General features: G+C 39.3%; 3 protein-coding genes, 1 long non-coding RNA gene and 1 pseudogene across 26 annotated transcripts in view; 2 read left to right on the forward strand and 3 right to left on the reverse strand.

The window, feature by feature from the left end:
* The first annotated feature begins 1,634 nt into the window (after nt 1-1,634).
* Nucleotides 1,635-119,415, forward strand: LOC130708511 (dihydropyrimidinase-like). 21 transcript variants are annotated; one of them, XR_009008734.1, is made up of 6 exons: nt 1,635-1,975; nt 53,304-53,367; nt 57,054-57,127; nt 96,096-96,151; nt 105,599-109,657; nt 110,751-112,159. XR_009008734.1 is itself a non-coding variant. In XM_057549203.1 (5 exons), the coding sequence occupies exons 1-5, from the start codon at nt 1,718-1,720 to the stop codon at nt 105,669-105,671; spliced, it is 525 nt and encodes a 174-aa protein (XP_057405186.1). In that variant the 5' UTR covers nt 1,635-1,717; the 3' UTR covers nt 105,672-112,159. The 21 variants fall into 21 exon arrangements, 19 of the variants coding, with proteins under 19 accessions (XP_057405186.1, XP_057405191.1, XP_057405194.1 ...); XR_009008735.1 differs by lacking the exons at nt 96,096-96,151; nt 105,599-109,657; nt 110,751-112,159 and adding exons at nt 61,222-61,305; nt 69,568-69,646; nt 71,095-71,434; XM_057549203.1 differs by having other exon boundaries at nt 105,599-112,159.
* LOC130708512 (uncharacterized) lies at nt 66,470-67,803 on the reverse strand. Its single transcript, XR_009008736.1, has 3 exons — nt 67,565-67,803; nt 66,930-66,981; nt 66,470-66,653 (listed from the first exon to the last, which is right to left on the reverse strand). It is a non-coding gene; the product is annotated as an uncharacterized LOC130708512 (long non-coding RNA).
* On the reverse strand, nt 112,527-167,731 carry LOC130708510 (serine palmitoyltransferase 1-like; annotated as a pseudogene).
* Nucleotides 167,732-223,643: 55,912 nt separating this feature from the next.
* LOC103004085 (serine/threonine-protein kinase MRCK alpha-like) lies at nt 223,644-279,916 on the forward strand. Of its 3 annotated transcripts, XM_057548653.1 has the most exons (13): nt 223,644-223,729; nt 227,875-227,951; nt 249,946-250,029; nt 251,731-251,836; nt 253,463-253,599; nt 254,219-254,358; nt 263,259-263,340; nt 264,775-264,991; nt 266,122-266,184; nt 268,965-269,561; nt 276,433-276,530; nt 277,665-277,749; nt 279,331-279,916. In XM_057548653.1, the coding sequence occupies exons 2-13, from the start codon at nt 227,937-227,939 to the stop codon at nt 279,459-279,461; spliced, it is 1,755 nt and encodes a 584-aa protein (XP_057404636.1). In that variant the 5' UTR covers nt 223,644-223,729; nt 227,875-227,936; the 3' UTR covers nt 279,462-279,916. The 3 variants fall into 3 exon arrangements, with proteins under 3 accessions (XP_057404636.1, XP_057404637.1, XP_057404638.1); XM_057548654.1 differs by lacking the exons at nt 223,644-223,729; nt 227,875-227,951 and adding an exon at nt 241,174-241,566; XM_057548655.1 differs by lacking the exons at nt 223,644-223,729; nt 227,875-227,951 and adding an exon at nt 251,175-251,220 and having other exon boundaries at nt 249,945-250,029.
* LOC103012988 (ninjurin-1-like) overlaps nt 261,847-288,358 on the reverse strand; it is a 162,402-nt gene continuing 135,890 nt past the window's right edge. Inside the window, exon 3 of the mRNA XM_057548687.1 lies at nt 261,847-261,917. Coding sequence (XP_057404670.1) covers nt 261,862-261,917 — 56 coding nt within the window. The 3' untranslated portion in view covers nt 261,847-261,861. The remainder of the gene's footprint in view (nt 261,918-288,358) is intronic.

The raw sequence follows: 288,358 nt of genomic DNA on the forward strand, positions 1-288,358 counted from the left end.
TTTCCTAATTTTTAATCATTTTGAGGTTTGTGTGATCTGAGACTTGAGGAAATTTGATAATAATAACACCTTGCATTCCACTATTAAAAATGCCATCTCCGAAGTCACATGTGACCGACCACCTACCTACTCCCCAAACTCGAAGTACCTTCCCATCCTCTGTCAGTTGATGGTTGAAAAGGACAAAAGAACCAAAGTAAACCAGCTGAAGCAAACACTGGAGAGTCTGAAAGAGGGGACATCAGGCATGGCTGGTTCCAGGAGCACCAACGGTGTCATGAGAACCCAGTTCCTCTCCATCTCTCCTTCCTGTTCTCTGTGTTGGCTCTGTTCACAGGACTATTCCCTTGTTGTCTTTTACTCCCTCCAGGATTCAAGTCCAGCAGCAAAGAGAAAGCCCCTCATCTGCTCAACCTAACACAAGTTAGGATCAGCTCTCACTGAGCACAGTTAGTCTTCTTGGGACCCGTGTCATCCCCGAACGCATCACCGTGGCCGTGAGGACTTCCTACTGTGATTGGAAGTGCTTAGAGAAGCAGATCAGTCCCAGAGCCGGAGGTCCCATCAGTTCCACCCAGGCGAGTGTTCTGAGAATGCACGGGGAGGATTTCCTGCTAAAGAAACTCCAGTGACTGTTGGCAGAACGAGGAAGAGAATAGACGATGCAGCAGCATGCGTCCACCACGCTCCCCACGCTTCCTGCGGCATTCGATCTCGGTGCTCTTGAAATCCCGCATTGCCGTCTTCCCCCACGCAGGGCTCCCCGAGCTCCCTTCTCTCTCACGGCTCCTCCTCTGCCTTCTCTTCATCCTTCTCACCTGGGAGGAAGGGGGTGGTCCACAGCTGTCCAACCCTATCCCCTCAGCTTGACCACGTGGAGGTCACACTCAACTTGCCATCACCTTCTTGGCGCCTTTATCCAGCTGTTCCCTCACCCAGAGCATCGTCCCTCTTCCCACCCCTCCTCTCTCCATGTCCACGTCCTCTGCGTCCTGCTTCAGATACCTCTTTGTGAATCTTCCATAGCTAATTTCCTTCAAGGCAGAAATAAACTCCCCCTTTCCTCTCAACTCGTATCTTTAGCCTCTCTCGAAGGTAGAATTTTCTGGTTTCTTTATTGTTATCCATTGAAATATGTATGTGTGTCACTGTTGGCTCTTAGCTCCTTGACGACGAGAATGTCATTTATCTTTGTTCCTCACATAGTTAAGAATATTTAAAAGGAAATCCAGATCAAGTGGTTCTTCGGGGCGTGGGTATTTTCATTGCTGCTGGTGGTGTCTGTCTGTCTCCCTCCCTTCCTCTCTCTCTCTGCCTGTCTCTCTGCGTTTTGGTACAGACACACTCTTCATAAAGGGAAGAAATGAGGTGGATTTCTTTCCCCAAAGTGCCTTTTCTTAGAAAGGAAAACAAACGTCCCTCGTCTTTAAAAGTGCCTCCAAGATTTTTCCCTTCCAATGACTGGAAGGGAAAAAATCTCGGTGTACATCCAGGGTCTGGACGTACACCTGGATTCAGGTCGGTGGAACTTTCAGGTCAGAACCCCGCTGACCTCTGCGCCCGCCCCAGCCTTTCGCGCAGGCCCAGCCCCCCGGGGGTGGAGCCGCTCCTCCCCCACCCCCTCGCAGCGGGTCCTTGATAAACCCGGAGCCGGGCCAGCGCGCCCGCCCCGTGCCGCCGGAAGGAGGGCGGCTCCGCAGCGTGTGCGCCCCTCGCCATGGCGGCGCCGTCGCGGTTCCTGATACGCGGTGGGCGCGTGGTCAACGACGACTCCTCGCAGGTGGCCGACGTGCTGGTGGAGGACGGCGTGGTGCGGGAGCTGGGGCGCGACCTGCTGCCGCCCGGGGACGCGCCGGCCGGGCTGCGGGTCCTAGACGCCGCCGGCAAGCTGGTCTTGCCCGGCGGCATCGACACGCACACGCAGTTCCCCTTCATGGGCTCGCGGTCCGTGGACGACTTCTACCAGCGCACCAAGGTACTCGCCTCGCCGCGCCCTGCACCGCGGTACGCCCGCCGAGCCCTCAGCCGCCTCTGAGGCTGCCCCCCGGGGTCTGGCCGGGCCGGCTCGCGCCGGCGTTGCACGGGGGCCTGAGGGGGCGGGAGCGAGGCGCGGGGGCCTGAGGGGGCGGGAGCGAGCCTCGGGGGCCTGAGGGGGCCGGAGCGAGCCTCGGGGGCCTGAGGGGGCGGGAGCGAGGCGCGGGGGCCTGAGGGGGCGGGAGCGAGCCTCGGGGGCCTGAGGAGGCGGGAGCGAGCCTCGGGGGCCTGAGAGGGCGGGAGCGAGGCGCGCGGGCCTGAGGGGGCGGGAGCGCGGCGCGGGGGCCTGAGGGGGCGGGAGCGAGGGGCGGGGGCCTGAGGGGGCGGGAGCGAGCCTCGGGGGTCTGAGGGGGCGGGAGCGAGGCGCGGGGGCCTGAGGGGGCGGGAGCGAGGGGCGGGGGCCTGAGGGGGCGGGAGCGAGCCTCGGGGGTCTGAGGGGGCGGGAGCGAGACGCGGAGCCCCGAGCGGGGTCAAGGCGCCCACGCTGAGCTTCCTTCTTCTAGGTGGCCCTCCTCGGTGGCATCAGCCCGGCTTTGGCCAAGCCGGGCGCCCCCTACTCACTTTGGGTATTTGTCTAAGTGCATTGCTGATGGCAGGGCATTCCATTGACACCCCCGTTTGCCAAGTGGGGACCTGCTGCTATGGCTGACCATCAGTCACCAGATCCACTAGCGTTTATTCCCCCTCATTATTTCCCTTTCTCTGATCAGGGTTCCAGATGAAGCAGCCAAGAAGAGGGGTTAGAATGTTGCCCGGGCAGGACATTCCTTCTCATTCTCAAGTTTATCTGTGCATGCCCCAAGACCCTGGGAGGTGGTTCTTAGTTTTCTATCTGTTCTTGGCCATTCTGGGATTCCAGTGTGGAGAGATTTACGGTTCCATACTTAGAAGGCAGGTTTTTGTAGCATATATATATATAGTCTGTTCTCACTATTTGACAGAACTTACTCACCAGTTGATTCTGTAGGCGTTTCTGTACTTAAAGGTTGTCAAAACATTAATAAGACCCAGGACTTCAGATGTAAAAGGTTTTATGGATAATCCTCCTCCTCTTGAAATATTTATAATAATCCAGGACATACCTTCTGGTCAATCATATCATCTAGATAAATACTATTTTTAGTTTTTATTACTTATTCAGTACCTATGGAGTATTACATAATGCAGTGTAGTCCAATTTATATATGAAATACAAATTTAAATAACAGAATTTGGTGTATAGTGCACCTTTATTTCTTTTAAACATAGACATATTTTAAGAGGTGAACTTTATCAACTTTACATGGACATATCTTTTTGGAAGTGGAGTATTAAGTTTGAATAGAATAAAGGTTTACAAATGGATATTGGCTAATATATGCATTTATATATATATATATATGTTATAAAAATAATTTTGTTTTGTTCTCTAAAACATCACATACATGTTTTCACCTTGGGAATCATTCCTATGTAAGTCAGTGCCTTAAAATATATATGCTAATAAACAATATTCAATGTGCTACAAAATAATTTAGTTAAATTTTTAAATGAACTTACCTTCTAGTTACCTCATTTCAATATTTATAGATTATAGGAATGAAGTACAGGAAACTGAATTTTACCTTATAGGGAACTTGCATTCAGGAGCACCATCAATTTTAGCCTGCAATGATTGTGCAAATATGTCTAAGAAAAGAAGCATGCACTTAGATGCAGAAATTCTTCCATCTTACAGCTTACAGTGTTTAAGAAGTTGATCTATATGCATATATAATAAGAAAGCTTTTAAAAATATGCCTTTGAAATTCAGTTGTTTATACAAATATTTTTAGGACAATAAGTTTGAAGAATATGACAAGAATTTAGAGCACCAAAGTGTTTTTTTTTTTTAATTGCCAGGTGGTTAAACATCTTTGTCATAAAGCTACAGTAAAGGCACGCATGTGAAATGTACATGTGTTAGGTGTAAGAAGGGATCTCCTCTCTTGGTTACACTATTGCCAATAGCTATTTCAGTCTCTTGAATTCAAACATAATTGGTGGATGCTCCAAGCTTAGAGTCCAAAATCATCCACGTGTTTTTTTTTTTTTTTTTTTTTTTTATATAATGAATGTATTTAATGGAACTTCATTTACAGTTCTTTTTTTTTTTTTTTTAACGCATTGTTTACTTTATTTATTTATTTATTTTTGGCTGTGTTGGGTCTTCGTTTCTGTGCGAGGGCTTACTCTAGTTGCTGCGAGCGGGGGCCCCTCTTCATCGCGGTGCGCGGGCCTCTCATTATCGTGGCCTCTCTTGTTGCGGAGCACAGGCTCCAGACGCGCAGGCTCAGTAATTGTGGCTCACAGGCCTAGTTGCTCCGCGGCATGTGGGATCTTCCCAGACCAGGGCTCGAACCCGTGTCCCCTGCATTAGCAGGCAGAGTGTCAACCACTGTGCCACCAGGGAAACCCCCGAGTTCTTCAGCTTTTTTATAAGATAGCCTCAATTTAAAATAATTACACTAATTAGTTTCACTCAGTAAGAGAATGAGATTCTGTGCAATCAGTTTGTCAGACATATATCACAAAATAAAACAACCGAATAAAATAATTGAGCATCCCTTCTCCAAACCGTCTTCCTCTCTGTTGCGCTCATGTTCCCTCTTTCTAACACCTAATTTCTATTCGTGGCAAGCCCTCCACCTCGGGTGACGCTTACTGTGTGAGTCCCCATAAACCAGACGTCCATCTGTTCTTTCTTTCTTTCGATTACTTCCGATGATAAAGCCACTCCTCTGTTATTGAGGTGGTGGCAACAATGGATATTTGTAGTGCGCTCCATCTTTTGTATGCCCTTCATTGAAGGCTGCTGAGTTGGTAGCTTCACGAAGGAGGATGCACTCTTCGGCATTTGTATGTGTGTGTTTGGGGAAGAGGGTTTTGTAATCGTTTTCATTCAAAAATAAATGCTGACAGCTTCACTCCAAATTAATAGTGTATACTTTTCCATGTCATCAATATTGACATTTGGAAATCTTATTCATTAGTCTGTGATCTGGAAGGAAACTATTTTAATGGCTCTTGGCCCTTGCATCTGTGATTCTCTTGTCATTGAAATCTGTAAAACATTGATATTAACTCTGAAATTGTATACTTTTAAACATTATTGACTTCCTGGGAAGAAGTCATATGTTAGAACCTTACAGCATACACTTCAGCTATAGAAAAACTATTAAGTGCTGTTTATTTAATTTAATAACACAGATCTAGGCCATTTAATTTTTTAGCCAGATTTATTAAGATATAATTCACATATGATTATAACTCATCCATTTAGAGTGTAAAATTCAGTCGTTTTTAGTATATTCACAGATATGTGCAGTGATCACGACGGTTAATTTTAAAACAGTTTTGTCACCTCAAGAAGAAATCCCATACCTATCACCCTACTATCCCCACAAGCCTCCTAGCCCTAAGCAATCACTTACTGCATTTTTGTTAAATCTCTAAAACCTTCATGAATCAGCACTTTGCTACAAATCTACAACTCTCTCTGCCACTATTTCTTTAAGTAGAAACTTTTTTTTGAGCAGTGTTAGGTTTACAGAAATATTAAGCAGATATAGAGATTCCATTTATTCTATTCTGCCAACGCCCCATTCCCTTTTCCCCAATTATTAACATCTTGCATTAGTGGTACATTTTTACAATTGATGAACCAATACTGATATATTGTTGTTAATTAAGTTTTACATTAGAGTTCACTATTTGTGTTGTACGTTCTATAGGTTTGGATAAATGTATAATGACATGTATTGACCATTACAATCTCATACATAATAGTTTCACTGCCCTAAAAATTCTTGTAATCTACCTGTTCATCATTCCTCTCTTGTCCCTAATTCCTGGCAACCCCTAATCTTTTTAGTGTCTCCATAATTTTGCCTTTTCCAGAGTGTTGTAGAGTTGGAAGATTTTCTTCCATGTTATCTTCCAGAAGTTTTATAGCTTTGTGTTTTATATTTAGGTCTGTGCTCTATTTTCACTTAATGTTCGTGAAAGGTGTAAGGTTTGTTTCTAAATTCACTTTTTTTTTTTTTTTTTGCATGTGGATGTCTAGTTATTCCAACATTGTTTGTTGAAAAGACTATCTTTGTTCATCATATTGCCTCTGTTCCTTTGTCAAAATCAGTTGACTGTATATGTCTTTGTCTATTTCTGGGCTTTCTATTCAGTTCCATTGATCTATTTGTCTATTCTTTTGCCCATACCACACTGTCTTGATTACTGTTAACTTTATAGTAAGTCTTGATTTTGGGTAATGTTAATCCTCCAACTTCGTTCTCTCCCTTCAATACTGTGTCAGCCATTCTGGGTTTTTACAAACTTTAGAATCAGTTGGTCAATATCCACAAGATCACTTGGGATTTTAATTGGGATTAATTAAATCTGTAGATCAAGTTGGGAAGAACTGACATCTTAACAATTTTGATCATCCTATACATGAACATGTAGTATCTCTCCATTTATTTAAATTATTTGATTGCTTTCATCACAGGTTTGTAGTATTTCCTCATATAGATATTACACATATTTTCTTCGACTTATACCTAAGTATTTCATTTTTGGGTGTTAATGTAAATGATATTGTGTTTTTAATTTCAAAACCCAGTTGTACATTGCTGGTGTACAGGGAAGCAATTAATTTGTATATGTGAAAAATGTATCCTGCAACCTTGCTATAATTGCTTATTAGTTCTCAAAGTTTTTTGTTGATTCTGTGAGATTTCCTACATAGATGATCATGTCATCTACAAAAACAGTTTTGTTTCTTCCTTTCCAATTTATATACTTTTAATTTCCTTTTTTTGTCTAATTATATTAGCTGTGAATTCTAGGACAATGTTGAAAAATGTGTTAAGAGGCGATATCCTTGCCTTGTTCTTTTTTATTTATTTATTTATTTATTTTTGGCTGTGTTGGGTCTTCGTTTCTGTGCGAGGGCTTTCTCCAGTTGCGGCAAGCGGGGGCCACTCTTCATCGCGGTGCGTGGGCCCCTCGCTATCGTTGCCTCTCTTGTTGTGGAGCACAGGCTCCAGGCGCGCAGGCTCAGTAGTTGTGGCTCACGGGCCTGGCTGCTCCGCGGCATGTGGGATCTTCCCAGACCAGGGCTCGAGCCCGTGTCCCCTGCATTAGCAGGCAGATTCTCAACCACTGCGCCACCAGGGAAGCCCCCTTGCCTTGTTCTTAATCTTAGTGAGAAAGCATCTAGTTTCTCACTAATAAATATTATATTAGCTGTAGGTGTTTTGTAAATTCTCATTCTTAAGTTGCAATAGTTCCCTTCTATTTCTAGTTTACTGAACGTTTTTGTCATGAATGAATGCTGGATTTGTCAAATGCTTTTTCTGTATCTATTAATAGGACCATATAGTTTTTCTTCTTTAACCTGTTTATATGATGAATTACACTAGTTGGTTTTCTTATGTTGAACCAGCCTTGTATACCTGGAATAAATCCCACTTGCCCATGGTGTATAATTCTGTTCGTACATAGTTGGATTTGATTGACTAATATTTTGTTCAGGATTTTTGCAACTATATTCATTTGTCTGAATTTTTCCCTTTTTTTTGTAATGCTTTGTATGCTTTTGGTGTTAGGAGAATGCTGGTTTCATAGAATGAGTTAGAAAGTATTCATTCTAGTTCCATTTTTAGAGAATAAGCATACATTTTCCCTAAAATATTTGTTAAAATTCACCAGTGAACCAATCTGGCCCTAGTGCTTTCTTTTTGGCAGGTTATTAATTATAGTTTCAAATCCTTTAATAGATACAGGCCTATTGAGATTGTCTGTTTCTCCGTGTGTAATTTTGGTGCTGGAACAACTGGACAGCTACATGCAAAAAAAAAAAAAAAGAATCTAGACAAAGACCTTACACTTTTCATACACATTAAATGGATCATAGAACTCAATATAAAATGCAACAGGACTTCATTAAAATAAAATAATAATAAAATAAAATGTAATGCCCCCGGTAAGCCTTTTTAGATTCTTAAATCATGTGTTTCTCCCTAATTATGCCTTAATTTCACCAGGTTTATACCTCTGCAATATTTATAAAAGAAATCTTGCATGTTATATGTACATGCCTATCAACTCCATTGGACTGTGACCTCGTTGAGGGCTGGTAGGATGTGTCATTCATCTTTGGTGCCAGTTCAACATTTGTTCTGGTACAAAATAGTAAGTAGAATATATCCTTTGAATTGAACAATGCAGAGTTTTTGTTAATTTAAAATTCAGTTTCACAGGCCTACAATTACTAAATGGTATAAGGACACAAAACTCTTTATAACTAAAACATTCACGAGTCCATTTATGAAATCAGTGTCCGCTCAGCTCTCCTTTGCTCATCATAGTGGAATTGATCCCCACCCACCAGGTCAGGTGTTTGATTAGTTCTTTTTGATAGGGGAATGGTGCCAATAACCACTAATCAAAACAATTGCAATGAAGTTGATTGCAAGGGAAATAGTCCCATCAAAGGAGTATGATTAGACTTGGTAAAAGAGGGGCAAAGGGAAGGGAGAAGGAAAAGCAGAAGTGTACAAGCAATCTCCCCAAGTAAGGGGGAAGACCAAAAAGAAGGAAGAGTGGGGCAGTGGTGGAGGTTCTCCCCAGGGTTCTCTCCAGGCAGACAGCGGGAACAAGCAGGGCAGGGAGGTGGTGGTGCGTAAGGACACCTCAGTGTTGTAGGTGTACGGACACCTACAGTATGGAGCTGCAGGCTTAAACTTTCCAGAATAAATCTCAGCTTTGGATAGGAGCCTGTTATCAGACCCACCCTCAAATCACTAGGCACCAACTATCCTATGGAAAAGGGCAGAGTCCAAAATTTTGATTAAAAATAATATATGAGCTTAAAACAAATATAAGCCTACATATTTTTAACAGAGAAACTTAACATATCTACTAGATATTGGGAAATCTGAGCTCTTATGAACCCAAATAAAAGCAGGGGAAAGATAGCAGAGATACTGTTTGAAAGTGACCGGTTTTTTGGTGTGTATGTCCATGCAGGTAGCCCTTACTTTGTGTGCCCATGGTTTGTTGACTGGTGCACATTGTGCTACTCACAATTGCTCCGTGTCAAAGTATCATTTTCATAAATTAAACTCATGACTCTCATGCAAATGTAAAATGAGTATATGGCACAGATTTAATGAACCCATTAAGAAGAGAACTGGCATGATGGTAGTGCTGATTCAAAAGAACTAAATGGGGTGGAAGCTTTTATAGTAGCTGGAAGAATTCTTAAATAGGATTACTGATTTTAGATAAAAAATAGCTAATGTTCTGTAGGGAAAATCAGCTAACATTCTGAATTTTGGAAATTGTATTTTCCATCAGAAAGGAATCATTTGCATCCCTACTGAACAGACGTTATTTGTATTGCTATCTGACAGAAATCAAGGTACCAATTAACATCAACCCCTTCAGAATTACACCATACCTTTACCAATAGTAAATAACAAGTTAAACAAAGATGCAAAGGTACATGCCTAGAGATTCAGATAATCCGCAGGCAGGCCTGATAATCAAACCCTAGCATAACTAAGAAAGAACAGGCAAAAGTCCCTTTAGTTTTTTTCAGGCTTTTGGATCCTTTTCCTTAGCACCATTTTACAAAGGTTTTTCTCTTCCGTATCTTACTGATGTCAAGGAGACTAGAATTACTGGGAAGGGTATTCTCAGATATATTATCAAGTTATCCCATTGTAAAAAATACCAAAAACCAAAAAACTAACCTTGAAGCTATCCACATGATTAAAGAAAAACTATACAATTTTGAGTGAGAGCAGAAACTGCTCTTAGAAAGCATAGTATTAGTGAGTTCTTACAGGCTCCCAGGTAGCTATATCATCAGAGAGAAGGAAGCACCAGAAGAGGTATTTTACCCATGTTTGGTCAATACGAGGGAGTGCAGAATTGCTTTTGACACAGTCTAGAGGCTGACATTGATACCATGCCAGAGACCCGTAAGCATGTTGTGCTTTCTCAAAGGTCTTCTCTGTGAGCTGAGCTGCCTTCGAACTTAGAACATGAATTGTATGGTTTTAGCCTGAACAAGATTCTGGAAATAGTTTATAAAATAATATCTGCATATAGGCCTCACCTTGGAGAGAGCTCATTACATTCCTGGGCACTGCAGTGCTACCAGATATCATGAGAAATAGAGGCAGGACAAGAATGCCAAGGGAGGGTTGCTCAGCATAGATGACTGATGTGACCATTGTGATGATTTGACCAACTCCAAAGTTCATTCCCATGTCACCACTAAAACATTTTTTCCCCTTCATTGCTAATGTCTGAGAGGAAATTTCTTTCCTCTACCCTCTTAGGTTTATTCGTAGGGGCCTGCAAAGTAAACTGACAAACGACAGAATAATGGAAGAAAAAACATCAATTATTTTAATGAATATTTTCTGTGTGAAAGAGTCCAACAGGAAGGAAGTGAAACTCAAAGAAGTAGTTAGACTTGGGAGCTTATATTCCATTTTTAAGAAAGGAAAGGGGGTTTGGAGGAAAGTGAGTAGGAAATGAATGGGGAAACTGATGGGAGATAAGCGGTATTTTCATAAGGTTTGTTTACGTAGACTCACCTCAGTGCCCATTCTCCACCTTTGGTGACAAGAGTCACTCTCTTCTTCCTGGTTCGGGAGAGGGGGCCCCGGTCTCAGGGAAAATTCATGCCCTGCTTTTAGGGAGAAAAGGGGAGGGAAGATTTCTTCCTGCATCTGCTGATTTTCAATTGCTTTCAGCTCAAAACCATATTTATGCCAAAGTGGCATTTTTTGAGGTGGCATTTTTTTTTTTTTAATTTATTGATTTTTGGCTGTGTTGGGTCTTCGTTTCTGTGCGAGGGCTTTCTCCAGTTGCGGCAAGTGGGGGCCACTCTTCATCGCGGTGCGCAGGCCTCTTATTATCGTGGCCTCTCTTGTTGCGGAGCACAGGCTCCAGACGCGCAGGCTCAGTAGTTGTGGCTCACGGGCCCAGTTGCTCCGCGGCATGTGGGATCTTCCCAGACCAGGGCTCGAACCCATGTTCCCTGCATTGGCAGGCAGATTCTCAACCACTGCACCACCAGGGAAGCCTTCCCCAAAGATTTTTATTGTTCCTTTATAAACTTGCCCTCCCACCCCTCTTTGCTCTTCCCATCAACTGACCATTAGACATGATGCCATTAGACATCAGGTTAATTTGCATAGAGAATTTTATATAAATAGAGTCGTACAGTATATATTGTCTTTTACCTGGTTTCTTCCACTGCATAATTATCATGTAATTAATCCACATTCTTGCACTTATCTATAATGTATTTATTTTTATTATCCACTATTCTACTATATGGATTTACCACAGTTTGTTTATCCTTTCCCTTACTGATAAATATTTGTGTTGTTTCCAGGTTAGGCATTATAAATAAAACATTTGCTGTCATTAATCTTTTTAATTTTAGCCATCTAATAGGTGTGTAGAAGAATACCATTGTGACTTTTGTTTGCATTTCCCTAATGACTATCCTATAGAATAGCTTTTTATGTGCTAAATTGTGTTACATATATCTTTGGTAAAGTGTCTATTCAAAATTTTTGGCCACTTTTTCAAAAGGTGGGTTTTTAAATTTGTATTATTATTTTAAAAAATTAAAGTATAATGACACACAACATTATATTAGTCTCAGGTGTACACCTAATGATTCAAAATTTGTATATATTGCAAAATGATCATTGCAATAATTCTAGTTAACACCCGTCACCATACATAGTTACAAAATTGTTTTTTCTTGTATTGACAACTTTTAAGATTTACACTCTTAGCAACTTTCAAATATGCTATACAGTATTAACTATAGTCTCAGTGCTGTAGTTTACATTCTAATGACTTATTTATTTTATAACTGCAAGTTTGTACCTTTTGATCCCCTTTACCTATTTCATGCATACCACCATCCCCCACCTCTGGCAACCACGAATTTGTTCTCTAAATCTATAACATTGTTTTGTTTATTTGTTTGTTTCTGTTTTCCTTAGATTCCACATATAGGTAAGATCATATGGTATTTGTCTTTCTCTATCCGACATATTTTTCTAAGCATAATGCCCTCAAGGTCCATCCATGTTATCTCAAATGTCAAGATTTCTTTCTTTTTTTATGACTGAATAATATTTCATTGTGTATATATACTTTTTTTATATACATTCATTCATCAGTGGACACTTTGTTTCCATATCTTGGCTATAGTAAATAATGCTGCAATGAACATGGGGGTGCATATATCTTTTCGAGTTATTGTTTTTATTTTCTTTGTCTAAAAACCCAGAAGTGGAATTGCTGGATCCCATGAGAGTTCCAGTTTTAATTTTTTGAGTAACCTCATACTGCTTTTCACAATGGCTATACCAATTTACTTTCCCACCAAGAGTGCAGAGGGGTTCCCTTTATTCCACGTTCTTGCCAATGCTTATCTCTTATGTTTTTGGTGATAGCCATACTAACAGGTGTAAAGTGATATCTCCTTGTGATTTTGATTCCCATTTCCTAGTAATTAGTGATATTGAGCATCTTTTATGTGCTACCTGTTGGCCATTTGAATACCTTCTTTGGAAAAATGTCTTTTCAGATTCTTTGTTCATTTTTTACTTGGATTATTTGACTTTTCTGCTATTCAGTTGCATGAGTTCCTTACAAATTTTGGATATTAACTCCTAATCAAATATGTGGTTCACAAATAGTTTTTCCCATTCCATAGGTTGCCTTTTCATTTTGTTTATTATTTCCTTTGGTGCTCAGAAGCTTTTTAATTTGATATAGACTCACTTGTTTGTTTTTTATTTTGTTGCTTGTGCTTTAGGTGTCATATCCAAAAAAATCATTGCCAAGATCCTTGTGAAGGAGGATTTTTTTTATGTTTTCATCTGGGAGTTTTATGTAAACCTGGTTTCAGGGCTTCCATTCAAGTCTTTCATCTATTTTGTGTTAATATCTGTGTATGGCGGAAGACACTGGTCTTGTTTTATTCTTTTACGTGTAGTTGTCCAGTTTCCCCAGCACCATTTATTAAAAAGACTGTCCTTTCCCCATTGTATATTCTTGGCTCCTTTGTTACAAATTAATTTACCATATACATGTGGGTTTATTCCTGGTCTCTCTATTTTGTTCCATTAATCAATGTATCTTTTTTTTATACCAATGTATATCATAGTTTTGATTACTATAGCTTTATAATATAATTTGAAATCAAGGAGCATGATGCCTCCAGCTTTGTTCGTCTATCTCAAGACTGGTTTGGCTATTTGGGGTCTTTTGTGATTCCATACAAATTTTAGAATGTTTTGTTCATTTTGTTAATGCAGTGTGTCACATTGATTGATTTGTGGATATTGAACAATCCTTGCATCCCTAGAATAAATCCCAGTTGCTCAGGTATGTGATTCTATTAATTACTGTAGAATCTTGTTTGCTAATGTCTTGTTGAGGATTTTTGCATCTATATTTACTGTTCATCAGGGATTAAATCTTTGGGAAAGAAATAGGTGATCCAAAATGATTAGGTTATAAAACATGTTCTTATTAGATTCTTGTATTTATTTTTATTAGTCATTCTATGAGCCATTTATTGATTTTATTTTTTTGGCGTCCTTTTCTGGTTTTGGTATCAGGGTAATGCTGGCCTCCTCAACTGAGTTTCAAAGTGTTTCCACTTCATTTTTTGGAAAATTTTGAAAAGGATTGGTATTAATTCTTCTTTGAATGTTTGGTAGAATTTACCAGTGAAGTCATCTGGTTCTGGACTCTTTTGTTGGGATATTTTTGATCACTAATTCAATCTCTTCTTGGTTTGTTCAAATCTTATTATTGGGTTTTAAGAGTTCTTTATATGTTCTTTATAGATACAAGTTCTTTATCAAATATGTTACTTACAAGTATTTTCTCCAGTCCATGGCTCCTATTTCGATTTTCTTAACTGTGAATGCTTTTTTCAAAGAGCAGACATTTTTATCATGATGAAGTCCAGTTGATTGATTTTTTTCTTTTATGTATTGTGATTTTAGTGTCATATCAAAGAAATATTTGCCTAACCCAAGGTCACAAAGATTTTCTCCTATGTTTTCTTGTAAAAGTTGTATAATTTTAGGTTTTACAATTAGGTCTACAATCCATTTTGAGCTAACTTTTGTATAAAGTGTGAGATATGAATGAAAATTGATTTTTTGTTTACACAAGGATCAAATTGCTCCAGGACTATTTGTTGCACAGACGATCTTTTCTCTACTGAGTTGCCTTTGTAGCACAAACGCAAAACTATTATGTCATGAGTTTTGCTCAAACCCAGTCAGATTCCCATCTTGAAAATCCACCTTAAACCATTGAAGTTCAGACCCCTAATCTTGTCAATATGTTCCCACAACTCCTGCTTCTGATAACTGCTAAGATTCTGCCAAGGTGGTGTTCTCACTCGCTGATGGAGGTTTAAAAAACTTAGCGGTGCTTCATGGAGAGAGAACCAACTGACAAATTCCAACCCAATCTGATAATTTCTTTATTTTAAATTGAAATCATTATTTAAGAATGTGTTTAGATAGGAGATATTATACTTTATTAGGGTTCATTTTGTCAGGTGTGATTTCACAAGGAATTTTTTGATCATAACTTAAGACTTACTGTTGTGAAAAATATTTGACAGTAGTTTTGAAAAGCACAATTAGTCAAATTTGCACTTAAAATTATAATTCTTTTATTTTTAAATTAGAACTGTTTATCCTTTAATATTTAATAAGGGCTTCATAGGAGTGCTTCTCACTTTTATTTGTTTATTCATACAAAAATTACTTTTGGGAAACATTAGTTTGTAACACTGCAACAAGAAACTACAGGAACTATAGGACTAAAAACAGTCACATTTGGTCACAGCAACTCGTGGCAAATATAATATAAACTACGGCTTAGAGACCACGATGGTATAGATTAAATCTTTGGGATAGAAATGAGTGATCCAAAATGCATTAGGTTATAAAACATATTCTTATTAGATTCTTGTATTTATTTCTGTTAGTAATTATAAATATAAGCCATTTATTGAAGTCTCATGATATTTCTAGCCGTGACCATTTTCTAGGAAGTGTTTTTATAAAATACACGTGATTTTATTCTCATATTAAAACTGTGGATACTGAGGGCTTCCCTGGTGGCGCAGTGGTTAAGAATCCGCTTGCCAATGCAGGGGACACGGGTTCGAGCCCTGGTCTGGGAAGATCTCACATGCTGCGGAGCAGCTAAGCCTGCAAGCTACAACTACTGAAGGCCCCGCCTAGATCCCGTGCTCTGCAACAAGAGAAGCCACCGCAATGAGAAGCCTGCGCACCGCAAGAAAGGGTAGCTCCCGCTTGCCGCAGCTAGAGAAAGCCCACGAGCCCAAGGCAACCAAAAATAAAACAAATAAACATAAATAAATTTTTTTTTAAATGTGGATACTGAGATTTAGAGAGCTCTGGTGAGGAGCAGAGCTCCAACGCCTTCCTTGTCTCCTATCCTGTTGGGGCTCTGTACCCTCTCCTTCCCTAGGTCCACAGAGCCTCAAGTCTATTGAAACTGATTTGGTCCTCTCTCCTCAATGTCAACCTGCCTGTTTTCTTTGTTACTTCTTTGCTCTAATACACTACCCACATCGTGGCTTGGAGGATTTGTATGCAGGGTTATTTACCATACACAATTAGGAAACCCCTCCCCGTGTGTTCTTCGGTCTCTGGCCATGGCATTGGCAGTAGTCTGGGCTCACTCTCACTTATCACTGAGCCTCTGATTGGAGTCCTGGCGGCCAAGGCACTGTCACTCATGACAGCACAGCCTTTCTCCTTTGATACTTTCATAATCTGAAAATGAAATGCACATCTTTCACTGGTAGATTAGAAATGGAATTTTCTTCTCTACTTTTCGGTGGCAGACTAGGTTTTAAAGCCTCAAGTGACTGTGTGAACTTGTATCTTGTCTCTGCCAGCTGTCTGCATCAGCAGCATGGGGTGACTTTGGTTGCCAGACCGTTCTCATGCTGTCCACCCATCAAATGGCTTCCACCCAGGGTCCCAGGAGTGTGTTGGTTTCCTGAGGAACAAAATCCTATCTTCCAGTAGAACGCTTACTTCCAGCTACTCACTGGCACATACAGAGTCCTACAGAGTTTGTAAACCTAGCTTTTCTTCTTACCACTTGGAGATTAATCCTATAATGCCCTCATTCTTCCAGAACAATAGTTCTCCACCTGAGAATTAAACAATTGCTTCTTTAAGCCACATTGAGCCACATCTGGCAGGAAATGTTGTACTGAAAATTGGAAGATCTAACTGGTGGCTGGATTTGACATCGCTGAGTCTTTTGTAATATTCTCCGCTTCATTTTGCTGAGAAATGAAAGTTTGCATTAGGTGGTCTGGAGTTGTGAAACACAAATGTGGACATATGGAAAAAATTCTCAAAGCTCTTTTTATTTTTCTTGAAGTGGCAATATTGCCTTATGTTTAAATCCATTGAGTAGAATAATATTACTTATTTAAAAGCCTACATATTTTCAGCTTTATAATATCAGGCATGCCTATGGAAAGAAGCCTTTCCTCAGAGAGGGGAAATAGTGAGTATTTAGAATGACAATTGTAATTTTAGCAGTTTAACTGGGACTTTTTGTTTTTTATTATTTGGTTAAAGGGCCAGATAGTAAATATTTAGGCTCTGTGGGCCTGGAACTACTGAACGCTGCCACTGCAGAGTGAAAGCAGCCCTGGACTGTACTTAATTGAATGGGTGTGGCAGTGTTTCAATGAAACATTGTTTAGACAGGAACAAAGCAGATTTGGACCTCATGCCAATTTGTTGACCCTTACCCTAGAAAAAACTCTGAGTTTCACATTCTTTTCTTATATCCCCATGACCCTCCTTTTTAAAATCATCTGCCATCTATCTATACGGTGCAGTGCAATGTTAGGTTGCCAGATTTATGTTTGTTGATTGTATGTCTCCCAAACTATATATTTATATGAAATTCAAATTTATCTGGGCATGGTGTATTTTACCTGGCAACCCTATCCCAGTGACCTTTTTCCCACATAGTCCACCTTAATTTGGAGCTTGATGTCCTTCCCTAGATCAAAATCTTCTTTGGAAAATGTCTGAAGTTCTTAAAGATCAGCTGAGGGGGAATTTAGGGCCACACTGCCTTTCCTACGATTGCCTTTGTTGCATGTTAGGAACAATAATGAAGGAAAAGGAACAAAGTTTTTGTCTCAGGCTAAATACAAGCACATCTGTACTTGTGCAAGAGAGGTTTGGTGGAGCCGTAATTTCCTTTCCATTCCCTGAACATCTGCCCTGGTCACAGGTTACCTGTTGTTTCTAGGTAAGTGAATCCTGATGGAGTCAACATGGAGGACGATATTCAGAGAGGAGGGGTCTTAAAGGGATATGATACAGAAGAGAACCTACCTAGTACAGAGTAAATGCTTCAGTGCATACATGTTCATTATCATTCCCTAGTCCTTTAACATCCCAATTATTTCAATTCATTCAATATAAAATATTCAAAGAAAAATTCTGCCCATATACTCTGTACTTGCTTAATAAATAAGCATCATTAAAGTTAAAATTTAGAAGAATGAGACTATACAAGTCACAAGATCAAGGTATGATTTCAGTCATTCTAAATGATGTTGGTATTTGAGTTCAAATTACATTGCACGCTGGCTCTGAAAGGGGCAGAATTATTTTCCAGAAAATGTTGGCAAAGATCTGCTAGGCTGTGAGAAGTTGGTTCTCATGTACTCTGGGCTGTGAGAGAACACTGTGTCTTTTCCCATAAACAGGAGGGAAGGTGAACGGGCTCTGGGGACTTCTGATGGGGAAGATAATGAAAGGTGCCTTCATACCTCAGCTGTTCAGCACCATTAACCTTCCCAGTAATTGAAACACACAAAAGGGGGTGGTAAGTGAGAGGCCTCCCTCTCGTCAATTACCTGGCAGGTACAATTACTTAAGCCTTCAAACAAAGGAACGACTTTAGGTTCCTTTAAACCATTCTTTACAAACAAATCAACCAAAGCTTTTTGTTTTTTAACTCTAATGGTATAATCATTTCTTTCTTTTGATTTGTGCCTGTGGATTAAAGCATACCCAGCTCAATAAGGTGGGCATTTGTTATTTAATTAATGTAACTAATAAAGTCCACCATGTAGAAAAGGTTACAGCAACAAAAAAAAGAGGTCTTAAAGGTTTACCATGGGAGACCAATTTACGATTCAAAGTGGTTTTAGACTGACAGGCAAAAAAAAGATTTCATTTTCCACATGGAAATGAAAAATACAAATGCAAAATTTTAATCTAGTTCCAGCTGAGGAATAACATCATATTGCAATGACAATACAAGGAAAATGAACCTAATCCTATCAATGTGTGTATGGACATGAAGGAAACTAGTTTTCATCAGTTATGTCAATGACATAACAATAGAGCAATGGAAGTGTGTGTGTGTGGGTGGGTTCAGGTTCATTTGCAAGTGCAGATGCTTGCAGCGGGTGGGGGTGGGGGTGGGGGTGGGGGTGTGGCTGCAGGTTGGGGCTCCCGCCCCGCCGGCTGCGCGGGTTCGCCGAGCCCGGAGGAGGGAGCGCTAGCTACCCCGAGCGGGAGGGAGCTTGCAGACTCCGGCTCAGAGCAGCTGTCTGGACACCTTGGGTTTTGGGGTGGGGAGCGCCGGCGACTGTGAACACGGACTCCGCCGCGGGAGCCTGTCTCAGGATGCTCTTTCTTTTGTCTGCCCAGCCCTGGAGTACATTAGCAGCAGGGAATACTTGTGAGTACAGCAAATCTTTTAAAACTTATACTGTCAACTGAGAATTCGTGTTTTTGAAAAAAACTAATTGAATTTTACAAATGGAATCACTGGTCTGCTTCTGAAAATGAGGCATTTAAAAACCATCGCAAAGTCCCCACGCTTGGATAGGATGGTTTACAATGGTTTTTCCACTTGTCAAGTCTGTAATACACAAAGCCTGTTTTGACTTGTCTGTGAGCTGAATTTTGTCTGTGTGCTGTTGTTTTGAATATTCATTGAGAAAGCTCCAGTTCTAGTAAAACCTAAAATTAGCATGAGAATATTGAGGCGGAGAGAGACCAGAGATAGAGGATAGCAGGAGATGAGGAGAGAAGAGCATGCCAATATGTCATTTCTTTCTTTTTACTATGACTACATTTTGGAGGATTTATGTCAGAAAGGAAATCGTTGGCCGACCTGGCCGGGTCCTGCATTAGCGTAGATGTTTGCAGCTGGCGCCCTGCGGAATCGGGTACCAAGAACTCGGGCGCTGCAGCGGCGGGCAGGCTCCGCAGCAGAGCCCAGGCGGCAAACCTGGTTAGTCCCCAGAATTACGAGAAGGATAGACCCCTCAGAATTAGAAGGCTTTTGCTTAAAGGAAAAACATAACCTGCCATTCAGGTTCATTTGCAAGTGCACATGCTTGTATATTGTGATGTGCTGTGTTTCTCATTTTGTTGGTTCAGTGAAGATGTATTAACCTCTCAGTTCTGGACTGGCAATGCGAGTCTGATCTAAAGATGCTAGCCAAATTGATTCAGCCGACCTCAAGGCATTTTAATCTGGAAATCGGAAAAAGTTTTCAAAGTGTTATTCAGATTGAAATCTGCATCATAGGGCTTTTCTTTCCTTGAGGGATTGGAAGAAAGCCCCCTTAGTCCTACATCCACACCCCATCCCCCTCAAGAATTTTTTTAAAATCAGGTTGTAGGGAGTAAGGCAAGCTATTATGCATTTCAAGAAAGTGCTAGTAGGCATGTTAGAAACCGACCTTGCTGCTGGGTATCCAGTTTTATCTGGGGGTGCGGTGGGCTGGGGAACTCCGCCCTTACCGGGAAGTTTGTGCTAAAGTGAAAAGCATTTTGTACAAATAGTTACCCTTCCAGCATTCATCCATATATGCCCCGAGGCTGTGATAAGTTTGTGTTGTCATCATTTAGTATCACCTCATTTAATGCCATATTATATGAGCCACGCCTGAAAACGAGCCTTAGTCTCCTTTAAGAAAATACTGCCCCGTGTTTCAGACAGAAGTTTAATTTAGCTTTGGGCACAATTTCCATGAATTAATGACAATGGGGGCATTTACATGAAATCCTTAGGTCGTGCAGTAAAGCATTTATCACTTTGCTAAGAAATTAAAAATGTAGTACTAAATGATTTGCTAGTATACAAGAATTGTAGAATAATTTAACATAGTACACTGAGGTGCAATTAAAAAGTCACCAGAGGTCACTCTTACTTAAAGGAAACATGGCTTCAAAAATCCTTCCCTTAGAAGAGAAGCAGAGTGCTGTGCTGCCTTTCTTGTCTCCTTAGTTGTGATTACAGGATATTGCAAGATCAGTTATTTTGATATTTCTTTATTTTCTGTTTGTATTTTATTCCCTGAAATCCACAGAGGTATCATGTTCTTCATACTGAGCATCTTTTTTAAGAGTCACATGCTCTGAGGTGCTCCATGTCTGAATATCCAGGCAGATAGCCCTTTCTGAATTGAATATATCTCTAAGCTCAGTTCGTCTGGGTCTCTGGCTGACTCTTCAAATGTCAATGCTAGTTTTCACTTTTCAGCCTCTGTTTTATTTAGATGTGTTTAGTACTCTGATTAAAAGTTCAGTAAGTTAAAAGTACCTATGTAAATTTGCATGGCTAAGAACACTTTAGATACTATAGAGTCCTTGATCACCGCAAAGATGGCTACTATAGTTGTTCAAGTGTCAAGTATATATTTAAAGGTCTTTGCAGGCTTAAAGATTCATAGAGGGTACACAAACTGTGTTTGATAATTGCTTGCTAATCTCATTTGACAGTATCCTTTGGAGCAGTAGAAGTAATGGTGAATGAATCTTATTATAGTCTAGATTAGGTAATTTGACCAATTGGATTTTTCCTTAACTCTCGAATATTTGGGAGGTGTTTGTTTGTATGTGTAGATGTATATACAAGGAAGGTATTTCAAACCCATATTTGAAATTTGTTACTACATAAATCGAGGTAGAGGGTTCTTTTCGTCCTGTCCCATCATTTGAGAAATTCTAAAGAGGAGTTTGCCAGCAGGATGGGATTTAGGCTACCAACAAGAAATCACGAACACCAGCATTTGCTCAAGTCTTTTGATCGCTAACCTTTTATTCCTAAGAAGTGTTTTAAGAACTCAAGTAATCTTTTCAGACAAGACTTTAAAACTAACAAAAATGAAATATTCTTAAGCCCTGATAAAATAATGAGAACTGTATGTAAATTTTTAAAAAGGTAAAGATCTTCTCCCCAAAAGGATACAGTGACATTTTTCCTCTATTTACAACTGGTTCTCAGTAGTAAATTAGTCAGACCGGGGTGGGGGTGGGGGGTCAACCTGGGTGAGGTTCTGGCATAAGACATACTCTCATACAGGACTTGGTTGAAACATTTGACATCTCAGAAATTATCCATGTTTTGACATGAATCTTTATAATTAATGGGAAATTTTAAGTCAGGAGGAGTCTACACAGGGCGAGAGTAATGTTTCTAAATAGCCAAAAACATGGGCCTTTTTTTTTTTTTTTCTCTTCTTCTCTGTCTTTTTGCAGATAAAACAAGTTGAATGGACAGCATCCTCTGGGACCTGATATTTAAAAATTGTGCATCTCTACTTGGTCTGCCTTCTAGAACTCTTTGTATTTAGTCAAGATGAAAGTGTTACTCTAATGGAGTTATCCTCTTAAATGGAATGCAAGAGGAAAGTTAGACTATAGATTCCAAGTTAGAGCCCTGTTTTCCAGAAGTTGTTGTGCAGACAGTGGTTGGTTTGCTCACTTCCTACCATGAGCCGCAAGTGGAAGAGGGCAGTAGCTCTCTGTTTTAGGATTATCCCTGTGCATCTACTATTTGTTTATGAACTTTCAGATCTTTGGGGGGGGGGGCGGGGAGGAAGAAGAGATATAATCTGAATAAGAAAATGTCAGTATTTTGATTGCATATTTAGTATTGTAAATCTGTCTCCTGGATCGCATGTCACTTTGAGGAGTAATGTTCACTCTTTCCCGACTAAGGAACAACACAATTGGAAGTTAATTTACAGCTGAATTATTTTCCCCATATAAGTAAAGTACCAGCTATAGCTAGTAGCTGCTGTCCTCCCTAACCCTACCCCCCAGTGAAAAGAAAAAGGACTGAAGTCTCTGAAAAGGACTGAAGCCAGTGTTAGACATTTCAGCCGCTGTTGATGGTGATTATTTGACGTAAATGATGATATTTGTAGACCCAGGGGTTCAATTTAGTGAGTGTTACACACTCATCCGCACCTTGTTAAATCTCAGTACTTGTAATTTTCTCTAGAAGTCTTCTTTTGTTTCCTTCCCCTGTCAAAAGTGCCCTTCTTGTTGTGAGAATAAAAGATGTATTTCTGGCCCACTACAGGTGGGGCACACAACTTGAATCACTGTTCTAGGAGTGGTAATCAGGATTTGTTTTTATCCAACAATGTCTCCTCCCTGTTATGTCCTGCATATGTATGAGAGGTCTCTGCCCTTGGTTGGGGGAGCAGATCAAGCCCATTTTGTTGGACAGCATGGGAGACAAACATGTGCTCTTCATGTAGTAATACCTAGTGCTTGATCTAGGCAAATATATTAGCACCTCAATTTGAAGATTTGTATCAGATTTGAATCCTTTCTTCACTGGAGCAATGGCTCCTTATGTGCTAAAGTGTTACTGTATCATCTTTCATGAAAGTTTATTAATATGGTCCTCTAATAGATATTATCACACAATATTATTCTTTTAAAAGAAAAATAACATAACACAGTATAATAGTGAGACACTTGTTGTATAAATTATCCTAACCCAATAACATGATTAACCTTAAGAATTTGGTATAAAAATACATGAATTGCAGACTGGAGGAACTGAACATAATGCTACAACTGCTAAGAAGTATAAAATCGTGAGAACTGATTTAAGTGAATGTCTAATAGTGTGTTTATCAAATGTCTCTTCTCAAGGGTATTGTTTGTCAGAACTCCTGTCATTTCAGTGGGCACAGATTCTTTGTAATTATTTGCTAAGTGTCATCAACATATTCTATTGCTATGTGAGCACAGTCAGTCTCAAGTAATGCCATGTGTGCTAAGACAATACAGTCCATAAAGAAGTTTTCACCTTGGGTAATATGGACTAAAATCCTGCTACTGTTTTAATTGGTGCAGGCTTCTTTTTGTCTCAATAGTGTGCTTAGTGGTTTTCTAGAGTGAGTCGAATCCCCCAAGTTAATCAGGATTATCCCTGTGAATCTACTGTTTCTTTATGAATTTTCAGATCTTTGGGGAGGAAGAAGAGAGATAATCTGAATAAGAAAATGTCAGTATTTTGGTTGATATTTAGATTGAATTACTTACGTCTACCTGTTTCTGAAAGGCATGAGACCATATGTACTATGTTCCTTGGTGTAGGGAGGGAGCCTATCAGGAGATGTGCCCCGGGAGCAGGTGAGTGGGGAATCCATTCGTGAGTCGGTGAAACATGTTGGGGAAAATGAGCATAGACTATGGAGGGAGGTATTTAGTCAGCACTGGAGCTTGGACTTGTTGGAAAGAGTCTTCCACAAACTGGTAAACGGACCGTTTTTTTAAAAAAAATCATATTTGAATAAACTTCCCAGAAATACTGAGGTCAGAATATTTTTGAAAACTTCGGGAAAACAACAACATTTTTTTCTCCAAAAAAACTTACAAAGTCCATGTGACTATCAACACAGAGTGACAGGCAAGGCTAGAGCTGTGAGGGTCCTGAAGCTTATGCAACTGGGGGAGACTCTTTAAGCAAACAAACAAACAAAACGACCCTAAAGACACATTATCAGTGACCCTCCCATGCCTGAAAGCCTGTTCTGGGGAGAAGACTGGAGCTCAAGAATGTCTGCTCCTTTGAGTTGATTTGGAAAAAAACCCCCAAATCATTCAAGAGTACTAAATAAAGGACATATTCACTGACAAAAATCTCAATTAACTGAGCAAATTTGAATTTGAATTTTTCCCTTTAAATCAAAATCAGAATTTGAATATTATAAAAGTATACTTATAAAAGTATAAAAGAGTTCAAACAATTTGGAATGACTAGATCCAGGGTTTACCTGCAATTCTAATTCTAATCCTGAAAAACAAATAGGAAATTAACCTCTGGATCTTCTCCCCACTTAACTTTTCAGAGCCTTTAAAGGCTTGGCTTCAACATACAAAGTTCTTCAGAGAAACTTCCAAAGTGTCCCCACTCAATCTGCCTACCTGGGGCCCGTTGCGGTGCTGATTGCTAGAGGCTCTGTTGCATCATATTGAATAACTTTAAAAAACTGAATTATTTATGTCTACCTATTTCTTTTTTTTTTTTTTTTTTTTAAAGATTTATTTTTTTATTGATTAATTGATTGATTGATTGATTGCTATGTTGGGTCTTCGTTTCTGTGCTAGGGCCTTCTCTAGTTGTGGCAAGCGGGGGCCACTCCTCATCACGGTGCGCGGGCCTCTCACCATCGCGGCCCCTCCTGTTGCGGAGCACAGCTCCAGACGCGCAGGCTCAGTAATTGTGGCTCCCGGGCCCAGCCGCTCTGCGGCATGTGGGATCTTCCCAGACCAGGGCTCGAACCCGCGTCCCCTGCATTAGCAGGCAGACTCCCAACCACTGCGCCACCAGGGAAGCCCATATGTCTACCTATTTCTGAGAGGCAGGAAACCATATGTAATACGTTCCTTCAAAATATCATACTTGTTTTGTCCAGTTTGAGTTCTATGGCATAAGGTTAAAATCTGTGTGCTAGTTAAAGTTATACACAACTTGTAAATACTGTAAAAACTAACACAACATTGTAAATCAACTAGACTCCAATGTAAAATAAAATGTTAAAAAAAGAGAGGGTATGATAGAGTGACCTTTTGACATTATGCAGGAACATTGTTTAATAGGCCCACATGATTGTTTAATTACCTAGAAGAATGCACCCACGTCTGACTTGGTCATTTACCATTTGACTGGCGTTTAGACGCTGAAATTGATGATTTCTTTTTTTTTTTTTTTTTTCAGGTACATATGGTAACTACAAAGGTTGTATTGCCCTGTAGGACACTGATCAGTTTTTTTGTAACCTAGCAATCTCATTCTAATGTTCTTCTGTAAATGCCTGTAAATTCCTAGTTTCTCAAAATGCTCTTTTACTGGATTAGTCATTAATGAGTTTATGATTCTTTGGCATGCATTTGTTCTGTATTTGTACGTGTTGTGTTTTTAACTTTTTGAAAATAATGCTTTGACATAGAGATTGCACATGTCTGGTAGGTGTACACATAACCTTGTGTGATAATACATGTGCTTAGTTTGAGTGTTGCTTTACAATAAATTTCCTTTCTGGTTCATTAGAAACTTTACTTTTCAGTAATAATATAGGGAGTCTGGCTCGCCATAAAAAATAAAAATATTCTCCTTAGTTTCCAGGTAATGGGTATTTTCAGTGTACTGATTTGAAATAGAATTGAAACATAAAGTACTTGAAATTTTGAGTAGCTTAAAGTTGGAAACTGTATAGTTTTTATTTAAATATATGCCCGTTTAATGGACCAGTTTAAAAAAAACCCTCCCTCCAAGGCTGTTAATCACAAATGAAAAAATGATATATTTTATCTAGGCTATGGCTTTTATTAAGTTTTTACTCGGTAGTACATCAGGAAAAGATACTCATGGAGGATGTGCTAGTTATAGCTAACTCATGGAGAGAAACTTGAAAAAAGTTTGTTTTTTAAACTGGCAAATATGATCCTTTCGGATGAGTCATTTTAGGGCTATGGTAAATGGTGTATCAGATATTTAAATTGATGTGTTCCTAAGTTGTATCACCTGTGGTTCCACCTCTGGCCTTAGTGGCTGTCACCTGTGGAGAAGGAATTTGTATGCCACATGTTCCCTGGACCACTGTGGGAGGAAGGGGCTGGTGAACCTTGTTTGGAATCAGTGGCAGTTTCGATAACCTCAGAAGCCACTTAACGCTGTGGCGTAGACCTAGGGTCCCCACATGCTCGTTTCAGTAGCATCTCATTACTTGGGGTCTTCGAGACCCAACAGAGGGTTTCTCTGGAGCTTAGGAGCAAGCAGTGACATTGCTGCTTGGATGATGCAGGAGCGACCTGCTGCCTTGAGACATAAGACCAGGTGCCACCTGCAGTTGTCAAGGTTGTAATTAGTTTTTATTTTAACATTTATAAATCCTCAGGCAGCCAAAGAGCTTGCTAAAGTGAAGCTAAATACACTCTTCCTCGGAGTGGTGAATTGGTGGGAGAAGTGGCAGAATGAACCATGTGTGTGTAAGGGAGGCTGGTTGGGTAGAGAGACCTGCCGAAGGAATTAAAAACCACTGTCAATAGTTGTAAGAGAGGCACAGATTGGATTAGGTGACGATCCAGTTACGTGGGATTGAGCTATTTCTTACTTGTTACCATGCAGAACGGATATTCTCCACTTTGGATTTCTGAGCATGTGAGCAATCAGGAAATACAAAGCCATCTGCCCTGACCCAGTTGAACCCCAGTTGAACCCCAGTTGAAACGATTGCCTTCACGGGTCGGAGGTGTTTTGTGTTCTAGGATATTGCTGTGCAGCCACCGTTAGAACCAGCAGCACTTCACCTGCCTCTGAGGCCTTCCCAGGTCCTGGTTCCTGTTAATACAGTTCTAAGGAATGGCTGGTAGGATTTTGATTTAAAGGCGAGTAGAGATAATAAAGGGAATCTGATTAGCATGCGAAAATAATTCAGTAATTTGATTCAGGTCAAAGAAAGTAATTTTAATATAAACTTCTATTATGGAAGAAAATATTTTAAGAACTGTTAAGTATTTTAATGTCTCAGATTTGGCTGATGTAAGAACAATAATATGTTTCTGTAGACATCTGTTCAAATGTTTGGAGATGATCAAAATTAAGGATTTGTCATATAGCTTTACGTTTGCTGTGTCTTTGATGATTAGAAACTTGAGAATAAGGACATTGCTATACACTAAAAGTATAATAATACAACATAAAAAAAAAAGAAAAATATGGCTGTGTAATGTCATCAAGCTGGCTAGCTGCTGTGTGTCTGGGATTCTTAGGCTTCTCTGCAACGTTGTGTTAACTCATGGAAGTTTTCTTTTTTTAATTAATTAATTTTTGGCTGTGTTGGGTCTTCATTGCGGCACTGAGGCTACGGGCTTTCTCTAGTTGCGACCAGCGTGGGTTACTCTTTGTTGTGGTGCGCGGACTTCTCATTGAGGTGCCTTCTCTTGTTTCGGAGCATGGGCTCTAGGCGCAAGGGCTTCAGTAGCTGCGGTGCGTGGGCTTAGTTGCTCCGCGGCATGTGGGATCTTCCTGGACTAGGGATCGAACCCGTGTTCCCTGTATTGGCAGGCGGACTCTTCACCACAACTCCACCAGGGAAGTCTCGATTCACGGAAGTTCTGATAAGAAAACCTGTGAGCCTTGACATTTCAGAGCACATCCTTTTCTATGGTGTGAACCATGCTGTCATTGCGAGGGGTTAAAAAAATTGGGGGACTGAAAGAGGATATGTTGACTAGAGTTTAGTTAAGGTATGTATAAGAGAGTTTAAGGGAGCAAACGCCAAATTACTCTTTGCTTTCTTAAAGTGACAAGGAACATTTCTGAAAAATATTTTTTCTGGCATAGAACACAGTAGAATTGACAGATCTCAGAGTCAATTACCTATTAGAGGTAAGTCAAATGACCTATTTTGAACTATGGTACAAGGTTAACAAACATAATATTGATTTTCCAGTTTAGAAGAATAAATTTTGGATCATAATTATTTACTATTCTTTTGTCATGATGAACTACTGATCTATTTTAAGAAACCTGACAACCTGATCTTTGGGAGACTTGCATCGCTGTGGACTGATTTCACTTGTTCTTCTTCTAAGTGATAGGATTCATTTGTTGGAAGATAGGCTGCATGTTTGCCTAGGGAAAGTTCCTTTTCCTCATGAATATTGCTGCAAGGTGAAGCAGGAGTGGGGAGATACATCCTGCAGGCTATTGCGCATTTGAGCATGAAAAGGACATATGCTGTATCTTAATCACCATCCCAATTCCCTAGGGATGAGACTGGCTTCCCCACCCTCCCAAGGCCTCCTTCCCAACCCCCAGCATCAGCATGCCCAGAGCCTTCATGAGCATCTTCTTCCATTTTCTTAGATGGAGGTGATGCCGAATGACTTCCTGGGTTGACTTGCGTGGATTTGGCCAGCCAAAGAGGTGTCCTTCCTCCTTCACTACTTCCTGTGGGATCCATCCCCCTGAGGTCTTCCACTGTTATTCCATTTCCCAGGTGTAAGAGGGACTGAAGTGGGAGGATGGCAGTGAGAATGAAAAAGTGACACTGCACACAAAGAACACTTTCAGGACTCAATGGTTGTTTGATTCTATGTGGAGTAATAAGAAATGGGAGTGTGAAGGACTGGGGTATTGGCAAGTGACTTCAACACAACGGGGAATTGTTGGTTCACATCATTGCATTTCAGGCAAGGTTAGATCCAGATGAGGCTGTGCCATCAGGATCAGCCTCTCTTCATGTTTCCGCTCTGTCTTCCCAGTGTCAGCCTGATGCTCAGGCAGGAATCTGCTTGGTAGCTCCATGTCCAAGGTCGACCTTCCTAATCACAGTGGTAGAGAGAATGCTTTCCTCTATTTGGACTTTGGTCCTTACTACCCTGAAGCACTAAGCATGTATTTATTTGTTTATTCCCTCAACTCAAGCTCCAAGAAAGCAGAGACTTCCTCTTTCTTTTTTGTTGTTATTCCTACTTCCTAATCCCCAGAGCCCAGGGATGGTCCTGGAAGACAGTGGGTTCTCAATACATATTTGTTGGATAAGTAAAAAGGTGAATGATTCTCTTTCCCCAAACCACCAGCAAGATCCCCAGATCTGACTTCCACTGTTTTGTCTGTGTTGTGACTGCTCTTATCCAGCTACTGTGACAGGAAAGGTTGGCCCTCATGACCAGTGGTGGAGCCAGGAAGTGATTGCAACTTGATCCTTGACCAGGTGCTTTGACTGCATCACTTTGACAAGAAAGCAAAATGCACAATCCACATTTAGGTAATTAGTTTAACATCTATTATGAAAAGCACTAGCTTTCAGGCTCTTACTGGCTTCATAGAACAGATGCTTGGTTACACGTCTCCCTCCTTCATCAGATTTTAAACTTCCTGAAAACAGAATCACGCTTCTTTGTTCCTGCAGTGCTTTGCTGATGGTACTCAGTAAGTACCAAAGAAATGGAGAAATGAATATATGTTAAATATGCTACCTTGAAAGTATATAGACTATCTGCAGAATCCCCCTGTGTATTTTATCATCATTTTTTAGGTGGCCTAATAAAAATGCATTTTTATGTGACTATCCCTGAGCTCTCTACTAGCCAACTGATTTGTTCATGGAAGGATCCATTGGCTGATTTTGAGTGTTTTGTTTTCTTCCAGTAGGAAAATGCCTGACATAACTTCTGACCCAAGGCTTTGATAAAAAGCATGGTGCCTGTTCTAAAAGTTGCTGGGAAGCCCTGAGGGAGAGCTTGAAAAGGCCAGGTGTCAGGGGAACTACCAAAGACCAACAAGCAGCAAAGAGGAGGCCTTCTGGCAGGTATTATTAGGCAAGATGACTGTTATCTAGGGAGATCTTGATCAAGTCTGATCTCAGCAAGGCTCCATATTCAGGAGGAGCCTGAAACAGAGGTGCCTGGGGGCAGTGTGTAATTGGCCTTCTCCACAAGCCTGCTTCACAGTGTCTACCTGATACTGGAAGCAGCATCTAATCCAGGTGGGAAAGGCTCACTGCACATCAGGGCAGAGGGCCTGCAGGTGCACAGGTGGCCATTGCACTTCAGTGTAGGTGTCCAGGTGTCTCCTTGGCACCCATGAGGCTAAATTCATTTGGGTCACAGCTGCCTCTGGGAGTGAGAACCATGGACTCTGTGTCCAGTAACCTGCAACATCAAGTGGAAGCTCCCATTGTGCTTGCAGACTTGACCCCCTGGTCTAGGGTGAGGAATTTCTGAGTCTGTTTATGGCTGGCCATTATTGTCAACAAAACCTGTTACTATCTTTGAGAAGTTGTATGACTAGCTAGCTCAAAGGCATGACAAAATGCACATGCTATCACTTCAAGACTACCTCTATTTTCAAACAAAGATCGTTCGTATTTTCAGAATTACATAGAAGGGCCCAGTGGAGGTGTAGAAATGAAGATGATTCCAGCAGCACTCCTGCAAACAGCATAAAACTATAAAATTCAACAAGATGTACTAACATAATGAGTCACACTTTCAGATAGGCAGTGGAGTGGAGTGGTTATGAAAGGAATGTTTGGATTAGGCTTCTGCTTCCACTGATGAATGCCAGCTGTGTGACCCTGGGTAATTTGCTTATCCTTTCTGTGTCTCAGCTTCCTTGTCTCCAAAAATAGAAGTAATAATTATAAACCATCTCATAGACTTGTTATGAAGATTAAATTAATTAATATATATAAAGAATGCCTGGAACATAGTAAGTCCTCAGTGAATTTTAGCCATTACTATTGCTCCTGTTGATCTCAAGTGTAAAATCAGAAATGTGACTTTGGTCCATGACTTTGGGTAGAATAATCAGATAAGGAATTTTAGGGAAAGGCATTTATACTGGGTATTTCCATTATTCAAAGTATTATCACTAATACTGCAAGATTAAGACAATATTACAAAAGAAGAATATTTAAAAATAAGTTTATGTCATAGAATTAGAAACTCTAACAGTACATTGATATGTTTCAGCTTTCCGTAATATTATATCTCTCTAAGCAATAAAGCTTTTCAGATTAAGCTATTTGGATTAAATTGTCACTAGCAACTTTGACTTCTTTCGGTTTTATATATTTTTCCACTAGCTGAAAAGGACTCCCCAGATCAAGGCAATATGCTCCTGAAACATACACTGCTTGTTATCTGGCTGTTTTTTATGAAGTCTTCTAAGACATATAGTATCTGACCATCAGTATGGGTTGTTTGACATTTATGATAGTGAAATGAGTGTTAGTGTCCAAGTCAAACATGTTTTGTATGCTTTGGAATGTCATCTCACTTAGAATGGGTATGAAAACTTTGGTGTGGATCCTTGGAAAGAGAGCATTACTGTTTGATTGTGAAAGGTTAGGTTTAGCCCCATCTCTTGAATTTTCTCATGTCCCCTTTTCTTCAGTCATCTTATTCAAACCCTCTAAATCTCTGGCATTTACTATTGTTGTCTTCATGATTTTCCTGTCTCTACCTCACCTCCTTCTGATCCATTTGCTATCCTGCTGCCAGAATAATCTTTCTAAAGACCACTTACCTGATGATCTTGCTTTTCTGGGTAAAGATTTTCGAATCTTCCCTCACATCACACACACACACACACACACACACACACACACACACACACGCATACATTTATTCCTTGAAAGGTCCCTTCCCTTCACTTACTGTTCCTAGTCCCTCCTTTAACTGACCCTAAACTACAACCACCACCTAGCTACACTGGCATTCTTCCATCAGGACTTTCAGTTACCCCTCCCTCTACTTCTGGCACTTTCTCTCCATGTCTTGTCTTCCTGTTGAATATAGTCATCTAGGCTCTTACAGATCCATTTCCAGGAAACATATGCTCACAATAAAAATAAAAACATAAAATGCAAGAGGAAGAATCATCAGAAATAATAAACTACAGAATTAGACCAAAATAAATGTATATATTGAAATAGATTTAGGATATAAAATTTGTTTCATATGTATAAAGAAATAAAAGAGTAGAAGAATGGAAAGAATACCCTCTCCTTCCCTAGGCCCACAGAGCCTCAAGTCTATTGAAACTGATTTGGTCCTCTCTCCTCAATGTCAACCTGCCTGTTTTCTTTGTTACTTTGCTCTAATAGACTACCCAGGTCGTGGCTTGGAGGATTTGTATGCAGGGTTATTTACCATACACAATTAGGAAACCCTCCCCGTGTGTTCTTCGGTCTCTGGCCATGGCATTGGCAGTAGTCTGGGCTCACTCTCACTTATCACTGAGCCTCTGATTGGAGTCCTGGCGGCCAAGGCACTGTCACTCATGACAGCACAGCCTTTCTCCTTTGATACTTTCATAATCTGAAAATGAAATGCACATCTTTCACTGGTAGATTAGAAATAGAATTTTCTTCTCTACTTTTCGTTTGCAGACTAGGTTTTAAAGCCTCAAGTGACTGTGTGAACTTGTATCTTGTCTCTGCCAGCTGTCTGCATCAGCAGCATGGGGTGACTTTGGTTGCCAGACCTTTCTCATGCTATCCACCCATCAAATGGCTTCAACCCAGGGTCCCAGGAGTGTGTTGGTTTCCTGAGGAACGAAATCCTATCTTCCAGTAGAACGCTTACTTCCAGCTACTCACTGGCACATACAGAGTCCTACAGAGTTTGTAAACCTAGCTTTTCTTCTTACCACTTGGAGATTAATCCTATAATGCCCTCATTCTTCCAGAACAATAGTTCTCCACCTGAGAATTAAACAATTGCTTCTTTAAGCCACATTGAGCCACATCTGGCAGGAAATGTTGTACTGAAAATTGGAAGATCTAACTGGTGGCTGGATTTGACATCGCTGAGTCTTTTGTAATATTCTCTGCTTCATTTTGCTGAGAAATGAAAGTTTGCATTAGGTGGTCTGGAGTTGTGAAACACAAATGTGGACATATGGAAAAAATTCTCAAAGCTCTTTTTATTTTTCTTGAAGTGACAATATTGCCTTATGTTTAAATCCATTGAGTAGAATAATATGACTTATTTAAAAGCCTACATATTTTCAGCTTTATAATATCAGGCATGCCTATGGAGAGAAGCCTTTCCTCAGAGAGGGGAAATAGTGAGTATTTAGAATGACAATTGTAATTTTAGCAGTTTAACTGGGACTTTTTATTTTTTATTATTTGGTTAAAGGGCCAGATAGTAAATATTTAGGCTCTGTGGGCCTGCAACTACTGAACGCTGCCACTGCAGAGTGAAAGCAGCCTTGGACTGTACTTAATGAATGGGTGTGGCAGTGTTTCAATGAAACATTGTTTAGACAGGAACAAAGCAGATTTGGACCTCATGCCAATTTGTTGACCCTTACCCTAGAAAAAACTCTGAGTTTCACATTCTTTTCTTATATCCCCATGACCCTCCTTTTTAAAATCATCTGCCATCTATACGGTGCAGTGCAATGTTAGGTTGCCAGATTTATGTTTGTTGATTGTATGTCTCCCAAACTATATATTTATATGAAATTCAAATTTATCTGGGCATGGTGTATTTTACCTGGCAACCCTACCCCAGTGACCTTTTTCCCACATAGTCCACCTTAATTTGGAGCTTGATGTCCTTCCCTAGATCAAAATCTTCTTTGGAAAATGTCTGAAGTTCTTAAAGATCAGCTGAGGGGGAATTTAGGGCCACACTGCCTTTCCTACGATTGCCTTTGTTGCATGTTAGGAACAATAATGAAGGAAAAGGAACAAAGTTTTTGTCTCAGGCTAAATACAAACACATCTGTACTTGTGCAAGAGAGGTTTGGTGGAGCCGTAATTTCCTTTCCATTCCCTGAACATCTGCCCTGGTCACAGGTTACCTGTTGTTTCTAGGTAAGCGAATCCTGATGGAGTCAACATGGAGGACGATATTCAGAGAGGAGGGGTCTTAAAGGGATATGATACAGAAGAGAACCTACCTAGCACAGAGTAAATGCTTCAGTGCATACATGTTCATTATCATTCCCTAGTCCTTTAACATCCCAATTATTTCAATTCATTCAATATAAAATATTCAAAGAAAAATTCTGCCCATATACTCTGTACTTGCTTAATAAATAAGCATCATTAAAGTTAAAATTTAGAAGAATGAGACTATACAAGTCACAAGATCAAGGTATGATTTCAGTCATTCTAAATGATGTTGGTATTTGAGTTCAAATTACATTGCACGCTGGCTCTGAAAGGGGCAGAATTATTTTCCAGAAAATGTTGGCAAAGATCTGCTAGGCTGTGAGAAGTTGGTTCTCATGTACTCTGGGCTGTGAGAGAACACTGTGTCTTTTCCCATAAACAGGAGGGAAGGTGAACGGGCTCTGGGGACTTCTGATGGGGAAGATAATGCAAGGTGCCTTCATACCTCAGCTGTTCAGCACCATTAACCTTCCCAGTAATTGAAACACACAAAAGGGGGTGGTAAGTGAGAGGCCTCCCTCTCGTCAATTACCTGGCAGGTACAATTACTTAAGCCTTCAAACAAAGGAACGACTTTAGGTTCCTTTTCAACCATTCTTTACAAACAAATCAACCAAAGCTTTTTGTTTTTTAACTCTAATGGTATAATCATTTCTTTCTTTTGATTTGTGCCTGTGGATTAAAGCATACCCAGCTCAATAAGGTGGGCATTTGTTATTTAATTAATGTAACTAATAAAGTCCACCATGTAGAAAAGGTTACAGCAACAAAAAAAAAGAGGTCTTAAAGGTTTACCATAGGAGACCAATTTACGATTCAAAGTGGTTTTAGACTGACAGGCAAAAGTAAGATTTCATTTTCCACATGGAAATGAAAAATACAAATGCAAAATTTTAATCTAGTTCCAGCTGAGGAATAACATCATATTGTAATGACAATACAAGGAAAATGAGCCTAATCCTATCAATGTGTGTATGGACATGAAGGAAACTAGTTTTCATCAGTTATGTCAATGACATAACAATAGAGCAATGGAAGTGTGTGTGTGTGGGTGGGTTCAGGTTCATTTGCAAGTGCAGATGCTTGCAGCGGGTGGGGGTGGGGGTGGGGGTGTGGCTGCAGGTTGGGGCTCCCGCCCCGCCGGCTGCGCGGGTTCGCCGAGCCCGGAGGAGGGACGCTAGCTACCCCGAGCGGGAGGGAGCTTGCAGACTCCGGCTCAGAGCAGCTGTCTGGACACCTTGGGTTTTGGGGTGGGGAGCGCCGGCGACTGTGAACACGGACTGCGCCGCGGGAGCCTGTCTCAGGATGCTCTTTCTTTTGTCTGCCCAGCCCTGGAGTACATTAGCAGCAGGGAATACTTGTGAGTACAGCAAATCTTTTAAAACTTATACTGTCAACTGAGAATTCGTGTTTTTGAAAAAAACTAATTGAATTTTACAAATGGAATCACTGGTCTGCTGCTGAAAATGAGGCATTTAAAAACCATCGCAAAGTCCCAACGCTTGGATAGGATGGTTTACAATGGTTTTTCCACTTGTCAAGTCTGTAATACACAAAGCCTGTTTTGACTTGTCTGTGAGCTGAATTTTGTCTGTGTGCTGTTGTTTTGAATATTCATTGAGAAAGCTCAAGTTCTAGTAAAACCTAAAATTAGCATGAGAATATTGAGGCGGAGAGAGACCAGAGAGAGAGGATAGCAGGAGATGAGGAGAGAAGAGCATGCCAATATGTCATTTCTTTCTTTTTACTATGAATACATTTTGGAGGATTTATGTCAGAAAGGAAATCGTTGGCCGACCTGGCCGGGTCCTGCATTAGCGTAGATGTTTGCAGCTGGCGCCCTGCGGAATCGGGTACCAAGAACTCGGGCGCTGCAGCGGCGGGCAGGCTCCGCAGCAGAGCCCAGGCGGCAAACCTGGTTAGTCCCCAGAATTACGAGAAGGATAGACCCCTCAGAATTAGAAGGCTTTTGCTTAAAGGGAAAACATAACCTGCCATTCAGGTTCATTTGCAAGTGCACATGCTTGTATATTGTGATGTGCTGTGTTTCTCATTTTGTTGGTTCAGTGAAGATGTATTAACCTCTCAGTTCTGGACTGGCAATGCGAGTCTGATCTAAAGATGCTAGCCAAATTGATTCAGCCGACCTCAAGGCATTTTAATCTGGAAATCGGAAAAAGTTTTCAAAGTGTTATTCAGATTGAAATCTGCATCATAGGGCTTTTCTTTCCTTGAGGGATTGGAAGAAAGCCCCCTTAGTCCTACATCCACACCCCATCCCCCTCAAGAATGTTTTTTAAATCAGGTTGTAGGGAGTAAGGCAAGCTATTATGCATTTCAAGAAAGTGCTAGTAGGCATGTTAGAAACCGACCTTGCTGCTGGGTATCCAGTTTTATCTGGGGGTGCGGTGGGCTGGGGAACTCCGCCCTTACCAGGAAGTTTGTGCTAAAGTGAAAAGCATTTTGTACAAATAGTTACCCTTCCAGCATTCATCCATATATGCCCCGAGGCTGTGATAAGTTTGTGTTGTCATCATTTAGTATCAGCTCATCTAATGCCATATTATATGAGCCACTCCTGAAAATGAGCCTTAGTCTCCTTTAAGAAAATACTGCCCCGTGTTTCAGACAGAATTTTAATTTAGCTTTGGGCACAATTTCCATGAATTAATGACAATGGGGGCATTTACATGAAATCCTTAGGTCGTGCAGTAAAGCATTTATCACTTTGCTAAGAAATTAAAAATGTAGTACTAAATGATTTGCTAGTATACAAGAATTGTAGAATAATTTAACATAGTACACTGAGGTGCAATTAAAAAGTCACCAGAGGTCACTCTTACTTAAAGGAAACATGGCTTCAAAAATCCTTCCCTTAGAAGAGAAGCAGAGTGCTGTGCTGCCTTTCTTGTCTCCTTAGTTGTGATTACAGGATATTGCAAGATCAGTTATTTTGATATTTCTTTATTTTCTGTTTGTATTTTATTCCCTGAAATCCACAGAGGTATCATGTTCTTCATACTGAGCATCTTTTTTAAGAGTCACATGCTCTGAGGTGCTCCATGTCTGAATATCCAGGCAGATAGCCCTTTCTGAATTGAATATATCTCTAAGCTCAGTTCGTCTGGGTCTCTGGCTGACTCTTCAAATGTCAATGCTAGTTTTCACTTTTCAGCCTCTGTTTTATTTAGATGTGTTTAGTACTCTGATTAAAAGTTCAGTAAGTTAAAAGTACCTATGTAAATTTGCATGGCTAAGAACACTTTAGATACTATAGAGTCCTTGATCACCGCAAAGATGGCTACTATAGTTGTTCAAGTGTCAAGTATATATTTAAAGGTCTTTGCAGGCTTAAAGATTCATAGAGGGTACACAAACTGTGTTTGATAATTGCTTGCTAATCTCATTTGACAGTATCCTTTGGAGCAGTAGAAGTAATGGTGAATGAATCTTATTATAGTCTAGATTAGGTAATTTGACCAATTGGATTTTTCCTTAACTCTCGAATATTTGGGAGGTGTTTGTTTGTATGTGTAGATGTATATACAAGGAAGGTATTTCAAACCCATATTTGAAATTTGTTACTACATAAATCGAGGTAGAGGGTTCTTTTCGTCCTGTCCCATCATTTGAGAAATTCTAAAGAGGAGTTTGCCAGCAGGATGGGATTTAGGCTACCAACAAGAAATCACGAACACCAGCATTTGCTCAAGTCTTTTGATCGCTAACCTTTTATTCCTAAGAAGTGTTTTAAGAACTCAAGTAATCTTTTCAGACAAGACTTTAAAACTAACAAAAATGAAATATTCTTAAGCCCTGATAAAATAATGAGAACTGTATGTAAATTTTTAAAAAGGTAAAGATCTTCTCCCCAAAAGGATACAGTGACATTTTTCCTCTATTTACAACTGGTTCTCAGTAGTAAATTAGTCAGACCGGGGTGGGGGTGGGGGGTCAACCTGGGTGAGGTTCTGGCATAAGACATACTCTCATACAGGACTTGGTTGAAACATTTGACATCTCAGAAATTATCCATGTTTTGACATGAATCTTTATAATTAATGGGAAATTTTAAGTCAGGAGGAGTCTACACAGGGCGAGAGTAATGTTTCTAAATAGCCAAAAACATGGGCCTTTTTTTTTTTTTTTCTCTTCTTCTCTGTCTTTTTGCAGATAAAACAAGTTGAATGGACAGCATCCTCTGGGACCTGATATTTAAAAATTGTGCATCTCTACTTGGTCTGCCTTCTAGAACTCTTTGTATTTAGTCAAGATGAAAGTGTTACTCTAATGGAGTTATCCTCTTAAATGGAATGCAAGAGGAAAGTTAGACTATAGATTCCAAGTTAGAGCCCTGTTTTCCAGAAGTTGTTGTGCAGACAGTGGTTGGTTTGCTCACTTCCTACCATGAGCCGCAAGTGGAAGAGGGCAGTAGCTCTCTGTTTTAGGATTATCCCTGTGCATCTACTATTTGTTTATGAACTTTCAGATCTTTGGGGGGGGGGGGCGGGGAGGAAGAAGAGATATAATCTGAATAAGAAAATGTCAGTATTTTGATTGCATATTTAGTATTGTAAATCTGTCTCCTGGATCGCATGTCACTTTGAGGAGTAATGTTCACTCTTTCCCGACTAAGGAACAACACAATTGGAAGTTAATTTACAGCTGAATTATTTTCCCCATATAAGTAAAGTACCAGCTATAGCTAGTAGCTGCTGTCCTCCCTAACCCTACCCCCCAGTGAAAAGAAAAAGGACTGAAGTCTCTGAAAAGGACTGAAGCCAGTGTTAGACATTTCAGCCGCTGTTGATGGTGATTATTTGACGTAAATGATGATATTTGTAGACCCAGGGGTTCAATTTAGTGAGTGTTACACACTCATCCGCACCTTGTTAAATCTCAGTACTTGTAATTTTCTCTAGAAGTCTTCTTTTGTTTCCTTCCCCTGTCAAAAGTGCCCTTCTTGTTGTGAGAATAAAAGATGTATTTCTGGCCCACTACAGGTGGGGCACACAACTTGAATCACTGTTCTAGGAGTGGTAATCAGGATTTGTTTTTATCCAACAATGTCTCCTCCCTGTTATGTCCTGCATATGTATGAGAGGTCTCTGCCCTTGGTTGGGGGAGCAGATCAAGCCCATTTTGTTGGACAGCATGGGAGACAAACATGTGCTCTTCATGTAGTAATACCTAGTGCTTGATCTAGGCAAATATATTAGCACCTCAATTTGAAGATTTGTATCAGATTTGAATCCTTTCTTCACTGGAGCAATGGCTCCTTATGTGCTAAAGTGTTACTGTATCATCTTTCATGAAAGTTTATTAATATGGTCCTCTAATAGATATTATCACACAATATTATTCTTTTAAAAGAAAAATAACATAACACAGTATAATAGTGAGACACTTGTTGTATAAATTATCCTAACCCAATAACATGATTAACCTTAAGAATTTGGTATAAAAATACATGAATTGCAGACTGGAGGAACTGAACATAATGCTACAACTGCTAAGAAGTATAAAATCGTGAGAACTGATTTAAGTGAATGTCTAATAGTGTGTTTATCAAATGTCTCTTCTCAAGGGTATTGTTTGTCAGAACTCCTGTCATTTCAGTGGGCACAGATTCTTTGTAATTATTTGCTAAGTGTCATCAACATATTCTATTGCTATGTGAGCACAGTCAGTCTCAAGTAATGCCATGTGTGCTAAGACAATACAGTCCATAAAGAAGTTTTCACCTTGGGTAATATGGACTAAAATCCTGCTACTGTTTTAATTGGTGCAGGCTTCTTTTTGTCTCAATAGTGTGCTTAGTGGTTTTCTAGAGTGAGTCGAATCCCCCAAGTTAATCAGGATTATCCCTGTGAATCTACTGTTTCTTTATGAATTTTCAGATCTTTGGGGAGGAAGAAGAGAGATAATCTGAATAAGAAAATGTCAGTATTTTGGTTGATATTTAGATTGAATTACTTATGTCTACCTGTTTCTGAAAGGCATGAGACCATATGTACTATGTTCCTTGGTGTAGGGAGGGAGCCTATCAGGAGATGTGCCCCGGGAGCAGGTGAGTGGGGAATCCATTCGTGAGTCGGTGAAACATGTTGGGGAAAATGAGCATAGACTATGGAGGGAGGTATTTAGTCAGCACTGGAGCTTGGACTTGTTGGAAAGAGTCTTCAACAAACTGGTAAACGGACCGTTTTTTTAAAAAAAAATCATATTTGAATAAACTTCCCAGAAATACTGAGGTCAGAATATTTTTGAAAACTTCGGGAAAACAACAACATTTTTTTCTCCAAAAAAACTTACAAAGTCCATGTGACTATCAACACAGAGTGGCAGGCAAGGCTAGAGCTGTGAGGGTCCTGAAGCTTATGCAACTGGGGGAGACTCTTTAAGCAAACAAACAAACAAAACGACCCTAAAGACACATTATCAGTGACCCTCCCATGCCTGAAAGCCTGTTCTGGGGAGAAGACTGGAGCTCAAGAATGTCTGCTCCTTTGAGTTGATTTGGAAAAAAACCCCCAAATCATTCAAGAGTACTAAATAAAGGACATATTCACTGACAAAAATCTCAATTAACTGAGCAAATTTGAATTTGAATTTTTCCCTTTAAATCAAAATCAGAATTTGAATATTATAAAAGTATACTTATAAAAGTATAAAAGAGTTCAAACAATTTGGAATGACTAGATCCAGGGTTTACCTGCAATTCTAATTCTAATCCTGAAAAACAAATAGGAAATTAACCTCTGGATCTTCTCCCCACTTAACTTTTCAGAGCCTTTAAAGGCTTGGCTTCAACATACAAAGTTCTTCAGAGAAACTTCCAAAGTGTCCCCACTCAATCTGCCTACCTGGGGCCCGTTGCGGTGCTGATTGCTAGAGGCTCTGTTGCATCATATTGAATAACTTTAAAAAACTGAATTATTTATGTCTACCTATTTCTGAGAGGCAGGAAACCATATGTAATACGTTCCTTCAAAATATCATACTTGTTTTGTCCAGTTTGAGTTCTATGGCATAAGGTTAAAATCTGTGTGCTAGTTAAAGTTATACACAACTTGTAAATACTGTAAAAACTAACACAACATTGTAAATCAACTATACTCCAATGTAAAATAAAAAGTTAAAGAAAGAGAGGGTATGATAGAGTGACCTTTTGACATTATGCAGGAACATTGTTTAATAGGCCCACATGATTGTTTAATTACCTAGAAGAATGCACCCATGTCTGACTTGGTCATTTACCATTTGATTGGAGTTTAGACGCTGAAATTGATGATTTCTTTTCTTTTCTTTTTTTTTTTTCAGGTACATATGGTAACTACAAATGTTGTATTGCCCTGTAGGACACTGATCAGTTTTTTTGTAACCTAGCAATCTCATTCTAATGTTCTTCTCTAAATGCCTGTAAATTCCTAGTTTCTCAAAATGCTCTTTTACTGGATTAGTCATTAATGAGTTTATGATTCCTTGGCATGCATTTGTTCTGTATTTGTACGTGTTGTGTTTTTAACTTTTTGAAAATAATGCTTTGACATAGAGATTGCACATGTCTGGTAGGTGTACACATAACCTTGTGTGATAATACATGTGCTTAGTTTGAGTGTTGCTTTACAATAAATTTCCTTTCTGGTTCATTAGAAACTTTACTTTTCAGTAATAATATAGGGAGTCTGGCTCGCCATAAAAAATAAAAATATTCTCCTTAGTTTCCAGGTAATGGGTATTTTCAGTGTACTGATTTGAAATAGAATTGAAACATAAAGTACTTGAAATTTTGAGTAGTTTAAAGTTGGAAACTGTATAATTTTTATTTAAATATATGCCCGTTTAATGGACCAGTTTAAAAAAAAAAAACCTCCCTCCAAGGCTGTTAATCACAAATGAAAAAATGATATATTTTATCTAGGCTATGGCTTTTATTAAGTTTCTACTCGGTAGTACATCAGGAAAAGATACTCATGGAGGATGTGCTAGTGATAGCTAACTCATGGAGAGAAACTTGAAAAAAGTTTGTTTTTTAAACTGGCAAATATGATCCTTTCGGATGAGTCATTTTAGGGCTATGGTAAATGGTGTATCAGATATTTAAATTGATGTGTTCCTAAGTTGTATCACCTGTGGTTCCATCTCTGGCCTTGGAGAAGGAATTTGTATGCCACGTGTTCCCTGGACCACTGTGGGAGGAAGGGGCTGGTGAACCTTGTTTGGAATCAGTGGCAGTTTCGATAACCTCAGAAGCCACTTAACGCTGTGGCGTAGACCTAGGGTCCCCACATGCTCGTTTCAGTAGCATCTCATTACTTGGGGTGTTCGAGACCCAACAGAGGGTTTCTCTGGAGCTTAGGAGCAAGCAGTGACATTGCTGCTTGGATGATGCAGGAGCGACCTGCTGCCTTGAGACATAAGACCAGGTGCCACCTGCAGTTGTCAAGGTTGTAATTAGTTTTTATTTTAACATTTATAAATCCTCAGGCAGCCAAAGAGCTTGCTAAAGTGAAGCTAAATACACTCTTCCTCGGAGTGGTGAATTGGTGGGAGAAGTGGCAGAATGAACCATGTGTGTGTAAGGGAGGCTGGTTGGGTAGAGAGACCTGCCGAAGGAATTAAAAACCACTGTCAATAGCTGTAAGAGAGGCACAGATTGGATTAGGTGACAATCCAGTTACGTGGGATTGAGCTATTTCTTACTTGTTACCATGCAGAACGGATATTCTCCACTTTGGATTTCTGAGCATGTGAGCAATCAGGAAATACAAAGCCATCTGCCCTGACCCAGTTGAACCCCAGTTGAAACGATTGCCTTCACGGGTCGGAGGTGTTTTGTGTTCTAGGATATTGCTGTGCAGCCACCGTTAGAACCAGCAGCACTTCACCTGCCTCTGAGGCCTTCCCAGGTCCTGGTTCCTGTTAATACAGTTCTAAGGAATGGCTGGTAGGATTTTGATTTAAAGGCGAGTAGATATAATAAAGGGAATCTGATTAGCATGCGAAAATAATTCAGTAATTTGATTCAGGTCAAAGAAAGTAATTTTAATATAAACTTCTATTATGGAAGAAAATATTTTAAGAACTGTTAAGTATTTTAATGTCTCAGATTTGGCTGATGTAAGAACAATAATATGTTTCTATAGACATCTGTTCAAATGTTTGGAGATGATCAAAATTAAGGATTTGTCATATAGCTTTACGTTTGCTGTGTCTTTGATGATTAGAAACTTGAGAATAAGGACATTGCTATACACTAAAAGTATAATAATACAACATAAAAAAAAAAGAAAAATATGGCTGTGTAATGTCATCAAGCTGGCTAGCTGCTGTGTGTCTGGGATTCTTAGGCTTCTCTGCAACGTTGTGTTAACTCATGGAAGTTTTCTTTTTTTAATTAATTAATTTTTGGCTGTGTTGGGTCTTCATTGCGGCACTGAGGCTACGGGCTTTCTCTAGTTGCGACCAGCGTGGGTTACTCTTTGTTGTGGTGCGCGGACTTCTCATTGAGGTGCCTTCTCTTGTTTCGGAGCATGGGCTCTAGGCGCAAGGGCTTCAGTAGTTGCGGTGCGTGGGCTTAGTTGCTCCGCGGCGTGTGGGATCTTCCTGGACTAGGGATCGAACCCGTGTTCCCTGTATTGGCAGGCGGACTCTTAACCACAACTCCACCAGGGAAGTCTCGATTCACGGAAGTTCTGATAAGAAAACCTGTGAGCCTTGACATTTCAGAGCACATCCTTTTCTATGGTGTGAACCATGCCGTCATTGCGAGGGGTTAAAAAAATTGGGGGACTGAAAGAGGATATGTTGACTAGAGTTTAGTTAAGGTATGTATAAGAGAGTTTAAGGGAGCAAACGCCAAATTACTCTTTGCTTTCTTAAAGTGACAAGGAACATTTCTGAAAAACATTTTTTCTGGCATAGAACACAGTAGAATTGACAGATCTCAGAGTCAATTCCCTATTAGAGGTAAGTCAAATGACCTATTTTGAACTATGGTACAAGGTTAACAAACATAATATTGATTTTCCAGTTTAGAAGAATAAATTTTGGATCATAATTATTTACTATTCTTTTGTCATGATGAACTACTGATCTATTTTAAGAAACCTGACAACCTGATCTTTGGGAGACTTGCATCGCTGTGGACTGATTTCACTTGTTCTTCTTCTAAGTGATAGGATTCATTTGTTGGAAGATAGGCTGCATGTTTGCCTAGGGAAAGTTCCTTTTCCTCATGAATATTGCTGCAAGGTGAAGCAGGAGTGGGGAGATACATCCTGCAGGCTATTGCGCATTTGAGCATGAAAAGGACATATGTTGTATCTTGATCACCATCCCAATTCCCTAGGGATGAGACTGGCTTCCCCACCACCCTCCCAAGGCCTCCTTCCCAACCCCCAGCATCAGCATGCCCAGAGCCTTCATGAGCATCTTCTTCCATTTTCTTAGATGGAGGTGATGCCGAATGACTTCCTGGGTTGACTTGCGTGGACTTGGCCAGCCAAAGAGGTGTCCTTCCTCCTTCACTACTTCCTGTGGGATCCATCCCCCTGAGGTCTTCCACTGTTATTCCATTTCCCAGGTGTAAGAGGGACTGAAGTGGGAGGATGGCAGTGAGAATGAAAACGTGACACTGCACACAAAGAACACTTTCAGGACTCAATGGTTGTTTGATTCTATGTGGAGTAATAAGAAATGGGAGTGTGAAGGACTGGTGTATTGGCAAGTGACTTCAACACAACGGGGAATTGTTGGTTCACATCATTGCATTTCAGGCGAGGTTAGATCCAGATGAGGCTGTGCCATCAGGATCAGCCTCTCTTCATGTTTCCGCTCTGTCTTCCCAGTGTCAGCCTGATGCTCAGGCAGGAATCTGCTTGGTAGCTCCATGTCCAAGGTCGACCTTCCTAATCACAGTGGTAGAGAGAATGCTTTTCCTCTATTTGGACTTTGGTCCTTATTACCCTGAAGCACTAAGCATGTATTTATTTGTTTATTCCCTCAACTCAAGCTCCAAGAAAGCAGAGACTTCCTCTTTCTTTTTTGTTGTTATTCCTACTTCCTAATCCCCAGAGCCCAGGGATGGTCCTGGAAGGCAGTGGGTTCTCAATACATATTTGTTGGATAAGTAAAAAGGTGAATGATCCTCTTTCCCCAAACCACCAGCAAGATCCCCAGATCTGACTTCCACTGTTTTGTCTGTGTTGTGACTGCTCTTATCCAGCTACTGTGACAGGAAAGGTTGGCCCTCATGACCAGTGGTGGAGCCAGGAAGTGATTGCAACTTGATCCTTGACCAGGTGCTTTGACTGCATCACTTTGACAAGAAAGCAAAATGCACAATCCACATTTAGGTAATTAGTTTAACATCTATTATGAAAAGCACTAGCTTTCAGGCTCTTACTGGCTTCATAGAACAGATGCTTGGTTACACGTCTCCCTCCTTCATCAGATTTTAAACTTCCTGAAAACAGAATCACGCTTCTTTGTTCCTGCAGTGCTTTGCTGATGGTACTCAGTAAGTACCAAAGAAATGGAGAAATGAATATATTTTAAATATGCTACCTTGAAAGTATATAGACTATCTGCAGAATCCCCCTGTGTATTTTATCATCATTTTTTAGGTGGCCTAATAAAAATGCATTTTTATGTGACTATCCCTGAGCTCTCTACTAGCCAACTGATTTGTTCATGGAAGGATCCATTGGCTGATTTTGAGTGTTTAGGTCCCATTTGTGTATTTTTGTTTTTATTTTCAGAACTCTAGGAGGTGGATCAAAAAAGATCTTGCTGCGATTTATGTCAAAAAGTGTTCTGCTTATGTTTTCCTCTAAGGGTTTTATAGTGTCTGGTTTTACATTTAGGTCTTTAATCCATTTTGAGTTTATTTTTGTGTGTGGTGTTAGGAAGTGTTGTAATTTCATTCTTCTACATGTAGCTGTCCAGTTTTCCCAACATCACTTATTGAAGAGGCTGTCTTTTCTCCACTGTATATCCTTGCCTCCTTTGTCATAGACTAGTTGACTATAGGTGCGTGGGTTTATCTCTGGGCTTCCTATCTTGTTCCATTGATCTATATTTCTGTTTTTGTGCCAGTACCATATTGTCTTGATGACTGTAGCTTTGTAGTATAGTCTGAAGTCAGGGAGTCTGATTCTTCCAGCTCCGTTTTTTTCCCTCAAGACTGCTTTGGCTATTCGGGGTCTTTTGTGTCTCCATACAAATTTTAAGATTTTTTGTTCTAGTTCTGTAAAAATGCCATTGGTAATTTGATAGGGATTACATTGAATCTGTAGATTGCTTTGGGTAGTATAGTCATTTTCACAATATTCCTTCTTCCAGTCCAAGAACATGGTACATCTCTCCATCTGTTTGTGTCATCTTTGATTTATTTCATCAGTATCTTAGTTTCCTGAGTACAGGTCTTTTGCCTCCTTAGGTAGGTTTATTCCTAGGTATTTTATTCTTTTTGTTGTGATTATCTATATTCTTGGCATTAACATTTACTAATAGAATGAGTTCCTTCTGGGAAAAATCAGCTTGAGTGACTTCAACGTTTTGGAGAGTACCACCATGGTAAAAATAGGTGGGTAAGTATAGATAGATTTCAGCGTGAAAAATTATCAATTTGCCTTTAATAGCCCTGAGTTTGGTGCTATAAGTGCACTTAAAGGCATGACTTAACAAAGAGGGATTTAGAAAGGAAATGCCGTTGACTTCCCAAGCTGTGCACTTCATGGGATACAGTTTTGTAATAAAGACCGTAGAAAATTACGAAACTTCTGAAAGAAACTTTCTGTCTGTGTATGTATATGTGTGTGTTTACAGTTTATACTGGATTAGGATTGTAAACCTTGATAGTGTCTAAAAATATTAAAGGGGAATATGAGGATGTAAGCCAAATAAATGAGGACTGCTAGAATGTTTAATTGTGTATTAGTCTTTTATTAGCAGTGTATGTTCTTCAGGAAGCAGCTGCCTGAGAACCCATCTCCTGAGAAAAAACAGCTCTGAGTTTGAAATGCAAGACTCTCAGAATGAAAAGTGGTGACCCTCTAGGATTTTAGCCTTATCACTAAATTTGCAAAGTTGGATTAGACCAAGCCCAGCTACTTATCAACTGCATTATTATTCTCTTCCTTGGGCCTTGGTTAACTCATCCATGGAATTGTGGAGTCCCACTAGATATCCTTAAAGTCCCTCTTAAATGCATGTCCTCTGGTCACACACATGTCAGTCCTCTAGTTAAACTTTCTGTGCCACAGATGTTGTTTTGTATAGCATCCTGCAAGTGTTGCCCAGCTCTGCTGAGAGGGCTCCAGGCAGACCAGGAGAGTCTGGGTTCATTACAAACATCCCTCTTTGAAAACCAATGTCCGTGGTATTCACCTATCTTTTCTTAGCTAGTTGGATCTTACTTCCATATGTTACTACTCCTCCTTTAGGTCTTATACTTTCAGCCAATCTTAGACATGGCCATTGAGTTCTAAGGAAAAATTTTCAGAATCCTCATCTCCTGTTTGTTTTCCTCTAGAGCTACATTTGTTCATTAATGTGCCTTTTGTAATGTGGTATTCACCCTGACTGAAGCTACTAAAATAGTCTAATTACTAATCAGTATGTTGAGACTGTTGCTGTGATCCTTCAGTAGTTAGACATGTTCTTCATACTTACTATTTCATACTTACTAGTCAGTATGAATTTTAAAATTAAAGTGCATATTTAATCTAGTATTTATTTTTCCTCTTCTAGTCCTCTTAAAGTATTAATGGTGTCTCTTATAATCAATAATTCTTGTGCTGGAAAAGTAATAAGGTGCTCTGATGTTTGCACAAGTTTCTAATAATGTACCAAAAGATAAAGTATATAAAGTACAACTATCTTGCCATAATCAGTCCTAAGGAATTGGTTTTCATTCTGGAATTATACTTGAATTTCAATTTATTAAACCCACGCCCATTTCTCTCCCCTGTGATACTTATATTTATAATCATATGAGTATTATTTTAGCTATTACAGATCCAGGTAGCTGCTATTTGATGTTGACTCTCCACTTCTGTTCAACTGCTAATGATAGCAGGAGCTCTGTGGTCCCATAGGCCTCATATTTTATTGTATTGCTATGGCTGCCATGCTTGTTATTTCCTCAGCCTCTTCTGCAGAATGAATTCTGTAGGAATCTTTACATAATTTCAATTTTGAATTTTGTTTAACATAACAGCATGCTTACTTTTAAAAATAAAGGAAGGAGACTGACTGATTTCTACTCTTTGCCATCCTATTTATTTATTTATTTATTTATTTATTTATTTATTTAATTGTGGTCTAGTTGATGTACAATGTTGTGCCAATCTCTGTTGTACAGCAAAGTGACTCAGTTATACACATAGAGACATTTTAAAAAATATTATTTTCCATTATGGTTTATCCCAGGAGATTGGATATAGTTCCCTGTGCTTGGGTATAGTTCCCTGTGCTATACAGTAGGACCTTGTTGTTTATCCATCCTGTATATAATAGTTTGCATCTGCTATAAAATAAAATTCATTTAAAATAAAATTTATTTTCAGCTATAAAATAATTAAGTCATAGGGATGTAATGTACAGCATGGTGACTACAGTTAATAATACTGTACTGCGTATTTGAAAGTTGCTAAGAGAGTAGATCTTAAAAGTTCTCATCAGGACTTCCCTGGTGGCACAGTGGTTAAGAATCCACCTGTCAATGCAGGGGACATGGGTTCAATCCCTGGTCCGGGAAGATCCCAGATGCCTTGGAGCAACTAAGCCAGTGAGCCACAACTACTGAGCCCGTGTGCCCTAGAGCCCACGTGCTGCAACTACTGAAGCCTGCGTGCTCTAGGGCCCATGTGCCACAACCACTGAGCCCACATGGTGCAACTACTGAAGCCCGCGTGCCTAGAGCCCGTGCTCCACAACAAGAGAAGCCACCGCAATGAGAAGCCCCCGCCTGCCGCAACTAGAGAAAGCCCACATGCAGCAACAAAGACCCAGCACAGCCAAAAGAAAATAAATTAAAAAAAAAAAAGTTCTCATCACAAGAAAAAAATTATTGTGTATGGTGATGGATGCTAACTAGATCTGTTGTGGTGATCATTTTGCAATATATGTAAATATTGAATCATTATGTTGTATACTTGAAACTAATATAATGTTCTATGTCAATTGTACCTCAATTTAAAAAAAGAAAATTTCAAGTATATATGTAAGTTGGAGAAGAGAAATGGAGGAGTATTTAGAGGTGGATATGGAGGTCAAAAGAGGTATTATGTATTTATTTTTTAAGATGCAAAAAGTATGGTACCATTGTATGCTGATTGTAATGATTAAATAAAATTTTTATTGTTTATCCATGAGGTGGTGTTGGTGAATATCTGGGGCAGTATACTGCCTTGTATCTTTTTGTTGGAGAGAGTAGATAGATTCTGGTGCAAAGTGGAAGGTTTGGTCTCTGAACGGGGTATGGACAGTGAATCCACTGTGTCAGGAGAGAAGGCAGGGTGCATGGACACAATGGCCTGTAGGTGGGCAGATGTGGGGAAAATAGGGAAGTTGCTTTCGGATTGCTTCTGTCTTCTCAGGCCTATGGAAATGTCACATACAAATTGGCACTTGCCATCTACCTCTACAAAAATTAAATTATGAGCCGCTGCATCTGCTGACCTTCAACACCCCCTGAAAGGAATTCAGGGTGGAGATCAGAAATGAGGCACTCTGTGCTCTGGAAGAAACTGGCAGAACAGGTCCTTAGACAGTTAGATATTTTCAGGAGATGATTTTATGAGCCCAATTCTTGCATCTCCTCATATTTAGAAAAGCACTAAAAAATTCTTCATGGTGATGTCTGCTCCTCATGACTAGCAGTAACCTTCACGAAACTAGCAGAACCTTCTGCAAAAAATACCTGCTTGATTGCATGTACTCCCCCTTCACCAAAATCACATATATACTGACCTTCCCCACTTCCTCTTTGGAGCACTTTCTCAGAGCTATTTGATACGCTGTTTCCCAGGCTATAGTCCTCATTTTGCCCCAGATAAAACTTAACTCACAACTCTCACACTGTGCAATTGTTTTTAGTCAGCAGAAGCAAGTCATCAGCTGAGGGTGATCACTGAGGAGGAGACTTGGGAAGTTTTCAGAAAGAGAAGATGTGAAGTATGAAATAACTTAGGAGCATGAGAGAGTGAACAGACAAAGGAATATGTTAGAATTGTTGGGCAACAATGAGGGCCCTTGTGAAGTTATTGGTCGTGAGTTAAAGTGAGACCAAAACTTAGACATCTTAGAGGAGGTCTGGTCCGGGTCAAATCCTGGTTGTTCCTGTTAGTTAGATTCATCACCTGGACCAGGTCCATTCATTGACGCCTGAGCCCCATGGAGGAGAGGACAAAGAGTTAGACGTGAAAACAAAAAAACTGTCAACAAAAGCTCTGAAATTTTGATACGTCTTTAAATTTTGTAAACCAAAGCAGAAAAGAAGACCATGTCCTCTCTCCTGCCCCTCATCAAGGGGCACCTCAAGGAATCTCCTGCTTTGCCACTGGTGGAATTTTCGGCCACACCAGGTGAGGATGGTAGTGCCTTTGAAGAACTTTATGGAACCTGATGAATGTGGAAGAGCTGGAGGACATCGCAGGTCCCAGGAAGATGTAGAGGATTAATGTGTAAATATCACATGGTAACTAACTAGAATGTTTCATCATCAACTACAAGACCCCTCTGGGAAATCCCAGAAGGGCTTAAATGCACTTAACTCATTACAGGCTTATAGTAGGAAGATTTCTAAACCTGGTCTTCCAAGATTCCTGTTCTCTGATTCTTCATTCAAACACTAATCTGGATACTGCTGTGAAGAGAATTTGCAGTTGTAGTTAAAACTGAATGGATTGATCTTAATACATAGAGTTTATCCAGGTGGACTGGACCCAATGAGGTAAGCACTTTGCGTACAGAGTTTGCTCCATCTGGCAGCAGAAGAGAAGGTCAGAGAGATTTGATGTACAAGGTGACTTGATAGATCATTGCTGGCTTGAAGGCAGAGGAAAACACATGAAAAGGAATGTGGGTGGTCTTAAGATGCTGAGAAAGGACTCTGGGTGACAGCCAGAAAATAAGGGACCTAGCACTTCCAACAGCAAGGAACCGTACTCTAACAACCTGAATGAGCCTAGAGGCAGATGTCTTCCTAGAGCCTCCAGACAAGGAATCTGCCTTGCTAACACCTTCCTCTCAGCCTTATGATACTCTGACCATTGAATCCAGCCTGCTGTAAACTATACGTTAATAAATGGGTGTTATTTGAAGCCACTTAGCTTGTGGTAATCTGTTATGCATCAACAGGAAACTAATACATAGTCCTTTACATTTCGTTTGCTCAGGAGCCAGATGAGTTTCAGAACTGGGTCATTTGTGCCTATGCAGGTGGCACTCAGCCAAGTAAACTGCGGCCATGTGCTATCAAGTTCTCTCTCAAATTCACCAATATACCTGGGAGTTGTGCTGGTCTCCATAGCGGTTCAGTTAACGAGGTCTTTTTCTCAAACTTGGTGGGTTGATTTTGAGCATGATTCAATTGCAAAATTATTGTTTAACATAACTCTATCCATAAATTGTTATTTGTTTATTAACGGAGAGATATTAAAACTTTTTTACAAAGAATAAAAATCTTCACTTTCAGTTTTATGTTTCATTTTTTTGTTCACTTTACTAATTTCGTTCTGAGAGAGGAAGCCTAGTCTTTTTAACAAATGATGCTGGAGAAAACGGATGTCCACAGGCTAAAAAAACTCAACCCAAACTTCACCCCTTTCACACTAATTAACTCAAAAATGGATCACAAAATTAAATATAAAATATAATACTATAAAACTTTTAGAAAAAATCCTGGGAGAAAACCTCTGGGATCTAGGGCTAGGCAAGGAGTTCTTTTTTAAGTACATTTTAATGAAATTTTATTTTCAATTGTAGATTGATGTGTACCTTCACTTATTCTGAGAAAAAATAAAATCTATTCAATTTGCCCTTCCAGGTTTATAGACAAATCACATGAATTGATCATATTATAAACCCATAGTTGGTCAACAGTAGAACCATACAGTGTTTTCCTGAGGAGAAACCTTTCTTTATGTTCATGAAATTTTTGGAGGATTAGGGCTGTAACTAGAGGGTCGGGTTAAGCTGGGGATTCTGCCAGTGGAGGTGAGAGCAGGGAGGGAATTCACCAAACCCAAGGACAGGCAAACCTGTCAGAAACTGCTGGAGAGAGAGGACAGTTACTTGGGATTCAAATCTGCTGATCAACCTTGGTGTGCTATGTTTTGTGGAGCAATAAAAATAGTATTTTCCAGCAAAAACTGGAATAGGTAATGCAAATTTAAGGATGCTAAAACGCACACATATGTATGTGCATATATACATACACAAAACATATGTATGTATACATGTATATATCTGTATATATACGTCTGTGTATTTTTTCCAGCTTTATTGAAGTATGATTGACAAATAAAAATTGTATATTTTTAGGTTGTACAATATCATGTTTTGATCTACATACACATTGTGAAAATGATTCCACAATCATTTCACAAAGTGAAATCAGGAAATCATACCATAATCAAGCTAATTTACATATTCATTATTTCCCATAGTTATCTTTTGTGTGCGTGTGTGCCTGTGTGTCTGTGTGTGTGGTGAGAACACTTGAGATCTATTCTTCTAGAAAACTTCAAGTATACAGTACATTATTATTAACTATAGTCACCATGCTGTACATGAAATTTCTAGAACTACTCATCTTATAACTGAAAGTTTGTACTCTCCATATTTGTAATTTAAATTGTTAGGCAATAAATATGCAGGCATATTTTCCTATCCTCTCTCTTACACATCTTTCAAATAATGTTGTGAAACATTTTCAGTTTTTTCAATAATTCAAATATAATTTTCAAACAGTCAAAAAAGCACACGGAGTTGTTTTTCACTACCCTATTTTACGTATATTTGTTAGTAAATAAATGGTTCTCCAGACTGTTCAGCATATTAAATGTTAGAGTAAACAAGGGATAATTGCTCCTTATTTTTAGAACAGTAGATTTACAATATATGTAGCTGTTACAAGTCACATATTTAAATTATTTTAAACATCTTCTTTGGCAATAGTTTTTTTTTTATGACTTTGTGTCAAAATAGAAACAATACCTCGAAGTAAATTTGCTTTTTAATCCATGTTCTGTGAACACCTAAATTTTACAATGAAAAATTTCAAAAGCTACAAGGATATCCATATTTGAAATATAAAATAAATGATAAATTCAGTAATTGGGAATTTTCTTTGCCCTATTAAACATCAATTTTTAATGCTGTTTTATTCTTACAGATTCTTCTCAAAATATATTGGCTACTTGAGAGATGTCATTACACTCCTGTGATTTATACAGAAGGTAAGTTAGAAAACTTTAATTCTTGTGTCCATTAATTAACAAACTTTTAATAAACACTTTTCATCAGGGACTAGAGTAAGTACTGGCAATGTGGTCAGACATGCTTCACTCCTCTCTCTTGCCTGCAAGGAGCTTTCAGTGTAGTGAGGTGGATGGACCTAGAGTCTGTCATACAGAGTGAAGTAAGTCAGAAAGAGAAAAACAAATACCGTATGCTAACACGTATATATGGAATCTAAGAAAAAAAAAAAAAAGGTCATGAAGAACCTAGGGGCAGGACGGGAATAAAGACACAGACGTACTAGAGAATGGACTTGAGGATATGGGGAGGGGGAAGGGTAAGCTGTGACAAAGTGAGAGAGTGTCATGGACATATATACAATACCAAATGTAAAATAGATAGCTAGTGGGAAGCAGCCACATAGCACAGGGAGATCAGCTCAGTGCTTTGTGACCACATAGAGGGGTGGGATAGGGAGGGTGGGAGGGAGGGAGACACAAGAGGGAAGAGATATGGGAACATATGTATATGTATAACTGATACACTTTGTTATAAAGCAGAAACTAACACACCATTGTAAAGCAATTATACTCCAATAAAGATGTTAAAAAAAAAAAAAAAGATATGCAGTGGTTGTCACAGGGGAGAAGTGCAAAGTGGTCTAGGCAACACAGCACAGGGGACCAGTCCTCATTGGGGCAGTAGAGAAGGCTTTCTGCAGTAAGCAGTGTTTAGTGAAAGGGCTGAAGAATGGGGGTGTTCTCCACGGGGTGCCAGAGTTAGCTGGTTAGGATGAGATCATTCCAACGTCTATGTTCTCCAGCCAAACAACCAGGAACATACCTGGGAACCAGTTTAGTCTAGAACAAGTTGGATTTATTACTCATGGCAGTGAGGGAAGACACACACCATGGGGAATCCTGGGGTGTCTCAGTAAGAGGGTGTTAGAAAAGAGCTACTACAAGATTTGGGCTTTAGTTGGGTGACTTGGGAGAGGGTCTAAAAGTGATGGGCCACTTTAAATTGGATGCTGAAAGCCAAGGCAATTCTATAATTCATCTCAATAAATTTTAGCTACAAGAGGGAAGACTATAGTCAAAATAAAGCCATTACTGGAAACAAAGTAGATGTCACTCATTTTAACCAAGAGAATGGAGTGTTTGGTATTTTGGGGGGATGGCACAGTGACTTCTTTTTCTGTACTTAGAAAACAGTTGTGAATTGCCTTCACTTTATCTCACTTCATCATTATCTCAGAGTAATCTTGCTTGGCATTGGTATTCTGTGATACCTTTTGGTATTTATGTCCAGGCTTACCTCTGGATATCATCAGGGCTGTTGTTGTTTTTGCTTTTTTTTTTTTTCCTCTCACAAGACAAATGAAGCATGGGGGAAGCATTTAGCTTCAATTGGAAGGCATCATTCTAGAATTTTAGAAATCAATGGAAAAGTACAGGTCTTCTAGCCAAACCCATACATCTGTTTGTATGAAGGACAGATTAACAGAGTAAGTGCATTGGTAGCTTGAATTTGTTTTCTAAGATTTGCTTAGCTCCCCTACTCCCATATTTTATACTTGTTATATTTTGATACAGTAAAAATTCATAAATGTGAAAACCACCAGTAAGATTTCAGTTCATCCATCTTCCCTTAAATACTTTCTCAGCCTGGGCACGTTGATTCCCTTTGCTTAGGATTTAAATCTCTTATCAGTACACCTCCCCAACTCTATTCAGTAGGAAACTGGTGAAATGATATCAGAGTGGGATGACATAAAACAAAGAAGACATCCACATGCACAAATAAACTGTATATAAAGTCTGCTCATAATTTGAATACAAAGTGTTTTAATAAAAAAGAATTTAACCACTGCTAAATTATCCATATACTGAGTAAAAGCAAAAATGTCACCCTAATAAAAAGAGTGTAGACATGATAGCCCATGAAGCCATGTGGGATGAAATTAAAAATAGAGTATGTCTCCAGAGATTATCAGGCAACACTTTTTTCAAGTTTGTAATGTATAGTATTTTTTTTACCATTCCTTTTTGTATTGATAAATCAATCATGTCATATCATATCATATATTTTGTATTATATGTCATATCATATCATATCAATCAGTATTTTTTACCATTCCTTTGTGTATTGATACATTAATCATGTCATGTCATATTATATATCATTTATTATATATCATATCATGAAATGTTTCATTTGATGGTCATCTATCTGAGAGCAAGTTGCAAGATTTTCACACTTTCACTGAGTGCTTCACTGACATCCAGCTTGACCTTGACAAGTATATCTGACCTTCCCGCTGTGTTAGAGATCAGAGTGTGTGAAATATTGACAACTACTGAAGATTACTGGGTAATGTAGACAGTGTGCAGTGGATCGACCAGTATAGACTCTTAAGTCCATTTTCTACATCTAGTAATGTGTTCAAGTGATTGGTTTTGGCATCAAAACTGAAATACTTCTCTTTCTCAACTTGCTGTTCACACATTATCTTCCAATGGCAAGTGCTGACAACTACAGATGCTGCTTTCACTAAAACTTCATTATTGACTAAACTCCCCTCATCTTAGCTTAAAACCCCTGAATTGGGAGAAAGTGTATCCGATCTGCCTGTGCTTAAGCTGGATCACAGCAGTTGCTTGGCCTAATAGCTGAGACCCTTTCTCAATATGCCAGCTTGTGAGTGTGATCAGTGGTTGTGCACCCTAGGTATATTGATCTGATGTTTAATTTTGTCTAATATTTTTACTCTCCTGCTTACTAGTCAAGTCACTATATCCATAAATTTGACTTAATGAGTCCATTTTTCTTTTCTTTCTTCAGAACTGTTTATCTGATCCAAAACACCTTCCAGTGGATTTTCTATATGTAAAACCTGTTTTTTAAATTAGTAAATAAAACTACTGCCTTCAGAATTTTGCCTCGAAAGCAACAGGATGCTTTCAACAATCTAATGTAAATGCAAACCACTGCATTCTTAACGAAAAGCCATTCTCCTGGGTATGGTGTGTGCTGCTGTTCACCAATCTCTGCTAGATGCTGCCTGAGGTCCCCCTTGCTTCTACACCCTCACACATTCCCCCTGCAGCTCTGATGCTGCTGGAAGGTCCGGAAGTTCCTGCACTGTATTCTAACTGGATCTGTGCTCTTACTACAGACTTGGGGTCCCTACCAATCCACAGCTGCATGGTGTTTGCAGGCAAGTGGGGGGAGAATGGTCCACTTACGTGTGTTACCTGCCCTCTGCCTACAAGGTGAAACTCAGGGCTGACGGGGTCCCTCTGAGTTTCAGAGTTTGGTGAAACAGATATTCTAGAGTTTCTTCCTGGTTCTCCTTCTCCCTGGACAGGCCACACACATGTGCTTTGCCTGACAGAGCCCAGAGCCCATGGCTGTTTTGGATTCTGGTTTGATTCCTTAGAAAAGGCCAGGAATCTGGTTCATGTCAGTGTTCTCCAACATTTCTATCCTTCTCCTACTCAGTAAAAAGTTTTCTGAGCATGAAGATCCAGTGTGTAGATTTATGCATTTGCAAATTAAATGCATGTACTATGGTTCCGTAATTTATATGCAAGACAAAGATTATACAGATATAGGAATTTTAAAAGAATGAGATGAGGAGGAATGCAAATGGAAGTTCTAACATTTTCTTCCTGCATTCTAGCATACTGTCTTGTCCACTCTGACTGGCGGGCTTCCCCATCAAGAAGTCTCTTAGTGAAACTCCATGCCGCTCAGGTGAGGGGGTGTGTGGGGACATGGGGGCAAAGCAGGGATGGTATTTCCAGGAACTGGATTTTGTGTACTTTTGCCTTCAACTCTCGAAATCTGCATGGATGACCTTGAATTGCAGGTGGATTCAAGATTCAGAGAGTTAATGTTTTTCATGATGGAGTTCTATCCAGAGAGGTGGATGTGGATCACAGTACATTGCATTGTTTTTCCTGGAAGTTTCTTTCTCTTGTTATTCTTTTCCTTTTAAGCCATGTTATGATGAAAAATAACAGACTGTTATCAAAGAAGGGTAGTATACTCTTAAATACTTTAAGTGGCAAAAAGAATTTTTTTTTTTTTTTGCTAAAACAGTAATACGTGCCATAACCTCGTGGTGGTGGAAATAATTTACACTAGGTTTATCATCTGGATGATCTATGAAAAGGATTCTTTCACACAGGTTATATGATGTAGCAGAGGAAGCATTTGGTCTGCGTCAGTTGTGGAAAGCGAATATCTGTATGGTTTGGGGAATCCCTCTCTGTCTCAGGGTCCCCATTTGTTCATTAGGTGACCAGACTACAGAAGAGGCCACAGTCATTTTTTGGTAATGACTTTCCTTCATCATCCTCCTTCTCCTGTTCCCTCCCCACTCCTGCTCTCCTCCTTCTCCTCTTCTTCTTCCTCACCTAATCTCCTTCATCTAAAGTCCGCAGTAAGTCCCCAGACAGACAATGAAGGAGGGCCCTAGGGTGTAGGGTGGTGAAAGGCAGGGTCATCTAGGAGTAAATAGAGGGAAGGAGCAGCACCCATCACTTTGGCCAAGTTGTAGTTCCTCCTTCAATTATGGACAAATCTTTTAGGTGGTATCCTGGCCATGGCCAGCAGACCCTAGACCTGCCTGTCCTTCTTGATCTACTCTTTGCAAATCCTTTCATCAGATAGCTTTGGGGGAGTCCTTCCAGTTTTAATAGACTAAAATTTATGTACTTATTTGTGGGGCAAATGTATCTCAGCTGCCTACCTGAAGTCCCCACCTTTTTTCTTCTACTGGGAAAGTTCAAGGAAATGTAATGGTTTTTCCAGAAACTGTTTGTGCCGGTTGTTCTGTTTACCCTCATGTTCCATTCCATGAGGGATGAGAATGGCCATAGAGCCTAATTTATAAACCGCATATCCTATGCATCCCTTATGTAAAATTATTCTAGCCCACAAATCTTAAAAAAAGAATGTTAATGCATCCCATCCAGAGGACCAGCTGAAGCACACACACACACACAAATGCTTAGACCAAAGAGCTGTGTCACTCAAATTTCTTGTTATCAGGATGAGATGAGGCAACTGTGTTTTCCTATGAAAGATGCCAGTATTTCCTAAGTCCTCATATATTTTGTTGGGAATTACATTATTTTATAATGCCTCTTACTAGAATTTAGTTTTATCTCAAACACATAGTTTAGAAATATTGGCTTAAACTTCCAAGAAGAGAGTGTCATTTTCATGAATGTGAGATGTTGTAGTTGTGGGTATCTATAGGAAAACAACGAGCTAGTCTAGTTAGTAAATACTATTGATTGGCTATTAGAGGACATCTGTGGCTACTTTCCCAAGTTCTGTGATTCAGTAACATAAGAAAATGTCACAAAGGGAGCACATTTCAAAAAATTAATAGCTATGATTTTGTAAAATATTTTACAGCCTGAATATTTGTTTTTCTTAATTAAAGAAAATACACAGGGCCCTCACATCAGCTCACTCCTCTCTTTTGAGAGAAAGGACCATGACACTGTTACCCCACAGAGTGACCTGAGAGACTTAACCAGACATAATACTTGACATCTGTACATTATCCAGTTTTTACCATGTAAAGGGCAACAGAATTTATGACCAATGAGAAATATGTAGTCTCAACTGAGTGCAAAATTTGGAAAGTATTAGGCAGACAGTGAGACCTCTATTATTATTATAATAGAAATGCTGATTAAAGATATACTTTCTTTAACAGATGTTAAAATGCCAATTCCCAAGCGATATGAGGTAATATATATTTCAAGCACCAATTAAGTGACATATTTTCTAAGATTTCAAAATTCTTTTAAGCAATGTATCCTTTTTGTAGCCCTATAATAAATAAATAAAATATAAATTTCCCGAGTCTTGGAAAATGCACATTTCTTATTAATTATATAAAATATGAATTCTTCTAAATGGTTCAGAAGTTTAAGTTATCACAGGTGAACATTAGGATTTTTTCACGTTCTAGAGACATGCATACCATACAACCATCTTGACTGTACTACTGTATTTTAAAAGGAGTAAAATAAACAATATCATTTAATATTAGGCAAGTACAAATATGCCAGATAATGTAGTAGAGATATTGCCAAAAATCTGTCACATTTGTGAATAAGCTTCGTATGTCTGATAAGGTGGCTCACTTCATTGAAAAATAAAGCAAACCTCACAAACCTGACACAAGCTATTCTGTGCGAAATCCCACGCCATCTGCACAGCTAGGAAGTAGGGGTTAGATGCCTCTTTGCTGGTTCATTTCACCATGGATCCCACTTGCTGTAGGCCTCTCTACATCATGTTTCCAAAGGAGAGAAGTCACTTTGAGTGCAGGAACTTGTCCCCAGCAAAACAAAGCATGTGACCCCCTGATGCCATTTGACTGAACGATATTTAAAGTTGGACAAAGATTTTTCCCTCATTAGATGCTGGCAGAGTTTTACTTCTTTTCAAAGTCTGTCATTCTTTCAACTGTGAGTCAGAGCTCAAGCTAACTAAAACCTGTGAAGGAAAGGATTTTGCGGGTTTTCATGGGGAATCTGTAATTCTTCTTTTTCAGAAGTAATTAAAAACTACACAAGAATTTTCTCTGGGGGCACTGGTACTGAACTCCTCCTGCACCTTCAGTTTGCTACATGGCTTGGGATCCACTCAGAGCCGGCTGGTGGCTCAGGCTCATTTGAGTGGGTGTCAGGCCGCTGTTTGAAGGGTCTCTGTGGTCTCGCTGGGGCGCTGGGCGCCTGTGTGTGGACTGCATGGAACTGTGTGCAGGTCCCTTGCGATTTCTCTTCTCAGCGAGGGCTCTGTATAAGGCTCCTGTGAGAGGTCTCTGTGAAGTCTATGTATTATCTCTGAGAGGTCCCTGTGTGGGGTGAGTGTGGGTCCCCGTGTGGGGTGAGTGTGGGTCCCCGTGTAGGGTGAGTGTGGGTCCCCGTGTGGAATCAGTGTGGGTCCCCGTGTGGGGTGAGTGCGGGTCCCCGTGCGGAACCAGTGTGGGTCGCCATGTGGAATCAGTGTGGGTCCCCATGTGGGGTGAGTGTGGGTCCCCGTGTGGGATGAGTGCGGGTCCCCGTGCGGAACCAGTGTGGGTCGCCATGTGGAATCAGTGTGTGTCCCCATGTGGGGGGAGTGTGGGTCCCCGTGTGGGGTGAGTGTGGGTCCCCGTGTGGAATCAGTGTGGGTCCCCGTGTGGGGACAGTGTGGGTCCCCCTGTGGGGACTCGGTGGGGGGCCCTCCATTGCTGGCCTTTCTGCACCTCACAGAAGGAGAAGGGCAAAGGGACTTGCAGCTTCTTGTTTCTTGCTGCTCTGTCAGTGTCCCTCTGTGTCACTTCTCCCGACAGGTGCCTTGGGCGTCCAGCACCCTCAAACCCAGCACTCACCTCTTGGTGCCCCTGAGAGGACCCGGCAGCAGTCAGGCTCAGGGGCCCCGCTCTGTGCCAGCCTCTGCTGAGCTCTGGAGGTTGTGCTGTGCTCTGGGTCCCAGCCCCTCCCAGGGCCCCTGGCTGTGCCCCCAGTGCGGTGTCGGCCCCGGAGGAGGGGCCCAGAGGTGAGACCTGGCTCCAGGGAGAAAGCACAGCACAAGCAGGCCTGTGGCCGCTCCCCCTCAGCAGGTCCTGGTCCCGCATGTTGGGGTCCTGACAGGCGTAGGGCAGGGCCACTCAAGCTGTCACCTGGATCAGGGGACCCTCCTGGAGCAGGACTCTGCAGCACGGGAGTGACTGTGACACAGAGCCCCGGACTGCTCTGTGGAATTGCTCCTGTCTCCCTGGTTTCCCGTGTGGACGGGCCGGGGAGGAAAGCTGACGGCACCCTCGTTCTCCGCAGGTCACTTCCAGCCCGCTGGGTGACACATCCTGTCTGCTGGCCTCTTCCCCCTCCAGGCTCTGGGGTGAGCAAGGCTGACAGCAGGTGAGACTTGCTACGACCCCAGCACAATCCCTGAGCCTGTGAAGTCCCACTTGTCCCCTGGGGGCCTCCTTGGGCCACGCGTGTAGGTAAAGGTCACAGACCGCGAGTCTGTCGTGAGCTCCCAGTCCTGTGAAAGTTGATTAAATACATTGTGGGGAAGTGAACCTTCCCTGCTTGGGGGCTCCACGGCCTCTGGGAGCCTGGCCCTCCGTGGAGGAGCTCCAGGGGCCTTCCCTCTGTCTGGGCTCTGGGAGCTGGAGTAGGGGGAGAGTCTGGGCTGGGGCCACCATAAGCCACTGGCCCCTGACTTCTTTTCTCTGGGCCTGTACACGGTGGTGGGACGCCAGGGGCTCCTTGGTCACTGCGCCATTTATGGGCGCCTCTGCCACTTGCCTCCTTCCCCTGCATCCCACCCTAGGGGCACATGACAGACAGTGAGGTGACTGCACACACAGTCACACCCCTGCTCGTTCCCCAGGGGGCGGTGAGCACTGTGAGTAGGGCTGTCCTCTCCTCCGGGGCAGGGGTGGACGGCCCTCGGCGGCCTCCATGCTCGTCACCTCACACCCTCAGACCTGGGAGTGCGCGGTCCTCCTCCTCACCGCTGCTCCAGAGTGTGAGAAGGACAGAGGACGGGTGACGCTCCCGGCCCACCTCAATCCCAGCTCCATCAGGGAGAGAAGGAGCTTCCAGGGCAGGCATCATCTATCCCCACCAAGACATGGGGGCAAGGTTTCTGCCACGTCTGGACTCTGGGCTCCCTCCTTATTCTGACATGTGAACTTGTCTCTGACACTTTCTGGAGCCTGAGGGGAATTTCAGCCTCTGCAGACCCCTCCCCTACAGTCCCACAAGTTCAGGGTAGAGAGAGAGCAGGAGAGGACTGAGCCGGTTCCTGAGAAGGGGGAGGTCTTTAGGTTTAGTTCACCTTGACACGTCCTGAATGCTGTTGCTTGTTTCTGTAATGCTGCTATTGTGGAAACTTAAATGCAGTGAGGGAATTGAGGTGAGGATGGGTATTCCACGCTGGGATCAACCTCCCTCCATGGCCCCATCCCATCTGGAAGCCAAAGCAGGCACCTGGGAAGAGTGGACCCTGATCCCTTCCCTTCCCCCCAGCAGGGCACAGACAGAGGCCACCACCTCTCATGAGAAGAAACATTTATTTTGGGAAACAAAAATTGTGGTAGGAAGAAGCCATTAACACATAGACAATGTGTTAACATGAGAAGAAACAGGTTTTCTTTTTATGAACTGCACTTTTTCTTGCACTGCTTTCCTACCGGGAGAGGCATGAGAAGCACGCTCTGGTTGACCAGAGGGAACACAGATGGCGCAGGTGGCCTGAGTCACCTGCCACCCTTGGTCTGTGCTGGCAGGGTCTGACTGGGGACTCCAGTTCCCTGGGTGGGAAGGCCAACTTGTCGCCCCTGCCTCTGGTATGCTTGCTGTTGTTAAGGTAGCTGTGGTCCTTGCGGGTGGCTTGGTGACTGTAGGCTGTATCTTTCAACACTCTTCTCTGTTCTGAAGAGGAGAGAACCCTGTGGTAGTGGGAATGCCCCTCTGCTGGGGCCTGGAGCTGTTCTGGGTGCTGATTTAACTCTGAGGCACAGAGTCCTTGGTGAAGCCCCAGTTTGTCTACTAGGGCCTGTCCAACAGCTGTTCCAATCGCCCGAGGATCAATAGCCCTGCTCTCTACAACAGATTTGCCTTTGATTGGCTCCTGGTGGTGAGCAGTGGCTGATACAGGCTTGCCTTTTTGAAGGGATTCTTCTGTTCCTTTGCCTTTTTTATTGCGGCTAAGATACTGCAGAAAGCGCCTTGTCCATTTTTTGCTTTCTGGTGAAAGCTCTCTCTTCTCTGGCGAGAGCTGGGGGTGTTTGCTCCCAAGGGACTCTCCTCTTTCCCTGACCTGAGAAGTGTGGCTCATCCCACTTGCTTGAGAAGCCTTTAGTGCTGAAGACCTTTCTTCATATTCTCCCGGTTTGGGCCTCCAGTCGTCCTCCCTCTCATCAGTTGGGGCAAACATCTTGCTCTGGCTGTTCATTTCTTCATCCTCTTCTGGTTTGAGCCTCTCACAGACCTCCCCATCATCAGTTGAGGCAAACTGGCCCTTACACGGGTCCCTAACCTTTGCTTTCCTGGGTTCCTGTTGTCCCTGGTTGCTTCTCGTTTCTTCGTGTTCTCCTGGTTGCAGTCTCCTAACGCTCCTGCACTCCTCAGCTGGGGCAAGCGTCTCGCTCTGGCTTCTTGTTTCTTCATGCTGTCCTGGTTGGGGCTTCGTGAAACCCCTCCACTCCTCAGCTGATGCGAGCACCTCCGTCTGGTCCTTCATTTCTTCATGCTCTTTCGGTTGGGGCCCCTTAAAGTCCCTCCGCTCCTCAGTTGGGGCAGACATCTTGCTCTGGCTGTTCATTTCTTCATCCTCTTCTGGTTTGAGCCTCTCACAGACCACCCCCTCATCAGCTGAGGAAAACTGGCCCTTACACGGGTCCCTAATTTTTGGTTTCCTGGGTTCCTCTTGTCCCTGGCTGCTCCTCATTTCTTCATGCTTTCCAGGTTGGAGCCTCTTAGCGCCCCTCCGCTCCTCGGTTGGGACAGACATCTCGCTCTGGCTCTTGAATGAGTCCGTACGTGTCGGGTTTCTGAACTCCCGCGGCCCCCGGCTGCTCCGTTCACTCGCGTTGAGGTCACATGGCACCGCCTGGAACGCGGGCGCGTCCTCACTGGCACGTTCCCTCTGGGAACCGGAAAGAGACCTATGAGAAGCCAAGGTGTCTGCAGGAAGGAGCACATCCGCGTGAGAGTCTTGAAGGAGCTCCCCAGTGGCACGGCCTTGAGCCACCTGTGTTTTAAGGCATGGCTCCTTTGGATGTTGGGCAACTGACTTTGTTGGTAGTGACAGGGTTTTCCTAGCGGCTGGAAACCCCAAGACAGTCCCATTCTCCCAGCTTCTGCCCATGAGGTTGACTGTGGGCATCTGATAAGGCAGTCTGCCCTCCTGTCCAGTCAGAGGAGGGGCCTCTGAGGGCCCATAGCTGTCACCAGGTGAAGTCTTTCCCAGGGCCCTCTGGATTTCTGTATGCTCAGGTGAGGGAACAGGGAGGGGACTCACCAGGGTGGGAACTGTTGCTTTTGTTATCACTTTCATTCCCTGATGGGGCTGAGGTTTTCCCAAGAACTTATTAGCAAAGTTGGCTTTTGAGTGTGCCCCAGATTGCCAGGTGGCAGAGGGGGAAAAGGTGGACCTTGGAGAGGACAAGGGTTGAGCCCCACATGGCTTGAGATTTATGGGCTCAAAGGCCTGTTTGGGTAGGCCCCACCTGTGCCTTACCCACCACCTTATAATATGTGCTTCCAGCATCTGCCGAATGCTTGGACTGAGGAAGGAAAGCATACGGGAGGAGTTTACACAGGGTTTCCAAGACTTCAAGGGTGCTAGATTTCTGATTCCCTCGTGAGGGTGGGGCTTAGGAAAAACACAGTTGGCAGCAAGGCAGGATTCACGCACAATCACAGGGATCAAACCTTGGTTAATCTGCGTCGACTTTGTGCTCAAATGGGCTTTCAAGATTTCTTCTAGATGTTTCTTCTCTGGGCTACTGGGTAAACAGTTTCCAGAGTCACTCATCAAGGGCCTCATCAGGTATCTTTCAGACTCCTTTTCAGAGTTTCTTTGCAGAAACTTCCCTGGGAGCCTGGCCCTGGAGGAAGCTTTTGAGATCCTCCTCAGACATGGCCTTAGACCCTTGCCGAAATCCTTCCCTGGTTGAAATTGCATTTGACCCTTCCTATGGGATCTCCTAGGGCGCCTGGACCTTATCTTCTGTGGGTCCAGTCTCCTTTTGCCTGTAAAAGCAGAGGGCTGCCAGGGTCCCTGCTTGTCCTGTGCCTGATAAGTCCTTAAAACTTGGCACTGAGAGGAACTCAATTCCAGAGACAGAGACAGGTGGATACTGAGGCACAGGCCCCTCTTGGTTTGATCTTTGATGAGCCTCTTTTGAAGATGTTGCTTCTGGAGATCAGGGCCAATTAAGTCCTCATGATGAATAGAAACTGACCTTTGGGCCTGAGAGCGCCCCCTCTCTTGGGGAAGGTTGAGACTGAGTTGGCTAAAGCCTTTCTGAGATCTTTTGACCACAGAGGATGAAGGCTTCCCACTTTTCAGTTGCTTCTGCAACAAGGGGCATTTCAGACATTGAGTTTCAGTTGGGATAAAATATGGTGTCTTGTTCTGAAATGTAGGACAGTCTAGTCCACAGGTACTCATCTGGGGTGGAGAATAAGGTGGTCTGAATGGGAGAGAAGATGGGAGGTAGGGCTGGGCCTGGATCTGAGCCAGAGGTGGGGACTGGCACGGAGGCAAGGTTTGAGTGAAAGGCTGGGGTGGGACCCCCGGGCAGGGCAAGACTGCGGCCTGGGAAGGGCCTAAAGGTATTCTAGGTTGAATTGAAACTGGAAAGCCATTAGAAACTCCACTGAATAAAACAAAGGGTGCCTGCTGTTGAGTAGAGCTCCTAGTAGCCACCAGGGGCTCGCTGTGCAGAGAGAGGTGACCCCAGTAGAGCTGGGTGTATGTCAGTTCCAAGTGGTCCCTCAAGACCTCGGAGTGTAAGAGCTGCCGAGGACCGGGTAGCTGCTCTGTTTTGTCTTTCCTGTTCCAGAAAGATTGAGGGGTTGTGTTGTCCTGCTCAGCACCCAGCGATTTCCACACATTCCCTAAAGTGTTCAGGTGGTAGTCTGAGCTCATTTGTTCCGAGAATGACCCATCCTTTTCTTTCCCCTTATAAATCTTTAGTTCTACTTTCATGGTGATTAGAATCTCCAGCACCTTCTGGACTTCAGGGTTGACAAGTGAGGGGCTACCAGTTTCTACCTGCTTGTCTGTGGGCTCTTCCTGGAAGGGGGCCCCTGGTGGCTGTTGGGACAGGTGTTCTTGCCGGGACTCACTCTGTGATGAGGTGGGGAAGAACAAGGCCTTGGTAGTCTTCCACCAGAAGGACAGGAACAAAATGGGATAGCATGCGAGGCCAAGACTCAAGATGGCTGCGATGGTAGATGCCAAAAAAGAGTTACCTGGAGGTGAGCTCTTGGTAACAGTGCCAAGGGTGATTTTCTTCAAGTTGGATTGGTCTTGAGGTTCTTTTGACAGGGTGGAGGCCACAGGTAAAGAACCCTGGGTCAGAGGAGCCAGGGCAGCTGATGGGCACGTGGCAGGAACAGCCTCTTCTGCAGGTTCCCTGCAGGGCGGGTGGGCTCCAGCAGACGCTGCTCTGCACACCTCACCAGGGGGGTCTTGATAGGAGAGCTGATGAGAGCTGCCCTTGTCAGGGAGCCTGCCCAGGTGGCTTCAGGAGACATGAGGCACAAGCTGCAGCCAGGAGCGCCCAGGGCCAGGAGGGCTGGGCAGGCCAGGCAGGGGTGGGCACCTGTGGCCCACGGCCCTCCACGGCCCCCATGCTGACTTCACAGTGCTCCTGCTGTCCCTTACCCCAGGGCTTTGGCCGTACCCCACCCTCAGCGCTCCCCCTCCCAGCTCAGCCCCAGGCTGCCTGCAGCCCAGGTGTCACACCATAGGCTTTGGGTGGAAGAAGAACCCAGGAGAGAAGGGGAAAATTCTTTACCTTTGTAGACGTGAAGTCAGGGCCCGAACCTCTTCCAGGCAATCTCTGAAAACTGGAAAACAGCAGACTGGGTCATGGTGGTGAAGGCAAGGGCTTAGGGGGTCTTACAGGAGGCTAAGTGCTGTGTCCCTTTAAGGGGACACCATTGGGAGATTGGAGCCCGAGCACCAGCGTCCAGGGCCACATGATCCCTGACAGTGATGGCGAAGCTCATGAAAGGGTTTATCATTTACAAAGTACTTCCATATCCATTACCCCTTGCTGCCCTCCCATCCTCCCTGTGGGGGACAATGGGCAGGGGTCACATCACAGAGGAATCTGAGCAAAGTTAAACAACTTGTCCACGGTCGGACCTGGAGGTCCCACCTCCCAATCCAGGCGCTATTGGTCCACTGTAGCCCACACACCCCTGCTGGGCCACACCCTTTTCCGGGCCCCTTACTGCTTCATTGTGCACATGGACTCTGGGAAGTATCTGGGTTCTGCTCTCCTTCCCAGGAACCTCCCTGAGGGTTCTGTTTCTTGAGGCACAGGCCCTGCCACTGGCCTCCTCGGAGCCTGTGGAGTGGGCCCTCAGGGCTGGGAGAGATGGGGCCCAACCCTCGGGGCACACAGGGCTGGATGGCACAACTTACCTTTCAAAGCTCTGTTTTTCATCTTAACCTTGCGTTTCCCCCTCCACTCCGTCTGATGCTGAGAGACAGAAAAAACGAGGACCTGGGACCCAATTCTCACTCTCCCCTCTCTAGACAAGCATCAGACACTCAGTGTCCATACATAATAGGACTTTTTACATTTAACTAACAGAGCTCTGTGGTTTTTCTTTCCTTTCACTCATTTTTAAAGAGGATAAAAATATTTTCTGTTTTCCTTCTCTGTGAAGAACATAAAGAAGGATTTTCAATGTGAGATTCACCCTGGATTTCTTTTGTCACTGTTCCTCTGCTCAAGAAACACACACGTTCTCTGAACTACGGGTTCATCTGAGCTCCAGCAGGTGGGTCTCTGCTTCCCGAGGCCAGGGCCACTCCAACCCCCGCTCTGAGGCTCTTAGGGCCTCAGCACTGCCAGCAGATCAGCCCTCATCCGAGACACGTGTTCACAGCTGGTGATCCATTGCTCATGGGCCTGTCCTCTGGCTGAGATTGAACTCAGTATCCAGTCCTCGACCTCTGGTCACTGTGTGTGAGATTTGCCCTGGAGCCCTCTACCACACCTGGACAACTGGTCTGAGATCTTTGGATACAAATCCTAGTGTTCACTCTATCCCCTGCCCAGGCTGGCTTGCCCTTAGAGGGATGACGTCCTATTGTTAGGAGTAGATGTCCTATTCTTTCCCATTTCAGGAGTCTCTGAAGTTGATTCAGAAAAGTGGAAATAATAATAGAAAAGAAGGGAGAAGCATGTGCTTGTGGGTCTGGCCCAAGGGTTCCTTACCTTCGTGATGTTTCCATGTTTCCTAGGAGGTGGTGAAGATAGATTATTCTGGAGGTAGGAGACTAACAGGAAATAGAGCCCCAGTCCACACAGAAAGCCAAGGATGGTGGCACTCGCCCAGGAAGTGCGACTGGAGTACAGCCAAGTATCAAAAGTGCTTTTCAGAGAAAAGAGAGGATTCTCCATCATCTGAATCACATTGCTGGCTTCAGGCAACTGAGCACAGGATGTGTACTTGGGGACTGATGTCCTAGGCCTACATCATAGAGCTGTGGTCTAGTCACAAAGGGCTCTTGAGGGTGGAGGAGGGAGTAATAGAGGAGGAGGCTGGACCACGGCCCCTCCCCACCATCCGCCCCACAGCTCTATCCCTCCACCCTCATGGGTCTTCTAGACCTTAGTCAATTTTCTATTCATTACACCTGGAAATCACATTTTTTCCTGGTTCCTCAGATCTCTTGGGGATTTCGAAAGATTCCCTTTCTCTCCTATTGAATCATTACTTATTTCAGCAGAAGCTGAAGATACAATAGGAAGGCCATTAATATACAGTACACTTTTTGCTTCCCTTTCCAATTTTAGTGATTCTGGAATCATCATTTAATGTTGTGATAATATTCAATTGAGAAACTTAAGTTTTCTGTTTTTTGACAAATAATTTGAGCCCTCAACAAACAAAAGTTTTGTTTTTTTTTTTATTAAATCAAGTGGTCTGCGGATTATCCAGTTCATTTGGATAATACCCGCCATAGGTATGGATCTCTTTCTAATTAATGTTGTCTGGAGAGAAAGATGAAAACAGCTTTTTACAATTTAAATGTCATTGGTCTCCTGTCAGAATACGTTTTTATTGTGCTTTATCATACAAGATGGTACATTTCCCTACTACTTCCTCAGCATCTGTCAGGTATATTAGGAAATGGGTTTTTTCCTCAGGTAATTGCTCAAATCTATAAGATGGTTTTAGGTCTACTCTCTCTGACCTGTTTTGACCTTTAAACCTCTTCGAGTCCTAGATGCACGTTGCATCTCTTTCTAAGATCCTGGGAGGTGTGGCCATTTGAAAAGCCTTCACTTTTTATCGCCATTGATATTTACTGTTATACCTCTCTGCGAGGGCTGCTTGATGGGGGTGTCACATGAACATTCCCCCTGCTTGTTTTCTGTGCTTTATGGGAGTAATGTGAGCTTTCTGTTTTAGATAATTTACTATGTTCTCCACTGTGGACAAAGCAGGGAGTGAGCATATTGCTGTAAGGCAAAACAGCATGATTGATAAGGTGGGTGTAAAACAAGCCAAGAGTCGTGGTCCTCATGTGTGTAATAGGTTCCATCAAGTGAGGGACAAGTGGAAGTGATGCAAAGAGAGAGAATGGAAATGAAACTAAGAAATAATCTGTCCATTTTTATTTTCTTCAATGTCACCAGCCTGGATGAAAAGACTTCAAAGCACATAGAACCAATGAGTCAAAAATTATATTGTAATTATACATCCATTATTTTCATGTGAGTTCTTAGATCATGTTTTACCAGGTATTTTTCTGAAACATTTTTCTGAATAAATGGAAAGGTGTTCCTGATAGGCAGGAAAGGCAGATATCAACATTTCACAATTGACTTCAGAGATGTAGAGAGCTGGAAAGAGTGTTGTTGGAAATTAATGACTTTTTTCAAACCCTTCCTAAAACTGAGGTTGCAGGACAAGCAACCAACAGGAACTCTAGAGAGTGACAGGCACCTGCAGGGAGAAACAGCAACTTGACATTCATTTACTTAAAACAGACACAGACTGAATGAATTATAAGCCCAGAGATTAAACTAGACAATTTTAACAAATTGAGCAACAAAACAAACAACCAAATACCGAATTATAAACCAAAGAATAAAATAAATGTCCATGAGTCCATACTTATATAAATAAATCATTGACCAGAAAAATAAATTACAGAAAAATTACAAATAATATATAAAGATATTTAGATATTCCTGCCTCCAAGAAGTGGAGTTTTATTTTGATCATGTATTGGGTTTAGTGGTGGGTTTCTAGCTAACAGAGATTTGAGAGAGAAAAAGAATAACTTTACAGTGAATAAACCTGGCAGGTACCACCTAAGTCTAGTGGTCCTGATAACATCCTCAATTATAAGTCATCTTGAAATCATGTACCCTCTGATATGATGCATAAGAAAAGCATTCACCTCTGTACTATGCTTCCCCCAAACCCATAACCCAAGTCTAATCATGAGAAAATATCAGAAAAAAGCAAAATGAGAGATATGCAAACTTGAAAAAGTCATGAAAGTCAAGAAAAGACTGAGAAGCTCTCACAGATTGAGGATGACTAGGCAGATAGATAACTAAATGCAACATGTTCTTATTTGGATCTGGATCAGACAAAGGACATTAATGGAAAGACTTGGTGAAAGTAGAATGAAGTCTGCAGTTTACTTAATAGTGTAGTACCAATGTTAATTTCTTAGTATTAACAACTGTACTGTGGTTATATAAGATGTTAACATTAAGAGAAGCAGTTTCCAGAAGTCATCACTCCTATCCTTACGATAAGGAAAATCTGGAAAAACTGGAAATCAACAATTCTTTCCCATTTCAGGAGTCTCTGTAGGTGATTCAGAAAAGTGGAAATAATAATAGAAAAGAAGGGAGAAGCATGTGCTTGTGGGTCTGGCCCAAGGGTTCCTTACCTTCGTGATGTTTCCATGTTTCCTAGGAGGTGGTGAAGATAGATTATTCTGGAGGTAGGAGACTAACAGGAAATAGAGCCCCAGTCCACACAGAAAGCCAAGGATGGTGGCACTCGCCCAGGAAGTGCGACTGGAGTACAGCCAAGTATCAAAAGTGCTTTTCAGAGAAAAGAGAGGATTCTCCATCATCTGAATCACATTGCTGGCTTCAGGCAACTGAGCACAGGATGTGTACTTGGGGACTGATGTCCTAGGCCTACATCATAGAGCTGTGGTCTGGTCACAAAGGGCTCCTGAGGGTGGGGGAGGGAGTAATAGAGGAGGAGGCTGGACCACGGCCCCTCCCCACCATCCGCCCCACAGCTCTATCCCTCCACCCTCATGGGTCTTCTAGACCTTAGTCAATTTTCTATCCATTCCACCTGGAAATCACATTTTTCCTGGTTCCTCAGATCTCTTGGGAATCTCGGCTTGAACCCACCATTTTCATAGCCTTTGAAACTCTGAAATTCTCCCAGGATTTTGGCTGTTTCCCAACGATTTTAACTCTCAGAATCTCCTTTGTTCACAATTCCATCGTTTTTTCATCTCGCATATTTACATTTAAGTTGTATCAATACTTTCTCAGCAAATTTCAGTTATACAATACAGTATTATCAACTCTGGTCACCATGTTGTACATTAGATCCTAAGACTTTCATCTCATACAAAGTTTGTACCCTGTTGCCACCCTCTCCTTATTTCCCCCAACCCTAGCCCTTGGCAAACACTCCTCTGTTTCTATGAGTTTGACTTTTTTCTGTGTGGATTCTGTATATAATTGATAATAGGCAGTATTTGCCTTTCTCTGTCTGGCTTTCACTTAGCATGATGTCCTCTAGATTCATCCACATTGTTGCAAATATGAACACCACTTTTCCCATATAATAAGTTTTTTACTTTCATCAACCCAGAAATAGAACTTTTTTTATACTTATTTAATTTTGAATATTTAATTTGTTATAGTTTCCATCCACCTTTGCCGACTTCACTCAGAATAATTAACACAAAAATTCAAACTAATGATGATTATTTCAAATTTACAAAACCAAGTATAACAAAAAGATAAGTAATTTAACCTCTAAATGATATGTTTTGTGTTAGTAACATTATATACTTCTGAAGTTAGAAAAGCTTCACAAAAACTGTACACACACACACACACACACACACACACAATTTTGACAGACGAATGCAGTATATTCAAATCCAAAAATTAAGCATGTCCTCATTTTCTCTAAATCTTTTGTATATTGTCTTGACCACATTTCTTCTCACTCTGCCCAAAATAGACAGTCTCCATTCTCCAGAGTTTAGAAACATGTGTGGAACACCCAGAAGTCAGAAATGGGTTAGGTGAGCTTAGGTTCTCATCTTTAGAGTAGACACTGGGACTGGAGGACCAAGGCCTGGGTTAAAGTCATCTACAGTAGCCTTTTCTGATATCCCTAGTGTGTTCTACACATATTCTCTTTTTCATAATACACCTTGCCTTCCCCCTCCTACCCTACCCTCTCCAGACCCTGGAGCTTCGAGTCTTGCCTGTACCTTATAGAGAGGGCACTTTGAGTCTTATAGGAAATCCCCTATGACATCATTGGACATCCCTTTTGGCAGGTGGAATTGGGTATTCACTTAGGGATTGTACTTTTTAATCACTAGCTGGTTAATTTTTCTTAATATGTGAAATATTTATTTGGCTATACTGTCATGAATGTACATGTTCAAGAACATGTCTCTAGCATCTACTGTTGCTTTTATTACAGTCTCTTCACCCTTTATGATATTGTCACTGGGGCATGACAGTCCTCAGTGTGAACAACTAGGGCACCTGAGGAGCATGGAGGTCCCTAATTTAGACAACTAGAATCAATGGAGATCATGGTGGGTCCTGATTTCTGCTTCATTTGCAGGGGGACTTATGACTGAAATGTGAGTCTCATCTTGACCTAGAAAATCAGGCTTGGGCATGCAAAGAATCACCTTCCAATATGATTCTGTGAGATAATGGAAAATATATATTGGTCTCTGCCACCAGTGCCTGGCACAGAGCTCCTGAAGCTCTTGTGATTTCCTGGGTGATAGGAGTGTCTTTTTTTTTAAATTAATTTTTATTGGGTTATAGTTGATTTGCAATGTTGTATTAGCTTCTGCTGTACAGTAAGGTGAATCAGTTATACATAGACATATACACACTCTTTTTTAGATTCTTTTCCCATATAGGTCATTACAGAGTATCGAGTAGAGTTCCCTGTGCTATACAGTAGGTCGTTATTAGTTATCTATTTTATATAAAAGTGTCTTTTTGTGATAGGGATGGGGCAGGCACGTGGCTATGAGCGAGCAACCATCAGCAGTCCCACTCAGCCACTGGTTGGCTTTGCAGTGGGCCCCTCCCCCTCCCCTTCCTCTGTTTAAAAGGAGCCTGAATTCAGACTGGAGGAAGATGGTTCTTTGAGACACTAGTCTACCATCTTCTCAATCTGCTGGCTTTCTGAACAAAGTCATTATTCCTTACCCCAACACCTCGTCTCCTGATGTACTGGTCTGTCGTGCAGCGAGCAGAGTGAGCTTGGGCTTGGTTTCATTTTGCTCTCGTGAGGTGACTCTGGGTGGGCTCCTGGATGGCTCCTGGGTGAGGGCTGGTCACCAGAAAGACCAAGCCATGATGCAGGCTTGACCTTTTTAGCCCCACCCCACTATTCTCTTGAGAAGGGAGAAGGGCTAAAAAGGGAGTTAATGACTGATCACATGCCTACATGAGGAAGTTTCGGTAAAAATCCCTAAAGCACAGGATTTGGAGAGTTTCCAGGTGGGTGAATACATCCACATTCTGGGAGGGTGACACACCCCAACACTGCGGGGACAGAAGCCCCTGAGTTTGCGACCTTCTCAGATATCATCCTATGTATCTCTTCATCTGAATGTTCATCTATATCTTTTCTCATATCCTTCGATAAACTGGTAAATATAAGTATTTCCCTGAATTCTGTGAGCCACTTTGGCCAATTAATGGAACCCGAGGAGGGGGTCTTGGGCATCATTTCCTGAGTACAAATTATTGATTCTCTGAACCCTTTTGTACACATGAGTGCTTAGATATTCACCTTTGTAGGTATTAGACAGTTACACATACAAACACTTACAGATTATGGAAAGATGATTTTTTACTTGATAAAAAGATAATCTTGGTTATACCAAAAGAGGTCTTGTATAAGTTGTTCTTATTACCCTAAGCTAGTATATTTATTTCCAATTTATGCATATTTTGATCACAGAATAATTTGTTGCATAGTTAACTCTCTTAGTAGTCACCAAAATCATGTTTAATGTCTTCCTCAAGAGATAAGACAACTTTATACTTAACAAGTCAAACAAAGGTCTCTTTCTGGAGCTGGGACTGAAATTCAAGTCTGCTACTTTATTGCCTCTTCTCATCAAATGATGTAGGAACAAATTAAGAAAAATATAGAAGAATGTCAAGTAAGATAGTGGGTATACTGTGAGTTATTTTATTTACTTCGTATTTAAAAACACATAACACTTGTGAAGCGTCAGGTATGGTTCCATTTAAAATACTGACCATTTAATAGTTTAATAGTTTATGTGTGACATAAATAATGTATATCTGTGGGATCTAACACAAAAAAAGAGCATCACAAGCATGTCTGAAAATAGAATTGCTCTTAGCAATGTCAGACCATAACTGTGCAGTTTGTCAAGGTGTTCTTACTATGAAATTCCCAGTGTATCACTTTTCACTGAAACTTCTGATGATATGCATTTCAACCCTACTTTGCTGTTTTGATCAAGGTTTTCCTTCTTTCTACACTTTTACAACAGTACTGTAACATCGTAAGCATGATTCAAAGTGTAGTTCTTTAAAAACTTCCTTTAAGAGAAGTTTAGAGAATCCTGCAAAGTACATTTCTCCACATGTATCATCCTACTTCTGTCAAACCACTTAGCATTTGCTTGATAGCGGAATCATCTATGGATATGTCTGACTTTTCTCCTAGATAGCAAATTTCTGGAGAGCAGGGACAGTTTTGGGCAGATTCAAGCAACATGGAGAAACCCTGAGATTCTGTGGGCCCAGGCGTCCCTCTTGCATGCAAGGCCTAGGTAGGATTTGAGCCGGGTGACTTGCCCAAGATCATATGTCTAGTTTGTGGCAGAAATAGGCCTATCACACAGTCCCTTGACTCTTAGTCCTGTATTTTTATACCACACAGCTCAAGCCAACTGTGACCTGATTGTCCTTGTATAATGAAGATGGCCTTCCAATAAGCCAATAAGTAGATATTGGGCACTAAAATATGCCTAACATAGCAGCATGGGACTAAGGAGGAAATAAAAGAAAACTAATAAGAACCATCATGTATTTATTATTATGCCACCAAATAGAATTTTTTAGCCTTCATCCTTATAGTAAAGTACCAGTTTGGGGAAATAGCCCACTACCTTTGCTCATTTATGCACCGCAGATGATATGAATTGTCATTGGATCTGAAGACAATGTATGTGTTGACTTTAGTATCACAGATCTTATCTTCACTGTGCTATATTTTGCTTATGATCTGTTTATGAATTATGCATCTATGTTTATGAGGGAGATTGTGGTTCTTCCTGAAATGAAAGGTTCCTGGTCTTATTAACAGCTATGCCACGACCTCCACCATAGTCTTCCAGTTTGCCTGTTTCTTTGGTCTCAGCATTCTCTGCTATGACACACAATGCTAATGTCTGGATTGCGACGCATGTAAATTCCAGCAAGGTGGAAGGAATGAAAGAGGATGAGAGAAATCTAGCACTGCCAGAAATTAAGAAGTGAAAAATCTTGGGGAAATGGGAATGGACACAAAAACCATTAAAGAGAGTTTATTTCATGAAGACAAGGTTGTTTTCACATTCAAAAAAATCAATCATTATTACACATCATATTTATAGGATAAAGGAGGAAAGTCCAATGATCACCTTAGTAGATGCAGAAAAAGAATTTGGTGTAACCCAGTATGTTAAATGACTTATTTTTCTATTGCATCATATTCTTGACAATCCTAATGTTGTTTCTTGTATTTCACAAACTCTAAAACCTAATCCTGCTCAGTACTTTTCTAGGCTTACATGTATATTTCTTATGAAACCTTTAGGGCATGTGTTTAGAATGTAAATCAATAAGAAAACTCTTCCAGAAAACCTAATCCAACTAGGATAGTGTGTATAGTAGAGAGGAACCCTCGTGTTAAATAAAGACCCCTCCCCTAAAAAATTAAGCAGTATTATATTGGATTATTTCCCTGACCTATGTGATGATTTTTATCTCTGTAATAAAAGAAGCCATAAGTATAGGAAGTGCCTGCTGCTCAGTTATTAAGGTGAATTTCAGAAAGATTCCCTTTCTCTCCTATTGAATCATTACTTATTTCAGCAGAAGCTGAAGATACAATAGGAAGGCCATTAATATGCAGTACACTTTTTGCTTCCCTTTCCAATTTTAGTGTTTCTGGAGTCATCCTTTAATGTTGTGATAATATTCAATTGAGAAACTTAAGTTTTCTGTTTTTTGACAAATAATTTGAGCCCTCAACAAACAAAAGTTTTGTTTTTTTTTTTATTAAATCAAGTGGTCTGCGGATTATCCAGTTCATTTGGATAATACCCGCCATAGGTATGGATCTCTTTCTAATTAATGTTGTCTGGAGAGAAAGATGAAAACAGCTTTTTACAATTTAAATGTCATTGGTCTCCTGTCAGAATACGTTTTTATTGTGCTTTATCATACAAGATGGTACATTTCCCTACTACTTCCTCAGCATCTGTCAGGTATATTAGGAAATGGGTTTTTTCCTCAGGTAATTGCTCAAATCTATAAGATGGTTTTAGGTCTACTCTCTCTGACCTGTTTTGACCTTTAAACCTCTTCGAGTCCTAGATGCACGTTGCATCTCTTTCTAAGATCCTGGGAGGTGTGGCCATTTGAAAAGCCTTCACTTTTTATCGCCATTGATATTTACTGTTATACCTCTCTGCGAGGGCTGCTTGATGGGGGTGTCACATGAACATTCCCCCTGCTTGTTTTCTGTGCTTTATGGGAGTAATGTGAGCTTTCTGTTTTAGATAATTTACTATGTTCTCCACTGTGGACAAAGCAGGGAGTGAGCATATTGCTGTAAGGCAAAACAGCATGATTGATAAGGTGGGTGTAAAACAAGCCAAGAGTCGTGGTCCTCATGTGTGTAATAGGTTCCATCAAGTGAGGGACAAATGGAAGTGATGCAAAGAGAGAGAATGGAAATGAAACTAAGAAATAATCTGTCCATTTTTATTTTCTTCAATGTCACCAGCCTGGATGAAAAGACTTCAAAGCACATAGAACCAATGAGTCAAAAATTATATTGTAATTATACATCCATTATTTTCATGTGAGTTCTTAGATCATGTTTTACCAGGTATTTTTCTGAAACATTTTTCTGAATAAATGGAAAGGTGTTCCTGATAGGCAGGAAAGGCAGATATCAACATTTCACAATTGACTTCAGAGATGTAGAGAGCTGGAAAGAGTGTTGTTGGAAATTAATGACTTTTTTCAAACCCTTCCTAAAACTGAGGTTGCAGGACAAGCAACCAACAGGAACTCTAGAGAGTGACAGGCACCTGCAGGGAGAAACAGCAACTTGACATTCATTTACTTAAAACAGACACAGACTGAATGAATTATAAGCCCAGAGATTAAACTAGACAATTTTAACAAATTGAGCAACAAAACAAACAACCAAATACCGAATTATAAACCAAAGAATAAAATAAATGTCCATGAGTCCATACTTATATAAATAAATCATTGACCAGAAAAATAAATTACAGAAAAATTACAAATAATATATAAAGATATTTAGATATTCCTGCCTCCAAGAAGTGGAGTTTTATTTTGATCATGTATTGGGTTTAGTGGTGGGTTTCTAGCTAACAGAGATTTGAGAGAGAAAAAGAATAACTTTACAGTGAATAAACCTGGCAGGTACCACCTAAGTCTAGTGGTCCTGATAACATCCTCAATTATAAGTCATCTTGAAATCATGTACCCTCTGATATGAGGCATAAGAAAAGCATTCACCTCTGTACTATGCTTCCCCCAAACCCATAACCCAAGTCTAATCATGAGAAAATATCAGAAAAAAGCAAAATGAGAGATATGCAAACTTGAAAAAGTCATGAAAGTCAAGAAAAGACTGAGAAGCTCTCACAGATTGAGGATGACTAGGCAGATAGATAACTAAATGCAACATGTTCTTATTTGGATCCGGAACAGACAAAGGACATTAGTGGAAAGACTTGGTGAAAGTAGAATGAAGTCTGCAGTTTACTTAATAGTGTAGTACCAATGTTAATTTCTTAGTATTAACAACTGTACTATGGTTATATAAGATGTTAACATTAAGAGAAGCAGTTTCCAGAAGTCATCACTCCTATCCTTACGATAAGGAAAATCTGGAAAAACTGGAAATCAGCAAGTTTTCATAGACTCATCAAAGAACTAAAGTTGCAAGGCTAATTGTCACCCCAAAATTTGGAGAGACAGGCACATCCAGAGAGATGTAGGAGCCAAGATCTGCTTACTTGCAGCAGGAGCCATAGACTAGCAGGATGACTTAAAAGGTAATTTTGACAAACTGCTGGAAGCCAAGGATGACTAGTTGAGAGGGAGAAAATCCTGGGAGCCAGACTCTTGGAGGGCATTACCTCCAGGAACCCCTGCAGGCTCTCATGGTGAGGATGGAGAGAGGTGCCCTGGTGGCTCTGGAGGGGGTGGGGACGAAGGGGTGGCAATGGAGCTTTCTATGTAGCAGAATCTTACTCTCCAGAGAAAGGACTTGGCCAGAGTGCAATTCTGAAATCTTATCCCAGCTAGAGGAAATAAATTCTCCCCCAATTCAGCCTTCTACATCCTTCCTTTCTCATGTGATGCGGTGTGTTGGGGGAACATGTCAGCAGGGGATAGGGCTTCAAGGAAATGCTGCAGCCAAGGGAAGGCGTAGGGGCAGGGGAAAGAGCCATATCCTTGGGGAGAGTCAGAAACAGTTGTGAAGGCCACACCCTCAAACAGAGTCCCACTAGAGACTGGGATTTACTGCAAGATTATAGAATGTTTTCCCTCCCGCACAGTTCACCCTCACACCCGCAGGCCTCCAGGATAGTTAAGAGTAGATCATAGGCTTCCCTGGTGGCGCAGTGGTTAAGACTCTGTGCTCCCAATTCAGGCGGCCCAGGTTTGATCCCTGGTCAGGGAACCAGATCCTGAATGCCACAACTAAAACCCGGCTCAGCCAAATAAATAAGTATTTAAAAAAAAAAAAAAAAAGAGGAGAGACAAAAACAAGGACATTAGAGGAATTTGAAGCCTTTGGCACCTATGTTACCACAAACATTAAAAACAGAGCAACTGACAAAGATCAGAAAATTATATCTACATAAAGGAGGAACTTCCAAGGAGAAATGAATGCTGGTAAAATGAAATCCTTGAGTTTTCTGCTTCTTAATCAATCTAAAAAATAACTTTTATCAGCCCTGGTGGCCTAAAGGATAACATATAACTGTTTTAAGGGACAATAGTAACAATGTGTTAAGGAATTATGGCACATGGATAAGTGAAATTAATGACAGCCACGTCACAAGGATGGGAGAAAAGAATTGGGAATACTATGTTATAAAGTTCCTGCACCCATCAAGTGGTGTAGTGTTATTTCAAGGTGGGATTAGATTATTTTAAAAATGCATATTGTAAACTCTAAGGAAACCATAAAAAATTTAAGGAGTATAACTTACACTCTTAAGTGAGGAGATAAAATGGAAACATTAGGGGAAACTGGGTACAAGGAACAGTCTGTACTATTTTTGCAACTTTGCTGTTATTCTAAAATTATTCCCAAAGTAGTAGTTTAATATGTTCCTTAAGTGTACTTGCTTAATTATGAAACTGTCTCAAATAAATTAATGGTGCATCTCTTGCCCTCAGTTCCTAATTTTTGAAAAGTAAAAAATCCTGGAAAAATTAGCACATTTAAGTCAGTTTCTCCACTCAGTAAGTGTTCCTTATAGCTACTAACATAATTAGGATTTTTACACAAGATCCCTTGCTTTTAAACAGCTGATTTCTCAGGCAACCAAAATTCCTCAGCCAAACTGTGTAACATGATGTGCTCCGGATTTGTACATGAGCCTATTTTCTCTGAGTCCATTCTTTCTTTAAATACCAAACTCATCCAGTATAAATTCCTATTAAAGCAAAGGCCAGCTTGTAAAAATAACGGTTCAATCAACCCACAGATCCCTCTCTGCCTCTGAGCACAGGACTATCTGAACAACTAACCCGAGATTTATAGCCTTCCAAATATTATTCCTCCCCCTCCACCCCTCCACCCCTCCACCTCACTTCCAGTATTAATGTCACTCATAAATCTCAGAGGATCATTTCACATGTTTAACGGCCTCATTTAATTTTTTTTCTTCTTACCAAACATGAACCTGGGTTCCTACAATACCAATTTAGCCAAGTCTCCAGACAAACTTGTTCCCTTTGACAGCTGGCGATACAAATTCTCATTCCAGCTGCTTCCACCAGCGTGCTCAGGTCTTTAAGCCCACCAGGTGGAGGTGGGAAGGTGGAAGGGGTGGACCCAGGCCCCCCACCCAGTCTTAGATTCTGCTTCCTCTGACCTCACTGGAAAGGTTCCTCTGCACCCCTTACAGTGTCTGTTGTGCACTACCGGGTGGAATTGAGGGAGAGAAGGACCGACTGTCAGCTCCCACATTTACTGAACGTGCCTTTTTCTGCAACATGTTTGACGAGCTGGTTGGGACCGCTCTGAGCAGCCAAGCCCCCCCCCCCCCCCCCCGCTGCCCCGCATCTGCCCCACTGAGGCCACCTACCCCGAATGTCTGCAAGTAACCAAAGGCCCTCCCCAGCGCCCAGAAATCCACAACCCCTAAGAAGACACTCTGTGTTAAATGAAAGTTTGAAGAGATATTTCTTTCCCCTTTGGAGTAACTCATAAAATGTTAGAAAAGAATCTAATCCTTAGTGAATTACATATGAGATTTTATTAGGACCCAAATATTGATATCGAGCATACTGTCTGATTTGAAAATTCTGGGACTACGATGTACATTTTTATTCTGTAACTTTAGGCCTTTGTATGTATTTGAGAATAAGCACTGTGCTTTACCCTCCCGCATGAGAATGCAGAGAGGGGAGAAGGGGCAGAGTCCAGTGGAGGAAGCTGACATCTTCACTCAGCAGGCATGTCCTGAACACCCACTATGCTTCAGATGCCCTTCCAGGAGCCTGGGGGATACATCAACAAAGGGAAGGAGGATCTCTGCCCTCGGGCTGGGAAGCAGACAAAAAACGAACACATCATCAATAGATCAAGTAGATGGTATGTTCAAAGGGAACATACCAAAGACAAAGTGTACAAAATGGGAAGTGGAACCCAGTAAGGGCACCAAGGAGAGATGTGAAGTGAACATAATTCAATTACTGTGGCCGCAATCAGGTATAAGCCAAGGGATGTGCCTCATTGGTCTGTAACAAAATAGAAGTTACGCACAACTAGAGAAAGCCTGCGCGCAGCAATGAAGACCCAATGCAGCCAAAAAAAAAAGTAAAAAAATAAAATAAAATAACACCAACAGGAAACAATCTGAAAAAATCCTTAAAGTGAGCCACTTTTCATGACAACTGGCCTGGTCTCTCCAACAAGCCAATATCATGCAGATATAAGGGGTTGGGAGGGCTAGTTTAGATAAAAACAGAATGCAATGCTTGGATCGTGGTTCTAAAAACCAACTAGAGCAGAGGTCCCCAACCCCTGGGCCGCAGACGGGTAGTGGTCCACAGCAGGAAACAGTTAGGAACCAGGCTGCACAGCAGGAGGTGAGCGGTTGGCAAGCGAGAGAAGCTTCATCTGCTTCTCCCCATCACTCGCGTTACCGCCTGAACCCCACCCACTGTCCATGGAAAAATTGTCTTCCACGGAACCCATCCCTGGGGCCTAAAAGGTTGGGGACGGCTGAACTATAGGACATGTTTGGGGTGGACAATTGGGGAAATTTGAATATGGACTGAGCATTAGATTATATCTGGAAATGATTCCTTATGAAGTATTCAGGGGTAAAGTGTCATGAAAGCTACAACCTATTTTATAATTGTTCAGAAAAAATACATACATAGCCTTATACTGGGGAGTCATAGCAGAAAAAACAAAATATTATAAGACTTGGGAACATGACAGTACTCTCAAATAGGCTTTGCTATAAATTCCAAAAAGCCTCTTCCTTGATGCTTTGTCTTAGTCAAACTATGTCTTTCCCCTCAAACTAGCACAGTGCTCTGCTCGGAGCAATTGCTCCACTATTTTTTGTTGAATTGAAAATGTTCAAAGACATTAGGCCACCTTTGGGCTAAATATGGCTTCAAAAAAAGAAGGGCTTCTTTTTCTTATAGAACAGGAAGTCTGGAGATAACAGTTGCCGATGTAGGTTCAGCTGCTCTGTGATGTACCCCGAGATCCCGGATCTTTCTGTCTCCCTGCTCCTCCATCCTTGGTGTGATGGATTTCAGATTCACATTTGCTGCCCCCTGTTTGGAGGTGGCTGCGGTGACCTTCAGTGCAAGAAGAAGGGGAAGCCTCCCATGGGACCTTCACTGACATATCTTTGGCCATAACTGCTCCCATGGCACACTGAGCTGCAAGGGAGTCTGGGAAACGAGCATTAAGCCATTCTTTTTAAATTTTTTATTGAAGTATAGTTGAATTACAGTGTTGTGTTAACTACTGCTGTACAGCAAAGTGACTCAGTTTTATAGATATATACATTCTTTTTCATATTCTTTTCTGTTATGGTTTATCACAGGATATTGAATATAGTTCCCTATGTTATATAGTAGGACCTTGTTGTTTATCCAAGTATTAAGCCATTCTAAACTCTCTTAGGGGCAAGCAAAGGAGTTGACTTTATGAATTGGGTTCTGGAGGAGCTAACAAACAAGTTTGCCCGCCAACTCTTTCCTACCCTATCGAAATGTATCTTCTAAGTAGATTTCTTTAGTAGGTATCCATACAGAAATTAAAGGAAAACAAAAATGGAAAAAAACCTAACTTGGAAAAATTACTGCATTTAGTATGGATGGAGCATTAATCCATTCCATAAACATTTCACAAGGCCCTGACTACGTACCAAGCACTGGGCTGAAATCCCTGGAGACAAGGATGACTGAAGGATGTCCCATATCCTTAGGAAGTTTACAGTACAACTGTGGAAACAGGCCTATAAATAGATAGTTACAATATAATGTGGGAAAGGTCCTGTAAAAGAAACACTAAACAGACAGTGACAAACTAGCACGGGGACTCAGAAACGTTTCAGAGAAAATACGGCACAAATGAAGGCCTGGTGGTGAGGATAGCTTGGCACCCCGAGGAGCTGTGAGCGGCTTTATGGACCAGTCTTGTGAGGGCTTGTGTGTGTTCTTCTAAGAACTTTCATTTCTTAGCTTTGCAGAAGATGTGCAAGACGTGGAGTCAAGAGTCTCCTTCTGGTTCTGCTGCTGACTAGCTGTGGGAGATCAAGTTTGAAATTTAACTCAGGGAGTCCCTTTATTTAGCACTGCAATCTTAGAACGGTTCCCATCCTGTAAGAACACTCGTGCTTTGTGTGCTGGTTCTTAACTGCGGAGCTGCCAATGGTGGTTGCAATTGTAGCCATCTGCTAGCACTTGGTAAATTTTTTTTGCAGAACAAGCCAGACATAACTCACTATGGCAAATTTGTACCTGGAAATCATGGAGATGTGATGGCAGACAAGCGCTGTGGTCTTGGAGGAGTCTCGCCAAACTGTGAAGTGAAACCTGCAGAATTTCCTGTGACAGCACTGACTTCCCAATGCCTAGCAGCACCAAAACCAACAACACCAGGAGGAAAACACTTTAAATCAGGAGATACTGAAATGACTTTGTATCTGCCAAATTCGGAGAGAGAGATTGCACGCTGCCATGGGTGCTCTAATTTCATTTAATTTTTTTTTTTTAATAGAAAGCCTTCACCTCTCCTTTTTTGGTCACTTAAGCTTTTCTTGCTGGTGGTTTAAAAATGTCTTTTATTCCATGACATTATAGGAAAGGCTCTTTTGGAGCCATAGTTTAGTTATAAATGACTCTTGCACAACTGTTTTTTATTTCCATTTTGTTTCACTGACTGAGAATGTAAATTGAACTTTAGTGCTATTGTGCTTTGTTCTGCCTCTCTTTGTGGAAATGTGTTCTGAATTAAAGCCCACGAATAAACCAGAGCCGTCCCAAATATTGCCCTTCAGCTTTTGACTAGCCTGAGAGCCAAGAAAAGATAGAGAATGTGGTTTTATGAGCCCCAGATGGCGTAGTGGGTGTCATGATGTCTTTATGTGGAGAGGTCATGGGTTCAGTCTCCATCTGGAGCCGTCTCAGAGCCACTTTGTATCCAGAGGAGTCAAGATGGGGTCTTGGGAAGGGGACGCAGTGCCCCCTCTACCTCCCCATGCGACCTTGATCAGGGTCCATCATCTGTGCCTTTGATGTAGAACAAAACGCTATCCTGAATGACTTCCCCACAATCACTGTCTCCACTGACTTTATCTTTGCTAGGACCCCATGTTAGCTTCTTCCCTGTTCATCACTGGGAAACTCACGGCATCCTCTCACTCACTCACTCCTGAAGCAAGTACAAAGGCTTAGAGAAATATTTTTCTGGTCATCCCTATGCTGTGGTCCTTGGAGAAAGAATAATTAAAAGAAAGTTTCTGAGACCATTTTCTGCTTCTCTCCAGAGCAGGCATAAATCCACACATAGTGATGGCATTTCATTTAGCTTTTGAATAGTACTGGTACAGTAAAGTCATAATTGATTTGTGGCCATGTTATTAATTCATATACCTTTTTTTTCATTTTCAATTTAAAATTTTAAAAATTGTGGTAAAGTACACATAACATAAAATTTACTATCTTAACCATTTTTTAAGTATATGGTTCTGTGGCATTAAGTACATTCACGTTGTTATGCTACTACCATCCCTCCACAGAACTCTTTTTATCTTGCAAAACTGCAACTCTGTCCCCATCAAACACTAACTCTGCATTCATCCCTCTCCCCCAGCCCCTGGCAACCTTAATTCATGTAGTTTTGCTAGACTTTTAGATATAAGCTGCAGGGAAATCATCCTCCCTTTTTCTCCCCCCAGCGTTCTGAGCTTAGCCCAGGAGCAAGGAATCTCTTCTCCTTCACTCCAGTCAGCACAAAGGAAGAGGCGAATTTCTCTGATGGGTGTTTGGGGGAAGCCGAGGGTTTCTGGATCATCCATGACTTTTGGAGGTAACAGGCTCTCCAGATCTGGTCATTGGGCTCTTCTGCCTTCTCAGGGGCTGTGGTGGCTCAGATCTGCCTGTGACTGGATGGGGCTGGGGGAGGATATTAAGAAAAAAGCCCTTAGAAAGTAAAGGAAAAACTCTTTTCTCCAATCCACTTTAACACTTGTAAAACTGGTATCCTGGTCACTGACTGTCTTATTTGTCAATTAGTTCAGAATTCAGGAGAAGAAAAGAGGGGTATTATTTGCTGCCCCCCAGCAATCTCAACACAAGCTTGAGAACATCATGCATGCCTTCCATTTTAAATTATGAACACATTTTAGTCAATTTGTTGGCATATCTTTGAAGATTCCTTAATTCGACTTTCTGTTCAAGTCATACGCCAGTCTTGGTGATCAAGAGCCAGTTCTCTTATTACTAATAACTGGCACCTTTCCATTTTTCATGAGACTAAATAAATCTTGCCCTTGATTCTCCTGGGACTGTTCCAGTTGCCCATGAGAGATTCAGCGAGATCACTGATCACAGATCCACGCCAGCCACGGAGAGCGGCCACCCGTGGGACTCGTGATTTGGTGCTCAAGTGGGAGGAAACCATTCTCTCTGTTGCCATTGTTTCTTTTCTTTATATTTTTTTATTTTGACATAATTTTAGTCTTGCAGAGAAGTTGTATAATAGGGCTGAAAGTTCCTGCATACCATCACCCAGGTTCCTGTAACATCTTCCAAACCATGGTGATCAAATCCAGGAAATTAGCGTTGAAAGGATGCTACTACACAAATTACAGACCTTATTCAAGTCTCACCAGTTTTTCCACTACGTCCCTTCTTTGTTCCAGGATCCCACCTTGCATCTAGTTATCATGGCTCCTTAGTCTCCACGGTTCTGGGACAGTTCCTCAGTCATCTTTGTCCTTCATGGCCTTAACGTAGTCTTGAAGAGCACTGGTCAGTTATTTCTATAGAATGCCTCTTGATTTGGGTCTGATGCTTTTTCATGATTAGGTTGAGGTTACACATTTTCAGCAGGAAAACCACCCAAGCGGTGTTGCACCTTTCTTAGTGCAAGGTGCCCTCTCCGGGTTCCTCATGTGGGTCTGTCCGATCCTTGGTGAGGTCACCCTCAGTCCCCTGGGGAAGGTTGTCTGTTGGGGTCCCCACTATGCAGTGTCATTATTGGAGGGGGGGGGATATTTTGAGACAATGCAACTATCCTATTTCTTCTCAAACGTTTCCTCACTAATTTTCACACCCATCGGCGGATCTTGCCTACAACGATTATTATGTCTGTATCCACCTAATGTTGATTTTCTATTTCCCTCGTTCCTTATGCCATTGTTAACTGGAATTCACCTGTAAGAAAGAGCTGTTGCTACTTCCCCATTTATTTACTTATTCAAGTTTTTATTTGCACCAGTATGAACTTGCAGATATTTATTTATTCAAAGGGTTAGACTCCATTCTGTACGCGGCTGCTGCATTCGTCATCCCTTGGGTCCAAAATCCGGTGCCTCCCTCCTGGTGTGTGTAACTGATGCAAAACAGTTCTAAAGTCAGAGGTAGCCTTTGTTTTACGCTAGTTACCATTTCAACGGGTGCTCCATGCCAAAGGCACTGGATTTTTTCTAATATCTTAGTATAATATCCTGCTAATTAATCTTGACCTAACGAGTAAATTTTTAGTCATAAAAAGTTTGTTATTCGCGAGAGGTTTTGCCTGGTTTTTGAGGCAAAATCAACATAAGTGCTTGACAAAAAAATCAAAAAATCAAATAAGTGCTTGACAAAGTGTAGGGCTCATTAAATGCTAATCATTAATTATGGTTATTGCTCCAATCACTCAGGAACAGTATCATTATAAATAGGACAATTCATAAAGATGCCAGCAGAAATTCATTCAGAAAAACATTTCTCATTTATACAATGGGGTGAATACCTACTCCACGGAATTAATATATATTTAATATATATATATATAACTATTATTATTATTATTTTGATTTTAAGTGTTATGTGGACCATCTTCAAGCATTTCTTCTTTAAATGTTACTCCCCTACCCCCTAAACTAACTCTATCACTAATCAAGTTACTCGTTGCAAGTATTAATAATAATTGGTTTGTTACCTTTGTGGGGAAGGATCAAGGGTGATTTTTGCCCTTGATGCTTTCCTGAACAATTTAAAGTTTTTATACAATGAACATATATTTATTTCTATCATAATAAAATGTTATTTAAAAGATTTTATAGTGTAACCCTTAAACCCTGCTCAAAATGAACTAGAAATCTCCCTTTGTTGAAGAGACAGGATGTCTTTTCCGTTTTGCTCCTCATATTGAAATACACAGTTGTTTCCCCCTTGGGCACCCACACTTGTTTGTTTATACATCAGAACGGTGTTAGGGAGATTATTATGTTAGCTTGTAAAATACACACAATTGGATTCATCGTTCTCCTTTTGAAAATAGTACCACCAGGAAAATGTGATCTGTTCAAATTTCCCCAATACAGTAAAGAATTTTAATTTACTTATGTTTCGGCTTTGAGAAATAGGATTGCTTAAACAAACTCCCTCCAGACCTTGGAGTGCTGTGGGCCAAGTATTGGATTAAATTCAACAAGCCCGAGTTTCCTTACCTAAGTGTAACCGTATAGGCGAATTAGCATTTGTTCACCAAGCTCTGCTAAAACCTTGAATGGATTTTAACCTAGATGGGTTTAATTCAGAAAACTCTTTCTATAGCAATAAACCTCGAAAGCATTGAAGAAAGCATTTGGAATATAGCTGCCCAGCCTGAATTCCAGTTGAGATGGAATGAACTAAGTGGCTGTAAACAGTGCCCGTGATGGTTCAGGGAAAGGGGGGGGGGGGCAGCGGAGGCCTTGACACTGGGAAGGTCCCCCCAGGGGCCCAAATCCCAGGGCCTCACAACTTCTGGTCATTGAGCAGAGCTCATCCAAGTCCCCAGAGCATTTGTTTGCATAGAATATCCATTCTGGTTAAAAATCTCCAGGCTGTTTACCTGCTTAATGAAAGTGAATGACCCTGTCCTGGGAGAAGGCTGATGGGATGGGGCAGGTGGGGAGGGGAGTGATGGAGACACCCCTCACTGAAAAATCAGAATATGCCACCGCAAAAATGCCACTTTGGCATATTGATTATTTTGAGCTGCAAACACTTGAGAAACAGCAGGTGCAGAAAGGGCTCTGGCCTCCTCCTTCTCACCTAAAAGCAGGTCATCAATTTCCAGTGATAAAGTGCTCTCTCCATACTAAGCAGAGAACATTCTTATCACAGAGTCAATACCGAGATGGATCCCCACCAACAAACCTTACTAAAACAACCCTTATCTTCCGTTAGTTTCTCCCATATATTTATCTTCCCTCAATTTACTGCCCCTAGAAACATAAACCCCCTTTCCTTTGTCCTGTTTCCACAATCTTTCACTCATTTTTTCATTTCATTTCTGTGAGGCTCCCTCATTTGTATATGACATAAACTTTTTCTCACCTTAATCTGTTTTTTTTTTTTTTGTCAGTTTAATTTGCAGGATCCCAGGAACTGAACATAAGAGTGTGAAAAAATGGATTTTTTTCCCCCTCTCATTACACCACCACTTGACTCTCCTTTATCCACATGAGTAAATCTTGCTCAAGGAGCCCCTGCAGCTCAGGGAAACTGGAGCTCTTTTCATTGTAAAAGTAAAAAGAAGAAAGTTCTGTCTCTTAGGTTTTTGGGGGGAGCTTAAGATTTAGACTGGTAGCTTGTTTAGTAAATTAACCTTGTTTGGGATGATAAGCCCCTTTGAGAATCTGATGGAAGCTACAGACTTTCCCAGAAGAGCACAGTTGTGTATAATGAGGGTGGGTGGTCCCTCCTTACAGCATCCGAAGGCATTTCTTGCAAACTTATGGGAAATGATCAGGGAACACTGCCTGGGATGCTGTGGGCTTGGGAGGAGGACTGTAGCTGACACTTCAGGTCTGGGTCCATGGCTCCTCGCACCCTGGTGTAGGTCCCAACCAATAGTTCTTTAGAAACTTGAGATGTCTTTGCAATAGCTAAGGAGTGGTTATCAGTCCTTTTCAAATGATCTCCTGTTTAAACAACATTCTTTTTTTTTTTCTTAACTGAATTGTTGCGAGCACTCCTCCCAGTTGATGAAAGAGCAGAAATTGTATCAATAGCTTTATCGTGCTTACCCACTCCAAGATGTCTTGGGCAAGTGTCCTAGTCTCTTTGTTTCTCAGTTTTCTCATACTAAAAGTGGGGTAATAATAGTATCTATCGAATAGCGTGGTTGTGAGGATTAGACAGGCTAATATGTGTAAAACTCTCAAAACTGCCCCTGGTAGCTGGTAAGTGTTGTCTAAATAGCATTGATTTGATGATCAATGGACTCAATGATTTCTAAGGTTCTTTCTTGCTCTAAAAATCACAAAAGCTACTTCCATATATTAATCTACTACCCTGTTGACATACTTTATTTCACTTAATGCCCCAAACAATCCTGTGAGTTGGGTTATATCACCTGGTTAGAAAAGAGGAGGCTGAAGTTGAGTAATTTGCCTAAGATCACAAAGGAGTTGGTTCAGTCTCAAAGATGACACAACCAATCTATAAGGGAAAAGAATCTGAAAGGGAATATATATATATATATATATATATATATATACATATATATGTGTGTATGTATATATGACATATATATATAACTGAATCATTGTGCTATATACCTGAAACTAACACAATATTGTAAATCAACTATACTTCAATTAAAAAAAGGAAGAGGGCTTCCCTGGTGGCGCAGTGGTTGAGAATCTGCCTGCTAATGCAGGGGACACGGGTTCGAGCCCTGGTCTGGGAAGATCCCACATGCCGCGGAGCAGCTGGGCCCGTGAGCCACAATTGCTGAGCCTGCGCGTCTGGAGCCTGTGCCCCGTGACGGGAGGGGCCGCGATAGAGAGAGGCCCGCGCACCGCGATGAAGAGCGGTCCCCGCACCGCGATGAAGAGTGGCCCCCGCTTGCCGCAACTGGAGAAAGCCCTCGCACGAACCGAAGACCCAACACAGCCAAAAATAAATAAATAAATAAATAAATAAATAAGAAAATCCTTTAAAAAAAAAAAAAAAAAAACTTACTCTTTAAAAAATAAAAAAAAAAAAAAAAAAAAGGAAGAAATAACTCAATCTAGAAATGCCTACATACTGGATGATTCTGACTATACCACATTCTGTAAAAGGCAAAACAATGGAGACATTAAAAACATTAGTGGTTGTCATTGAAGGGGGAGAGAGCAAGGGATGAAGAGGCAGAGCTTAGAAGATTTTTAGGGCAGTGAAACTATTCTGTATAATACTATCATGATGAACATATATCATAATACATTTATCCAAACCCATAAAATGTACAATTATCAAGAGTGTACTCTCTCTCTCTCTCTCTCTCTATATAATGGAATACTACTCAGCCATAAAAAAGGATGAAAAAATGTCATTTGCAGCAACATGGATGCAACTAGAGATTATCATATTAAGTGAAGTAAGTCAGAAACAGAAAGACAAATATTATATGATATTACTTATATGTGGAATCTAAAATGTGGCACAAATGAACCTATCTATGAAACAGAAACAGACTCACAGACATAGAGAACAGACTTGTGGTTGCTAAGAGGGAGGGGGCGTGGGGGAGGGATGGATTGGGAGTTTGGGGTTAGTAGATGCAAACTATTATATATAGAATGGATAAACAACAAGGTCCTACTGTATAGCACAGGGAACTATATTTAATAGCCTGGGAAGAGAATATAAAAAAGAATGTATATATGGGTGTAACTGAGTCACTTTCCTGTACAGCAGAAATTAACACAATGTTGTAAATCAACTATACTTCGATGAAAAAGATAAATGAAAAATGAATGTACCTTAAGGTAAACTGGATTTGGGGGTGATTATAATGTGTCAATGTCGGTTCATTCTCGGTAACAAATGTGCCATTATGGTGAGTGATGTTGATAAGGGGAAGGCTATGCATGTGAGGAGGTAGAGGATATATGGGAAATCTCTGTACCTTCTCAATTATGTTATGAACCTAAAACTGCTTTAAAAAATAAAGTCTTGGGCTTCCCTGGTGGCGCAGTGGTTGAGAGTCTGCCTGCCGATGCAGGGGACACGGGTTCGAGCCCTGGTCTGGGAGGATCCCACATGCCGCGGAGCAACTAAGCCCGTGAGCCACAAGTACTGAGCCTGCACGTCTGGAGCCTGTGCTCCGCAACAAGAGAGACCACAACAGTAAGAGGCCCGCGCACCGCGATGAAGAGTGGCCCCCACTTGCCTCAACTGGAGAAAGCCCTCGCGCAGAAACGAAGACCCAATACAGCCAAAATAAATAAATAAATAAATAAATAAATAAAAAAGTGAAGTTCTGAAAAAAAATAAAATAAATAAAGTCTTTAAAAAAAAAAAGATGACACAGCCAGAATGCAAGCCCTAATCCCCCCAAATTACAGACTGAGAAGTTATTTTCAACATAGAGAATAAGGGATTAGTACCAGAAGACAAAAGGAAATTTACACATCAGTAAGGAAAGAGCAAGGAATTCAAAGTGTATGAAATGAGTGGACAGTTCCTAGAAGAAGAAATCTACATGGCCAATAAGTCTGGGATAAATGCTCAGTCTCACTGGCTATCAGCAAATGTAAATTAAAATGACAATGAGAAACCATGGGGTACCCACTGGAAGTGCTGGTGAGGGCAGAGGGAAATGCGCACTCTCTACTAATCTCTTACTCTTTTAACTTCTCACATTGCTGCTGAAAAGTTCCATGCTACTATTATTTCTGATTGTTTGTATGTGTATTAATTAAGCTGCCTTGGGTAGCAAGGAGCTGTAGGGGAGGCAAAACTTTTCCTCTACCCTCTTAGTTTCTGTAGCTGCATTTGCAAATGAAACTGGCAAAAGACAGATTAACAGGAGAAAACACACACAAATTTTATTTGATGTTCATTTTAATTTTTATGTGTACATGGAGACCTCTACAGAAAAAAAGTAAAGGCCCCAAGGAGTGGTTAGACCTGGGGACTTCTATGTCATTTTAACAAAGTGATAAATTGTGGAGATGCAATTAGATAAAGGAGAGGGGTTTAGGCTTCTAGAGGCAGTAAATTCTGGGGAGGTAAATATACGGGAGAAAGTAGTGAAAAATAAGGATTATTTAGTAAGGTTTTTTAATGCAGACTTATCACCTCCATCTCCAGCGATAAAGGTGGTTCTTCCCTTCCTGGTAGGGGAGAGGGGTACAGCTTCACGAAGGGAAACTTATGCCCTGTTTTTAGGCAGATAGGGGGAGGCTAGAGAGCCTTTCCTATATCTGCTGCTTCTCAACTGCTTTCAGCTCAAAATAATCCTTATGCCAAAGTGGCATATTTTGGGGTGCATGGTTCTGATTCTCCCCAGAACATAACATCTGTCTAAAAGTAGCATGAGTACACTGATTGCTCCCTTAAGGAGAGGTCTAGAAGGAAGCAATCCCAAGGTTGGATTGGCACCTTCCCATGCTCTTCAAGGCTCCAGGTTCATTCCAGCTCTGCTCCTCCCTCCTCTGTGTGTCAGCAATGGTGCTCCTCATTGGGATAAGACGGCTGCACCAGCTCCACACATCACAGCCCGAGTAACAAGGAGAGTAGCAGTAAGAGTAAACAGTCCCAGTAGATGTCTCCCTGCATTTCCTTGGTTAGGGCTGTGCCACAACACACCCTGTCCAGTAACTGGCCAAGGGGCCCTGGCTGACCATGCCTGGCCTGGATATGATTATCCCCCCAGGAGGGTCCATACTGCAGGCTTCTGATCTGGGGACATCCACAGTGTCTGTCACAATAGAAGATCTGTATTTTTTTCTCTATGGAAGTTTAGGATTATCGATACTCCCTGGTGTTTTGGGCGGAAGTAGATAACTCTAAGCCCCATATTCTTTAATTCAGCTTCGGCTAGAATATTTGGCTGAAGCGGAAGCATTTAATTTAAAAAAACCCAAGTGAATGCGAATCTGCTAACATTTAACATTTTATTTTCCTGTTCGTTCTTTCTATACCTTTGGTAATTCGATATTGTTCCTCCTAGAATGATTCTCTAATTTTCTTATATTTTCCATTTTTCCCATCCTTCTTACCCTGATATTCCCTTAACTTTATCTTCCATGCCACCTACTGAACTTAAAAAAAAAGTAATTTCGGCTGTTTTTTTGGGGTCTCTGATAATTCTTCTCAATTCACAAATGCAGAATTTTCTCTTCTATTTCTGATGATATCCAACCACGGGAATGTGTGTGTAAATAATTCTTTACCTGATTATGTTTGATTTGTCCATTTGTTTTGGTCCCGCCCACGACGGTGACCCTCATCCATCTGCCCGTATTGAAGAGTCAGGTGCTGAGAAGCCGGCTGAGGGAGTTTGGGGCTAGTGGCCTCCTAGGAGTGAGCCAGTTCTTTCACTCCACATGTCAGTGCTAGGAGGTTTTTTCTCCAAAGAAGGACCCTCAGAGGGGGTGGCCCTGGGCAGCTGAGATCCTGCCTGCCAGAATTCTAGAACGTACTGGACAGACACGCCATCCAGTTACTCCTTGAAGGAAGGGCTTGTTGCCCCTAGCTGTCAGCTCCTTCAGGGTCTGTCTCAGTTGTAGCGAGCTCCTTTCCTTGGGAGCGCAACTCGCCCAGTGACTGATTGGGGTGAAGGCCTGCTGTCGGTGCCTGGAGTTGAACTTGAGCATCAGGCCAGGCCTGCTCACCGTGCAGAGAACAGGGAGAGGCGGCACACCAGGCAGGGCGCTTCCAGGTCCTCCGAAGTCCTAGGTTTAACCCTCTGCTGAAAGTGACCACTGTCCCCTTGGAGACTCGCTAAATGCTGAGTCCTCTTTTGCAAAACCTGTAACAGCAGTCGTAGCAGACGCTGTGGATGCCACATTCTCTCAGAGCTCATGTCTGCCCATCTGTGACACCTACAGCCAGCGCCTGTGGCTGCGGAAGCTTGTGCAGAGTGGGCAAGAATGTGCTGAGCAGCCCTCAGCCAGAGGGGCAGGAGTAGGGCCACTAACCAGCCTTCTGACTCTCCAAGCAGTCAACTGAGAGGTTCCCAGCAGGACTGAGCCCCTGATGTCCACAGCGTGACCCTCTCACTGATATCCGTCCCTGGAGAGATGGCAGTGCCTCCCGCTCCCCTGCAGGTGCTTCCCGGGATCACCTCCCAGATACACTGCTGTCACTTTCATCTTCATTTCAGGGTCTGCTTCTGAGGGAGCCCAAGCTCAGCCACAGTCAGTCAGTAGACATTCAATCAGCACCAGGCTGGATGCCCTGCGTGACCCGCTTAGTCAGAGCTGAGTTTGAGGCTGGCTGTGGGCGCCCATTCTGATTGGCCGTCAGTTGTGTGCTTCCATTCTGATTGGCCATCGCTGGAATCAGGGCTCTGCCCTAAGTGGGTCGGGTATCTGATTACCTCTGCCTTGTGGAATTGCCCCACACCTCTGGGAAGCAGCTTGTCCCACCTCATTTCATAGAAGGGGAAACTGAGGCTCAAAACGTTGCCTGAGGTCATAGAGCTAAGAAACTGGGAGACCCTTATTGAAATTCTATCTTCCTGAAAAACTCCAGAGTCCTCTGTTCTTAACGTGGAAGAGTCTGCCCTGCCTGTCCAGAAACAGATGAAAAGGGATTCGGAAACAATAGCCCAGGAATATCAATAATGTTCCCAAGACTCTAAACAGCTATTCTCTAACAAATAAATGCGTTTCTCTCACTTTGTGATTTATAAGTTATTTTTTGATACACACACACACAAAAAAAACCCACAAAAAAACCCCAAACACCATCATTTGAAGGGAAAAAAAATCCCAAATTTAAAAGTAAGTGAGTGGGACACAAAGACTGTTACAGTTCAGTGGAACAAAGGAAAGTCACGTTGGTTAGAAATTAAGGGAGATTCGAGGGCCCTTTTGGAAATTATTGTTTTCCCAGGATTTTATCTTCCAGGGCTATTTTTAGCCCATTTTGGATTGCTGTGTGATAGAGAGAAAAGTAAAGCAAATGGAGTGAATAGGAGTCAAGAACAGGTCTTGGTGACATCCTGGCTGTAGGACGAGAGGCAAGTTAGTTTCCCTGTCTCTTTTCTCATCTGTAAGTGGGTTTTGGGTGGGTTTAAATGAGTTCAGTTTCTTGGAGAGCTTTGAGATATAATATGACAGATGCTAATAGTCTACACCCTTGGGTGCTTTTAAGCTAAGTCTTGGGGAGAAGAATAAGTGGGATCCAATTGTGTCACCCTGACGTGTGGGTACAAATGAAGATCCGCATTCCATATCTTCTTGGTGCACAATCTCTTCCCAAAATATTTGTTATAAAGCCCTTTCAAATTTGAAAGCTCATCAAAATAACCCATTCATCTTTGAAACATAAACACACTTGGAATTTGGTTTCTATGAAATTATTTAAGAAATGTCTGTGTGACTATTTCTGAAACAACATAAAAGAGGAAATACAGTTGGTAAACTCTTTAGATGTTAAAGTGTATTTTTTTCTTTCTTTTTTAACCAGACTCTGATTCTGAAAAATCAACCTTCAAATATAAACATTCCTGAAATCAGAAAACTGTACGTATTAGCTGCCGAAAACTGGGTTTAAACCCAATTTTACACCCTCTTGTTTGACTGCAGTCAGGGTGGAGTGAAGGAGACAGTTGGGTTTTGAATTCCTGAACACTGGATATGGAAAGGGAGTGAAGCCCGTGGGACAAAGTGTGCAGGTAGCCACAAAGCTGCCCACGGACCTCCTGGAGCACAACTGCGTGTTCTTAATGGTAGATTACCTTGGGGTAATTTTCCATTCGTTTAATAAATATTTGCTGAAGAACCTATTTAGTGTCACTTATCCTTCTGAAGGAAGAAGTTAAATATTAATAAAATGCTCCAGGTTTAATTTATCTTTGGCATGAAAGCCATCATTACTAATGAAAGATAATAGGTGACATTCTAAAAGCTTATAAAAACAGGGTACTGAAACAGCAAAGTTGAGAATTAATATAAAAGTTTATTTCTAAGTATTCAGAACTCATCTAATCTGCCATATCATCTCGGGGAACAAGGGCTGTCTGCAGTAGCAGTTTTGCAGAGGGGTGGATGCCAGCACCCCACGACCTAATTTAAAATAATCGAGTCCAGATGCCGTTGCCAAAAAAGAGGTTTGCACCATTCACCACTGTGACCTAGATCATATTTCAAAAGTGTCAAATCAAAGCTGTCCCACCAAAGCCTGATTTCTTAATGAATTCCTTATGTATTTCATCTCTTGAATACAAAAAGTGGGGTATCCATTGGGGAGTAAAATTCAGATTTACAAAAACAAAACCTGCGAGTGTGATCCTTTGTGAAACACACCCCTCACAGCTGATCCCCTCACTGTAGAATTATTTACTGCTTCATTAAGATGTTTTTATTTAAAAAGCCACATCTGAGAGGCAGCATAATATTCACAGAGAAAAGGGAATATGAGCTGAAGGCAATCTCATTGAAATCTCAACATTAACATCTTTAAAAAATGCTGACATTCTGTCATGTTAATCTGGTGTTACTAAGAGTAAAATTTCAAAAATTTTATCATTTCTGTATCTTAAATACTGGCCTTTTTCTTGAAGAAAGTTTCTAGCTAAGGGGGTGTTTTCGAGTCCTGACTTATTATGCTAAGTATGTCTGAATACTTAAGAGCAAGTTTTCTTCTTTTTGGAAAAGAGAAAAGAATAATGATCCTCGAGGTGATTATATATATACAGAGAGATGGATGGATGGATGGATGGACAGACATAAGGACATAGTAGTGTCATCCGCTTTTGAACAATAGCAATCTCCTACCTTCAGGCCACCAGTTCATTGTGGTCTTTTCTCAGAAAGATGAAGCCTAAAAGCCCTGAGAAGTACTTGTCCAAGAATTCAGGAAAACAGGGCTCTGTCTTACACATGCCCCCAGGACACTGAAATTAAAGTATGAAAACTCCATTTTTTTCATTCATTCAACCAATAATGATTACAGAGTGCCCACTCTGTACCAAAGCCCAGAAATGGCTCTTGCAGCCATGCAATTTAAATGGTTCATTCCTCTTTCCATATGCAAAATCTTTAATAGCATTTCCAGTTCCAGAACAAGAAAGTGTAGGCTCATTTATCCCTCCTCCACCCCCCCCCCCAAAAAAAAGCAACTAAATAGCCTGGAAATAATCCAACAGACAAGAATAAAGGATTCTGAAAGCTGGAAAGAAGAGGTGGACTAGTTAGATACCTCAGGACTTCAGGACTGATGATGTGGTGAGTTCTTTTATCTCCTATATGCCTCATATGGGTGCCAGAGAGGCCTGAAACCTGGAATCACCAATGTGCATAGACAAGCAAACAAACAAACAAACAGACAGACAAGAAAGGCATTGGCCTAAGAACCCAGAAAGGAGAAACCCAACAGAGCCAAAATGGTGGGGGGTGGGGTGGAATGCTAACTCCCACTTCACAAGGGGCCACATCAGAGGGTGCCACTTGCCTTCGAAGTCACACTGGGCTGACCCAACCCCTTCTCCACCCCTTCTCCTGGGCACTGGTGGGTAGACTGATCCACCGCGGGGCAGCATCAGCACAGCCTGGCATGGCTCCACTCTCCACCCAATGGCATGAGAAGATCCAGGCCCTGTGGTTTCAGTCCCTCCACCTCCCTTGGCTGAACATGGCCTTGCACTCTAGGTGACCCAGGAAAGCAACTTCCACCCCTTCAGGCAACACCTGCAGGGACTGGAGCAAGAGCCCCAGAAATGCCAAAGAATGAAGCAGACCAGAATAGAATGTCAAGGGCTCTGAAAACTAAACTGTCACTGGAACTACAGCTCACAAAAATAGGCCAGAACCTAGACATTAAACTTAAAAAGGGTGAGTGTCTAATAAAATAGATTTAAATAGCATTTAAAAGTCTCTTAATAACCAAAATGTGTAGGATACAATAAAAGTTCACTCATCGCCTAATATAATAACCAAAATGTGTAGGATACAATAAAATTTCACTCATTATACCAATAACCAGGAAAACCACACTTTTAATGAGGAAAAAAAAAATCCAATACTAAAATTTAAAAAATGCCAGTACTGAAATGACTATGATGCTGAATTTATTTGATAAGGATTTTAAAATCCTTGTATTTAATAAGAATGCTTCAACAAGCAATTATAAATTCTCTTGAAAAAAATGAAAAAATAGAAAATCTCAGCAAAAAATAGAAATTATCAATACAAAAGACAGCCATATGGAAATTATAGAACTGAAAAATATAACGAATATTAAAAAAAAAAAACCTCACGTGGTAGACTCAATAGTAGAGTAAAGATGACAGTGGATAGAATCCATGAACCTGAAGACAGATCAACTGAGTCTATACAGTATGAAAAAAACAAAAATATAGACTGAAAAAAAATGAACGGAGCCTCAGGGATCTATGAAACAGATATGTAACTAAATATTTAAAATATATAATATTCTATCATCAGGGTCCCAGAAGGGAATGAGAAAGAGAGTGTGGCTGAAAAAATACTCAAATAGTTCTTTCATTATATCAAAGAAATAATGCTTAATTACTTCATAAATTTGGCAAGAGACATAAAACTCCAGAGTCAAGAAGCTAAGTGAAACCCAAATAGGATAAACCCAAACAAGTCCAAACTAAGACACATCATCATTAAACTCCTGAAAAACTAAAGACAAAAAACAAAAATCTTAAAAACAATCAGAGAGGAATGATGCATTAACTATACAGGAAGACCAAATTAATGACACCGTATTTCTCATCTGAAACCATCAAGCCAGAACTTAGCAGCACAACACCTTTCAAGTGATAAAAGAACTGTCAACCTTGAATTCTATATCTCGCAAAATTATCCTTCAGAAATGAATGGAAAATAAGACTTCTTAGATGAAAGAAAATTAGGAGAATCTGTTGCTATCTGATCTACATCTAAAGATTTGTTAAAGGAAGCTCTCCAAACATAAAAAAAAATGTTATGGATTGAATTGTGTCCCCCAAAATTCATGTGTTGAAACCCCAATCCTCAATGAGACTGTATGTGGAGATAAGATATTTAAAGATATAATTAAGGTTAAGTGAGGTCATAAGGGTGGGGCCCTAATTCGATAGGGCTAATGTCTTTACCGGAAGAAGAGACACAGGGGCACATGAACATAGAAAAGTCTATGTGAGGACACAGCATAAAGATAGCCATCTATGAGTCAAGGAGAGAGGCTTCAGGAGAAACTAAACCTGACAACACCTTGATCTTGAACTTCCAGGCTCCAGAACTGTGAGAAATAAATTTCTGTTGTTTAAGCCGCCCCACTCTGTGGTATTTGTTACGGCAGCCTGAGCAGACTAATACAGAAAATGACAGCAGACAAATGATGGGACCTTCAGAGAGGGAAAGAACCCTGGAATGAAGAAATATAGAGGTGAACCCAACAGACTATTCTACACCTCTTGAGTTTCTTTCATTATACTTTAAGTTTGAAGCTAAAATCATAGTACCATTTGATATGGTGCTCAATGTATATAGTGGAAAACACTTAAGACAATTATATTTAACAAGTGGGTAGGGTAAAGGGATCTAAATGGAAATAGGGTTTTTATACTTCACTCAAAAGGGTAAAAACCCTGACACCATAGGTGGTGATAAATTACATAGGTAATTTACCTAAAGCAACCACCAATAAAGTTATACAAAGTGGTATATGAAAAAATATTACAAATAAAGAAGAATATAATGTTAAAAAACGTTCAAGTAACTCACAAGAAAGCAAGAAAAAAATAGAGGAGTGAGAAACAAAGGGACAAATAGAAAACAAATACCAAATGGCAGAACTTAAGCTCTAACACATCAATGATTAATTTAAATAAACCAATTAAAAGAGATCATTTATTCTTCAGAAGTTGGAAAAAAATTAAAAATAGATAGTGAATAATATACATTTATCAATTATATACAGACTAAGAAAATGACTTCACAGATAGCATAGATAAGTAGGAAGTAAAAGGATAGAAAAAGATGTATCATGTAAATAGGAATTAGAAAATAGTAAGAGTGACCATAATAATATCAAATAAAGTAAATTTCAGAGCAAGGAAAATTATTTGGAACAAAAGTGGGCATTGCATAATGATGAAGGATTAATCAACCCACCAGGATGTAGCAATCCTGAGTATGTATGCAGCACCTAGCAGCATTTCAAAATACATGAAGCAAAAACTGACAGAGATGAAAAGAGAAATAGACAAATTCACAATTGTAGTTGGGTATTTCAGTACCCAACTTGCAGTATTTGGTAGCACTACCAGAGATAAAATCATGAAGAATACAGATGAGTGAACAATACCATCAGCCTAGTAGATCTAACTGACATTTATAGAACACTCCACCCAACAATAGCAGAATACTCATTCTATTTAAGTGTTCATGGAACATTCACCATGATGACTATGTCCTAGGTCATATAACAAACCTTAATGAATTTAAAAGAATTGAAATCATAGAGAGTATGTTTTCTGTCCATAACAAAATCAAATCAAGAAGTCAGTAGCTGAACAGGGGAGATCAGCTCAATGCTTTGTGACGACCTAGAGGGGTGGGATAGGGAGGGTGGGAGGGAGGCTCAAGAGGGAGGGGATATGGGGATATATGTATACATATAGCCAATTCACTTTGTTGTACAGCAGAAACTAACACAACACTGTAAAGCAATTATACTCCACTAAAGATATTCAAAAAAAAAAAAAGTCAGTAGATGAAAGACAACAGAAAACTTTCCAAATTCTTGGAAATTAAACAATACACTTCTAAATAATCCATGGGTCAAAGAGGAAGTCTCAAAAGAAATTTAAAAATAAAAATTAAAAAATTGCATAAATGAAATAAAAAATACAACATATCAAAGTTGGTGGGATTCATCTAAAGCTGGGCTGAGAGGGGAGATTTATAGCACTAAATCCTTACATTAGAAAAGAGAAAATATATCAGTAGTCTAAATTCCTAACTCAAAAGACTGGAAATAGAAAAGAAAGGAGAAAACAACAACAAAAAGCAAACAGAAGGAACAAAACAAACAGCAACAACAAAAAAGCAGAAGTCAATGAAAATAAAAACAAGAGAGAAAATTAATGAAACCAAAAACTCATTTGTCAAAAAAAAAATCAATAAAATCGGCAAACCTCTTGACAAAAAGAGAGATGACACAAATCACCAATGTCACAAAGGATCCTGCAGCCATTAAAATAATAAGAAACAAATACTACAAGAAACTCAATGCTCATAAATTTGATAACGTAGAAGAAATGGACCAATTCCTTAAAAACCACAAACTACCAAAATTCAGCAATATAAAATAGATACATGAATAGTTCTATAATCATTAAAGAAATAGAATTTGTAATAAAAGCTCCTGAAAAAGAAACCCCCAGGTTTCAGATGTTTTCAAATAGACAATTTCTCCAAACATTTAAAGAATTAATACCAATTTTTACAAATTGCTCCTCTTCCAGTAAAGAGGAGAGAACACTTCCCAACTTATTTTATGGTTAATTACAAGTTAAACGTGCCCACTACCACTGCCACCATTTAATCTTGTTCTGGAGATCCTGGACAATGCTACAACAAAAGAAAAAGAAATAAGAGGTATAATGAACATCTAACTAGAAAAAAACAAAAGAGCCAGCAAATGATTCAGTAAGTTTTCAAAATCAACTTATAAAAATCAGTGCTGGAGTCATGCTGGTCATCGTGTGGTTCAGAGTGTGCTTGGAACTTTGAATTATAATGCCAAGACAGTTTCTGAATGTTTCTGCTCTCAACTGCTCATAACTTCTTAATTATCTACTGAACGCATAAAGGAATAAGCCAGAGATAAATTAAAGGGAAGCCCAGAGCCTCAAGCTTCTCCAACATCCATCAAGGAAGCTCAAGAATGTCAACTGAAAAAAAAATTTCATCTTTCTTCCCTTCAAATGTCCAGCTGCAGTCTTAACCAGTGGTGTCTAATACAAATATGATGTGTATATCATATATATAATGAATTGTTTTCAGTACCTACAAGAAATGAAAATGGAAAAAAGTGTCCTTTCTAAGGACCCTTTCTGCCTTCCTGAGGAAAAGACAGAGGCAGAAAGGATGATGACTGAGTGTCTGAGAAATTGTTCTTGGGACTCAGTGACCTTCGCTGATGTGGCTGTGGACTTCACCCAGGAAGAGTGGACTTTACTGGACTCTTTTCAGAGATGTAATGCTGGAGAACTACAAGACCATGGTCAGATCTGTGGTCAGATACCTGACCACAGCAGGGTATCAATCATTGAAACCCACTCTGATCTCTTGGTTAGAACAAGAAGAAGATTTGAGGACAGTGGAGAGAAGAGGAGTCCCCCAAGACCCAGCAATTCAGCAGGATAATCCTGGGGGAAAAACATCTGTTGGAATTGAAGCAGTAACATCGAATTGAAAAATGCAGCGAGGAACTTGGAAAGACGAGCTCATCTCTCCCATTGAGACAACAAGCAGGCTTGGTTCCTACTTCAAAGAAACTGAAATAAATCCCATAACCTCAGCATTCCTCTCCTGTGAGACAACCAAGTGTATGTGCAGACTTCACGTGGGCCCTCTGTGTCACCCCGGAGAGACTCAGAGACAAAGGGAACCAAGACAAACAGGCTAACTTTCCTTGGAAGAAGGGAATAATCAAGTCACAAGTCCAACAGTTTTGGTGATGGAGACGTGGCTTCCTGGAAGAGGCAGAACTGTAGTGGCCAGTCTGGGTGGAAAGACAGAAAAGCATCTGGAATCCAGTTATGAAAACTCTTCCCCTAGACATCTGCCCGTGTTTGGGGCAAGAAGAGGGAACAAGGATCCCTGCTGTCCTACTTCTTAATGATGCTGATCAGTAAGTATATCAGTAGTTGTATCAGTTTGCTTTTCCTTAATTGCTCAATCTTATACTACCTTACTTTTTTTTTTTTAATTATTAGCACCTTTAATTATTATTTATTTATTTTTGGCTGTGTTGGGTCTTCGTTTCTGTGCGAGGGCTTCCTCCAGCTGCGGCAAGCGGGGGCCAGTCCTCATCGCGGTGCGCAGGCCTCTCACCGTCGTGGCCTCTCTTACTGCGGAGCACAGGCTCCAGATGCGCAGGCTCAGCAGTTGTGGCTCACGGGCCCAGTTGCCCCACGGCATGGGGGATCCCCCCAGACCAGGGCTCGAACCCACGTCCCCTGCATCAGCAGGCAGATTCTCAACCACTGTGCCACCAGGGAAGCCCTACCTTACTTTTTTAATGTCACTTTACACACAGTGGACATTATGTGGAGTTTTAATATACCTAAGTTTTTGCTATCCAATCTTAAAATTCTTTTCTTTTACTTGGAGCATTTACTCTATAATAAATTACTAATAAATTTGAAAAAAAAGTCAATGCTTTCCTACACCAGTAAAACTGGCCAGTAAATACTATAAAAGTAAAATACAAATTACAATAACTAAAAGTATAAAATATCTAGAAATTATCCAAGAATCCAAAAATCCCTCTATGGGAAAACTTAACTCTAATAAAGGAGATTGAAGATCTGAATAAATATTTACAAAGATATCCCATTTTCTTAGATTGGACAATTTAATATTATAAGATGTTGACTCTTCCTAAATTAATCTATGAATGAAATGCAATATCAGACAATTACACTTGGATATTTTTTGAGGAACTCAACTAAATTTATTTTAAAACATATATGAAGGAAGAAAAATCTATGAATAGTGAAGTCAATTTTAGAGAAAACAAAGGGTGAGTGTGCCCTGCCAAATATTAAGAAATGTTGAAAGATGATAATTTAATAAAGACAGTGAAATTGGCACAAGAACAGATGAACAGACCAAGGGAATATAATAACTTAAAGACTGATCCTTGTTTGTATGAGACTTAATGTAAGATAAACTATAAGAATAAATTAATGGAGAAACAACAGTTTGCTTAGTGAATGATTTGGGAAAACAATCTCACCATGTGAAGAAGAATAAAAATGAAATTTGACCCTTACCTAACCCTGATACAGGGATAGACTTTAGCTGGATTAAAGACCTAAATGTGAAAATAAAGATCTGAAATCAGTGGAGAGCTAAGAGTGTTGAAAAGTCCTTAAACTAAACTTCAAAAGCAAAAACTGTAAGGAATAAAAGTTGATAGCTTTCATTACATCAAAATGCACGCTTCTGCTCAATGAGACAGCTAAGATATAGAGGACAGATAGTAATGCAATTGCATGAAACTATAAGGGGTTATTACCTGGCATAAACCAGGAACTCCTAGAAGAATGAACAGATGAAAGGTAGTAATTCAAATAGAGAAATGGGGAAAAGATATGTACAAAATATTTTCGAAATAGGAGATCCTAATTAAGGCTGATAAATGAGGAAATAGAGACATAACATTATTTAGATAAATGTTTGGTTCTCCAGAAGAAATAAAGAGAAAAAGGTTTAAGTGGTTGCCTCGTGAGAGTGTGGCTGAAGATGGGAACATCTGGGGTAGAAATCCTTCAATATAATTTGATTTTTAAATTTAAAAGAAAAAGAACTAATGTCAAATAGCCTCATCCATATCTTTCAAAAAATTAAAGGAAATATCTCACTTAGAGTCATCTAGTCAGTAGTAATTACACTGAAAATGTTGCATAAGAATAAAAATTTTAAGATATAATTTCAAAAATGACGGCAACATACTATTCACAAAATAGGATTCAAATAGGTACACATAAGTGACAAATAAAAAACAGATCTAATAAATCTTATACAGGAATTAAATATATCATATTTTATAAGACTTTTTAGCAGATTACAAGAACACAAAAATACATTGAACAGAAAAAAATATATTGAAAATGAAATAGATATGAAATACAAATGCGAGAGTACATAAAAATATAAACCAAGAAATCATTTTTTTGGGGGGGAGGATAGGTAATAAAACAACAGTAATTTATTCTCTCACAGTTCTGAAGGCCAGAGTCCAAAATCAAGATGTTGGCAGGTCTGCACTCCCTCCAGAAGCTCTGGGGTAAGATGACCAGCTTGTGACGGCTGTTGGTAATCCTTGGCTTTCCTTGGCTTGTAGCTACATCTCTCTGATCTCTACCTCTGTCTTCACGTCTTCTCATCTCCCCTGTGTCTCTCTTCTGAAGATACTTATCATTGGACTTAGGTACCCCCCCGCCAATTCTCAATACTCCAGAGTGATCTCTTCATTTCAAGAACCTTAAATTAGTTACATCTGCAAAGATCCTTTTTCTAAATAAGGTAGCATTCACAGATTCCTGGAATTAGGATGCAGAAGTCTTTTTTTTTTTTTAACTAATGAACTTTTAAAATTGAAATTTAGTTGATTTACAATACTGTATTTGTTTCAGGTATACAGCACAGTGATTCGTAAACCAAATAAATCTTTTATGTTTAAAGTACACTATAGTTTCCAAAGCATTTTCATTTTGAATATGAATTAACATTAACATTAGCTGAACATCACTCCAAACACCTTACTTTGGAGGTAAGTATCAATATATACCTCTTAGATGGATATCTAAGATTCTTAGGATCCTCAGATACATGTAACCAACAGAGAGAGAAGGCACATTGAAAATGTGATTTTGCATAAGAAGCAGTGTGATTTGGTGGATGGGCACATAGTCGCTGGAGCCCAACTACCTGGGTTCTATGTAGATCCTACCTCTTATTGGTTGTGTGATGATGGGCAAGTCACTCCACCTCTCTGTGCCTCAATTTCCTCAACCATAAACTGTGGATGTCAATAATCCCCACCTCACAGGGTTTCCTTGAGGATGAAAAAGTGCTTAGAACACCATCTGGTACATTGTAAGCTTTCAGTTAAGGACCATCGTTTTCCTCGGTCTGATTTCCAACAGACAGAAGACCAAGGAGGAGCAGAGACAGGTAAGGATAAGGAGAGGAGGAGTCATTGCTGGGTCTGGGCTCTGTACACTCTTCTGCAATTCTGTCAGATGTTTTAAGCAGAAGTTCATCCATCATTTTTGGAGGTGTTTTACTCCCCCAGGTCCCAGGCAGCTCCCTAAGACTTCCAGGGATCCTGAGAACAGGATGTCTTTTGTCTCTTCTAGAGCCTTCTGTGGGTGGTTGGGGGATGGGTAGCAAACAGTCCAAGGAGAACATTTGCTTTCTTGTCGAGCTTTTACCTGTCTTTCCACCTCGTCCCCTTTTCATTTCATTAGACAGGGAGTTTCACCTTAGCTCATCCTCTTCGTGCTCTGACACCGCACGGCACACATTTGGTTCGAGAATCACCGAGAGGTAGGCAGGACTTGTAAGACTGTGACCATATTACTGATGAGAAAGCCAACTGTCATAAAGTAAAGCTATTTGCTCAGGGTTGTACAAGGCTGTAAGGAAGAGCCAACGCCGTGAGTCTATAACAAGAGCTCATTGCTCTTGTCCTAGAATCTATTCACTCAGTGTTTACCGGGTCAATGAGGGTCAGGTTGCACTGATGCAGGGGGCAGAGGGGACAAAGATTAATAAATATAGATCTTCTGTTTTAAAAAAATTTTGTTCTTTGGCTGCACTGTGGAGCATGTGGGATCTTAGTTCCCCGACCAGGGATTGAACCTGTGCCCCCTGCATTGGGAGCGTAGAGTCTTAACCACTGCACCGCCAGGGAAGTCTCTCCCTGTGGATCTTCTAGCATGTTCAGAAGAGGTTTCCATCAACACAGCTGGTTGGAGCATTTGATCTCATCAGGTAGTTTGTACCTGAGAGAATTAAGGTCTCCATCAACATGTTTGAAGGCTGCATGGTGCAGATACAACTGTGCCGATTTTAAAATATGGTAAGTTGATTCTAACATTCTTCCAGAAGAGAAAAAGTGTGAGAATGTCAAAGAATATTTCGAACAAGAGAAAGATAGGAGACTTGTCCTACCAGATACAAAAACATATTAGAAATCAACAATAGTTGGAAAGTTCTGACATTAGCCAAGGCAAGACAAACCGCTCACCAAGCGACTATGGATCCATACGAAGAAGTATTTGAAGGAGAAAGGATGGCCTTTTTATAATTGTGGAGTGGGGACACCTTTTTAGCAAGGCAAAATTTCCAGGCCATAATGGAAGACACTGACGGACTTGATAGTATAAAAATTTGAAATAGTTGTAGAGAGAAAGATAACAAAGTCAAGAAAAGAAATTAAAAAAAACTTGTCATATAGATACCTGATAAAACTATTTGTTGGTACCTATCCAAAGAAAGACTTTGCAAACTCTTGGACTCAAGATTCCAATTCTAAAATCCACATCGTAGAAATTCCCACAGAGGCACATATAGTTACATGTTCCAGGATGTTCATTTCAGCATTGTTTGTCGTAGGAAAAAAATAAGAAACTTAAATGTCTACGAAAAGAAAATTAGTCAAATAAATTGTAACACATCCAAACTACAGAATACTCTTCATAAAGTAAAAGGAATGAAGGCCTGGTATAGAAAAATTCCTAGGTTAAGTCAGAACAAGGAACAAGAACAAGGCTGTTGTTCTGCATTTAAAAAAATCTATTTGAATATAGGTATATATGTAAATAGAAACCGGTCCTGGAGGATCTCCAATGAACTGTGAATAAGAGTTACCCCTGGGAAGGGGAGTGGAATGGGTGGAAATAGGATTTTCAAGTTTTATTCTTCATGCCTCCTTATTGTTCGGATGTTTAATTTGAACATGTAATCACTGTGTAATTTTAAAAATGTAAACAACGAGGAAGCAAGGCTCCTCATCCCCAGGGACGAAGAATAAGGACTTTGCACATCCATCTAAGCTGGGGAGTCAGACGAGCCGGGAGGCCACCCAGCCACTAAGGGACAGAAAACAGATGTGGAGGAACCGTGGGCCACGTGCACTCACCAATCCCCTGGTGCTCAGCTCCAAGCAGAGACTGTGGGTCGATTGCCCAGGGCAAATGAGGGTTTTCTCTTCACTTGAACAAAAGAAATCAAGAATGTGGAAGAGGCAGATGTGACAGCCATAAAATGATGTATCACCCACAGATCTGAAGCCGTGGAAATGGCAACTCAGCCCTGTTCTAACTCAACTCAGCTCAGCAGCAGCAGTGTTAGGATGCGCAGATAGAGAGACATCTCTGCTATCCCGGTAGGGCACTCAGGCCTGCCTGCATGGAGGCAGCCTCTTGGGAGGTCTGGCCTCCAGACCTCTACTAGTTCTGAGCTTGTGAGCTGAGAAAGGGCTAAGCTGCAAATACAAGTCTTTCTTACCTGCAAGGAGCTGGGAAACCCGACAACACACCACACTTTAACTGCCTCTTTCACTTTCACTGGCATCAGAGCCTAAACACGCTGGGAATTTGAACAGAGGTCTCTCTCTTCAGCTCCAGCCCCCAGGGTGGGTGGGACACTCAGTTTCTCAGCTATCAGCCCCCTTGTGGGAGATGGAGGGGTGGGCTTGGAATTAACTGCCAGGAGATCTGGACTGTCAACAGAACATGCAGGAAGCTGGTTCTAAGCCGTGCATGTGAATTAAGGGAACAGAAATACTCCTTCAGTCTTCAGTATTTGGGGTGGCTTCCATAAAGCAGTTGCAGGAAAAATCACGGACCTGGATGTCATGTAAGTCCTAAGCCCTCCTGGAGTGATTTCCTACTGGATCATGTAAGAGGTAAGAGATCTGCACTCCTGTATCGAGTTCTTTTTGCCAATTTGTCTCATTCACATTATTATCATTAATAATAATAATAACACATATTTTGTACTTACTACACATCAGGTGCAATTTAAAGTATTTCCATGTATCGTCTCACCTAATTCTCACAACGGCTCTGTGGGCTGGGGCACGATTACTCTCATTTCACAGATGGAGAAACTGAGGCACAGTCAGTTTAAGCCACTCTCCAGGTTCACACGGATGGCAGGTGGTGATGCTGGTTGTCCTCTAGATGACCTGACTCCAGGGCTTCCTCTGCACTGTGCATGGAACCATCGGCAGCCTCCTCAGATGTCACGGGGTCTGTGGACTAAATGAGGGTGAGAGGACAAAGGGGCCCATGGTGACGAGCAGCATGGAGCGTGCCTCCAAGGAAGTTCTTGGAAGCCATTAAGCAGGGGAGGGATGGCGTGGGGCTCAGGGGACAGTCACTCTGAGGATAAGTACCAACAATTGGGGGAATGGAACCCAAGATTTGAAGTTTTCTGGCTTGTGCATTGTCATCAAAATAGGACATTGGTTGGTGTGAGGCCGAACAAAGGGGCCTCCACATCCCCTGCGGGAAAGGTGTGTATGGGTAGTTCTTTCTCAGTGACAGAGGTCTGTCTGGAGACGAGGAGAATTTTCCAACTTGGCCTGGGAAACACTAAGACAGCAGGAGGATTTAAGATAATTCAAATATAGTCCTTCAGCCCAACTCTCTATTTCACAGAAAGAACTTGTTCAGTGAGGAGTAGGGTCTTGTCCAAGGACTCATGGCTATTGAGTAAATGAGCTACGACCAGACCCTGTTCTGTTTTCGAATTTGCCTTGGGCTGCCTCCTGTTCTGTTCTGGCATACTGTCCTCTGTGCTGACGCCTGCCACCCCCTCCAAGTCATAGACTTCCAAATGTTCATCATGGACAACACAGATAAAGTATTTGATGTAATGACTGGAAGAAAGTCAGTTCATTAGTAGCTATGTTCATTATCAGAGATTCATACTTGATTCAACGGTTTCTAGTATATTCAGAGAGTTGTGCACTCATCACCACAATCCGGTTATAGAACACCTCCTGGAAAGGTCTCCGGTGCTGACAGTCTTCATCAGTCAATCTCATTCTCACCCCCAGCCGCAGGCAACCACTAACTTATCTTCTTTTTAGATTGGCTTTCTCTGGACATTGAATATACATGGAATCACATAATTTCGTGGTTGTTTTCATCTGGTTTCTTCACTTACCAAAATGTGGTTTTTTTTGAGACTTATTTATCCATTTCTTTTTATTGCTGAATTGTATTCCATTGTATGAATATACCACTTTTTGTTTACTCATTCATCAGTTGGCAGACATTTGAATATCATGAATAATCCTGCTATGAATAGGGCTTCCCTGGTTGCACAGTGGTTAAGAATCTGCCTGCCAATGCAGGGGACACGGGTTCGAGCCCTGGTCGGGGAAGAGCACACATGCCGCGGAGCAACTAAGACCATGCGCCACAACTGCTGAACCTGTGCCCTAGAGCCCGCGAGCCACAACTACTGAGCCCACGTGTTACAACTACTGAAGCCCGTGCGCCTAGAGCCCGTGCTCCACAAGAGAAGCCACTGCAATGAGAAGCCTGTGCACTGCAACGAAGAGTAGCCCCCGCTCGCCGCAACTGGAGAAAGCCCGCGTGCAGCAACAAAGACCCAATGCAGCCAATAATAAATAAATAAAATAAATTTAAAAAAAAATCCTATGAATACTTGTGTACAATTTTTTGCACAAACGTTTGTTATTATTTCTCTTGGAAGTGGATTTGCTGGCCCACATGACAAATTTGTATTAACTTAAGAAACTGCCAAACTTTTCCAAAGTAGTTGTACCATTTTACCTTTCCACCAACAATGTAGTTTCCAATTTTTTCCGTATCTTGCCAATATTTGGTGTTATCTTTTTGATTATAGTCATTCTAGTGTGTAATAGTATCTCTTTGTAGTTTTAACTTGCCATTTCTCTGATGACTAATGAGGTCGAATACGTTTTCATGAGTTTAGATATTTGAATGTCTCTCTTGATGCAATGTCAAGTCTTTCACCATTTTAAAATTATGCTTTTGGATTTCTTATTTTGGGGTTGTGTTCTTTATACTTATGGATACACATCTTTTATTATATATGATTGGCAAATATTTTCTCACAGTCTGTGACTTGTCTTCATTTCTTTCAAGCTGTCTTTTGAAGAACAAATTAAACAATGAGTTAATGAAGCTTAATTTACCAATTTTTCCTTTTATGGCTTACGCTTTTGGTATTGTATCTATGTTTGCCTAACCAAAGATTTAAAATATCTCCTCCTGTGCTTTCTCTTAGAAGTTTCGTAGTTTTTAAGCTTTATATTTAGGCCTGTGGTCCACGTGTCCTAACCTGACTCAAAGCCCCACTTTTCCTGAGCTAGAGCCTCCTGTGGACAACAGAAAGGGACCCATTGTGGGTGGCTTCTTTCTCCCCTGGGGGCAACTGTTGAGTGGAAACCAGCTCAAAAGGTTTCCATGCTGCTCACCCAGCCACTGCCTTTCTAAACAGAGGTCCGTTGATAGAGCACTTCAGAACCCTCTCTCTCTCACTGTTTCTAAAACAGCATTGAGGTTTGAGATGACTGTTGTTTCTCAACATTTTGCTTGTTTCATACAAATTTACTGCTTCCAGTAGATATTTTCTGTGGTGTATATTACCAGATTGTGGTCACTCTACAGCTTTAATATAAAGACTCTATTTTTGGTTCGTGTTGATGTGTTTCAAGTATTGAAGTTAAATAATGTGTGAGCATTAAATAATGTTAATAAAGTTAAATAATGTCCACCATCTTTTCCAGGAACGTCCAATCATTTTTGAAACGTAGCAGTAAACAACTAGATTATTGCAATTTTGATTTATAGAGTACTATAAAAGTAGCTGAAAAGTTACAATCCTAATCTGTTTATAAAAATAATAGGTCTGGTACTTTTGCAGTCATAAAAGTGGCCAAGGGTTAAATCAGTAGGAACCAAGGAAATTTCAGATACTGTACATTGAAGAAAGGCACTAAGAAATTAATATTTTCCAAAAACCCCCAAGACACAAACACACACACACACACACACACACACAGAATACTACCCTAGGTCTGCAGAATTTAAAATCAAGAGACTATTCTGTTGAATAGATTATATATGCAAAAGACTGATTATCAGGAATGTAGGTTTATTTCATTCAAAAACAAAACAAAACAGATTCATCCCCCAAAGAGTACTGTATCCTTTAAAGCAGCAGCAATCACAAGGCACATATGTACAAAATACCTCAAGCAAAATAGAAACTAAACATTAAAAAAATATGTTATTTAAAAAGATGTTGAAGACCATTTGTTAATATGAACATATATTATAAAATGACATTTTTAATATAATTTTATTCCTTTCCCTTTAATAAGAGATGGAGTAATAGTGTAATATTTATGTACTACCTTGTGGCACATATCACAAACATTTATACCACACTACTTGGTTTGCTAAAGAAAAAACAGATAGCTAAAGCACAGCTTAAAAATTTTAATTTTAGTGCTTTCACATCTTTTTTAGATATTTGGAATTCATAAGCTGAAAAGAAATAAAGGTCTCATTTTCTTCAGCTTAGAAAAAAAGCTTGTAGTTATACGTCCCTATACAAAAAAGAATACATTCTAGATATTCTAAAATATCAAGGACATGATTTCTATTTTGGGATCATCACAATAATCCTCTTCTGAAAAGATTAGAAGTCAAAACACATAACGAATGTAAAGGTCAATTATACTAAAATAAAATAGTATTTGATTTAAATTATTGCTCACTTAGGAAGTATAATGACTATTCTCTGGTTAGGGATGCTAAGATTCACTGTTTGAAATGGTGCAACATCAGTATTTAGTGTATATAAAAATTCTAGGATTCAAATATATTATAATGAAAAATTTGTAATAATCACACATAAAGTATTCCTTTATATATTAGCCAATATATACATTGAGCTTCACATGACGAAGACTGAAAAAGATGTTTGAATTAGATCTTCAATACATTTTGTATCATATATGCTGAAGTGCCTCTAAGCTTTAATGTTGCAGACAATTTTCTATGAGATATTAAGGAGTGCTCACAATCTTTATCATTAGAAGGGAAAGAAGATACACTGAAGCTCCATTTTTAAACAATGACAACAAAAAAAGAATATAAAATACTAGTATTAATAAAACGTTTAAATAGTACTAAATAGCACAATTTAAATATCAGTTATATGCTGTCATTAGTTTTTCTCTTAAGAAAATCAGTTCTTGGGCTTTTGGATTTGTTTTCTTTCAAGTACCCAGCATCCTTCTCATGGTCATATACTGAGTCGATATCCACACCATCTAGTGACGCCCCGTCTGGTACCCGCAGGCCCCCTGTGGCTCACTGTGCAGTGACTCAGGTCTGTCTGCGTGTTGCGTGGTGAGAGGCCACCAGGCCCCAGACTAAAGCAGCACGGTCTGGGCCACCCTGCTGATTGTGGTCGCAGCTTTCTCCAGTTCCTCTTCTGTTTGTTCCACTGTGACCACAACCCTAATGCTGAGAAATAATAAGGGACACAAAAGATAGTCAAATGAGAGTCTATACCAAGGGTCAGCCTGCCACCTGTTTTTGTGAATGAAGCTCTTCTACTGGAACATGGCCTACTGTCCCTAGCCACTTTCTCACTGCCCCGGCAGGGCTGCGTAGTTGTGGCAGGGACCTGTGTCCTGCAAGCTGGAAGCACTTTACTACCTGCTATTGACAGGAGTTTGCCGTTCCCTGCCTGCACTAGTAGCGATCTAGTCCAGGTAACCTTGCAGTAGGGCTCTGCCCAGGCCGGCAGGGAACTCTGTCCTTTAAATCTACCGCTGCAAGCAGTATCAGGCCCAAAGCAGGAAGTCAACGTTTCCCATATTAATGAGTGTGTGGTTGTTCACAAGTGTAATTCAGTAAGTCATACAGAAGTCCTACAATACTTTGATGCGGGGCAGAAATTTTCAAGTTTTCAGGAAACTGAAGACAAGAAATATCAGCCTGACAGGGCACTTCTTTTTTTTTTTTTTAATGATAGATGAAGCTACTTCTTTTTTTTTTTTTTTTAATTTATTTATTTATTTATTTATTTTTGACTGTGTTGGGTCTTTGTTTCTGTGCGAGGGCTTTCTCTAGCTGCAGCGAGTGGGGGCCACTCTTCATCGCAGTGCGCGGGCATCTCACCGTCGCTGACAGGGCACTTCTACCCGGGTCCCTCTCACTCCCCTCTGCAAACATCTGCATCAGCCACTGGACACATACACACTGAGTTGGGCTGGGCCCAGAGTCCTGAGGGCACGAGGGTGGCCCCCGTCCTCATGAAACACAGGATCACAACTTTGGATGGTGTAATTGGAACGGAGAGAGCAGGATCTTTAGGGTGCTTTCGAGCTGCTGCCAGAACAGCCTTCCAGAACCCAGCCCAGGGCCCCACGCCTGCACAGCGCTGACTCTGAGTGCTCTCTGGGTCTCTCCCAGACTCCTCCAGGCTCCCCCTCCATCACACCCATGCTCTGGGCTCCCCAGATGCACCTGTAGGTCTCCACGCCACCGCAGACCCTGCTGGAAGGCCCGATGCCCACCCCAGCTTGTTTGATACGCTTGATTCTGCAGGCTCGGCTTAAGCGTCTCCTGCTCTAGGAAGCCTCAGTCCCTCCCAGGCCAGAGCTAACCATGCCCTCCTTCTCTGTGACCTCCCTGACCTGTGTCATGACCCTGAAACCCTCAAGCTCTGGGTGTCTACCTTCTTGGACTACACTGTTTAAGTGCTTAGGGGACAGAATCAGGTGTTGAATGAACGCCAATTTTAAATCATGAGTTGAGGTGCCTCCCCACTGAGGGCTGCTTGAACCTCTGTAGAGGTTTTCCCCACTGTCACTTTGCTTTTCCTTGGGTGCTTAATACGTGTTTGTCAGATGAAGTAACACACAGCACTTGGGCCAGAGGTGGGATGAGCAGCGCCCCCCCGACTGTGCCACCCCGCCCCCACCCCCGTAAGGACTATCCTGGTGGTGGAAACAGCTGGCCCAGCACACGCTACCGCAGCACAGTGGCAGGTCGTCGCCAATGCGAACCTGGGCTGTCCCAGGTCGTTCTTGGGATCGCAGATGTTTCATTAAGTTAATTACAGAGTCCTGAGGGGATTTTCAATTAAAATGGGAAAACATCTAGGTTAAGAACAGAAACAGGTGATGTTCTATCTTTTAACAATACACATTCTTCCTTATCCTGTGACAGTCTTCCAAAAAATTTCAAAACATAATACATTTCATACAAAGTTTAAAGTAGAAAACAATGACTCAGGTCATAATTTTAAGTATACCAACCTCGGAGGAGGGAGATACTTCTCTTCTTTCTCCAGGTAGCGCGCCAGAGTTAACGCGATGCCTCTGTCCATGCACTGTATGAGGAAAAGGAATACATTTGCAGCCTGGACTGCAGACACTGGTCATTAAAACAGGAAGGTGTTGGGCTTCCCTGGTGGTGCAGTGGTTGAGAGTCTGCCTGCCAATGCAGGGGACATGGGTTTGAGCCCTGGTCTGGGAAGATCCCACATGCCCTGGAGCGACTGGGCCCGTGAGCCACAATTGCTGAGCCTGCGCATCTGGAGCCTGTGCTCCGCAACAAGAGAGGCCGCGATACTGAGAGGCCCGTGCACCGTGATGAAGAGTGGCCCCCACTCGCCGCAGCTAGAGAAAGCCCTCGCACAGAAACGAAGACCCAACACAGCCGTAAATAAATAAATAAATAAAACTCAATCCCATTAAAAAAAAAAAAAAACAAAAACAGGAAGGTGCACTGAAATGCTCCTCTCAAGAGTAGTTTTAATTCACCTTTCCAACTATAACTGCTAGAAGACAAAACAAAACACCACAGAATCATCTTATCATCTTGAGAGCACTGCTCTACAGGACTTCCTGCAATGATGGAGGTGTCCGTCCTGTGCTGTCCACGACGGCAGCCAGGGGCCCACGTGGCTCTCGGGCACTTGGAGATATGGCTAGTGCAACTGTAACACTGAACTTTGAATCTGACTTAATTTAAACAGCCATAGGTAACTAGTGGTTACCACTTTAGGCAAAGCAGCGTTAGGACAAGGGGAAACAGGACCAACAAAGCCCCGGAGGCTAACCAAGAGCTGGACTTAATAACGCCAGCAGAATCATTTCAGAGAGGAATTGCTCACACGTCAGGTATCAACAACACCTCTGATTCCCATGTGCTACACTTGGACACAGTGCTACCAAGCACAGAAGAGTCTGGTGTCACATTCTGCACAGCTTTCCAATACATCAGCTACCTGCCAACATTTTCTTAAAAATTAAATAATCACTATCAAAATAAAGCATAAAGTCAGACGAGGGTAATGGTTTATAAGGGTTTCTTCCTTGGGGTGATGAAATGTTTTGAAATCAGAGAGTGATGGCTGCACAACCCTGTGAGGATACTAAAAACCACTCAACTGTATACTTTAAAGAGTGAATTTTATGGAACGTGAATCGTATTTTTAAACAAACAAACAAACGAACAACCAGCTAGAGCAAGGGGTGCTGTAAAGGAAAGAACAATCACTGCCAGCGTGTGGCAGTGCAGGTATTTGCCTGAAGAGGGGCCATTCTGTAAGCTGTGAGGTAAGGTTTTCCTCTGCTAGGAAAAGATGGAAAACAACGGCAGGCAATGTCTTTTGCTGGTTCTACATTCTGGAAGTGTACTTGGAAAAGTTAACTCCTTCTGCAAACATCTGGACTGGCTCCGTTTCTAGTCCTGTCTAGTTAAGAAACAGTATAAACCATAGCTCAGTTTGTAAAAACTGTTTTATCAAGCAAGTCAACAAAAATTTGGCAGAACTGCTCAGTTCTGCAAAGCTTAAACAAGAACTACAGTGTCATGATCCTTTTTTCTCTTTCAAATATTGAAAGGAAAAAGCAAAGAGGAACAGGACAAAAGACTTATTAAGATGGAAGCTGCAATGATGCAAAGAAACTCTAAGAGCTTTCCTCCTCCTTCCTACAAATGCAGTTTCCAGATAGTATTCTGTTCCCTTCCCCAGAGCCTGTTTTCTCCTCATTCAACTCTCAAGGTGATTTCCTGAAGACAGCCAATATCCAGTGGGAGCCCACAGATGTAATTTTGGGATCTGTGAATTGTCCAGACTCACTTTTTCTTTTTGTTATGAGGATAACCTATGTAAGAGAAGTATCGAGTCACTTGATTCACATGCCCTTTCTGAGTCTCCCTCTGGAACAGAGTAGCAGGAAGACCTTAGCTGTTGCTACCCAGTGAGAAAAGAACTGAGGTGGATCTGACTGGAACTGACACCCTGGCACCTAGAGAAGGCCCACGTCCCGTGACACAAAGTGTGTAGAGAAGCACCCTGAGGGGGTTCGAGGGGAGGCTCTGGGATAATAACGGCGTCACCACAGACTCCAACACAGGACATGCAGCTTCACAAGGCTGCTCTGGCGGCGGTCAGCATCAGTCACACCACCCGGCAACTCAGTTAGAAAACAAACTCAGCTGTCACATGAAGGTAATGTCATAATTTGACTCTTACTAGGCTTGTCTGTTCTGCTTATATTTAATTTCTAAATTTGTTTTGGTATTACATTTGTACAGGAGCTCTAATTAAAAGGATGCTGTACTTCCTTTTATAGCTTATACATTTAAGTAATATGACAATAAAAACACCGAGGCAGTAAAAAAGGTCTGTGGGGTGCTTTTCCCCTTTAAAGAGTTTTTTTTCAAGTCTGCAGAGCTGCACCTGAGGAGACATCTGTGACCTTTCCTCACTCAGCAAGGCGAGAGCCACTCCAGCCTGTTCATTCACAATCTGACACGTTTCCTTAATTAGGAATCTCATATTCTGGGTTTGGTTTTATTTTGTTTTTTTAGGACAACTGATTCTGGAAGGCCACAAGTTGCAAGAAGCTCTCCACGAATCAATGATCCACAAGTTGCAAGAAGCTCTCCATGAATCAATGACTGCAGGTACTGTGGTTCACACATCGTCGGGTACAGGTCAGCTGAAGCCAGCGGTGAAGCCAGAGGCTGGCTTAGCACCACAGTCTCCACACTGAGCAGCCACGTGACTGCCTGCTGTGCCACAGCCGGGCAGGGGCACACGGCAGACTTGACCAGCACCACTACCCTGACGCCTGGCAGCACGGACTCGGGGAAGGAGCCTCTGAAAGGAACCGTCAGGACAAGCAGGACAGGGAAGCAGGGTGAAGCCTGTCTTCATTCTCAAATACGTACGCCATGTATTTCAGATTCAAGTACAAGGCAGCACCACCCTCGGTGCTCAGTGCTGCAGGGCCACTTGACCGTTCTTCAGAAGGAGGAAAGTGAGGAGAGAGGACTTGGGTGAACGCAGCTCTACTGAACAGTAAAGGCCAAGGGATCTTCCCTAGTGATGCGTTTCTTAGTTAATAACTAAGGTACACTTAGTAGTAAGACTTTCAGAAGTCAGACATTTAAATCAAGCTCCCAAGTTAGGCATGGTAAAGAAGTGGCTCTTCTTCCTTCCTTTTTGCTTACAAGATTATTTCGACCTGTTTCTGAGCTATGCTGGGTGTTCAGCCCCAGACAGTCAGCTGTCCGGTGTTGTGCACCATCACCATACAGAATGCCATCCCCACCTACATGTGCGAAAGCCTGGCTTTGTAAATAGTAAGCAACTGGGTTTTCTGGAAGACTAATTATTCAGAGTGGAAGCAAAGCATATTTTAATACAATGTGGCAAAGAACACAACTTCAATGTGAGCTGAAAATTGACCCAATGGAATAACCTGCAGCCTGTCAGTAGAGACGTGCTACAGACTCCACTGGGCAGGGACAGACGTCGGGAAGGCTGGGCATCAGAACAATTCCATGTCACCAGAGGGGTAACCACAACTTCTGTTGTACCCAATCTCTTAGGGCAAAGAGAGCATTCTTAAAAATGACCTTAAAAATTGCTTGGGTTCAGGGTAGAAGGGCACGAAGAGATTCACCCGAATAACTGGATACTCACTTGAGTTACTATTTCCTGAAGTAGTTTAATGTCTCTTTCTCGACACCCAGTGCTCTCTTCCAGCTGGAGGTGAAATGCTGGAGAAATGGACTCACCCACCACTTTTAATCCAGAAATGCTGAGGAAGGGAAACACACACACAAGCATAAATCCTCTTCCGAGCTCAGATTTCTCACATATAAATAATTTTACAAAGTCTGCATTAATGAATGTGACAGAAACTTGGGACTTCCATGGGAAACATCATGTGGTGGGATTCCAGATCTGACAAAGGGAGGTAAAAACGCACGCTCTGGGCAGTGCTTCCTAGTCTAGGACACCCTGCAGCACGGCTGGGAAGAGGATTCCCGGTCCCGCAGGACCCTCCGGCTCACATTTCACAGAGAACACGTGCGTCATCCCCAGCCTCCCACCAGACGGTCTACATGCCTCACCCACCTTGGCTGGGGCCACCCCCTCCTCAAGGGGCCCCTTGCAGGCCCACTCAGCCCTGGGCCTCTGCCCTGTCGCTTCCTCTCCTCACCTGCTCTCTCCTGTTCTTGCACGGCTAGCGCCAGACACGCCCGGTCCCAGGTCCAGGGTCACTCCTCTGAGGGCCTCCCTCATCACCCACTTTAGGGAAGTGTCTGCACCATCATTTTCTATTACTTCTGTTTCCTCCATGGATAACATATTATAATTGATAATGCTGCTTCCTTATTTGCTAAATCTTTAGTTTGTATCTTGTCTTTTATAAACTACAGGGATGATTTCTGACACTAAAATTTTATATTTTGGTCACCAACAATATATTTAGGTTGTAAAGCTGTCTTCTTGTGTACATGTTTAATTTTAAATTTTTCTTGAATTACGATGATTTTCTTCTCTCTTAGGATTAACAGCACAGAAATCTGCTGTTTCTCAGGAAGGAAGAGAGATTTCTTTAGGGGTGAAAGCCTGTATTTTCAAATGATTATTGCAGTGTTATGAGAACTGTAGGCCATATAATTTAGCCAGGTATGGTTTGATTTCTGACCTATCTCCTAGGACAAAAATAGTGATACATGTCTATTTGAAATTGGGCTAAACATTTTAAATGGCTTTCATTTAGTCTGCTTTACCTGGAAAGATCTGCTTTTCCCTTAGAATGAAATGAGCACAAAAAGCACTTGTTAGCATATTCGATTCTTCAAATATGTTTAGGACTCAACAAGCTTTTACTGAATGACTACCTGTGCCGAGTATCACATGAAGTGAGGAAGCTAAGCTCACCTGCCTTTCACACCACCCTTGAACATCATTAATTTGTGTCTACTTTCTTTAAATGTAATGCATCACACTAGGATCTCTCAATAAATCAGGCTGCAGATTTGAATCATGGAATCTCAGACTCTAGGGCTTCTGGAATATGGGGAAACCTTACAGATCAGTTGTTTTACTACTGTAGAAACTAAGAAATATGCTTTCAAAACCCATTTCCTAGGTGAATTCTGAATGTGTTAAACTTGTACACAAAGAAGTATTAATTGTTTTAGGTCATGTACTCTCAGGGAGAACTTAAAAAATTACTTTTCAAATTGCATTTCATATGAATTAAATGGCCTGGATTTTCCTTGATACAAACAAGGCACCTACAAGCCCAACTGAGCTTACTATTCAATCAAATGGGCTCATCTCACATGTTAGGTGGAGCAAGTTGGTGAGAGAAGGAATGAAACAAAATGCTGTCTTTCTGGCTGCCTGGATGCTGAATGTTGCATTAAAGTTTAACTAAAACCAAACGGACAGAGAATTATAACTTGAGTTCAGAAAGTTAGAAGCTGTGTTTCAGAGCCTGTTATACTTAAAAAAACATTTCTGGAGAGCACATTATTTACCATATTACTTTACCCATTTTACCAAATGGAAATACTAAACACTGGTCTAGGTCCTAGGGATAGAACAATCAACAATTCAGACGTGGTCTCCATCATGTGCTTAGTGTGGGGAAAGCGCTGGACATGAATAATTATCTGTTAGAATTTAGGGGCTCTTCAAGATTCCAGCAAGGACCCAAAGTAGCATAGGCCGCTGACTTCCTCTCCCAAATGCAACCTCAGAGATGAGAGAAGCAAATCACTGATTAGAGGAGACTAAAAAAAATTACTTAGAACTGAACACTGAAAATACTTACTGCCTTTGAAATGTTTATCTTTAAGCTATTTATTGGAAAATAATACCACCAATAACCTAAATGTAAAAAGCTAAAAAAGAGTAAAAAAACACAATTCAATGAAACAAGAAAGCAGAAAAATAAGGGAAAAAAATCAATCAAAGAAAACAAAATATGAGTAAAAAACAAAATCAAACTTAAAAAAACGTGCTGGGCAAAATCCTGGAAAGATTATCATAAGAATGAAAACGACAGAAACAGAAAATAAAAAGACAATACAGACACAAGAGAGAGAATCACAGACTACACCCAGCCCAAAGGCCCCAAGTCTAGAGAGTCTTACAGAGGAGTCCTGCTCAACTTTGAAGAAACAAATAATCAAGCCTGGTCTTATACAATGGCTCCATAATGCAGGGAAGTGGAAAAACTGCTCAATACTTTATTGAGGCTACCACAACATTGATTCCCAGGTTATGTTAGGTTGTTGTAACAAAAGATTATAGGCCCATTTAAATTATAAATATGGATATAAAAATTCAAAATCCTAACTAACAGTGCAGAAAAATATACTGTAATCAAGGAGGGGTTTACTCAGGAATGCAAGGATGTTTTAACATCAGAAAATACAGTCATCCCTCGGTAGTCACAGGAACACTGGGTAAAGTGCAGGAGTAGAGGTGGGTTTCAGTAGTTTCAAGTGTACATGAGAGGTGAGGATGTGGAGAGGGCATAAACAACTCTGGAAAAAGACTGGCTACAAAGAGAAGCAGAGCAATGGGCTAGTTGCTAGAGGGGAGTATGGGGTCACGGGAAAGAAGAATTTAAGACAAGATAGGGCAGAGTGTACTTGAATGCTAATCAAATGACTCAGGAAAGGGGAGAGACTGAAGAGAAAGGAGAGGAGACAACCAAAGGCACTCGGTCCTTAAGAAAGGAGAGCTGTGATGGATGGAGGAACGTTTCTTTGGCTATAACACGAGGGAAGACTGGTTCGGATACCCGCAGGTGTACAGGTTTGTGAGGGAAAATGAGGGAGTTCCCAAGTGACAGCATGAGGCAAGGCTGTCAGCTAAAAGTGGGTGGAGTGAGACAGAGGGTTAGGGATTTTGGAGAGAAGAAAAAGTGTGAGAGAGCTGGGAAAAGTAGAGGATTGGACTTAAAAAATAAACACATTAACACTCATAGAATAAAGGGCATCTGAGGTAGGTGTTCATGAACTGACAGTGACTCCAATGTGCTAGGCTGAGCTGGTTTATTAATATTTCATAAGCCAATGTAACTGGAAACAATAATATCTCTCTACCACAAATCATGCAAGAACTTTTGTTAGGATCATAAGTCAGACCCAGACTTCAATTATTTCTCCCCCTCCTTTATCTGGAACATCTGTGACCTGCTTATTTATTAACTGTCCTTTTTAGAAAAGTTTCTAGTTTCCATATCTGGCAATAGGGATAGGACTTCCACGACTGAGAAGGCAGGTTTCAACTTGGAAAGGCAAAAAGAAACCACAGGCAAGGTGAGATCATTTTCTGTAAGATAAGAAATCTGCCTGAAGATGTCACTAGCCTCAATGTTTTTCTCAATTCTAGAGGAATCTTAAAGAACTACTCTTGTGTAGTTAAAACAAAAGTAAACAGAACACTCATAAGGTTCACTTTGATTTCACTTGTTTCTTTTTCTTGAAGTAACTTAAAAAAATGAGTAATTTTCTAAAAAGCAGCATGGACAGTATGAACCCACTGTCATCTAATTACATCCTTTTACCCGTACAGATGTGTGGGAATTCTCCAGTGTTTATGCTGGTTATTTCTGGTGGCAGCATGTTGTTATTTCTTTTCATCTTTGTTATCTTCTGTACTACTGTAATATTTTACCAATGAGCTTGTATCATTTTTAGAAAAACAAAGTTATGATTTTTTAAAACAATGACAAAATGGATGCTCTTGGTTTCACACACAGAGACAAATTTGAATGAACTGTGTTTTTGGTTTCTTAGTTGCAATTTAGACAAACTGACTCAAGCCTATTAAATGCACTGAAAACCAAAGAGGTGACACTCAAAATTTTTCACAAGTTGTTTAAATGTTGTGCAGATAAACTTTTGAGTTGGTTGAAAATATATAAAACTCACCCTTGTAAAGCTTTATGAATTCGTTTGCACTTTTCCTTCAACACTGCAAAAATACCTGAAGGAAACAAATACATTTGATAGTACATTTGGAAGATTGGATATACTAATCTAAAAATGTTTTTCAAGATCCAGTTCATCAATTTAAAACGCAGCAAATCCTTCTGCCCACTAATAACACACAAATAGACAGCCAGTAACTCCTCTGAAGGTCCCCAACTTTCATCTGTGGCATATACTAGCTGGCACCTGCTCACCCAACTTTCAGCAAAATCTGGGATAAAGTTTTCCACAACAAAACAATGGCTCTGTTCTTATTAAGATACTATAAATTATCTGGCCAAGAACAAAAGGGTACAAATATATTAAATATTTCTGGACCCTAAACAATTTGGGAAAAAACATAGACACTGCAGTAATGTTTATGATCTCTTCTTGATATTTTCACTTTCTTTTAAGGAAAATCCACAAACTGAAATATCTGAGGAGACAGGAGTGGCAGGGTATCTGACAAGTATATGAATGTGCACACAGAAACACTCACTTTTACTGATTCTCTGAATTAAAACCAATGCTGAATCTTTAGAAATTTATAAAATTTAAAATTACAAATACCAGGCCTGCTTTTCCATTTTCCTTTTAGTCTTTGGTGAGGAGGCGCTATCACAGCCCAGAACCACATTTTAAATTGAGTCGACTGCCCATTAAGCAAGTTTTAATAGTTGGTAAACCTGTATGGCCTCAGCACCAACTCATGAATCAAAGGCTGATGGGGAAAACTAGACAACAGTTATAAAATTATAAGTACCAAAAATTAGCATACTTCAGCTAATTTCTCAAAAAACCCCGATAAACTAAATGATGACTGGCCCAGAGCTAGTCCCTCCTTTTTCTGGCATCTCTGCCCACCAAGGGAGCGAGCTTTGCTTTGGCTCTGGCTTCATCTCCAGAAACATGAGAGAAGCTCTAACCCGGAAACCCTGAGGCAGGGACAACTTCTTCACCATCATTTTTCCCATAAATTGCCAGATAATGTAATTCAGAGCCAGAACTTTGTCTGGGAAATCATTTCCTCCAGCTAATTTCTCCAAAAAGGCAAACCAGCAGCATGGCTAACATGACTTGAAATATCTTTGATTTCCTGGGTTTAAAGGTTATACCTGGATTTTCTTCCATGATGTTGAGGGTCTCAATTGCAGCAGCAGCTAAGAGGGGAGGTAATGAAGCTGAAAAGCAGTATCCCTGGCCGGAAAGTCGCTGAGAAGAAACAAACAAGTTATAAAACATAAACACTTTTTTTGTCTCTGTTTTTCTTTGGCTAAAAAATCTAAAGGCACCAAATCTCTGCACTCCCTACCAAATAGCATGTACAAATGGTGAGGTGCTAAGACCCAGGCATGTACAGAAGTTATGTAACAAAACCAAAACTTTTTTAGAAAGGGAGATAATTTCTAAATGTAAATATTTTGAATGATTCTTTAACAAATCTACTTCTAAATAAAAATTGTGTGAAAAACTAAGTTAGAATGAAATTTTGTAATAGCGGTTACATTTTTAGTTGACTAGTGGAGCAACGGGTTTCAGTTTTTGCTTTTGTTTTTAAAAAGAACCCACCTGATGGTCAATTACGAAAGACCTGCCACAGCAGAAACCCCCAATAGAAGCAAGTGAATTCTCCATGTTGGCACTGATAAGATCAATATCATCAATCTGTCAGAAAAGAGGGACAGTGGGAGTTATTTCTCAATTTAAAGAAAAGGAGGGGGAAAAAAAAGGCCAATGTCAATCCTAGAGACAAAATTTCAGCACTAATGTCAACATCTGGATTCAAACTACCTCCTTGAAAATAAAGGGTAAGTCATACAAAATCAATTGTTAAAAGGACCGATGTTTCATAGCCCACCTCTGAAGATGTCTCACTTTATACGTTTTTGCCATTCCATCATTCATCGACAATTTATTCACAGTGGAAGAGCTAGATAAAAGATGAAATCTAAAGTTGTTTGATACTAAACATATTCAGAGGTACAAGATAAGATCATTTCCTTGCTAAAACAGTGGTCTCAGCTGTCCTTCTCCATAGAAGGTACTTGAGAGAAATAAAAAGAAATCTATCAGGGTTTTGAGCACTTTGGAACAAGTACTACATTCCATTTACCTTTTCCACCTTTTCAAAAATGAAATCAATTTATCCAAACATGATGGCAATAGGCCATCATGGGCTCTGACCAAAGTGGACCAACTGGGCAGTGGATGAACCTAATGTGCCCACTGGGCTCCTGAGTACCCACAACCTTCTCAACGGCTCAGCACTCCTTTGGTCCTCACCATCTGCTCCAGCCCCCAGCACCAAGTTCCATCCTGCATACAGTAGCCATTCTGTAATTACTCAATGATGGCCATAATAATTGACTGGTCAGATCACATCTGGTGTTTTTCCAAGTGTTCCACAGATCCAACAAGGAAACCTGCGCACTCTTCTTCTTTTTTTTTAACCTTTCATTATGAAAAATTTCAAACATATACAAAAGTATAAAGAATCCCCATCACCAGATTCAATAATTATCAACTTACGGACAATCCTGTTCCACGTATAAGCCCCCTACTGCCCTCTTCATTTCTTTGGAGCAAATCTCAGACTTTACATGTTTTCATCTATAAATATTTCAGTGTGCATTTCTAAAAGATATGCCCTCTTTCAAAAACATTACCACACTTAAAAAATGAAAAATTTCTTAATATCAAATACTGAGTGTTCAAGTATCTCTGTCTCACAAAGCTTGTTTTTCACAGTATTTGTTTGAATTAGGGTCCAAATAAAGTCTATACATTCTGCACTCTTACTCAAGCCATTATAAATACTACCTCTGAGACAACTGCTGGAAGCAGTGAGAAAACTAGAACAGTGAAATTAGATAGTGCGTTTTCCTTCTTTAAAATTTTCATGCCTTAAAAATTGCTCTGGTGTAAATTTTACTTGAATTAATTTCCATTTATCTTAAATTCTTCAGTGCATTTCATTGCCAAATGTCAGTTTGTCTTTGAAGAGTATGCTTCAGTCAACTTGGTGTGATAGTCATTCTGCTCTACATTTTTCTCTAGGTCTGTATGGGTAGAGGGATGCAAATAATCTAAGGCGAGTTTATGTTTTATAGTTCAACATTTTAACACAAGCTGCAAAACTTTTATGCACAAGATTTGGAGAAAAGCTTCCTTCACATCAACCACACAGCAGTGGGTAAGGGCAGGTTACACAGTGGTCGGTGAGGACAGGTTCTGCAGATGGGCCCACAGTGTTCCTCTCCGAGGCTTTAGGAGCAAAACCCACTAAGAGTAGGGCTAGTTGAGGCTCATTTCCTTTCAGCAAGAGAAAACATAAAAAACTCACTCCAGTTGTCTGGGACCTTGAGCGGCTTTGTGAATCCATGCTGGTGGTATTTCTAACATATATATATAAATCACCCCCATACACACAAATAACAATACAGAATTTTAAATATTAGAAAGAACATCTTTTCACTGCTATGATACTTTCTAAAGGACAACTTAGAGAATTCTTACTGATTTTAAAGAAAAAATGGAAGGCAAATTTAACTGTTTCTAGAGAAGAAACACGGAAAGCTGGGATCAAATGTTACCGTGTAAACAGAACACAAATTCTATGATTAGCCACTGAGTTCCAAGGGAAGATGGGGACCCTGGTCTGGCTGACCCAATCCTCTGTGGGCTCAGTGAAGTGACAGACACCAAAGCTGCATCCTGCACATCGATGAGGAACACTGTCTTGTGCCCATGAAACCTGCCCAGCAGGATGGAACTGCATGGTTACTATATGAAGGAATGTTCCAAAAAAGCAGAGCTTACATCGATTCCAAAATGTTCAGTGACTCCTCGGCCGTGCTCCCCCAGGACTCCAAACGAAAGGCTTTCCTCCAGAAAGATCCTTGCTTTATATCTGTATTTTAACTTAACCTAAGTGGTAAATAAACACAACTTTAAAATACTGAAAATTCAAAAAATTCGTATTTGTGAATCTGCCTACTTGCTAAAATTTATTTGTAACCTCCAAATCAATACTTAGGGCATATTTGCAGGGTGGTGAAAAACTTTGAGTCACCTGAAATGCACCTTCCCAGCTGAGTTAACGGGCTACTGCTTCAGCTTATTTATACTGCAAACAAGTGTCCTTTTCACATTCTGTTTACTGCCACATTTTTCGCATTTTGTGCTTTTCCTTGTGATTCTGTTGTTCACAATGGCCCCCCAGCACAGCGCTGAAGTTCGGCCCAGAGGGCCTCAGCGCAAGAAGGCTGTGATGCGCCTTACGGAAAACATGCGTGTGTCACATAAACTGCACTCAGGCCGGAGTTAGAGCACTGCCGGCTGTGAGTTCAATATGGCTACGTCAACGGTGTACACTAAATAAGGTGTCTTTACACAGAAACACATATAAAACAAGGTTATGTACTGAGTAACTGATGAAAACGTGGTGACTAGAGGGTTGCAGAAAACTAACTCTGTATTTGCCCTAGGAGCAAAAGTTCAGTATTTGGTAATTCAGTATTTGCAGCAGGTTTATAGAACATAAATATATATACACACACACACACACACACACACACACACACACACACATACACACACACTTTATAGAACATAACTACCATGAATAATGAAAATTAACTGTACTTTAGATGCTCTAAAATGATTCAATTTAACTCAGTAATATAGACAGCACAATGCCAATTTTTAAAGAAGGAACTGTTAAGACACTATGAGTATAGACATGTAATCTATCTGTTAAATACTGGTCTGATTATACATAAAAACTCCTAGGGAAATGTTGTAAATATTCTTCCCTCAGAGGCACTATTCCAATTTAGATTCATTTTTTTAATCCAGAAAAAGTTTTCATTAATATGTTTTTTAATCTTTTTTTTCCCCCTTTGTTTTCCGGCTTATAAGAAAGTCCTTTCCCATCTAAGGTTTAGATGCATATTTATCTATATGTTCTTCTAATTATTTCATAAATTTTTTGGTTTATACATTGGGAGGCTGAACATATGTACAGATTTTTCCCCCTAGTGTTTAACTGATTTACCCCTTTATGATATGTATGTGATAAGTTTCACAGCTGAATTAAAATACAGTGATTATTAACCACTAAATTTTTTTTAAAATTAATTAATTAATTAATTCATTCATTCATTTATCACTTTTGGCTGCGTTGGGTGTTCGTTGCTGCACACGGGCTCTCCCTAGCTGCGGCGAGTGGGGGCCACTCCTCATTGCGGTGTGCAGGCCCCTCACTGCAGTGGCCTCTCTTGCTGCAGAGCACGGGCTCTAGGCGCCCAGGCTTCTGTAGTTGTGGCGCCCTGGCCTAGCTGCTCTGCAGCATGTGGGATCTTCCTGGACCAGGGCTCGAACCCATGTCCCCTGCATTGGCAGGCGGATTCCCAACCACTGTGCCACCAGGGATGTCCCTCAACCACTAAATTTTTATATATATAACATGAGAAGTTGGGCTCTTAAATCTTTCCATGACTCATGTAATCTTCTCTTGTGCCAGAATCATAATTTTAATTATTAAATGTTTAATTACTATGATTTTTTCCACTGAAACTATAGAAATAATGCACAGAAATATATAAGATGGGTTGATGTCTCATATCATGCGTCTGATAATTTATTTTTTAACCATCAAGATTTTACAGGCTAGGGCTTCCCTGGTGGCGCAGTGGTTGACAATCTGCCTGCCAATGCAGGGGACACGGGTTTGAGCCCTGGTTTGGGAAGATCCCAAATACCGCGGAGCAACTGGGCCCGTGAGCCACAACTACTGAGCCTGCGCGTCTGGAGCCTGTGCTCCGCAACAAGAGAGGCCGCGACAGTGAGAGGCCCGCACACCGCGATGAAGAGTGGTCCCCGCTTGCCACAACTAGAGAAAGCCCTTGCACAGAAACGAAGAACCAACACAGCCAAAAATAAATAAATAAATAAATAAATAAAGAAGCTTTCATTAAAAAAAAAAAAAAAAGATTTTACAGGCTAATCTTGTGAATCAACATCAAATTGGGAGAGGGGTCCTCACTGGGCTTTTACCTGAATTTTCATTAACAATGAACAAACTAATTTGGGGAGAATTACATCTTTTCAATACTAATTCTTTCCCATCCATTAATAAGAGGTATTACATGAGTGAGATAGTTTCTAAAAACCATGTTTTAGAAAATATTTAATAATATTATCACAGTACTGGAACACAAACAGACAAGTAAAACAAAACAGGAATCTTTTTGTCAAACCCTAATTTGTATACTGTAATTTTACATACTCAGTACTTTAGGTACTTGATCTGTTCCTACACTTTACATTTTGTTTCACTGGCTGTATATTTGCCCATCAGTACTGATTTATTATTGTACCCCTGTAACATACAGTTCTAACATCTTGTGGCCGACTATCTCTCCCCTACATTATTCTATCAGTCTTTGACACTCACAAAAGGAAGGAGAGGAAAACAAATCTCTTTTATTGACATTTAGGATGTATCTAGATTTCCTCAAGAAATAGTGAAAAACTTAAAAAATAAGATATGAAACCTTTATTTTGAATCCTTATTCAATTGATGGACTCATAGATTCAGATTTTAATGGTCAAATGCAATGGTGGTTTATTACAGGAAAATCAGTGTAATACACCATACTAATAGAATGAAGGATAACCACATGATTAACTCAACTGATGCAGAAAAAGCATCTGACAAACCCCAAACCTCTCATGAGAGAAGCATTCAACAAATAAGAAATAGGAGGGAACTTCCTCAACTTGATAAAGGGCATTTATGGAAAACCCACAGCTAAAATCACACTCAATGGTGATGGCCTGAAAGCTTTCCCTTTAAAGAGCAGGAAGGACACTCACTCTTGTCACTTCTAGTCAACACTGTACTGGAAGTTCTAACCAGAGCAATCAGGCAAGAAAAAAAAAAAGAAAAGCATCCATCCTTGGAAAGGAAGAAGCAAAACTAGCTCTATTCACAGATGACATGATCTTATATACAGAATAAGATCCACAAAAATACTGTTTCAGCTAATAAACAAGTTCAGCAAAAGTTGAATGATGCAAGATCAATACACAAAAGTCATCTGTATTTCTATAATTAGTAGTGAACAATCCAAAAAGGAAATTAAGAAAACAATTCCATCTATAATAGCATCAAAAAGAATAAAATACTTAGCATCACAAAGAATACAATACTTAGGAATAAATTTAACCAAAGAGGTACCAGACTTTACAGTAAAAGCCACAAACAATACTGAAAGAAATTGAAGAAAACTGAAATAAATGGAAATACATTCCATGTTCATCAATGAGAAGACTCAGTATCATTAAGATGGCAATACTTCCCAGAGCAATCTAAATATTCACTACAATCCCTATAAAAAATCTCAATGCCATTTTTTACAGAAATGGAAAAGCTGATCCTAACATTCAAATGGAATTTCAAGGGACGCCAAATAACCAAAACAATCTTGAAAAAGAACAAAAATGGAGAACTCACGTCTTGATTTCAAAGTTTACCACAAAGCTACATGAATTAAGTAATTAAGCATGGTACTGGCATAAGGCTAGACATATAGACAAATGGAATAGAACTGAGAGTCCAGAAATAAACCCATATACCTACAGTCAACTGATTTCAACAAGGGTGCCAAGACCATTCAATGGGAAAACAATAGTTTCTTCAACAAATGGTACAGGGACAAATGGATAACCACATGCAAAAGAATGAAGTTGAATCCCTCTCTCACAGAATATACAAAAATTAAGTCAAAATGGATCAAGGACCTAAAATAAGAGCTAAAACTATAAAAACCTCAGAAGAAAACATAGGGGTGTATCTTCATACCCTGGATTTGGCAATGTATTTCTTAGATATGACACTAAAAGCACAAGCAACAACAAAAAACTAGATAAATTGGACTTTGCCAAAATTAAAAACTTTTGTGCATCAAAGGACACTATCAAAGAAATGAAAAGACAACCTATAGAATGAGAGAAAATATTTGCAAATCACATACCTGATTAAGGGTCTAGTACCCAGAATACATAAAGAACTTTACAAAAAGACACCCCAGTTTAAAAATGGGCAAAGGACTTCTAGAGGCATTTCTCCAAGGATATACAAATGGCCAACACAAGAAAAGTGGCTCAACATCATTAGTCATTCAAGAAATGCAAATTAGAAATGCAAATATACTTCACACCTACTAGAATGGCAAAAATTAAAAAAAAAAAAAAGTATACATTGGTAAGGATGTGGAGAAACTGAAACCCTCCTCCATTGCTGGTGGGAATGTAAAATGGTACAAGCCACTGTGGAAAACAGTATGGCAGTTCCTCAATAAGTTAAAAATAGAATTACCACATGATCCAGCAATTACATTGCTAGGCACATACATGAAAGAGTTGAAAACAGGGATTCAAACAAATACTTGTACATGAATGTTCACAGCAGCACTATTCACAAATGCCAAAAGGTGAAGCAATCCAAATATCTGTTAACAAAAAAACCAAAATGTGATATACCCACACAATGGAATATTACTTAGCTTTAAAAAGGAATGAAGCGAAGAGTAGCCCCTGCTTGCCAAAACTAGAGAAAGCCCGCGCACAGCAACGAAGACCCAACGCAGCCAAAAATAAATAAATTTTAAAAAAAAGAAGAAAAAAGGAATGAAGTACTGATAAATGATGCCACAAATTGGATAAACAATGAAAACATTATAAGTGAGTGAAGCCATAGTCATATATTATATGATTCCATTTATCAGAAATATCCAGAATAGGTAAATCCATATAGACAGAAAGCAGACTGGTGGGGGCTAGGGGCAAGGAAAAATGCGGAGTGATTGCTTAATGGGTATTGGGTCTTCTTTGGGAGTGACAAAAAGGTTTTACAACTAGCTAGTTGATGAGTGCACAACACTGTGCACGTACTAAATGCCACTGAACTCTACACTCTAAAATGGCTAGTTTTATGTTATGTGAATTTCACCTAAAAAAAAAAAATCTCAATAGTCATGGTTTCTAAAGACAGTGTATTGTATCCCCTTTTAAAAAGCTGAGTTTTACAAAATACATATTATATGATTTCATTTATATGAAATTCTACAAAAAGCAAAACTACAGGAACAGAAAGCAGATCAGCGGTGGCTTGTGGCCAGGAATGGGGTACTGATTACAAAGGGGCATGAGGGACTTCTGGAGTGACAGAAATGTTCTATATCTTGACTGTGGTGATGGTGATAGGGGAGTATACATCTGTCAAAACTTATCAAACTGTACTCTTAAAGTGAGTATATTTTATTATGTGTCAACTGTACCTCAATAAAGTTGGTTTTATAAAACTCAGTCTTGATTACTCTTTAAAGGTCAGGGTTGGCATTTAATGTTAATCTACTTCTCTAGTATGATCAGAATGTGCTTATGATACATATTAAGCAAAGCAATGAAGACATTATACATTAAAAATGGTCATAAACAAAAGGCCTAACTGCCAAATAGTCTGAATACTAAAATAATAAATAAACATAGTTGCTCACCAATTCTGGAAGAGGGCAAATAGTTCCAGTATTCATATATAACCCCTCGACTACAATGAAACGTCGAGTTACACGAGCCTTGCGAGGATTCTTTAAAAGAAAAAAAAATAGATGTTTTAAATTTCAGTAACTCCAAATACAAAATCTGTTATGTGCTCTCTAGCACTTTCACCCTACAAGATTTATTCACCAAGATAAATCAACAAATAGATAGACTATATTAATTTCAAGCTCAAGGTTTGAGATCCTGTTATTTTGAGATGAAAAACAGTGCTTTCTTCTCTCAGACATGTTTTCAGGTCACACAGTCAACTAGGAGGCCTCACACACAAACACAAACTGTTTAGACACTGAGAATACTAAAACACAAACAAAACCCTCCAAGCCCAGAATGACTGGGAAGGGACCCAAGGGAACTTTCTGGGGGAGACGGGGGCATTTTATGTCATGATGGGGGCCATGATACCTGGGCTACACGGGTATAACCACTGGTCAAAACTGTATAACTAGGACTAATGTATTTCAATGTAAATTTTACCTAAAATAAAAAGAACTCTAATGATGATGATGATAATCATCATCATCACAGAGACTGAGTGGGGAGTTAGGTGAAGGTTCAGATGATACAAGAGTGGCAGAATATTGAAAACAAAGCCGGGAGAAGGGTACAGGGGGCTTCACTATACTACTGTTTCCTTTGAATGTGCCAGAAATTTTCCTAATAAAAAGTTAAAAAACAGACAAACCCTGACCTCCCTTACTTACCAAAAAACAGATGAAACCCTTCTCCTTCCTTCCTCCTCACTACTGGTTCAAGTAAAACTGGACTATGACCTCACCCAGTCATGTTCGGAGGTGGTGCAGTGGAGGGACTCTTTCAAGTAACACACACCTTCCCACACCCCACTGACGTCAAATCACTAATAAACCACTCCCACTGCTGAATCTGTAGATGTTTCAGGTATGCTGCACTGAAAAAATTCCACAGAGTTTGCCGCCACCTTTCTACTCAAAGGTTTCTTGCCTCTAAGCTTCTAATGAACAACTAGAAACTCAAATATCAGAGCTATTCTTTAAGGGGTATTTTAGAACCCGCAGCTGTATGTAATACTGAAAAAAGTGTCGGCTGAAGCATGCGAAAGTTTACACCATTCTTGGTCATCTTCACTCCGTCCCTAAGTCAAACCTGAGGCTGCGGGTCTGCTGGGAGGTCACAGCTGAGGACCTGGGGGCATCCCGCCTCTCCCTGCCTTTAAAACACAAAGTATCTTTCTTATGATCTTAAAATACTCAATGAAGGAATATTTTATTTTTGGAATATTCTTGGGAAATGGCAAAGTACAAAAAAGAATTTAACAAATGAGCTCGTTACACCACACACTGGTAACTTTTTCTTGTAAATACATATCTTTGTAAATTACCTTGTTCAAATCAGGATTTTACTGCAATCGTTCTAGGACCTGAGTTTTTAAAATATTATGTTGTGAACATTCTCACATTATTTAATATTATTTAAACCATGATTTTAATGGAGATTTAATATTCCACCTTGTAGATACACCGTAAATTATTTAACTGTTCCCACAGTGCTGGATTTAGGTTGTTTCCTTCATTTTGTTTTTTTACATCACGTGAATACCCTTCGATCTCTGACACCATTTCTGATTCTCTTCTAAAGATAGCACTCCAGAGGGTATAGATATTTAAGAATCCCAGAATATACCTGCCCATTTACCCTCTAGAAAGGCTGTGCCAACTGAAGCTCTCCTCAGAGTTTTTGGAAGGCCCCCTGTACATCAGTGTGGCACTGATTATTACCATAAAAAGTTTTCCCTAATTGGACAGGCAAAAACTCTTACCCTAATTTCTGTAACTGTTAGTGAGGTCAGACTATTTTCTATTTGCTCAGTTATCTGCATTTCTTCTATGAACTGCTGTTTTTACTTATTATCTTTTTTTTTAAGAAGGATTAATATGGGATAAGAGAACTCTATAAGAAAAGGAATGAAAAAACATATGAACTCCATTAGTTGGGAAACTGACAAAAAGAGTTTGATCCAAACTCAGATTATTTAACTTACTTTCAAAGGAAATATAAGCATCTAAGTACAAAATATTTAAAAATTTAACATTTATTATTTTTGTGAAAACAAAATTAAAAAAGAATTATTTCTAAAAACCAAAATGTAAAGTAATTTAGAAAGCCTACTCTTGGCAGGAATATGTGGTATAAATTAATTAGTAAAAAGGTAAAAACTATAAAATGGAAATAAATTTTAAGATAACTTTATTTCTTGTTATTCATTAAAAAAAAGTTCCACAGATTATAAATCTTATACAACACACACACAGAACTTGAATATGTTGTCTTCCAAATTTGTACAATGCTAACTTGGCGAAATAACTCTACAGCAGACTGGTTCATTGGTCACACTTTCTAAGGCAGTGTTTTTCAATACGGTAGCATTCTATTACTGAATCAGAAAAGGGACATCTTTTTACAATCTGTAGAAAGAATTCATTGGTGGAACGGTCTCAATTTTAAGATTTTCCCTATAGATTCTTCTAAATTGTATACTTATAAAACACTGTCTGTAGCACACCTAGCATAAAATAGCAGAAGTCTATGCGTATTCACCACAAGAATGTGTATAATCATGAAGTGCTGCTCTTAGGCTATCACCTAAACAAAGATGACAGAATCCAAAAGGAATAATTCAAATATCTGGGAAAATGGAAATTAACACAAAATTAAGGATGTGATGAGCATTTTTATCAGTTACTCTAGTAACGGATGAGTTACACTGGGAAAGTCCACTTGAAAGTGGTGTTTGAGACAAAGGATGTGGTGACCAGGTTCCCAGTACACTTCACACACAGTGGTTCCTGCTGCAGAACCACAGACCACAGAACTACCTTCTCTGTTCATGTTGTCAGGGGCAAATAAATGCTAATTCTAACAGTGATGCTTTGAACACGTTTCCTCGGTTCCACTCTCTATCAGAACAACAAGGAGCAAGTTCCACCTGCCTAATTCCCTCCCTGTCCCAAGGGACTACACAGGTGCTTGAGAAGAAGTGTAAATAGGTTGCAACGTAGAAGGAAACCATGCTTGAGGCAGCTGCTTCCCACAGGGAGCAGCTGCTCAGAGATCTGGGATGAGGTTGGGGTAGGGAGAAAGAGTCTTCACTTTGTTCATAAATTCATTAATTAAGATCTGCCGCCATGGTTTCTTCTGGTGAATCGATACATGATTTATTCTGATATGAATAAGCCTATTTTGAATTCACTAGATACATCTTGTTAATGCCCTAATGAGTTCTGTTGTTACTTCTGTAGAGTTGAGTGTACATCCCTCCACCCCCAAAATGCATGCTGTTTTTCTCTCTCTCTTTTAGAAAGCTGCCTAGATAACCTTCCCCCAAATTTGCCATATATAATTATGGCAATGATGAGGCAATTACTATCAGGCTTGACTCTCTAATCTGAGGTACATTTAATAAGCAGAAACACCCTTATTTAATGTCCACATGTGATCCACAGGCAAGTTTTCATGACAAATTACCATTTCATTTATAATTTAGCTGGTTAGAAAGTACAAAAGAACTGTGTAATTTTCTTCAAAAGAATCATACCTTTTGATCTTCAATCTCTTGTTCTTTCAATAGTCGCTGCAGGTCATCCATATCATTATGGTTAAATAGCTTAATGTCACTACGTGATGCCTGTAATCCCTTCTGAATAGCAAAGCAGGCAGCTTTATCTCTGCAAGGAAGAAAGACCCACCAAATTGGGGTTTAAAGGGTCTTGTCAACATTCTCAGAAAAGGAATGCTTGCTTTTGTAAGTTGACCAACATCCACTTGTTAAACTGAACATGGCAAATAAATAAAACATGTTTGAACATTAATATATTATTGTTTGCACTTCACTCTGCAAACCTTTCCACATAACTACCATACTGATTCTGTTCTACGAAGCAAGCTCTTGCCATATTTTGACCTCTGAGAAATCAGCATGCATCTTACTATATAGATGGCATATTAGTTTATTCAAAGTACTTTTCTCTTTCTGAAAAATAAATGAAATATTGGTGCATCTCACCATCAGTGGCATCTCTGATTTGACAGGCCACCACTCTGCCATTACTTTGCCATCAAAAGGAATACTGGGTTACTGACTCTACATAACCCAGGGGAGAACTCTGAGTCATGCAGATTAATCTTCAGTAAGATCTCCTAAATTGAGTTAATGGGGGGCAGGATATATTTCTTAAATTAAGTGTATTATTTAAAAGTACATGCAACACTTCTACTTCTGAGAAAATAGACATATTTTCCCTATTTTTCTCACTGGGTACAACCAAAAATCCTGGACATCATGTATAAGACAAACATAAGATGATGCTGAAAAATGGAGAGAAAAGGCAGACCAGCGAGGGATCTGAGAAATGACATGAAACAAGTTCCTGGAATTTCCTAACTTGGAACTGATGCAGCTGGCAAACTGGAAATGCCAACAGGCGAGACAGAAAAGCTCTGACAAAAGTCTGCTCTCTGTAGCCAAACGGACAGGAAAGGGGGCAGCCCAGCAAAGGTCTCTACTGCAGCCAAACCACAGAAAAACCTGGGCCTGTCCCCTCCACACTAGCAAAGGCTGAGAGGGGGACCCAGACTCTAGCCTTCACGAGGCCATAACAAGGCTCCCCAATACCCCTGTGGGAGCTGTCAGAGAAGGGAGCCAGAACTTGTATCTCCGTTGGGTAGTAACAAGTGGCTCCCACTGTGGTGTTAGTGAAGACCATGTGGAGAGACCTAACTTCCAATCTCCTGCAGGGAGAGACACTCTCCCCTGCCTATGCTTAGGCTGTGTTAGGGGAGGCTCAGACAAGAGTAGGACTCTCACCAACAACCAGAAGAAATGAAAATAACCCCACCTCAGTGTCAGTGGAGGCCCCGTGGGGACCCTGGACTTGTACTTCCACCTGACAGTAATGAGGCAGCAGTGCCCCCCTGCCCTTGTTGGAAGACTGTCAGAGAAAGCCAATTCAAACAGAAAGTTTAAATAAAGCATAAACTATAACAGCATAATATGAAACTGTTCATGTTTCACTTGTCATACCAATAACCAGAAAATATCAAACAATGAAAAAAAAAAGAAAAAAAAACAATTAACAAATGCCAGTACTAAGATGACAGAGTTGTCAGGATGATCTGATAATGACTTTAAAACCATCATGATAAAAATGTTTCATGAGTAATTATGAACATGCTTGAAACAAATGAAAAAACAGGAAGCTGCAGCAGAGAAAAGGAAGATACAAAGAAGAATCCTGTGGGGATATTAGAACTAAAAAGCAAAATAGTCAAAAGAAAAAGCATAGTGGATGAATTCAGCAGCAGAATGGAGAGAGGAAAGAATCAGTGAGCTGAAAGATGTAACAGTAGAAATCAAGTCAATGTAAATCGCAGAGAGAAAGTAGACTAGAAAGGAAAGAACAGTCTCAGGGACCTGTGAGACTACAGTAAAATATGCAACATTCAAGTCTGTAGAGTTCTAAAGAACAGAATGAGGGTGGGACTAAAAAGGTACTTAAAGAAATAATGGCTGAAAACCTATAGATTAAAGAAGAGGTGTAAAACTATAGATTAAAGAAGCTGAGCAAAATTCTTGCAGGTAAACCCAAACAAATAAATGCCAATTCAATTATAGTCAAACTTCTGAAAACTAATGACAAAGAAAAAAATCTTGAAATCAGCACAAGAAAAATGACACCTTACATGTAAGAGAAAAGCAATTTGAGTGACAGTAGATTTCTCATCAGAAACCATGAACACCAGAAAAAAGTGTCCCAATGTATTTCAAATGCTGAAAAAAAAAGACCTGGCAACCAAGAATCCAAAACTAGCAAAAATATCCTTTAGGAATGAGGGGGAGAAGACATTCTCAGTTGAAAAAAAAACTAAGAGACTCTGTCCCAAGCTGACTTCCCCTAGAGGAATGGCTAGAGAAAGCTCTCCACATAGAAAAAATAAATAAATAAAAGAATCTTAGATTATCAGGAAGGAAGAAAGAATACTGTAAAAAGTATGAACAAACACACTAGGCTTTTCTTCCCCTCTTGAGTTTTCTAAGTCATTGTGGATGGTTAAAGTAAAAATTATAACACTATCTGATGTGGTTCTCAAAGTGTTTACAGGAAATACTTAAAACAACTGTATTATAAATAAGGAGAGTAAGGGGATGTAAAAGAAGATAAAGGATTCTATAACTGAACTGGTAAAATAACACCAGTAGAATGTGATAACTTATGCGTACATACAACATCATACTTACAGCAATGACTAAAAAACTATACAAAGGGAAACACTTGAAAACAAATAAATAAAATAAATAAGATAAATAAAAATGGAACTCCAAAACTCATTCAATTAACCCTGAGAAAGGCAGGAAAAAGAAAAAAGAAAACAAAAAACAGAGAGAACAAATAAGAAACAAAAAATAAAAATTGGGAGGTTAAGATCCCATATATCAATAATTACATTAAATGTAAATGGCTAAAATATACAATTTAAAGACAGAGTGGCAGAGTGGATTAAACATGCTGCCTATAAGAAATTCACTTCAAATGTAATGAGATGGGTAGTAAGGGAATGTGTGTGTGTAGGGCGCACTGAGGGCGCACATGAGCACACACATGTAGTTTTATATATATATATATAGTTATATGCTATATATATGTATGTATGTTATATACAATAATATAGGTAGTAAGGGTATACATATATATTACATACAATAAACACATGCAAACATTCAAAAGGGAAAGCAGAGTGCCTATGTTAATATCTGATAAAGTAGACTTTGGAACAAAGAAAATTACCAGAGACAGAGAAGGATGTTATATAATGATAAAAAGACTCAATTAACCAGGAAAACTTATCCTAAATATGCACCAAATAACAGAGCTACAAAAGATAAGACACAAAAACTGATAAAAGTGAAAGAAGAAACTGACAAATTACAACAACTGACAGAACTACCAAACAGAAAATCAGCAAGGATATAGAACTCAATAACACCATCAACTAGGAAGATCTAATTGTCGTTTATAGAACACTCCATTCAGCAGAATATTTTTTTTCTATTTAATGATAATGACAAAAAAAAAATTTCTCTCAAAAGGTAAATAAAGTTTCATATGTAAATTGCTTTTTGTCTCACTAAAACTTTTATATAAGTATACCTTAGGAAGTTGACATGCAAAACTAGCACTCTCTCTTACTGGATTAAAGGATAGAAGTGGCAAATGAACAATTTGTATGTTTTTTCTGGTTTTTAATTTGCATATCAGTGACTTTTAAAAAATAATGATCAGTGTAACATTTGATCATTGAATACTATTATATGAAAAACAGAAATGTATAAAGAAGGAAATTAATCACATGTGTCCTATCATGGAGTGATACCTTCTCACTGGTGTCCTCACGTGGCCTTTTCTCTGTATTTGCCAGAATATTCTTTTTTAAGTGACTATGGAACATATTCCAAGATAGACCACATCATGAGCCATAAAACAAACTGTAACAAATTAAAAATTTCCAAATGCTTGGAAACTAAACAACACACTTCTACATAACTCATGGGTCAAAGAGAAATAAAACACAAAAATGAACTAAACGAAAATGAAAATAAACGCATCAAAATTTGTGGAACACAACTATAGCAGTGATGACAGGGAAATTCATAGCACTAATACATTAGAAATGAGGAAAAGTCTCAAATCAGTAATTGAAGTTCTCACCTCAAGAACCTAGAAAGAGCAAACTAAACTGCAAATGAGCAGAAGGCAGGAAATAATACCAGAAATCAGTAGAAATGAAAACAAAAATACAACGTAGAAAAATCTATGAAACAAGGAGCTGATTCTTTGAAAAGATCAATAAAATTGACAAATCTCTAGCAAAAATGACAAAAAAGAGAGCAGACAGAAATTACCAGTTAGGAAGGAAACAGGGATCTGCAGACATTAGAAGGATAGTACGGGAATATCACAAACAATGCTACACATACAAATTTGACGATTTAGAAGAAATGGACCAACTCCTTGAAAAACACAAACTACTTCAACTCACTCAATATTTGAATAGCCTTACAAGTACTAAGGAAATTAAATTCATAGTAAAAATACTTCCAAAAAAAAAAAAATCTCGAGGTCCAGCTGTTTTTACTGGAGAACTCTACCAAACATTTAAAGAATTAACAACAGTTTTATACAGTTTCTCCAGAAAATAAAAGAGGGAACACTTTCAAATTGACTTTATGAAGTATTACCCTGATGCCAAGACCAAAGCCTAAAAACAGTAAGTATGGTAGCATCAGGGAAATATAGACTAAAACTACAATGAGATATCTGTACACACCTATGAGAATGGCTAAAAAAAAAAAAAAAAAAAAAAAAAGGCGACAACACCAAATGCTCCTGAGGATGTTGGAGAAACTAGATCACTTATACACTGTTCATGGAAATGTAAAATAATACAGCCACTCTGGAAAAGTTTGGCAATTTCTTAAAAAACTTAACGCACAATACTTTATGACCAGCAACTGCATTCCTTGGCATATACCTCAAAGAAATGAAAACTTATGTTCACAGAAAAAGCTATACATGAATATTTACAGCACCTTTATTTGTAATAGCCCCAAACTAGAAACAACTCTGATATCCTTAATAGGTGAATGGTTCAACAAACTGTGGTGTATCCATACCATGGAATATGACTCAGCAATCAAAAGGCACAAACTCTTGATTCACATAACAACCCTGGAGAATCTCCAAATAATTAATGCTGAATAAGAAAAGCCAATCCTCAAATGTTTTACCTACTGTATGACTCACATTTGTACAATCTTTTTTTTTTTTTTTAAATCTATTTATTTATTTTTGGCTGTGTTGGGTCTTTGTTGCTGCGCATGGGCTTTCTCTAGTTGGCGGCGAGCGGGGGCTACTCTTCATTGCGGTGCGCAGGCTTCTCATTGCGGTGGCTTCTCTTGTTGCAGAGCACGGGCTCTAGGCATGCGGGCTTCAGTAGTTGTGGCTCGCAGGCTATAGAGCGCAGGCTCAGTAGTTGTGGCGCACGGGCTTAGTTGCTCCGTGGCATGTGGGATCTTCCCGGACCAGGGCTCGAACCCATGTCCCCTGCATTGGCAGGCGGATTCACAACCACTGCGCCAACAGGGAAGTCCCTGTACAACAATCTTGAAATCATGAAATTACAGAAATGGAGAACAGATTAGTGGTTGCCAGGGGCTAAAGAGTGGGTAGGGTAGAAGGGATATGGGTGTGGCAACAAGAGGGATTATCTTGACTTTATCAATGTCAACATCCCACTTTTCAAACTGTATTACAGTTTTGCAAGAGGTGACCATTGGGGAAGACTGGGTAAAGGGCACATAAAATCTCTGTATTATTTCTTACAAGTGTATGTGAATCCACAATTATCTCAATATAAAACATTTCATTAGAAAAAGGTACACAAAGTAATATAAAGACAGAGTGACAAGGAAAGACTTAGGTATATAAACAACCATTGTTCTGAGACCTACTGGCAAAGCATTATCACTGTTTACTACAAAAGAAAGAAAATAAAACATCGAACATATTGTCTATGCCTAATGAATTTATCAAAAACAATTTGTCAAATAATTTACTAAACACCATTTTTACCTCTAGTGTTCCTACTTTCAAATGAATTTCAGGTGGAATATTTAAAATTATGTATAAGGGAATAATTAAGTTGTCTAATGACTCATTAGAAACTGAAGTTCTAAGACACCAGGCATAAGATTTGAAAGTGAGTTTAGACTAGGTTTCCTAGCAGTGAAAACCAAAAGGACAATATAGTATTTATTATCTGACAAAGGAAGCATACAAGTTCAACTGTAACTGTAAACTTCTTCTGGACTTTAAACTCAAAAAGGAATTTATGGTGGGGGCTTGTATAAAGCGATATTGGCTGACACTGTATTGTAGTTGTCTGCAACTATGCTTTATTAAAAACCTAGAATCACTGTTTAAATCACTGACTCTCAAATTTGTGATGAGTCTTTATTATTATTGATTTTTTAAACTATGTGCAAGAAATTAATAGAAACATTCATTTTCATGGTCACATTGGGAAACAATTCTACTCAGGCCCAGGCCATGTGCTGGAGTGCTCCCAGGTAACTGTCACAGGGCTGTGGGGAAGAATGGGACACAAGCGTGCTGAAAACCCCCAGGAAGAGCCAGCCCTGCAGCGTGTGCTTGAGCTTGTTGCACTACAGGTGCTCCGACAGTGAGTGAGAAGCAGCAGGATGGTACAGGGACTGAGGTGAGCCAGGCTCTGAAGTCCAGTCACTTGGACCCCTCTTTTTCGCTCCAGCCTCCATTCATTCTCTTACTGAAGGTATTTACTGAGCACCACTAAATGGCACATGCTATCCTAGGCAACGGGCTGGTATGAACCGTTGAAAGTGGTGTAAAAGAGTACAGTGAGCGTGAGGCAAGCTGAGCCAAGAGCAGACGGTGCGGGCGCACATGAGCACACACGCACACACCTGCATATGTAAGTTAAGGGAGGCTTGAGAAACAGTGATTTTGACAGGCACGTAAATGCCTGCATGGTCATGGATTCACAAGGATACCAAACTCCTCTGGCTGTAAAATTTTCTCCACATGCAGCAAGGGGTCTTGACCTGGTCTGAGAGCTTGGGGAAGGCTTTCCTGCAGAGGTGGTACATGTGCAGGATGAGCAGGAATTAAGTAGGAGATGAGAGGAGGAACAACGTTCTAGGCGTAGGGACTTAGGGTCTTAGCACGTGCAAAGGCCTTGAGGGGAAACTAGCATATAAGGCTGGTAAGGCTACACAGCATGACCACCTAAGGGGAAATGGTAGAAAATGGGCCTAAAACAGTAGTCTAGAATGTACAAGATCATAATAAGAACTTGGATATTTATTTTAGGAACAATGGAAGCCCTTAAATGGAGTGTCTGGCTATGGTGTCAAAAAGGAAAAGAGGAAACAAAAGTCACTCTGAGACCTAAATTAAGAGAGTCATTTAATAGTCCACTCAAAAGATAACAGAGGCTCGGGCTAGTGGCAGGTGCTCCTGACGGGTATAACCAGCTGCCTGGGCTATGCCAGCCCTCACTCTACTCCTCTCTGCTCTTCCCCTCCACAGTAAAAAGCAACACCATACATTTAGTGCACATGTATGCAAGTGTGTAATTTGTTCCTGGAAAGTTAAGGAAGTCTGCAACTCATGACTTCTATATTCTTAACAAGCCATGAAGCAAGATCAGCAGAGACCAAGAGTTGCAGCGAGGGTACTGAGAAGTGGAGTGACTTTATCAGGTAGTATGAGTGGCTATGTGGGCTACGACCATGGACTCACAAGGACACCACACTGTCACAGAGCTGCACAGGGAAAACAGAGGGCTGGTCCCCTCCTACATAAGTTTGGTCTTCTCAACATCAATAAATAAAATCATAATGGCAGATAACAAAGTACCGACACCTTAAGGCATCCTTCCAGTGGAGGTCTCACTAGTTCTGCAGAACTACTTGGCTGGGTGACTATATATTTCTTTAAAAATGAAAAAAAAAAAATCAATATTGTTTTAGGCAGATGACCTCTAACAAAGGAATTCTCTAGGAGGGCCAATATTATTTCCAAAGGAATTCTGATAAGAAATGTCAGTAAAGATTACTTACACAAACACAATGTCCCCTCTCTTAGAGTAAGCAGGAATAGCACTGGCTATGGTGGCAAATCCATATGAGTATATAATGGCTTCTTCTGTCTTCATAAATTTTGCCAGGCGGTCTTCCAAATCCAAGTGCACATCTAGTTCAAGAGTACAAAGTTAAATGGTTAAACTGTCTCATAATTCTTTTTCTTTGACTAAAGAATAAATAAAATAACATAAGCAGTTTAGCTATTAATACTGTCACCTTATGGTCAAAATGTAATTGTTCTTAAGTTACAAGTCATACAATATCTACTAAGATAATTCTGGGCCAAAACTGTTTCTATACTCTGTGAGCTGAATCAGCTACTCATTTGTCTATAAATATGTGACTGGGACAGCTCTGACTCTAGGTTTTGCTTTTATATCACTCTAGCAATAAGAATTCAAGGTCCAGTGACCTTGCCTGCTTTAACTTCCCTCAACCAACAATGCCAAGACTTTACCAATGTACGACATTAACTTATTAACGCCGTTTTGCATTTTAGGAGAAGTGACCAAACCAGGCATTAAGACAACTGTCAACCAGCTTTTAAAAGGAAAAGAAAGAAAAAAGAAAAGTAGTTAAGTTAAAAAGAACCCCACATACTCTGCATCAAGAGACAGGAACTTTTTCAGTTGTGGTGGTCACTCCTCTAACAGTTTGTGTCAGCACTTAGTTGTGGCACCTGCCATCACTCTGCAGTACTGAGTTTCTGTCTAAATTTCTTTTGAAGTGTACTGGTGAATTCAAACGTATAGTACAAAGAGAAATATGGTCCTTTTATGGAAGCAGCTTAAGAAGAATGTTGATGTAATTATAGGGATAAACTGTAATTATTAAACTGGTATTTTTTTTTTCTCTCTTACATCATCGTTCCATATAGCCTTTCACCTTCCCAGGCTAAGCCATGAGGCTTCACACCCTGGGATGGAGGGACCAGCGATGTCTAAAATAAATAGTGTACCAGCTGGCTGTGAACTAGAAAACTTCCAAGTGTCTTAAAATGAGGCAGAGAAAATTTTTTTAAACTTTCTTTAGCTCTTTTAACTACAGCAGGACCCAAGTCTGGAGAACGAGATCAGAGTTTTACCACATGCTCTGTGCAAAGAGAACTCAGAAGTTGATACAGGAAGGATGCAGCCAGGCCCCTCCAGCCTTGGAGCTTCATGGGAGAAACGAGGAACTCTGAGGAGTAAAGGCAGACTTTCAGAGCCACGGCATGTCCACTGAGGGGAACTCAGAAGTGTAGGCAGTGGCAGGGGGACCCAGACGTTCCCCAGTGAGGGGCGGTGGAGAGGGCTGATGGCCCGGCAGAGCCCTCCGGCTCAGATGTCGAGGACCTGTGGCTGGGAGCCTCGCTCCAGGAGACGCCTTCAGCATCAGCCTTCCCTCCAAGTATGCCCCTCCCTACCAGAGACATTCCTGGTGAGAAGGGGGAGAGGGAAAAGACCTGCAGGACTGAGATATACAAAAGAAACAACTTAACCCAGCTGGATACAAGGCTGGACACTGAGTGGACTAAATATTTCCAACAGAGACCTGGTTAGCTGTTAAGTGTGAGATTTCCACCAACTTCCAGGGAGGAACAAGTGAGTAAGGTCAGCTCAGCAACAGGAATAAACAACTTTTTAGAACATTTGAATAAAGTGTCTAAAATCTGTAAACCCACTCACTGATTTATCAGAGGCAAGTTAATCTTACTGTGATGCTTTTTAACTAGTAAAAGACAAAATTAAGAATTATAAAAGATACAACTTCACAAAGGACTAAATTTTAATAAGTAGTTAAATGAGGGCTGTCCAACAATCTCATTCAATTGTTAATCAAACATTTAGTAAGTATCACATAAAAATACTCTGATAAGCACTGGATCAAAGAGAAATATAGGGTTTCTGCCACTTGACAAAGTGAGACAGCTAAGAGAAGCATCTGGCAGCTGTCAATGGAGAACTCGGAGCCCAGAGGGCAGATACAAGGCTAAGCTGTGCCTTCACTCCCCTGGTCTGAAGCACTTGGGTCCCTTCTACACTCAGAACTACAACACATTCACAGTGACTTCCGACTAAAGGCACAGAGGTCCCTCGATTGTGAACCAAAGGCTGCTGGGGTGGGCGCCAGCTACTGAGTGAGAGATGAGACGACACAGAGGGTCCGAACGACACCTCAGTTTGATGGCAAGAGAGGTATAGTGAGGAATTAGAAAATTTAGCAGCAATATCCAAATAATAAAATAAATTGAAGACCACTTCATTTGTAGACTTCTTAAAGGATGATATAGAATTGTGAAAATGAACTATTTATCCCAGGCCAATTTATCCCATCAAGTAATGATAAACAACTAGGCATGCTTCTTCCCATTTATAAGTTAAAATGTATACCAACATAGCTTATTACATAAAAAACACATGAAATACCATTTGATTTCCATTACCAATCAGGTAGTCATTTTTATAGAAGTGACACTTTCATTAGAGCAACACTAAATAAATACGAGATTTCACAGTAACGTGTAGAAGAATGCATCCCGGTTGATCAAAATGGCACCAAAAGAGTGCTTAGCTCTTCAAGCATCAAATCTGTGACATCAACACCACCAAGTCTGAAGACTTGATCCTGCTCCTGACTGCCCGCCCTTCCACGAGATATGCTGCCAGGGAAGTGTTGCAGGCAAAGTCTGGCAAGAACGAGGAAAGCAGCAAAGCACCAGAGAACCAGCTACGTCCATGCAGCTGAGCACGGGCGTGTCTCAGGCATGTCTTCCTTTCCTCTTTGTTAGTGCTCTCTGAGCACCCTGCCCACAGATAGGTCCCCACCACTCTGCTGCCTCTCACTTCTGATGAGACAGGAGGGCAGGTCCCCCATAGGAGGCCTCCTTCAAATTACAATGCTGCCTCTGAACTGGGAATTATCTATCCCAAATCTCAACAATTTAGCTAGCAGATGGACAACCCAAGCCACAGTGAATTGCTCTCATTCAGTATCTCCATTTTAAAAAGAAAAAAACATGCTATGGATACAGACAAACTGTTTTTGCCAACTACAAAAAAGGATTTTAAATCATTCTGTAGCTCTAAATGACTCTCCTCATTGATTAGCAATAAAACAGTAAAACAATCTTGGCTTTGTTTTAGGGCTTTAGAGTTAGCTACCCAGTTGATAAAAATTATGTTAGTATTCTCATTATACATACTCATAGCCATTTTTATGTCATTGCCATAAAGTGGTAAGAAGAATCCCTCTACAATAAATCAATGACTTACTGGTTCTTGCCTAGTCCCAAAAGTTTAAAAAAGATGGGCCTTTCCTCCTCCTATCTAAAGACACTGGGTTTTAGCTGATGTCAGCCTTGCAAAGCAGGTTTTGTGACAGGTAAACACGGACAGTTGCATAACTTCTTTTGATGTCTGATAGCTACTCTGCAAGGAAGAAACTCTTAACCCAAGGGCGGGGGAGGCAGCAAACAGAAAAACTACCAGGGCATGTTCTTTAACTTTGGATGCCTATCTTCTGTGTGTATGATCCATTTCAACAATTAGTGCCACAGATTTGCATGCGTCATTCTCTCATTCACTGTTAGGAACCAATATGGTAGGCAAGAGGCCACGGAGGAAGGTGACCAGAAAGCCTCTGTGTCTTCTCAGCACTTGCTGCCCTTTCTGGCACCTGCTCCCTCACCAGAACGTAACAGATGGGAGGCAAGGCCAGGGCAGGATGCCCCACACCAAACACAAGGCCTGGCCATGGCAGTCATCACAGGGGGTTCAGATCTGGGCTCCCTCATTGCCAGGTGTGAACTATGGACAGGCCCAAAACTGCTCTGTGCCTCTCAGGTCCTTCCCCTGTCAAATGGTTAACAGTTCTACCTGCCTCAAAGGATTGTTAGGAGAACCGCAAGAGAATGCTTATAAAACACTCAGAACAATGTCTGGCATCGAAAAAGCAACATGCTGGTGTTTGTTCAATTAACTCAATATTTGTAGAATAAAAAAAAGTAATCTTTTAGAAGGAAAAAAGGTACGCTATCTGCTAATTAAGTTATCCAAATCCTGGATATTTAAGGACTATCTTATATTAAAGCCACTTGTTCAAGTTCCTATTTATCAGAATAAAAGGAGGTGTTATGGCCTTCTTGATTGTTTTTCAGAGGAAAGACTATGAAATACCCAACTTTAGAACAGTTTAAAAACAACCAACTATATTTTCTCTTAAAATCTCCATATTTTTGTGTTACATACTTTTTTTAAATCCCTTGAGACTTGGACAATTTTCTTAAAAGTACAAATATCACCTATGTACTCATTAGAACATTAAAAACAGTGCTGAATGTTTTCCAGAATGTTTTCACATACGGTATCTTATGTGATTCTTACCAAAATGTTCTAAGTTGTGCAACTAAGATCATTCCCTGCCTACACTGCGAAAACTACAATTCCATGACTGGTAGGAAGAAGTGGCAGATCTAGGAATTTTATGACCAAATGCCCTTCCTACTAAAACATGCAGTCATGGTCCTACAACAGAGAGAAAATATTTTTTAAAATAAACAAATGAACAATTGTTTACTATTGGCTCTAGAACACAATTACATGCCACTATCTCTCACCATGAAACTATGTCACTAATTGTCTTTTGATTTAGTGTAAGACCAAAGAGTCAAGAAGGCATCATGTATGCAAAGCAGATCCTAAGCACAGGGATAAACCACATGTAAATGAGATCTGAATGCATTACAAACAAAACAATCAGAGAGGTTCAACAAGAGAAACTATCAAAGTGCACAGGGGCCCCATTAGCCTTAGAGGAAAGGAAGGCTCCACAACCTGATAAAATCACTTGACTGATTCTAAACTACACATTAAAACAATAAGATGAGAAGGTGGAAAACTTCGGATCCACACAGTCCTCACAAGACTATTTTAAGAACCTGCTGGGCCTTCAGGAGGCAGGAGAACATTTAGCCTCAGAAACTAGAAGAATTTTAATTCAACTGTCAATTTTCTTTTTCTGTGTTAATCATCTAGTATCATCTAATATGTTACTATGAAATAATAAACAGAAAATGTTTTAATAAGGAAATTTACTTTTCCAATAAGTGATTTTCATTCACTATCTGAAAAGTTGAGAAAAGAGCTAAAAGAGGGAGCATTTTCATCACTGAAAACAGATGCCTGAGTGATATTAGTACTTCCAGGAAAAGAAAAAGCCAAAATCAAAAGCAACCTTTTGGTGGGCCTGGGAAAGAGACCCTAGCCTCACATGTAAGCTACTAAAATGAGAGGAAAGGGAAGTTCACTTCTGCTTTAATGCTCAGTACAAAGGGCAAATGTACCCTAAATATTCAGAATACTTTAATTATAGAGGGTATTTTATTTTTTTTATTTTTAAAATAAATTTATTTATTTATTTTTGGCTGTGTTGGGTCTTCGTTGCTGTGCGCAGGCTTTCTCTAGTTGTGGCGAGTGGGGGGCTACTCTTTGTTGCAGAGCACACGGTCTAGGCACGCGGGCTTCAGGAGTTGTGGTGCACGGGCTTCAGTAGTCATGGCACACAGGCTTAGTTGCTCCATGGCATGTGGGATCTCCCTGGACCAGGGCTCGAACCTGTGTCCCCTGCATTGGCAGGCAGATTCTTAACCACTGCGCCACCAGGGAAGTCCCAAGGGTATTTTAGAGATTTAAAATATAGCCTTAGCTGACCTCAAGTAGCTTCTTGAACTTATCTAACACTGAAATTTCAAGGTAATTTAACATAACTACAGTAATTTAAGTGATTAGTTCCAGAATAAGGAAAAACATAGAAAATAACCCTGTTGGAAAACCAAGTAAAAATACATACGATATACACATAAAGAAAGGAAAAAAGATGATAAGCAAGCATGGGCAACTGCTGAAAAGGAACAAAACAAGTTTACAGGAAGGACAATGTACTCAAAAAACAATACACATTACTCCAAGCTGTAGGTTTGGTGTCTTATTACAAAACCATCACACTGCCAATTAACCTTCAACCTTTGTCCAGATACCACAGTCTGTTTGAACCTTCAACTACATTAGGATAAGGATGACACAGTGACCAGTAAGTAGTTCAGAGTAGCTAATACACAATTATGTGTTCATTATATTGACTCTGGTGGCCTATTCAGACACTTGAAAGATGAAATCCAATTTAAATTTAAAACGCACTTGAACAGCACACCACATGTATGTGGTATGCTACCATTTTTGTAAAACGGGGGGGAAAATGTATGGAAGTGGTTTGCACACACTGAAAAAAGCCTGGAAGAATGAACAAGAAACTACTGATAGCAGCTGGCTTTTTTGGGGGTGGAATGGCAGTGGGGAGAAGACTTCACTATCTCTTTAAATCTTTGAGGTTTATATCATGGATTGAATTATTCAATCAAGAAAATTAATTTAGGATGGATCAAGAGGGTTTTATGAAAAGTGAAATAAGTTGGACAGAGAAAGACAAATAGCATATGATCTCACTAATATGTGGAATCTAAAAAACAAAACAAACAAACAAAATAAAACAAAATGAAAACAGACTCACAGATACACAGAACAAAGGGGTGGTTGCCAGAGGGAAAGGGGATCAGGGGTGGGGAAAATTAGGTGTAGGGGATTAAGAGGTACAAAGCTCCAGTTATAAAATAAATAAGCAATGGTGATGTAACATACAGCATAAGGAATATGGCCAAAAATATTGTAATAACTTTGGGGACAGACAGTTACTAGACTTACCATGGTGATCATTTCATAATGTATGCATGTCAAATCACTATATAGTATACCTGAAACTAACATAATATTGTATGTCAACTATATTTAACTTAAAAAATTTTTAAATCATTAATTTAACGACCCCCCCCAAGTTTAGAGGCACACAGCATCCTATTACACGTATTTCAGGTGACCCAAATGAAAAATTGACTGGGCAATTAAAACAACATATTTCCATAGCTCTGGGAAAACTGGTCTTGAAGATTTGAAACTTTTTTTCCACTAAATTTAGCAATAAATCTCTTATCGGTCTTCTCAGATTTAACTCCCGAGCAAGAGCCAAGGCCACACATGCAAATAAAATCTACTAGAAAGAGAGGCTTTCAAGAAAAAATTTCTTTACCCCGCAAGCAGATCATGGAAAGAAAGCCTTGTTGATCAGATTACAACAAACAACCCTGTAAAAAAAATGCCTTTTCTAGTTTTCTAATTCTTATGAAGGAAATAATACCCTACCAATAAAAAGCAGGCAAACAAATCATGTTTGCACTAGGCTAGAGGAAAGAGGGAGCCTCTGATCTGAGCTCTTTTAAGTCTTTGATCTTGCCATTAATATTGCAAATCAGAATACTTATTTTCTAGTTTTAGGGCTGAAATTAATTAGCTATGTGACCATGAGGAAGTCACTTAACCTCTCTGAGCTTTCTATTCTTCTGACTAGCTGGGATGCTGGAATACAAGATTTTAAAGATCCTTTCCAGCTGTAGGATTCTTGGACACCAACTCCCATCATCTGTTTCCAATAAAAATAATTTAACCACTAAATTAGCTAAGGGATAAAGAAAGGTGCTCCCTTAAATAAAAACATCTTAACTGTTAAAGTGAAAAAAACAAAGACCCAGAAATGAAAATAAGTAGAGAAGACAAAAGAGACTTCCCTGGCCCCATTGTCCCTACCCTCTGACATTTTGTAAACCAGAATGTTATTTCCAGTAATACACTCATTTGGAAAATTATTTAACAACATTTTTGAAATTTTCAGAATCAAAGAACCATATACGTTTAATAAAAAACCACCATAAAATTCCAGGGTCTTCTTTGATGACTCCGATTTAGGGAGTTCATAGTGTTTGAAATCACACTCTCATCCTAATATGTAGTTAGCCCATCTCCAGGTCATTCACACACAAGGAAATCAATGATCCTTTGTCTTCATTCCAGAAAGAAAAGGGCTACACAGTGTATGACCTGCCCCATCCCCCAAATCCGTTCTCACTTTCCTCCCGGCACGTGGTGGCCGCCCAGCTAGAGCAACTTTCCAGCCCCTCTGCTGGGAGACGTGACCTGGGTTATGTTCTCACCAACAGAATGTGGGCAGAATGATGAGCAACCCCACCCGCCCACCTGAACAGGTACCCATGCCCTGCACGCCTGCTCCCCCATACTCATCACCTGGCTTCGGCCACACAGACAAAGATGGTGCCCTCAGGCCTAGAGCAACGAGACAGGGAGAATCTGGGTTCCTGCACGACTACCAAGAGCAGAGCCACTCACAGCCGGACGCCTCCCCTTACAACTGTCATGCCCGGCAGAAACAGTTTCCTCACACCACTGTCTCCTGGGGCAAATGCAGCAAGAGCTCGGGCTTCGCCCTACTGAGACAGTGTGCCTTAGGTACCTATGGCTCTTCTCCACAGGGACAGTCAGCCCCAGACCAGTGCAGCTCCTACCAATGATCTCAAACACAAAATCTAGAAAGTTCGCCAGCTTATTACCACAACTCATTAAGGATACCTTTTCCAAGGAGTTCTGAAATCAAACTGAATCTTAATTCTTGAAAGCAGTAGTCTGAAAAATATGACAGAAAACATACCAAATGTGCCCTAAAATCCTCTAGGTCCACAAGTTCCCACACCACACTTCTTCAGAGATGCCAAAGCTGCTGCCTTCGTGAAAGTAAAAAAAAAAAATTAGACTGTAATAATATATCTTCAACAGTTTAAAAATGACATTTCCTATTCTTTAACCCACATAGCTCCCCAGTACCCTGGCTTTCCCTTTCTTAGTACTAAGACCATTCTAACAGGATATCAAGAAAAGAGGGGTGGGAAGACTTAGGTATACGACTTAAAACATGGAAAAGTTATATTAGCTTGATCATTAAAACCTGGTTAACTCAATGCATTCGCACTTTCTGGCATTTGTGGGCATAGGTCTTTCCTCAAAAAATGTTTACTGGCCCACAATCCCAACAGGAGATGAAGCAATTTCCTAGATACATCTCCAACTATTACCTGGGTCTGGTTCATATAGTTCTCTGGTTGTCACCCAACACTAAGCCACATTAGGACACCCTTTCCTCCCTTTGTTGAAAACTAGGTTACAGCTCTGTCACTAAAGAGTAAAGAGTAAGTACTTACACAGCCCTTTCTGATATTCTGCATTTGTCTCTTATTTTATGTCCAGATGCTTATGTCAGTCATGTTATCTGTCCACTTCAGCATATGTGCTACTTACCTTGAGCCTAGGGTTATCCAACAGTCCAAGAAAATTGAATGAGGCAAAGTTTATACATTCTTTTCCATTCACCACAATGTTATGGCTTGGAGGGCTGGGGAAAGAGACAAGAGTGGTATACTTCAGCAGTCATTCTTGTTACAGGACACACATTATCAGCTGTCCAGAAGAGGGAAGGCGACAGGACACACAAGTGTTGCCATTCTACTCTGTTTGCATTCTAGCCTCCTATCTCTCTTTTTATTCTTAAAAAGTAAAATTAGACAAGAGTATATTAAAAATCAGACACTCGGTCATTAGTTCTACTCTTAGTAGGTCACCCTGCACGACTTAGATAGAAAAGTGAGCTGGAATTCCACGATGAACAGATTACTGGCACACCGTTGCTTTAGCTTTAAAACTCACTTAAGAAAGAAGCTGCTAAATAAAGTACCTGGAATGAGACAAACAGGGAGGAAACATAAAAAGATCAAGATCAAAGGTATGAAGAGGCAGAGCAAGCAACAATCTTACAGTTAAGTGGTTTAAAAATACATGTTACTAGGACTTCCCCGGTGGTCCAGTGGGTAAGACTCTGCGTTCGCAATGCAGGGGGCCTGGGTTTGATCCCTGGTGGGGAACTAGATCACGCATGCACGCTGCAACTAAGAAGTCTGCATGCAGCAACTAAGAAGTCCGCATGCAGCAACTAAGACCCGGCATAGCCAAAATAAATAAATAAATAAAAATAAATAAATATTAAAAAAAAATTACATGTTACCTACAGGAAGCCACCAAAATAAGTAAGCGCTGTTCCCAATTTCTAAAGTTAATGCTGGAATACCATTTAAAAGGAATCCCCCTCATCCAAAAAGGGGGGAAAATAGAGTGGCCAGTTGCATAGGAGAAGCATGGATTGAGTTCAGCTGAGACAAGAGATGGGCTCTTGAGGAGACAACCTATTATGTCCTCTGCTGACAAATACTCTAGCTTTAAGTCATGCTTCAAGAACACTGGCCAAACTATGGGACATGAGCTATTAAAGGGTTGTGAGATCAATTCACTTAGTCACAGCCAGCCTATTTCACCTAAAGTAAACCATAAGAATAGGATGGAATGGAAATGCACCAACAGGGCCAGGGAAAGGACGGTGGCACGGAACTGTTCTACACATGCGTTGCTCTGTGCACTGGGCTGCTCTGTAAAATGCACTTTGGTCAGAAAAGACGGGGGAACACCACTCTCACTGGTATGTTTTAACAGAACTGGTTTTCTATGAGAAAAATAACGGAAGATGCTGGGAAACCAGGGAAGGAAAAGAATGACTACTTGAAGTAAATTCACAAAAGCAGATGAACTCACACAAGACTCGGTGAAAAGAACATGGTTGTGGAGTCAGGCAGGTCCCGTCAGTATTATGGCTACTGACCACTTCAGAAACTCAGGGATGTTACCTGGCCTGCATAAGCCTCAATTTCTTCATCTCTCAACTTGTCATTGTAAGAGGTGTTCATTACATATTTTCTTCTTTTTTCCTATTGCTTCAAGAGCTTCTTCTCTTTCAAACAATCCACTGTTATTTAGTTTCCCACTTCCCAGGACTTCTTTAGTTTCGTAAGTCCTCCCTGATGTGGAGGTGTTGGCACCCACAAAAAGATGAAAAAACAAAATATCCACGTAGACAAGTCTGTACTAACGGTTGCTGCTGTGAAAGTTGAGGCCATTCTACAAAAACTGTGACACACAGAGAAATCAAACTATCAGGAATAAGTACACCCAAAGCCCCTGACCAGAGTCGATAAGCTGCCAGCATGACGTAGGGATGCAGACACCTTGTTTCTGCCTAGCACATGGGGCAGGAAAGGAAAACAGTTTCCATGAGAAGTGGAAGGCTAGCACCTGTGCCCCACGCAGGCTTGCAGCAGTAAGCCAGACAGGGCACTTAACACAGGAATACTGGAGCTGAAGACACTTCAAAGTTGCTCACAGAGGCAAATAAAACCGATACAGAAAGACATCTCCACAACAAGGCTTCAGAAGAGTCAAAGGAGGGAAAATAAAACCCTTCCCAGCCAAAACCCACAACCACACTATTAGTGAGAGTCAGTAATCACATAAGTGAACTTAGAAATAGGACAATGGTGCTTTACCAGAAATAAACTAATACTACAGACCCCCATTAACAACAGGTTTGGCACTTGAGGGAGAACAGACAACCGGACGACTGAAAGAATCCAGAACTCAAGAAAATTGTGTATACAGGAACACCTCAGAGATACTGCGGGGTCGGTTCCAGACCACTGCAATGAAGCAAGTATAGCAATCAAGAGAACCACATGAATTTTTTGGTTTCCCAGTGCATGTAAGTTATGTTTACTCCATACTGTAGTCTATTAAGTGTACAGCAGCATTATGTCTAAAAAACAATGTACACACCTTAATTAAAAAATAATTTATTGGGACTTCTCTGGTAGCGCAGTGTTTAAGAATGCACCTGCCAATGCAGAGGACACAGGTTTGATCCCTGGTCGGGGAAGATCCCGCATGTCACAGAACAACTAAGCCCGTGCTCCACAACTACTGAGCCTGCACTCTAGAGCCTTCGAGCCACAACTACTGAGCCCACGCACCGCAACTACTGAAGCTGCACGCTCTAGGGCCCGTGTGCTGCAACTACTGAGCCCACATGCTGCAACTACTGAAGCCTGTGCGCCTAGAGCCCTCAACAAGAGAAGCCACCACAGCAAGAAGCCTGTGCACCACAACGAAGAGTAGTCCCTACTTGCCACAACTAGAGAAAGCCCACGTGCACCAATGAAGGCCCAACGCAGCCAAAAATAAATAAATAAATAATAACTTATTGCATTGGGAGTGGCCAAGATGGCAGACTAGGAAGACCCTGAGCTCACCTCCTCCCATGGGCACACCAAAATTACAACTATTTACAGAGCAGCTATCAATAAGAATGACCTGAAGACTAGCAGACAAAATCTTCCACAACTAAAGATATAAAGAAGGAATCACAATGAGATGGGTAGGCGAGGTGCAGACATGGTATAGTCAAGACCGATACCCGCAGGTAGGTGATCCACAAATGGGAGAATAATTACAATTGCAGAAGCCCTTCCCAAGGAGTGAGGGGTCTGAGCCCGACAAGAGGTTCCCCAGTCTGGATGTCCTGCACCAGGAAGATGAACCCCCAAAACATTTGCGTTTTTTTTTTAATTTATTATTTATTTACTTATTTTATTTATTTTTGGCTGCACCAGGTCTTAGTTGAGGCATGCGGGATCTTCATTGAGGCATGCGGGATTTTTCGTTGTGGCACGTGGGCTTCTCTCAAGTTGTGGTGTGCAGATTTTCTCTTCTCTAGTTGTGGCGCGCAGGCTCTGGGGTGTGTGGGCTCTGTAGTTGTGGCGCAGGGGTTCCAGAGCGCATGGGCTCTGTAGTTGGCAGCACGTGGGCTCTCTAGTTGAGGCGCGTGGGCTCGGTGTAGTTGTGGTGCATGGGCTTAGTTGCAACACTGCATGGGGGATCTTAGTTCCCTGACCAGAGATTGAACCCGGGTCCCCTGCACTGTAAGGTGGATTCGTACTGGACCACCAGGGAAGTCCCAAACATTTGGTTTTGAAGGTCAGTGGAGCTTCCTCTAGGGAGAGCCAGAGTGCTGTGGGAAACAGAGACTGCACACAAAATCTCAAACACTCCAGGACCCAGGGCAGAAGAAGTAATATGAAAGGAGCTACTATGAACTACTTCATGAACTACTTCTATGAACTACTTCATGCCAATGCATTTGAAAACAAAAGAAGAAATGAACAATTACTAAATGGCAGTAACAAAAACTTACTCAAAAAGGAAATATGAACAGCTTTAAAAACTCACTGAAGACATTAAATTCATGATTAAAAATCTATGCTCAACAGAACAAACACAAATAGTGTTGCCAGGAAAACTATAAGACTAATATACCTCTGATACCAAAGCTGGGCCAGCACAGTAAGGGAAAAGAAAAAGACTAAACTCATTTTTCAATACTGATGCTAAAAATACCAAATATTAGCAAAAAAAAAAAAAATCCAAAAATTAATAAAAATTAACCAAATAGTCATGCTTAAATAGGGTTTATCACTGAGTTGTAAGAGTTCTTTTTATATATTTAATATTTTGGATACTAGCCCCTTAACAAATATATGACTTGAAAATATTTTCTTCCATTTTGTGGGGTTTTGTATCATTTCTCTAGTAGTGGACTTTGAAGCACAAATGTTTTTAATTTTAATGAAGTCCAGTTTGTCTATTTTTTCTTTTGCTGCTTGTGCTTTTGTGTGGTATCTAAAAATCTCTGGCCAATCCAAGATTATGAAGATTTACTCTTTTGTTTTCTTTCTTCTAAACTAAGAACTTATAGTTTTTGCTCTTAAATTTAAGCCCATGATTAATTTTGAGCTAATTTTTACACATGGTGTGAGGTCAGGGTCCATCATCATTCTTTTACATGTGTATATCCCGTTGTCCCATCACAATCTGTTAAAAAGAGTATTCTTTCCCTACTGAATTGTCTCAGCATTCTGTTGAAAATCAATGGACCATAATTTAAGGTTGTCCACACATTTTTAAGAGTAAGACACTGAAATGCTAATTGCAAGCACTGTGTAAATGGGCTTGGCTTCTTTGTAAATGGTGGGCTTCACTCTATGATAATGAGACACAGACTTGTTTATTCATCTGTGGAGACCCCAAACTCAAAATTTTCTGTTTTTATTCTCTTGACTTTGAGTTTCACCAGAGAGGAATCCTCCAGTGAGGTGTATATGAGGATATAAATCTGGTTGCCAACGTTCTGAAAGCTGAGTTGGAGGAAACGGGATTAGCATCCCATTATTCATTATATACTTGCTTTCTGTTCTAGAATGGCACCCGCCTCCTCACACATTCTTAGGACTTTCAATTGATATTTAGCCTTTCCGGAGAGTAAATCTCCCATCTTTCTGCAAGTCTACAGAGCTGAGATCTGGGGTGAGGATGAGTGGCATGGTTGCCTGCAATTTTTCTCATAAAAATTTATGTATATGCTTAATTAATGTAAAAAACATCGATCAGTACAATTTAATATAGCAATGGATTAGAGGAGAAAAGTCACAACCATCTCAATAAATAAAAAAAAAAAATTAATAAAATTTAACACTGACTTTAAAACTAACAAAAAGTTCCCTTAGCAAACTAGGAAGAGAAAGGAAGGCCTATAACACCATACAGGTTATCCCTTAAAAGCCATCCGGAACAAGATACAGAGGCCCTTGTTACCACTCCTATTCAACACTGCATGGTAGGTATCCTAGCCAATGCAATAACACAGAAACAAGAAGAAAATGATGCCTCATGACAGAAGTGAAAACTCTTTGGAACCCAGAGACGAAGCTATTAAAAGATATGCAATGTTAATTTCCTGGTTGTGATACTGTACTATAGTTAAGCAAGATGTTACCATTGGGGGAAACTGATGAAGGGTATATGAAATCTCTCTGTATTATTTCTTACAACTGCATGTGAATCTACTATTATTTCCAAATAAAAAGTAGGAAAAAAAAAGTTAAGCAAAATCTTTATGAAGAACGTTATGTAACTTCTCTCAGAGACATAAAAGACCTAAGTATACAAGTGACACACAAGGTACGTGGTGAAGAGATTCAGTATTAGCAATATACCAATTCTCTCCAAATTAATCCATAAATTCAATGCATTACTAGTCACAAACCCAAACCCATTTTCTGGTCAAATCTGAGCAGCTAAACCTAAACTCATAGTGAAGAGTCAAGGATAGCCTAGACAATTGTGAAGAACAAGGAGGTGAAGGACTCACTCTAGTCAAGGCCTATTATTAAGCTGTGGTATAAGCGAGGTTCTGGCACAGGGAGAGATAAATATACCAAAAGAATAGAAATAAAGCCAGAAACAGATCCTTTATAAGGGAACTTGACATATGAAAGAAGGGAAATTTCCAATCAGTAGGTAAAAAATGGACTATTCAACTAATAATGTTGGGACAACTAACTGTCATATGGAAAACAGGCAAATTAGACCTTTGTGGTAGGAAGGATTTTATAACCATAACATTAATGATTGGTAAGTCTGATTTCAGGACAAGTAAAACTTTCATGAGACTAAAGAAATTCGCGAAAGTGAAGAATACAAGCCTCTCTCAGATCAGACCAGAAGTAGAAGGACATACTCAGGAGACTATCCTACATCATGTTTTTAAATAGAATACTAAACACTTTCATGGCAACAGGCATGCTGTGGCAAAAGTATAAATATAAGCAAAGGAAAAACATCTACCAACTTCAAGATGGTGGTTATCTTGCCTGGGAGGCAAGAGTAAGTGATAGATGGGAAGGGATTTCTTTAGTGATACACTTGACCCCTGAACAACATGGGTTTGAACTGTGCAGGTCCACTTATACACAGATTTTTTCAACAGTAGATACTACTGTACTACATGATCCACAGTTGCTTGAATCCATGGATGTAGAACCACATATCTGGAGGAACTGGGTATCTGGAGGGCTGACTCTAATTTATATGCAGGTTTTTGACTGCCCAGAGGGTCAGGGCCCCTAACCCCCATACTGTTCAAGGGTCAACTGCATTTCTAATGTTTTATTTCTTTTAAAAAATAGATTTAAAGTAAAGAGAGCAAAATGTTAATACCTATTACTTCTGGGTGGTAGATACATATGTGCCTGATATTTTCTGTATACTTAAATTTAAGAAATAAAAATAAAAATAAGTAAAACATTGGAAGCCAGGAGGTAGGTAGCATAAGTGAGCTGAAGTTTCATAATTCATATTGTGAAAGTCAACAGGCACTGCCTATCATTAATCAATCAAGAAACAGTAGTGTAAGCATACTGCTAATATCTAGCTATGAAGGTAACCTTCAACAGATCTAAAATCAGAAACAATCCAGGTGGGAAAAAGTAGGAATGCTGTTTTTCATTTTAACTGTCTTCCCATTTGAAATATTACATGTGTGTATTACTTTAAAAAAAATATATATATATATATTTTTAAAAAGGGACAAACTCAGAAACCCAAATTGGAGACTATTAAAAAGCAGTTTCTGATCTCCAGAAATTTCTAAAAATCTTATTTCAGTTAAAAAAGGAATACTATATAAACCACTGTATACTTTGGTTTCCTACAGGAAACCAAATATAAGCCCTTGACTAGCAAAAACAATTTACCCTGAAACGATGTTGTAGTTGAGAGCAGGATGGTCTTTTCAGACAGGAGGAACAAGAGGTTCTGGTTGCCACCCTTCAATCAATTCTTCCTTTTCCTACAGGAGAAAAGCAGTTAAAATACAGTGCAGTGCTAATTACTGGACAGCAACTCTAGCGGTATCTAAGCTGTTCGTTGTAATGGAACCATCATAATGAACACACTGCTAGACACACACGTCCAGCTGCTGTGCCTGGAAATGACACAGAATCACTATTGAGTTTTGTGCTCTTAACCCCTCACCTCTTTCCTTATCTCAGGCTAAAGGCTCTTTTTCCATGAAGCTTTGTGGCTGACTGGAAATTTCTTAAAAACTGTATTTCTATGTTCAGGATTTTTCACTGTGGGAAGTAGGAAGTATAACTGCTACTGATGATAAAACAAAAAGTCTATAACACAAAGGTGAGAGGCATGACTGCAGGTAAGGGAGCTCAGCCTCTACTGCAAGATATGACAGACAGCCATGCCTTAAGTTCTTACAGGCATGACTGTCACAGGAAGGGATCAACTAGACTACAAAGCACTGTTTCTACAAGCCATTGGCAAGGATTCAGAAGTAACTGAAATATACCAAAAGACTCTCTTATAATAATTATTGTAATAGGATTTAGTTGTTTGGAAATTTCTCATAAAAAACCACTTTATTCCTTTTACCTGTTATTTCATGCATTCCAAGTATTTTGACTATTTTGAGTTTCTTATCCTTTCTTGAACTAGAAAACAATGTAATTTTGAAAATGTAGTCTGGATGTACAGGATGAGATGAGGCACCTGATGAACATGACAGCCACAGTAATTCTTGCCTTACATAGGCCCACTCTCAATACTTCTATTTTCACACTCCTGTTAAATGCTTCTGTGCACTTTTCTCCAATAGAAATAGAGAATAGGCAATCCTAGAATAGGCAATTCTAGGGCATGGCTAGGAGCATATTCACCTGATGCTCAGGCACTCAAAAATGCTGGCTGAATAAATCAGCCAATAAATTCCTCATCTATTTCTGCCAATGACTGCACAGAACAGCAGCCTGAACAAGCCTGAAGTATGTATCCTGCATACTGTCCACTTGCTACCACAGAGACAGATTTGAGAATCAACTCAAGATTGCCTGGTATTCAAGAGTCTCTGCAGGGGACTTCCTTGGTGGTGCAGTGGTTAAGAATCCGCTTGCCAATGCAGGGGATATGGGTTCAAGCCCTGGTCCGGGAAGATTCCACATGCTGCAGAGCAACTAAGCCCGTGCACCACAACCACTGAGGCTGTACTCTATAGCGCGTGAGCCACAGCTACTGAGCCTGCCTGCCACAACTACTGAAGCCCGCACACCTAGAGCCCGTGCTCCGCAACAACGGAAGCCACCATAATGAGAAGCCTGCGCACCTCAACGAAGAGTAGCCCCCGCTCGCTGCAACTAGAGCAAGCCCACGCGCAGCAACGAAGACCCAACGCAGCCAAAAATAAAATAAATTAATTAATTAATAATAAAAAAAGAGACTCTGCAGACCTATAAAACTGAGAAGGGCATTTCTTCTTTGCTGCCATAAGTTAAGCTTTAGAAACACTCATATCGTTTTTTTTTCTTCCACAGCTTTTAGGGTAAGATGTCAGTGATTACTGAATCTTGCTCTAGGTAAGTTCTGCTTTTAGAGAGTTATCCTAAAATTATGTTTCAGTATCCTTCTTTTAAAATGCATATTTGTGTGGACTGACTTGTTTAAACTTAAACTAAGAATATTAGGAATGATCAACCCCTTAAAAAGCTGGGCTAGAAATCTATTCCATGGCCTCACGGTCATTCACGTGGAGTTCCTGAATACCAAGGGAAAAGAGCAGCGACAGGGCTTCTGGCCCGGAGAGCCCGATCCTGCTGCGACACCATCAGAGGTGTGGCCTATGGCACACTCGCCTCACACGGTATTCATAAAACACAGGCGGGGCTGCGGATCTACGGTCAAGTTTAGGGCAGTTCTCCAAACAGCAGTTCAGATAGCCACTGTCATATTAAAGGTTACAAGAAATCATGCAATGAGACACCTCTTTAGTCTTCTTTACCCAGGTTTCCAAAACTTACTTGCCCTAAGAACCATTTGCTGCATATCCCTTATCCCCTAGGGGGGATACTGCCTGACCATCTCATGACAAATATGAATGATCAGGACAGCAGGGGCAGCCAGTGAAACCAGGGAAACAACTGCCACATTGCTGTAATTCCATTCCACTTGCACTTCCTTCTGTGAATGCTCCAGAAAAGAGCTGTGCTCCATCATTGTGCCGCACTCAATGCTGCCTTGTGAACCAAAGTTTCAGGCATTTTTTGGGGAAAAGATCTCTCACCGTCTCTGTATCCCTAAGTAGTATTCTGGCACACTGCTACAGAGGCCGGATAAGGAAACAATCCAAGCTACAGAAACCACACTGCAGTCAAAACTGCTCTTCCTCTCACACCTGGGGCACAGTTACTAAGCGTTCCTACCTGCGTGAGAAGGTAGGGGATTCCACAAACCCCTTGGTCCCTCATACTAACAGACTCGAAGTGGGCAGGACTGCAAGTCCTCTCGACACTTCTGCTTCCTAAGGTTTGCCTAGCTTGGGCTTGAGCTGGGTCCCTTACCATACAGAACACATCAAAATTTGATTTGGGGTGGGAAGGTGGAGAGCAGTGGGATGGGGAGGATTCTTTCTAACTCTGAATTTCCTTTATAAAGACTACAGGGAAAACTTTCATTCAGGCTTCAGGAATAGTGGTGCTTTTCCCGAGCAACTCATGTAATCTTTCTTGTATACGGACATTTGAAATGCAGCATGCATCCATGCTTCCCGTCCAGCATCTAGTACGTTCCCAGGCTGCTGTTTACTCCTAGCAAAGTATAAAGGCCTGTAACATGGTACTCCTTTGTGTATTCACTTTATCCCTGGCTTCCCCGTATTTTGCTTACCCTGATTTCCTTACATTCCAGAAAATATTTTAACATTTATAGTTGAGCCACCACAAGTCCTTTTTCGAAAGATGTAGCAACTATAATCATACACCAAATAATAAAATAGAGATTTAACTTCTTACCTTGACTGTAAGATCAGATCGTTCTTGTAACTTGTAAGTTTTAGAGAAAAGAAGTCTGATTATCCAGAGTATTAAAATTCCTTCCAAAATAAGATGATAAGCAGGAGCCTAGGAGTCAGTCAAAAACAGAAGCAAAAACAAGAAGTGAAATAAACATTTGCAAAACCTGCACATAAAATTTAATTCACTTGCATATACTGCTCCCATGACCTTTAACCTATTTATTACTTCTTAAAATTTACTTTCAAAGCGCACTTCATTTCTACTCATTCCTTTTCCCATTTCTAACAGAAGGCAATTTCTCCTACATGAAAAATCTCTAAAACTGCAGCGTTAGGAATAAAAACATCTTTAGGAATAAAATTAATTTTTAAAATTAAATCTGACACAGAATTCCAATAGTCAAACAGTATCAACTATCAGATCCTTCACGTAATTTATATTTTTACTGGTGGGAAATGACTGTAACAAACATTTCACAGCTTCACAAGCCTTCTACAACCCCCACATACCATGGATAAATTGAGAATTATTTGGACACCAGTTTCCATAATTCTCAAAGACTTTTGCACAACTTACTGTATTTCCTGTATCCCCAATAGGCCTCTTTAAATTCTCCTTGGAACGTGGCAGAGAAAAAAAGACTTTATAAGTGCTTAAAGAAATAGCAGGTCTCTTTTCTACCACAGTTCCCCGAAAGTATGTAGTGTGTTCCATGTCAACATCCACAAAGGTACTTTAATGAAATTATCCACATCAGGTCTTCTTTTCAACTGAACATTTCCAGGATAAAAGCCAGGCTGACTTCTATGTCTTACACAACTAGATACAGTAAGTGCATATAAAAGATTCCAGGTATCAACTAAACCTCCATAAGTCAGTTATCGGGTGCTACATTCCAATAGGTTGTCATTGAAAAGTCATTTAAAAGAGGTATTTATGCAAGAGGGAAGAGATATGTACATGTACAGCTGATTCACTTTGTTATAAAGCAGAAACTAACACACCATTGTAAAGCAATTATACTCCAATAAAGATGTTAAAAAAAAAAAGAGGTATTTAGAAACGTAAATACAAATTATTTTCAAACATTAGACAAAAAAAAAGCAATGATGATTCACAATAGTTAAAAAAGTTCAGAAGCGGGGACCAGGGAAACTGCTGACTATTTCATAAATAAACTTTCAGGTCATTGGACAAATAACTTTAAAACTACATACATGTTACATATGTATGGGTACACAGCAAGACTCCTCAAATTCTGCATACACTGTGCACAGAAATTAGAAGCAAAACCAGAAATCTAAGACTATTTTTAAAATTTGCTGATCCCTCCTGACTATAATTCATTTAAGAATGAGGACTCTACTAAAAAAATCCTTTTGGTTTTATCAATAATTGGATTATAGTTGACAAACATAAGTCCAAGTCACTAAACATTCCACTCCACAAAGAAATCCTAAGAAAAGTTGAAATGTCTACTGAATTAATAAAAATCATAAATGTGGCTTCTTTTCTTCCCTAGGAAATGTTACATCAAGGAGACCTTCTCTCAAGTCTCACTCATGGTCAATACCAGGGTATGAGAAGTTACATAGTCAAAGGGCAGTCTTCAAAAAGGCAGCAACAACATATAGTAGAAATTATTCATTTCTAAGAAAGAAATCATAGATTTTAGTGGTTCTTCTTAGTCACTATAATCTACCTAAGGTTGGACATCACCTAAGCTCTATTTGCTCTCCTGTTTTTTTTCAAAAAGTCCTGATGGGTTTTGCAATAATACATCTTGCATCATCAGCCTTACCAGTAAACGCTATATTAAGTTTTAAGAAAATTATCAAAAGAAAACAGATTCACTTTAAGTGAATGTAAGCTCTGTAAGCACAGGGACTTCTACCGGTTCCCTCATTGCACTATTCCTAGCATCTAGATCTCTGCTGTCCAATACTGTAGTCACTAGCATCATTCAACTATTTCAATACACATCTAAATTAAATTAAATGAAAAATTCAGCCCCTCAGTTGCACTAGCCACGTTTCAAGTGCTTAACAGCCACATGTGGTTAGTGGGCTACTGTACTGAACAGCTCAGAGAACACGCAGAAAGTTCCATTGCACAGTGCATGGAAACTCACTAAATGTCAAATGAATGAACATTCTCCAAGACTGACATTTAAATTTCATATTATTTTACCTACTTGAAACAGCTGGCCTTTCAAAAAAGCTCCTAACTGGTCTTTCTTTAAATTTTTACTAAAATAATTTTATCTTTACAAGACAGAAGATGGGACGTAGGCGGGAAGAATGACAAACTATTTCACATCCCTAAATCATTCGGCTTCCTTTCTAACCCCACGTCCCAACAAAAACAAAGTCCAACTTATTACAATTCTTTCCTCTATTCCCTGCTCCACAGTTCCGAGAACCTGTCTTCCCTGGGACCTCTCCAGACTGAGATTTTCCACTCTACTTTCATCACTCCGTTTTACCATCAGTCCCAACTCTTGTTTTTGACTAGCCTCTCTCCTGTATCCGGGCAGGACCTGGAGAGGGCTCCGCGCTCGCAGCAGCGCAATACGAGACCCCCGCCTCCGGCTCCCGCCCGTGCCTCCCTACTTTCCGCCACTGGGAAATGTGTGCGCCTATGAGCCTTTCCAGCGAGGGACGCCGGGGGTCCGGGCGTAACCGGGCCAGGCCTGCCCAGGCCTCAGACCAAAAATCCACACAAAACGTCCCACCTCCCCAGGGCTGGGTGTGGTCGTGGACCCCTGGGGCCGCCAAGCTCACCTCGTAGAGCGCCTGTACCATCTCCACCAGCACCCACTGCTCCGCCACCGTCGCCATAGTTAGCCGCCAGGGTTTCCTTCCGGCAGGCGGGCCGCAGGCACGTCAGATATTGCGCGGCGCGGTCCAGTGACGTCTACACGCCCGGAAGGCGGGGCTGCCGTGAGTTGGGCCCCGCCTTCTCGCGCCTGCGTACTGGGCGGCCGGTGGCTGCGCTGGCTGAGGAAAGTTTCGGGGTGGAAGGTCAACTTGAGGTCTCGCTTGGGTGCGGGGAGGGGTGGGAAGCGGCAGGCTGGTCCCCGCAGCAGGTGTTCACAACGTGGCCCTTATGTGCCAGACCCCGTGCTAGGCTCTCAGGATGGAGAGATTTTAATAAATGGCCCTCGCGCTTGTTAGGCAGTTGGGTGCAGGGAGTTATTAATGCAATCGCAAACATATTCTTTACTTTTAAATTACATAAGTAATGCAGGAATGCATTATCGTAAAAAAAAATAGACAACTCTTATATAGCACTTACTGTGTATAAAGCCTAGCCTAAGGCTTTGCAGGTATTAAGCCATATAGGAGTTTGGTGTGGAACCTTCAAGAGCCTCTGTATCCCAACGTGGTGTGCACACACACTTCGGTTGGATTTCTTAAATATAACCGGGAGCATAGGGACAATATTGTTCTACAATTTGCTTTTCTTCCATTCTTTTTTTGGCTATAAATCTTGTGTTTTTAATCAACGAAGAAGCCTATTTATTGGAATAATTTGTTATGTGTATTTCTCTTTCCGTTTTATTTAAACATTTTCCTATTGGTGAACACTTAGGTTTTTTCTACTTTTTCACCTGTTACAAACAATGCTACAGTAAACATTGATGTGCCCTATTGTCTTTCTGTGCGTGTTGGGGTATATCTGACAAGTTTCCTCAGAGTCGAATTTTACTCAATATGCACGCTAATGTCGATAAATACTGCCATACTGCTCTCCAGAATGGCTCAACCAATTTTAAATGTTTGAAAGTGTATTCACACTCTATCTCATGATGGATATTATCAATCTTTTAAAATTTTTGGCCAATTTAATTTAATGGAGATAAAATGTCTCCACTGAATTTTACTTTCCATGCTGCTGGGAAGTAAAATTATTCATGGTTATTCTTATATGTTTATTGACATTTGTAGTCCGTTTGTGAATCATCAATTCATATTCTTTGCCCAGTTTTCTATTAGTTATTTTTCACTTTCTAATGGATGTATGGAAGTTCTTTATGCATTCTGAATATCTTATATTTTCCTATTTCATATGTGACAATTATTTTTGCCCAATTTCTGTCTAGTTGTTTACATTGTCTTTTGTCATACCTATATTTTAATTTTTATGTAATGTGTCAGTCTGTTCCTTTATTGCCTGTGGGTTTGTATCTTGCTTAGAAAGACCATCTTCACCACACTTAGGTTTTCCTCCCATGCTTCAGTTTGTTGTTTATAGTTAGCTCTTTAATTATTCTGGAAATTATATTTTTGTATGATGAGAGGTATGGGCCTTTATTTTTTCCTAAAGGAATAACCATTTTTCTCAGTGCCATTTATCTGAGTAATCCTGATTTTCCCAAATTCTGTGAAATGGCACCAGCACTATGCACTGCACATGAAGTTGCCACTATGTACCCGATGGTGTTGGTGCCCTGGGATCCAGTACCACGCTTGTGCACGCTGCCTCGCCCAGGTGCATTCACTCCCAACAGCCAGCTCCTGCAATTTTCAGAGGCCTACCTTCAGGCTGCCAGAACCCATGTTTCCTACTCTCATGGAGAACTGGAAGGATCTGAGAACATGTTTTCTCAGGCAGCCCTTTACTGGGTGGGTGACTGATGGTTGCTGGGGTGTAAAATATTGGAGCTTCCTGGCCGCACAGAGCAAGACGATTCTAAGGGGTGAACCTCACCATCTCCTCTAGATTGAGTCAAGGGTACTGTGTGCAAATTGTTTGACACACCCATCAAGAGGTAGAGTCTATGTTCTCTTTGCTTGAATCTGGGTGTACCTTGTGACAACTTCTACAGTAGATTGCTGCTGCCATGTGGAGAGATCATGTGGGTACCTCATACACAGGAAAAGAGATGGCGAAGTGACCCCACCTGCTCCAGCCCCCTGCTGTTTGAGTCTTACCAGTCCAGGTGCCAGACATGTAAGGGAAGTTGCCTTCAAGATGACCCTGGCTCTAATCACCCTCTGGTTCAACCACCTGAGAGACTTTGAGTGAAAAATGTCTAGCTAAGCTCAGACAACCCCAAAATTTGTGAGCAAAACAAATGATTGTTATTGTCCTAAGCCACTGCTTTGGGATTGGTTGCTATGTAGAAGTTATCTGCTACAATAGATCACTGGAATGGGTACCCTGTGGAACCTTGCAGGCTTTTGCACTCTTGCATGGTCCCTGTATTATTTTCCTAAGGTTGCCATAACAAATTATCAGAAACTGGGTGGCTTGAAACAACAAAAATTTATTCTCTCACAGTTCTGGAGGCCAGAAGTCCAAAATCAAGTTGTCGACAGGGCTGCACTCCCTCCAAAGACTCTGGGGAATAATCCTTCCTTGTCTCTTCCAGCTTCTGGTGGCTCCTGGCATTCTTTCGCTTGTGACTGCACAACTACAATCTCTGCCTCTGTATTCACATGATCTTCTCTGTCCTATATGTGTCTCTTTACACACACTTGTCATTGGATTTAGGACCCATCCTGATAATCCAGGCTGATGTCATCTCAAGAGCCTTAATTTAATTATATCTGCAAAGAAACTTTTTCCAAATAAGACCATATTCACAGGTTCCAGAGATTATGACATGGACATGTACTTTGGGGGCCCACCATTCAACTCAGCTACAGTCCAATCTCTGGCCCACAATTCACATCTGTCCCACATGCAAAATACATTTGCTCCGTTCCAACATTTCCAAAAGTTTCAACCCTCATCTAAATCAGTTCAAAAAGTCCAAAATCTCATCATCTAAGTCATCTAAATCAGATATGAATGAATCTCTAGGTATAACCCATCCAACGGCAAAATTCTCCATCTATTGACCTGTAAAGCCAGAAGATCACATACAAAATACAAGGGTGGGACAGGAATAGGATAGACATTTCCATTCCAAAAGGGAGAAAATGCAAGGAATAAAGGAGTCATCAGTCCCAAGAAAGTTAGCAATCCAGCAGGGCCAGTTTCATTTTGTTTCAAGACCTGAGAATAATTCTGTGTTATGAAGCTACATCATCTGGGCACACAGCTCCGTAGGCCTCTGCACCTATGGTAGATTGGTAGGTCTCTGCTCCTACACCTCCAGCTTCTACCTCTTGAGTCCATGGCTCTGCCCTTATAGTCATTCTTCATTTTTCTTGAAGGGGAGCATATGCTTATACCTAAGAAGCTTTAACAGCCCTGTAGAGTTCTGGAAATTCAACAGAATTCTGGAAATTCAACAGCACTCTTTCACTTTGTCCTGTCTCTGTCCCTTCAGGCCAAGCTGACCGTGTTTCTGCTGATACAACATTCTCAGAAACCTTGTGGGTCTCCCATGTATGTCATGAGACTGTGCCATAAACAGAGAGTCCTCCAGAGATCTTGTCTGAATAACCCCGTCTCTACTTCTGGCTCTGCTGAGATGATTGAGTGGATCCATGAGTCACATAGTTAATCTCTTTACAAAGTTTGTCCAGCTGCATCCTTGGCCCTCTCTCCAGAGCATACTTTCCCAACAGTGACTCTACTAATTTTTTCATCCTTTGCAATATGGATAACCCAAGAACCTCCCAAGTCATCAAGTGCTGTGTTCTTATTTGCCTGACAGTTCCTTCCTCAATTTACCTCTTTCCTCTCATATTTTTGAAGAAACGGCATGAAGGAACCAGACCACACTTTCAACACTTTCCTTAGAAATTTCCTCAGCTAATTATCCAAGTTCATTACTTAAAAGTTCTGCTTTCCACCGTAGCTACAGGACACAATTCAGTTAGGTTCTTTGCCACTGTATCACCACGATTGCCTTTCCTCTAGTTTCTAATAACATGTTCCACATTTCCTTCTGAGCCCTCAACAGAAAGGACTTTAACATCCATATTTACTAACATTCTTGTCATGATGGGATCCCCATTCTCTAAGATGACAGACATTTTCTCTACCATGCTCTTCACTTTCTTCTGAGATCTCACCAGGATTATCCTTAAAGCCCATATTTCTACTTGCAGACTCTTCAAATCTTTTTCTCTCATGCACCTCAAAATTCTTCCAACCTCTATCCATTACCTAATTCCAAAGCCACTTCCATAGTTTTAGGTATTTGTTACAGCAGCACTTCACTTCCTAGTACCAAAATCTGTATTAGTTTCCTAGGGCTGTCATAAGAAATTACCACGAATGGGGTGGGAGGAAAAAAAAAAGAGAAATTTATTTTCTTATATTCTGAGAGGTCAAAAATCCAAAATCAAGCTGTTTTCAGGGCTGTACTCACTTTGAAGGCTTTAGGGGAGAATGTGTCCTTTCTTCTTCCAGGTTCTGGTGGCTCTATTCATTCCCTGGCTTGTGGCTGCATCACTCTAATTTCTATCTCCATCTTCACATGGTCTTCTCCTCTTTCTCTGTGTATGTCTCCTCTGTGTTTCTTATAAAGATACTGTCACTGGATTTAGGACCCATCTGGATAATCTAGGATGATCTCATCTTAGAATCCTTAATTACAACTGTTACAGCCCTTTTTCCAAATAAGGTGACATTTACAATGTAGGATTAGGATTGGGATAAAACCATGTCTTTGGGGGCCACTATTCAACTTACTACAGCCTCCTTTCTTTTCTGATCCTACCACCAATCTCTCCCACCAGTTTTTCCCGAGAATGCTTCTTAATAAATCATTTTCACACATATCCTTGCCTCGTAGTCTGCTTCTGGAAAACCAAACTTGATAGAGTTTGTATCTGGAGCATCTATTTGATTCCATTAATCTATTTTATTTGTGCCCATTCTGATACAATATTACTTAAAAAAAATAAATTACTTATTTTGAAATATTTTCAGGTCCATATGGCGTTGTAAGAAATAAATCAGAGAGATCTCATGTCCCCTTTACCCAGTTTTCTTCAATCATAACATCTTGCAAAACTATGGTACAATATTAAAACCAGAATACTGACATTGATACAGTCAGGATACAGAAGCATTCCCTTGCCACAAGGATCCCTCATTTTGCCTTTTTATGGCTACACCCACTTCCCCTTCTCCCTCCTCAGTCTCTGTCCCCTGACACCCCCTAATCTGTTCTCCATTTCTATAATTTTGCATTTTTAGAATTTTATATAAATGGAATCATACCATAGGGGAAATTTTAAGATTGGCATTTAAATTTCAGCGTAATTCCCTAAGATTCATCCAGGAAGTTGCATGTATCAATCGTGTTTCCCTTTTCATTACTGAGTGGTGTTCTGTGATATGGATGTTAGGTCATTGTTAGGCCATTGTTAGCTCTGCTCATTGTTAGGCCATTCACATGTTGAAGGACACTTGAGTAGTTTCCAGTTTTAGAGCTCCTATTAAGATTTGTGTACAGATTTTTGTGTGGACATCAACTTTCATTTCCCTGGGATTCATACCCAGGAGTGAAGTTGGTGGGTCATATGGTAATTTTATGTTTAGTTTTACAAAACCTGCCAAACTATTTTGCAGAGTGCCTGTACCATTTTGCTTTCCCCTCAGCAACATATCAGTGATCTAGTTTCTCTACATCCTCACCAGGTGTTGTCACAATTTTTTACTTTGGCCTTTCTGATAGGTATGTAATTATATCTCACTGTAGTTTTAATTTGCATTTTCCAATTTTCATATGTTTATTTGTTATTAAATAAGGATGAGAGAGGTCTGTATATCAACCTTGGTAAAATGTCTATTTCTGTCTTTTGCCCATTTTCCAACTGGATTTTATGTTAACTGTTCAGTTTTAAGAGTTCTTTGTGTAATCTAGATACTATTCCTTTGCCATTAAGTGGTTTGCACCATGTTTTTTTTAATTCACTGTAGTTTTGTGGTATTTTGTTCTGGTGAATGTAGCAATTCAGTTGGCTCATTATTTCTTATTCATAACAGTCAGTTCTTCTTTCATGAGGTTACATTTTCTTTTCATTTACTCTTTCAACTGATATTTAACCAGTACCCACTATAAGCCTAAGGAGATAGGGACAAAGAAGTGAACAAAATCTTCAAAGATCTTTTTCTTCCTGGAGCTTATATCCTACTAAGGGAACCAGAAAGAAACAAGACAGACAAGGAAAATATATAGCGTCTTAGATAGTGATAAATGCTAGAGAGAAAGTAATAAAGCAGGGAAGGGGGTTATAAATTGTTTGCGAGGTTGATATTTTAGATCGGATGACCAGGGAAGGCTTACTGAGAAGTTAACTTTTGACTTAAATCCTAGTTGCAAATGAAAGAGCTAGCCATGCAGATACCTAGTCAATACTATTGTCTTTTGTGCTACACACTACAAAAATTTCTCAGCTCCTATGAACTTTGCAGGTAGAGAGACTAACAGGTGCAAGGCCCTAAGGTTGGAGCATTCTCAGAATGCTCAAGGCAGAATGAGGGGCCAATCTGGCTGGATTGGATTGAGCCAGAGGACAGAAGAGTAGGAGGTGAGGTTAGGAGTGAGGAAGAAGCCTGGTCTTATGGGGATTGTAGGTCGCTCTCAGGACTCTGCCATTTCCCAGATGACATGGGGGCTGTTGGAGGGTTCTGAACAGAAGAGAGACATGCTCTGGCTTGCATTTGCCAGGATTTCTCTGCCAGCTCTTTGAAAATTGATTGATGGGATCATTTTAGAAGCAATGTATCAGCTAGGGTCTAACAAGGAAAAATAAGCCACTTGAGTAGTGAGAAAGCAAACCTGACACTTTGCTCTGAGTCAAGTTTGCCCTGCCTGAATTTCTTTAGCACTTTTAATGGCAGCTGCCACCTAAGTAAATAGCTCTGCTCAGGGGCAACCTCACAACAACCTACGTCTAACAAATATTGCTAGAGGCAGAATAAAGAGGAATCAAAAAAGGGAGAATCATGGGATTCATCACAGAGGAATGAAAATCTTTTGATAATTATTAAGAAGTGTGATATATAAAACAAACACTGATGTGGGTACTTACTCCCCTACTCATCCCCCCAACATTAAAGGGCCCCAAACAAGTCTGCTCTATTTACCTCAGTTTGGAGAAAATGGGAATATTTGAATGGGCTTTATGTAAAATGGTTGTGTCTCTTTTGCCTGATTGTTTTGTGGGAGTGAACTTTGTGTCTCACTGTGGAATGCTTCCCCTGCCTGGTATTGTAAGACAGGCCATATAAATCCACCTTTTGGGCAACGTCGTACGTGAATTGAACATACTAAAAGAAGTCAATAGGGTTGCCTGATCCCACGTAGTGTAAGGTGGAAACTGGGGGTTGACAGGAGTAGTAGCGGAGGATTTTTATCCCTAGGGTGAACTGGTTTAGGGTTGACTTATGCACTCAGATAGAGGGCCTTTGTTGAATGCCTTGTGCAGATTTTTTAAAGATGTGGTACATAAACCCCGAAATTCTAGAACATAGAAATATTTTGATTTCCATTTTAGTTGTTGGAAATCTCCTTGATATAAAGAAGCAAGTGAAAGAAAATGTAATTGGACCAGCAAGTCAGCCTTTTCATATCATTTAGGCAGCAACCCAGTTCTTTGGGGAAATTGAAAACATTGTCTTGTAATCTCTGCCTAATCAGAAATGTAAACACAGCTCATTATTGCCTAAGACTGGGCCCTGTGACCTCAGTCAGGTAGTACCTGAAACCAAAGGGGGAAAAAAGAGGGAAAGAGAGCTTTAAAAAAGTACAACCTGCTGGAAAGACTTCCTTGCCCCAAAATCTAATTCATACTCTCTGTAAAGATTTTTCAAGGACAAATGCAAATCTTAAAAGTCTCTTCCACAAATAGTAAAAAACCTTAGTCTTCTGAGCAGATAAACAGCTTATTCCAACTGTTATTTATAAACTAGTGAGTTTTATATTGTAATACCTGATTCATGACTAAAGTTTTAAAATGAAGCTATGAGATCACTGGTTGTGTCTGTATGTCTGTGGTGTATGTTGGAGATACGGTATTTTTTTCTACCTCTGATAGTATTATTGAAATTAATTTGTAAAAGAGCTCTGTTTACTTTGCTTAAAAGTGCTTACAAATTAAATATTTTTAAATGTAATAGAAACAAACCCAAATATTTTTCAAGTTCACGTGATCCAGGATTAATCTTTAACAAATAAAAGTAAATTTAAGGTTATCAGTTCAATTAAAATAGGCATGTGTTTAGAGTTGTCAGCATTAAATGTAAAACTTTTATTCAACCTAGGTTTATTAAAAGTCAAGGGGGCTTCCCTGGTGGCACAGTGGTTGAGAGTCTGCCTGCCAATGCAGGGGACACGGGTTCGAGCCCTGGTCTGGGAAGATCCCACATGCTGCGGAGCAGCTGGGCCCGTGAGCCACAACTACTGAGCCTGCGCGTCTGGAACCTGTGCTCCGCAGCAAGAGAGGCCGCGATAGTGAGAGGCCCGCGCACCGTGATGAAGAGTGGCCCCCGCTTGCCGCAACTAGAGAAAGCCCTCGCACAGAAACGAAGACCCAACACAGCCATAAATAAATAAATAATTCCAAAAAAAATGTATTAAAAGTCAAATAAGTTTATGTTATCTCTGATACAAAATTTGCCAGCAAGAAAAATAGCTTGGGATGTTGATCGACTTTGTCTAAAGTGTCCTGAAGTTTTCAAGGGTGATCTAAACATAATTTTGGGGAACAAGTGATGTAGATAAATGTAAGTAAGCTAAATCTTAAAAACAGCTTCCAAAATAATTTGGTAACAAAACTGTACAGTTTTGCTAAGTTAAATTAAATGATGAAAATTCATCGAATGTCTAGATCATTTCCAAATATGATAAATTGCTGAAATATTAATTGCTAAACAAGTATAAATGTACCTACTTTTTGTCTTCTTATTACAGAAAAACTGAATATGTTTAGATTTATTAGAAACACGTCATGTACCACATTGAAAAAAAATTATTATGTTATGAGGAAATGTATGTTTCTAGAAATTATGAAATGTATTCACATGTTTGCCAACCAAAAAATACTGGTATAACAAACAGGTCACAATTGCTCACTCCTTAGTTTTCACTAGAAATTAAGGTTTCTATGGGTTAAGAACTCTAATTAATATAAATAATTAAAATTATTAAAATTAATAAGGAAAACATCTTTATATGTAAGGCGAAAAAAGTATAAGGAATGGAAATGCATTTTGTTAAGGGGAAATCAAGTAATTTTGTCCTAAAAAGAAGTTAAAAAAAAAGGAGAGAGAGAGAGAAAGGGAAAGCATAAGACAAAATTTGAATATACAAAAGAAAGGTGTTATAGAGGTCTACGGAAAAGAAACCCTGAGAAAAATTTTTGTGCGTGGTTAGGACTGGCTAAGAATAAAATAGAATAAATTTAGAATAAATATAATAAATTTAATTGAGTGAATGAATTTTAATATTAAAACTAAGCTGTTTCAAAACTAGAATTTGAATTTTTCTCTCTGTTAAGTGGACAAAGTTATCTTGCAATATTGATCTGTTTTTGATAGCAGATTGTAAAATTTCTTTACCTTTTAAATAATCTGCTGTAAGTTTCTGTATTTGCCTTTGAAATATCTTATTGTCACTTCGGTTAAGTGAATAAGTATTCTTTCACAGTGACCTATGATCCTATTTGACCAAGTGTTTTAAACCTTTTGATATCTTTGACAAATTTCCCCAAATCAAATTCTAGATGAAGTCTTTTTGACCTCTAGCTAACTTTGAGGTTTTCAGAGGGCCCCTGAAAAATCTCAAAGAGAGATATTAAACTTATTAGGCTTATTTGGTATGTTAAATTACATGGAAAGCATTGTCAAATGAGTGATAATTTGAGATAAACCTTAGGTTATATTGTATGAATGAATGTTACTAATATAAATGTTATAGAAATTATATAAAATTCTTAAAACTCAGATATGTCCTGGTATAATATCAATCACAATTCTAGTTATTATTTTATAATGTTGTATGTCACAGAAATAACCAAATTTCCTTGTCAATTGCATTATAATAAGATCTTTAACCATACCATTTTAAGTATTTTGTCATTTATAGACAGTTACTGTTTTACTCTGATGCTTTTACAAAAATGCTTCATGTTCAAGAAGATTCATAGAAAGAATTTTTTGACATATATACCTTTCTGATAACTTTCAAATCATATACTTAACTGAGTAAGAAATTACAGAACTCTAATGAAAACCCTGATGGTTTCATAAAACTGCTAACAAAGATCAAGATCAATAAGAATTAATTAGGGCTTCCCTGGTGGCGCAGTGGTTGAGAATCTGCCTGCTAATGCAGGGGACACGGGTTCGAGCCCTGGTCTGGGAAGATCCCACATGCCACGGAGCAGCTGGGCCTGTGAGCCACAATTGCTGAGCCTGCGCGTCTGGAGCCTGTGCCCCGCGACGGGAGGGGCCGCGATAGAGAAAGGCCCGCGCACCGCGATGAAGAGCGGTCCCCGCACCGCGATGAAGAGTGGCCCCCACTTGCCGCAACTAGAGAAAGCCCTCGCACGAACCGAAGACCCAACACAGCCAAAAATAAATAAATAAATAAGAAAATCCTTAAAAAAAAAAAAAAAATAAGAATTAATTATACCAAACTGAATGAACTGATGAACATGATCATAAGTTTTATGATTTTTCATCTGAACTATTACAGGCTTTTTAATCTTTGCTTTCCAGATATAAGGAAATCTTTCCTCTTAAGCTGACAATATTATAGCTACTTGGTAAATTATACATTTGTAAGTAGAATTGAAACATTTATCTTTTTTTCTCCCTACCTGATTGCTCCAGAATTTGGAGACTCTTAGTGAGTATTCTTATTTTCATGGCAATGTAGTTATTTGTATAAGTTCACTAAGAATATGTTCCCCTTATAACAGGACCCAATTGGAAACTTTGGCTATGGCTTTGGCTGGAAAGTCATATTTGAGAATGTGCATAGAATCAGATACAACCAGACAGCCTTAAGGAACTGAGGCTGACTTTAGGGAGCCATAAAATCCCTTGGAAAGTTAGCCTGGTACCCTGCTAACAGGTTCTCAGTGGCCTTACCAGGTGAGTAAGGAAGGTCACTTCCTGGCAGGCACAAGAATCTCAGAATAGTTTGGGGACCTCAAGAAGAGAGGAATTCACCCAAATATATAGGTATTACAGGCAAGTCAGATGGCAAGTCCTTGGTGTGGCTTCATGGCTTCCTGGCCTCCATAGGCTAATAAAAATTTAATCTGGGATTCCTTGTGAAAAGTTCCAGCAAAGCAAATTTAAAATAGTCTTTATGGTCAATCACTATTCTTTCTGGATTTAAGTAATCAGGCTAGGTTTAATGAAACTAAATTTATTTGGCAAACAAATTAAATGTTAATTCAGCTATCTTTGTTAGAAATGAGGATGACTTTAGAGAAAAAAGTTGTTTTTCAGTAGAACTTTAATACACAGTCATGGGTATTAGATTCTAGTTCTGTTAATTGTCTTCAAGGTTTTGCTTTTCCACTCGTTAGCTGGTCTGGATCCTGAATTCTTCTAGTTTACTCAAATCTTTTACTACAACTTTTCAAACTAATGTTTCCAATTTTTCTCCCACTTTGGACTTGGAATCGTTGAGAACTAAAACTGCCCTTTTCCTGAAGCCCTGTGAACTGAAACTGAACAACTTGAATAAACTTAAGAGAGGTTACCTCAATAGCCTATGTTTAGACCATCTCTGTGCTTATTGCTGTGTAAGGCACTCAGAAAGTTTACCTGAACACCTGATGACATCCTCAGAGACATTTCAAACTGCAAAAGATGCTTCAATCCTGACATCAAGAAATCTTCTGCACTGGCAGCAATCAGAACTCACTCAGACAGTGAGTTTATAACTTGCTCCAATCATTAACCATTGTTTTTCTTTTGTCTCTGTAGAAATGCCTCTTATTAAATACCCAACTTCTCACACCCTATAGGCCTAGCTTTGGGAGCCCACCTGCATCTCTGCTTCCTGAAATGAGTAACTGAACTGATCAGGACTAAGATACTGGTTCAGTGAGATATAAAGCAATCTATCAACTTAACTTCTGGACTGTGAAACTTAAGTTTCAAAAGTGGGACTACAGAGGAGCAAAATTTCTCACCCCAAAATGTTTCTTTGGCATGCAGATTATTTTGAGCTGAAAAAAATCAAAGCCCAAAAGACTCAGGAAGAACCTTTGACCTTCCTCCTAACTGCCTAAAGAATGTAGATAGAGGACCTGTTTCAGGAAGGGAGCTATCACCATAGATAACTATGGTATGAACTGGGTGTGTACACAGGGAGGAACCTAGCAGTGTGTTTTTTAAAATTCCTCTCTCTCTCACTGTCTCTGCATGGCCAGCAAACATTTGTTTACCAAACAGTTGCTTTTCCATCTCCATGTAAATTGCCTTCCCCCTCTTTGAAGTCCCAAACTGCTATCCCCAACATCCTATTTTGTCTTTAGCTGAAGATGATATGTAAGGTGAGGGTTCCTGCCATTTTGGTGAGTTATCCGGTTTTCCTGGGTCTCTCCTATGTATACATGTTATTAAAATTTTGTGTGATTTTCTCCTGTTAATCTGTTTCATGTCAACTTAATTCTTAGACCAGCCAGAAGAACCTAGAAGGGTAGAGAAAAATTTCTTCCTCCTGACAGAGTGAACCTGCAAAACCCTACACACCCCAACCTTGGACCCTAACAAAGGCAGAGCCCCTGATGCTTGCTAGGTTCTCTCTCTCTCTCTCTCTCTCTCTCTCTCTCTCTCTCCCCCCCCCCACCCCGCCATCCCTCCCTCCCTCCCTCCCTCCCTCTCCATGACCTCACAGTGTGGCCCTGGAGCTTGCCGTGTACCCTCCAAGACCTGTGAGTAATAAACCTTGTTCCTTAAAGTTCCCTGATGGTTTTTGCTGAAGTGCATCCTGCAATCATAATAAGTACTGCAAGGACCAGACCAGCCACAACATTGGCTCAGGTCAGGGAAATGTCTGTGGGGACTGGCTGCTTGTAATATAGGCCCTGGGCAAGTGTCTCAGGCATTCCTAACCATAAGCATCTCTATCAAGAGTCTGAGACTAACACAACACACACACACACAAGTATTATATGTAGTAATGTTAAACATTTTTCATTTATTTTACTGGGTACTAGGTGGTTTCTTTCAAGCTGAAGCATTATGTCTTTCTTCAGTTCTAGAACAATTTTTTTGACTATTTCTACCTCATTATTTATGTTACCTTTAAAACAGTTTTTTATTTATGGGAGAAAATATTTGCAAACTACATAAGTGATAAGAGATTAATATCCAGAATGTATAAAGAACTCCTGCAACTGAACAAAAACAACAAAACAAACAACCAAGTTAAAAAATGGGCGAAGGATTTGAACAGATATTTCACCAAAGAAGGTATACAAATAGTCACTAAGCACATAAAAGGATGCTTAATGGTGCTGAATTATACACTTAAAAGTGGTTAAAATGGTAAATTTTGTTATGTATGTATGTTTTACCACAATAAAGAACTCCTTTTTCTTTATATGTATGTATTTAAATTTTATATAGATTAACTTTTTTTCCAAAATTTCCAATTTTTGTCCTCTTAAGCTTCATTTTGGTAAAATTCCTGGTGTCAATATTCTAGTCCACCATTTTGTCTTTAGTTGTGCCTATTCAGCCCATCAGGTCATTGATTTAAAATCTAATTTCAGTGATCATTTTTAATTTCTAGAGAAGTAAATTATTTAAAATTCTAGATGTGGAATTCATCAACATTTATTTATTGAGCACTTACTTCCTAAGGCACTGAAGCATAGAAATGCACAAAAAATGTCACATCCCTGCCCTCTTGGTGCTTACACTCTAGTGGGTAGACAGGTAATAAACAGATAAACAACAAAATATACGGCTTAATGTCATGAAATGCTATGAAGAAAGGGAAAGTATGTATAGAGATAAAGAATTACAGAAAGTGGACAGGGAAGGCTCTCTAAAGAGTTGTTGTTTGGGCAGAACTTTTTTTTTTTTTTTTAAACTTTGGGTTTATTTATTTATTTATGACTGCGTTGGGTCTTCGTTTCTGTGCGAGGACTTTCTCTAGTTGCGGCAAGTGGGGGCCACTCTTCATCGCGGTGCGCGGGCCTTTCATTATTGCGGCCTCTCTCGTTGCGGAGCACAGGCTCCAGACGCGCAGGCTCAGTAGTTGTGGCTCACGGGCCTAGTTGCTCCGCGGCATGTGGGATCTTCCCAGACCAGGGCTCGAACCCGTGTCTCCTGCATTGGCAGGCAGATTCTCAACCACTGCGCCACCAGGGAAGCCCTGGGCAGAACTTTTAATAAAGGAATGAAATTTATGAATGTTTGGTGAAAGAGTGTTATAGGTAGGGGAAAGACCAAGGGATGAGAAAATATTTTGGGAGTTCAAGAAATACCAAAGACGAGAGTGTGGCTGGTGTAGGGTGAGGGGAGCTACTGCAAAGGTCCTCACTTAGTTAGACGCTGGTGGTAGAGTTGGATGAGGTGAGAAGTCATCATACCAGAGACAGTTTCAAGATAGAACTGATAAGATTTGCCACTGTGGGATGGGAGAGAAAGGTAGATCAAGGATTCTCCAAGGTCTTTAGCCTGAATCACTGAGTGAATGGCATTACCATTTTTTGAGATGGGGAAGACTGAAGGTGAGCAAGTTTGAAAGCAAATGTTAGACATCTACATGGAGATGTCCCATAGGCAGGTGGATGTTTGGATCTGAAGTTCAGAAGAGAGGTAAGGAATAGGAATGGAAATGAGTGTAGATACAGGAGAAAAGAGGTATAAAGGCTCTGCCTTAAAGCACCACTTTCTGGGTATATTAACTACATTTACTTTAAGATGGCCTCCTGTTTTCCCTATTAACCATATTTCCTCAGATATTACTTCTATTTGGTCATATTGGGTATTAGTTTCCAGTACATTTGAAAAAATTTCTAAAATTTAAAAAAATTTTCTAAAATTTTAATTTTTTCCTACCTTGGACTGCTGCCCACTCAGACACTGAATAAAGTGAATGTTAATATAGTGACAGACTTTACCATAGTCACTGAAAAGACTGTTTTATTAAAGCCCAGTAAAATTCCATTTACTTTATATATCAGGATTTTCCTAACTCTTAAATATTTTTTTTTTTTTAAAGGTTTTTATTTATTTATTTATTTATTTAATTTATGGCTGTGTTGGGTCTTCGTTTCTGTGCGAGGGCTTTCTCTAGTTGCGGCAAGTGGGGGCCAATCTTCATCGCGGTGCGCGGGCCTCTCATTATCGCGGCCTCTCTTGTTGCGGAGCACAGACTCCAGATGCGCAGGCTCAGTAATTGTGGCTCACGGGCCTAGTTGCTCCGCGGCATGTGGGATCTTCCCAGACCAGGGCTCGAACCCGTGTCCCCTGCATTGGCAGGCAGATTCTCAACCACTGCGCCACCAGGGAAGCCCCTAACTCTTAAATATTAATGGTCATCCAAGAGTCACCGCAGAGTTGAAAAAATAATTTAACATGAAAGAAAAACACCAAAACAAAGAATAAAAAGAGCTTGGCACAACTGGCTTTGCAGTTGTGACAAATGCACCATACTAGTATAAGCTGTTTAATTATAGGGGAACTAGTTGTGAGTTATATAGGAACTCTACTATTGTCACAATTTTTTCTGTAAATCTAAAACTATTGTAAAATAAAAAGCTTATTTTACAAAAAAGGAACTTGGGGAAACAGGGTTAATGTGAAATGAAGAAGGAAAAAATATAGTTTCATGGAAAGAAGAAGAATATAATGCAACCATGAGGCAAGAGCCATATGTCATAAAAAGGAACATCTAGGTAATAAGGAAGAGCTCTTGGGAATTAAAAACATGGAAGCAGGGCTTCCCTGGTGGCGCAGTGGTTGGGAGTCCGCCTGCCAATGCGGGGTGCACGTGTTCGAGCCCTGGTCCGGGAGGATCCCACGTGCCGTGGAGCAGCTAGGCCCGTGTGCCACAACTGCTGAGCCTGCGCTCTGGAGCCCGCGGGCCACGGCTGCTGAAGCCCGCGCCCCTGGAGCCCGCGCCCCTAGAGCCCGTGCTCTGCAGCAGGAGAGGCCACCGCAATGAGAAGCCCGCACAATGAAGAGTGGCCCCCGCTCTCTGCAACTAGAGAGAGCAAAGACCCAATGCAGCCAAAAATAAAAATAAAAATAAAATAAATTTTAAAAAAAACAAAAAAACAAAAAAAAACCATGGAAGCAGAAATGAAAGAATGTGTTAAAAGTATTGAAAGATAAAGTTAAAGAAATGTCCCAGAAAATATAACAAAAAAACAAAGAGATAGAAATTAGGGACAAAAGACACACAGATGAGAGAAACAGTTTAGGAATTGCAAGATTCATGTACTTGAGTTCCAGAAAGACAGCACATAGGAAAAGATGGAGAGGAAACAATCTAAGACATAATAGAAGAAAATTCCCCAAAGGACATGAGTTTCCAGATTGAAAGGCTCCCTCAAGTGCCCAACATACTGATTATAAGAAGTCCCACAACTACTTATACCATTGTAAAGTTAAAGAAAAATGAAAATAAAGAAAGCTCCTAAATCTTCTAAAAGGGGGGATAGGAGGACAGGTCATATAAAAAGGATCAAGTGTAATTATAGGGTCAGACTTCTCATTAGCAATATTAGAAGCCAGACAGCATAGACCAATGTCTTCAAACTGTTTTTGTTTGTTTGTTTGTTTGTTTGTTTTTTAGTTTTTTTTTAAATTAATTTATTTATTTATCCTTATTTTTGGCTGTGTTGGGTCTTTGTTTCTGTGCGAGGGCTTTCTCCAGTTGCGGCGAGTGGGGGCCACTCTTCATCGCGGTGCGCGGGCCTCTCACTATCGCGGCCTCTCTTGTTGCGGAGCACAGGCTCCAGACGCGCAGGCTCAGTAGTTGTGGCTCACGGGCTTAGTCGCTCCGAGGCATGTGGGATCTTCCCAGACCAGGGCTCGAACCCGTGTTCCCTGCATTGGCAGGCAGATTCTTAACCAATGCGCCACCAGGGAAGCCCCAAACTTTTTTTTTTTAATTAATTAATTTTATTTATTTTTGGCTGTGTTGGGTCTTCACTGCTGCGAGCAGGGGCTACTCTTCCTTGCGGTGCGCAGGCTTCTTATTTCAGTGGCTTCCCTTGTTGCGGAGCACCAGCTCCAGGCATGCAGGCTTCAGTAGTGGTGGCACGCGGTCTCAGTAGCTGTGGCTCGTGGGCTCTAGAGCTCAGGCTCAATAGTTGGGCACATGTGCTTAGTTGCTCCGCAGCATGTGGGATCCTCCCGGACCAGGGATTGGACCCCTGTCCCCTGCATTGGCAGGCAGATTCTTAACCACTGCACCACCAGGGAAGTCCTCAATGCCTTCAAACTTCTGAAGGAAATGATTTCCAACAAAGGAGTCTATCATTAACTATTACTCAATAATAAAAGTAGAATGAAGACATACAGTGTATATCAATTAGCATCAGTTAGGTGATGCTACAGTAACAACCATCCCCCAAATCTTTGTGGCTTATTATAACAAGTTTATTTCTTGCTTATGCTACACCCCTTTGTAAATCTGAGAGTAGGGGAGATTCTGCAACACTGCCCTTTTTCATGATCCAGGCCAACACAACAGCCACCATCCTGGACATCACCTATCATTGTGTTACTGCCAGTTTCACACTAGCAATTAGTGCTGTGGCATGAAGGTGACATGCCACTTCTACTCATGTGGCGAGGAGGTGTGATGTCACTCCATGTCTGGAAAACAGAACAGCACTGATGCCTGCACACAAGTTCTTAATAACCGGTCCACCTTGGTACTCTTTCTCAAGAAACTCCTGGGTGATACGCCACTCCCAAAGGAGTAGCAAAACAAGAAAGAAGATGGCATGGGACACCTCACACAGAAAAGAAGGGAAGGAGATTCCAGGATGACAGCTGTGGGCAGGCCTAAGTGTGACTAGGCCAAATTGGATTAACGGGATGGAGGACAGAAGGAATGGATCTAAGTGGGTCCAACATCAAGAAAATTAACAAAAAGAGGCAATTAAACCCAGAAGAAAAATGTTACAGAGAGGAATCACTATTTGGCTTGACAGTGAACAACGTTTAAAGTCATTTAATAATAGAAACACTGTGAATGAACTTAACTGAAAAATGGGTTCAACTATATTGAGAAGATGGGAGTTGGTGAAATGTTGAAATGTGTGTGAGGGATAATGTTAAGACACCTGAATCTTCATCTTCTATAACATGTTGTTAATGAATAACAGCAAAATGAAAACATCATAAATACAAGAAGAGCAAGCTGCTTAAAAATATAAAGAAATTTTTAGAAGTAACTAAAAGAAGTAGTTGCCTTTTGGAAATGGGAATCTGGGCTGGGGAAGGGTGGGCCAGGACAGATTTTTATTTTTATAAACCTCGTGCTTTTATCTGAATTCTTAAGCTATAATATACGTAAGTATATATGTATATGTGTATATAGTATATGTACTAAATGGGAAAAAAATCAAAATTAAGCAAAGTTGTATCTTTAATTGTTCTTTATAATATTTTACCTAACGTATTTAGCATTATGTGTCAGTCACTGTTATCAGTGATTTATGTGTATTGAACAGTGGAAAAATATCTTATTGTGGGATGTAGAAAAATTTCTGTTTGGATCTAAAATCAAATAGATTTGTTGGCATATTATTAAAATTAACTGAAAATCCCTTAAATCTCCCATTACCCTGCAGTATATCAAACAGGTAGTTTTGTATACACACCCTTGAATCCATTCCTGCAACCCTTTCTTAGATAATATTTCTTAAGGGCTCTCAATTCATTATTATTATTTTTATTATTGTAGGGGTATAAAGTTGAGTTATTCAGACTGCTAAGTTTATAAATCACTTGTAGTCTCTTTATTCATCCATCCATTCGTTTCCCCCCACTTTGTCTCCAGTCCCCACTCCCATTCTCATCCCTTGTCCTTCTGGACACCTGCTCTAATGTCTTTAATTATACCCGTAGCCTTGCAAAATATGCAGTGATAATCAATCAATCAAATAATTTGTGAAAAATTTAAAAAGTGAGGTTCAGGTCATCCCTGGATAACTCCAGTCCTGTGGCTCAACAAAGCTATTGAAGCCTCTGGTTCTTCTGAGATCTTTGTTCCACTACCCACAGCATCAACTTCTTTGTAAGACCAATATCAAGATAATTTTAAGACCACTACTCCTCACTGGCTATAAGACAGCAGCTGATGGTAATCAGTTCTGCATGATTCCATGTTCACGTCCAGGCAAAGAGAGAGACTGGTTTCAAGAGGTTTTTTCTTAAGAGCAAGGAACGAATTTTCTAAGAGACCCTGAGAGTTCTGCTCAAGTCTCCTTGGTCTGCATGACTTGGATCTGTCCACACCTGAATCAGTCAGTGTAAAGGAGAGAAGGGATGATTTGCTGATACACAATGGGAGGAACAGAATGGATATTGGAGTCAATCACAATCCTCGAAAGCCAATTCACTGGTCTCCCTATTTTATTTTCCTTTCCACCGATCCATTCGATGCAGCAACCATCTGACTACATCACTCATCACTTAAAATCCTTCAACTGTATGGCACCTAGTCTTCAAAGACGACCCTCCCACTGAATTACACCTCCTGGTATTCACATCTTGAATCTGGGTTGGCTCTGCAATTTGCTTTTGACCAGTGATGCCATGTGGCTTCTGAAAGTGGGTCATAAAAAACTTTACTGTTTCTGCTAGAACACTGTTTTTTAGAATACTCCCTCTAGGAAACCAGCCACCATACTGTGAGCTGCTAAAGCTGCGTGAAAAAGCCATGAATAGGCACTATGGTTGACAGCCCCAGCTGAGCACCCAGCCAACACACACGTCAGTGAGCCACCTTGGGCATCCAACCTGGTCGAGTTTTCACATGACTGCAGCTTTTGTATGACGGCAACCACCTGTAAGACTTCAAGTGAGAACTGCCCAGCTGGGCACAGTCAACCTACAGAACTGTGAGAGATAATAATAAATGGGTGCTTTATGCCATCAAGTTCTGAGGTGGTTCATGACTTAACAATAGACCACTGAAACAAATGTCTTCCCCCACATATCAGTTTTGGTTGCATTTGGCTGTGAATAAGAGGACCTGAGCAATAATGACTTAAACAAAGGCCTTCAATGATCCTACATATCAAGGAGCCTGGGGGAGGCAGTTCCAGGGTTTGCTCAGAGGCTTGGAAATGTCCAGGACCCAGATGCTACTTTTCCACTCTGCCATCCTCCACCAGGTGGCTTTGTGTTGTTAAGATTGTCGTGCATTCCAGATGACCACAGTGCCGCACTGCCACATACAGTCAGGACAAGAGGGGCAAGGCAAAAAGGATGTCTTCTCTTGATCTCTGAGGTTTTATTTGGAAATCTAATTTTTCCCAAGAACCCTCCAGCATGCTTGCATTTTTCCTTTATTGGTCAGAACTGGCCACTTGCCAACCCCTCTCCGGTCACTGGGAAAGGAGGCAAAGAATTAGCCAACCGGTTATGACGTATCTTTTGAGTCTGGGGGCTGGGCCTGCCTTCCCTGAGATCAAGGGGTCTCTGCCCACTGCCTGAATAAAGTGGGGTTCTGTTTTCGGGAAAGAGGGAGTAGAGTTGGATGTGCCACTGTGCCAGCCACGCCGTTACCTGAAGCCCCATCCTTAAGCGCCCTTCCTCCTGCGTCCCATCCCCACTAGCCCTTCCTTTCCTCTGCTGTGCGTCTTGGCACATGTACCTGGAATGCACACTCTGTACCTAGGATGCTCTCATCTCTCAACCACGATCTGAGATATATATCCTTCAGATCTCAGCTCAAACATTACTTTCTCAGGGAGCTCTCCCCTCCCTGAGTTATAAGCTCTCTTAGGACTCTGCACTTCTTTTTTTTTCAGGACTCTGCACTTCTTGGTTTCACGTAATAAAACCTAAGTATGTAGTTGTGTATGTATGAATTAATGTCTGCCTTCTCCATTGACCAAAGATAGGAGCTGTGACAATATTTTCATCACTGTATTCACAAGTATCTAGTGCATACTCAATAAATAATTATAAAATATATGAGCACTGTGTTTTGCTCTCTCACCTTCACCCACATCTCCCTGTGCTGGTGTTGTATAAACACTGAGTCATTTAAAAATGTTATTTTGAATCCTAAATCCTGAAAAACTTCAAAAGGGTGATCTTCGATTGTCCAAGCAATGATTGTCCAGCATTTTACTTAAACAAGAGCTTATTTTATGCTTGGTGAAATTATTAAGTTTCAGTTCAGGATACTACAAATAAACAATTTATAATGTTATAGAATCCTATTCATCTTTCAAGTTTTGGATAACTACGTTACACATTTTTTTTAAAAGTGCAGATTAACATAATTAGGAGAGCCCTCTTAAAGAAGGATAAATTAATTGTTCTAGAAACGAATGTATTTTATAGTATACCCAACCTGAGGGTCCTGGGGTGACGCTGTGACTAGGTTTCTTGGGGAACAGAATCTTAGTATTGGAGGAAGTTTTGAAAGGTAGATGATTTGGTATTGGAAAAATTTCTGTGCCAATATTCTACAGATAGATGTAAAAAAATAGTATTTCCATACTTTATTTTAAAGGAGAAACCCAGTTCTAAGTGATCGTTTGTGCTTATGAATACCCCTCCTATACATACCAGCTCTGTGACCTTGGGCAAGTTGTTTAATCTCTCTGTGCCCCAGTTTCCTCAATTGTGAAATGGCATGAGACCGTTGTGAGGATTAGGCGAATTAGTATATGCAAAGTGCTTAGAACTGTGTCTGGCTCCTGGTAAGTGCTGTGTACCTGGGGTTGTTACTCCAATGTCTAGCATAGTGGCAGGATCTCAACGCAGAGCCGCCAAAAGCATGGGTTTTCAAGGTTTGAATCCAGGCTCTACCACTGAACCAGCTCTAGGAACCTTGGTAAATCATTTATTCTCTCTAAACCTCTGTATTCCCATCTGTAATGGGGATATTACTATCTACCTCATGAAATACAGTTTAAATTAAATCAAGTTGTGGCTGCAAGTACCTGGTACACCATGCTGCTCTCACTTGATGCCTCAGCCGCCAAGAAGCCATCATCCCCGCATGGCAGCCCAGAGTGCCCAGGACTGCGGGGCATGAAGGGCATGCAGGAGCCATCAAGTTCAAATTCAGTCATTTTTCAGAGGGAACAGCTCAGGGGCGGAAGGACAGGGGATAAAGTGACTTGTTCAAAGTCACCTAGCTAGTTAGAGACAGAGACACGTTGTAAAAGAAAAACAGTTGTGCACCTCTCTGTTTTAGGATAACATTTTACTTTATTATATTTACATTGTGTTAATTTGTAATCCCCTTCTTTTCTAGGAGTTGCAAATACTTCCTGTGGTCCGGCCATTACCCATCAAGGTACAGAGAGGCAGGAATAAGTTAGTTGCATGAGCTGGGACCCCTTAACCCCTCACTGTCTTTTAGGAGACCTGTTATAGACAGGTTTTCTCTGCTTCTCTGAATAGGAGGAGTCGATGGATGGGAGCAGCTCTGGGAAACACTGTGGCAGAGGCCATCCTGGTTCTGAAGCCACTGAGAGGACCCAGGGCCAGGAGTCCTTGGTCCTTAGCAAACTCTATCTCTGTTCCCTATAATGAGCAAAATATAAACATTCTTTCCAATGACTATATTAGTTTTTAATTAAAATGTCTTCTCTTAATTGGTGATCTTTAATACTACTACTATGCACCTGTAGAGAATATCTTTATAAAGGGCTCAAAGGTCATATCAGATAAATATCTGGAATGTAGAAAATGATTCTAGTGGCCTACCTTCTCTTGAAGGTTCATCGAGCCAAATGGGGGAGCCCTGAATGGCCCCTGCGTGATCCCTGAGTGAGCTGGCCGTGTCTGAACTGGAGGCAGCTCCAGGGCCCACTGCAGGGCAGTGCTTCTGCCAGGAGTGAGCGCTGGGCCCTGAAATGCATCTGGGCCACCAAGGAGACTCACCCCAGCAGCAGTTGAGGGATTTTCATCTCTCAGATGGACGGTTGCCCAGTGCGGTTGCCCCTGAATCAGGCACTGCAGCTAACCCAACGCCAGCCTGGAATCAGCCCAGATCTTCCCTGGGTTCTGCTGGTGAACTTTTCTCCACTTCCTGAGAAGAATAGAATTTTACCTGCTTAAAAGTGTTTTATTCTTTTCACTGCTTTATTCTTTCAAAGGAAACAAAATTTAATCAAAATCCTATTTCCAAAACAAAACAAAACAAATGTAATTCACTAGGGAAGGAAAAAAGAGTGAAGAGTTTACGTGAGTTCTGAGGAGTCCAATTTAATAGAGAAACTGCTTATAGGAAACTTGAAAAATGAATTTGAACTGCTAAAATGAATACACTCAAGAGAAAAAATGCTGTTGATAATGTTTGTTGTTCTCCTGTGTTGTGCTTTTGTACTAGGCAGTGGGAAGCATGCTGTTTAAAGGGAAGTCCCAGGCACACTGCAATTCTCAACTCTGCTGGTCATACAAACAGAACCGTGAACTTAAAGTCACCAGGGGCTTTGGGCTTTGGGCTTTGGGCTTGGACAAAAGGAAATGCTATTTTAGATGCAAACTATTATATATAGGATAAGCAATAAGGTCCTACTGTATAGCACAGGGAACTATATTTAATATCCTGTGATAAACCATAATGGAAAAGAATATGAAAAAGGATATGTATATATATAACTGAGTCACTTTTCTGTGTGGCAGAAACTAACACAACATTGTAAATCAACTATACTTCAATAAAATTAAAAAAAACATTTTTTTAAAGGAAATGCTATTTTGAAGGTGAACCTTCTGACCTTACAAGATCTGTGCTTCGTGTTGGGGAGAGCAAGGGGGTGCAGAGTGGTCTGGAGGATGGGTTAAGCCCCATACACCCTCTTCCTAGTTGTGTGCCTTGTTCCCTCATCTGTCAAGCAAGGATGATGGTGGAACTCATTTCCAAGGATGACCGTGGGGGAATAAACAAGACAGAACAAGACAGCACATGCTAAGTGCTCAGAACTGTGTCTAGCACGTAACCTACATTCACCTAGACCCTTAATACTATTGTGTGGGAAAAAAAATCCAGATGTTTTAAAATGAAACATTTCTACAAGAAACTTACATTTTTGTTTTTATTTTCCTTCCTGTTCTATGTTATTTCCAGCATAGTCATAGCAGTCTTCACTGTTGAGTACCTATCATATTTTAGACTTAGTGCTGGGAGCTTTTATGTCACTTATCTCCCTAACTCCTCATGACAATCTCAACAATAAATAACAGTAAAGAAGAACTCATTGTATAGGGTTTCAGACAAGAAAAGAGTTGTGAGCTTGTGTTGATCAGGAAAAAATTTCCTGGAATAGGAAGACTTAAGTTGGGCCGTTTAAGGAGGAGGAGGATGAACTGAGGGGTTGAGTAGGGAGTTGGGAATGAGGTTTTCAGGAGACAGGAACAGCATGGGCAAAGGCACAGAGGCAGGGGCGGGGCACTTTCCACCCAGCACAGTTAACGACCTCCCCCAGTGACAGGGAAAAAGAGAAGTCAGAGCTATTCAGATCCCACCAGGTGATCGTGGGATGCCCAAGTGTCCCCTCTTCCTGTTCCACTGGTTGAGATGGATGACTTGCATTTGTCATTCAGGAAGCATCTTTTCACATGCATTTAGCATTTCCATTTCAATGACTCACAATCATGTACAACCAATCCTTACTAGTTTTATACATTAGAGTCAAACATATACATTACATATATATTCATGTCTACACACTCCTGCATATATACATGCATTCGTGTGTTTGTATGTGCATGCATGTGTGTATGTATATGTATGCATGTATGTATTGATGCACTGCTTTGCACTACTATGAATACCCCCAGGGTAGTGAGATAAGCCAGTATAGGGAGGTTTGCTTTAGTATCTTTCTCTCTCCCTTCCTCACTTCTCCTTTCTTCTCTCTATTTTTCCATCTATTACATTTCTTTATTAGATGAAGACCCTGAAACAAAGTAATCATACCAATCTTCTTTATTAGATAGTCAAGGAGTCCCAGGCTCTGGGTCTAGCTTGGGTTCCAGGTGTGATGTGTTCATGGAATAAAAAAAAGATTTAAGTTTGATTCTTTTGGGAAGGCTGCAGGCCCATGTCTAGGAGCTGGAGTGGGGACAGAAGGCCACAGTCCCCAGAGCGGGGGAATGAGTGTAGCCCAGGCCCAGGTGAATGGGTCTGGTCTCCTGTCCTAGCTTTAACCTTCTCAGCACATTTAAAAGAATCCCTCTGCTTTCTTAGTTTTCTCATCTGTACCATGGAAATGGTAATTCCCTCTTGGATTATCATGAAGATAAAATGGTTTAATAAATATGAAGCACCTAGCACAGTAATAGACAGTAATAACTGGCAGTTATTGTAATCATTGGAGAAGTTCCAGTTTCAGTGGTGACAGAAGGGCAGGGACCCATTACCTGGAAGTTGGAGGATGTGTTCAGAGCCAATTTAGGGAGTTACTAGGTGACTTGCCAGGATCCCCAGCAGAGGTGGACCAGACATGCACACCTGTGGCTTCATCTGGGTCATCTAGGTTGAAGAAAGCATTCATACGTACCCTGAACAAAAATATGATCAGAGAATAAGGCAAAAGGACTCTCTGTGTCATGTTTATATTTCACGCCCTTTCTTCCTCCCACCTCAATCAGCAAGGTTTAAAGGAAGGAGTCAGACAGTTGGCACAATTCATCTTGGCACAGTGAACAAGGGTAACCTATTGGTGACTGACCTCCCTTCTGTGCTTGCTGCTTATTTTCTTGGTGTCCTCAGGTGAGTCATTCCACCTTTCTTAACCTCAGTTTCCTGATCTGTAGATGAAGGGGTTTGACAGGGTGCTCGCTAAGATTGCTGATGTCACTGGAAACACTGAATAAACCAATCTATAGTAAGAATAGAGGAGAGTTTTATTCAAGCCAAACTGGGGACTATAGCCCAGAAGACAGCTTCTCAGATAGCTCTGAGGAAATGCTCCAGAGAAGCATGGTTTTCAGGACAGTTTGATATTTTGTCGGAACAGAACATCAAACCTGATGGGGGTACATTTCTTCAAGGTTTCAAGAAAGACAGATTGGCACATCCACAGCGAGTCAGTATGGCCTTAGCTCGTAGGAAGGAAGCCTTATCATCAAAGGCGCCCCAGGAAGGGAGGCATTTATCTCTGTCTTCCAGATGGACACTCTTTACCCCTGGACAATGCACCCTTTTCGTTAATGGTTAAAGCAGATGTACAATGTATGTTTCATAGACCACAAGACGGGTTGTTCTAGTTAGCATAAAGTTCAAGCCAAATTATGTATAGGGCAACATAAAAGCCCATCATGAGCTGCCATGTTGGTCCAAGTGGTAGGGACTCAGAGAGGCGCTCAGAAAGGAGGTGGTGGAATCAGGGCAGCGCCAAGCGGAGGCCAAGGGAGGCTCTAAACTCCTTATAGTCCCTATTCTCCTCGTTTCTCATAATTACTTGATTTGAAAGTCAGCTTGTTCTCCATCTTGAGCAAAGTGCCCTCCAAATGCAGGGTCCAGACCCTCCTAGGTGGAGCCCCAAAATCTTTCCTTCTCCCAAATTCTGGACCGAGTTGTGTTCAATCAGATTTTTAAAATGAAATCCTATTGTGCTTTTTGTCTGCAACCTTGAGCTCTCAAACTGAGTTTGTTTGTTTTTTATGTCACAGACTGGAGGAAATTAATAACCACTCCTTCTTCATTCCAAACATTTGAGTGTTCGGGTGTGTGGCAATGCTAGTCCTGAGCCCAGAGCACATCTTATTTGTGTTGGAAATGGGGAAGGAGCCAAGGAAAGTAGGAATGTCCTGTGTCTTCTTGAAAATCTTGATTAAAATTAAGTGCCAGGTTTCTGGAGTCAAACATTCAGGATCCACAGGGAGTAGGACGAGTTTGACAACATGCCAATCCCCTTTGCTGGATTTCTTTGAGCTGGATTTCTCAATGGCAGGTTTGCACAATAGTGTTTAAGACGTTTGCAAGGCTACCCACTTAACACTGTGTTCCTTTTTATTTCCGTGATTAAATGTGGATTTAAATACTAGAGCTGCATTACTGTGGAGAGTAAGTGGTTTTCCCAATGAGTTCTAAAACCTCTTAGAATTCCCAAGGGAATGAGCAGGTGGTTAGAAATTTACTAATATATCTAAAACACTTCCTCACTTCCTGTAAGGGAAATTAACAATGTAATCACCATAAAAATAACAACAGAACAATACTGTTCATGTCTTTGCTACCTGTGGTTATGTTTTTTTTTTTTTAATGAGTAAATTCTTTTTTAGAGCAGTTTTAGGTTCACAGCAAAACTGAGCAGAAAGCACAGAAATTTCCCATTTACTCCCTGTCCCTACAAGGCACAGTCTATTCCACTATCAATATCCACTATTAACGTCCCCGACCAGAGAGGTCTGTTTGTTGCAATTGATCAACCTACACTGATACATCATTATCACCCAAAGTCCATAGGCTATATTAGGGTTCACTTTTGATGTTGTACATTCTACTGGCTTTGACAAACTTATAATGACAGGTATCTACAATTATAGTATGATACAGAAGTTTTACTGCCCTAAAAATCTTTTGTGCTCCAGCTATTCATCCCTTGTTCTCTTCTAACCTTTGGCAACCGCTAGTCTTTTCACTGTCCCCATAGTTTTTAGTATTTCCAGAATGTCATATACAGTAGTTGGAATCATATGGCTTGTAGCCTTTTCAGGTTGGCTCCTTTCACTTAGAGATATGCATTTAAGGTCCCTCCATGTCTTTTCATGGCTTCATAGCTCATTTTTTTAGTGCTGAATAGTATTCCATTGTGGATGTATCACAGTTTATTCATCCATTCTCCTACTTAAGGATGTCTTGGTTGCTTCCAAGTTTTGATAATTATGAATGAATAAAGCTGCTGTACACATTTATGTGCAGATTTCTGCATAGTCATACATTTTCAGTTCATTTGAGTAAATACCAAAAAGTGCTATTGTTGGATTTTTTGGTAAGAGTATGTTTACTATATACACATACATACACACATAAGCATACATAACTGAATACCTTGCTGCTAATATTATTTTGAACAAAAGAATAAGAAAAATATGTTTTTATTTCACCTTCAACTTATTCATTCTCTGATACTCTTTATTATGTAGATTTGAGTTTCTGACCTGTATTATTTTCCTTCTCCCTGAAGAACATCTTTTTTTATTTTATTTTATTTTTTAACATCTTTATTGGAGTATAATTGCTTTACAATGGTGTGTTAGTTTCTGCTTTCTAACAAAGTGAATCAGTTATACATATACATATGTTCCCATATTTCTTCCCTCTTGCGTCTCCCTCCCTCCCACCTTCCCTATCCCACCCCTCTAGATGGTCACAAAGCACCAAGCTGATCTCCCTGTGCTATGCGGCTGCTTCCCACTAGCTATCTATTTTACGTTTGGTAGTGTATATATGTCCATGTCACTCTCTCACTTTGTCCCAGCTTACACTTCCCCCTCCCCATATCCTCAAGTCCATTCTCTAGTAGGTCTGTGTCTTTATTCCCATCTTGCCCCTAGGTTCTTCATGACCTTTTTTTTTTTTTTCTTAGATTCCATATATATGTGTTAGCATACGGTATTTCTTTTTCTCTTTCTGACTTACTTCACTCTGTATGACAGACTCTAGGTCCATCCACCTCACTACAAATAACTCAATTTTGTTTCTTTTTATGGCTGAGTAATATTCTATTGTATATATGTGCCACATCTTCTTTATCCATTCATCTGTTGATGGACACTTAGGTTGCTTCCATGTCCTGGCTATTGTAAATAGAGCTGCAATGAGCATTTTGGTACATGACTCTTTTGGAATTCTAGTTTTCTCAGGATATATGCCCAGTAGTGAGATTGCTGGATCGTATGGTAGTTCTATTTTTAGTTTTTGAAGGAACCTCCATACTGTTCTCCATAGTGGCTGTATCAATTTACATTCCCACCAACAGTGCAAGAGTTTTCCCTTTTCTCCACAGCCTCTCCAGCATTTATTGTTTCTAGTCTGATCTTTAAAATGGGGAAGTAAGGGTCTGCCTTCTGCACAGATGACTGTGAGGTCCAAGCAAAATCATCAACATGAAAGCACAGGGAAGACTACACTCCAGAGCTCATACTTCCAAGCTCTGAAGGCTTGAGCAGTCCCCTCACCCACACACCTGTTTTCAGGAACTCAGCCACTCCCTTGCTCTTTTTTATTATGGTAAAATACATGTAACATAGTTTTTGCCATCTTAACCATTTTCAAGTGTACTGTTCAGTGACATTAAATAGATTCATATTGTTGTGCAACCATTCCCACCATCCATCTCCAGAATTCTTTTCATCTTGCAAAACTGAAAGTCTCTACCCATTAAACAATAACTCCTCATTCCTCCTTTCCCCCAGGCCCCCAGCATTCTACTGTCTGTTTCTATGAATTTGACTACCCCAGGCACTTCATATGAGTGGAGTCACACAGAATTTGTCTTTTTGTGACTGGCTTATTTCACTTAGCATCATGTCCTCAGTGTTCATCTATGTTGTAGCCTGTGGCAGCATTTCCTTCCTTTTTAAGGCTGAAAGATGTTCCATTGTATTCATACACCATATTTTGTTTATCCATTCATCTATCGATGGACACTTGGGTTGCTTTCATGTTTTAACTATTTTATTTGTGGTTACCTTGGGGATTACATTTAACATCCTCATGTTAAATCATTCTAATTTGAATTTATAACAGCTTAAATTCAATAACATAAAGCAACTCTGCTCCTTTTCAGCTCTGTCCCCACTCCTTTCAGTTACTGATGTCATGAAATTACATCTATACATTGTGTGTCCAAAAACATGAACTAATAATTTTTTTTAATGCATTTATCTCTTAACTTATGTAGAAAACAGAATGTGGAGTTACAAACCAAAGTTAGAATAATATTAGCATTTAGACTAATAACTTTTTATGTATTAGTTTCTTAAATCATGGAGGAAACAGAAAGTGGAGTTACAAACTGTTGTTAGAATAATACTAGCTTTTATAATTGCCCATATATTTACATTTCTTGAGGATTATTTCTTCATTCAGCCTTAAACTACTGTTTTGTGTCCTTCCATTTCAACTTGTAGGACTCCCTTTAGAATTTCTTGCAAGGCAGGTCTAGTGTCACAAACTACATTATTTTTTGTTTACCTGAAATGTCTTAATTACTTTCTCACTTTTGAAAGACAGTTTTGTTGGTTATAGGATTGTTAGCTGTTCATTTTTTTTTTTCTTTTAGCACTTAGGAATGTATCAGCCCACTGTTTCTGGCCTCCAAAGTTTCTGATGAAAAAAATCTACTGATAATCTTAGTTAGGATCCTTTGTATGTGACAAGTTGCTTCATTCTTGCTGCTTTCAAGATTCTCTCTTTGTCTTTGTCTTTTGAAAGTTTAATTATAACGTGTCTTGGTGTGGATTTCTTTGAGCTCATCCTAGTTTGAGTTTGTTGAGCTCTTGGGATGTTTGTATTCATATCTTTCATCAAACTTGGTAAGTTTTCAGCCATTATTTCTTAAGATAATTTCTCTGTCTCTTTGTTTTCCTCCTAGGACTCCCAACTATGGGTATGTTGATCTGTTTGATAGTACCCCATAAGTCCCATAGGCATTTTTCACTTTTCTTCAGTCTTTTTCTGTTCATCAGCTTCAATAATTTCTTTTCTTCAAGTTCACAAATTCCTTATTCTGCCTGCTTAAATCTGCCTTTGAATTCCTTTAGTGATTTTTTTTTGCCATTTGTTGTAATTTTCAGCTCTATGATTTCCTTTTGATTTTTTTTATGTTTTCTATCTCTTTATTGACATTTTCCATTTTGTTTGTACATTGTTTTCTTGGCTTTAACCACATCTTCCTTGAGTTCTTTGAACATCCTTAAGACAGTTATTTCAAAGACAGTTGTCTTTGTCTAGTAGATCCACCATCTGGTGGATCATATGTTATTTCTAAGTTTAACCTTTTGAGGAACTGCCAGACTTTTTCCTCCTTCTTAAAAATTGTGTTAAAATACACATAACGTAAAATTTACCTTCTTAACTACGTTTAAGTGTAATGGTATTAAATACTTTCACATTGCTATATAACCATCACCATCATCCCCTCCAACAAATCTTGCAAATCTGAAACTCTATTACCTATTAAATAATAACTCCCCTTTCTCCCTTCCCTCTAGCCCCTGGCAACCACTATCCTACTGTCTCGCTTTATGATTTTGACTACTCTAAGTACCTCATATAGGTGGAATCATATAATATTTGTTTTTCTGTGACTGGCTTATTTCACTTAGTATAATGTCTTTAGGGCTCATCCATGTTGTAGGATATTGCAGAATTTCCTTCCTTTTTAAGGCTGAAAAATCTTCCACTGTATGTATGTACCACATTTTGCTTACCTATTCATTGGTGATGGACATTTGGGTTGCTTCCATATTTTAGCTGTAGTGAATAATGCTTCTATGTACATGGGTGTGAAGATATTCCTTGAGACCCTGCTTTCATTTCATTTGGATATATACCCAAACATGGAATTGCTGGATCATATGCTAATTCAATTTTAATTTTTCAAGGAACCTCATGGTGTTTTCCACAGTGACTATACCATATTGCATTCCCACCAACACTGCACTGGGTTCCAATCTCTCCACTTCACTACCAACACATTGTTTTGTTGTTGTTGTTTTAGATTGTAGCCATCTAAATGGGTGTAGGGTCGTATCTCATTGCAGCTTTCATTTGCGTTTCCTGAAGGATTAGTGAAGTTGATCATCTTTTCATGTGCTTATTGGCCTTTTGTATAGCTTCTTTAGAGAAATATCTATTAAAGTCCTTTACCCATTTTTGAATCAGGTTGTTTGTTTTTGTTGTTGAGTTTTAGGAGTTCTCTGTGTATTCTGGATAATTATCCCTTATCAGACATATGATTTGCAAATATTTTATTTCAATCTGTGGGTTGCCTTCTTACTCTGTGAATAATGTCTTGACAAAAAATTTAAAATTTTCATGAAGTTCAATTTGTCTACTTTTACTTTTGTTGCCTGTGCCTTTGGTGTCATATCCAAGAAATCACTGGCAAATCTAAAGTTGTGAAGCTTTTGTTCCATGTTTTGTTTTTTTTTTTCTCAGCGTTTTACTGTTTTAGGTCTTACATTAAATCTTTGATCGATTTGGAGCTAATTTTTATATACGGTGTTAAGTAAGGGTCCAACTTTCCAACTTTATTCTTTTGCATGTGGATATCCAGTTTTCCCAGTACCTTTTGTTGAAAAGACTGTCCTTTATTGAATGGTCTTGGCACCTTGTCAAAAATCATTTCACCATATAATAAAGAGCTTATTTCTGGCTCGTTATTCTATTCCTTTGATCTATATGTCTGTCTTCATGCCAATGTTGCACTTGTTGCACTGTTTTGATTATGATAGCTTTGTAGTAGGTTTTGAAATTAGGAAGTGTGAGTCCTCCAGTTTTGTTCTTTTTTTTTCAATATTGTTTCAGTTATTTGGGGTCCCTTGAAAATCTATATGAATTTTAGGATGGATTTTTCTATTTCTGCAAAAAATATCTTTGGAATTTTAATAAGGATTGCATTGAATCTGTAGATCGCTTTGCATAATACTGACATTTTAACAATATTAACTCTTCCAGTCCTTGAATGTGGAATGTGTTTCCACTTATTTTGTCATCTTTCATTTTTATCACCAATATTTTGTCATTTTCATTGTATAAGTCTTCCATTTCCTTGGTTAAGGTTAAGATAATTCCTAAGTATCAATATTTAATTCTTTTTGATGTTATTGTAAATTGAATTGTCTTTGTAATTTCCTTTTCAGGTTGTTCATTATTTGTGTACTGAAATGCAAGTAATTTTGTGTGTTGATTTTGTATCACTTGGTTGAATTCATTTATTAGTTCTAACATATTTTTTTGGAGTTGTCAGGATTTTCTAGATATAAGATTGTATCATCTGCAAACAGAGATAATTTTACTTTTTCCCTTCCAATTTGGATGTCTTTTTTTTCTTTTTCTTGCCTAATTGTTCTGGCTAGAACTTCCAGTATTATGTTGAATAGAAGTAGTGAAAGTGGGCATCCTTGTCTTGTTTCTGATCTTAGAGAAAAAGCTTTCCATCTTTCATCACATGTTTACTATGGGTTTTTCATATATGGCTTTTATTATGTGGAAGTAGTTTCCTTCTATTCTCATTTTGTTGACGGTTTTTATCGTAAAAAGATGTTCAATTTTTTTCAAATAATTTTTCTGCATCAATTTAGATGATCATGTGGTTTTTTCCCTTCATTTTCTTGATGTGGCATATTACATTCATTGATTTTCATATTTTGAACCATCCTTGCATTCTGGGAATAAATCTTGCTCTGTCAAGGTGCGTAATCCTTTTAACATGCTGCTGAATTTTGTTTGGTAGTACTTTGTTGAGGATTTTTGCATCAAGTTTCATAAGAGATATTGGTCTGTAGTTTTCTTGTAGTATCTTTGTCTGGCTTTGGTGTCAGGGTTATGCTGGCTTCATAGAATGAGTTAGGAACTGTTCCTTCCTCTTTAATATTTTGAAAAATTTGAGAAGGATTGGTATTAGTGCATTTTAAAATGTTTGGTAGAATTCACAGTGAAGCCAACAGATCCAGGGTTTTTATTTTTGGGGACATTTTTGATTACTGATTCAATTTCCTTACCAGTTACAGGTCTATTCTCTTTCTATTTCTTTGTGATTTAGTCTTGGTGGGTTTTATGTTTCTAGGAATTTGTCCACTTAATTTAAGTTATTCAATTTTTTTGAGTACAAAGATTCACAGTACTTTCCTTTTTATTTCTGTGGAATTGATAGTAATGCCCCCACTTTCACTTCTGGTGTTAGTAATTTGAGTTTTCTCTCTTTTTTTTCCTTGGTCCATCTAGCTAAAGTATTGCCAATTTTGTTCCTCTTTTGAAAGAAACACTTTTTGGTTTTATTGATTTTCTTTATTGTTTATGTATACTGTATTTCATTTATCTCTGGCTTAATCTTTATTTCCTTCCTTCTGCTAGATTGGTTTCAGTTTGTTCTTCTTTTTAAGTTCCTAAAGTTGTAAAGTTAGGTTGTTGATATGAGATCTTTCTTGTTTTTTAAATGTAAGCTGTTATAGCTATAAATTTCCTCCTTAACACCACTTTCATTGAGAGCCATAAGTTTTGGTACGTTTTTGTTTTCATTCATCTCTATTTTTGAATTTCCCTAGTGAGTTCTTCTTTTACCCATTTGCTGTTTAAAAGTGTGTTGTTTAATTTCCACCGTTTTGTGAATTTTCCAGTTTTCTTTGTGTTATTGATTTCTAAATCTATCCCACTGTATTTGTCTCTTAAAATATACAGAAAACAAAAAGTATAGTTACAAACCATTGTCACAGTAATACAAGCTTTTATATTTGTCCATGTATCTATCTTTATTAAGATCTTTATTTCTCCACACACCTTTGAGTTACCATCTTTGTCCTTTCATTTCACTTCATAGGACTTTAATGATCATTTCTTGCAGGGAAGGTCTGGTGGTCAGAAACTCCCTTAACATTTGTTTCTCTGGGAATGTCTTGATTTTCCTCTCACTTATGAATAACAGTTTGCCAGATATAGTATTCTTGCTTGAGAGTTTTTTTTCCTTTTAGCACTTTGAATAAATCAGCTCACTGTCTTCTGGCCTCCAAAGTTTCTGATGAGAAATCTGCTTATAATCTTAGTGAGGATCACTTGTAAGTGATGATTAATTTCTCTTTTGCTGCTTCCAAGATTGCTCTTTATCTTTAACTCTCGAAAGTTTGATTCTAATGTGTCTTGGTGTGGGTTTTTTGTGATCATCTCAGTTGGAGTTTATCGAGTTTCTTGTATGTTTATTTTCATGTCTTTCTTCAAATTTGAGAAGTTTCCAGTCATCATTTCTTCGAGTATCCTCTCTGCCCATTTATCTTTCTTCTACTTCTTCTAGGACTCCCATGATGCATATGTTAGTTCTTTTGATGGTGTCCCTATTTCTCTTAGGCTATGTTCACTTTTCTTCATTCTTTTTTTTCTTTTTGTTCCTCAACCTTGATAATTTCCATTGTCCTGTATTTAAGTTTATGGATTCTTTCTTCTGCCTGCTCAAAACTGTCTTTGAATCCTTCTAGTAAATTTTTAAATTTCAGTTTTTGTAATTTTCAGCTCCAGAATTTCATTTTGATTTCTTTTAAGGTTTTCTATCTCTTTATCGATATTTCCATTTTGTTCATACATCGTTTTCTTGATTTTTTCCACATCTTCCTTTAATTCTTCAAGCATCTTTAAGACTGTTATTCTGAGGACTTTGTCTAATGTGTCTTATGTTAAGTCTTTTTCAGGGACAAATTTTGTTGAATTATTATTTTCTTTTGGATGAGGCATACTTTCTTTATTGTGTGTAATATTTTATTTATTTATTTATTTTTATTTATTTATTTCAGCTGTGCTGGGTCTTAGCTATGGCATGTGGGATCTTTAGTTGTGGCATGCGGGATCTTTTTTTTTAATATCCATTTATTTTTTTAAATTAATTAACTAATTAATTTATTTTTGGTTGCATTGGGTCTTCATTGCTGTGCGCGGGCTTTCTCTAGGTGCGGCGAGTGGGGGCTACTCTTTGTTGCGGTGTGCGGGATTCTCACTGTGGTGGCTTCTCTTGTTGCGGAGCACGGGCTCTAGGCACGCGGGCTTCAGTAGTTGTGGCACATGGGCTTAGTTGCTCCACGGCATGTGGGATCTTACCGTGCCAGGGCTCGAACCCGTGTGCTCTGCATTGTCAGGTGGATTCTTAACCACTGCGCCACCAGGGAAGTCCGGCATGCACGATCTTCTGGTTGCATCATGCAGACTTCCTAGTTGTGGCATGTGGACTTCTCTTACTTGTGGCATGCATGTGGGATCTAGTTCCCTGACCAGGGGTTGAACCCAGGCCCTTTGCATTGGGAGCGTGGAATCTTACCCAATGGACCACCAGGGAAGTCCCTGGGCCATACTTTCTTGTTTCTTTGTATGCCTTGTGGTTTTTCTGAACACTGGACACTTGAATTTAATAATTCAGTAACTCTGGAAATCAGGGTTTCTAGCCTTCCCCAGGGCTTGTTATTTTTTGTCATTGTTTTTGTCTATTGGTTTTGTTTTTGTTGACTATTGCAGCCTCTCTGTGCTGAGCATCAGCCTGTGATATAAACTTAATGTCTTCTTCTGTCTTTTCTGATACTTTAGGCATGCCCAGCAACTTTCTAAATTTTTCCTGTATGTGCGCTTGTTTTTGGATGTCCTAGTCTTTAATGTCTGGCTTCTGAATGAGGAAAAGCAAAACATGTAGTGGGATAAAATGGCACCAGCCCTTGACATTTCCTGGAAATCACATTAGCCAAAATAGGAGGGGCTTGCAACAGTGGGCAAAGGTGCAGCAACAATGATTGCATGCCTCTTCATCTGTGCCTCTGTGACCAGAAGCAGCAATCAACAATTAGAGCACACTAATTACAATAGCCAGGACATGGAAGCAACCTAAGTGTCCATCAACGGATGAGTGGATAAAGAAGACGTGGCACATATATACAGTGGAATATTACTCAGCCATAAAAAGAAATGAAATTGAGTTATTTGTAGTGAGGTGGATGGACCTAGAGACTGTCATACAGAGTGAAGTAAGTCAGAAAGAGAAATACAAATACTGTATGCTAACACATATATATGGAATCTAAAAAAAAAAACAAACTGGTTCTGAAGAACCTAGGGGCAGGACAGGAATAAAGACACAGACATAGAGAATGGACCTGAGGACACGGGGAGGGGGAAGGGTAAGCTGGGACAAAGTGAGAGAGTGACATGGACATATATACACTACCAACCGTAAAATAGATAGCTAGTGGGAAACAGCTTCATAGAACAGGGAGATCAGCTCGGTGTTTTGTGTCCACCTAGAGGGGTGGGATAGGGAGGGTGGGAGGGAGATGCAAGAGGGAGGAGATATGGGGATATATGTATATGTATGGCTGATTCACTTTGTTATACAGCAGAAGCTAACACACCATTGTAAAGCAATTATACTTCAATAAAGATGTTAAAAAAATACATTACAAAAAAACCCCCAAAAACAATTAGAGCACAGATCCCCCCATATTTGGAGGATAGACTCCTTTTTCCTCATCCCATCTCCTACAAGCTCTGTTCAAGTTGCGCATAGAACACGTGCACAGCTGCCTGCCACATGGCTGTAGTTGGGGGATGGGTAGCTGCTACTGTGGTAAGAGCTGAAATTGCCCCAAATTGACTGCAATTTACCATCCAAGACTTCCCTGGAAGTTGCAAGCCTTCAATAGGCTCCAGATTTCCCATATAGTTACACCAGACAGATTCTGTCAGTGCAATTTTTGTCTAGATGGAGAGACAGATTCCTGGCACATCCTACTCCACAGGTTCTGTGAATTCCCTCCTGACAGACTTTATTCTCTAACAATTGCACCATTGCATATTCCCACCAGCGTTGTATGAGGGTTCCAATTTCTTCACATCCTTGCCAAAACTTTTTATTATCGCTCTCAAAAGATGTCTTTTGATCAATGACCAAGTGACCGGGAGGGACTAGAAAAACAGAAAAGAACTGTTGAGAAGAAAAGGGATTGAGTGAAAATCCTGAAATAAGTGAGCAGGGGGGATGGGGAGAAGTGGTGGGGACTGGGTAGGAAAAGGCTGGAGGAAACAAGGGTATGAACAGGGGCAAATATGAAGTCAGGGGAAAGACAGAAGCAAATGTGTGGGCTGGGAAAAGGCCACAAAAGTGGTAACAATTAGACAGATGTGAGTGTCTGGGGTACCTGCTGGATGTTGGGGGACTATGACAGAGGCCAAGGCTGTAGCTGAGTTTGGCTGTAGCTGCACTGACAATGGTTTGGGACTTTATTAAGGAAACTCAAGCCTGCCTGGTGTTCAGTGGCCCCTTGGAAAATACCACTTTGCAGGACAAGATTTTTGGCCATTTGTGCTGTAACAATTCTTTTTCATTTCAGAAAAGATAGATATGCCAAGCTGTCACTTGAGAATACCATGAGGCGGGACCATTGTCTTCCCAAAAGGCCATTTACCTAAGTTACAAGAGAGGGAATAAAAGCATGAGAGACCTGGTGAAGTCTGTGTGTCTGTTCTTTGCCAAGGGAACTTTTATATGCTTCCTACTTGGTGATATTTCTCTTAAAGGTGGCCCACTTCCCTGAGTCCCAAATGAGAAAGAAGGAGTTAGAATCAGATAACATTACTGTCAGTCATCTCAGACATGAGTGAGTGAGGCAGGGGTCTGACCTCCATGTCATGTTTATGGAGTTGTGTGTACACAAGTCTGTCTCTTTTTCTGCCTGTCTCAGGAAGGGTAGGTGATGGCTTTTTCCATAAACCATTCAAGGAAGGAAATATCACCCACAGAATATCTGATTATTACTAATGTTGAGTAGAAAATTAAAGAAAGTTTGCTGAAAAATTCTTCTGGCCGTACCTGTCCCTTGCTGTACTTCATCTTTCACTTGCTACCTTACCACGAGAATTAAACCTCTATTACATATAGTCAGTTCACCTCAAACCTTCTGGTGCAGTTGGGCCATAGCAGAAGGCTCTGGGAGACCTTAGCACCTTAGCTGTGGAACTGGCCCTCCTGTAGATTGATGATAGTTGTATAAAATATGGTAAGTGCACAGGTTAATATGTTTCTCCTTTCTCCTTTTCCTTTCTTGTATTTAGTAATCTTTTAGTGCAGTCAAAATGTAGGATACTTGGACAAGGCTAAAGGGAAAGCCCAAATGAGAATTTTCCATTCTCAAGTGGCCAATTATGAGATTGGTTCATTGAACCACAAATGAGCCAAATGGGGAATGATTCCTAGCTCACCCACAACTGTAGGGAAATTTTTTTTTTAATTTAATTTTATTTTTTATACAGCAGCTTCTTATTAGTTATCTATTTTATACATATTAGTGTATAAATGTCAATCCCAATCTCCCAATTCATCCCACCACCACCACCACCCCTTCCCTGCTTTCCCACCTCGGTGTCCATACGTTTGTTCTCTACATCTGTGTCTCTATTTCTGCCTTGCAAACTGGTTAATCTGTAGCATTTTTCTAGATTCCACATATATGTGTTAATATACAATATTTGTTTTTCTCTTTCTGACTTACTTCACTCTGTATGACAGACTCTAGGTGCATCCGCCTCTCTACAAATGACCCAATTTCTTTCCTTTTTATGGCTGAGTAATATTCCATTGTATATATGTACCACTTCTTCTTTATCCATTTGTCTGTCGATGGGCATTTAGGTTGCTTCCATGTCCTGGCTATTGTAAATAGTGCTGCAGTGAACATTGGAGTACATGACTCTTTTTGAATTATGGTTTTCTCAGGGTATATGCCCAGTAGTGGGATTGCTGGATCGTATGGTAGTTCTATTTTTAGTTTTTGAAGGAACCTCCATACTGTTCTCCATAGTGGCTGTATCAATTTACATTCCCACCAGCAGTGCAAGAGGGTTCCCTTTTCTCCACACCCTCTCCAGCATTTGCTGTTTGCAGATAGGAAAAAATTCTTTTAAAGAATTTAGAGAAGCACCAGGACAAAACACACACTATCAACTAAAAAGTCTTTGAGGAATCCTGTGCTTCTTGCCTACAGCTTCATTTGCATTGTTTATTTTAATTTATATTATTTAAAAATTTTACATATAGTAAGTCGGCTTTCTTTTGTTTACAGTTGTATATGAGTTTGAACATGTGTATAGAGTACTGTATAAATGGAATCATAGAGTATATAATTTTTTGAGGTTGGATTTTTGCGCTCAGTGTAATGTCCTTAAGTTTTATCAAAGTTGTGTATTGTAATAGTTTAGGTTTTTTTTATTGTTCAGTAATATTCCATTGTATGGATGTATGAGAATTTACTGAATAACCTATTAAAAGACATTTCTCTAGTTGGCAGCTTTTGATGATTTATAAAGAGTGCTGTTATAGAGATTTGTGTATAGATTTTCTGTCAACATGTTTTTATTTATCAAGAGTGAATACACAGGATTAGGATTTGGGGGTCATATAGTGTTTGTATATTTAACTTCTTGAACTTACCAAGCTCTTTTCCACAGTGGTTGTATCATTTTGCATTCTTACTAACAATGTATGAGAATTCAAGTTACCCTGTGTTCTTGCCAGACATGGCATTGACATTTAAAAAATTTAAGCTATTCTAATAGGTGTGAAACTATAACTCATTATGATTTTAATTTGCATTTCCCAAATAGATAATGGCTAATATACTGAGCATCTTCTGATGAGCCAACAATACATCTTCTTTGGTGAAATGTCTGTTCAAATGTTTTGCCATTTAAAAAAGTTGGTTTGTTTTATTACTGTTGAGATTTGGGAATTAAAAAATATATATATATATTCTGGATATAAGTTCTTTGCCAGATAAGTGTTTTGTTAATGTTTTCTCCCAGTCTATACCTTGTTTCTTCATTCTCTTAATAATATATTTTACAGAGCAAGAGTTTTTAATTTTGATGAAGTTCAATTTATTATTTTTTTTCTTTTAAAACATGCCAAGAACACTTTGCCCAACCAAGGTAATTAAGATTGTCTCCTATGTTTTCTTCTAAAAGTTTTATAGTTTTACATTTTACACTTAGATCTGTGATACACTTTTGAGTTACTATTTGTATAAGGTTTGAAGTTTAGTTTGAGGTTTTTTTTTTCTTTTGCATACAAGTAACTAATTGTTCTGGCACCATTTATTTATGAAGATTTATTTCTTCATTAAAGATTTAATAGTATTTTCCAGTGAAACTATTGGGACCTATAGTCTTTTGTGAAGGGGTATTTTTAAATTATGAGTTTAATTTCCTTGTTAGATATAGTACTCTTTGGCTTGTCTAGTCTTTCTTGGGTGAGCTTTAGTATAGTTTATGGATTTCAAGGAAATTGTCTATTTTATCTAAGTCTAATTTATGTGCCTAGAATTGTTATATTGCTCTCTTATAATCCTTTTTTTTTTTTTTTTTTATAATTCAATTTGTTGAGTAAAATCAGTGTACTGGATACAGTTTCTTTACATGAAAATGCCATGGTGTTTTTTTTTTTTTTTTTTTAGAAATTCACGTTCTTTTATTTATTTATTTATTTATTTATGACTGTGTTGAGTCTTCGTTTCCCTGCGAGGGCTTTCTCTAATTGTGGCAAGTGGGGACCACTCTTCATCGCGGTGTGCGGGCCTCTCACCATTGCGGCCTCTCTTTTTGCGGAGCACAGGCTCCAGACGCGCAGGCTCAGTAGTTGTGGCTCACGGGCCCAGTTGCTCCGTGGCATGTGGGATCTTCCCAGACCAGGGCTCGAACCCGTGTCCCCTGCATTGGCAGGCAGATTCTCAACCACTGCGCCACCAGGGAAGCCCTATAATCCTTTTAATATCTGTGAGGTCTGGGGTGATATCTTTTTTTTTTTCACTCCTGTTATTGATAATTTGTGTCTTCTCTTTCTTTTTTGTTGTTATTCTGGCTAGAGGTTTATCAAAGTTATTAATTTTTTAAAAAGAATCAGTTTTAGGTTTTATTCATTTTCATTACTGTTTTTCTGTCTTCAGTTTCACTGACCTCTGTTCTTATTTGTACTAATTCTTTTTTTTCCACTAGTTTTGCATTTTTTCCTTCTTTTTCTAGTTTTTAAGTTGGAAATTTAAGATTACTGAGTTGAATTTTTTCTTCTTTTCTAAATAAACAGTTAAATCTATAAATTTCTCTCTAGTGCTTTAGCTACACTACATTCCACAAATTTTGATGAGCTATATTTTCATTTTCATTCAGTTCAAAATATTTTCTAATTTCCCTTGAAACTTTCTCTTTGCAAGTAGATTATTTAAAAGTGTGTTTTTTGTTTCTAAATATTTGGAGAATTTTCAGTTATCTTTTTATAATTGATTTCTAGATAGTTTAATTATGGTCAGAGAACACATTCTGTCTGATTGTTGAGGTTTGTTTTATGACCTAGGATATGATCTCTCTTGATGAAAATTCTGCTCCTGTTGGATGAAGTGTTCTATAAATATTAGATCAAGTTGTTAGATGATGTTGTTCAGTTCTTCTATATTCATGCTGATTTACTCTCTGATTGTATTGATTACTAAGAACGGAATACTGAAGTCTTCAACGGTAACTGTAGATCTGCCCATTCTTTCAGTTTTTGATTCATGCGGTTTGAATCTCTGTTGTTTGATGCATACACATTAGGACTGTTATATATTCTTTGTTATTTGACACTTTTGTCCTTGTTTAATGTTCCTCTTTATTCATGCTGTTTTTCCTTGCTCAGAAATCTACTTTGTCTGATATTAGTGTAACCACTCCTGCTTTCACCAGTGTTTGCATGGTTTATCCTTTTTTCAACCTTTCCCATTTAACCTGTGTGTATCATTTATTTAAACTGCATTTCTTCCAAGCAGCATACAGTCAGTTCTAAATCCATTCCAACAATCTCTGTCTTTTAATTTGTGTGTTTATACCATTAACATATAACATAATATTGATATGTGTGCATTTAGGTCTACTCTCCTATTACTTGTTTTCTGTTTATTCCCTCTGTTTTCTGTTCCTGGTTACTCTTTCTTGACTTCTTTTGAAGTATTTGAATTGTTTTTAGGTTTCCATTTAAAATTATCTATTGAATTTTAAAAATAATATTTTTGTAATTTTCTATTGATTGCTCTAGGTATTAAAATGTACATATTTAACATTTCTTATTATACTAAGAATTTTACATTTTACCACTTCAAGTTGAATATAGAAACTTTACCACAACATAAGTCCATTAACTTTCCCCCATTTATGTTGTAGACATATATTCAAAATCCTATAAGACAATGTTATAATTTCTGATTTTAGTCGTCGCACATATTTAAAAGAACTTAAGCAGAGAAAATTTTAAAATATTTAAATAGATACTATTTCTTTTTCTCTTTTCTTATTCCTGAAATTCTATATTTTCTTTGGGTGTTATTTCACAAGAACTTCTTTCAGCATTTCTTTTACAGTGGGTTTGCTGGTGACAAATTCTCTTAATTTTCCTTCATCTGAGAATATCTTTTTATTGCCTTCATTCCTGAATAATATTTTACATGCACATGGATATTTTTCTCCTAGCATAACATGTGTTCCACTGTCTTCTGACCATTATGTTCTTTTTGTTTTTTAAACATCTTTATTGGAGTATAATTGCTTTACAATGGTGTGTTAGTTTCTGCTTTATAACAAAGTGAATCAGCTATACATATACATATATCTTCATATCTCCTCCCACTTGCGTCTACCTCCCACTTGCGTCTACCTCCCACCCTCCCTATCCTACTCCTCTAGGTGGTCACAAAGCACTGAGCTGATCTCCCTGTGCTATGTGGCTGCTTCCCACTAGCTATGTATTTTACATTTGGTAGTATTTATAAGTCCATGCCACTCTCTCACTTCATCTTAGCTTACCCTTCCCCCTCCCTGTGTCCTCAAGTCCATTCTCTACGTCTGCGTCTTTATTCCTGTCCTGCCCCTAGGTTCCTCAGAACCTTTTTTTTTTTTTTTTAGATTCCATATATATGTGTTAGCATACGGTATTTGTTTTTCTCTTTCTGACTTACTTCACTCTGTATGACAGACTCTAGGTCCATCCACCTCTACAAATAACTCAATTTCATTTCTTTTTATGGCTGAGTAATATTCCATTGTATATATGTGCCACATCTTCTTTATCTATTCATCTGTTGATGGACACTTAGGTTGCTTCCATGTCCTGGCTATTGTAAAGAGCTGCAATGAACATTGTGGTACATAACTCTTTTTGAATTATGCCACCATGGTTTTTGATGAGAAACATGTCATCATTCAAATCACTGTTTCTCTCTGTGTTATGCATTATTTTTCTCTGTTTTTTTTTTTTAGCAGTTTGCTCATGATGTATCTGAGTAAGGATTTATTTGGATTCACTGAGTTTCTTTAATGTGGAAGTTTATGTCTTTTGCCAATGTTGGGAAGTTTTTAGTCATGATTTCTTAAAATATTTTTTCTGCACACATTCTCTTCTCTTCTAGGACTGCAGTGACACAAATTTTAAACCCTTTGATGTTGTCTAATAAGTCTGAGGCTCTGTTCCTTTTTTGTTTTCCAATCTATTTTTCTCTCTGTGGTTCAGTGCATTTCATTCCACTATATTCAATTTTCTATTGCTGCATAACAAATGGCCTTAAACTTAGTGGCTAAAATAGCACATACATTTATTATCTCAGAGGTTATGTGGGTCAGGAGAGTCCAGATAAAATTTAGATGAGTCTTCTGCTTAGTGTCTCATATGGCTGCAATCAAAGTGTTGGTCAGGCTGTATTCTCATCTGGAGGCTTAACTGGAGAAGCATTTACTTCTGGTTCATTCATGTTGCTGGCAGAATGTATTTTCTTGCAGCTATATGACTTTTGCTGGCTATCAGCTGGAGGCTCTCTCAGACCTTATAGGCCATCTGCTTTTGTCATGTGAGCTTCTCCGGCATGGATACTTACTTCATCATGCTCTGAAGGAGAATCTATGCTAGCAAGATAGAATTTTATATAAGGCAATATAGTCACAGGTGTAACATGCTATCACTTTTGACATATTCTATAGGCTACAAGCAGGTCACATGGCCCACCCACCTTCAGCAGAATGGAATTATACAAGGGCATGATAGCAGGCACAGGATAGAAGCTTTAGACATTGTGATTCAAAATGAGATAAAATGGAAGGTAAAAAAGTAGTCACTTTACCATACACGTTCTGAACTCTAGCCAGGTAAATATTGGGGGTTCCTCAATTAGGTTTCAAGGTCTAGAAATAACTCTCCTTGGCCCTTGACTTCACCTCTTGATCTTGATTCTCCCCCACAAGTCACCCTTCTTTATTGTTAAAGGTAGATCAGAAAGAAAAGGCTTCTCTTGGAATTCATTCTCTCTACACCTTGTGTGCAATTTCAGGTTTCAAGCTGACTTTGAATTCAGGTCGGGAGATACCAAAGGGGGTGAAAATATCTAAGAACCTCACTGCTGGATTGTTCTTACTTGGATTCTGGTTTGTTTCTTCAATCTACCTTTTACCATTTACATTTCAGAGTCCTCAGATAGCTGTTCCATTTATTCTGCCCTAGGATTTTATTTGCCTTCAATAAGATGGAGCATGCTTGTTCCATCTTTACCAGAACTGGAAACTTCCAGTGTTTACTTAAAAAAAATTAATAGACAGAATAGATAATAAATTTACAAGTTACAAGAGAGCATACAGTGAAAAATCTCCCCTATTCTGCTGTTTCCCACTTAATCAATCCCATTCCCTGCTGGCAAGCAATATTATTAATTTATAACATATTTGTTCAAAGAAAATTTATGCATACATTCAGGGAAGATACAAATACTCATATATACTTCTATACTCTCCTTTTCACAAAAGATAGCATACTGTGTATTCTGTTATATGTTTTGCTTTTTTCACTTAAGAGTATAGTGGCAATCAATCTATCAATACATGATCATTTCCTTGATATGTCCACTTAGTATTCCATTGAGTCAAAGTATGAAAATTGATTTAACCATTTACCGTCCTTAAACAAAAGCCATGGATAATAATGTTATCCGTACATTCTTGCAAACATTTGAGGGTTTATTTGTAGTATAAATTCTTATATGTGGAATAGCTGAGTGAAAGAGTATGTGAATTTGTAATTGTTACAGATAGCATCTATCATCTCATATAGCTAAAAATGGTTTTTTTTTCCCCATGTGATGAGAGCTCTTTAGCTTTACTCTCTTAAAAACTTTCAAATATACCATACAGCCATGTAAACGATACTCATCATGTTCCATATTATATCTCCAGAGTAACCACATGCTTTTTTGACGTATATTCTTTACTGGGTATAGAATTGTAAGTTGGCAGTTATTTTCATTAAGCACTTAAAAAATGTTGTTCTTTTATTGACCAAATAATGAGAGAGATACTCCCATAATTTTTCTGAAAAATGTTATTGTTTTCTGTTTGAAAGCAAAATGATTCTTTTCTCCCTCTTTGTCACTGATTATCGGCAATTTTAGTAAGATAAACTTAGATTTGGCTTATTTTTTGTTTGTCAGATTTGAGGTTTGTAGAGCTTTCTGAATTTGTCACTTGATATTAATTTTGGAAAATTCTTGGTCAGTACCTATTCTAATACTACTTTTGTCCAATTCTCCCTCTTCATTATTCTTGTACTATAAATATTTTTGTTATACATTTTCACTGCTTTTCATGTACAGTCTTCAAACTTTCTGTATTTTCCTTCTCCCTTCCCATAATTTTTCTATTGAAAAAAATTTTATTGACCCATTTTCCTGTTCACTAATATCCCATCTGTTGAATCTCTGTTTCAAGTTACATGTTTTGTGTTCTAGAATTACCATTTTTTTGTAGCCATGAGAATGCACCTCTTACCTCCCAAAGTAGGGACTATATTTAATTGACCATTGGTCTCAGCAGCTGCATTCTAAATTCATCACAGTGCTTGTACTGGGGCTGTGATTCCCACAGGCTGATCCCAGACAGTGAGCTTTGTAGGAATACCAAGGTCAGGATGGTCCTGAGAGATGGAGGACTCATTTGCCAGGAGAGTTTGCCTTAAGGTGTCCCCGACATCCTTGCCAGGCATACCTTAGAACTGCACTACAGTATAAGGTCCTTCCACACATGTTCCTTCCTTCTCTCTTTCCTTCTCCTGGGGTCATATCTGGGTTCGCCCAGGGTCCCTCTCCATTTCCTCTCTGTTATGGTGGGTAGCTTGGATTTGGTTTAATTAGGTATGGTAAGATGACAGATATGGACTGATGACTGCCTTGAAGGAGGAGTTTATTACTTAAAATTCCCAAGGGGAGGGAGCATACTGTGCCCTGCAGGGCCACATGGGGAAGCACCAGGGTCAGTCAGGAGGGAGAAGGAGAGGCGAAAGCATGAGCCAGAGAATTTATTGTGGTTTCATGGGGAGGAAAGGTAAGACAGGCTAAACATCTGAGCAGGTCTAAGATTGGATAGTTTGAATGATTTTGGTGGACTCTGGGCTATAAAAGTCATCCCTAGTTGTCTGGTACCTGGCACGGAGGTGATGTAGGGCAGGAGGAGTACTGGCTTGGTGTGTGTGAGAATTAGATAAAGGAGGTGGTTGGGAGTATAGGCTCTGGATTAGTTGGTTTGCATATCAGAGGCATGCTTTCAGGCAAGTTGTTTGCTATCTCTAGGAGTTAGCTAACCCTGCAAGGGTCAATCTCTCTCTGGGTCCATAAGGCCTCAAGATATCAAAGCATCATAAAATATAGAAAATAACAAACATGATTAATACACTCTTACAAGTGTTTCTCCTAATAAATATCTTGCACATTGAATCTTGTCTTGGCTTCTGTTTTTTCGTAGGTCCCAATAACACGACATCTTTTTTAAATCCCAGTTTAGTTTTATCTATCTTTCGTCTTTTATACGTCCTCTTGAACATGTGATGTGTACCCACATTCCCTCTTCACTGAAACGTTTGTTGGCTCCACTGCTCGGAGTTCTGTCAGCAGACAGCTTTCAGCTCTCAGTAACTCCAGGGATTGCCTCAGCTGTAGATGCAGAACCACTTTGCCAAGGTCTTACCACCCTAGGGGAGCCCACATCCATTGACTGATGAGGAACATAAATGCCTGCCTATCTTTGCGCAAGTTGACACAACTCAGAAAGCCCATTCTTGGTCTAGAGTTCTCCATGGAGTCAGTTTAGACTATAATTGGGTCTTCATGATGACTCAACTTCTCTCTCTTCCCAGTACTGCCCCTGTACCCTCCCTTCCATAATTATTGCTCACGAGTGCATTTCTGAATAAACTCTGACTCACAGCTGGCCTCTGCGGGATTGGAGACATGACAAGATATGGTTTACCTGTGGGTTTTCTCTACTGTCTGTTTTTACTTTTGTATTTTTGTTTACCTGATCATATTTCTGGAATTCTTAGTGCACTGCATTTTCATTAAATAACAGAAATTTCATAAGCAATTATAGAGGCTCAGGATGAAGCTGTCTTTCCTTAGATTGGATTTTCTGCTGGTAGGCAGATAGAGAGTAGGTAGTTCACCTGAATCCAGTTCAGATGGTATTTCAGACATTGTTAAAGCTGGCATTTTCTAGTTTGTTCTGACTCCCATGGTGAAGACTTTCTGAGGTCTCAAATGAAAACCTTGAATGTTGACCAGGACTTCTGCTCTTTGATAGGCTCTGAACTCCAACTTCCATTTCTCCAGCACTATTAAACAGCTGAAACTCTGCTTTCATTTTATAGTCTCTTAAAACTGCTTTTTTGCTTGTCTTCTTTGATCCATACGTACAGCCTAGAATTTATCAAATGCCCTGTGCAGAAGGAAGTTGCATGCAGAATGTCAAGTCCTCTTTGGTTCCCTTTCTTCTCAAATTTTGGCCATCAGCTCCTGCAGCCCAGTGAGATTGCTGTAAGCTCTGGGCTGCTATTTTTTGTTTTGTGTCTGTGCACAGAATGGCAAACTAACAAATGCTCTGAAGGAAAGGGTTGTGGTGAATACAAGACCCACTCTATGTATTTCCCTTTACTCTGGTATCTTGGTGGCTTTGGCTGTCCTCAAATGGCTTCAAAGACCTGGATTTTTGTTTTATGCTATTTTAGTCTTATTTTATAGTCATTCTGGGGTAAACTTAGCTGAGGGCTGAAGTTTTATCATTTTTCTTTTTGGCTTAAGATGGGGAGAAACTAGAGCTTGTTGGAAGAGGTTAGAGGAGTTTGTATACGATTTCTACACAGTTCCTCTTATCCAGATGTATTAGTGAACACAGTATTCTGGAAAGAACCATCATTAAAATTTTTTCAATAATATTGTGTGTGGTTGTGTATGTGTGTAATCCCTCACTAACAAGCAAAACTTCATATGGTGGCAGATAATCATTTATCTTCCTTGAATTAATTAATTTTCTTAAACAATTTGATGTATATAGAACAGTTTCCAATTACACTTTTCAGACCAACTGGTCCTTATTTACTCTTGTCTTGGAAACCATCATCTGGAGTGTCCCTGAGCTGACCCACACTGGATGGTCTCATTGATAACATCCATCATTCAGCAAGCCTTGATACAGCATTCTTTCACACTGCCTTCCAGTCTTCTCTTAGCAGATTTCAGAAGGTCCACTAAAATGCTATGAGTGTATCAACCCTGCCCTCAAAGATTACATTATAAAAGAGATTTGTAATATAGAATACTACCTATTAATTTAATATAGCTAAGAGCATTGAATGAACTGCATTTAATTCTCATTTAAATGAGAATTTCCTCATGGTCTAGAGTTGAGATTAAGGGACTAGATTGTGTCCCATGGAGTCTTGCCTTCCCTTGATCCACCACTTGCCTCTTTGTGCATCATTCAGTATGAGCCCAACCAAATGAAGGCTTTGCACTAGCAAAGTCCCCAAGGAAAACAGGTATTCATCTCTACGTTTTACAGACTAAGAGTTGTTGTTATATAGCCATACTTATTCCAACGTTAAAGTAAATGTGAATATGACCTTTGTGACTATAAGAGTAGAGATTTTGACCACAGAACATTTAAGACTCAAGGTATTGCTAAGAGATACAGCTGCCACTCTGCTTAGCATGCTTCACAGCTGCTTCTCAGGTGAACAGGTGTGGTAAGAGTCAATGACTCCTGATTCTATGAGGTTTGTTCACCATGTTGTCCAGCTCCTACTCCATTTCCTACGAGATATGCTTCTGTGATAGTGTCAGGTTCAGGAATCAGATTTAAAATGTCTATTTTGTGTTTCATTTTATTATTTTTACAAAGCTTATATACATGTATATATGTCTGTGTCTCTGTGTCTGTGTGTGTATATATAAGTTTGTGCATGTGTGGTATGCGTACAAGCATGTGTGTGTACATGGGTATGTGTATTTGAGTGGTACGTGTACGTGTATATGTATGTTTGTATACGTACATGTGTGTGTGCGTATATGTATATGTGTGTGCATATATCTGCATGTTCACCTAGTTCTTTCTGCTGAGAGGACCGAGAGCAGGGATAAGCCAGTAGCAATGAGCAATAAGCCAGTAGCAAACAGCACATATCGTGTGCTGTTTTCTAAATATCACTCCCCATAAAAAGAAACAGGGGTCCTTGGAAAATTCTTGATTCCATATCTAGGACAATGAAAGAACAAGATGACCTTGGTACATCTTATGCCAGAAAACAATTAAGCCTTCAAATAATATTGGAGCTTGTGAAAAGGACTTAAGAGTCGGCTTGAAGTGTTTCCCTCTGACCAATAGGAGATAATTGTCCAGACGGGATCAATATATTTTCCCCTCCTAAATTCATATGTTGAAGTCCTAACCTCCAATGTGATGGGATTTGGAGGTGGGGGCTTTGGGAGGTGACTAGGTTTGATGAGGTCATGAGAGTGAAGCACTTATAAGAGGCATCAAAACCGCTCTCTCTCTCTCCAAGCGCACACGAAGAAGAGGCCATATGAGCACACAGTGAGACGGCGGCCACCTACAAGCCAAAAGAAGAAGGCTCAGGGTGACACCTACTTTTATGATGCCTTGTTCTTGGGCTTGTAGCCTCCAGAACTGTGAGAAAGACATTTCTGTTGTCTAAGCTACCCAGCCTATGGTATTTTGTTATAGTACCCTGAGCTGACTAATACAGGAGACAATTGAGCATCAAAATAAATAAGGAATAAGATGAAATCGGAGCCCATTAGTATATTCAGGTATAAATAAATTAATGAATACATAATAAGTGAGAGAAAAGGAAAAGCTGTTTCTTATGGTGAATGCCAATTAACAAATGTAGAAGGAATGATGGCATTGGAAACCTGTCTTCAGAGCATATTAATAACATTCAGGTAAGAATGATCAGTGGATGAAAGTTTGATGAGGAACAGGATAACTGCTTAGTTTTGAAATATTTTCCTGCAGAACAGCTTATTAGTTAGAAATGGAGAACAGAAACTATACAGTAAAGAAACAATCTGGTTACCCAAAGTTAATATCACCAACAAATGGACATCAAGTGTCCCTGGGGCGCATGGTGTTGGGGTTTGTGCCATCTTAGAGGGTGCAGTTGGGCAGAACGTCAGTTTTATGGAATTCCTCTCCAAGCTGCTAACATGGATCTAATCATGTGGAAACCAAACTGAAAATAATTGATCTGTATTTGTCAAAGCCTCCAAGTCATAAAAGACAAAGACAAACTGAGGAACGTCTCCAGATTAAAGATGTCACCTAAATGCAGCTAGCAGTCCTGGATTCCATCCTGAACCTGGAGAAAAATAATTACAAAGGACATTATTAGGACAATTAAAATTTGAATAGAGGCTATATTTTAGTTAATAGTGTTGTGTTGATGTTGAATTTCCAGGTTTTTAATTTTGTACTGTGATTATGTAAGGAGTGTCCGTATTCTTAAGTATTTCAGGGGTAATAAAGCTTAATGTCTGTGACTTACTTTCAAATGATTCAGAAAAAAAACAAAACAAAACAAAGAAACAAATGGAGTGAGAGAGTAGGAGAGAGGTAAAGTAAATGGGGCAAAATGTTTAAAATGGTAAATTTGATAAAGAATTTATAGGAGGTCTTTGTCTATTCTTAAGCTTTTCTGCAAGTTTGAAATTTTATCAAAATTAATGGTTACCAAAAGGAAATATCTCAACAAAACAGAATAAAAAAATTATGAAATGACTTATAGCGATTTCTGCTTGTCCTATATATATATATAAAATCATATATATTTTGTATATATATGTATGTATATGAAAGTTCAGAGTTCAAAGGCTATGTTGAATGATTCAGTGTCACAATGTCATCACCAGAATGCCCTTTTGGATTTCTCCCACCCTATGATCCAGGGAAGGATTTCCTCCTTTCCCACAGGATGGGCCATTATACATGGATGCCCATCAAGCCTGTACAGTTAGGTCTTCTCATTTAACTGCCACTGAGGCCAGTGCCTTCCTTGGAATCCTGGGGCAGGACCCTTCCAGCCTCAGGGAGCAGCAGTTGGCCTCACACCGGCAGCTCCTTTGGACAGTTGCAGGACTTGGAGCTAGACTTTCAGGCCTCCCTGCTCCACCAAGATCTCCAGGAGGGGAAACCCTGGGACTGTTTGTGTCACTATGAGCAAGGACAGAACGCCCTTATTCTGTAGGGTGAATGATTTTAAGCCCCTACAGAATGCCTCAGGAAGGTACTTAAGGCCCACGTCTGCAGTTCTTTTCCTATTAATTTACCAGTAATAACTCAATTACACTTTTTAAAAATATATGCTAAATAGTGTTTATACTTAGAGCTGGGTTTCAGGGCTTCTGCTTTCAAAAGAATACTTTTTTGTTTAGCTAAATTTCTATTTTCTTTTCTTACAAATTATAACAGGAAATGGTGCTTTGAAATACATGTAGCACTATATTTAAATACATCATGAAATTAATGAATTAGGAAATTAAATGTGTTTATTACTCTTAAACATTCTTCAGCTCACTTTCCTGAATTATCAAGTCTAAAGTTTTGACTGAGATTAAAAATTAAGACAATTTCTGTAAGCTCTTTTTTGGTGTGTATTTAACAATAACAACAAAAAAGCTGTGTGTCCACAATGTGCAAATATATATATATACACACACACACATATAAAGAAAATTAACAAAATTTAAATATAGGCTATATTTTAGTTAATAGTGTTGTGTTGATGTTGGATTTCCAGGTTTTTATTTTTGTACTGTGAGTATGTAAGAAGTGTTCTTATACTTAAGTATTTAAGGGGTAGTAAAACGTAGTGTCTGTGACTTATTTTCAAATGATTCAGAAAGAAAAACATATGGAGAAAGAGAGTGAACAAGAGATAAAATAAATGGGGCAAAATGTTTATGTGTATATATGTATATATATATATATATATATGTCTATATATCTATCTTCTGATGCATGTATACACACACACAATTTTTTTTTTTAATAGTGGTTTTTTTTTTTTTTTTTTTTTTTTTTTTTTAATTTTTGGCTGTGTTGGGTCTTCGTTTCTGTGCGAGGGCTTTCTCCAGTTGTGGCGAGCGGGGGCCACTCTTCATCGCGGTGCGCGGGCCTCTCACTGTCGCGGCCTCTCCCGTTGCACAGGCTCCAGACGCGGAGCACAGGCTCCAGACGCGCAGGCTCAGTAGTTGTGGCTCACGGGCCTAGTTGCTCCGTGGCATGTGGGATCCTCCCGGACCGGGGCACGAACCCGTGTCCCCTGCATTGGCAGGCGGATTCTCAACCACTGCGCTACCAGGGAAGCCCCCACACACAATTTTTTGAATGTATATATTTCAGATGCTTCTAACTACTCTGCCAGTTAAATACATATTAATACTCCATTTTGTGTCTTAATTCAGAGATGCTGTTTTAAAATTTTATTTCTTATTTTTATTTAATTTTTGGCTGCGTTGGGTCTTCGTTGCTGCACATGGGCTTTCTCTAATTGTTGTGAGTGGGGGCCACTCCTCTTTGCAGAGCGCAGGCTTCTCACTGTGGTGGCTTCTTTCGTTGTGGAGCACGGGCTCCAGGTGCTCAGGCTTCAGTAGTTGCAGCACGTGGGCTCAGTAGTTGTGGCGCACCGGCTTAGCTGCCCCGCAGCATGTGGGATCCTCCCAGACCAGGGATCAAACCCGTGCGCTCTGCATTGACAGGCAGATTCTTAACCACTGTGCCACCAGGGAAGTCCCCAGAGATGCTTTTAATATACTTAGGTTCACATAAATCCTAGAAGCTAGAACCAAATTGGTTCCCAGGAATATGTGACCCAATGCCTATACTAGTTTCACTGTTGTTTCTTCCCTGCACATATTTTGGTTTGTGTTTGTCTTGTGTTTTGCCTAAACTTTTTAAATTGTGATTTGTTCGTAGGCAGTTATTTCCTTTTAAATTCCATAAGAATTTTTTCAAGCATTGTGCTCAGTTTGCTTCTTTGATTATTAACATGCAGGAAAGCCACACAAGAAATATTTTTTTTTCCTGGAAGCCCTTCATATCATGTATCACATGTAAGTATATGTGAGATGCAGCTTTATTTCAAAAATTTCCACTATAATCACACTTAATACAAAAACATCATAATTGAGCCTAACAAAGTTTCTGGAGATCAGATTCGAAGAAATGTATTTTTCAAGTTCAGTTATATGAGAATCTGTGATATTACGTCTTACTGTAAGGATACAAGATGCTCTAAGTTTTCATTAACAATAAAAATATTCAAAATTGTGTAATTTGTTTCTATAGGGCACATCTTTTCTAAGGTGCTCAAAGAATTTGCTTATTTACTGGTAGGCGTTGATTTTGATCCAGCAGAGTCATTATTCTATGACGACTGCTGCTTCACGAAGATTGAATGGCCAGTGGAGACAGTGAGAGTAGGGCTCTTGTGTTCTCCCTGCATTTGGCCCAGAACTCTGAGAGTTCCACTCCAGATCTAACGCTGATATCATATGGGATTTTAGATCCAGATTATAATTTATTGACAGTATATTAGACTTAATCATAAGTTACAATTATAGTTGTTGCCACTGTTCTTGTATCCTGTTTCCCTCTCTCTTGAATTCAGCTTTTGTTTTGCACTAGAGAACATCCTGGAAGAATTCTTTCAGAAAAGTCTGTGTGTTATAAACTTTCTACCTCTTTGTATGTCTAAAATTTTCTTTCGTTCTCTTTTATACCTGAGTTTTTATTTGCCAGCACAGAACTTGCTAGGGAGTGATGGGACTAACCATCTCATTAACTGAGCAATCCTTCTGGGAATGGAGGCTTAAGGCCGTTATAGTAATAAGTGGTGTAGACTGTACGTAATGCTTACCAGTAAGCTATTTTACAGATGGGTGTAGTGTAGATTTTCAATGCTTACATTAATATTTACATTAATCTCTAATTAAGAATAAACAGTTCGGAATAGTGACATTTCTTAATTAAGTCCATAAAACTGTCTTTGCCTTGAATTAATGATTTCCCCAACTACGTGGTCTGAACCTAGGAATTCGTCTACTCCTGTCCAATGTTCCTTAAATCCAGCCAGCCACTTCACATTTTCTAAGAGCATTGTGAAAATCCAGGGCTATATATTTTGGTAGCATCTCTAGATTTTTACTCTTTTCTGTTGGTCGTAAATTACTTGTTATGACTCCTTAAATAGTCTTATGCTAAGATTTGCTGTCATGTATCTTTCTCATATCCTCATTTACGTTGATTAATTTTTTTCCATGTTTGCATTTTATATCTGTTTTTTCTTTCTATATTGCAGCATCAAGGATGAAAAGGATGCCCAGGACTTGATCTTAGAAAAAACCAAAGAAGTGGAGTCTTTACGAAATTCCAGCTTGGTTAAAGGAGCAAGAGTGAGTGTCAGTCACAGCCCAGGAAGACTCATAGAATGGAAAAAAGGAAAGCTAAAAATGATGATAATAAAGTTGCTGAATAATGTCAATTTGTCTAGATCTCAACCTGAAAAATGCCTTTTCATAAGAGATGAGCCCTGCTTTTTTGGGAGGGGAGGCATCTATCATAGTTATAAGCAGAAAAATGAGACTGTTCATATGAATCTTTAATAATATCCCCAAATTTAATGAAAATAATACAATTTAACAATCAGTTTTTCTATTCACTATTCAAGAAAACTAATGGTCCCCAGCACCTCCTAAGTTTTTCTAGAAGTGATTTAAAATTTTGTAAATATAAGATGGAAATCAAAACCTTCTTATCTGATTTTGTAGAAAATGCCAGGGGCAATGGAGCGATTTGATAAACTGGATATGTCAGCTATGCTTAAGTTGGAGCCGGCTTTCGACAGAGAGCGAATTTCCAGAAAGATCCTCCCAGAGGCTGCTCCAAGCACTCTAAACTGGTGAGACCGACTGACACCATTTTTAAAACGACTTATTTATAATCTGGTTGCAAAGTACTTAAAGCATAGTTATGTGTTTAGTTTCTTCCTATGACATAAAGTTTAGTGTTTTTTTTTAAAGAATAGTTTTTTTCTATGAAATGAAAAGTAATGAAAATTTGAAAGCAATTAGTTACTTTTAACATATGTACTTTCAACAGGCTTTAATTGATTCTGGCATCTCTACAAAATGGTATCAATAATACTGAAAACTGAATCATCTGTGAATGAAGTTTCTGTTGTTTTCTCCTTATTTGCAAAATTTCCTTGATTCACAGGCACCCAAAATCCTCTAGTAAGAAACACCTCGTATATGTAGGAAAAAAATTTTTGAATGAAAATAGAATGAGGTAAACTCAAAATGTGGCCTATTTCCCATAGACCTTTAACTTCTAAAGGGTCTACTGAGGTTGGTTTTCTCATATTTTTAATTATAGCTTGTAACTTGTATATTGCAACATGTATATTTTTTAAAGGGCTCCTCTCTCCATTCTGTTTACTGGTTAGTGAAGCAGTTTGTTTCATTCTTACCACAAAAATAGAGCAAATTAAACTCCAACACTGTAGATGATAATCATACAAATAGACAATAAACATAGCTAATGAATACATCAGTGTAGGTGAGGCGGTGTAATATTGCAGAGTAAAAGGAAGAAAAGAAAGAAATTTCAAACCAGTGTGAAAAACTATATATGACATCCATTTCTTACATAAACATGCTCCAAAAGAGTCATTTTAGTGAGATGAGAAGAAACATAAGCCTCTGAGGGCCACTTTCATGCCTAAAGCCTTATTCACTTAACTGTAATCGTTAACATGTGGATCAACTTCAGTGCAAGAAGTTGAATTATTTAAAGCCAAAAGCTTTATATGCTGCAAATGATCCAGTTATAAGACCAGTATACTTTATTAAACATGAAAAGGAAAAGACATTTCTCATTGTGTGAATGATACAGTGTAAAGAGCTATCAAATAACATCTGTGTAATCGTCCACAATAAACATGTTATTTCATCTTATGCTTAGGGCATCTCAGTTCTCATATCTGCTCAAAAGTAGGCATGTAAATCAGATTGAAAGTTAATAAATATACACATTTATTTGCTCCATTATTTGGGTTCCTTATGAAACAAGGAATGTTATTTGGAATGTTGTAAGACGTTCAGCTTGACTGAAGACTAACTGTATTAGCCCCACATTCCAGTTATGTGGGATCCAATTATAGGTCAGTCTCTTGCACTTAGCACTTAATGACGTCTTCCCTTCTTTCTGCCTCTTTTAGTAAAATGAAAGCCAGAGAGAAGTACCAATCTGACCTGTGGTTAGAAATTGAACACCTGAATAAGGGTGAGGAACTCAGATCTAAAAGGGTATGGGGCTCAGTGTTGCCTAAATCAGGACCTATTGCGCTACACGTCCATGGGCCCAGCTGGCTACAAGGGAGCCAGTTTACTATGAAGGTGGGAGATTAGCTCTTGGAAGCCAGCTTAGAGCCCAAGGTTAGTGTGTGTGTGTGTGTGTGTGTGTGTGTGTGTGTGTGTGTGTGTGTGTGTTTCTACTCTCATTTGGTAAAATATTCGAAGAGCCATTTTGTTGGGTTTTATTTTATACAATTTAGAGATTTTTCTATCACAAAGAAAGCAAAATATTATGCTTAACTGGAACTACCTTTTTTTCAGCATGACGAAATATTTCATAAAACATGTTTGTCATTGGTAAAATTTTTCAATTCATACCAATCACTTCCCAGTTTTGGAATGCTCCCATGTGTTGCAGCATGAGGCAAACCACTCTGGCGATGGGGAAGTCGGCTGTTGTTCAAATTGGACAGAGTCGAGGCAACACGGGTCCGTGTGTTCAGAGCTGTAAGAGGCAGAGTGGGATACGGCAAAGCGCAGCTGCGGAGACGTCATGGGACACTCCCTCAGACTTGCATCACGATGCCCCTCATCCTCCTCCGCTCTTCACCCTCCGCGATCCTGCTTTAAGCCATTTTCAACTATCTCTTAACCTTTTTGTTCTCCACTAAGATTTCCTGACATTTGCCCATGACTCTGGAAGTTAAGAATGTGTCACCCTTTTCAGTACATGGGTTTCTTAAGTTTTTCTCATTATGAGGGTATTAATAATATGAGAATTTAATTTTTTAATAAAACTGTGGATGTTACTTTTAACTGAAGGGATATTTTATTGTCTTAACAGAAGCCATTTCTTATGCAAATGAGTTAGTGGAGCTTCTACCTGTGTGAGTTCCCCTTTCCTTTCATGCCCCAGTTTTTTGGCTCACATTGGCCTGGATTAGAGTCCCATGACTCTGGGCCTGTGCCAGCTGATGAATATTCTGGAGGGGAGGGAGTAGGCTCATAAGGAATTCAGGATAGGCAAACTCTGGAAGTAAATAAAACTGTCCTATAAATATTTGTGAGTGGACTTTTTTATGGGCAATAGAAGAAACAATTAAAGAGAACTTGAGTACCCTTGCAAAGATGAGAACCAAGACAGGTTCTAATTCAAGAGAGGCGTAGGAAGCACTGAATGTAGGATAAGTGATGTAGCGTGCTCAGGTGGTGGTGCTTCCGGGGCTGAGGCTGCAGCAAAGAAGTCAAGGCCAGAGTATCGCTCACTACACAGCACCAGCGGATGGGGTACTTTGGATAACAAAACACTGATAAGTGGGAGTAATGATAGGTTTGACAATTTTTAGAAGGAACCTAAAAGAGAAAGACTACATATATATCTATCTATATCTATCTATCTATATATATATAATCACAATACTTTATCAAGTTAACATTTTTATCCTGGAATTTTATTTTTACCATTAGCTTTTCTCTAAATGCTGCAGAGCAATACCATCTTTGTGCGGTATTATGTGGCATTTCTGAACACCTTTCCTTATTTGACTATTAAGCAATTGTGTTTAGTGATTTATAGCTGGAAAATTCATACTCCTGGCAATGTCAGTTGCTAAAGGTATGCTTGTTAGAGAAAGTCTAAATTCGTGCTTTTTCTTCTCTCATATTTAAGTAAAATTATAATCTTACAATAATACTTCATTTTGAATATATTTAAAGTTAGTAAAATTGCTAAATGATAATGCATGGAATTTCTTTAAAGTTCCTTTAAGGAAAAAAACCTTGTAGTTGGATACTTTATTCTGTCTAAATAAATAAAGCCTTGACAATATGATAAAAGTTTTAAGTATAATTAATATTTGTTTTATGTCTGCCTGTGTTCTTCTTATAGAAACTTAGGCAAAGAAATGCATGCATTTGACCCTCCATATCTGCGGGTTTCGCATCTGTGGATTCAACCAACTCAGATCAAAAACATTAAATTAAAAAATTCCAGAAAGTTCCAAAAAGGAAAACTTGAATTTGCCATGCACCAGCAACTATTTACATAGAATTTACGTTGAATTTGCCACCTGCCAGCAACTATTTACATAACATTTACATTGTATTAGGTACTATGAGTAATCTAGAGATGATTTAAAGTATACAGGAGGATGTGGGTAGGTTATATGTAAATACTACATCATTTTATATAAAGAACTTGAGCATCAGAGGATTTTGGTATCTGCAGTGGGTACTGTAATGAATCTCCTCTGGATACTGAGGGGTAATTGTACTAGGTACCTAAGAGGAATCATTTGAAATTGATTCCTGAAGTGGGGAGAAACTAGCATAGGAAAAGCAGCCATCATTGGCATCACCATATTGCTGAAATCCCCTTGGGGCTTCTAAAATTGTTTTCAAGTTCTATATAAACCTAATACTATTAGGGAAAAGAAAGCTGTGATTTGACACACAGGAGTTAATTCATGAAAACTTATATAATTTATTTATATACTTCCATTATAAGTTTACCATAAATTTGCTAAAAATTATTGTTTCGTTTGAGATGCAGAATGCTTAGATATATTAAATGTACTTAACATACACAAATAAATATAAACATCCTTTGACTTAAGTATATATAGATGATAAATCAGATTACCTCTGAAAATATGGTTTGAGAACAATTTTAAAGAGATTAAGGTCCAAAAAGGCATGAACGTTAGTTTCAATTTTCTGAGTTTAATAAATGTTTGCTGTTGTGTTCCAGGTTTAGTGTTACCAGACCCAAGTTCATCTTCCTTGGCACGTTTTAATACAACTACCTATGCCATGGCTCAGTGTGAAGTAAGTACTAAACTTCTTGAGTATGTTCTACAGCCACTTCAGAAGTCACTGATGTGCTCAGAGTAGCACTTTCTTCTTGCAATAAAACTGTTTTTAATATTATTCCCTGAGAGAGGCCTGAAGTCTTGATATAAGCACATAGGAAAGAAACAGTTTTCATGGAAAGTAAGGCTGCAAGTTTATGTAAGTTACAAGGTCATCTGTATTAGAATTAAAATAACAAACAAAATATTTTACACTGTGAACTATGACACACATACAGAAAAGTGTAAAAAACACCTCTATAGCCCGCACTCAGGTGAAGACAGGAAACACGACTGATGCCCCAGAAGTGTGCCCTTCTAGTTGGTAGCAAGCCCTCCCTCTCTGCTGTGGGCAACTGCTACTCTGCTGCTCATGGTAAGGACGTCCTTGTTTTTGTTATGTTTTTACACTCGATGTATGCATCCCTACACAAGAGGATTTAGTTTTAGAATGTATGTAAGTGGAATCATACTGTATATGTCCTTTTGTGTTGCAGCATAGGTGAGTTTCATCCACGTGCAGCAATAATATGTTCAACTGTATTTCAATATATATGATGGTCCATTATATGAATATATTGTAGTTTATTTACCCATTCTATTATTGAGGAACCCTTGGATATATGTCTGGCTCCAGTCAGAAAAATAGGAACTATAACAGTTATTTTAATGGAGACATTTTATTTTATCTATTTATTTTGAAAAGCTTTATTTAGGTGCAGTTGATATACAACTGATGTACGTATTTAACGTATATAGTTTGATGACTTTGTACATACACATACACCCATGAAACCATCACCACAAAGTAATAGATATATCAATTACCTCCAAAAATTTCCTTGTGCTTCTTCTTTGTTGTTGTAAGAACACTGTTTTTGTTTGTTTGTTTTTTATGCTTCTTTGTTGTGTGGCATGCGGGGTCTTAGTTCCCCAACCAGGGATTGAACCCTGGGCCCCAGCAGTGGAAGCTCGGAGTCCTAACCACTTGACTGCCAGGGAATTCCTGTAAGAATGCTTAACATAAACCCTTTTAACAAGTTCTTAAGTGCATTTAACCATATGGTTAACTATCGGCACAACGTTGTACAGCAGATCTCTAGAATTTACTCATCTTGCGTAACTGAAACTTTGCACTCACTGACAGACATTTCTCCATTCTCCTCTCCCCGCAGTCACTGACATTCACCATTCCACTCTCTGCTTCTATGAGTCTGACTATTTTAGATTCTTCTTATAAGTGGAATCATGCAGTATTTGTCCTTCTGTGACTGGCTTATTTCACTTAGCATAATGTCCTCTGGGTTCATTCCTTCATTTTAAAACAGAGAATTGGTTAAACAGACATTGGAGGACTAAAAATGCAAAAAGCAAACGGTGAGGTGACACAGAGGCAGGAGAAGCTACCATCTCTGGAGCTTGAAAAACAAAAGGAAAGGGTTGGGGTTTAAGAACCTAGAAGCTTAGAAGACGGGGCTGGTTCACAGAGTGTAGAAGGAGACTGCAGACCAGGACCCACTACTGCTGGAAGGAAGGGCTCTGCAGGCAATTACAGAATCGTTGTGCACTAGGCAAAAGGAAACACCAGACTTTTCAGAGATGGTAAACACTGGCTCTTTGTCAATGCTAATTTCTGGGACACAAAACACCACCAATGTCCACAAGTCAGCCTGGAGCTATATCATACAGGAGGCAAATGACATTTTGGGCTGGGACTGTGTCTCAGTGGACTCAAAGGGACCGTGAATCTAACCTGTGGTTACTGAATATATAATTTGAATAAATATACTAAAAAACTGGTATGATCCATGCATGATCTCTGCAGTCTGGGGAGTGAGGGAGGCCTATTACGGTAAGAAGAGCCAGATGGAAGCCCTGAGGCCTTCTCTTTGGGGTAGTCTGGTAGGCAGAATTTGAATTGACCTTTAGAATTAGTTTTTGCCACCTGCTGTACATACCCTGTAAAATCCCCTCCCCTTGAGTGTGGGGAGGATCAGTGAAAATGATAGAATATCATTCTTATCATTAGGTTACTCATCAGTTGACTTTGAGTTAATGAAAAGGGAGACTATGCTAGGTGGACCAGACATAATAAGGTGAACTCTTTACAAGAAGGTTGAGTGTCAGAGAGATGCTATTATGCTGACCTTGAAAATGCAGCCCCCGTGAGTTTTATAGCTGCAAGGAAATGAGTTCTGCTAACAGCCACATGAACTGGAAAGAGGACCCCAAACCTCAAATGGGATACCAGCCTTTCTGATACTTTGATTTCAGCCTTGTGAGACTCTGAGCAGATTACCCAGCCATGCCAAGCCCAGATTCTTGACATGCATGACTGTGAGATAATAAATGGGTATTGTTTCAAGGAGCCACATTTGTGGTAAATGGTTACTCAGCAATAGAAAACTAATGCAAATAGTAAAGCAAAAGCAATACCAATGTCCTGGGGGCAGTTGAAGAGGGTAGTGCAAAGATTTGAAAAATGCAGGGCTGGTTGTCTTTTTCAATCTCTTTTAATCACCTACTTGCCCTGTGCAAAAGAACATAGATAATGGAGAATGCAGTACTTTATTGAAGCTTAATCAAATGGTGGCTGTAGTTTCAGTTCCTATTCTGCAGCTCTTATATTTATGGGAGAAAAATTTTAAGAAGCTCTTGTACCTGGTTCATAGTTACCAATCTTACAAATGCTTTTGTTCCTTTTATACCAATTTGTAGGTTCGGTTTTGTGCACAAAATGATTTGGTTGCTTTTTTGGCTGATGATAATTGTAAAATAATAGTGATTTTCAGAAATATCTCTATTTCAAAGATGTTAAAATGTAAAAAAAAATGTGCATCTTAGAATTTGTAGAATATGGTCAATGATAAACTTGGTAATAAATTCAGGGAAGCAGTAATAAAATATGGCATGGCATATTTACAAAAAGAATCAGTGGACATAACTGGCAGCAAAATGAAGACAGTGGAAGGGAGAATTTGTGAATTAAAAGACAAACCAGAACAAGATGGAGAGAGAAAATAGAAAATACAGCAGAGAGGATAAAAATTGTAGGAATTAAGTGAGAAATTCCCAGCAGTTGGCCCAAGTCCTGAAAGGTGAGTAGAGAGAGCAGAGCAATAGTTAAAAATGTCATAGCGGAGGCTTTTTCAGACTCAAGACTAGATCCACAGATGCAAGAAGCTTAGAAATTCCAAGCATGATAAAGGAGAATATATTCATGTCTAGATACATTGTAGAGCTGCAGAAAATGATGAAGAACAAAATCTTTAAGTCATCCAGAGAAAAAAGATTGATTACCCTAAAAATAATAACAGAGGGAATGATAGTTGAATTCTTAAAAATTTCAACAGAAGCTGGAAGAGGAAAGATATATTCAATGTATTATAAGAAAATAACTGTAAACTATCTATCAAAAATGAGGATGAATTTTTTATTTACAGATAAATGAAAATTAAGAGAAGAGGATCTGTCAGCAACAAAATCTCATTAAAGGAAATTCTAAAGAGTGTAGTTTAGGCAGTAGGAAACTGATCCCAAATGGTAGGTCTAAGATAGGAAAGGAAAAAACAACAAAGAAAGTGGTAAATATATAAGCAAATGTAAATTAGCATTGACTGAATAAAACAGAATTAAAAAACAAACCAAGATGGACTTTCAAATGGAGATAATAACATTTAATTCAAAAGAGGGTAAATGAATTGAAAGTATTCCAAGATCCATGTATTGCTCAAGAGGAGGGTAAGGATTTGATCAAATTCAGATTTGTGGAGTTAATTGTACATGCTTTAATTTCTAGGGAAACTACAAATAGGATAGGAACAGTATTAACAAGTTCAAAGGTGAAAAAGTAATTATAACCATATTTGGCTAATCTAACAAGACAAGAAAGGAGAGGAAGAGAAACAAGGAATAGATGGGACAAATAGCACAAACTAAGATGATAGAAATAAATCTCAGTAAGTCAGTAACTAAAATGATTAAAAGTGAAGAAAATTACGCCAGTGAAAAAATAAAGATTGTCAGACTAGATAAAAATAAAATCTAACATATACTGTCCATAAGGGAAACATCTAAAACATAAGTATACAGAAAGCATTAATATCTAAACATTAGCTAAAACAAGTTACATAAATATCAGATAAAATAAAATCTAAAGCAAAAAAAATTATTGTAGGTAAAGCAAGTCAATTATATAATAAAGGTTATTCTACCTGGAAGTCACACTAATCTTAAATATATATTGACCATATAATGTAGTCTAAATATAAATAATATGGAATTTGACAGAACTACAAGAAGAAATAGACAAACTGACAACTACAGTGGAAGATCTGAACACACATTTCTCAGTAATTGACAGACAATATTTGAATAAAATGATTAACAGAAGTGGACAAATATGGAAAGTGGACAAATATAGAACAGTTCACATAACACATGCTGAATGCATTTTCTCTTTAAAATCACAAAAACATTAACAAAAATAAGCAGATGGACCACAAACTAAGACTCAACAACAAATGTAAATGGATTGGACTCATGGAAAGTATGCTCTCTGACCATGAGAAAGCTAAGTTATAAATCAATATTTTAAAATATATGTTAAATTCCTAATGTAAATCAATAAATACCTTTTTAAGTAAACTATGAATCAAAGGAGAAATTCTAATGGATATTAGAAAATAGTTTGAAGTCAGTAATAAAATACTACATATCAACACTTGTGCAATGCAGCTAAAGCAGTATTTAGAAAAAATTTATAGCCTTATGTACATAAGATAGACAAGAAGAAAGCCTGAAAAGTTAATGGGCTAAGCATCCATTTTAAGAAGTTACAAAAAGAAAAGCAATTTATACCCCAGGAAGGTGGAAGGCAAAAGTAAAAAAAAATAATGAAGTAAAAAAGTAACATAAAATAGAATGGAACAGTAAAGCCAATAGTTTCAACCTTGATAAAACTAACAAAATTGACAAAAGTGTGACATGGTTCATTAAGAAACAAACAAAGACACATAAAACCAATATGAAAAATGATAAAACAGGCATTATATCTGGGGCAGATAGTTAAAGATAACTATTGAAATCTATTTGAGTAGGCCACAGGGTGCTCAGACATTTGGCCAAACATTATTCGAGTGTGTTTGTGACTGTATTTTTGGATAAGATTAACATATAAATTGAGGGACTAAGTAAAGAAGATTGCTCTCCCCAATGTGAGTGGGCCTCATCTAATCAGTTGAAGACATGAATAGGTCACAAAGACTAACCCTCCAGAGAATCACTTCTTCTGATTGACTACTGAGCTGGGACATCAGTCTTTTCCTGCCTCTGGATTTGAACTGGAACTTTGGCTCTTCTTGGGTCTGAAAGCCTTCTGGCTTTTGGATTGGAACTTACACCATCAGCTCTCCTGGTTCCCAGGCCTTCAGATTTGACTGGAACTACATCATTGACTCTTTTGGGGCTCCAGCTTGTTGACTTCAGGTCTTGAGATTTCTAAGTCTGCATAATTATGTGAACCAATTCCTTACAATAAATAAATATATATAAAATATACATATAAATATATATTTATATAAGATAAAAACATATATATATATATGTACACACATACATAAGGATACATAAAAAGATACAGATATTAAAAAGAATTGGCTCGCATGATTATGAAACATAACCAATAGGAGATATAGATATATAGATACAGATACTGATATACATTCCTGGTGTTTCTGTTCCTCTCGAGAACACTAAGGCAGATTTTGGTGCTTAGAAGAGAAGTGCTGCTGTAACAAATACCTACAAATGTGGACGGCTTTGGAACTGTAAAGGAGAGGGGATGGGAGAGTTTTGAGGTGCATGTTAGGAAAAGCCCAGATTGCTATGAAGGGATTGTTGGTAGAAATATGGACATTAAAGGTGATTCTGCTGACAGCTCAAAAAGAAAAAGGGAGAGGTGGAGAGAAAGCCTCCATCTACTTAGAAAAATATATAAATATTCATGAACAGAATATTGGTGGAGTGTAGATGTTCAGGGCCATTCAAATGGAAATGAGGAAGAGCTTATTGGAAATTGGAGGAAAGGTGATCCTTGTTATAAAGTGGCAAAGAAATTGGCTGAAGGGTGTTCTAGTGTTTTGTGGAAGGTAGAACTTGCAAGCAATGAGATTGGATATTTAGCAAATGAGATTTTTAAGCAAAGTATTGAAGGTGTGGCTTGGGTTCGCCTTACTGCTTACAGTAAAATGCAAGAGGAGAGATATGAATTGAAGAAGGAATTATTAAGCAAAAAGGAACCAGAAATTAGAAATTTAGAAAACTCTCAACCCAATCATATTGCAAAAAAAGAAAGCTTGTTCTGAAGAGAACACTGAGGGTGTGGCTGAACAGCCACTTGATAACAAGATCACGGGTATGACACAGGGATTTAATGAGTCATCTCAGCAGAGGCCAGGAATAGAGATGGCATTAAACCAGCAGAGACACTGCCAGTTTGAAGTAAAGGGGACAGAGAAAGCCAGGGAGAATGAAGGAAAGCTGTCAGACTTCTTGGGTTCTACAGAAGAGGACCTAGAGCTATGTGGCTGTGAATTTGCACTATTCTTAAAGGAAAGGCAAGAATGACCCGAAAGGCAATTCAGAGATCATAAGGGCTGCCACTCACATCATAGCCCCAGGGGACAAAACTATTTGCTCCTCTGTTTCAGAGGCAGAGCTTCTGTAGAAAGCCATGTGGGCAGGTCCCATCTAGCTGAAGGGGCAGGGTCACCCCACAGAGGAGTGGGGTGTGAGGGTGATGCTGCCACCTCGGTGGGCCAGGAAGGTAGGACATTGAGGCAAAGAGGATTATTCTGGAGCCTTAAGATCTAATGGAGTCTGCCTTGCTATGTTTTGAACTTGCTTGGGACCTGCCACCCCTTCCTTCTCTCCTATTTCTCCCTTATGGAGTAGGAAAGTCTATCCTATGCCTGTCCCAACACTGTATTTTGGAAGCACATAATATGTTTGGTTTTATAGATTCACAGCTTGGAGAGGAAGTTTGCCTCAGGATGAACTGTACCTCAAATTTCAAACATACTTGATTTAGATATTTAGATGAGACTTTGGACTTCAGGCACTAGGGATGATGCTGAAATGAGTTAAGACTTCGTGACTGTTGTGCTGGAATGAATGTATTTTTCATATGAGAAGGACATGAATTTTGTGGGGCAGAAAACTATGAAATGAATTTTGTCTCCTGCTAAATTCTCATATTGAAACCCTGATCCCCAGTGTGACTGTATTTGGAGATAGTGTTTTTAGGAGGTAATTAAGGTTAAATGAGATCATAAGGGTGAGACCCTAGTCTGATAGTATTGGTGGCCTCTTCCATGTGAGGGCATAGTGAGGAGCCGGCTGTCTGCAAACTAGAAAGAAAATTCTCACCAGAAACCAACCACGGTGGCACCCTGATCTGAAACTTCCAGCCTCTAGAACGAAGAGAAATAAATCCCTGTTGTTTAGTCACCTAGTCCATGGTATTTTGTTTTGGCAGCTGTAGTTGACTAAGACACTCTCCAAATTATTTTATGTGGCTCCTGTAACCTGATACCAAAACCCGATGAGGACAATATTAGAAGGGAAGATTGTAGTCTAATCTTACTTGTGAACATACAGAATTCTTCTTTTGACATTAATGAGTATATTGTTGGTTTTATACCTGTTGTGAAAAATAAAGGTTTTGTCTTAACTGAAAACAGAGCTTTAATTTTTAGCCACTGATTTAAAAGATTATTGAGGGTAAGGCTAGGATAACAATGTTCCTATGGCTGTTAAAGACAAAGGTACACAATCCAGGCTTTTGGCTGAAAATACAGAAGCATTCTTTGAACTGTAGTTTGAATTTTAACAAGAACATGTATGGCTTTATCTGTGCTGATAGCAATGACATTCCTTGGAACACTTCAAAGATTATATACATTGTTTTCAGTATATTTCATCGTTATTGCCCAGTGGTAGAACATCTTCATAAAACACATACCAAATCTGATCTTTTGTACACTCTTAGCTCTACAGTGGGAATTCCCATGAAATGCTGAACATAATGAATTCTTTAAAAAACATTGCTAAATGGAATCCAGTTATATATAAAAAGAATAACACAGCATGACTAATTTGGTATTATCCCTGATACACAAAGTTTGACTTTAGAAAATGAATGAGCATAACATAGTAACAGATTAAAAATAAAAACCATATATCAATAAAAGCATAAGAACATCTGATAAAATTCAACATTCTTTTATGATACAAAAACAAAAGCAAAACCCCTCTTCCCAACTAGAAATAGAAAAGAACTTCCTTAATCTGATGGAAGGTATCAGCACCAGCAACAGAATTCATAGCAAACAGTGTAATTAGTGGTAAAATACTGAAACTTTTCCATTTTTATATTTAGGGACACGACAAAGATGCCTGCTATGACTATTTCTAATCATTATGAAATGCAGGGTCTTTCAATAAATTTTTAGAATTAATAAAAGAGTTTCACAAGGTGGTTAACTACCATGTCAATGTACAAAAATCAATATACAGAGTATATTGTATGTACAGAATATATTGACTACAATGTAATATACAGAAATAGATATATATCACATCAATATACTCAAATGTCTTTCTATGGACGAAGAAGAAATATTAAATAATTACCTTTTTAAACACCATTTACAATAGCATAAGAAATCAAGTATTTAGAAACAAATCTAACAATAGCTAAAAGGCCTCTAGGAAGAAATATTATAAAATTTAAAGAGGGACACTTGAAAAGGCCTAAATTAAATAGAGAGTAACACTATAACCCTAGATTGAAAGACTGAATATTATAAAGATATTAATTCTCCCTTAACTGATAATATATCAGTTCAATCAAGATTCCACCAAGATTGAAGATTCAATATAATATATCAAGATTCAATATAATCTTGATTAAAATCCTATTTTTTTATGGAATTCGCAATTTATATGGAAACACAAAAAGCCAAGAAAGTAAAAATGCTTTTGAAGAACAAATTGGCACTAAAAAGTATCAAGACATTATAAAACTACAGTAATTAAAACTGTATGGTATTTGCAAAAGCATAGACACATAGACCAGTGGAACACAACAGTTCCCAGAAAAAATGTATTAGGAATACTTAATTTATTATAATGCTAGTAGTGTAGAACAGTGGGAAAAAGACCATTAAAACACAAGCCTTAGAGTGGAGATAGATACTTGTAACACATACAACTAACAAAGGCTCATATCAAGAATATGTGAGGAGCCCTGTAAATCAATACAAAAAAGACAGTCAACCCAGTGGGAAAGTGGCAAGAAATTTAACAGGCTACTCATAAAAGAGGAAATCCAAATAGACAATAAACGTATTAAAAGTTCTAAACCTAATGAGATGCCACTAGTTAAAATAATTAAAATAAAATGACTATAAAAGCAAGTGCTGGTGCGTATTTGAAGCAATATGAACATGCATATACTATAATTTCATTTCTAGAAATACATCCTACAGGAATGCTTGCACATTTTATTCAAGGAGATACGTAGAAGAATGTTTGTAACAGCTAAAACACAAGTGTTCATCAAAGTGTAGAATGAATAAAGAAATTATGTTATGTGAATATAATGGAATGCACTATAGTAATAAAAATGAATAAATTATAGCTGCACACAACATCATGAATGAATCTCTCAGCATAATGTTGAGTGAAAAAAGACAGGCACAAAAAAGAACACACTATGAGCAAAATTAAACTATGGTTTTTGTGTTAGTTTCAGCCTATTGGTAGTGATGCTCTTGGCTAGGAATGCCCGGGGCACTCACCTGGGCCATAGTACTTGCAGTGAGTCCCACAGACATTCCTCTCCACCACCACAGGGCCCATTGTTGTGGCTGGACCAAGCCTTGTGGTTCTTATTATGATAACAGGATGTGCTTCAGTAAAAACTATCAGGGAACTTTGAGGAACAGGATTGATCACTCACAGGTCCTGGAGGGTACATGGCATACCCAGTGGCCACACAACGAGGTGGCAGGTAGAGAGAACGGGAGAGAAAGTGGACCCAGGGCTCTGCTTTTGTTAAGATGGAGGGTAGGGTGTCTCGGGTTTCAGGGTTTCACTATTGTCTAATTTAAAGCTTAAGAGCAGGATTCAGGGCATGGGAAGGGATAAACGGGTGGCTCAAGTGGTCAGTTATCTAGGTTGCTGAGGGCTTTCTGAAAGGAAACTTCATGGCTGGGGGTGACAACTCCTTATATGGTTGTTATGCTGGTAGCTGTGTCATAGGCAGGCAAGATGTTTATTCACAATGGATGTCTTTTGTAATGGATGCCTCAGCAATCCAAAGTTTAATATCATGCACTTACACTACAATCCAAAGTTTAATCTCAGGCACTTACACTACAGTAGTGTTTAGGGATGCAGATGTAATGTGCTAAAATTCTAAACAAATGCAAAGAGATGATCAAAGGTAGTTTCCTTTGGGGAAGGAAGGCAGTTGACTGGGACACAAGAGGGGCTTCTTTTGCCATAGGCGGTATGTCCCTGGTTGTTTGCATCATAATACTTAATTAGCATTATATATTTGAGTTATGCCCTTTTTCCATTTAGTTGCTACACCTCACACTGAAAAACTAGTTTGCAAAAAAAAAAAGGAGAGAGAGAGAGGATATAAACAGACCAGCTGGTGAAGTAGAGGGTAGTGATTGTGAAGGATGTGGCTGTGATCTGAGGGTGGGAGGGTGGCATATGGAGAAGGCAGCTAATGGAGGTGGGAAGACTTGAGTTTCAGTTGTGCCAGGCATTGTGCTGAGAGTTGCACACGCACGGTGGATGAGGACTCTGTCCCAGTGAGGCTCATGGCCCTACCAGGAAACACGTCTATTAGCAACAGGCAAATCTCGCTGGTTTTAAAGTTCCAGCCTTCAGTGTTAGGCTCAAGTATTTTGTTGGGAGACTTGTTGATCTCTAAAGTATTAGCCACATAGAAAATTGTACCAGGAATCAATCCAAAAGCAGACTTTTAAATTCGCCACACCAAAAAAAAAAAAAAAAATAATCAAATGTTATATGAATAGTAGTACACTGTATTTCATAACAGTGGTCACATGAATTAACAATGGAAGATACTGAGAAAATAAACTGGGCATTTGGGGATTTAAGCCACATGTCTGATGCCACCTTGAAATGAAAGCAAGCTTAAGAAGTAATTTACTAACCAAAGCTTTTTGCTTTGCACATCATCTATTATTTCTGTTCCTTATTATTTGGCCTTATTCTCTAAAGAGAGTTTATTCTGTTAGCCAAAAAACGTGCTCATACAAACCCATAGGACTTTCTAAGAGTCTACGACTAAGGTGTGCTCAGGGCTGTGTTAGCCTTTCTATAATCTCTACCAGCTCCCCCCACCCCTAAATCCCAGTTACAACTGCTATCACCACCACAACCATCTCATGTATATTACATATTATGTGTAAAGAAAATAGCAAAACACTATTTTTATTCTCTAGAACCATATGAAGTACCATATGGAGTGTATGCAACTCCAGGAGGGCTGCCCTATAGCCTCCTCACTAAATTATGCACTATAGTGTAACAGGGAAGAGCAAACTCTGACTCCATGATTCTGTTTCTTTTACTTTAACGTTTGCTTTTCATTGTTTTTGTTATTGTTACAATCACTGGCCTGCCACAGGGAACCCTGCCCCTCTTCCTGACTGTTAAACTAAAAGGCCTTTGTTCACCTCACAGGGAGACATTCTGACCCTGCCCACCTGTGAATTGCTACAGAAAAGAAGAAATTAACACATCCCCTCCCCAATGCAGGCCAAGTGAGCAGGAGATATTTTGCAAGATAAATGCCCTTTTCACTTTACTTCCTCCCCTCCTCCCCCTCTCTGTTCTATAAAAGAAACTGGCAACCAGACCCCATAAGGTGGGTTTTTTGGGTACACTAGTCTGCCATTTTCTCAGCCTGATGGCTTTCCGAATAAAGTCCTTATTCCTTGCCTCAGCACCTTGTCTCCCAATTTATTGGCCTGTCATGTGGCAAGCCGGCTTGGTAACAATATGATCTTCCAAAGTAAAGTTTAAAAATTTCTAAACATAAAAGATGGCGACCCCTGAGTGCCAGTATTTCTACACTGTGAAATAAGCAGGGGTTTGCATTTGCACCATTAGTCACAATTATTAATCACAATGATTAGTTTCTTTTGCTTTCATTTAATGCCTAATCTGGTGTGGGGGAGGAAAAATTCTTGTCTACCTTCTTTGGGTCTTTGGCTGGGCCTAAGACTTAAATTGACGTAAGACAGATTAACAGGAGAAAAGCATACACATTTTATTGAATTTTTACATGTACATGGGAGCCTTCCCAAGAGAAAGAAGACCTGAAGTGACCAGAGTAAGAAGCTTTTACACTTTTTTAGTCAAAGAAACAGTAAATTTGTGAAGAATTGATAGACAAAGTGGTTTGGGTTATGGGTAATGAATGGTGAAGTAACAAGGAAGATATGGGTTGTTTAACAAGGTTTGTTTATGCAGCCTTCATGGCCTTAAATTCGCTGTGTCTGGTGACAAGAATGTCTTCCCTCCTCCTGGTACAGGGAGGGTGCCTTTCACAGGGGAGGTCTATATCTTGCCTTCAGGAGGACAAAGGAGGGTCACAGTGTCCTTGTATGGCTGTTTCTCAAGTATTTTAATTCAAATAATTAATATGTCAAAGTGGCATATTTTGGGGTGATATATTCTGAATCTTTTTACTAGGTACCCTCAGGGATAGAATTCTTATCTTTAGTTTCTAGTTCATTTCTCTATTACCCACTGTGGATGAAATCTACCTGCTCAATTTTTTTTTTTTTTTTTTTTAATGTCATGGTACCTCCACATGGGATGGAATGATGGATGTGAAACAACACCTGCTAAAGAGAAGGTGCAGGTGGGAACAGCTGTGTCCACTATTGAAGCATTATGGCTATGGTTTTGTAGGTTGACATATTTCTAACAAATATACTAAAATAATAATTTTGTCACCCATTATTAGGAAGCATTGTAATGTTCATGACTTCCATTAAGAGTCCTGAATTCTTCACAGTGATCTCTTAAAATTTTGTTTTCCCTAACTTGTTTTTCTAGGCTGATCCAGTTGAGAACATATTTGAACAGAATCTAAATATCAAGTTTTACATCAGTTCCAGATCCACATCTCCATCCTCATACAGTGGAGACGAAGCAGACCAAGTGAAGGTGCCTCTCTGGGGTAGCTTTGCTTCAGAACTTTTCACTTGTAACAAACAAAGGGAGACTGAATCCCATTCAGAAACATTGCTGTTTCTCTCCTAATCAGATGCATTGCTTAGGAAGAGTCTATAGAGAATATTAAGTTTAACTGATAACACAGGAAGATTTGAAATTCAAATGAGAAAACTGCTCCTGAAAATCAGTGAAAAAAGAAAAAATTCTACCTGCACTTGAACAGAGAACTTAATGATGGGGTCTACTATGAAGCAAGGATTTAAAAGAGCAGAGAGCACAGTTAGGTGAATGATGAAATGGTCAGTAAAACTTGTGGTACAAAGCATGAGGGGACATGGTCTGGCAGGGAAAATTTTCTTGTTATTTGCATTGTTTTAATTAACATTACAGAGTCATGCTGTAACAGGAATATTTTACACAATCATATCATAACATCAAGTCTGGTATTATGTAAGGCATAAAAATACATTTGCTAAACAGACTCACAGACTTCGAAAACAAACTTATGGTTGCCAAAGGGGAAACATGGGGTGGAGGGATAAACTAGAAGTTTGGGATTAACAAATACACACTAGTATATATAAAATAGATAATCAACAAGGACCTCCTTTATAGCACAAGGACCTCTACTCAGTATTCTGTAATAACCTATAGGGAAAAGAATCTGAAAAAGAATGGATATGTTTATATGTATAAATGAATCACTTTGCTGTACACCTGGAACTAACACAACATTGTAAATCAACTATAATATAAAATCAAAAAAAAAAACAAACAAAAAATACAAATAACCCTCAGAGACCTTCCATCATGCAAGAAACCACAAACAAACAAAAACAAAACAAAGAAATACATTTGTGACTGCACTTAAAATTAAAGATAATTTCATATCTCCTATATAATGGGACATAAAACAACTATTTGCCCTTCATGTTAATCAGAGAGCTTGACTCTCTGCAAAAGAAAATGTTTCCTCAAGTGAAAGGGTTTGGTGTCTCCCAGCTCATATTCTCCCTCTTCAAAAATGCTATTCCCTTCTCTCTCTGCATCTCATTCACCCTGAATAATCTGGGCAGGGTTCTTTGCTGCCCACTTTGGAATTCTGGAGGCGAGATGGAGAGTTCTTCTGGAGACATGTGGTCTGCTTTGGAAAATTTCAGTGTGGTTTATAGCCAGGCCAGACCTTGTTTTCAAATTCTGCTCAGAGCCTCTAAAATTTTGATAACACTTTTATTTTATTGTTTTAAATTTTTAACAATAAAATATTTCCATCATGGAAGAAGGTACAAGGAATAATCTATCACAAGCCCATAAACCTACTACCCACAAATTTAGCAAAACAGTTTGCCATTTTTGATTCAGATAAAAAGAAAATTAATTTGATACTGAACAGTTGAGCCCATCTAACTTCATTCTTCTTTTTCCTGGGAGGTGATTGAATATTCTGAAATGGTGTGCATTCTTCCCTTCACCTTCTTATATTTTATATCATCAGCATGTATCCTTCAAGTTCACAGGATTTCTTGGTCTGCTTAAAACACACAAATATTATCCCTATTGTTTTACAACTTATTATTTTCACACTATTTATTCATGTCAAAACAGCTCATTAATTTTAACTTCTGTGTAGTATTCCAGTGTATAAATATACTTGGATTCACATAACCATGCTCCTTTTGATCAGTTGATGACTTTTTTTCCTTATTACAATTTCTCTATTATAATGAGCCCGTTGGGACCCACTTGCCTATATACATATGGGAGAATTTGTTAGTTGTTGGGTGGTGAAATGCATATTTTCAATGTAAAATTTTGCCAACTGATGGCTTAATTTTTTTGAAACAATCACAAATTTTACAGAAATATTTCGAGTATAAATTTATTTTTCCTAGACTATTTGAAAGTTGTCATTTGATTTTCCATCACCTTGAGTTCTTTATCTTGTACTCTGACCAATAAGAATATTCTCCTACTTCCTATAATATATAATACAACCATCTCACTAACATTGATGCATTACTATCATCTAATCCTCAGACCACTTCAGGTATCACCAACTGTCCCCATGTGTCCATTATAGCAAAAGGATGCAGTTCAAAATTGTACTGTGCTTTTGGTTGTCATCTCTCATTAGTCTCTTTCCATATAGAAGAATTTCTTAGTCTTTCTTTTACTTCATTACCTTGATACTCTTGAAAGTCACAGGCTGGTGTAGAAGAGAATGTCTCTCTTTTTATACAAGTGTTTCCTCACGACTTGATTCAGATTATGCATCTTTGTTAAGAATATCACAGAAGTGATACTGGGGTCTTCTCATTGTATCCTGTCAGGTGGTATATGATTTTGACTTATTCCATTATTGATGATGTTTACTTTGACCTCTGCACTAAGGTGAGATTTTTCCAGGCCTCTCCATGTTGAAATTACTTTTTCTCCTTTGTAATTAATAAGTACTTTGTAGAGAGGTACTCTGAAATGGTAAGTACCCCATTTCTCACCAAACTTGCAATTTATTTATATCTGTATGGACACATAGTATTTTTAATTTTATCCATGGCTTATAATCCATTATAGTCTTAATTTATTCTGGCATTCAAATGGCTGTACAGCTCATCTGTATTTTCCCAGCCCTAGATTTAGCCATTTCTCCAAGGCACTCTGATTGCTTTTAGTGGAAAATGGTATTTAGAAGTCAATATCTGGGTGTTAGGTGTGCTTATTGCTATTGGGGTATCAGTATTCCAGAACTTTTTATTGGATAGAGATGGAGAAAAATATATTATATATCAGTCTCTCTATATGTATCTATTTATCATCTATTTGTCCATCTATCATCTCTACCTACCTAGCTGTCTACTTACTTACCTATAAAAACTATGAGTTCATACACATATTCATACCTCTAATTTCAATCCAACATTATAGGGTTCATTCTCGTTTTCTCTCTTTCCATATTTGTAGCTCCTTTCTGTGATGATAGTGAGAAACTTGCCTTTTATTATTCTCAATATGCTTATTATTTGAGTGACTCTATTCTCTGTGACCAATCTGCCATCTCTGCAGCTAACCCATCACTTCTCACACTACATGGGCTCTGCGTCCCCACCTTAAATTACCCTCCATGTGCATGCTCTTCTCACTTTGCTGGGCAATAGAGTTTTTAAAAACCAGTTTCCACTCTCACTTAGCAGCATGTAAGAGTTCTCATTTTGTTATACCCATGTCAACCGTTGCTGCTACTAGACATTTGAAATTTTGTAGTTCTGATGAAGTGGTGTCTTATTATTGCTTTCATTTTGTCATGCAGAGATTTTTAATTCTAATTACTAAAATTTATTAGTCTTTCCTTTTATTGCTTGAGCTTTTTAATTGTTTTCTAAGAAATCCATTTCTATAGTATCCTTCTGTCCCCAAAGGTTTGAAAAGATTTAAAGTTTTGCTTTTTTGCATTTAGGTCCTTAAATCACCAGGAAATTATATCTTTGTTTGCTATGAAGTAGGAATCTAACTTTTGCCACCCTGATACCATGAAAGTTAGTTGTCCAAGTACCATTCACTGACTAGTCTATCATTTCCCTAATAATTTGTAATGTCACTTCTGTCACATACGAGCTATTTTTAGTTAGTTACTTATTTGTTTTGTTGTAAAATATACATAACATAAAATTTTCTATTTATTCATTTTAAGTGTAGAGTTCAGTGGCATAAATTACGTTCACAATGTTCTGCAAACATCACCATTACAGTATTTATTTCTCAAACTTTTCCATCTCCCCGAACAGAAGTAAGTTTTATCCTCATTAGACAATAACTTGTCATTTCCCTTCCCTTCAGTCCCTGGTAAACTCTGAAGTACTTTGTGTCTCTATGAATTTGCCTATTCTATATATTTTATATAAGTAGAATCATACAATATTTGCCCCTTTTTGTCTGGCTAATTTCACTTAATATCTTCACATTTCATCTATGTTATAGCATGTGTCAGAATTTCAATCCTTTTTAAGGCAAAAGAATGGACAAGTAGATCAATGGAATATAATAAAGAGCCCAGAAGCATACAGTGGACCAAAGAGAGTCTCTTCAACAAATGGTGCTGGAACAACTAGACATCCACATGGAAAAATATAAACCTAGACACAGACCTTACATTCTTTATAAAAATTAATTTGAAATTGATCATAAACCTAAATATAAAATGCAAAACTACAACATAGGAGAAAATCTCATTGACCTTGAGATTGGTAATGAGTTCTTAAATATAAAACCAAAAGCATGGGGCTTCCCTGGTGGCGCAGTGGTTGAGAATCTGCCTGCTAATGCAGGGGACACGGGTTCGAGCCCTGGTCTGGGAAGATCCCACATGCCGCGGAGCAGCCGGGCCCGTGAGCCACAATTGCTGAGCCTGCGCGTCTGGAGCCTGTGCCCCGCGACGGGAGGGGCCGCGATAGAGAAAGGCCCGCGCACCGCGATGAAGAGCGGTCCCCGCACCGCGATGAAGAGTGGCCCCCGCTTGCCGCAACTGGAGAAAGCCCTCGCACGAACCGAAGACCCAACACAGCCAAAAATAAATAAATAAATAAATAAATAAATAAATAAGAAAATCCTTTAAAAAAAAAAAAAAAAAAAACCAAAAGCATGATCCACTAAATTATTGATAAGCTGGACTTTATTAAAATTAAAAACCTCTGCTCTGCAAAAGACAATGTCAAGAGACTAAGAAGACTAGCCACAGACAGGGAGAAAATATTTGCAAAAGACAAATCTGATAAAGATTTGTTATCCAAAACATACAAAGAACTCTTAAAACTCTACAATAAGAAAACAAACAATCCTGCAGCTTAGCACCTTGGTATTTACCCGAATGAAATGAAAACTTACCTCTACACAAAATCTTGTACGTGGATGTATATAGCCACTTTATTTATAATTGCCCAAACTTGGAAGCAACCAAGATGCCCCTCAGTAGGTGACTGGATAAATAAACTGTGATACGTGAAGACAATAGAATATTATTTAGTGATAAAAATAAATGAGTTATGGAGCCATGAAAAGACATAGGACTCTAAAGTGCATCTTACCAAGTGATAGTAGCCAATCTGAAAGGGCTACATACTGTATGATTCCAACTATATGACATTTTAGAAAAGGCAAAACTACATGCTGTAAAAAGATCATGTAGTTTCCAGGGGTTGGGGGTGAGGTGATGAACAGGCAGAGTAGAGAAGATTTTTATGAGAGTGAAACGATTCTGTATGGTGCCATACTGATAAACATATGTCCTTATACATCTGTCCAAACCCATAGAATGTACAAGGCCAAGAGTAAACCCTAATGTAAACTATGGACTTCGTGTGATTACGATGTGTCTGTGTAGGTTCATCAAGTGTAACAAATGTACCACTATGCTGGGGGATTTTGATAAAGGGAGAGGTTTTCCTTGTGTGGGGCAGGGGCTGTATGGGAAATATCTGTACTCTCCCCTCAATTTTGTTATGAACCCTAGAGTGTTCTAAAAAAAATAAGTCTCAGTAAAAAAGTCTATTTCCAGTTATTTATTGCTCTTATGTAGAAATATGATTAACTTTTGTGTTAATTTTGTGCCATGACTTCGTCAAATTCATTTAACAGTTCAAGATTTTCTTTTTCTTTGACATTACTAGGCATTTTCTATTCAGATAATTAATCATGTCATCTGCAAATAAGATAGTTTGATTTCTTGCTTTCTGATCTGTATGCCTATTATTTCTTTTTCTTTTTTTTAACATCTTTATTGGAGTATAATTGCTTTACACTGTTATGTTAGTTGCTGCTGTATAACAAAGTGAATCAGCTATACATATACATATATCCCCATATCTCTTCCCTCTTGCAGCTCCCTCCCTCTCACCCTCCCTATCCCACCCCTAGATGGCTTCACAGGACCAGATGGCTTCACAGGCGAATTCTATCAAACATTTTGAGAAGATCTAACATGTATCCTTCTCAAACTCTTCCAAAATATAGCAGAGGGAGGAACACTCCCAAACTCATTCTATGAGGCCACCATCACCCGATACCAAAACCAGAGAAAGATGTCACAAAGAAAGAAAACTACAGGTCAATATCACTGATGAACATAGATGCAAAAATCCTCAGCAAAATACTAGCAAACAGAATCCAACAGCACATTAAAAAGATCATACACCATGATCAAGTGGGGTTTATCCCAGGAATGCAAGGATTCTTCAATATACACAAATCAATCAATGTGATAAACCATATTAACAAATTGAAGCAGAAAAACCATATGATCATCTCAATAGATGCAGAAAAAGCTTTTGACAAAATTCAATACCCATTTATGATAAAAACCCTCCAGAAAGTAGGCATAGAGGGAACTTACCTCAACATAATAAAGGCCATATATGACATACTCACAGCCAACATCATTCTCAATGGTGAAAACCTGAAACCATTTGCACTAAGATCAGGAAAAAGACAAGGTTGTCCAGTCTCATCACTATTATTCAACATAGCTTTGCATAGTTTTAGCCACAGCAATCAGAGAAGAAAAAGAAATAAAAGGAATCCAAATCAGAAAAGAAGACGTAAAGCTGTCCCTGTTTGCAGATGACATGATACTATACATAGAGAATCCTGAAGATGCTACCAGAAAACTACTAGAGCTAATCAATGAATTTGGTAAAGTAGCAGGATATAAAATTAATGCACAGAAATCTCTTGCATTCCGATACACTAATGATGAAAAATCTGAAAGAGAAATTAATGAAACACTCCCATTTACCATTGCAACAAAAAGAATAAAATACCTCGGAATAAACCTACCTAAGGAGACAAAAGACCTGTATGCAGAAAACTATAAGACACTGATGAAAGAAATTAAAGATGATACAAACAGATGGAGAGATATACCATGCTCTTGGATTGGAAAAATCAACACAGTGAAAATGACTATACTACCCAAAGCAATCTACAGACTCAATGCAATCCCTATCAAGCTACCAATGGCATTTTTCACAGAACTAGAACAAAAAATTTCACAATTTGTATGGAAACACAAAAGACCCTGAATAGCCAAAGCAATCTTGAGAAAGGAAAATGGAGCTGGAGGAATCAGGCTCCTTGACTTTAGACTATACTAAAAAGCTACAGTAATCAAGACAGTATGGTACTGCTTATTATTTCTTATTCTGCCTGAATAGGAAAAGTGGTAGTGAACATCTTTGCCTTGTTTCCATTCTTAGGGGAAAGCATTTGAGTTTTCATCATTAGTGGTAGTGCTTGCCTTAATTTGTTGTAAATGCCCTTCATCAGGTTAAGGAAGTCTCTTCTATTCCTAGTGTGTTGAGAGTTATCATGAATGGGTGTTGAATTTTGTCAAATACTTTTTCTGCATCAACTGATATGATAATTCCCCCCCCCACTTCAGACTGAAGATAGTCTCTTTTTAAATAAAATAAAATTAAATTGGAGCTAAGGCATCAATAAATTGCCTCATAGGAGGGATTCTTATTATATTCATTCTATGAATCCATATGAAAAAGTCTATTTATTGGGATGCATAGTAAAGAGGCATTTTTTTCTTCATAACTTTGAAAATTTGGCAAATGTTCTGAATCTCCTGCATTTACTATCAATTTCTTGTATTTTTTCTCCATTGTATTTGTCATTATTCAAGTCTATGTACTTATTTGCTCTGCTCAGCTGTGCAGCATCTTCACTTACAATCAAACCTTATTCCCCAGTAACATCTGTAAGCATCCAATTCTTTCCATTTCAAAATGTATTTTCTACTATTTCCTCAGAAAGAAAAATTTTATATCATATAGACAGCCAAATTTCATATGCTTTTGAAGTCTAATTTAAGAAATGTAATCTAAGTTACCTGCACCCATTTTTAGATTATTAGTATTCACAAAATCTTGCTGAACCCTCTATAATTGATTTTAATGTATTTCTACATATTTACAGCCATAAATCCCTTCTACATTTATAAGACAAGTAGTTCAAGAAATCTTTTGAAGATTCTGATCATATATCTACTTAATGAAAGTATCTTTAAATACGTTTATGATTGGGCTTCCCTGGTGGTGCAGTGGTTGAGAATCTGCCTGCCAATGCAGGGGACACGGGTTCGAGCCCTGGTCTGGGAAGATCCCACATGCCGCGGAGCAACTAGGCCCGTGAGCCACAGCTACTGAGCCTGCACGTCTGGAGCCTGTGCTCTGCAACAAGAGAGGCCACGATAGTGAGAGGCCCGTGCACCGCGATGAAGAGTGGCCCCCGCTTGCCGCAACTAGAGAAAGCCCTCGCACAGAAACGAAGACCCAACACAGACAAAAATAAATAAATAAATACATAAATTAAAAAAAAAAAAAATACGTTTATGATTAATATTCTCCTTTTAATGTAGTCTACAGGCACATGCTATGACACACATTTAAAAATAGCCAAATTGATATAAAGTATATGAAATATACATATATTTTGTTTGTAGAAATTGAAAGCATAGATTTAAATTACTTAAAATATATTTTCAACTTTGTGAGAATTTTAGTTTTATTGTGTTTTTGTCTAACAAGTATTATTCTTTTGTCTTACTTGAGAAATAATTTAATTCTTATAATTTTGGTGACATAGGTAACTTGCCTATATTTATTTTTGTCTCTTTGATTCAGATCACAGATTCTGCTCACCTTCCAGTTCACACACCAACGATAAAGAGAAAGGAATATCATAATAGAATCCTCTTTCCAACTCAGGTACTTGATTTAGTTATAAACTTAGCAGGTCCTTGAAAAATGAGAATAAGTTCGTTTTGGTCTCTAACCCCTCCCTCCCTCCTCTCCCCTTCCCTCCCTCCCTTTCTCCTTTCCTCCCTTCTTTCTTTTCTTCTTTCTCTTGGAGACTTCTGGTTAAACATAGTAGATTCAAAAATGCCTACACTTTTGCTTTCTAATGAAACTTGTTAAACAGACTAAAGAGAGAGAGTAGACAAATAAGTCAACATAATTTTGAAAGATGGAAGAACCTGAGTGAGGGGTTAGGAGAGCTGAGAAATATGAATGTCAGGTGCTTAGAAATGACTTGCCAAAAAGTCACAAGATAATTAATACTTTGGAAACCTAGAAGGATTCAGGGATTAGGGACACCAAGTCCTTTAGGAGGCAGAGGTGGCATGTGGTGCTGAAAAGAGGGGAATAAATTGAAGATCTGAGAAAAAGCAGGTAGCCCCTGTACACACTCAGGGTCCATGGCAGGGACTGCAATCTGTCCATGTCACAAATCAGGAAACAGAGACAATGAAGGTGAGAAAATTTCCCAACTAGTATTTGGAGAAACTGGATTTTATTGTAATTTAGATATTGCTAATTTACGATAACAGTAATTTCAAGTCAAAGAGGCATGATACAGAAATGGAAAATCCATAGTGGATTGTCAAATTGTTGATAATTTTGTGAAGACATCTGCAGTTTTATTTGTTGGGGTTTCTACACCTAGAAAGTGTAATATGGCTTGCTTAATCGGAGTGTTCCAATTCCCGGAGCACATTATTTTTTTATTGATAATAGAAAATGAAACATAATTTTCTATAGAGAAAAAATTTTAAATTATTCTTTTTTTTCAAAGAAGGTAAAAAAAACATATTATTTTTGCTACCCCTCCCCAGTAAAAATATGTATACATAGGCAATTCTGACTCCATTCCTAGTTAAGGAATCATTTGAAGAATTTATCAATCTAGAATTTTTAAATGTTCAGGATATATTAGCTCAAATAAAGGCCAGGCTTAATTTATTTGGTTCCAAATAGTAGTAATGAACATTTGATCACCACTTAAATAATTCTCCTTCTTCTTCTCCTCCTCCTCCCTTCTCTTCTTGATAATTTTTGGATCCTTTAATCAGTATTTTCCAACTATGAAGTAATTAAGGGCAAGAATCTTAAATGCTGGTAAGAAAAGAGGGAGCTGCGGGGGCTTCCCTGGTGGCGCAGTGGTTGAGAATCTGCCTGCTAATGCAGGGGACACGGGTTCGAGCCCTGGTCTGGGAAGATCCCACATGCCACGGAGCAACTGGGCCCGTGAGCCACAATTGCTGAGCCTGCGCGTCTGGAGCCTGTGCCCCGCAACGGGAGGGGCCGCGATAGAGAAAGGCCCGCGCACCGCGATGAAGAGCGGTCCCCGCACCGCGATGAAGAGTGGCCCCCGCTTGCCGCAACTGGAGAAAGCCCTCGCACGAACCGAAGACCCAATACAGACAAAAATAATAAACAAATAAATAAATAAATAAAAAAGAAAATCCTTTAAAAAAAAAAAAAAAAAAAAAAAAAAAAGAAAAGGGGGAGCTGCGTTTCTTGGCATATAAAATGATATTTTGGGCAGGGTGGGTTGAAGGAATCACCAGAATCACCTTTTCATAGTTATTTAACCGTCGATGTATGTTTGGTCTCTTCATTTTGTAGCATAAGACCCACAGGTTTTTCCTCACGTCCTTTATCGTTCCCACCAAGTGTCACCAGTGCACATCTCTGATGGTGGGCTTGATAAGACAAGGCTGCACCTGTGAAGGTAAGACCCGAGGAAGGGACACATGGAGTCAAAGCCATAATACTTGTACCTAAGTGTTTTAGTCAACTCGGTGGTTTAGTCAGCTGCCATAACAAAGCACAGAGACTGGGTGGCTTCTAAACACAGTCATATATTCCTCACTGGCTGGAAGTCTGAGATCAGGGCACCAGTATGGTCCAGTTCTGGTGAGGACCCTCTTCCAGGTTGCAGACTGCTGACTTCTTGCTGTGTCCTCATGTGGTGGAAGGGGCCAGGGAACTCTGTGGGGTCTCGTTTTTAAGTGCATTAATCCCATTCATGAGGGCTCCACCCCCATGACCTCCCAAAGTCTCCACCTCCAAATACCCTCACATGGGGATTAGGATTTCAACATGTCAATTTTTTTTTTCTTTTTTTTTTTTTTTTTTTCAACATGTCAATTTTGAAGGAACACAAACACTCAGTCCACTGCATTTAGTTGGTAAGAAGAAATTTCGTTCTCTTTGAATTGTAGAAGCATGACGGTGAACTGATTACTTTACTAAAAATTCCGCTGAATCTGTTTCATATGAACGGGTGATCTTTGGGAGCATTTGGGGGGGACCTCTGCATTGTGCAGTTCCAAAGAGCCTCATGCCCTCATAGCCTGTGTGAACAGCACCCCAGGGAGGCATGCTGTGTAGTCTGCCCATGCAGGCAGGGCCACACTTATTAGGAAAATGTGTTTAATGAAATTTTGTTCTCTGTAGCACTAGTAGAGTATGAGGATGACATCCACCAGCTTATGTGACAGGAAAATGGAATACTATCCTTGAGTTGTAATCCTTTTATTTTACTCAATGAATTTATTACAGTAGATATCGTTGAAAGAAAGAAATATATTTTTTGGAAATATCAAACAGTGGATCACAGTGCTACACAGGCACCTCATACGTCATCCTAGGGAACAGACTCCGTATTCATTGGTTTCCCCAGCCAGTCTTGTCGAGTGTCCACTCAGGGACACACAGCGCTGAGCAGGACAACTTTCCTGCCCTCAGCATTGTGACAGTCAGAGATGCCTTAACCATAAATGTGTCCTAGCATATTAAAGAAAATAGGATTTTAAATGGGGAATTATGTGCCCATACAATTCTCCTAGGGCAGCAGAGGCAGGCTCTGAGCTGAGCTCCCAGGAGCATCTCCTGCTGCCAGCATTACTCAGTCTCTGCTGAGCCTGGGACAGCTCCACCTTTGTCACAAGAAGATGGTGAATCTGGAAGCTGCCACCACTGCTGCAGCCCTCAGAACCTGCAACTTCTGCCAGAGTCAGGAAAGACCCTGTTGCTGCAGAGTTAAGAGAGCTTCCATCAAATTCAGAAACCACCACTGCAGCTGTGACCTCACACTCCCTCTGTCAAGATCCAAGCCAGTAAAATGGATGTGCTACATCAGGCATCTCTCCCATCTTGACTCAACTCAAAGTCTTACAGAGAGTTATCTTATTAGTGGAGCTTACATCAGGTCCAAAACTTAGTTCCAAGGGAGTCTGGGAAATGTAGTTTTTAGCATTTCACCTCTACAGTAGTAGACAGAATTGCAATGGGGGTTGAGGGAGTCAAACCATCATATCCCCTACAATCATATCTCTTTATTTCCCTCAAAAAGCATGTGGGTTCTCATGTCACATAACCTGTGTAGAAAAAGCTCCAAAAACTTGTCCCGTGCCTTTTCATCAGAAGAAAGGTGCCTTCTGTCTAGACTCACAGAAAGGCATGGGAACAGCCTATGAAGGCCATGTCTGGGTAAGTGTCAATATTTTTGTTTCAGATGAAGTCTTAAAGAGTTTATTAATCACTTTTCACAATGTGTGCACAATATTTTTCAGAAATATTTATGATATGTTATATGATATTAATTATATGCAATTGAAAATCATCTGAAGAATATGATTTCAGAATAAAGTTTAAGTGTCCCCGATAGGATATTTTCAAATTTCCCAAAGTTTTCTGTTTAGACCTTACTTTGCAATGAACAAATGCTAAAATCCCTTCTAATGGTGTAACTTTGACTTCCGGTCAATAATAATAAATTATGAAACTAAAAGTGAAAGAATCTTCTTCAGAAATATTTAAAATCTGAGTTGAATTTGAGGCTACCAAAATTGAATTTAATCTTAGGTAGAGGCAACGCTGTGACTAGTGTTAATGGAAATGGTATTGATCTTATTTTCACAACCTAAGAATTGTTTAGTCCTCAAAGGAATTATGTTATATAGTTCTGTTCCAATCTTTAACAAGTGGTAGATTTGTAACACATTTTTTTTCATTTTTATTATTTTAATTTTATATGTAATAATTGGGTAGTATTTGATGTTTCAGCTTGGATTGCTTTTATTTGTTTTTTGAAAAATAAAAACTAAAGATTCCAAAGAAAGCAGGGATGAAAAAAGGATGGCAGAGGGCATTGGCTGTAGTGTGTGACTTCAAACTCTTCCTGTATGATATGGATGAAGAAGAAGACTCAAAACCCAATGTTGTAGTTAGTCAAGTGATTGACATGAGGTAAGCTTCGAAAGGGAGAGTATTTTTTTTCAAAAAAATCTGGGAATAAATATGGTTTCTGAAATTTTTAAAAATAGTGTTGTCATTTAACTTATGTTAAGTTTCTAGTTTTCTCCATTGCCATGTGAACTTTAAAATAGAAGATTTCTGCCTAAAGTTTGCATCATTACCTCTTGGGTATGGATTATAATTGTGTAATATTTGTAATAGTTTATTTATTTATTTTTTTAGTCAGAAGTTTATATTCTTATGTGTGTGTGTGTGTGTGTGTGTATGTGTGTGTGTAGCAGAAAAGGGAATACAACCTTAAAACCAGATGCTCTTTATGTTGAGATATAATTCATATATTATAAAATTCACCATTTAAAAATGGGCAACCCAGTGGTTTTTAGTATATTCACAAGGTTGTAAAACCATCACTACAATCTAATTTTAGAACATTTTCATCACACCAAAAAGAAACCTTTATTAGTTAGCAGTCACTCTACATTCACCCCTGCCCCCAGCCCCAGCAACCATTAATCTGTTTCTATCTCTATGGATTTGCCTATTCTGAATTTTATATAAATGGAATCATACAACATGTGGAGTTTTGTAACTGGCTTCTTTCACTAAGCATAATGTTTCAAGACTCACCCATGTAGCATGTATCAATACTTCATTATTTTTCATGGCTGATGCCCTTTATCAGGTTGAGAAAACAGCCTTCTCTTCCTGGTTTGTTGAGTGTTTTTATCTGTAAGGGGTGTTGGATTTTGACAAATGCTTTTTTTGTGTCTATTGAGATGATCACATGATTGTTTTCCCCTTAATTCTCATGATGTATTACATTAATTGTTACTTGTATATAGAACCAATCATACATTCCTGGGATAAATCTCACTTGGTCATGGTATCTAATCTTTTTTATAGTATGTTGGATTGGGTTCAATAGAATCTTTGAAGATATTTGCATCTATATTAACACAGGATATTGGTCTATAGTTTTGTTGCCTTGTGATATTTTTGCCTGGTTTTGGTATTAGGATAATACTGACCTCAGATTAAGTTGGAAAGTACTCTCTTCTCTTTTATTTTTGAAAGAGTTTGTGAAGGATTGGTATTAAATATGTTTGGTAGAATTCACTAGTGAAGTCATCTGGTCCTGGGGTTTCCTTTATGGGATATTTTTTGATCGCTAGTTCAATCTCTTTACTTGTTATAAGTCTATTGAGATTTTCTACATCTTCTTGAGTCAGCTTTAGTACCTTGTGTTTTTCTAGGAATGTTTCCATTTTCTTTAGATTATCTAATTTTGGGAGCATACACTTGTTCATAGTATTCCCTTTTATTTTCTGAAAGGTCAGAAGTAATGTTCCCACTTTACTTCTGACTTTAGTAATTTGAGGTTTCTTTCATTTTTTCTTGGTCAGTTTAGCTAAAAGTTTATCAATTTTTGTTGATCTTTTCAAAAAACCAACTTTTGGTTTTCTTGATTTTCTCTTCTTTTTCTATTCTCTGTTTTATTAATTTCCACTCTAAACTTTATTATTTCCTTCCTTCTGCTTGTTCTGAGTTTAGTTTGCTCTTCTTTTCCTAGTTTCTCAAGATGGAAAGTTAGGTTATATATTGATTTGAGATTTTCATTCAATTATCCTTTCTGACCCCTTTTCTTTCTCCTCTCCTTCTGGGACTCCCATTATATATATTTTAGTATTCTTCATGGTGTCCCAAGGAACTCTGAGGTTTTATTAATTTTTCTTCATTCTTTTTTCTTTCTTTTCTTCAGACTGGATAATGTTAATTGACCTGTCTTCAAGTTCAGTGATTCTGCTTTCTGCCTGCTCAGTTCTGTTGTTGATCCCTTCTGGTGAATTCTTCGTTTCAGTTATTGTACTCATCAACCTTTGAATTTCTGTTTGGTTCTTTTTTGTATTTTCTATTTCCTTATTTATATTTCCTACTTGGTGAGACATCATTCTCATACTTTCATTTAGTTCTTTAGGCATGATTTCCTTTAGGTCTTCAAACATATTTAAAATAGCTGATTTAAATCTTTGTCTGGTAAATCCAACATCTGGGTTTCCTCAGAGATAGTTTCTATTGATTGCTTTTTTCCTGTGTATTGGTCATACTTTTATGCTTCCTTGCAAGTCATACAGTATATATTTTTTTAAACTGGACATTTCAAATAATACTATTGTCAGCTCTAGTTATCAAATTCTACTTCTTCTCCAGGATTTGTTTTTGTTGTTTGTTGTAGTTGTTGTTTGTTTGTTCAGTGAATTTTTCAAACTAATCTATAAAGTCTTTATTCTTAGTCATGTGTAGTTATTTGACGTCTCTACTTTGTTAGCTTAGTAGTTAGCTAATGATTTTGCAGAGATTTCTTTAAACATCTGGAACCAGTGAATCTCCCACACTTTGCTGAAGAGCTCTGTGTGCAAGTGGGGTCACTTCTTCAACACTCAGCCAGGCAGTTGACAACACGTTATACTTGTGCAAAGCCTCAAGAATATTGGAAGAGATAATGGCAGAAAACCTCCCAAATTTGATGAAAAACATTTATCTATGCATCCAATGTCAGCCAGAGGTGAGAACTTATGTCCTTCTCTGGTCTTTCCTGAGCATATGCATAACCCTAGGCATGTTCACAGTTCTATGCATGTGCATGATGCTCTAGATTCTTAGCAATATGTCAGACCTTTTCAAAACCCCTATGGATATCTCATTTTCTAACTTTTAAGAGTTTTGGTTAATCTATTATTTTGTCCAGCTGTTAAACACTGCATAGGCAGCTATGCAGTTAAAATGCTTGCATGAAATAATTTTTTATAAGTTCCCCTTGGGGAATAGACTTTTCCCTGGGAGACCTCTGAATCAAGCCTAATACTCCTCCTCCTTTCTCCTTCCTCCTCCTCTTTCCAGGTCCCTCAGGTGTCCAGTGACTTCTAGGATGCACTGTGAATGCAGGCTGCCATTTTTCAAGGCTACTGAGGAGCTGGAAATGGAGCATGGGACTAGGGCGAGTTAAGCTACCACAAAGCTCATACTTCTTACCAAGATTCGGCTTTTTTTTTACTTTTTTATTTTAAATAAATCCTCCTCAGATTGCCACAAACCTTGGTTAATTTATAGAGTTCTAAAAAAGTTGTTTCTGATGAATTTTGCTAGTTTTCTCATTTCTTTTATGAAGGAGAGAATCTTCAGAGATCCTTACTCTGCCATTGTTGCAAATGTCACTCCAGACACTCTTTAAGTGTTTAATAAAGAATATTGAATCGGTGAACTTATAGAAAGTGTATCCTTCGGGGAAAGGCAATATGCTCTCTGCTCCCCCTGATTCTTCTGCATCTTTTCGGCTCCTCTACACTTTCCTCTTAGTGTCTCTGAGCATCTGTCCTTGGCCTTCTTTTCTTCCTTCTCTGCACACTCCCTGGGTGGTCCCTTTACTTCCTGTGGCTCCAGGTAGTGAGACATTTATTCATAGCATTCCCTTATACTTCTTTTCCAGGTGTAACCTACACTGTGATGGCTGTGTGCTTGCTCAGCCTGAACTTTCTCCTTATCACAGATTCTGTGGGTCTCTACATTCATCCTGTCTTATTTTGATTCCTTACTCACAAACTTTGTTTTGTATTCTTCACCTCAGCTAATGTCATCTTTGTCAGAAATTTGGTATTACCTTGAATAACTGATACAGGAAACTAGATAATCTTGAAGGTGACTTTAGAAAGTTACTCTTGATGTAGATTTTTAATAAGTTGGTTTGGGAGTGTGTGTGTTTGTGTGTGTGTGTGTGTGTGTGTGTGTGTGTGTGTGTGTGTGTTTCATTTTGGGGACAGGGAAAATTAAAGTGGTGTTGGAGCCAAGGAGTCCAGCTTACAATTGTCCATCCTTCAGATCAAATGAGTGTCTGCATTAAAGCGGTGGCTGCAGGAATTACAAAAGAAGAGACAGGTGCAGGAAATATTACTAAAGTGACCTCATGGGACATGGTGAGTGGCAGAAAAAGGAAGATGAAGAAAAGAGTTGCAATATCAGATGGTACTGAGGCTTTAAGTCATCAAGACTGAAAAACTGAGGGTCACATTGACAGCTGTAGGGATATAATGGAGAATGGTAGCATTGGGGGAAAGAAATGAGTTTGTTTTAAGTGTTGGAGAAGCCAAAAATTATCAAGTGAGCTGAATCAAAGAGACTTCTACTTTCAACCAAGACGGAGTAACAGGGGCCATATTTATATTTAACCTTCCCCATGAGATAACAAAAGAACTGATTTAAGGTTCTGGATATCAGACAATGAAGGGGAGTAAATGAGGTGAGCTCTATACTTGCCCCAGGTTACTGCCTTGTAAGAGTTTCCAGTATATAACACAGAAATTGGAATCCCAGGCAGACCCAGGTGAACTCCCTGAACTGAAGAGATGAAGCTGAGAGTCCAGAGAGACCCAGTAGCCAGAGTTCACAGGACAAAGTACAGAGCTAGAGAGGAGAGAGTGAGAGAGAGAGAGAGAGAGAGGGAGAGAGGGAGGGAGGGAGAGATCGAGAGCATGCACTAGCTCTGCATGGATCTACAGAGGATCTAGCTTGAGGATTCAGCAGATTACTGATCAGCACATGCATGTGAGGAAAACTACAAAATGTTAGCAAATCGAATCCAATATTATGTAAAAATTATATTGCATCTTGAGCAAGTGTAGTGTATCTCAGGAAAGCTGGTTTATATTAAAAAATCAATGTATTTTACCATATCAAAAAATGAAAAAGATCATGTCAGTAGATACAGTAAACACATTTGACAAAATCATATATTCTTGATGAACACTTAGAAGGGAGCTTCTTCATCCTGATAAAGGGCATCTATGAAAATCCCACAGCTGACATCATAATTATTGGCAAAAGACTCAATGCTTTCTCCCTAAGATCAGGAACAAGACAAAGATGTTTGATCTCACCACACTTATTTAACATTGTATTGGAAATCCAGGCCAGGGAAGAAATAGAAATAAAATACATCCATGTTGGAAAGAAGGAAGCAAAATTATTCATAGACAAAATGAATATCTATGGAGAAAATTCAATGTAATCTACAAAGAAGCTATTAGAACTAATAAATGAATTCAGCAAGTTTGCAGGATGCTTGATCAATATATAAAATAAATTGCATTTCTTTATACTCGCAACAAATAATCAGAAATCAAAATTAAATAAGTAATGCCATTTGCCATAGCATCAAAACAGAGGGACTTCCCTGGTGGTCCAGTGGTAAAGAATCTGCTTTCCAATGCAGGGGACATGGGTTCCATCTCTGGTTGGGGAACTAAGATCCCACATGCCCTGGGGCAACTAAGCCTGCGAGCCCCAACTATTGAGCTTGTGCACCTCAATGAGAGAGCCTGCGTGCTGCAAACTACAGAGCCCATGTGCTCTGGAGCCCTTGTGCCACAACTAGGGAGAAGCCCACACACCACAACTAGAGAAGCCCAAGCACCACAACGAAGAGACCATGTGCTGTAACAAAAAGACCCCGCATGCCTCAAGGACGATCCCATGTGCTGCAACTAAGACCCTGACGCAGCCAAAAATAATTAAAAAATAAATAAATAAGGAAAATAAATAAAATAAATAAATATTAAAAAAATACTTAGAAATAAATCTGACAAAAGATGTGCAAGACTTGTACACTGAAAACTATAAAATATTGATGAAAGAAATTAACAAAGATCTAAATAAATAGAGAGACTGTGTTCATGCATTGCAGAACTCAATATTTTTAAAATGTGATTGTTCTCAAAATTGATCTATAGTTTTAACACAATCTTAATCAAAATCCCAGTAGGCTTCTTAATTCTTTTTGTAGAAATTGACAAGCCGATTCTAAAAGTCATAGGAAAATGCAAAAGAGTTAGAAGAGCCAAAACAACTTTGAAAAAAAAAAACAAACCTAGAAATATATATACAAATATATATAATATTTCTAATATACATATAAAATATATTTACATATATATTTTTAACATGCACATAAAATATACTTTCATATATAAAACATTTGTAACTATATTTCTGCATTTTCTGTTACTTTAATATATACAATATTTTCAACAAGTTGCAAAATCTAGCAACAAATGAAATTGGAATTTTAGATATCTATGTGTAAAAAAAATCAACTTTGATTTATACTTTTTACAATATACAAAATTTAACTCAAAATAGACCATAGAACTAAATGTAAAACCTAAAACTATAAAACACCTAGAAGTAAACATGGGAGGAAACATTTCTGATCTTGGATAAGGCAAATAGTTCTTAGATACAACATAAAGCACAACAGGTAAAATTTAAAAATTGATAAATTGGACTTCATCAAAATTTAAAACTTCTGCTCCTTGAAATACATTGTCAAGAGAAGTAATAAAAGCTGCAGACTGGGGGCAAATCAAATATCTGGCAAAGGACTTATATCTAGAATATATAAAAATTCTTAAAACTTAATATTGGGTTGGTCGAAAGGTTCATTTGTTCTTTTCTCTAAGACGGCTCTAGTAGCACTAAGTTGTCTTTGACTTCATTCGAAACAGTTTTGTTAGATTGTATGTGACAGCTGTCATATCAGCGTGCATTAAAAAAAAACTTATCAAAATTGGTGGATTTTTGTGTAGCCATTTTAATATTGAAGATGGAAGGAAAAAAGCAACATTTTCGGCCCATTATGCTTTATTATTTCAAGAAAGGTAAAAACACAACTGAAATGCAAAAAAAAGATTTGTGCAGTGTATGGAGATGGTTCTGTGACTGATCAAACACGTCAAAAGTGGTTTGCGAAGTTTCGTGCTGGAGATTTCTTGCTGGCTGATGCTCCACGGTCGGGTAGACCAGTTGAAGTTGATAGCGATTAAAGCGAGACATTAGTTGAGAACAATCAACGTTATGATTATGTGGGAGATAGCCGACATACTCAGAATATCCAAATCAAGTGCTGAAAATCATTTGCACCAGCTTGGTTATGTTAATGACTTTGATGTTTGGGTTCCACATAAGTTAAGTGAAAAAAACCTTGACCATATTTCCGTGTGCGATTCTCTACTTAAGCGTAATGAAAAAGTTCCATTTTTGCAACAAATTGTGATGGGCAATGACAAGTGGATACTGTACAACAATGTGGAATGGAAGAGATCGTGGGGCAAGAGAAATGAACCACCACCAAACCACACCAAAGTGTATATGGTGGGATTGGAAGGGAGTCCTCTATTATGAGCTCCTTCGGAAAACCAAAGGATTAATTCCAAGTGCTGCTCCCAATTAGACCAACTGAAAGCAGCACTCAATGAAAAGCGTCCAGAATTAGTCAACAGAAAATGCATAATCTTCCATCAGGATAACGCAAGGCTGCCTGCTTCTTTGATGACCAGGCAAAAACTGTTACAGCTTGGCTGGGCTGGGAAGTTCTGATTCATCCTCCGTATTCATCACACATTGCACCTTCGGATTTCCATTTATTTCGGTCTTTACAAAATTCTCTTAATGGAAAAAAAGTTCAATTCCCTGGAAGACTGTAAAAGGCACCTGGAACAGTTCTTTGCTCAAAAAGATAAAAAGTTTTGGGAAGATGGAATTATGGAGTTGCCTGAAAAATGGCAGAAGGTAGTGGAAAAAAAGGGTGAATACATTGTACAATAAAGTTCTTGGTGAAAATGAAAAATGTGTCTTTTATTTTTATTTAAAAACCAAAGGCAATTTTTGGCCACCCCAATAATAAGAAAATAGCCCAATTTAAAAAAAATGTGCAAGGGATTTGAAAAGATACTTCAATAGAGAAGATACATATGTCAAATAAGCACATAACAGATACTTACATGCTCAACACCATTAATTATTAGGTAAATTCAAATAAAATAACCATGAGGTACCACTTCACATCATAAGAAAGACTAAAATTAAAAAGATTATTTCAAGTATTGGGAGGATGTGGGGGACCTAGATCTCTCATATATTGCTTTGTAAATCATATAACCACTGTTAAAAAGAGTTTGGCAGTTTCATAAAAAGCTAAACACACACCTAATATATGATCTAGTCATTCTCCTCCTAGGTATTTCTACCAGAGAAAGCATATGTCCATAAAGACATACATGAACATTCATAACAGCTTCATTTAAAATAGCCCCAAACTTGAAACAACCCGAATGCCCATTAATGGGTGAACAGATATGTTGTGGCATATCCATACAATGAAATATTACTCAACAATACATAGAAATGAAGTGTTCATCCATGTGGCAACATGAATGCATCACAAAATTGTTATGCTGAGAAAAAGCCAGACAAAAAGACCACATATTGTATATTTCATTTCTATAAAATGTTAGAAAATGCAAATTAATCCAGAGTGACAGGAAGCAGATCAGTGGGGGAGGAGGGAAGAGTGCTAAGGATGGGGGGTAGGGGTTACAAAGCTGTACAAGGAAACTTTTGGGGGTGATGGACATGTTCATTACCTACAGTGTGGTGATGGTTTCACAGGTGTATACATAGATCAAAACTTACCTAATTGTTCACTTTAAAAACGTGCAGTTTATTATATGTCAAGTCTATCTCGGTAACATTTAAAAAATATACAAATGAGCTGATCTGAGGGCACATGGCCCATATTCTAGGGACCGTGGCTTTGGAGTCAGACAGGTGCTCCTTCCTAGTTCCCTGTGAATGGTGAGTCAGGGACAGCCCAGAGTTAACTTGCGTTTTCTGATAATATGCGACAGGCCGGGTACTGCTGATACAATGTTTTGACCACTGTCAGTTACTACAAAAAAGAATGTTAAAAATCAGGGAAATTAAAATTGAGGATTATGTTTATGTATTGTTTTACTCACTTTCCGGTGATTCTACTCACTCCCAGTGTCTTGCTTTTCCTTCAGGGATGGAGCGTTTTCTGTTAGTTCAGTCTGGCCCTCTGATTTTATTCCTGCAAGGAGAAAGGAAATGCCTCGTATGTTTAAGGTAAGCTTGCATACTGTCATTGGATCCCTTGTATGTTTTGTTTCATCCCTTTTCTGCCTGTTCCTAGAGGTCAGGGCTCCTTGGGTTACTGAAGGTACCTGGAGGTTGAGGTTTTAGAAGTGCTGTGGGATAGTTTCCCTCCCTCTCCCACTTGCCACAAGAAATCTAGCCCTTTATTCTTATTCAAAAATACTATAAATAGCTTTTTGCAGGTGTCACATCTTTCATTCTACAGTTAAATCTGAGACTTAAGATACAAATGTTCCTGAGGGTGTCCATTCATTCCACACTAAGGTAACAGGACAGATCTAATTCATAGCTGAAAACAGGGGAAGCTTACAAAGCAGAATGGTACTGGGGTGGGGGGTGTGAAAGAAGAAGGAAAAAACAGTAACAGAGGAAGAGAGACCATATACTTCTGGATCAGACATAGAGGAAGGTCGCCGATTCATGGACCTACAATAGCATGAATGTGCAACTTCTAAAACTAGAGGTACTTTGTAAAATAAGTCTCCTCTGAGACAATATTTTGAAGTCATAATTCAGATTCAGATTCAAACCAAGAGTACAAAATGGAAAAATTGGGGAAAGATGTTGTTTTGCAAACTCTAAAAAATAGACACTCTGCTCTTTAAAATTCATGTAAAAAATAAAAGTGATTCTGGAATGGATTAAATAAAGTTATGATGTCATTGCTGCTAACTTCATGCTCACAAAAGAAAGTTTTATATATTAGAGTTCTGCTAGCTTAATTATATACCTTAAAATTTAAATATGATTTGCCATTTACTAGTATAATGAAAGTTATAGGCATGTAGCAACAAGGAAAACACGTGTTTTTGAATATTTCTAACTTAACAACAAAAAACTCCTGAACATTCTGTAATATCACAATTGATTATGATGATTGCCATTGCAAAACACATTGCCGTTTCAGAGATAATCTAAAGATGCAAAGCTGTGTGTTAGAATTAAAGCAATAGAGAGACTCAGAGTGGAGGTTCTGGCATCAGACTGCCTGCATTCTACCCTGCTGTGCTCCTGTCCTCTCACTGATAAAATGGAGAGAATAGCAGTAACTACGCACTGAGGTTTCTGTGAGGATTTAATCAATTAACACATGTCAATTTCTTAGAGCAGTTCCTGGTACAGAGTCAGCATTCAATAAATGGTAGCTATTTCCATTTGATGAAGTACAAGATTTTAGGTAGTCAGAGAACACCGGTGGTTTTATGAGGATCAAAATAGAAGTGCTTCTGACACTTTGCTTTTGGCCTGCTTCTGATACTCACGTCATCTATTTTACTACCAGGAAGAGGGTAATGTTATTTAACATTTCGTTTAACAATGGTGAGTTTTATGAAAAATGCTAGACAGGCTGGCAAAAAGAATGCTTGCTTTCTTATAACCTAGATATTCCTTAAATCATTCTAGGTCACAGCTTCCCAGCTCTCAGCACCTAGTAATAGATATTCAATCCCAATCTTAGCAGATAGCGAGAATGAGAAGAGTGAGTGGGTGAGCGTGCTGAGTGAATTGCACAAAATATTGAGAAAAAGTCATTCCGGAGACCGCTCAGTCTATGTTCTGAAAGAGGCTTATGACAACAATCTACCCCTGATCAAAACCACCCAGACAGCTGCAATCATAGGTATGGATTTACAACATTTATCCCGCTAGGTTCCTACCTTTCACCACAGTCCCCATGTTGAAATCTGAAAACCTTAACTTTATCCACAATTCATTTGTCAGCAAAACCTGAGTGAATGAGGCTTACCCGGGGGTGGAGGGTTGTCTTCCCACTTCTATCCCACAGCTACTCATCAGATTCTCTGCAAAAATATATTTGATTATATGATGGCTCCCCAGGTCCTGCCTAAAAGGGTGTTTCTTTAATCTACCTTTCAAGTCTTTTCAATCTACCTTTTCAAGTCTGAAAAATTATGAGCTCCCAAACACATCTGGCCCCAAACACATAAGGGGTGTGACCTTGTGTGTAACTGTGAACTACCTGCCTTAAGGGCAGAGACTGTCTTTCAAATCCCAACGCCCAATACTCAATAAATAAGTGAAAATCAAGTGAATCAATGAATGAAATGCTAAGATCAATACTGAAAGTTTTATCAATAGACAAGAATACTTGCATTTCTTAAACAGCATTTCTTCTGCATTAGATACTGGTGACAATAGAGCCACTTAGCTATTTCCTCCTGGGGGTCACGGAGCTAGTTACTAAACTTCATGTGTTAAATGCAGATAATTCCAGTTTTTCAGTTATGGAGAGGATTAAATGAGCTTATATATGTAATATCTGTGCTTTGTATTCAAAGCCTTCACGTAATGTGCTATCTTTGCACTTTTTTAGTTCTCACTCTGTTGTGACATACCTCCCCATGCTGTTTTAGCTCAGGCCAAGGTCACCAAATTATTTTATAAAATTTTTTCATTCATGAAACATCACTTATTTATAGCAAATTTGACAGTTTATCATTACTTGAATATTATACTTTCTCTAAGTATTCATAAAGATTACTTTGTAAAATGATCTTTCTGTTGAGAAAAGTAATGTTTTATTATGCTTATTTCTGTAATGTGAAAGAAAAATCATAGTGCCAATTATTTATTTTTATGTTTCTTTTCACTGTAGTATTGCTAAATATATACTTAATTTGATTTCTAAACTTTTTCAACATTGATAATCTTGTCCAGTTTATCTTATTAGCTTCACTTAATGTTTGCCCCCAAAAATACTTGATATTTTAATTTATGTGTCAAATATAGATCACAAAAGAATCGCTCTGGGAAATGAAGAAGGGTTATTTGTTGTCCACGTTACCATAGATGGTAAGGAGAGTATTTACTGTTCTGGAATAACTTTAAACTCTAATAGTAATAATATCAAGTTCTTCTCTTCTTTTCTGTAAAAGAAATTTTCCACATCTGGTTCGATGTGTTTTCAAGTCAACTGATGACTTTTCTCCTTTCAGAGATCCATAATCTTCCAGAGTCCAAATATCTTTTTAAAAAAAATTTTATTGGAGTATAGTTGATTTACAATGTTGTGTTAGTTTCAGGTGTACAGCAAAGTGATTCAGTTATACATATACATGTACTCATTCTTTTTCAGATTCTTTACCCATATAGGTTATTACAGAAGATTGAGTAGAGCTCCCTGTGCTATACAGTAGGTCCTTCTTGGTTATCTATTTTATATATAGTAGTGTGTCCAAATATCTTCACAAGTGATTTTATCTAATAAGTGCGCTGTAAGAACTTAGTTTACCATCTTCAAGTTGGTGCATGAAAGGAAACACTTCTGCTTGAATCCCCCTCCCCCACTAGTACATTGACACCACAAAGAGTAACAACATAAAGTGAATACTTCTCAGATAAGACCGCAGAGTTCTCTGTTTCTGTTTTTGTTTTGTTTGTTTTTGTTTGGCTCTCATGGTTGTTTGAGGGAGAAATGGGGGAGTAGATGAAATGAAGAGGAGTCATTGTAATATAGATGTTCTCTTGAATGTCTTGCACTCTAATGATAAGTTAGTTAAAGGAGAACCTGCATTTGAAGGGCATTAGCTATTCTCCATTGAAGGCTTCCCATGCTGTGTGGGTGACTCAGTCCTGGTGAGGAGACCCATGAAAGGTCCACCAGGTGCCAGCATAAGAGCAGGGACTTGTCTCTCTTTGTTCAGCACTGTATCCTATGCACTTAAACAGTGCCTGGCACATAGTAGTCAATCAACAAATATTTGTGTAATAAAGGAATCAATTTAGTGCCAGAAAAAAAAGGACAGTTTTTTTCCCTAAAGAAGCAATATATTGGGAATTCCCTGGTGGTCCAGTGGTTAGGACTCGGCACTTTCATTGCCGGGGCCCTGGATTTGATCCCTGTTCAGATCTAGATCCTGCAAGCTGCATGGCAAGGCCAAAAAAAAAAAAAGAAGAAGCAGTATATTTCCACTTGTCAGACATTGAGGGTGTTCGCCTTGCTGTCTGGAATCTCAGGACTGAATTTAGTGCTTTATTATGCTAATTTTATGTTTAAGGTAATTATGTTATCTATGGAATAATTATCTTTTTTTTTTTTAACCTATATAATTTTTGAACTCTTATCCTCTTCCTATCCCTTTTTGGTCCTTCTCAAACCTACCCTTTGCGTTTATGTCTGTGATTTTATTAGAACCTGATTTAAATCCATTGGAGTAAAAATCGGAAAGAATTTTAAAATAGGAAAACATTCTTCTGCACAACAAAGGAAACCATCAACAAAAGGAAAAGGCAACCTATCGAATGGGAAAAAATATTTGCAAATCATAGCTGATCAGGGGTTAATATCCAAAATATATAAAAACTCATAAAACTCAATAGCAAAAAACCTAAGCAATCTGATTAAAAGATGGACAGAGGATCTGAATAGATATTTTCCCAAAGAAGACATACAGATAGCCAACAGATACATGAAAGGTGCTCAAGATCACTAGGGGAATGCAAATCAAAGCCACAATAAGATATCACCTCATACCTGTTAGGATAGCTATTATTAAAAAGCCAAGAAATAATGTGTTGGTGAGGATGTGGAGAAAAGAGAACGCTTGTTCACTGTTGATGGGAATGTATATTGTTGTGGCCACATGGAAAACAGTATTGAAGTTCCTCAAAAATTAAAAATAGAGCTACTATGTGATCCAGCAATTCCACTTATGGACATTTATTCGAATAAAACAAAAACACTAACTTGAAAAGATATCGCACCTCCATGTTCCTTGCAGCATTATTTGCAATAGTCAAGATATGGAAACAACCTAAGTGTCTACCAATGGATGAATGGGTAAAGATGTGAGATATATATACATACATACATATATATATATATATATATATATATATATATATATATATATATATATATAATTCAGCCATAAAAAAGAAAGAAATCTTCCCATTTACGACAACATGAATGGACTTCGAGGTTGTTACTCTAAGTGAAAGAAGTCAGACAGAGAAAGACAAATACCATATGATCTCACTTATATGTGGAATCTAAACAAACATGTTCATAGATACAGAAAACAATCTGTGGTTGCCAGAGGTGGGGGTAATGGGCAAAATGGGTGAAGGGGTTTTAAAGGTATAAACTTCCAATCATAAAATAAATAAGTCCTTGGTATGTCATGTACAGCAACATGATCATAGTTAATAATACTATATTGTGTATTTGAAAGTTGCTAAGAGAATAGATCTTAAAATTTTTTATTACAAGAAAAAATTGTAATTATCTACAGTGTTGGATGTTAACTAGATTTATTGTGGTGACAATTTCTCAATACACACAAATATTGAATCATTATGTTGTACACCTGAAGCTAGTATAATGTTATATGTCAAATATACCTCAATAAAGAAAATTAAAAAATAAGAAAACATTGCTATTTGAAGGTGACTTGCTGTTTTATTTGTAGAGAAATTACTCAAGTTGATGACACTAAGAAGATTTATCAGATCATTTTTATTGGGAAAAATTTCTTAGTTGCTTATGAGTAAAATTTGGAGAACAGTTGAAATAAGTAAACAGAAGTTATTATGAATTTTAAAATGACTTACAAATATGCTTATTTGTGTAGAAATTATTCGCATTGGCTACATGAAGAAGATTCACCAGATTGAGCTTATCCCCCATGGCCAGATGGTTGCAGTGATCTCAGGACGAAGTCACCATGAGCAGCTGTTTCCCATGTCAGCTTTGGATGGACGAAAGACTGATATTCACAAGCTGGCAGAAACCAAAGGGTGCCAGACCGTGACTTCTGGAACAGTGTGCCAAGGGGCCCATACATGCCTCTGTGTGGCTAGGAAAAGCCAAATCTTCTGTTACAAGCTGTTTCAGAGCAAGAAAATTTCTCACAGAAAATTTAAAGAGCTCCAAATCCCAACCAATGTCCAGTGGATGGGCATCTTCAGCGCACAGGTCTGTGTAGGATTCCAATCAGGATTCCTGAGATACCCCTTGAGGAGAGAAGGAATTCCATACAGGATGCTGCACTCCCATGAACCTACACTGTCATTTATTGCACATCAACCAGTGGATGCTCTCTGTGCAATTGAGATCTCTAGTATTGAGTATCTGTTATGTTTTAAGAGCATTGGAATTTACACTGACAGCAGGGGCCTCAGATCTAGGCCAGCTGAACTGATGTGGCCAGCAACTCCAAGTTATTGCTGTAAGGCTATCTTACAATTTATTTCCTTGTCTCTCTGTACATTTCCAACCTTGTTATTACAATTCTATATCGTATGACTAAATATTGTTAATGACGGTTTTATTTTTGAAAACTACATCACTGAAGAATTTTCCTAAGTTGTCTACGTCTTTTTAAGTAGAATAGCTCTAAAGAAGTTATATCTAAGTCATACGTGTGAAATAACTTAGCCTTTAATTTATATTATATTCATAGGATAATTTACCTTGAATATATTCTTAATCCAGGTTGTTGCTTTTTGTAAACTCCTAAGTAGATATCTTCATGGTCACTGAAAACCACATAAGCATTAATTAACCATAAGAAATAGTTACTAAGTAGATTACTTTTTGCCTTTTAGATTTAGCTTATGTAAAGTCTACATAGAATGTTCCTAAATACTTTTAGCCTATTTGATATTTCATTGATGCAGGCCATCATTTTATAAATTTAATATAGCATTTTTTATTCACTTAGAGAATAGTAATTGAGCACTTAATATGAACTTACTATGCTAAAAGTTAAGGGCACAATATTAAACATGGTGAAATAGTCTGTATCTTTATTGAGATTATAATCATGATATGAGATCAATAATTAAGCAAGTGCTGTGATAGGGGAGTACAGTATTCTACAGGAGCACGTAGGAGGGACACAATCTAAACTGGTGAGTCTGGAAAGGCCAGCTAAAAAAGCGAGAAGCGTTTTTTTCTTTCAGCACTTAAAAAATGTCATTCTAGTTTCTTCTGGTATCCATTGTTTCCAGTGAGAAATCAACCATTTTTATTGTTGTTCCCTCTGTCTTTTCTATTTGGCAGACATTAAGATTTTCTCATTATCTTTGGTTTTCAGCAATTTGACTGTGATGTGCTTACATGTGATTTTCTTTGTATATATTCTGCTGGGGATTTTCAGGACTTTTTGGATCTGAAGATTGATATCTTTCATTAATTTTGGAAAATTTTTAGGCATTATATTTTCTAAAAATTTTTTTAACCTATTTTCTCTTTTCTGGAGATCCAATTACATGTATATTAGACCTCTTGACTTTGTTCCACAAATCGTTGAGGCTCTGTTTTTTAAAAATCTTTTTTTCCTTCTCTACTTCAGTTTAGATAATTTATATTGATTGTATCTTCAGTTTCACCGATCTTTTACCCCTGGTTTGTCCAGGGATTTTTAGGCATTTCAGGTATTATATTCCTCTGTTCTATAATTTCAAGTATTTTTTTTAAATTTCCATTTCTTTGCTGGATTTCTCCTCTCTGCCAATTTGTTTATATTTTTTCACAGTCTTAAACTATTTATACAATTATTTATAATTATTCCAACATATGGCCTCTATGGGTCTGCTTCTACTGAATGTTCTTTTTTTTTTGATTAAAGCTGTTATTTTCCTGCTTTTTTACAAGTCTTATTATTTTTTTATCTTTGCTGGACATTATGAATGCTATGATACAGGGACTCTGGGTTATATTATGTATTTCTCTAGAGAGTGTTGTGTGCTTTGTTCTGACAGACAATTAACCTACTGATGGATCACTTTAGTTTTGCTGAGGCTTGGAATTAGACTTTGTTAGGGCGGGCCTATTTTGGTTTTTCTTCTAGTCCTCATGCCCAAAGAATGGCCTTTCTGGGTCTCAACTGAATGCCTAGGGTTTTCACCAATGTCTCTCTACTCTGTCTGGTTCAGAAATCTAATGTCTTTCCAGCACTGTACTACCTATGAAATTTCTGTTCACTCTCAATGCTCTGCGTGAGTCTTGTGGAATCTTGCTCTGTCTGTGTGCAGTTTTGGATTTGGCCAGGAACTTCGAGGGAACAGCTGTGCAGATTTCTGGGACACCTTTCTTTGTGGCTCTTTCCTCTGTGTACTCTGCCTTGCAAATTCCAGACACATTAGAATCTGTTTCCTCTGCCTGGCAAAACTTCAACTCTCTGCTTGGGTTCCATTTTCCTACATAGCAGTTTTGGAGATTTCCGTTAGGCAGAGAAACAGCGGAATGTGGGACCCACCTTATATATTTATCTTCTTTTAGGAATGGCAGTCCTGTGCTGTCTACTAACTAATGCCTAAAAACAGTTATTTCATATGACTTGTCCATTTTTATATTTTTATGTCCGTTTTATAATTATTGATGGTGGGAGGGTAATTCCAATAGCAGACAACTCTGTCATAACTGGAAAAGGCCATTGATACTGCATTTTGTGAGGAACTATAATAAGGTCACTGTTTCAGACATGGAGTTCAAGATAAGAGTTCAAGAAATGGGACTGGAGGAGTTCTCATGAGCCAGATCACAGACGCACTGACATGGTTAGAGATGCACTTCAGAAAAATCCCTAGGCTCTAGTGGTGAGGTAAACGATAAACGAGAGATCAGACTGGAGCCCAAGAGACCAACTAGGAGGTCATTGTAGAAATTGTGGATTAAAATTATGTACGGTAGAGACAGTTGGGATAGAGAGGAGACAAGTTGAGGGATATTGAGGAGATATAATTGACAAAACTTTGCTTTACAAAGCTTTGATTAGAAGTGGAAGCTCAGGGACCAGAGAATCAGGATTTCCTAGTTGAGCAAATGAGTGATGCCACTGATATTACTGAGATAATAAAACACGAGGTGGGACAGACTCAGATGGGCAGAGGAGGAAGGAATATGATAACTTAATTTTTTTCTTTTTTGTTGAGTTGTTGAAGTATTTGAAATAAAATCCCAAACATTATTTTCATTCCACCTCTACACACCTTAACATACATCTCTAAAAATATGGTCATTTTCTCATAAAACTATTACCACCTCTGAAGAAATTACCAATGATTCTTTTTTACCATCCAATAGTCCATATTAAAATATTGCTGATTATCATAAAGACATCTCTTTGACAGTGTATTTCTTGGAATCAGAATCCAAAAATGGTCCACACATGGCATGTTGTGGTTAACTCTTAAATATCTTCTAATTCTGAGTGGTTTTCCACACCATTGATTTGCTCTCCTGTAGGATGTTCTACAATCTAGATCTGTCTGTTTCCTCGTGGTGCTTTCTAACTTCTTCCTCTATGTCCTGAATTTCCTACAACTGAAAATGAGCATTAACGGCTTCTAATAAGAGTAATTTCTTACTAGTTTTGTATGTCACACTGAACACATCAGAGCACACAATGTCTGGCCATCCCATTTGTGGTAAAGCTAAAATCAATGACTAGTTTCTGGCATTATCAGCCTGGTTCCTTGGACATGCTGAGTTTGTACTTCCAGTGCGAGAGTAAACAGAGTGAGAGAGAATAGGACATAGGCCAGAGGACCAAGAAACATAAATATTAGAGAGGTGGTCAGAGGGCAAGAAGCCCACAAAGGAAACTGAGAGGGAGAATTGTAGGAGGCAAGTATCGCTGAGCTTTCAAGTAAGACAGAGACTGAAACGTGTCTGTTGGTTTTAGGAATAATTGACGGTTAATGACTTGTAGTGAGAGCAGTTTTAATGGATGGGTTAAGACACAAGTCAGATTGCCATGGACTGGGTGTCAGTAGGGCTGGGAAGTGGAGGATGTGAAACGTAAATGACACTTTCAAGAGTTGGCCACAGGAAAAAGGAAAGAGAGGCACAACATGAGTGTAGGAAGTGTTGTTAATTATATTGCTGTTGCTTTAATGGGGAGACATATTCATGTTGAGGTGAGTATTTAGGAGCCATAAGAGGTTATTATTAATAAAGTGGAAAGTTCCAAAAATGTTACTGGCTGGAAGTTCTTTCTGCTTTGTTCATTAATTTCACTCCCCAGATATACTTTTCTAATCTTACACCATATTCTTTTTGGGAGTTGACCTGGTTTAGGAGCCACAGATTTTGAAATGTTATGGAATTTCTTTAAAGAGCTGCTGTTAGATGTAGGTGTTAGAAAGATTTTTGTCAGATTTTACATACGTGTTGTACTATATAATTGGACCCACGTGCATCATTTATGTGCCATTTTAATTTATGTTAACCCTGTGTGTCAAAAAAAAGATTTTGATAATTATAATATTATTATGGGATTCTCTTTAGATTCCACTCTGAAGGTGTTTTTATAATGTATTTGGGCGTAGCAGATATAATTAATCATGAATACCATATGATTCCATTTATTTATTTATTTATTTAACATCTTTATTGGAGTATAATTGCTTTACAATGGTGTGTTAGTCTCTGCTTTATAACAAAGTGAATCAGCTATACATATACATATATCCCCATATCTCCTCTCTCTTGCTTCTCCCTTCCACCCTCCCTATCCCACCCCTTTAGGAGGTCAAAAAGCACTGAGCTGATCTCCCTGTGCTATGTGCATGCTTCCCACTAGCTATCTATTTTACATTTGGTAGTGTATATATTTCCATGCCACTCTCTCACTTCGTCCCAGCTTATCCTTCCCCCTCCCCGTGTCTTCAAGTCCAGTCTCTACCCCTGTGTCTTTATTCCTGTCCTGCCCCTAGGTTCTTCAGAACCATTTTTTTTTCTTTTTTAGATTCCATATATATGTGTTAGCATACGGTATTTCTTTTTCTCTTTCTGACTTACTTCACTCTGTATGACAGATCTAGGTCTATCCACCTCAATACAAAAAACTCAATGCCGTTTCTTTTTATGGCTGAGTAATATTCCATTGTATGTATGTGCCACATCTTCTTTATCCATTCATCTGTTGATGGACACTTAGGTTGCTTCCATGTCCTGGCTATTGTAAATAGAGCTGCAATGAACATTGTGGTACATGACTCTTGTTGAATTATGGTTTTCTCAGGGTATATGCCCAGTAGTGGGATTGCTGGGTCATATGGTAGTTCTGTTTTTAGTTTTTTAAGGAACCTCCATACTGTTCTCCATAGTGGCTGTAGCAATTTACATTTCCACGAACAGTGCAACAGGGCACCCTTTTCTCCACACCCTCTCTAGCATTTATTGTTTGTAGATTTTTTTGATGATGGCCATTCTGACAGGTGTGAGGTGATACCTCACTGAAGTTTTGATTTGCATTTCTCTAATGATTAGTGATGTTGAGTATCCTTTCATGTGTTTGTTCGCAATTTGTATATCTTCTTTGGAGAAATGCCTATTTAGGTCTTCTGCCCATTTTTGGATTCGGTTGTTCGGTTTTTTTGATATTGAGCTGCATGAGCTGCTTGTAAATTGTGGAGATTAATCTTTTGTCAGTTGCTTCATTTGCAAATATTTTCTCTCATTCTGAGTGTTGTCTTTTCGTCTTGTTTATGTTTTCCTTTGCTGTGCAAAAGCTTTTAAGTTTCATTAGGTCCCATTTGTTTTTTTTTTTGTCTTTATTTCCATTTCTCTAGTAGATGGGTCAAAAAGGATCTTGCTGTGATTTATGTCAAAGAGTGTTCCGCCTATGTTTTCCTCTAAGAGTTTTATAGTGTCTGGCCTTACATTTAGGTCTTTAATCCATTTTGAGTTTACTTTTGTGTATGGTGTTAGGGAGTATTCTAATTTCATTCTTTTACATGTAGCTGTCCAGTTTTCCCAGCACCACTTATTGAAGAGGCCATCTTTTCTCCATTGTATATTCTTGTCTCCTTTATCAAAAATAAGGTGACCATACGTGCGTGGGTTTATCTCTGGGCTTTCTATCCTGTTCCATTGATCTAAATTTCTGTTTTTGTGCCAGTACCATACTGTCCTGATTACTGTAGCCTTGTAGTATAGTCTGAAGTCAGGGAGCCTGATTCCTCCAGCTCTGTTTTTCTGTCTCAAGATTGCTTTGGCTATTCGGGGTCTTTTGTGTTTCCATACAAATTGTGAAATTTTTTGTTCTAGTTCTGTGAAAAATGCCATTGGTAGTTTGGTAGAGATTGCATTGAATCTGTAGATTGCTTTGGGTAGTATCGTTATTTTCACACTGTTGATTCTTCCAATCCAAGTACATGGTAATTCTCTCCATCTGTTTGTATCATCTTTAATTTCTTTCATCAGTGTCTTATAGTTTTCTGCATACAGGTCTTTTGTCTCCTTAGGTAGGTTTATTCCAAGGTATTTTATTCTTTTTGTTGCAATGGTAAATGGGAGTGTTTCCTTAATTTCTCTTTCAGATTTGTCATCATTAGTGTATAGGTATGCAAGAGATTTCTTTGCATTAATTTTGTATCCTGCTGCTTTACCAAATTCATTGATTAGCTCTAGTAGCTTTCTGGTGGCATCTTTAGGATTCTTTATGTATAGTATCATGCCATCTGCAAACAGGGACAGCTTTAAGTCTTCTTTTCAAATTTGGATTCCTTTTATTTCTTTTTCTTCTCTGATTGCTGTGGCTAAAACTTCCAAAACTATGTTGAATAATAGTGGTGAGAGTGGACAACCTTGTTTTGTTCCTGATCTTAGAGGAAATTGATTCCTTTCATATAGCATTTTTGAAATGACAAAATTTTTGAAATGGAGTACAGATTATACTGATTCCCAGGGATTGAGGAAGGAGGGGAGGATGGAAAGGGGGTGAGTGAGATTATAAAAAGGCATGATGAGGGATCCTTGGAGTTATTTTGTATCTTGACTGTGGCTGTGAACACCTGAACCTACACAGGTGATATAATTGTATATACCTTCACACACACAAACAGACACACACATGAGTGCTAGTAAAAGTGGGGAAATCTGCCTGAGATGGATAGGTCAGCTCTATCAATGTCAGCATGCTAGCTTTGCAAAATGTTACATTGGGGAAAACTGAGCAGAGCATGCAAGAGATCTGTCTGTGTTATTCTTACAACTGCATGTGAATCTATAATTATCCTAATAAAAATTCCAATTAAAAAATGAATCATGAACCCCATGCTTGCTGTCACCTCCTCTCCTTTTCCCAGGTTACAATGCCCCATATCTCTCAGTGTACAGTGAAAATGCAGTGGATATCATTGATGTGAACTCCATGGAATGGATCCAAACCATCCCCCTCAAGAAGGTGATTTGACATTGAGATCATGTGACTGATGAATTACTGACTGAAAATGGAAACTCAATTGTGCCTTTGCTGGACTTACTAATGTGTACTTGGTGATTTGAAGGCTTAGCTAAGAGTGAAAATAACCACCAAAACCCACATGGGTTAATTTTTTTACTAGTACAAGAGCTATTTTGTGATATTTAGTTGCACTATATAAGGTAGGATTATCATGATATAAATAAATGTACTATTTATTTATATAGATAATATAATATGAATATTTATATCATACATTATAGATGTTACTTCCCACATTCAGTTTAGTTACTTGTGTTTATTACTAATTTTCACTTAGTATAATTTTGCATACTGTGAAGGAAAATTTTACTGGCAAAAAAAAAAAAAAAAAAGGAAAAGTATATAGCCAAAGCTGTTTTTAGGATTCTCAATTAGATTCTCACAGATTCATAATAAAATAAAAATTTTGTATCTTTACTACAAATAATTTAAAATTTACATAAAATTTAGAAGTAAAAACCTCTATTTTGTTAAAAGACCACTGAAGATTTAAGAATGATTAAATTCTGGCATATGTGGAGTATACGTAGCAGGAGCCACCAAAAAGCAGTTTATACAGGAAAGGATGAAGGAAGTATTTACAATTATATGTGAGATTTTGCCTCACTTTAAACAATATAAGCAATGGGAAAAGCTTTTGTAAGGACGGTCCCACTATATAAAATATTAAAATACACTTTTCCAGCATTCTAAACGTGAACCAGTCACATTTACTGTTTGATAAAATGAATTCACAAGGCAGATGAATCTTCTCAGGATAATTTTTTAGTTACTAATAATGTTTTAAAAGTTAATATAAAAATTAAATATATTGCTATTTAAGTTAGTAATGTTCAGATTTCTTTAATCTATGATATTCATGTTTCTGAAATTTTATCAATATGAGTTTGTAACACCATTTATTTTCTTTAATTGATGTTTTGGGGGTCTTTTTTTTTGAGACTACATTATTCTGAGGGGGGAGTTTAAGTAGAATATATTTATTCTTAATTCTTTATATGTAAGCAAATAGTCATAACTTAATTTTAAAAAAGTATTCATTGAAATGGTAATCTTGCTTTTTTATTATTTTAGGTTCAACCCTTGAATAGTGAAGGATTCCTAAATATTTTGCTTTTGGAGACAATTAGATTAATATATTTCAAAAATAAGAAGACAAGTAAGAAATGACTTCTTCTTAGTAGAAGTAATTCTAAGAGACCATGTCTCTAACTGACTGCCCAAGGTCACAGAGCTAGTGAGTGGAGAGGGTCTGATTTGGACACCTGTGCCCCTTACACACAGTCCTGGGATGCGCTCCCGGCAAAGTGGTTCTCCTTCATCCTCGCATAGCAGTAGAGATAAAAGCATTTACTTGTGGCACACTCCAGCTATTTTTAAGCAGGACTGATGGTTGGACATAAGCACCTGGAAACACTAATCTACCATTTGAATGCTCACTGTGAAAATTCATTCACTTCCCAGCAGGCTCTGCGTCCAGATGTGCTCCAAGCTGCAGTGCACACGGGGGAAGCAGACGCGGCCCACCCCACCGCCCTGCTCCAACTTCTCCCACCTACATTTTAGACTCTAGCAGATTTAGAGTGTGAGAAAAGCCACAGGGATTCATTTATCTTTCTCTCTTATTTTATTTATAGGATGGAATACTTAATGTAGCAGAGAATTATTTTGCTGGGGCTGCTAAAATGTGCCACAGGGTTGGACAGCTTAAACCACAGAAATGTATTGTCTCACAGTCCTAGAGGCCAGAAGTCCGAGATCAGGATGTCGGTGACTTGCTGGCAATCTGTGTGTTCCTTGGCTTTTAGATACATCACCCCTGATCTCGGCTTTCATCTTCATGTGGCATATCCCCTGTGCATGTCTGTGTCCAAATTTCCTCTTTTTATAAGGACACAATCAGATTAGGGCCCACCCCAATGATTTCATCTTAACTTGATGATCTGCGAAGATCTTAATTCCAAATAAGGTCACATTCACATGCTCTGGGGGGGTTAGTATGACAACATCTTTTGCGGGGACACAATTTAATCTATAAGAAGCTCTCTTATTTTCTTTTTGTAGTCCAAGACACTTTTGAGTGTTTCTGGGTGACATTTTGTTGACTTCTAGATATTAAGAACTTAAACAGAGTAAGTCTTAAGTCTAAAGAGGGGTGCATCTTTCCCCAAGATCAGAAGAGGCAGCAAGTAGAGAATGACTTTTACCTCCAGGAGAGAAGAAGTGGGGTCTCCTTACCCCACCTCAACACCTCTTCCTCCAGCAGTGGAACTCAGAAATGCTTTGCTCAGTTACAATTATTGTAATTGTTTTCATTTACAGAATGACTGGCCCTTTATGCTTGCCCCTGAAGCATAACAGACCGTTTTGATACCCTTTAGCCACAAAAATCTGATAGGAGAAAAACATAGCATAGAAATGTGAGGGCAAATCAAAGTGGAAAGACACCAACATGATTGACCTCTCCTTCCAGTGAAATGATGTCATTTCATAGATAAGAGTCACAATAAATTCATTTTTAAGTGTTGCTTACACTGAACATTAAATTCTGTTCATTAATACTCTGCTTCTATTCTTGAGAAATTTGCCATATTCATCCATTTTTAACTTTAAAAAATCAGAGCAGTGTGATATTTGTGCAGTTAATGAACAGTTGTGAAATTAACATGAGAAACTGGGTGGGAGGCCTCTTAACAGTTTAAAGAATGACATTGCTTTTTTTGTTTTAAAATACATATAGATGGAGATGAGCTGGTGTTTCCAGAAACATCAGATAATCAACAGAAGCAAATGGTCCGACACCACAGCAGCAAGCATCGTTATTCCTTCCGGGTTCCCAGAGGGAAAGGGATCCTAGTGAAGGGGCTCTGATGACCACCCTCTCACGTGTGGTCCAGAGGGACCACTTGAGGACCATGTGATATTTGATGTAATTCGGAAGAAAAAGAAATAAATCTGTGAAACTCAGGTGGAGACATCTGTTTGCAGCAGTGTTATGTTTATTTTTCTGTGCAGCTTTAAAGAAAACATTGATGTGGTGAGTATGAATGGAAGCATAATACGTGGATACATTTCTCTGTGAATGTGGAATAACTGAAATTCGGTACTTAAGCCTCCACATAATGCAAATATAGAACACACGTGTATACACACCATAATGTATGTCACTGAGGCATTTTGCGAAGGAATAAATAGTACTGAGCTGCATGTGGATTGATTACTCTCTGACTCTGGAGATGCCTTCCTTTGACTTTAAAAGAACATTCATTCTCTTATTGCCTATTACTTGGTGGTAATTTCTGTAACTGAATAAGTGGGAAAATAAGCTGATCTTCTTTGGATTACAAATAAAAATTTTTCTAGAGCAGTGCTGTTTCTTTTAAAGGAGCCGTAATTATATGAAAAATATATAATAGGACAGAGCTTCTTTGATGTCTGTGGCTGTTAAATGCCATGTGATTTGTACCAAAAACTTTAAGATACTTAATTTTTAAAAGTATCTGGGAAGCACAGAATAACTGAATATTCTCTCCATTCACCAAATTTGTAATTGGATATACCTATCATTTGCCCTTGAAAAAGTCACCAGTACAATTTTGTCTTTGTCTTTTAAAGTTGATTGCAGTAGCATCTCTGTTGATTAATACCTAAAGTAATAATTTTTAATAAAGTAGTACTTTTGAAAATGAGGCTGAAGATCTTCTGATTTCAAACATGAGAATTCATGAAGCATTCACCTAAATTGACTGTTTCCTTTTTAAAAAAATTTTTTTTCATCTTTATTGGAGTTTAATTGCTTTACAATGTTGTGTTAGTTTCTGCTGCACAACAAAGTGAATCAGCTATATGTATACATATATCCCCATATCCCCTCTCTCTTGCGTCTCCCTCCCACCCTCCCTATCCCACCCCTCTAGGTCACCACAAAGCATCGAGCAGATCTCCCTGTGCTATGCAACAGCTTCCCACTAGCCATCCATTTTATATTTGGTAGTGTATATATGTCAATGCTACTCTCTCACTTCGTCCCAGCTTCCCCTTCCCCCCACCTCAAGTCTGTTCTCTAAATCTGCGTCTTTATTCCTGTCCTGCCCCTAGGTTCTTCAAAACCGTTTTTTTAGATTCCATATATGTGTGTTAGCATACTGTATTTGTTTTTCTCTTTCTGACTTACTTTACTCTGTATGACAGATCTAAGTCTGTCCACCTCATTACAAATAACTCAATTTTGTTCCTTTCTACGGCTGAGTAATATTCCATTGTAACTATGTGCCACATCTTCTTTATCCATTCATCTGTTGATGGACGCTTAGGTTGTTTCCATGTCCTGGCTATTATAAAGAGTGCTGCAGTGAACATTGTGGTACATGACTCTTTTTGAATTATGGTTTTCTCAGGGTATATGCCCAGAAGTGGGATTGCTGGGTCATATGGTAGTTCTATTTTTAGTTTTTTAAGGAACCTCCATACTGTTCTCCATAGTGAATGTATCAATTTACATTCCCACCAACAGTGCAGAGGGTTCCCTTTTCTCCACACCTTCTCCAGCACTTATTGTTTGTAGATTTTTTTTGATGATGGCCATTCCGACTGGTGTGAAGTGATACCTCATTGGGGTCTTGATTTGCATTTCTCTAATAATTAGTGATGCTGAGCATCTTTTCATGTGTTTGTTCACAATCTGTATGTCTTTTTGAGAAAGAAAAACAGAGCTGGAGGAATCAGGCTCCCTGACTTCAGACTATACTACAAAGCTACAGTAATCAAGACAGTATGGTACTGACACAAAAACAGAAATATAGATCAATGGAACAGGATGGGAAGACCAGAGATAAACTCGCATACATATAGTCACCTTATCTTTGACAAAGGAGGCAAGAATATACAATGGAGAAAAGACAGCCTCTTCAATAAGTGGTGCTGGGAAAACTGGACAGCTATATGTAAAAGAATGAAATTAGAACACTCACTAACACCATATACAAAAATAAACTCAAAATGGATTAAAGACCTAAATGAAAGGCCAGACACTATAAAACTCTTAGAGGAAAACATAGGCAGAACACTCTATGACATAAATCACAGCAAGATCCTTTTTGACCCACCTCCTAGAGTAATGGAAATCAAAACAAACGAATGGGACCTAATGAAACTTAAAAGCTTTTGCACAACAAAGGAAGCCATAAACAAGACAAAAAGACAATGCTCAGAATGGGAGAAAATATTTGCAAATGAAGCAACTGACAAAGGATTAATCTCCAAAATTATATAAGCAGCTCATGAAGCTCAATATCAAAAAAAAAAAAAACAAACAAACCAATCCAAAAATGGGTGGAAGACCTAAATAGACATTTCTCCAATGACTATCTTCTGTTCTTTCCCTTTTCCACCATTAGAGAAGAAGTGGTGCTGGAGACAGCCCCACCTGAGACTGGCCTGTTCTCATGCCCAAGGACTGAAAAATGCACTAGTTTCCAGACATGTATTTTATGGCGAGGTATTTTTATGTATGCAATAACTAGTCTGGTTGCTTCTGAATTTTTTTCTATGAAAAATTCCTGGTTTCATCTTTACTAAAAATATTAACATTAATAATTCAAATCTGTTTAATGTCTTATCTGTTGGAAAGTATTTTATTTTGAGAGATTTCTGTGACAGGGACAGCCAATTGGGGTTTTATTTTAATAGTAAATTCATAATCATGTCTTAAAGTAAAAATAATAATAAGTGAAATAATAATAAAATTCCTTATATTTGAATCTCATTCCTTTGAGGCAAGGACATTAAGTTAAGAAGTATTTACATGATATCTTCCACCAGTTTAAGTGGTTTTTCTTTTTTCTTTTTTTCTCACTACCTGTATACTCTTGAGACTTCCTATGTGCATTTGATAATGCTGGTGTTAGGATTTTCTGACTGCATTGCAATGCCTATATTTCTGGGTTGGAGGATTTGCAGAGGTTTCTCTGGACAGGCAAGGAAGGGGAGAAGCTTATTTGACTCTTCACATCAAAGAAGGAAGTGAGAAAGACAAATATCATATGATATAGCTTATATGTGCAATCTAAAAAAAAGGGTACAAGTGAACTTATCTACAAAACAGAAGTAGAGTCACAGCTGTAGAAAACAAACTTATGGTTACCAGGGGGTAAGGGGGGGAGGGATAAACGGGGAGATTGGGATTGACATATACACTCTACTATATATAAAAGAGATAACTAATAAGAACCTGTTGTAGAGCACAGGGAACTCTACTGAATACTCTGTAACGGCCTAAATGGGAAAAGAATCTAAAAAAAAGAGTGGATATACGTATATGTATAACTGATTTACTTTGCTGTACACCTAAAACTAACACAACATTGTAAATCAACTATACTCCAATAAAAATTAAAATAAAAAAAGAAAGAAGTGAGATGGTGAGGGGTGTGATAAGAGAGGGAGGGCACTAGGAAATCCATCTTCTCTGGAGCTCCTGCTCTCCGAGTCCCCTGCATACCTCTCCCAGCTGGTTTCACTGCTCTCTCCTTGGTGAAGTAGGCCTTGGACATGTGGTCTTAGCATAACCTGGGTAACAGTCTGTATCTAGGGCAGTGGTTCTCAAAGAATGGTCCTCTGACCAGCTGCGTCAGCCTCACCTGGACACATGTTAGCAATACAAATCAGAAATGGGACGGGGGCAGCAATCTGTGTTCTCACAAAAATAAACAACATATAAATCAAAACAGATTTCAGGAGGAAACAAGAGGGAAAGGAATAATAAACAGGGCAATCTTAGTATATATGCATAATTATGGCTTAATAAATAAGAATATATGAGTAGTATTTTATATCACTCATGTTATAAATAAGAATTCTTGAAACAAAAGTGATGTGGTATACAGCTAAGCTTAGTAACTGACCAAATAGGAAATAAAGACTCCAAAACATCTTTGGAGATCTTTTTAGATAGAAGCCTTCTAATTGTCTCCTCCAGAAGATTATTTTCATTAACAGGAGCATGAATAATTGGAGCAGGAAATATTCAAATATTAGGTACTACTAAGCAATCAAAGGAACTACGGACCCACAGAACGCTGTGGACGAATCTCAAAAACATTATGCTGAAACAGAGGAGCCAGAAACACAAAAACCAAACAAAATGAACAACTATGTGACTGATTCCATTAATATGACGTCAAAAGCAGGCACACCTAGTATATGGTGATGGAGGTCAGAGGAGTGCTTCCCTCTGTGGAGGGGAGGGGTAGTTATTAATGTCAAAGGGGAATGAAAGAAATTCCTGGGGAAGGAAGTGTTCCACATCCCACTCTGGTTGGCAAATTACATAGGAGTGTAACCGCAAGTGGGGTCCAGCTTCTCACTGCTCAAAAGCCAATAAACAGGCAAGGTTGGTGGAAAGGAAAGTTTGCTTTATTTTGGATGCCAGCAACCGGGGGTGGACACCTGTCCAAAGGCTGAATCTGCATCACTGACAAGCAGTGGGCAAGAGCTTTTATAGATGGAGGGACGGGGCTACATGTAGAAACAGCACAGTCATCTCTGACAGGCATCTTGAAATTGGTCATTGGTGGTCTGACCAACGTCATCTTGATTGTTTTAGGTACAGTTAATCTTCAGTTCCAGGGTTGATTTGTTTCCATTTCTTTGAGGCCAATTCTCAGAATTGTGGCAGCTTATGTCATGGCTACAGCCTGGTCATCATGTAGTTAACTTCTTCTACCTGGTGGGGGTTTCAGTGTCCATAAGACAGCTCACAGGACGTGGCTCAGAATATTACCTGAGACCTTAAGGAGGAACGAAATGTCCTTGACTATGCTTCATGACTAAACTATTATTATTTTGTCTCCTTTGACAGTTTTCCTTTGTTTCTGCATTTTCCCACTTCTCTGATTAAACTTATTCCTTGGCTAAAGTTTTTCCACAGACAAAAGCAGGCTGAGGACATGGCGAGGTGGGGGAAGGACCATAGGGTCCTGCTCCATTTCAGGAGTCTACGTATGGAAAACTTCATCCAGCTGTATATTCAAATACATGCCCTTTAGTGCTATTTAAGCCATATCTCTATTAAAAGGAGTAAAAAGAAATGAAAAAGTAGAGAGCAAAAATATGGGACAAATATGAAAAATGTTTATAATTGATTCATTTGAGAATATGGGCATATGCTTATTACATTATTGATTGTAACTTTAAAAAATGTCTCAAAATTTTAAAAATTAATAAAAAAATAATGAATGAACTACCCATTCCCCCCAGATCCTCCCTCTTAAACTGAAAAAATCATGACCATAATACAACAAACACATATGGGAATGCTCTGAAAGGTGGGAAGAAGAAAGGGATCTCGGTCCTTGAGGAATGACATGGCAGTGTGTACCCTTGTTCCCTTATTGTTTCCCAGTACCCCAGAGAGGCTGCTGCAGAAGCCTCTTACCCAGAGCCACTAACAGGCATAGGAAAAAAAAAATTTCAAGAAAAGCCTGTTTCTCCTAGCCAAAGGACTAGGAAAATTGTGCCTACTAGAACAGAAAACCTTTTTGACAATACATGATCTATTCACGTTAAAAATCAACAGGAAAAACACCCTCTCCCACCGCCATGTGGCTTTGGTGGGGCTTGGCAATGAGCTGCCCTTTCAGTCTCCTTACTCCTGCTCTGCAGAAGCTGATGGCAGTGCTTAGGTTCCCCCACCCATGGTGTCAGGGGCCAAATAGGAATCTGATCTTCCATCTCTGGCTTGGCAGAAGCAGGAAGTGCTCTAATTCCCCAGCCTTCATAAAGCCAGAGAGCTGAGGGCTTCCACCCACCCTGAGAAGACAGAGGACTTAATGAAAGGTGTGAGTTGAGGCTGGTCAGAATTTCACCTTCCCCCATCCCCGATGTGGACAAAGTGCAGTGGAGAACTGAAGCCCCAGACCCAGCGGCTGCAATGAGACTGACCATGGCAGGGCTAGTCAGCACTCCACTGTCCTCCTCCCCCATCTGGTGTCAGTGGGGCTCAATGGGGAGCTGAGCATCTGCTCCCACCAGGCACCCACAAGTTGGGACATGTAGTGAAAAGAAGACTGGTCAACAGACTGCATAACCCACCCTGGTTTCAGTAGGACCTGGTATGGAGCTGAGCTTATACCCCAAATTGGAGGCAACAAGGTGGTGTGAGACAGTGCCCCTCCTTGACTGGGAAGTTTTCAGTAGAGCCAGAAGGGAGCTGGACTCTAGCCCACCCTTCAGCAACGAGACAATGGGAGTCAGCACACCAGTTTTGCAAGGGTGATGTCAGTAAGTCCTTGCAGGAAGCTGATCACACACCTGCCTGGCTCTCATGCTACACCTCAGTAAAGGGTCTGCCTGCTAAAATAGGATATTACATAGGATCCAGTGTCATAATATAACACCCAAAGTGTCCAAGATACAACTGAAAGTCACTAGTCACACTAAGAACCATGAAATTCGCAACTTGAATGAAAAAAGTCAATCAATATACATGCACATGGAGAAGGATCAGATGTTGGAATTATCTGACAAAGATTTTAAAGCAGACATCACAAAAACGCTTCAGTAAGCAATTACGGATTCGCTTGAAACAAATTTATAAATATAAAATATCCGTACAGAGACAGAAGTTGCAATAAAGAATCAAATGGAAATTACAGAACATAAAAATGCAATAAAAACAAAACAACAAGTCTCTGGGTGGTCTCAGCAGTAGTGTGAAGGAGATAGAGGATAGAATTGGTGAATTTTAGGACAAAGCAACAGAATTTATCCAATCTGGACAACAAAGAGAAAATAGAGTGGGGTAAAACATGAAGAGTCTCAGGGACCTCTGAGACTATAAAAAAAACCTAACATACGTATTACCAGAGTCTCAGAAGGGGAGGTGAGAGAATGAGTGAGACTGGAAGAGTATTTAAAGAAACAATGGCCAAAAATGTCCCAAATTTTCCTGAAGACACAAACCTACACTTTCAAAAAGCAGAGCAAAATCCAAATAGGTCGAGATCGATCAAGATAGCAGAGTATGAGGATGTGGAACTCACCTCCCTCACATGAACACATTAAAACTGTATCTACTTGTCGAATACTTCTCACTGAAAACTAACTGGAAACTTGCAGAAAGAATCCTGTACAAACAAGGCTGTAAGAAAGATATGCATGTAGATCGGGTGGGAAGGGGAGAAAAGTAATCGGGGCAGGACCTGTGCCCCGGTGGAAGGTTACTGCTTCCCATCCCTCAGCCACGATGTCCCCAGTAAAGCATGGGGCCCAAGGGTCAGCACAGTTTGCCAAACCTCAGGCGTCATCTTAGCTCTGGATGCCCTGGCCAACCACTGGTCCCATCTGCACATTTTTACAAACTCTTGGGACATCATGCAATACTGGTCCCTGTTGGGCAAAGAACTCAGGGAATCTGTTGCCTCACAGATGCCCCAGATATAAATCAAGGTCACAGATGTCTCTACATGGACTAAGGCCACAGTTCATGGCCTCACCAGGACAGTTCTTATCCCCTTGGGAACTCTGAGAGGACCAAGGTCCTCTTTTTGCTTCTCAAGATGCATCATTGCTGGCTCTTGACAAAGGTATTCTATGGAGCTTCCACTCCCCCAGAGGCCCCAGCAGCTGGTTTAACTGCGAGGTATAATGGGTCCTCAAAGACTCCTGTTTAAGTTATTATACAAGGTGGTGAATAGACTCCCAGGTGGGGGTCACTGTTGCCTCAGGCATTAATTAGTCTACATTCACAACCCCTGGGCACACACACCCCCAACATCAATGCCACATGTTTTCATAGGTCATTCAATTGCCTACAAAGGGGACCATCTCTAAAGTTCATGTTTTTGATGATCCGTTATCAAGGTTCAATATTAGGTGCTGCCTTGACATCTGGAATTGGGGTGGGGGACGCAAACAGCCTAACCATCACTTTCCCTCCCCATTGTGTTCCTACAGATGAGGTCCCGTAGTCAAACAACCATCTTCATCTCAGGGAACAGGCACGGTACCTGCTTATGCCCAAGAGGTGAGTTTTCATTCCCTGCCCACCAACAGCATTATTCCAACAAGCCCTTCCACTCTCCTGTGGGCACTTCTCCTTTGTTACTAGAAAGTTCACCTCTCAGGGTCCCTGCTGGTCCCCTCTGGTCCCAACACATCCCCTGTGTGACCCTGTGGGTCCTCCTCTCCTGGGCTGTGAGTACATGTTGTTGTCAAATGCAAGTTCATGTGCCTGGTGCAAAGTGAGACCAAAAAAATGGAAACATTGGAGTTTGAAGAGAAAGGTTTATTGCTGGGCCAAGCAAGGAGAACAGTCAGCTCATGTTCAAAAGTCCCTAACTCCCTGATGGTTTTGGGGAAGAGTCTTTATAGGAAAAATTGGGGGTGAGTGATGCAGGATGTGTGACTTTGTTTGGTGGTGAGGTAATAGGGCGATATTCCAAGAATTTTGTGCTCAGCCTGAAGTTACTGTCCTCCACCTGGGTGGGGGCCTTAGTTCCTGCAGAAGAACTCAAAGGTATTGCCATGTATATTCCTTCAAGAGGAACCAGGACTTTGTCCCATCACTGCACTATTGTTTCTTGACTGCTCCTCCTTTGTTTCTGCATTCCCTCCCTTCCCTGATTAGCAACTGTTTGGATCGGCCCTTCGGAACTCAGAGAAGGTCTAGGAGGCTGAAGCCTTCTTCCTACAAATAAGAAACGAGGACAGGGAAAGGCTTTTGTACCCAGGAGGGCCCTGCAGGGTCCTGATTGGTTTCAATGTGACTA

The sequence above is a fragment of the Balaenoptera acutorostrata genome, chromosome 6 (assembly GCF_949987535.1).
Source record: "Balaenoptera acutorostrata chromosome 6, mBalAcu1.1, whole genome shotgun sequence".
NCBI classification, from domain to species: Eukaryota; Metazoa; Chordata; class Mammalia; order Artiodactyla; family Balaenopteridae; genus Balaenoptera; species Balaenoptera acutorostrata.

Excerpts from the sequence above, each read along its gene's own strand:
- LOC130708511 (XM_057549202.1), top strand. The coding sequence starts at position 1,718 with ATGGCGGCGCCGTCGCGGTTCCTGATACGCGGTGGGCGCGTGGTCAAC. Across the intron at positions 1,976-53,303 it reads ACTTCTACCAGCGCACCAAG|ATTCTTCTCAAAATATATTG; the intron begins GTACTCGCCTCG and ends TTATTCTTACAG. Across the intron at positions 53,368-57,053 it reads TCCTGTGATTTATACAGAAG|CATACTGTCTTGTCCACTCT; the intron begins GTAAGTTAGAAA and ends CCTGCATTCTAG.
- LOC103004085 (XM_057548653.1), top strand. Across the intron at positions 276,531-277,664 it reads AAACCATCCCCCTCAAGAAG|GTTCAACCCTTGAATAGTGA; the intron begins GTGATTTGACAT and ends TTATTATTTTAG. Across the intron at positions 277,750-279,330 it reads TTTCAAAAATAAGAAGACAA|ATGGAGATGAGCTGGTGTTT; the intron begins GTAAGAAATGAC and ends AAATACATATAG.